The sequence below is a fragment of the Eurosta solidaginis genome, chromosome 3 (assembly GCF_040869045.1).
Source record: "Eurosta solidaginis isolate ZX-2024a chromosome 3, ASM4086904v1, whole genome shotgun sequence".
Lineage (NCBI taxonomy): Eukaryota > Metazoa > Arthropoda > Insecta > Diptera > Tephritidae > Eurosta > Eurosta solidaginis.
In genome coordinates, this window is record NC_090321.1 from 29,390,359 (window position 1) to 29,678,716 (window position 288,358).

At 38.1% G+C, this 288,358-nt stretch overlaps 6 protein-coding genes across 6 annotated transcripts; all 6 read left to right on the forward strand.

Moving 5' to 3' along the window:
* Nucleotides 1-21,795: 21,795 nt before the first annotated feature.
* LOC137246299 (general odorant-binding protein 56h-like) lies at nt 21,796-230,200 on the forward strand. Its single transcript, XM_067777409.1, has 3 exons — nt 21,796-21,801; nt 229,584-229,662; nt 229,719-230,200. The coding sequence occupies exons 2-3, from the start codon at nt 229,609-229,611 to the stop codon at nt 230,043-230,045; spliced, it is 381 nt and encodes a 126-aa protein (XP_067633510.1). The 5' UTR covers nt 21,796-21,801; nt 229,584-229,608; the 3' UTR covers nt 230,046-230,200.
* On the forward strand, nt 159,523-160,135 carry LOC137246295 (general odorant-binding protein 56h-like). The gene is made up of 2 exons (XM_067777404.1): nt 159,523-159,658; nt 159,712-160,135. Exons 1-2 carry the CDS (start codon nt 159,605-159,607, stop codon nt 160,039-160,041), a joined length of 384 nt encoding a protein of 127 aa, XP_067633505.1. The 5' UTR covers nt 159,523-159,604; the 3' UTR covers nt 160,042-160,135.
* Nucleotides 165,615-166,184, forward strand: LOC137246296 (general odorant-binding protein 56h-like). Its single transcript, XM_067777405.1, has 2 exons — nt 165,615-165,739; nt 165,793-166,184. The coding sequence occupies exons 1-2, from the start codon at nt 165,686-165,688 to the stop codon at nt 166,120-166,122; spliced, it is 384 nt and encodes a 127-aa protein (XP_067633506.1). The 5' UTR covers nt 165,615-165,685; the 3' UTR covers nt 166,123-166,184.
* LOC137246297 (general odorant-binding protein 56h-like) lies at nt 180,542-181,157 on the forward strand. The gene is made up of 2 exons (XM_067777406.1): nt 180,542-180,679; nt 180,733-181,157. Exons 1-2 carry the CDS (start codon nt 180,626-180,628, stop codon nt 181,060-181,062), a joined length of 384 nt encoding a protein of 127 aa, XP_067633507.1. The 5' UTR covers nt 180,542-180,625; the 3' UTR covers nt 181,063-181,157.
* LOC137246298 (general odorant-binding protein 56h-like) lies at nt 193,398-194,006 on the forward strand. Its single transcript, XM_067777407.1, has 2 exons — nt 193,398-193,533; nt 193,587-194,006. The coding sequence occupies exons 1-2, from the start codon at nt 193,480-193,482 to the stop codon at nt 193,914-193,916; spliced, it is 384 nt and encodes a 127-aa protein (XP_067633508.1). The 5' UTR covers nt 193,398-193,479; the 3' UTR covers nt 193,917-194,006.
* Nucleotides 230,201-235,697: 5,497 nt separating the features above from the next.
* LOC137246300 (uncharacterized) lies at nt 235,698-236,379 on the forward strand. The gene is made up of 2 exons (XM_067777410.1): nt 235,698-235,811; nt 235,888-236,379. The coding sequence occupies exons 1-2, from the start codon at nt 235,731-235,733 to the stop codon at nt 236,269-236,271; spliced, it is 465 nt and encodes a 154-aa protein (XP_067633511.1). The 5' UTR covers nt 235,698-235,730; the 3' UTR covers nt 236,272-236,379.
* The last annotated feature ends 51,979 nt before the right edge of the window (nt 236,380-288,358 follow it).

A 288,358-nucleotide genomic window follows, 5' to 3' on the forward strand; every position in this document is an offset into this window, starting at 1 on the left:
CCTTAAAGATACGCTCTGTTGCCACATTCATCCTTGCTTGCAACATATGCAAAAAATTGAATTTTTCCCGTTGGCCTTTCGAAGTAAACTTGGCGCTGACAATATTCATTGCAATCACACAACATTTCACACCCTTGAATTTGTTTGCTCACTCTATGAATCGGTGACCAACGTTATGGTGACCAACCTAAGAATAGGGCACAAGAAACGGGAGCACCCATTGCTATTGGGATTTTATCAGGCACCAGCGCCAGTCTTAAGGAACGATTTCAATAGCGCGAAATAGACAAGTATCCAGACCACTGCGTCATCGCCAGCTTTCTAAAAGATAAGGTACTTATATTTTAAACCTCAGTGAACCTGCGGAGTTTCAAAGTCGCGCGAGGTAAAGCTACTATAGGCAGGTAGCAAAAAAGACGACTACGAAACAAAATATTTGAAGGCTCAAAAGAAAGACTTTGGCCAAGAAATGAGTATAGAAATATTGTATTATGGCCAAGGGTACTAAAAAACAAATGTTTGTCCCTGTTTTGCGATAACTTACGCCAATTGGAAGCATCAACGTCAAGTCTTCATCCCCTGCCTCTCCAAAATCAGTGGAGGTCTTTGCCTCCCTCTGCTTCCAAACTGCGGTTTTCATGGAACAATTTTCTCATCGGAGCGTCTTCGTCCACTCGCAAAATATGGCCTAGCTAGTGATGAAATTTTTCGCTGCACAATCTTCTTATCTGCGCAAAACGCATATAGGTTGTCTGGATATCCCCTTCTATACTCGCCACCGGCATCATGGACAAGACCATAAATCCTCCGGATAAATTTTCTCTCGAACACTCCATAAGCCACATCATCTAATCTCGACCCCTTGGATGATTCCGACCCAAAAATGAGGGACAAGTATGATGAGATTCTTGTAAAGCTTGTTTTTTGTTCATCTAGAGAGAACATTTCATTTCAATTGCCTGCTTAGTCCAAAGTATCACTTCATGCAAGAGTTATTCTGCATTTGACGTCTTGGCTGACAATTCTATCTAATTTGGACGACAGCAATTGAACGCTTTTTTAATAGATTGTGCCATCACGCTTTAGTTCTTTAGCTATAATAATCTTATCCACTATTAGGTTAAAGCAGTCGTACGAAAGGAAAGCCTTATTTGGCTTCGAATGACCTGGAGAAGTCCTTTCTAATCCTTGCGGAGCTGGTTTTAGTTCTCAATGCCATTTGAAAATACTTTTTTAACTTTGCAGGGGAGGGTGCTTCCAAGTCGACAAAGAGAAATGATGAATGTCGATTTTCTTATCGGAAATCTTCTATAAAATCTAATGCATCGTGAATATTTTGGTCCATAATATATTTACCAGATGTGCAGCCGCACTGGTAAATTCCATAATGGTTGGGCATCAGTCTTTCACTCTACACACTAGGTAGAGTCCTATATGCGATATTTTTCTTAGAAGTTGGCGCATGTCCTTCAACAACTCTTCGCATCCACGTTATATTAGATCTGCGGGTAGCCTGTCGATTACCGGCACCATTCTCTCTAGATTCTATTTGGGTGCCGTTACGTGTTTTTCGTCATCGGCGATAAGGATACTGGGCTCTACAACTTAAGCACATACTGTGCGTTAGTTACTAGGTCGCCCTTATGATTCATGCAGAAATCTTTCCCCGCCTTGAAAGCTTCCGTCATCCACTGGATTTTTTGGTAGAATTTTCGGACATTATATCTACCATGAAGTACTTGAAGATCCTAGCACTAAAACTGCGCAACACAGCTTTTTAAATGGTGGATTCATGAGGGACAAAAACTCTAGCTGTTAGTTAATCAGATCACTGTGCAAAATCGTAAGCCTTCTAGAAGTTACTTATTTTGTTTTGTTGATTTTCCGACAGTGTGGATAAATGATGTATATTGGAACGATTTTCCGTCATCCCTTGTCAAATTTGGAATCGAGACAAACCGGTTTCGGCGTTGTGCCATCATCAGTTTCGATTTTCGTTCTTCCTTCTGGAAGTATGATCTTAGTAGAAACCACTCTAAAGCTAAGCGAAGAAAGCTCAGATTTGGTTACAAATAATATACGTATGGTCACCGTAACCATCTCACTCACTCTGCCTTAATATGAGCTACTTCTTAATTTATTGTCAATGTTAATGGGTTTTGGCGCGTAAAATGGATGATGTGCACATATTGTTAGCTATTTTTTGTATATTTTTTCACTCTTGGCAACCAGTAATGGGTGTTTCAATATGCTTTCACAATTTATGAGCGGGTTTTGTAAAAACAGCCAAACTTTTTCAGTTGCAAGACCAAAACAAATAACCCATATTAGAAGTATAAGCATTACAGTCCTCAGCTCTATTCGAATCAAACTGTCATGCATTCGTAATTTATAACAATTATAGTTTAGGTTAGGTTAGGTTAGGTTAGGTTAGGTTCACCTAGGCCTTTATATGCCCATTGTGAAACCACACGGATTTGTTCTTACTCTCCTAATCAAACCACTTCGTTGAGTTTATGAAGCTAACTAAGCATCGTGTATTGACCTCAGCTATATGAGTCAGATCTTTGAGAAACATCTTGCCCATAATACGATGCCTTCTGCTATCGAGCGCTGGACATTCGCAGAGTAGATGCCTAACAGTTTCAAGCTCTTCTTCGTAGCAGCAGCTTCTACAATAATCATTGGAAATGGAGCGCCAATCCTTTCCGCATGCGGTCAAATACAAACGTGACCAGTGAGAATACCCACAACTAAGGAAAGATCCCTCTTACGGAGGGTAAGAAGCTCACGCGATCTCCTCTCATAATGTAGTGTCCATTACCAGCCGGCACCCTCTTAAAGGGTTCAGTTGGGGATTTGTGCAATTATACTTCAACATTATTTAAATAGCTTCCCCTTCACATCACCCATTATTCGTAAAACTAGTATTATGCTTACGTCATGGTATGTTATAATTCTTGTTGCTGCAGATTGGTGTTAAGTGGCATTCACAATGTGTGAATTATATTGATGGCATCGACGGTTGGAACTGGAATTAAGTAGTCGTAGGAAGATGGTAATTTTAGCTAACAACAGCTGCTATCACCAGTTGACAACAATTACTGGCGCAGCTCATTGTATGGCGTGCTAAAGGGTTAACAATGTCTACATGCATAGGCGCATGTTCTGCGACCAATACTGAAGCTTGCTAGGCCTCATTTTGCAAAATTAGATTGAGGCGACTTAAAATTCCTAATAGTTTTATAAGTTTGCCAGAAAACTTCCACCGAGTAATCAAATATATCACCCTGATATTTAAGCTTTGTCCTTGTAAGAACTGGGGAGGTAGGGCTTCCTCATGGAACTAACACAGTTAAGGGTTTTAACAGTATTAAGCAGCACTGCATGCATTCACATAGGATAGTTTCTCGTAAATGCTTCAATCATCATTGAGAGATAGACCTTAGTCAACTCTAATAATACCCTCAGCATTTTTTAGGAGCTATCGTTTGGAAGGATCTTGCCAACCGGCAGAGGTGTCGCAAACCCAGCACTTGGTTAGCTTATCCCCGACTCATTTTCTAGGAGCAGACTGAAATCGGAAAGAGGTGTAACATCATTTTTGCTGGCATTTACTTTCAGTTTGAACGTACCAGCTCGATCTAAGAGATCAGTGCGACGGTTGAGGGTCGCTATGCTCATGCACCCAAATACTCATCATTACCGCCACGGAGTTTAGTCATTCTCCGACTACATTCTACCGTACAGTTGTGAAGGTCTGCTCTTCGATAGCCGCCCGACTGTTCGAGTAGGGCAGACGCTGCATTGGCTAGGTAGCCTCAACTCTCACCTAAATCCAAGTTCCTGACTCAATACCCCCCTCCTACCTTCCCCTCAAACTTTGACCCATCCTTAAACAAGTTCACCATACCTTTGCACCAAAAGTTTACGCCACCCTACTTCTCTCTCCAAATAAATTTGACAGACTGGGCACAACCGGGTGCTAAGGAAGGAGTTGAAGCTGGCAAGAATTATGGAAATACTATTGTCACTAGGTCTAGCATATGCTAACGTGGTGATCTGCGCTCCACCCAATACTTCAAATCATGATCATCAATCATTAGCTATCACTGGGTTGCTATATCATTGCGCGTTACCTGCTTAACACCATTGCTGTGCATCGCTGGATCAAAGCATGTAAAGGGAGTGTTCAGTTTTTCTCGAAACATTCTGGTCATGAGACTTAAATCATGCCATTCTGTCGATCTCTAACTTTCGGCAGACAGCTGCCAAAAGGAATTACTCAACTAGTGTCACTGTTAGAGACTGCTCCAGCAAGGCATTCATTCTGCCGGAGGCAGCCAGAGTCACATCGTTACTTCCATTCAGCTTCTCCGTGAAAGCAGAAGTCTTGATGTTACCTCCCTTTAACTCATCACAATTTACAAACATATTTTTTGATGTTGGCATATCACCACTAAATTTAACACTTTCGACCTCGAAGTCCCTTTGTTTTAAGCTTTCAATGCGTATGTCTCTATACTGGAGATGCCCTCGCTCTACTTCTAGGCAGCAAGCCTATCGCATTCAACCGATTGCTCTCCATTTATAATGCCCGAATTTTCCCCTTTCTCCTCCTGGGTGCAGTACCAATCTGCTCTCGGCCTGTATCTACTAGGCAGCAGGGATTCAAACTAGACAATTGACTCTCTCTCTCTCTCTTCTTATCCACTCTTCTTCTATCGGTTTCGCCTGCTGTTCCTTCGCCGAGCTCATTGACTTTTAATAATGTTCGGAATTCACGGCTTACTTATCTTTCGCTCTCTCTCTCTCCATATCGTATCTTCCTTAAAAGAGTGTTATTGGTCCATCTTGCTTCGACAAACATCTGTCCGACAAGCAGCGCTGATTTGCTTATTTATAAATATAGAACAAACTGTTAACCACAGCGACGCCTTTTTCAGTGCCAAAAGCAACGATATTTCTCACGATATCTCTTGTCTGAAAGTCTGCAATCGAAACCCCACGTCTTGTGTCGCAATTCAGATTTTAAAACTTACAGTCATAACGGCTTGGGTAGATGCAGTGTATAGCTTCTATACTTGTTCGTCGATAGAATACAGCCTAAATAAGCTTTCTTTATAGATGGATCAGGTGAACAGCAATTTTATTTCCCTAAGCATGAAATTGTCTCTTTTCTAAGAAACAGCTTCCCCTCAGTCTTTCTAAAAACCTGTAAAGAGAATGTGTGGTATATGACCTCACGCGGCTGGGAAACCGAAGTGTTCACCATGTATGCCTTACAAAATTTCACTACTTTCCCACAGTAGCTTTACCAAGGGTACACCCTTTCGATAATCTTTCACCTTGGAATTCACACTTCTTGCTTTTCGAAATAACAGGAAACCTGCAGAATACCAACCCACGAGCATGGTGCTCTAGCGAAATCCGGTTTTAAATCATTTTAATACTTTAAATATTGTCAATATTAGTAAATATTAATGTTTTAAAAATGGTAAGGGATGAAATGAAAAATTAATGTAAATACGGTCGGACTACCTCCGTTACTCAAAATTGTAGAAGCAAATATGCAACAATTTCTAGCATATACAAATGCTAAAAATACAAAATTAAAAAATATTCCTTGAATCCCTTGTGGGTAGGTAAATGTACAACGCTTAACAAATGAGTGTTGCATATACCCAGTTAGCCATACAACGAGGAAGAGTTAAACTGCGAGTTGATAATCGCGAACTTATGAACCCGAACGACATTTGACTCGTATAGCTATTTTTTTCATACAATTTAGTGTCTTTCTAAATTCGTTTCATTGACTTTGTGGCATCGTTTTGATGAAGTGATTAAAGAGACACATTTTTGTTCATTGCATTTACCTTCGCAGCAATTCTCAATAGGTTCATGAAATAAATTAATGATAAAGGTCTGCAGAGCAAGGTAAAGTCATTGTCGAAGTACTTGCTGCAGAAAGATGATGTCGTGGAATAGGGTGATATGACAGCGGCGTACTAACCGTGCCCTACATGTGGTGAAACGCACCCAACTCATTCTCAATCCTGCTCTGGACGCATTCTAAGAGAATTCTTTCTCCGTCCTCAAAATGATTGTTTCATTGATGTTTACTGTAAATTTGGTTTAAAGACAAAGTTGTTTCGGCGTTTTGTAATCTTCAGTATCATTTTTGGTACGCGTTCGATCAACAAAACGAAATAAATAACTTTCTCAGTTTATGATGATTTAAAAAAATTACATTCCCGGTATTTCTCAAAAAAGCAATTCGAAGAATGTGCTTACCATTAAAATAAAAAGAGTAACTTAATTCCCGCAGGAGCGACGAGGTATTTCAAATGTGTACAGCAGCGAGCACGAACATAGCAGTATCAATTTTAATCAGACTTTGTCAATTGAACTTTTTTTTATTTTCGATAAAATCTTTCAAGAATTTTGTAACTTGAACTATGCAAACCAAAATTCGAAAGTGTTTGACAATTTTTTGAATATTCCGAATTTGTATTAAAAATTTTCAAAACTACTTTGATCATTTCGTTACCTCATCGTTTCTAATATAAGAAGGTACAAGTTATAGGTCGCTCAAAACTTGTATAAATTTTTGGTTATTTTTTCCCGAAAGGTGTTTTTGGTTTGCCTCATACGAATGGCGCATTATATATTATACGGAAGAAAATCTGAAGTACCCTTTGGAAAAAAGTTGTCAACAATCAATGCGAGTTCTGAGGGAATTATAGGTCTACTTTGTTAGGCTAGAAGTTATTTGGCAACAAAACTGTTACTCGAAAAACTCGGATAACCCTAAAACAAATTTCGTAAAATTTTCGAGAGTTTTCAATTTTTTTCGAAAACTTTTTGAGATTGCTTTGCATAGTATCAGTAAAGAAATTAAAGATATTATTATCGAAAATAAAAAAAATGAGAACGCAACTGACGAAATTCGATCAAAATTTCGTCTGCACGTTTCGTGTTCGTTGCTATACATTATTAGCTACACTTCAAAGCAAGTACCCCAACAATGAGCCATTTTCGAACAAGGCACAGTGGTTACCTTAGGTTTTGAGTGCTAGGTTAGATAAAACTGGCTGGTCAATAAAGAGCTCACAAAGACTGCATGTGTCTATGGTGTTACCAGAATTTGCTTGACGACGAAACGAAAGAACCCCAATCAGGTGCCTTATGCTATAGAATAACTGCGTTCTTTTGGCAAACACTGCAAATTATCTAGGACCTAGCTTAACAGCTGCATCTGGCAGTTATGTCGTCACGACTAGCTTTACCGAGCGCAGGACACGAGCACAGTACATGTTCAATAGTCTTCATGCGGCTCGCACTTCCTACATTTGCTGTTACTGACGAGGCCTAAGTTACAAGCATGTAGCGCTAGAAGGTAGAGTGCAGTTAGTATGCTCATCGTGAGCCTTTTCATTCATTATCTTCTATGCCCTCATGACCAAGAATCCAGTATAGATGTGTGGTATGACCTGTGCGAAGTCTCTCCAATGCTTATTTGCATTCCAGGACACTTCTTGATGAAGTACTATGCGAGATTGTTGCCTTGATCGCCCCTAACTATCAATATATAAATATTGACGCGACTGCAGCTTAAGCGCGCTTCCTGCAGAATTTTTGCTACTTTGTTTATGGCTATGATTTCCACCTGAAATACACTGCAGTGATTTGGCACTCTGCAAGATCTACTTATTTCTTGATTGACACAGTAAACAGTCCGTTAATTTGGAACAATCGTTAAACAGGTACATAGTGTCTATATTCTGCCATTATTTTGAGTATATTCACATATTACTTAGCTTGATAGTAATTTCAGAGTTCTACAACAGAGCTGCGCTTGACGGCAGCATACGGCAACGAAACGTGCGATATCACATCATCTGGCAAGTTGGGTATATGTATTTTATATTGATGTGAATGCACGTGTAAGGGACTGCATATTAGTGTGTCTAAATATACCCGCACGTGTTTAATGAAATGCAAAATTGTACAAAACCCTGAACGTTTACCACACACCACTTTTCAAAGTCGTTGTCGGCGTACTTTTGAGTAACCAAAAACTTTAAATAAAATATTGCACCATAGTATAAAAAATTAAGAAGAATAACGAGTTGAAATTCGAATACCAGTCACCCCGCCAAGCAGTCAGCACGTCAAGCAACCACCCCGTTTTTTGAACAGCGTACCAACACATTTTTATGATTGCTTGCCGGCCAAACCAAACGACCGATATGACTCCCGTGTGCCATTTATTATAACGCCTGCACAAAAACAACCAACGGAATTCTTTCTATGCAACACATTAGTGAAAATATTATGGTATATTTGTGATTGCCTTTGGTATTATTAAACAAAAAATGGAATGAAATGACAAATGTAAATATAATACAATGCCACCCCTTAGAATGTATTTTTTGTATAGTTACATTGAACATTGTAGTTGCTAACATTGGACGGCGCGCATCCCTCACCTCATTCCACCCTTGACTACCACATACATATTATCAGTTATATACGCCTATTAGTTTCACTTGCAATATGTGTTGGATGTCATTGTGTCGCTTAAACGGATTTGGGTACACTGAACGCCTCGGGAAAATTAAACGGATATTGCCAAAAACAGAAAAAAATCAGAATACACATCTTGCATACATACAAACTGTATTTATTTAGAATATTATATTGAAAGTCGGAAACACAAAGCCAATGAAAATGTTCGTGTAGCAACATTCGCCGCAACAAAAAAGTTTGTATTGGTAACTTTGCAAGTACGCGCACTCTTTTTTCGGCAACAGTTGCTATGCGCCACATATGTACCTGACCTCCTTCCAACCCATCGAGGGTGACAGTCAAAGTTTATGGAGTCAGTTGCATTGCGTTACAAAACCTGTAAGAAGGCTGACCCCCACGTCTTATATATAACTATGCTACAATACCTTTAGTGGAAGGATATAATGCAAGAAAAGTTTATCGCTGGATTTCATTTTTCAAATTAAACATTTTCCCTGACTTTTTTAAGCCGTTTTCTCGACGTTAACTGAAGCATCGACTGTCAGTTAAGTGTTTCCGAACATTACGGATATGAATATAGTGAGCAGGCAGACTACCAAGCCAAGCTGGGTTCTATAGCAGAATTCTATTACCCAGAACCATTCTGTGGAATTAGAGAGGCACGAAATAGAAAATACACAAGCAACTGCAAAACAAATCACTTCACAAACACTGTTTTGGCGGCCCTGGGCAATTAGAGGCAAAATTGTTTACACTTCCAGCAACGAGAGTATCAACTGAACCAATTAATCCAAGCCGAGAAGGCATACGAACCCTCACTGGATACTATACAGGACACTTTTATCAACTGGTCGCGAAAATGTATACTATTGCTGTGTTGCTGTGAGTAAAATCATCGTAGTGTTAGTAGTTTAGTCGTGATCACAAATGACATGATATGAAACTTCTCGCTCTCTGAGAGCACGTGAAAATGTGCATTTTTTATAATATTGGCCATGGATACCATCATACTCAAAATCAAATTTGGGCATTTCAGAATAACTTTGGGGTATTTTACATGGTAAAGGTTTAATTTATAATTTTCACTGAAAACTTACTCAAGATTGTCAAATGGGATATCAAAAAACTCGAATTTTTGTCAGGATTACAAATCCGAAGAAAAAATAACTATTTTTCACCCGTGGAAAATTTATCAGTGACAACACCTTTCATCGAAGGGCTGCACACGAAACGGGTTTTGATAGCAGCTTTCGATTGGAGAAAAAGTCAGCTTCTTAGTCTTCGCATTGATGTAAATGGATGCATAAAGGCCAGGTTTTTGTGGAGCGTTGCAACATTCCACTTTTGACAGCTGAGATAAATTGTAGGTATACGTATAGGTTAACGCAACATGTATAATTAACAGCCTTTTGCGGACGACAACGCAGATACTTCACCAAGTGATCTAATTTCGTAATTTCTTATACATTTTTTGCGTTTTTTATTGTATGTGGATATACATATGTATGTAAGTAAACATTTTGGTCGCATCAAAGTGAAAAAGGGGCTAGCCGTTCATTGTTATCTTATGGCGGTGCAAGCGCAACAAAGCAAGGCAACGCAATCGAAATATATTATTTCATATTTTTTCACTTATCTACCACAAAATATTTCTACAAAACTTTGCCTTTTTTATAAATTTTAATAAGTTTTTATCACCTTACTTGCTGATTTTTTGAAAATAATGAAACCGAACGGATTTCTTGGAGTTTTTTTTTTTTGGGTAGATTAGGCAACTCTATAGCCATTTGATGTTCAAGACCCATTCTTGGAAACGAACGAACTTTTGTTTACAATCGAATGAAATTCAAGACCCATTCCTGGAAACGAATTGAGAGAGAATAAAAGTTTCGTATCATGTCATCAGTGGTCGTGATTAACTAACAACGAAACAAGACGTATTCACGCATTTTTGTAAAGACAAAATTAAAACAAAATATATTACGCAAGTATAAAACATTCTGGACATGAGAGTTTGTTTGCAAAATATGTTTTTTTAATTGCGTAAATAAAGAGTAATTTCTTTTGATGTTGCTACTCCGCTTCAAAGATGACTTGATACGAATCATTTGTTTACACTCTCATTTTTTCCGCTCTCACGAGGGATTTGTCTGAAATTTGTGTTGGCAACAATCACAAATAAATCCCCCGCGCCAGCTGAAGCGGGTACTAGAACAAAAAATGTGTCAGCTAAAACGAAAACGGGCCAAACATTTCGGTAAACTTTAGTCTGCTCTAAAACTGCAGAGATGCGTTCAAAAATTATGGGCAAAAGATAAAAATACTTGCTTTAGCGTAAATATATTTAGTTCGAAGGCAGAGAGTAAATATTATTTCCCATTCAATAGTTATCACTAAAAACAGGTTTTGTAGATATGAAGTCCCGATGCAAGAAGTTGATTTTGATCACGGAACCTGGAACACCAGACATGTAAGATAAGCCCGATCCACTAAATGATGTTAACTATTATATCCTTGGTCCAATTTACTCAAATTTCAAAAGAAGATTTGGGTTTCACTGTGAGTTAAATGCGTTACAATATTTGACTGATTAATTTAATTAAAATGTAAATTTTACTTAGATTTGCTTATATTTAACTCTAACTAGCTGTATTATTATAAAATAGGTTTAAATAAATGAATATTTTTTGACAATTATTTATTAAATGATTGAAACTATAAAATCGCCAAAATGTATGTCAAAAATCTCCATATTCAAATCTATTCATTTTTGTTTGGAGTGGCATCATTGACAAATGTTATAAAAAATGTGCATTTTTACAGCCTTCTCTCGAAACAAAGAGTCGCAAATCCATTCATCTATGCCCCGCTTGTTCAGCGACTACTTAACGAAAGAGAATACTAATAAGTGTGAAGGGAGCGTGAGTAATTACTTCACTAGCTGACGACCGTTTTTGTAGTATAAGATATCACCTAAGTAAGCTGAATCAATGCAATACACAAATCTGTTGCTTTTTTAGGGTGGAGAAGGAAACAAGAGTATACATTCTCTGACAATACGTCGCTTTTGAATAATTAGCATACTTGTTTCGCACCATGCATAAATACTGCACTAAAATTAACAAGTAAAAGTGTCTAAGTTCGGATGTAACCGAACATTATATACTCAGCGTAAGCTTCAATTGTACATTTCATTTCAGATAAATTGCTTTTCTATATAACACGTGGCACCGCCCGTTTAAAAGAAAAATGTCTCCCATTTCCTCTTACAGTAAAACCTGATAAGGGAAATATCATTGATTCAAAACTATTTTTTGCTAAGTCATAGCTTAGGGAGTGCCACGAAATCCCAAAAAAAAACCCCAAACTCAAAATCCCCAAAGAAAAAAAAAAATACCCAACCACATAATCCCCAAATTCAAAATCCCCAAAATCAAAATCCCCAAACACAAAATCCCAGTGCTATGATAAACATCATGACCGTGTAAAAAATAGCAATATCTCTTTCCTCTTTCATTCATATTTATGTATGTATAACTATATATTCACGTTTTGGCAATACATATTTTTACTTATCCATATATAGGACTGCTAGTCGCTCTAATTCGAACAAGCTAACAGAAGCGTGTACTACGCAGAAGGACATCACCGTAGCTGTAGCCACGTTATACCACACACCCGGACTTGGCATGGCGTAGCCCAGGGTTATTTTTTAAAAGCGTGACCGAAGGCCGCCTATGCAGAAAGTTGGTATGTATTATTAGCCTTTTTTGGTCGCGGCAATTTTAAACCTAATTTGAATTTATTTCACACATAAAATGGGGATTTTGTATTGGGGATTATGAGTTTGGGGATTTTGTTTATCATAGCACTGGGATTTTGTGTTTGGGGATTGTGATTTTAGGGATTTTGAATTTGGGGATTATGTGGCTGGGGTTTTTTTTTTTCTTTGGAGATTTTGTGTTTGGGGATTTTTTTTTTTTGTGGGATTTCGTGGCACTCCCATTGTGCAATAGTGGGAATCTGGCCGTAGGTTACTACTCTCTGGTGAGGAGTCCTCTTTAGGCTTTATGAATTCAACTAAAACTTTATTTCTATATTGCCAATAGGCTAGATAATGTGAGATCCCTTAAGTATTCAAACAAAAAGTCCTCATTGCGCAAAAATACATCTAATTTCTTTGTTTAGTCTTACAGAAGAGCCTTCTTCCAGCTCTCAAAAAAAAACAAAAGCAAATTGTGACTTCAACTTCCAATTTCCTTTGTAACCGCCCAGCACATTTATAAGAATATTGTACAGATGCTCTTTAAGCCGATTAGTTATGCCTCTGGCACTCATATCGCACTCATATCACACTCATATTGCACTCATAAGCCAACCACCCGTTTTGTGACTCTTCTACTCCATACTTTCAAATTACACACATGTGTTGCAAGCACTATATGAATATCTTTTTTTCATTCCTATATTTTTCTTTTTTATTTCATTTCATTCTTGCGGTACGCACTATTATGCCACTAAATTTAATATGATTGAGAGCATTTTTGCGTAATAATAATAAATGTGTACGTACAAGTATTTTTCATTTCATATATCATAAGTAATGTTTCAAATATTCTTTTTTCTTTCCTTCTTTTAGTTACCCTTCAAACAATTTTTTATATACTTCATTATTCGCGGGTTGCACTTCATAATTTTGCACACTTGTCACAATTTTTTTATTGATTTATGTTTCTATAGTACAAAGTATGGCTTTTTCAAATTTTTTTTTTCACTTTTGCTGAGCTATTGTAATTTGCAAATTTTCGTTGAAAATTTATTGGTTTTATTAGGGGGTGTGAGATGTTAAAATTGAGTTTACAGCTAAATGTATAGTATAGGCACATTATTATAATTGAATACGAAATATATTGTTTCATTCGTCTAACGAGTAAGAATGGAATAGTTTAAACCGCCCTTTTCTTAAAGAAATCTTTTGAGCAAAAAGGCACATTAAAGGTACTGAGACAGAATTACGGGGTAGTTCTTTTTCCTACTCCATATTTTATTTTGCAATGATATTATATTTATAAAGCAGGTTGAGCTTCACATACAATTTCTGCTTTTCTATTTTCCTACAAACTGGCGGAACCGCATGTCCGGCGTTTCTAAAGGGAAGGCTCTAGAATATAACGTAGTACAAAGTATTACTACGGCTCAAAGTGCCCAATGAAGTTGAACACATTCTGTTTTTTACTCAGCGGCCATTATATCGACACGCGACCAGCAGTAAAGGTTCTGAGGATTGTGATAGACAGGAAGCTTTTATTCAAAACCCATGAAACATCGTCAACAACTGTAACATCGTTATCAAGAAAAATGTATGCACGAGGATTAAGGGCCGTTTTCACCATCTCTACTAATGTTAGATTTCAGTTGGTGGATAGCAATCTATCATAAAGCTTCACACGAAATTTTCGTTTTCACCAACATTAGGTGATAAACGACCGGTTAAATTTATAATTGGGAAAATTTGTAGAATAAACCACAGACATCTATTCTGAATACAGTAAAACTTGCAAAACAGCTGAGTTTTGTTTACACTTTTTACTCAACTATGACACCAAGCTTTAGTTAACACTGAGAAAACGAAAATTCAATAACTTAAAGATAAATAGTGAAAACGGCTTTTAATGATCATAGACTAATTTTTCAATTAAGTTAAAAATTTAAATATAATAAAATTAATAAGGGCAGTAGCATATTGAGAGGTTACCAATTTCGTTCAAAAATGTTTGAAAACTGGTGAAACTGAGAACGGTTTAAAATTTAGACTCAATCTCAACTTCTTCACCGCGTATCTATCTTTGCAGTGATGTAAAGGTGGCGTGCACGCCGACCAATCCGAAGGTCCTTAGAGCAATGCCCGCGAAAAACAGAATTAATATCTTTTCGATTTGACGAAAAGGTTTTCTGAGTGGGATTTCCACATGGCAATGGTTTTGAAAATACTTTGAGAGTATTTCTGCAAACAACAGTTTCTCTTTGAAAACTCATCATCCTGGCAAACATTTGTGTGAAAAACTTAGCAAATTTCTAGAGTATCTCTTCCTAAATCTCCTCGTAGGTATTTCGCGCCTTGTTCTACTATTAAAATTTGTTTCTACCTTCCTGACTGCGTTTTCCCTTCACTTTCTTCCCAGTTTCTTCGCCACCTTCTTCCTTTTTTAACTCACTCTATCTGCCTCTCCTCTCTTCTTCTCCTCCCCTTCTTCGCCACCACCCTTCCTTCTCCTTCGTTCTGCCGCTAGCTGTGGTAATGTTCTTCTATTCTCTCTTCCCTTCAGCTTTCTCTCTAATTACCTTTTTATGTTTCTCTCCCACCTTGTCTCTTTCTCCCATTCTGTTGCTTATGTTTCCATTTCTTCTTCTGCTCTCAAACTTTCTCCCTATTGCTGCTCCCTCTCGCTCTCTCAGCATAGTATTGATCTTTATGAATAGATTCACTTTTCCGAAAATTGTTGTCGTACAAAAGGCCAAGGCAGAAGATATCTACGTTAACTGGTGTCTAGCACCTCGGATAGTTAGTGTCAGAGTAAAGCTAAGGCCATATTTAGTGGCTACGTGTTACCAGAATTTCCTTTACGACTAAACGGACAAACCTCAAATAGTTACCAGGAATAACTGCGCCCTCTTGGCAAATGCTAGAAGTTTCCTGGGACCTAGCTTAATTTCTGCCTTGAGATGTGGCAACTCTGTCGCCCCTAGTAGCTGGAGCTTTAACCTCGCAAGCGCAGGACACGAACACTGAATGTGCTCAACCGTTTCTTACTGCAGCTTGCACTTCCTACATTTGCTGTTACCAACGAGGCCTAATTTATAAGCATGTGACGACAGAAGGCAGTGCCCAGTTAGTATGCCCATCGTGCGCATTGAGTGGGAAGAGTAAAGCAAGATATTATCTCAGCTACTTGTTGGAAAACACCCCCTTCAGAATTGTATTGCGCCAAAGTATTAAATGATTGTGATTATCATACAGAAATATTAGTAGCCTTCAAAATAAGAAAGAGAAAAACCAACAGTCCAGTCTCCTCTGGCACATACGCAGCTAACTGAACCCTTAACATGCTCAAAAAATCGGAAGCGAATATGGCGTATCATTGCAAACTAAATCGCAATGATATCACGAACTTCTTAAAACATGAAGCGCACTTAAGGCGATCGCATAGTGTCAGCAACCCTTTCCAAATACAATAACAAATACATTTCCCACGAATAGCTATTTGACACTAATGCTGACTTTTATTGCAGATCAGACAGGATTTCCAACTTGCATACATAAATACAAATAACCAATATAAGCAGATATATGAAAACAAGTATGTGATAGTGAACTGAGTAGTTGTAAGCGTATCAATTTCTTACATCTACTAAGATAACAAAAAGATAAGTATTGATATATCAAGACATTTTGCAGCAAAAAATAGAAAAAATTTATTGAAAAAGTGTTGAATTACATTTGGCACGCGGGCAGACAAGCACATTTGCATTATTTGCTACAAATGCGGATGTGGCATGAATATGTGGCATGCACATGTGGCACTAGCGGCAAGCTATTAAAAACTACAATAATAGATATAAATGATTTTACTTCGTTTGTTTTAACAGTTATTTGAGCATTCATTTTATAGTTTTTACATTTTTCCTTCTTTTACATGCTACTTAATAAACGCCCTTGAGGCATTTGATGGGTTTTGCTTTATTGGTGCCGCCACGAATGCCTAAATGGCGCTTTACTCTTACCGAGAAGCAAACGCACAGGAAGTGCCGCCGGCCACATAGTTCTGGAATGCGTTGTATTGCTGCCGGCTGTCACAATAGAGCGTTAATTTAATAATATCTTAGTATATTTTTGTGGATGAATTTGGCAGGCAATCAATGCTTTTGTTTGATGATGTTGGAAATGAGGCGTGCTAGAATAACTTCTGTACGGAGGAACCAATTTATTCAGATAAAATTGTATCAAAGTTGCGGCATATAAAAAGATTTTAAAAACCTTGGTTACAATTAACATTTGGTCTTTATTCTCATATAATTCGATAGAGGGGAAAAAATAGTCGCCCCTTATTCTAGCTTGGTGATAGCTCCACAAGAAAAATTCAAAAGATTTATGAGTCAAAAAATCAGAGTACGGCATCTCATAGAAGCATATGCTAATGCGCAATAAAGCGTGTGCGGAGAGGACGATATCAGGAGGTGAGTCCATTTTTTGTTATATAAAGCCGAGTAGTTTGCAAGTGCACAACAAGGGTAGCATTCTTACATATGTTGGCCAACGGCATGTAGAATGCTTCATATCATGTTGAGCTCTGAGCATGATATATACCAAGATATTAACTGAGCGTCCTTGGCAGGCCATCCTTTTCAGACCATGTGTACATCAGCTTCAGCATCCCCCTAAAGAGGGAATAGAAGGGGACAACGTTTAGAGATCCAGGAACGAGGGACTACCGTATAGGAGTTGGAGGAGTGCGATAACTTCATATCCAAGGCACTGACAACTGCATAAAACAGAGCTTGTCCGCTGGCAACATTTAAGGGAAAGGCAAAGCGGCCATGGTGGAGTAAACAGTTCAGTTTTTTTAGGGGCAGGCAAAAGACTTCTTAAACAGACAAAAATTGCTTAAAGCAAGAAGTATTGGGAAGAATATATAAATCTGTTGAGGACATGTAAGCCTGAGATCAGCAAGTCAAAAAGTTTTGATGTAAACATTTCAACTCACCAGATCCAGATGGGATGTTGCCTGCTATGTGACGGGCTACATAGAAAAACTACAGGCGTATTAGTTTGACATCTTTTCTGCTCAAAACCCTAAAGAGATTATAAGATGTATTTAAAAAATCGAATATTAGTGAAGAATTCTTTCGTTTAGCACAAAGGCAAGTCAGTTGATATTGCATTGCATAAGATCGTCATTAGTAAAGAGAAACCACTGAAATAAGCGGAATATACCCTAGGAGTTTTTCTGTAGCTTTCAAGAATTTCTCGAAACGGGCAACCATCGACAGTCTTGACTCGATTGAAATACTTAAAAAATTGGATAGGCTACGTGTTAAACTGCAGAACCATCATGTCGCAATGGGGTCTATGCCGGTCCACAATGTTTGTAAACAGAGGAACGCCGAAGTGTGGGATATTACCAGCAATACTCCGGATGCTGGTCCTTAACCAATTGATTAGGCGGCTCGACAGAGGACGGCTCGTACTCGCGGCGTAAGCAGATGCTGTTTCAGCCATTACAAGCGGCAGATGTCTACAAGCAACAGCAAATATTTGGCACAACATATGCAACAAGGCTTAAGCTTCGGGAAAACTTGACTGCATGCCGTTAATTAGCGCACAAAGGAATATAAGGTAATCAAAAGGCCGACGAGTTAGCAAAGGAGCGATGAATCGACGGTAGACGTAGCAACCCATTTGGAAGAAAACCAAAAGATGACGAAAGCTGCATATGGTCCAGACAGTAGTGTAAGGCTGCAAAATTTCTAATACCGTGCGCGAATTCTATGACGTTGGACTCACAAAGAGACAAGACTTCAGGCTTACGATAGACATACTAACTGGACATTGCATTTTGCCTTCAAGAATAGCACGTTCTGTGTTTGTGCCGTGCATTGGCCAGGTCAAGACTCCAGCTACTACGGGCGGCAGAGTTGCCAGGCCTGGAGGCAGCAATTCAGCTAGGTCTTAGAAAACTATTTATATTTGTTAAGAGGAGGGAGTTATTATATAACATATGTTATCTTATTGGTGTTTTTCCGTTTGATCGCTAAATAAATTCTGGTATCACTATGGGCACTTTCAGTCTATGTGAGGTCTTCTTCACCGCTAATAATCTGCTAAATCAAGAGGTTGTGGTCAGATTTATGACTGAAAATGTAATCGAAACCAATAACAATTCTTTTTTTTTGCGATTTGGGATTAATGACAGAATTCTATGACCACAGCGCCAGGTATGAAATGAAAATGGTCTTTCTAGATTGTTGTTTCATTTCACATGTTGAATAACAATTCAAACACTTCCCAACCGGAGTTGTGGCTCTGTAGCTTAACAAATATCTATATATCTCCCAGGAATTTTCACTTTCACTCTTGCTTGCCCCACCTCGTTGTTGGCTTGCCATAACTTTATATATATCAGCTGCCTTTCAAAATCCCCACATCACTTATTTGAGGTAAACTCCCTATTATATTGTTATTGTTGTTATCATTGCTTTCCTCTCATTTTCTCGTATGCCTAGGTAATTTAATATTTTTCAGGCGCGTGCCTATTTATTGCATATTCCCAAAAGGTGCCCGCCACAACCAGAATAAATCATGCGTTACAAGCGTGCCACTGCATGCGGTTTGCGGTTTAGAAATGCACCCTTACTACAAAACAATTCCCAAATCTCACATACACGTCGCTTCAACAACTTAGTCCTTGTATTATTTTTTTAGCTTGAAAAATATTCTTAAATAAAACCACAGCGAAATTTAAGTATGGTATTACAATTGATTACTAGTAATTAGTTAGTGATTAATTTTTGTGCAATTAATGTGAAATATGATACACCTTTACGTGAGCACACGTCGGCGTAAAAACTGCATGCAGGAAAAGTTCAGTTGACAACCGCAACAAGTTAAGAACCAATAAATTGATAATGAAGCTCAATAAGGTCAAAGCAGAGGGGTCAGATTTTGTTTATTTTGAGTTACTGAGACCTGAAGCAATATGATTTACGAAGAGAACTATTTGCAATAAACACACAGATTGGCTATGTTGGCAAATATGTGAGCAGACATTTCAAGCAGTCGAATAATTAGCCGCCTCTTCCCTTTAATCACATTTCATGTCATTTCCTTAGCTAAAGGGATGTCCTCGCTGCAGCAATGTATATACAATCTTTACTCACAGATAACTAATGTTGTTGTTCTATTAACGATAAAGGCCATCGAAGATGTTGGGGAGTTTTAGCGATGTTTATGGCCCTTGCCCGTTATATATCCGGTACGTTTCGGTAACAAGCACCATTGAGGCACCAGCCCGACCATCTCGGGAACGATTAAGATCACCACATTAAACCTTCTAGGCCATTCCGCCCCCACCCCTAGTTCCATGAGGAACTTTGGGTCGCCAGAGCCTCTCCTGCTAAATATGTGTATGAGAAATTGATATTGTAACAGGATTCCTATCGCGTAGGTGAGTTGTACAATTAGGTTTCTTGGGCGCTTACCAACCCTTGAATCCCTTTGTATTCTTAAATGACCTTCCAGTCATGCGAGGGCTTGCTACCCTACACAACATAACCTAAACCATATTTGGAATACTGAGAAAAAATTTTTTGTGGTGGGTAGTTGATCTCCTTGAAGCTTTTTTTTTTTTTTTTGTTTTTTTTTTAGACTTCAAAGGAATGAACCGAATAGAATGGGAGAAAGTTTGGGGACTCAATTTAACAGCTTCTTTTTAGGGTTTTTAGTTTAATGGCAGGAGATTTATTCGTATATGCCTGATTATTCCTCTTATAATTCTTTATGTTTCTATTTCACTGCTGCGTGTTGCCATGTGACTTCATTTTTCCATTATTTCATTTTCATTTTTCAAATTCCTTAATTTTTAATTTTCAATTATCTTTACCTTTGTTTTTTGAAGGTACCACGCCAGGTACAAAATGATTTTTATATTAAATTCACACTGATTCCAGCCGGGAATGCAAAAATGTTGTCTTACTTCAGATCAGGGAAGCATTGCATTTCGCAACTTCGCCAGGAACCAACCCTGAGGCCTATTTATATTTCCAGCTCAACCCAATAAGCCCGAATACTTTGTAGCCGAGGGTTACACTGCACGCCCATTCAGATGAAAAGACAAAAACGGAATCTTTTGTAAGCTTCTAGATTGGGCAAAAATAATCTAACAGCTTTTTTTAAGAAATTTTTAAATACTGAATCGATTTTTCGTCATTTCTTGCCAGACGTGACTAAGTGACGATCCGAGTTCGGAATTATGCCATCACCAGTATATTTTTTCCAGTATACAGCAAATATCCTGTTGGAAAAGTAATTAGTTTTAAAAGAAGCTTATACTATTGCTATTTTTTCCATCCTTATCTAATCTAATCTAACTCTCCTAATCTAGATTTCACTTTCATTAACTCTTACAACCACTCCCATTTTTACGCAGTGGGTCACATGCTAATTTCCACTTCAACTCTCGTTCTCGTTCCCGTTCTAGTTTCCACACCAACTCCGACGGCCGTTCCCACTCCGATACTTTCCCACCTCAATTTCTCACATATGGAATCTGTACACCAAATATTGAATAGCTCCTTCAAATAATTACGAAAATGTAGCGAATTTAAATTTTTCGGCAAAAGGGCCTGGGCGCTGGTACTATTAAAAAAGTTTTGTTTTTCTAAACCATTCTTGAAAAACAACGAACGGAAAAAAAATAATTTCGAAATTGGTCAAACCATATTTGAGATTTGACGACACTAACGCACAGCAATTCTTTTCTGATTAATTTCAAATTTTAAACTTATCTTAACAATAAGTATAAATTCTAAAATAATTTCAAATCAAAAGAAAAAAGTTTAAAAAATCTGAAAATAGATATTTAAGACCCTTCTGCAAAAAAAACCAATAAGCTTAAGTAATGAAAAAACACACTTAAGGGTACTTTTGGTCTTAAAACAAACCAAAAATCTAAAAAAAAAAAACAAGTATCGGAAAATTTTAAAATTGTGGGAACTTTTAGTTTCAAAATAAAAAAAAATGTTAAAAAAAATCTTAAAATATAAACTGTCGTATTCACCCCCGGGTTTAAAACATAACTAATAAGTTGACAAGATTCAGAAATCGGAAAGTTCTAAAATTTGTGATTTTAAAACAACCCCAGAAAGTTAAAAAAATCCAAATATATAAACTTATAGACACTTCTGACTTTAAAACAAAACCAAAAAGTTTAAAAACCTAAAAATATAAACTTGTAAACACTTATGGTTTAAAAGCAAAAACAAAAAGTTTAAAAAATTTACAAAATTTATTGACATTTCTGGTTTCAAAGCAAAACCAAAAAGTTTAAAAAATCTAGGATCGCGAAATCGTAAACACGTTGTAAAACAAAGCCAAAAAGTTTAATAAACATCAACATCGAAACTTGTAGAAACTTTTTGTTTTGGAACAAAACCCAAACTTTCAGAATAACTCGAAAAGTCGTAAATAATCCTGCTTTTAAAGCAAAACCAAAATGTTTCAAAAATCCAAAGTTATTAAAATTTTAGGAAGTTCTGGTTATAAAACAGTTGTAACAATTTAACCACAGTAGGAGTGCAGGTTCGGATCCCACTCCCGGGAGAAAAGGCTTTGAAGAGTTTGACAAGGTATAATCGAAACAGCTGTCACCTTGTTCGTATTGAATTCACGTTGTTTAAAATGTTTCCAAACTATTAAATAAATTATAAAAAATTAAAAAATTGTTTCAAATAAATCTTTTCATAGATTTAGAAGTAATGAGGGCAATCTCCGCTTAATTCTTACAAAATACTTAAAACTTACTTTTAAAAATTTTAAAATGTTCTTTGTGAAAAGTGCTGCGATTGTGTTTTCATACAGACTACATAGCTTAGTGGGCAGAGCGCACGGCTCCGATGCAAATTGGAAGGAAAGCTCGGCCATATACTTCCCGCAGGTATGTATATCCCGCCTTATTTTTTTATTTTTTTGGAATTAAATCAATTCTTTGATAGGACTCAAAGTCTTTAAATTACGCACTCATTCAAAGCTGCTTTCAAAATTTAGCTGGCACGAAATTTACTTCGAACCAGAGGTACGCAAACTCCAGCAGCTCTTCGAAATGGAAAATTTTTGTAGCAGTAAGTGTTTTCAGGAAAAATACTTAAGGAAGTTGTAGCACAGAGTTTATCCAAGAAAAAAAGTGAAAACTGATTCACTGCTTAGTTTGCTGATTCTCATTGCTACGATCTACCGAAATTAGGTCAAGTTTAATAAGTTTTTCTAAGCTCTTAAGGCTACCTCTGCTATAGATCAATGTGTCATTCACGAAATTTTTTTCATAGAATTTTCCACAGATTACGGACTATGAAAAAAAAATACCACTCTAATGTGTATATATATTTACCCAAATATCTTAAAATTAGATTGGTTTGTAACTTTTAAATTTAATTTCCTCTTCCTTTCATTCCTACCGCATTAAGCTATTTATTATTACATTAAAAATCTACATACACAAATAAAATGCGTCCCCCTTTTTCAATTATTTAGCGATTGTCATATAACCAAATAGTAAATTGGATTTAAGCGCCGAATGCTCTGGCAACGCTAATAGGATTACAGCAATAATTTTCAATCAAAAATGCAAACTACTAAGTAACACCCCGGGCAAATAGCAGATGCAGCCACCCAACAGAATCACCACTCAATCAATGACATACCTACATACATACAAATTCGAGCAACCAGTAAAATATACAGGCAATTTATTTAAATTTAACACTATTTTCGTATTCTTTCAGTTCTTATTTGCTTAGCCCTAAAAAAGAAAATCTTTGAAGAAGAAAAAAAAAAAACACAGGAGAAAAGAATTTTAAAGAAAATTTGCTGAGCGTAAAAAAAACATCAAACGCATTTTTGTTTAATCACCTCAGAAAATGTATAAGTAGAAAAGTGTGCAGTGCCATTTGTATGTAATTTAGTTGCTTTAGCATGACGCATCATGACGCTTTATGCGGCAGTTACTCACGAACGTACGTACCAAAAACGTGTCAGCTGACACGACCTATTTTATGAGTGTGCAATGTAAACGAAAACTCACCGACGTGCAACGCCCGTACGTACGTAGCCCGGAACGTAGAAATCAAAACAATTTTGATTTTTTCCGTAAGAACGTGTCAGCTGATCGCTCTCTCACTAGACAGAGTTGCCTAATAAACTTTTGTGCGCTAATTTTTGACCGTTTGCAGTTTTATGCAAAAACACCTAACTAAAGTTTGAAAAATTGTGAAAATAATTCGAAATAATTATGTAAAAGTGCTGATTATAAATATGTAATATATTTATATTTATTTAATATTAATTCCAGCCTTGTACAACATCAAAAATTAAATTGGAAAAAGTTGTTGTTTCCATAAGCATGCATGCAAAATGGTCAATGGCAACAGTGCTTATCTGTAAACAATACACACACAAATATGTTATGTACATGTACACAAACGCACACATTGATTCATACGGGCTTGAGGGTTCGGTCAAACGTGTTTCGTACGACAAACGTCCGTACGTACGGCACACGTCGGTGGGTAATTGCCGCTTTAATGCTTATTATACTCGTATGAGAGCACCCTTTTTTCAATGCTTCATTTTCATTTTTCACACGTTGTACCTTTTTTTGCTCGAATCTTTGCAAATTTGTTGAAACGGAGGTATACATAAAAGGTAATTATATTTATTTTACATAAATACAATTTATTCATATGTCTTTCGTTGTATTGTATTGAAGCGCATATTAGCAGTTTCGATATGTCATTATGAAATAAATGAACAACAATAACAGTAAACACGGTTGCCACATCATGTTTTCATTTGGGATCAAAATTCACGGAAAAAAAGGACCAAATCTCAAAAAAAAGGAATAAATTTTTGTTTTATTTTATTGGTATATAAGGAGGTCGTATTCGTTGTAAAGTACAAAACTTTAGGATGTTTCCATGGTTTCCTATATAAAATTTTACTGGACATAATAAATACTTTGCTTAAATTCAAGGAACAAACAAAAATAAAATGTAGTTCATGGAATTATATTTTCACATTTCTAGATTAGGTGTATGTCGTTCACAAACCTAACGTCGTGAACCTAGATTTACTGACAAAGCTTTTAGTTCCAGCATTATGTTGTTGGTTGCAATGAAATAAAATGTATAGCGCAGTTAAATTTTAGTAAGGAAGGGTTCAAAAATTTGCGTTCTGGTCGAACCATGTCGAAAACTCCGTAGAGCATAAATGAAACTAAGCAATTTTGTTAGTTCTATTTCTATAGATGCTTACTTTTTCTCTTAACGTTTAAACTATATATCATAGCCTAGATTCAGTAAATGTGAGTTTTGATACCTGGTATCAGGGGTTAATGCTAGCACCTACGGGGAAAATTTTACGCAAAATATTTCTTGCAAAATCAAATCTCTTTTGCATTTGCTTCAAAAGCTGAATATAAAAATAACATTTTTTAATCGCATTCGTTGTACATTTATAAAGTTATCGCCTTCAAGAAGTATTTCTGCCTTCCAGTTAAAATATTTCTTGTGCTGGGTGAAAAATATTTAAATATCGACGTGCTTTCACAAACTCTCCATATCTCTCGGTAGGCTTGAATGAAGTAAGTGGCAAGTACACTTCATATAAAATAAATTAGTTTCATTCTTTTACTTAGTTTTCAATTCATTAAACTCCTCGCTTCATCAGTTGCAAGCCTTGTCAAATTTCTTAGAGGCGCAATTGCATTTGAAATGCATACTTTTAGCTCTACTAGTGACAAAAATCTTTCACTAAATGTTTAATAACCGATGGAAATATCTAGTCATTATTATTATAAATATTAAACAAGAGTTTTTTTCATAAGTCGGCTGTTTCATCAACAATGAACGACAGTGTGTTTGCCAAAACTTTTCTTTTTAATGCCTCGCCTAAATTATTTCCTAGGTGAAATGTCACAGTTCTCGTACATTTTTATTGACTGAGCAGTTCTTTGTGGTGAGAAATCCATTCAACTAAATTCAAAATTATATGTGGGTTAACGAATGTGCTGCAAATTTTTTGGACAATATTGTGAATTTTTACCTGAGTGAAAAAGAAAGAAAAGTACCAAAATCGTGGCAACTGCCTAAAAAGGACAAAAATTGAAGAAAATGGACCAGTGGACCAAATGGGGTTGGTAGGGACCGTTTTGGGCAAAATGGACCCAAAGTGGCAACCATGACAGTAAAGCAAGAAGTTGAAGTAGAAAACAGCCACACATCAATAAATAGCGCATATAACTCAGGCATATATGAGATGAGGCAGTGAATATAAGATGCAGAGATGTAAACAGAAATAAAGTGCGCATATGTTCTTATATAAACCTCACATGCATCTATATAGAAACGAGTAATAAATAAGCAATTATTCGAGAAGGCTCTTCGTGAAAATTCTAGACTCTGCGAGAAATAGGCGAGCAATGCAACTGAGCGTATGAAAGCAGCGCAAGCTAAGGAAAAGTCAAACAGTTTGATTTTGAAACGTTGTAAGTGAAGTATGCAAGTAATTTAATTGTGAAGTACTACTACCATAGTAGTGTTGGAAATGAACATTTTTCTATAATGAAAATTTGAGTTTTTTTCGACAGTTCAGCGATTCGAACAATCACTGAAGGAGCACATTTTTAAAGATTCTCTTGTGATGCCTTACAGTTTAATGATCGCTTGTAGGAATAACATCTTCGGTTTAATAAATATACTTACTTACATATATGTTTCTAAAAATGTAAATATATAGAGGTGACTGAATGAAAACTTTTCTTTTTAAATTTATTTTATGAATTAAAATCTTTTAGAAGAATTTAATCAATAACGTTACTTAAATGTATTTTCAGAAGCCATTTAACTCTTTCTATGCAAATTGGCTACGGATATTGTAATTGATATAATGTATGCTAAGTTGCATGTGCCGGTACCAATAAAAGTATTTAAGCAGCTTTGTCAACTTATATGTAAAGTTACCTTTGTTCTGGTTAGCAAATGTATGTTGTACTCATTGAAAGATAATAATGAAACCGCAATAAAGATATGCATGTTGAAGTATCAGTTAAAATACAAGTAAATGCATGTCACGATAACCTCCGAACAGATTTTAGGACAAGCTTCTCTTTCAAATTACGCAAGACAGATAACTTTTCACTGGGAAGCTTTTTGTGGCAGAAATACATTCGGAGTGCTTACTAATTCCCTACCGAGGTCAAGCCAGCTTAGAAAAACTTGTTTCTAATTGAAAAAACTAGTTTCTAAATGTTTGATATTGCTTTGCTGGGAGCTTGAACCCAGATTCTAGGCGCAAGGCGCTACCACCACAGCACAGCGGCCGTCAAGTATCAGTTACAACTCTTCTTTTAGCAGCATAACTACACCTTGATGACATAATCTATTATAAGGGCCTTCGTTCTCAAGGCAGCCGGTTCTATGTACCGGAGCGACTCGGGATTTTTCTCGACCAAGAGCTGTCATTTCAGCGTAACCCCATTTAATTTGTTGCGTCCTTGGTCGCACCTTGGATGGGGCAAAGCACTGCTACAACAACAACAACAACAGAGCGTACACTTACTGGCGTAAGCTGATGATATTGCTGCTATTGGCTGTTGTTGTTGTTGTAGCGATTAGAACACTTCCCACAGATAGGTGAAGTTGGAAATTGGGTTTGGAGAAGCTATGTATTGCGCTGGCAACCTGAAAGGGCTGCGCTACACAAACCTCTTGAATCCGGTATTTTAGTCGCCTCTTACGACAGGTATACATACTGCGGGTATATGCTTAGCCCCCTAGCCCGCTAGGGTGCTGCTTTTTTTTTCGGAACGACACTATCAATGGCACAACGCCGAGCCGGTTTGTTTCGAAACCAAATTTGACAAGAGATGACGGAAAATCGTTCCAATATACATCAAAAATCATACTCTACTGGTCGCTCATCATAACTGTCCTGATGTATACCTCGGAATCATGAACGGTGTCGGGAGAAGATAAGATGGCGCTTGGAGTGATCGTAAGAAAAGCTCTCCGGAAAATGTATGGTCCTGTTCGTGACGGGTATCGAAATAGGTATAATGATGAGCTGTATGAATTTTACATAGATATTAATATAGTGCAGCTTCGCTGGGTAGCTCATATAATGCGAGTGGATGAAGCTCTTCGGCCAAGAGATTATACCAGCCGACACTGCAGTTTAAAAGCAGAGGAAGACTTTACCTTCCTTGGTGCTTCCAATAGGCGTCAGTTATCGCGTGACTTGCTATAAAACGGCCAATATCGCTTAGGCGGTTAAGCGCCAATTAATAATGATGAAAACACATTTACAGCCAGCGTATTTGTAAACATACATGCATACTTACATATGTAAATCTACAAAATTTCCAAAATTCAAATGACCTTAACTCTTTATTTCAGCGTTTAATTTGCGGTCAAACGTTATTAATTAGGCAAACAAAATACACATACATGTTACACACGTACATACAAGCTTACTCACTTAATAATATATGTACTTCTTAGCATAATGTTGTGGTTAATCGTTTCACCTGGGCGAACTCTTTCCAATTTGCTAAGTGCTTTGTACATCGTCGGTTCGATATATACTTCTACATACATACATACACCCATACATACTGACACGCATTAAATGTGTGCACTATGCTTATTAAAGATTTCGTAGGTGTTGCCACAGATGGTTTTGTAGTGGTAGTGGTCAGCTGTTTTCAGCTTTCACCTTTTTTTGTTATTTGTGGTCCCTTCTAAATCGATTCCCACTCCCTTTTTATACTCTTCCTACTCTTTTTCATTCATCTGCTTAGCTGAAAGTCATTATCATTTTGTTATATGTATTATATGCACATATGTATGTATGTATGTGTGTTATAAGTAATTGATTAGATGAGTTAAATGTGGCTTTAGCCACATATTAATTGTTTTCAAGTGCCGATGTTGTTTTTGTGGCTGCAATTGCCATTTTGCCTATCGATCGTCAAAGGCTTATCAAATATTAATGTTGCTTGTGTGGCAAATGGTTTCTTGTATTAATGAGCATTAAGCGTCTTTGTAAATGGATATCCATATTAGTCGCTAAGTGCTCCATTTAATGGGATTTTTAATGAGGACGCATTTGTTGTGCCATTTCTATATACACATGTATTTGTTTAAATACTTTGTTAGTACTTCAGAAACCCGTATTTGACTAATTACAGTCTTAGAACAACAATTGAGGGTTTAGCTTTGGCCATTTCTTAAACACAAGTTTTTCGTAAAATTAGTATATTATTAAGTGGGCATCGATGCACTGCGACCTTTTATAGATTTATTGTGCTTGACCTTTCAGCATATTACTCTATGTATGTGGAGGCTTTTAATGTATTTAAATACCACATCAAGTGAGAGAGTCTTTTCCTATATTGGAGAGACCTTTCCTTGCCAGAGCGACGTATTCGCACAGAGTGTGATCTATCGTTTCATCCTTAAACTCACAAAAGCTACAGATTTGTCCTTAGGATAGATTTAATTAACTTAAGTTATATCGCAGACTACACTGTACCGTATGGTCCTGGTAAGATTTCGTCCTCTCTGGTTATATTAATTGGTATGGCTGATACTTATCAACAATTCGGCCTGTATATTGTATTCAATCCATTGTTCTCTTTGTTTCCACGTTACTTGTGGTTTTCATAGGGAATGCCATTGTGAGAACATATAAAGGCTTTGGAGCTTAGAATGCTGATATAACACGCAGCTGGCAAGGTACTTAATCTGCATGTTCACTATCTTAATGTCTCTGATATCCGGGAAACCGCCCTAAAACCCCCTGTTTCTGGCTTTTAGATCATTTAGGACTCCTTTGCATTCATTCCTTGCCTTAGAAGTAATTATGTATCGGACATAATGAAGATACTCCACGAAGATAAGCTTATTCGTAAGCATATCTACCTCAAACTTCTATTCCATGGATTTCCGACTGAAAAATAGTGGGATGAGCGAGAGCCTCTCAGTTATTAGCTTCAACAGATATCTTAGATATTCGCGTTTCACATTATCGAATTCATGTTTCTCTTTTTCTACTTCTTGTAGTGATAAAGACATCCCCTGTACGTTTGGGAAGTATTGCCGATCATGCGCGCCTTTTTTCCGGTTAATGATCTGATATGATATGTTAATTAGGATCACTACGATACTAGCCTGCCCATCTCGAGAACATCTTTGCTCACGTCATGAGTGAATCCAGAATGTAAGCGTTGGTAAGGGTAAGCGTAATGGTAGCCCTTGAGAATAGTATGCTATATGGGGGAATACAGTATGCAAAGGTTAAATGTAGTCGTAATGTGAGAACAATGTACGTGGGAGAGTTAATATGAGCGAAATCAGACAGCAAATCAAGGCAAGTAATGGAAAGAAAACTACAATAAGAAAATGAGAAAGGAAATGAAAGGATAGGACGCAACGTAAAGGAAAGAAAGCAAGAAGAAAACAAAGAACTTTAATAGAAACGGGACCGCGTTTTATAAATTTGTTATCGAAATGTTAACGGGTGTTATCGATTTTTTATCGACGAAGTATTCAGTCTACACTATAGACGATTTGTTATAAATTTGCTATTAAAGACAAAGGTTATCAATAAAGGAGTTAAGGATTTTGTGCATATGGTCTAGCATCATTGCATTACAAATTTGTGGAGCATATTTTTTACGATACACTAACAGCATTTGCTACGTAATGGCAAATATGCAAGATCAAAACCGTAGTTTATTTTTTTCAATAGTAAATCAACAACTGTCAAAGCAAAACAAAATATGCAAAGAAAAAATCATAAATTAAAAAAATTGTTCAGGATATGTAGCTTTCATTTGCTATAGCGATGTTTCCAACATCAAATACACAGAATGCTGAACACCCTTAATGTGTTACCCATTTTTTGTTCAAATTGAATGATTTATTTTCGACTTTTTATTAAAAATGTATCGATATTTTATCAAAAACACATCGGTTTATTTTATGAAAGCTGTCGATTTGTTATCAAAAAGTTATAGATGTATTATTGAAAACATATCGATTATTTATCGAAAACTATCGATTTTTTTATATTTTCCTTACATTTTTTTTTAAATTTTTCTTTTAAAAAAATTCGATAGTTTTCGAAAATATATCTATAAATTTTGACTATCACAAATAAATCGATAGGTTACCAAAAGCCGACTATTTATTATCGAAAATATCTCTATTTATTTATGGGAAATCTTTCAATACGGTATCAAAAAGTTATCGATTTGCCATCGCCAAACTATCGTTTTGTTTGGAATGTTTACAATTTGCTATTGGCATGTTCCCGAAAAATTATTGATTTATTATCGAAAACTTAATCGATTTGCTATCGAAAACTACAGAATTCGTAAAAAACAAATCGACACTTTATTGAAATTAACTACCGTAAATATTTCTTTAAATAAAAAATGTTCGATAATTCTTAAAATGTAAGCGATTTCCTATCGAAAATTATAGATTTGCTTGGAATGTTAACAATTTGGTGTCGGCAGCTTATCGATTTGTTAAGGAAAATGATTGATTTTTTATCGAAAGACTATCGACTTGTTATCAAAAATGTATCATTTTTTCGATAAGTTATTGTGTGATTACCGAAAAATTACTAATTATGAGTGTAGCGAAAATTTGTCGATATCTTATCTAAAGTTATCGATTTGCCATTGAAAATTTGTCGATTTTTTATCGAAGTGCATCCAACTTGTTATGGGTCGAATTACAAATTCTCTGATTCAACGTTAATACATATTTTAAATCATATATTTATTTTTTTCCACATCGGTAACATGTACTTAAATATTCTGACTTATTTAACGTTATATTGAGTTTTTGTAATATGATTCCCTTTAGTCGTTATGAATTTTATATGTTGTACTACAAAAGACAATTTGTCTTACTGTACTAATGTATTTTCTCTTAATAAATGAAATAAACAACCTAAAAATCGATAGCAAACCTCTCCAAATTTGCTGCGGCAAAAAATTAAACAGCACGAATATTGGGCTATATACCAAAGTTAAATATTAAGTATATTTTATACTTAAATATATCGTCAAAGAACTAGTTATTTGAATCCCTAACACCACCTTGTCACGTAACTGGTTTGTGGGAACCACCAATATGCGGAGGTAACTCTAAAGCTGTGGCTGGTAATTTTAAATAGTTTTTTGTAAAAAAAATACATTCAAATAGCAGAAAAAATACATAACAAAACTCCAATATGAAGTTTTTATTCACTTGAAAAAATGGAGCCTCTCTAAATAATCAGACACAATCTGCATTTAATAGCCCATTTAACAACAAAATATAATATTATTTGTACAGCATATATATGTATGCAGGCATTTATGATGAATGACTGTGAAAAAAAATATAGCCACAAATGCTTTTTTAATTTATTTCTAAAAAATCGAAATTACTAGTTAAACTCAACAAACTATATTTAGAAAAAATGTAGTCGTTTTAACAAATGCCCAAAAATAATAAAATGTGCATAAAAGCAATTAAAATGAAATGCAGCGCTTGAATGCAACGATGCAGTTGATTGGCAAAGATTTAACCACAAACGCGTACCTAATGCAATAATATCAGTATGTCACACAAAAATCAAGCCAGCCTACAATAAATAATCAAATTTGGCAAACTAACTGTGCAAAACGTGCCGCTGGAAAGTGCACTTGTACGTAGACCTTCGCGCGAAAGTTTTGGGTACGAATCCACCACAGCTTTATACTATGTGATGCTTCAAATCGAAGTGATTGCCATCCCTAAGTACATTAGAGCTTTACAGTATGAAAGAATATGAGTTACCTTACTTGAATCTTCAACTTCTTCTTAAAAATTAAAATTATTTTTTTCCGGAGAACGCAGTATATTTTATGGCCAAGTTTTGAGGCTTTTCCCGTTATGTTTATATTTGATAATCATTTTGGTATACGCACTTTTTTGCATGGCTTTCGGCCAAACAAGCATGGCCTTCGCTCTCTCTCCCACATAGAGTCTCCACGACAACTTACTATCTAATATAATTCTAGATACTTTGTTTTTCCTGTAGAGCTTTCCTCCCAGCAAAGGCTTCATCCAATAAGGGACCTTATAATTCCTGGTAAATAATACTAAAATAGTTTTTTCGGCATTGGCGGTTAACCCGGACCTAGATGCTCAGGCACATAAATCACGAAGGGGCTGATCCGACAGAGAGCTGATTGTTGGTACATCATCTGCATACGCCGCGAGTTTGACTGGTCCTACGTCGAACTGCAAAAGCAATTTGTCGACAACTAGCATTCACAGCATTGGTGATGGCGGCATCGTGCGGCGTTCCTCTGTTTACAGATTTTGTGGACCCTCATGGACCCCATTGCAACGTGATAATTCTGCAGTTGAGGCTGTATATGATTGCTCTTTTTGAGACATTGTTGAAAGCCCCACCAATGTCTCTATATTCGTCACCACTGGAGAGGAATATGCTTCATTTATGTTTCATTTAATACAACCAAACATATTTTAATCTCGCTAGGGTTTTGAGCTGAAAACACGTCGAACTAAAAGGCCTGTAGACCTTCGGGTGCAGACGACTGGTTCTTGCTGTTTTCGGTTAGAAGACTGCTCGAGCCGTTCTCCAAGCTCAGTTTTATATAATCTTTATTGATTGTTCTTAGTCATTTTACAACCGCTCCACCTCCTTTCTGTTACAAAGCACGTAATACTCCATCGGGAATTGGCGATTTGCACTTGGCAAACGTTTTTGTCGCCCATTAAATTTTGGTATGTGTCACCAACCTTGGTACTGCTCGCTCCGTTTTGGGAGTGTAAACGTTGTTACACAACTCTTGCGCATCATCTCTTTATGGGAAATGTGTTAGGTAGCGCCTCAAGGGAGTTTTCACTACAGTGTGACCATTCTCCGTCGTCCTTCGTCATCAGTGCCAAACACTTAAAATAAGGAACAAATTTCTAAAAAAAAATGTCTTCTCATTGAGGAAGATTTCAATTTAACAATAATGTTGTATAAAACTTTTCATTAATTTGAGGGAAAATTTTTTCATTAATTTTTTCATCAAAAGTACTTAATTGAATATTTCACACAATTCTATACATTATTTCTAATTGCTGTTTTTATGTGCAGGTCCCTTTTCGCTCTTATTTGGAATCCAAATTTATAAATAAAGTTTTGGTTGTAAAGATGGAGATTCGTGCTTGTTGCTGTTGTTGTTGTATTAACGATCAAGACACTGCCCGAAGGCTTTGGGTAGTGTTATCGATGTTGATGGTCCTTTGCCGGATATAGATCCGGTACCTACGTTCCGGTAACAAAGCACCATTAAGGTACTAGCCCTACCATCTCGGGAACGATTTATATGACCACATTAAACCTTCAAGGCCATCACTCCCTCCCCACCCCCTAGTTCCATGAGAAGCTTGGGGTCGTTAGAGCCTCGTCTGTTAATGAAACAGGATTCGCCGCGTGTAGGTGAGCTTGACAATTGAGTTGGAGAAGCTATATATTGTGCTGGCAACCCCTTGAGAGGGTTGCGCTACACAACCCCTTGAATCCCGGAGATTCGTGCTATTAGCGAACTTTGGGCATTATTGATCGTAGTGCTTTTGTTTAGCTAAATTTAAAATAATTTGCTAAAATTAAATGATTGTGAGCACACAAAGAAATCTATTTGTACTATGGCACTATTGTGAATATTTGATTAGAACTAACACTGCATTACCGGCAGTTGCTAACATTCGCCAGATGGCGGCGCAAGCACATGTAAGTTTTTATTGATAGATGATCGATTGATAGAACAGCTGATTTCTGTTGATATTTGCTATGAGACTTTTATATTTGTTACCAAGATGCGCACGGGTCCGGCTAGAATTTATATCATCCAGGTAGCGAAAGCATGACCTCAACTAAAAGTCCAAGCTCACAGTCGTGAAGGTAACACGATTCGATTTTTGCAGTTTTTTTATACAATTTTCTCCATTTAAAAAAAAACAAAACAATTTCAAAGAAAAAAAGTTCTAATTTTTAAGGAAATTACTTGTTCCCATTTAGGAAAGGATATCTACGGTGAAATCTTAACTTATTTTAATAGGTAATTTCCTCTTTTTTAGGAATTTTTTTTATTGAGTGCAGTTAATAAAATTTAAAGGGATTAATTTTGCGAGAAGACATTCCGAGCAGAGCTTCTTAGTACTTCTAATTTCTGTTTCTGGCATTATTGATTATTGGTATCCAAAACCGAGAATAAGCGATATTTGGTATCATAAAAAGAGTCGCCACAATAAATGTTAAAACTGTTAGCACTATGGCCTGACACTGTCAAAGCTCGTTCAAATCCTAACAAATACATATACATACGTACATACAATATGCTATGTAATTTGTATTTGATCATAACTAACCTTGCTAGGAGTTGTGATATGACTTTTGAAAAAATGAAAAAAAAATTTTTATTAAATGTGGCTTTAATTTGCCCACAGGATATGCAGTTTCCCGATGTTATTCGTTTAGCTTTGTGTTTCAAAATAGCCTTTCAAATAAGTGCAATATTTTATGAAAGACAATTTTTTTTTTTTATAAATTTCTAGTAAATTTTTAAACAAGCACATTTTATCGCCATATGGCTATTTCAACTCTCCACATATATGTTTGTATGTATTTACTATATACATACTATAATAGGGTAGTCCTCCTTTTTCAACTTTTAAAAAAATTAACGTGGCTCCGCGAAAAATAATTATATACTCAAAAATACTGATGACATATATATTTTTAATTTATTCTTATAAGATTTTGGATGTCGCTATCGAATTTTAAACTTTTAGAAAAATCATTGTAATAATATCTTTTCTTTCTTGGAAAAATTCTGATACCGTTGTTACCCTTACTCGCGAATTGTGTTGCTTGGCGTTTTGAAAAATGGTTGAATTTGTTGGTACTCTTACTTATTCAAAGAAAAATATTTTGTGAAATAAGCGCACAAACTTCTGAGAGCGCTGCGAAAAGGCAACAGGGTAACATAATTTTTAGAAAAGAAAATGGCATACATTTTTAATGTTGGTTTTCTAAAAGCTCTGCTTATAACGTTGAACATTATCTAAGCTATTTTGGGACAAAAATGTCGTTGAAAGTTACTCGAAATGTATAAAAAAAAAAGAAAGGAAGGTAAAAGGACCATCCTCAGTAGCGATCACTAAGTATTCTTCAAACATATATTGAAATAGTTTCTCCATATAGAGAACCAAATGAGATGATGCCCTGCCAAATAATCAAAAAAAATTAAAAATTGCAACCGTAAAAGTACCACCCTAATACTATAACCATAAATTAAATTTCAAAAAAAATTTTATTTTTTTTTCTGCAGTATCAAAGTGCTCTGATTGCTTTTCCGTCCTAAAAAAAAAAGAGAGAAAAAAAGTGTGCTTAAACTCGTCGATAGCGCAAAGCTGCCAACAGATTGAGTTTGTTGCACATAAGTTTAGCGGTTAGGATTAAATGTGAAAACCTGGTAAACGCATACAAAGCGTAAAATGTCAAAGGTCCCTGGCAAGTATTCCAAAGAATTAAAAAAAAATATATATTTTTTTATATCAATTTACGTATGTATATCGTCACCCGATTGCCAGAAGCATGAATGTGCCAAAATGAAAATGTTGGGAAATCGAGTTTCAAAGTTTATTGCTCCCTCAAAATTAGAATAATTAGTTTCTAGTGCAAAAATGTACTTATATATTATACTCACACTATGCTCTTTTAACTGAGATAATTGTTCTGCTCGCATCCCTTCTATTCTCCGAGATTTAGCATATTCATATTTCTGGCACAACAAAAATTAAAAAAGCTGATTTTTTGTTAACACATCTATACAAAAAAATTAAAAGTAGTCGCTTATACTTTCTATGTATTTTGATGCGCTGAATCCGAATAAGCTACAGGAATTGGCCCAACTGCTAATGGTATGGCCTTAACCTCAAAAGGCGTAAAAAATCACTGCAGACTGATTTTTAAATAACGTTAGGGCCAAGCCAAGACCTGCAAGGCCAATTCCGTTGGCGGAATGGGATTCGGAGCATCACAGTACTTGGGAAAACATCCGCGGCTTTGACTTATCGAAAGTATGTATGTAAATGAAAAACGTTACACATTCAATTAAATTTCATATACACTAATGTGTTTTTATTTAAGATAGTATTGCAAACATAGAACTAGTTCTTATTCTCACCAGAATCAGAATCTTCTGAAATGTTGGGTTCGGGAAAAGCGTTGCCCGCAAAAGTTTTATAAATGAATGATATTATTTTGGTATAACCAGTTTTTACACAATTTTCCCAAGTATTCTAGTTTTGATTCGGGAAGGGTCAACGGCTTCGAATAAACCGGTTTGCCTTCATTTAAACAACTATTATTTTTAGGATATTAAGCTATTAAAAATTCTTCATGCGTGTAATTTTTTTTTAAAGAATACCAGGCACGTATAGCCGAACGATGGAACATACGAATATGTGCTGTTCCAATTTTTTTCAAAAATTGTAAAAATTGTTTAGCCATATCAACGAATGTGTCATAGAATATGCCACATTAATTTTTCTGGCTCAACTTTGTGTGATTGAATTGTACATTCGTGAAAATGGCATTGCAAACTATTGGGGTTTCCATGTACGTAGGAAGCTCTAGATTTATGTAGAACCTAGAGAATCTTAAGGGTAATCCAAAGAGGCCTCTAACACAAAATCGGAAAAAATGCACATTCATGGTTCTGGCTAGGGGGCGACGATATAAAAAGATTATGCGTTGAAATAATTTTCTAGATTTTTACCTACATATTTTTGTATATTCTGGTGTTAACTGCTGGGAGCAAATATTACAAAAATTACGCTTGGTTATGCAGTAATAGGTTAAACCTAAACTAAGGTTTGCTTACACTCAAATTTAAACTCTAGTTAAACTACAGAGCAGCTTTTCAGTCACAGTTTAAGACCGCTTTTGGTTGGCTTTTTTTTATTATCTAGATAATTTGTAGATACGATAACAGTTGGATATTTTTAACTTACATACATAAAAAAAATATTTCTCCACCCTCAGGGATATATATATCTAATTCTGGAGTTGATTACAAACATCATTCCCCAATCATTATCTAACCCTTGAGAAATTTTGTAAATCTACAATCCTCAAGCTGATCTTCAACGCAATTCTCAAACTTTTCTCTAACTTTTGAGAGATTTTGAGAAATGTATAGTTCTCAAATGAATATCCAGCACATTTCTCTAGATGATATCTTACACTGGATATCGAGTTGAGGTAGAGTTGAAACAAAATATATCAAAGTAGCAACAACAAATCCAACAGCTGCTTATTGTGAGAAATAAACATTTGGTTAGTAGCTGTAATGAAGCGTTATAGATTAGAAATAATTTGCACATATTTGCCTTTATATTTTTGAAAATGCTTAATATTGGAATCTTCCATTTGAGTCCAATTGGAGAACCATGAATGAGTATAAGTTATGAGCTACCTTTTAGCTGAGAACGCTATGATTCTCAAGTTGAGCCTTTGTTTGAAAACAACTGTTGGGATTTTAGAAGTATCATACTTATTAACATGAGCTCTAATTTTACTCAAGTCCAAATACTTATTGGATATATTCCACGCAATTGCAAACGAGTTCAAATAATTGTTAGGTGAACTAGAGTTTAACCCGCCAATTCGGCGGCTTAAGCTCGGTTGAAATTTCAGTTTAAGTAGACTGAAGTACTGCAGAATAAGTAAAAGTTTAGTTTAACTGTCAAGCTGAGTTGAATTTGTACTGAAAACCCGAGCTTTAATATTATAATTTTAGACAAAATAAATATTATATAATATAAATAATAATCTTAACATGACAGGGCATAGAAAGTTAGAAGAAAATACATAGAAACTACTGTATACCGAGCACGTGACTCATGACCTACACGATCAGGAACTCATTGAATTTTGTTGTGTCCAGTATGGACAGAATTCTTTTCGAAAAGGGGAATCCACACACTGACCCTGACACAGACGTCTGGTTCATGGATGGACTTAAATTTGATAACGGAAAAATAGGAACTGGCATATGCTGGCCGAGGCTCAAGAAAACGATACCAATTGAATGCTACCCCACTCTTTTTCAGGCAGAAATCCATGCAAAAGAAGTATGCGGTAAAGAATTTCTACGAAGAGGCTTATTGTCGAGGAGTATCCTTATTATTTCAGACAGCTAGGCAGCCGTGAGTGCCTTGCAGTCTTACAATATTACTTCTAAGCTAGTAGATAAATGCATAAGAGTCCTTAAGAATCTGGGAAGCACAAAAAAGGTTTTGTTAGAATGGGTTCCCGGGCATCACGGACATGAAGGTAATGAACGTGCAGACTACCTGGCCAAGCAGGGTACCGTTGCAGCATTGTTAGATGGCTCAGAATCCTTCTGCGGACTCACAAAGGCACACACTAGGAAGACCATAAGTAACTGAGAAACAAAGCAGTTCACTCAACGCTGTTTTGATTGTCCAGTGCCAAAACATACCAAATTGTTAATACTCCCAGCAAAAAGAAACTCAGACACACTAAATAATCTAAACAGAGTATCTATTCTATGATATCACCTCAGTAAGCTGGAGGATGATAAAACTCTGGTTCACAGTCTTTGCGAACGCATCGCTTTGGCAAGCCAGAAACTCCCCCATCTAGACAATGTGAATTTTGATCTCTTCTGATATGGAATAAAGGGCCTTAGGAGGTACTTAAGTACATTTAAAGCCTACGCATACAGTAATAGACTGAAGGATCAAGTACAATAGGTCTTAATAATAGTCACAATGCATGGAGGCATAGTTAAAATAATTATAGTAAATTTTTTTGCTCAATAAATAGTAAAAATATTTTAACTTTTTAAGCTGAAATTATTTATTAGATAGTCATCTCCCTTTTGCGATGAAATCAATGTTGCAGATTTAAATAAAAACGTATCATCCCTTTCGGGACCCTTTTATACATTTTTAATAAAGTTAATGCACTTTTTTTTTTGTATTAAAAATTACTTATTATTGGCTATTAAGTAAATAAACTAATAATTTTTACGAAGACTTTGTATTCTTCTACTATGGATTTTTGTAAAAGGAGGGATACTATAACACACTAAATCAGAATTGACATTTATGACTTGTATGCCGAGTATCTAAAAAAATATTTACCAATAACGGTTTGAGTACCAAAACAGATTTACAAAATATGTACATTTCTTACGAAAGACATATTTCACTTTGTAAAACTAATACTTACTACCACAAAAAAGGACAAAAAAATGACAAGTGAAATTAAGAAAATAAAAACCATCAGCGAGGTTATAAATTTAATCCCTTAACTTTTTTTGCCTCCACAAAGTGAAAGCGATTTTAGCATGGCAAATTTCAAATTACACATTCATTATTTTCCATTGAATAAAAAAGGGAAAATACTCCACGGCTGTCAATACATAAACTGGCAAAGGGGAAATTTTCGAATTCGCCAGCAAATAAACATTGGCTACACTTCTCAAAAGTGCCAAGCAATCGGTAGAAGGAAGACATAAATCAAAATTGGCAACAAATATTTGCTTATTTAAACATACCAAACAATTTATAAGAATAGAACAAAATATAAAGAGTTTCAAAGGGTTAGTTAAAATGAGGCAGCTATGAAGCAGACAGCGTTTCAGGAGATGCCATAGGTTACTGCCAGACGAAAGTGATGGGCATAACGAATTGTTGTTTTACTCATGTTGGTAAATGTACATACATACATATGTGTTTACCAATCCATACTCACTTTTGAGTCAGAGTAAGACTACTAAAGCTGGGCAAAATTTATTGAGATGAACGAAGTTACACTGAAATGACAGCCCGCGATCGGGAAAAATCTCGAGTCGCTCCGTTACGAGCAAACCGGCTGCCGCAAGAAGCGCTCTGTACGATAAACGGAGACGCCTCTCCACGTATGGCAGGAAATTGTCATATCTCGCCAGACATCTCATTCGTTAGCGCAGTGGTTGTCAACTACTTCAACTAGCAGTCGATGTTAACATTAGCATCCGACCTCTTACCCATACTCATCTTGCTTGAGCGATCAGAATTCGTCACATCTGAGCGACGCATTTTCATCAATTTCACAAAAGTGAAAGTGAAAGTAGTATAGCTTTGTTTATTATGGAAGTGAAAGTTTGAACGAGCACCTAAATATTTTGAATAATCTTCAGATGCCCCAGATCTCCTAATAAGCCTCTCTCTCTATAAAGCCTACATTTAATGTTTTTTAATCTCACAAGGTTCCTTGAGAACCAAGGTGGCTTATTAGTCTCCACGCTAGCATAGTGAACACAGTGTGTAAAGAAGCTGTTGAGCGATCTGTAGAATATAGATGTTGCAGACTCGATGTCATTGCATAAAACTCAGACCAGTCATGAGAAGCAATCAATTCATTTAAAAATAAAAAATAAATGTAAGGCGCGATAACCTCCGAAGAGATCTAAGGCCGAGCTTCTCTTCCAATTTGCATCGTGCTCCTCTTGATTTTCCCTACAAATTGGCCGGACCGGACCTACATGTTTTATGCCGACTCCGAACGGCATCTGCAAGGCAGATGAGTTTTCACTGAGAGCTTTTCATGGCAGAAATACACCCGAAGCGCTTGCCAAACACTGCCGAGGGGCGACCCTGCTTAGAAAAATTTTCTTCTAATTTAAAAACCTTATTTCTAAAATTTTGATGTTGCTTTGCCCGGGGTGCGAACCCAGGGCATACGGTGTGGTAGGCGGAGCACGCTACCATCACACCACGGTGGCCGCCAATCAATTCATTTAGCAAAGTGAAATTGATCTTATGAAAGCACCTTAAGCGAATACGAGTTATTCTTCTTGCTTTAGCAGCCATCTTAGGCTGAACAATATCACATGCTATCTCAAGTGTAGGGTGATGAGGATCCTCAAGAAGAGATAAAGGGGAAACCCGACTTATGGAAAAACCCTTTAGGTTCGCCAACTAGAACTAAATCCAAGAACTTCTTGTTACAGTTTACCACATTGTTTATCTGTAGACACATAAAGCAGTGAATGAACAAAATCGTGATGAACAGTTGGGGTAAAGAATATCGACTCGCTAGAATTAATCCATTTTACTAAGGGTAAATTAAAGTCACCAAGAACAACAAGTCGATCATTATCACGCATTTGAGAACGCAAGCTCTTAATAGCTAAATTATGGCTGTTATAAACATGCATATCTGACCGAGGCGTTATATAACAACAACAAATAAATAAAAAGAGGCTACGCAGTGAAAGCCTCACGGCTACATATTCAATATCGGACGAGTTACAGCACGACAACAACTCCGATGATGTAATCGATTCCACGGCAATAAGGACACCACCTACTCTGGAAGTACGATCACACCAATAAACAATATATTTTTTGCAAAAAAGCTCAGAATTGAAATTATCAGGATTTAACCAGGTCTCTGTAAATGCTATCACTTGAGCTGAAAAGTAAAACTCTTAAGAAAAACAGTACTTAATTTCGAGCGTAACCCGCGAACGTTTTGATAATTTACAGTTAAGCTGAGCAAGTCTATATTCACGTTTGGGACACCGTTAAGGTATCGGCAATTAAGTCTTTTGACCTCTTGATGTATAAATGCACAACAGAATGTTCAGGCCAAACAGATTGAGCCAATATTGCATCGACAAAAGCATCAGGAACCGATATTTTAAAAGAGGATATATTTCTCCCGGATTTAAATATAAATTTAAAGACATCAATATGAATAGATATAATATTAAGTTTAGAAAAATTAAATTTTTAATATCATTTTCCGTCAGCGAAGCGTGTAGCCTTGAGACAAAAATAGATCTACGAGGCAGCATGGCAGTCGCAGTACTAGGAGCATCAAGGCTCTCTCCACGAATGTCAGATCAAGCTTGTCAAGACGATACAGGTAAAATTAAGGTGGGTGCCAGTATATCCATTGGCAGTTGCAGTGGATAGTTAAAAGAGTTCGTGTTCTCAGTATTAGGATTAGCATTCGGGTTGACTTTAACAGCGACTATGTGTTTAGTAGCAGCGTGGGCATTACACTTCACAATCCTTCGTACTTTTTAATCCTGCAAGATTGAGTGAGTTAGGAAAAAAATCGAAAAATATTCGACTAAGTACGACGCATCACAGTTACTCTAAAAACAGTCAAACTCATAGATCTAATTCACATTCTTAGAAACCTCTATTCAGTCTGCCGATCCCAGGACCATCCCACTCGATGACAGCATACATGCTTCTGCGTCTTGAAGCAGGGAGAGTTAAAGTAGTTACGCGTGATTGTTTACCGAGAGTGGGGTTTACTTTTGTATTGCTCGTACTTCTTGCTTGGTGACAGCAGGTACTTCCTTTTCTTATCGTTCACCATCAAACCCATCTTCTTCGTAAATTTTTCCAGTTTGGAACTTACAGCGCCATTCTAGGATATGCAAAAGATTTATTACTGTGGCACTTAAACATATACAAATACAATTTACTCGTCGCAAGAACGGATCAATGAAAATTATAGTTTACACAAATGCGCATATATAAAAGGCATAAGCGCGTCGGAATTTGAAGAACGGAAATGAAATGAAAGGATATGTATATTAGTGACATACAGCCACACACAAACTTTACACTTGCTCAAGCAGTCTATGAGAAAGCATATCGCCTATAGCATTAAAAAACACCAAAAAGTAGCAATAATTTATGTAGGTACATATCTACATACTATTTATAATTGTTGTAGTTGGCAATCTGTGTAGTCATACAGGCGTGAAAAGCCAAATATTTTTGTACTTCATACACAAACACACATAGAGTATTGTATTTGTGTGTGTGGTTTGTGCAAGCGCGAGTTATTTGCAAGCATACTTTGCGGCGCTTATGCTGGCATATTTTCCTTTAAACTGTCACACTCTATCACCACACTTTGCGCTTCATTAAAGATGAAATGCCTGCAATTTTTGTGATTGGAGTTTTTTATTTGTATTTGTTTGTGTCGCCTGTTTGTTATTATTATTTTTTTTTTATTGTTGCTCTTTTTCATTTATTTTTTTTTTTTAATCCCAGGCATTAATTTTTGGCTCAGCTCACGCTCACTCGATTTTGCCTGAAAAAATATTTTTATTTAATTTATTTATGAATGGCAATGCATCAGTGAGCACATAGCAGGCTGGCTTACAAACACATATATAGAAAAACCACTTTAAAATTTGTAAGGCAAAAGTATTTATTGTCAGTAAGTAAGGTTTATTCTCAAAGTGTCAATGCATTAATGTGCCACCACAATGTAATCAACACGCGCACACCCGCATCAGTTGCAGTTTTGTAAGCGTGCGCGCATAGGAAACGCGCTGCTGCATTGATTTATGCATTTTTTAAACAAACAACAAGTAAGAACGGGACTGTCTTCGGCTGTGCCGAAGACTTCATACCTTTCATGAATGGGGCTGAACAATAATCTTATCCCGTTCGTAATCTCTGAATAATCGGATGTATAAGATAAGAAATATATAGTGAACAGATCTACATACCTAAACGATTTTTAAGATAAATATAAAATAAAAATTAGGTAGGTTCTATGTGTAAGGATTCAAAGCTTCACGTTTTTTGTGGTCTGCATGTAAAAACTATGACTACGAACCACGTATTTCAAAAATATATGACGAAACGTACTTATTTGATGAAATTTGATAAATTTTGAAGCTTCTAGCCGTAAAAAAGGGGCAAAAATGACAGTTTATATGAAGTATATAATATATATGCCACCGATCTCTATGATTTTTTCAGACAACAAGATATGCTATATACGTAAGCATTCGGTGAAATTTGAAGCTTATAGCTGTTAAAATGGGGTAGAAATTGAGAAAAGTTTCTTATCTGAACAATCGGTTGTATGAGATATATACTATATATACAACCGATCTCTATGATTTTTTCAGACAACAATACATGCTATATACGTAAGCATTCGTTGAAATTTGAAGCCTCTAGCTCTTAAATAGGGCAGTAATTACGAAAAGTTCCTTATCTGAACAATCGGTTGTGGGGGATATATACTATATATACGACCGATCTCATCAATTTTTTCAGGCAACAATATTTGCAATATACGAAAGTATATGGTGAAGTTTGAAGCTTCAATCTGTTAAATTGGGTAAGATATTACAAAAACCCTCTTTTTCTGAAAAATCGGTTGTATGGAGGATATATGCTATAGTGGTCCGATCCGGTCGGTTCCGACAAATGTCTAATCGAACACCCAAATACACCCGCTCACCAAATTTTATCAAGATATCTCAAAAATTGAGGGACTAGTTTGCATACAAACAGACAGACGGACAGACGGACATGGCTAAATCAACTCAGCTCTTCAACCTGATTATTTCGGTATACTTAATGGTGGGTCTATCTATTTTCCTTTAAGGACTTACAATTTTCGGTTTCGTGACGAAATTAATATACCATTTCATTTTCATGAAAGGTATAAAAATATAAATATGTATAAATACATATGTATACAAAACAATTTAAATGCGCATTTATGTAAATTTTTTATGCAATCTGCACGTCTCCTTCATTATCATGATCTTGGCATAGTTCAGCTTCTGTAACAAATGATAACAAAACCACAACCACGATAAGAGCAGCAAAAGCGGATTTTATATTAAATGGGGGAATCCTGAGAGTAAGGGTAATGAGTAAACCGTAAGCGCAGGCCTAGGCGTATTCTTTTTAAATGGTATGCTATAGTTATAGGGAGGCCTTAGCAAAAACGGCATGTGTTCTGCCCTCTCTGGACTGGATAAAGAAGAACAAAAGTGGGTCTTGCAGTGAATGTGGACAAGATGAAGTCCTTGCTGTCATCGTGGCCTTTGCAGCCACATCACTGTTGACAGATATAAATTCGAGGCAGTGAGGGATTTCGTCTATTTGGGAATCAGCAATAAAACAATCAGCAATATCAGCTTAGAAATCAAACCGAGAATAACTCTTGCCAACAAGTGCTACTTTGGACTGAAAAGGCAATTGAAAAGTAAAGCCCTCTCTCGACGCACAAAAAACATGTTCTGCAAGATGTTCATCATACCAGTCCTTTCGTATGGGTCGGAATCATGGACGAGAGAAGATGAGATGGCTCTTGCAGTGTTCGGAAGAAAAGTTCTCCGGAAAATGTAAAGCTCTTTCCGTGATGCCGACGGCGAGTATCGAGGGAGGTAAATATAATTAAAAACTGTATGAGCTTTGCGCCTTCCAATTGGCGTCAGTTATAGCATAACAGGGGAAGCTAGGCGTATGAAGTAATGGAATAAAACAGATTGTAAGCGTTAGGGTAGTCAGTTGACTTTAGCGTATTAGGGGAACAATGTACGTGACATAACGAGCGGAATCAGAGAGCAAGTCAAGGCAAGGTAAGGCAAGTAAATTAAGTTAAACGAGAATTAAGGAAAGAATAGGAACAGAAGGTTTAAGTCTGCCTATCGTCGAGCTAACAATTTTTTGTAGAAGTGTTATAAATTTTCTATCCATAACATAGGTTATAGCAGTGTTATCGACATTTGATTGACAAGCTATTGGTTTGTTGTTGAAAATATTTTCAGTTATTATTGAAAGAAGCATTGGAAAAACTTCGCTCAGGTCGGACCATACATCTTTACTGGGTTCCCGGTCATAAAGGGATAGAAGGTAACGTAGAGGCCTATGGTTGGCAAAGGAAGGTGAAACCCTCGCTGAGTCGACGAAAGACATCCCAATCCATTTGGGATAAATCAATAGGAAACACGAGTTGCATATGATCCATGAAGCAGGAAAGGCGTCTAAGATCATGTGCACAGTCTACGATACTAGATTCACAAAGTGGCTCATATCTCTGAAAAAAAAGAAGAGTTAAGGCTCATTATAGGCATACTGACTGGAAGCTGCCTTCTGACGTCACATGCTTATAAGTTAAGCCTCGTCAGTGACAGCAAGTGCAGGAAGTGTGGGCTGCAGGAAGAAACGGTTGAGCACATTCCTTGTTCATGTCCGCGCTCGCCTAGTCAAGGCTGCAGGTATTAGGGGCGGCAGAGTTGCCAGATCTCGAGGCAGCAATTAAGCTGGGTCCCAGAATACTGCAAGTATTTGCCAAGAGGATGGAGTTATTCTATAACACATGTCCTGGAAATTGATTTGGGTTCCTTTGTGTTGTCAGCAAACAAGTTCTGGTAACACTGTGGTCTTTATTGACCGGTAACATAGGCTAAGTTATCGACTTTTTGTTGTCTATTTATAAGTTTGTTATATATGATTGTTTTATATGGCATGTTATTTCTAGGCTATCGCTATTATTTTCTGGTGAAGTAAGCTATGCTGTAGTAGTTAACTTCAACCCCATTGGTAAGCTCTAGTTACTTTACAAATATTACTTATCTAGACGTATACCTGCCTTTTACACATCGAACTTCCCGAACATTTGGCAGGCCTTTCTTCTATACTCATGTTACCCAAATCGTAAACTGTTTAAATTCAATTTAAGCCGAAAAAAAACTAAATTTTTCTTCAAATTATATCCCTTTCCTATTTTTGTTATTAAAATAAGATCTTGTTGAATCGTTCACACTGGTCGTACGAACACCTGTCCATTATTGTGGTATGTCCGTCAATACCTCCCGAGATGGTCGAGTATCGGGAAGGCACCATTGGAATACAGCCAAATTTATGCCCTGGCCGAAAATAATTCAATAGGCAATGTCCGCGTAACACCGTGGATTAGGGGGTTGGTAGTTCTTAATCACCGACATTCTGCCGTCTCCAAATGAGGCGAAACGGCGTAGATGCAAGCCCCAAACAGCTTAGTCACATAGTCCGTCGGTATGGAGTTTGGCTAAGCCCTCACGCCATCGACAAGGTGCCAGGTGCCTTTCTTAGTGGGGGAATTGTGCAAACATGTAAGTATTATGAGAAATATTCAATCAAATACTCTTGATTAAAAAATTGAAGAATATTGTTCCCTCCTCAAACTAGTGAAAAATTTACTTATTACATTGAAATTTTCCTAATTTAAAGCAATATTGATAAGGAAACGTTTTCGCCATTGTAGATTACACTTTTTTCAGAGTGTACTCACGTTCTTTTTCTATACTCACTTTCCCCAAATCGTAATCTGTTCATATTCAATTTAAACCCAAAAAATCTCAATTTTTCTTCGCAAAAACCGAAAATGCTCAAAAACTTTTTGGTACCACCTCTGTATTGCCTTATACATTGTTCGAGAACAGTTTGCTGCGCCGCTGCATGCACACGTGATCTGACGTTGTTGTGGGGATTACAAAGCACAGATTTGTTTGCCTTAAGGGAAAAATGCAAAATGACGGTAACAATGATAGCAATAACTACTTACAATAAAAATAGCAAATGAAATTGGGCGAGCTGGAAAATGGGTGCTTGAAAACAGCCACAAAAAATGAAATGAGCTGCAGAAAGAATTCAAAATCGGTGTGAGGCAATGAAGGGCTCAGCTGGTAAATAACACCAAATTTGTTCACTACAAAGCAAGAAGGTGTGAGCAATGGCATGACATTTGCCATGTTGCTCCTATTTTGATGGCTGTGTAAAGCCATTTTTTGCAGGCAGTATTTTCTCACCTTGTTTGAAGGGTATGAAGGGGAAGATTTAGTGTACACAATTTTGGTAAATATGTTTGTAGGTATAGCGCCAGCCTTTCAACAGTCGCATACCACCCACTGAGCAATTTTGTGGCCAAAAATAATTTGTTTGAATACGACTTTTCATTTTACTTATTATAAACAAATTTTTGCTTTCATGAAATGGAATTCCAAATAAATCATGCGAATCCACCAACTTCATCGAGCTGTTGATCTGCCTCGATAGAGCTACAGTCACGTTGCATACTTTGAGGCGCATTTAATTGCTATGACGACACCTCTTGCTTAAGCACAATTTGGTATTGCCGCTCTAAAGTTTTGAGAGCACATGCTGATTTTGAAATTTTAAGTATTTCCTCTTGTATTTGGTGTAAATGTGGCTGAAATATTTTTTAAATTTTTTAAATTTTTTGTTTTTTTTTTTTTGTTTTTTTTTTGCAAATAATATCTTACAATAATTAAATCATTCCCTTATACGGTCTTATTTACAAGGAAGGATAAGGTCCCGAATTTGTCTAAGCCTAAACTAGAAGGAGTGGCCCTGCAAATATCTAGGAATCGTTCTAGACAGGAAGTTGTCGTGAAAGCTCATTTTGGAGCAGCTACAAATCACGTTGCATACTTTGAGGCGCATTTAATTGCTATGACAACACCTCTTGCTTAATCACAATTTGGTATTGCCGCTTTCAAGCTTTGAGAGCACATGCTGATTTTGTAACTTTAAGTCTTTCCTCTGGTATTTGGTTTAAATGTGGCTGAAATATTCTTTCAAATTTTTTTTTTTTTTCAAATAAGATCTTACAATAATTAAAACACTCCCGTATATGGTCTTATTTAAAAGGAAGTATAAGGTCCCGAATTGGTCTTAGCCTAAGCTAGGAGGAGTGGCTTTGCGGGGAAACCTTGAACACAATATCTAGGAATCGTTCTAGACAGTAAGTTGTCGTGGAAGCTCAACTTAGAGGAGGAAGTGAAGAGGACGGAAACACTGCAAGGAAAAAGTTTAAAGTGCAGTTGCTGAAACTTTACCTTGACAGTCAAGCGGCAATTTAGGCTATAGTCTCTCATAGCACATTATCTTATAGAGCGCTAAATGTAAGAAATCTCTGAAAAGAATCTGGATAGGGAGAAATATGCATCTGTAATGAGCCCTGGACAAATAAGAATAGATACAAATGAAAAAATTTTATGAGCTAGCTAAACAGAGCGCATCGCTCGAAGCTTGTTACGTAGACATTCCAATCAGTATAGGAGAGATTAAGGAAGGCGAGAGCTGCACATGATTGACAAGGCGAATAATGCGCGGAAAGCGCGCGCTGAAAAGTGTCCAAGATCATGTGCAGGTCTCACGACCTTGGTCTAACTATTTTACCCTCATTACAGAAAAGAGGGGACCGTAGGTTTATGATGGGTGTTCTGACTGGAAAAAAGCTTAAATTGTAGATGCGGAAACTTTACCTTGCCAGTCAAGCGGCAATTAAGGCTATAATCTCTCATAGCACAGTAGCTTATAGTGTGCTAAAATGTAAGCAATCACTGAAAACAATCGGGATTGGGAGAAATATGCATCTGTAATGGGACCTGGGCAAATATGAATAGATAAAAATAGCTAAACAGAGCGCATCGCTCGAAGCGTGTTACGTAGACATTCCAATCGGTCTAGAGATTAAAGGAACGCGAGAGCTGCACATGATTGACAAAGCGGGTAAAAATTGGAACCAAGCGCGCGCTGAAAAGTGTCATTTAACCAAGTGGTTTAACCAAGTTACTCTTATGATTGAAAAGGGGGGTTCATAGGTTTTTGATGGGTAGTCTGCTGGAATATGGCTTCTGTCATTACATGCCTTACAACTAGGCCTTGTCAGTGATAGCAGATGTGGCAAGTGATGGTTAAATGCGGAAACGTTCGAGCTTATCTTGTGGCTGTTAGATTTAGAAGCAGCGTGTAGCAAAGGTCCTAGCTATCCCCTAGTGTTTGCAAAGAGGAGGAATTATTGAATGACGCATATCTTGGTTTTTCATAGGGTATTTCAGTTTTCGTTAAGCAGACTTGTGGCAATACTTTTGACTCAGTCAGTCTATTTGAGTTTCGCACGAACCAGCCATTCAAATTTACCTGCCTATGTTACTCCCTTTTAATTTTGTTCTACTTATTTGCTACGCAGATTTTTTTGTAGGGCCCTTTGCTCTTCTAATATATGAAACATATTTAATTTCACTCGCGCGCCATTCATTTTTCCGCTTGAGGCAAACAACAAAACCAAGGTTCAAAGTAACAATTTAATTAAATATGTATTATTATTAAACTTTCTTAAAACTTTGCTGCTTATTAGATTTTTATGCTGCTCTAATGCTGCTATCCTAGCTCGTCAATTTCTGGCCTTCATTAAATAAGTTATTTAACCCTTTAAGGCACTTTGTTAAAGTTTCCAGCATCTGAAGTTCGCTTGGTACAATTTTCAGCATTGACTTGTCAGTCTCCTCTCCCCCTCCCCCTTTCCATTCAGGTAATATGTAAATGATGAATTTATGCATCACATGATGGGACGCCTTAAAGGCTAATAGGCTTTTCCAACTTTACTGTGTATGCTAAAATATATTTTTCATATATTTGGCTAGACTTATCTTAGTACTTCTAATTCTTATCTCAACTCTCGTAAAGCTTTATACTTGGATGGTTTCTCAGCTATTTTCTTCTTCGCTTGTCACCTATTCTGTGCATTTTCGTTGTGAACTATGAAACCACATAGATTTTAGGCAATTTTGATATTTAAAAACAATTTTACGATTTTAAGGAAACGTTTCCTTAAGTTTTATTTGTACATAACAGCCTGTCTCTGCTATGCTTCCTAGCATTTCAAAGAACTTCTTCAGATTATTGCCTTGATCGTCGTCTAACTACAATATATATACTGAGGGACTACAGACTAAACACACTTCTTCGAGCATCTCTGCTGCTTTCTTTTTGGCTACAATTTCCGCCTGAAAGACACTGCAGTGATCTGTCAGCATGTACGATCTACTTGTTTCTGGTTCGACACAGAAAACAGCACACTCGATCCCTTACGTTAATTTGGCACCATCGGTATACACGTGCACGGTTTGTTATGCTCTATTGTAATTTAAAAATGGTCTTCGAAGCCCAACAACGGGGCCGTGTAGTATTTTCGCACTATATTAAACTCCAATATACTGCTATGGTCATAAAACCTGCACTCGAGGCCTTAAACCTTGTTGCAGTTGCTAACGCTATATTTTCGGCCATAACTGATATTTTGTTTTTTATTTTTTTTTTTTTTTTGCTAGTCTAATTTGTGGCCTTATATGTCATAGTAAATAAAATTAGATCAGATTTTACGGGGTTTTGAAATTGGGTGTGGTCGTTAACAAATTTTGTTCCGTGCCAAATTTTAACACGATATCTTTAACGACTTTTGATGTACAGCTTGAAAAACATTAAGATTATCTTCATCAAAATAAGGGCAGTGTCACGCCTTTTTCCGAAATTTGTCTAAATTTCTGTTTCTTGTTGTAAAGTTAACTCACGTACTATGCCTTGTTACTTTATGGTCTTTGGTAAAGAATTTTCGCATTTTTTTTTTCATTTTTCGAAATTTTTGATATCGAAATAGTGGGCGTATCTATTCTGGGTAAGATAAGCCAGCATAACAAATTTCGTAGAGATATCTCAATTTTTACTCAAATTATCCTGTTAAAGGGCGGACGGACGAACGGCATGGCTCAATCAAAACTTGTTCGATGCTGGTAAATTTGTTATAAGGAAGTCTACATCTATCTCGATTTCTTTAAGCCCCTACGTACTACCGTTATCCAATCAAAGTTATATTACCCTGGTGTACAAGTAACCGCTGGGTATAAAAAGATTGAATGTTATTAATCAGCTTCGATTATTGTGATAAATGTAGTCTTAGCAATTTAAATTACTCTAAAATCTGAAATTTTTTGGTCTTTTAATTAAGCATACCCAACTCCTTTTCAGCAATGCATAATTACAACAATATTTCAACATTTACAGCATAATTCCAGGCACATGCTTTTAAATTACCCCGAAGTGTGCTTTGCGAATAAAATTACAAGAAAAAAGGAGTCATAAACCCATTAATGAATAATGAAGAGCACACAACATTTTTTTTTTTTTTTTTTTTAATAAATTAATGCTGTAGAACAGTGGTGCACGACGCAGTCAGCGCAGCACAATTTTTTATTTTTTTTTTTTTTTGTAGTAGTGTGTGTTTGCAGGAACAATATTTAAGCACAGACATCACTCATGAGATGTATACTTCACTGCGCTCACATGACATGTAGGTGAATGTCGAAAAGTTTTCCGTAGCTCTACGAAGCTCTCGAGTGCACCACTGATGTAGACTGGTTGGGTGGTAAATTTTTTAACACAACGAAAAGACTTTAATGCAAAAGGTTCAAGCTTCATGCCACAGAATTTTCTAATTTAAATTTCATTGCAAATGACACTCTGAATGCGCAGCAACAACAGAGCAAATGAAAATTGGAAAACGCTTGAATGGTTGAGAAGTGGAAATATAAAAATGGGCGCAATGCCCGAAAACAAAATGCCCACCAATCGACCATCAAAAGCCATAAATATCAACAGGATAATATGGCGAAATCACAGAGCGGTGGCGGTGATTAGTTCAGGTTCATATTTTCACTGTTTGCGGCGAAAGCAATTTTACCAAACTGTTGCCAGCGACAATACCAAACAAATAAAAAAGTTAAGTTCACACGCCCATGCCACACACACACACACACACACATTTACTCGCTTTGTGTCAGACTTTCTCAGGACAACCGAAAAACAAAATTTGAAATCGAAACATACCCAAAGCAAAATACGAAAGCCTCGAGCAGCAACAAAAGCAAGCAACATTGTCGCATTGCTATCGTAACTTCTTAATCGAAAATTATGGTTAAGGGTGGGAGTGAAAGCGGAAAGCAGGCGGCTACGCATATCTTAAGCAAAGATATGAAATGCAAAATAAATTGATACTAGGAAGGAAGCAAACAGGCCACATCAAGTCAAGATGCGCAAAAGAGGTTGCTGATAAAATCGGAATACATAAAAGTGCCGACAGCACTCATACAGCTAGAGGGCGTGTATTACCATCATTTCGATGTGACGCACGTCCGCAGGCACACTTTGTGGTAACTACATACGTACATACATACATACATCCATACGTACATGCACACATAGATGCTGTTCAGAATGCATGCGGGCGCTAAGAGAAATGCATTGAAAAATTGGATATTGCAAGCTAAATCGAAAAACAAGTAAGGAAGGCTAAGTTCGGGTGTAACCGAACATAACATACTCAGTTGAGAGCTATGGAGACAAAATAAGGAAAATCAATCCGGGGTAACCCCGGAATGTGGTTGTATAACATGTGTATCAAATGAAAGGTATTAAAGAGTATTTTAAGAGAGAATAGGCCATAGTTCTATGGATGAACGCCATTTAGGGATATCGCCATAAAGGTAGACCAGGGCTGACTCTAGAATTTGTTTGTACGATATGGGTATCAAGTGTTACTGAGCATTTTAAGAGGCAGTGGGCCTTAGGTCTATCGGTGGACGCCTTTTCGAGATGTCCCCATTAAGGTGGACCAGGGGTGATTCTATAATGTGTTTGTACGATATGGGTATCAAATGAAAGCTGTTAATGAGTATTTTGAAAAGGAGTGATCCTTAGTTCCATAGGTGGACGCCGTTTCGAGATATCGCCATAAAGGTGGACCAGGGGTGTCTCTAGAATGTGTTTGTACGATATGGGAATCAAATGAAAGGTGTTACTGAGCATTTTAAGAGGGAGTGGGCATTAGGTCTATAGGTGGACGCCTTTTCGAGATATCGCCATTAGGGTGGGCCAGGGGTGACTCTAGAATGTTTGTACGGTATGGGTATCAAACGAAAGGTGTTACTGAGCATTTTAAGAGGGAGTGGGCATTAGGTCTATAGGTGGGCGCCTTTTCGGGATATCGCCATTAGGGTGGGCCAGGGGTGACTCTAGAATGTGTTTGTACGATATGTGCATCAAACGAAAGGTGTTACTGAGCATTTTAAGAGGGAGTGGGCATTAGGTCTATAGGTGGACGCCCTTTCGAGATATCGCCATTAGGGTGGGCCAGGGGTGACTCTAGAATGTTTGTACGATATGGGTATCAAACGAAAGGTGTTACTGAGCATTTTAAGAGGGAGTGGGCATTAGGTCTATAGGTGGACGCCTTTTCGAGATATCGCCATTAGGGTGGGCCAGGGGTGACTCTAGAATGTGTTTGTACGATATGGGTATCAAATGAAAGGTGGTAAGGAGTATTTTAAAAGGGAGTAATCCTTAGTTCTATAGGTGGACGCCTTTTCGAGATATCGCCATAAAGGTGGACCAAGGGTGACTCTAGAATGTTTGTACGATATGGGTATCAAACGAAAGGTGTTACTGAGCATTTTAAGAGGGAGTGGGCATTAGGTCTATAGGTGGACGCCTTTTCGAGATATCGCCATTAGGGTGGGCCAGGGTGACTCTAGAATGTGTTTGTGCGATATGGGTATCAAATGAAAGGTGGTAATGAGTATTTTAAAAGGGAGTAATCCTTAGTTCTATAGGTGGACGCCTTTTCGAGATATCGCCATAAAGCTGGACCAAGGGTGACTCTAGAATGTTTGTACGGTATGGGTATCAAACGAAAGGTGTTACTGAGCATTTTAAGAGGGAGTGGGCATTAGGTCTATAGGTGGACGCCTTTTCGAGATATCGCCATTAGGGTGGGCCAGGGTGACTCTAGAATGTGTTTGTAAGATATGGGTATCAAATGAAAGGTGGTAATGAGTATTTTAAAAGGGAGTAATCCTTAGTTCTATAGGTGGACGCCTTTTCGAGATATCGCCATTAGGGTGGGCCAGGTGTGACTCTAGAATGTTTGTACGATATGGGTATCAAACGAAAGGTGTTACTGAGCATTTTAAGAGGGAGTGGGCATTAGGTCTATAGGTGGACGCCTTTTCGAGATATCGCCATTAGGGTGGGACAGGGGTGACTCTAGAATGTTTGTATGATATGGGTATCAAACGAAAGGTGTTACTGAGCATTTTAAGAGGGAGTGTACATTAGGTCTATAGGTGGACGCCTTTTCGAGATATCGCCATTAGGGTGGGCCAGGGGTGACTCTAGAATGTTTGTACGATATGGGTATCAAACGAAAGGTGTTACTGAGCATTTTAAGAGGGAGTGGACATTAGGTCTATAGGTGGACGCCTTTTCGAGATATCGCCATTAGGGTGGGCCAGGGTGACTCTAGAATGTGTTTGTACGATATGGGTATCAAATGAAAGGTGGTAATGAGTATTTTAAAAGGGAGTAATCCTTAGTTCTATAGGTGGACGCCTTTTCGAAATATCGCCATTAGGGTGGGCCAGGTGTGACTCTAGAATGTTTGTACGATATGGGTATCAAACGAAAGGTGTTACTGAGCATTTTAAGAGGGAGTGGACACTAGGTCTATAGGTGGACGCCTTTTCGAGATATCGCCATTAGGGTGGGCCAGGGGTTACTCTAGAATGTTTGTACGATATGGGTATCAAACGAAAGGTGTTACTGAGCATTTTAAGAGAGAGGGGGCATTAGTTCTATAGGTGGACGCCTTTTCGAGATATCGCCATTAGGGTGGGACAGGGGTGACTCTGGTATGTTTTTGTACGATATGGATATCAAATTAAAGGTATTAATGAGGGTTTTAAAAGCGAGTGGCCCTTAGATGTATATGTGAAGGCGTTCTCGTGATATCCACCAAAATGTGGACCAGGTGATCCAGAAAATCATCTGTCGGGTACTGCTAATTTATTTATATATGCTATACCACTAACAGTATTCCTGCCAAGATTCCAAGGGCTGTTGATTTCGCCTTGTAGAACTTTTTCATTTTCTTCTACTTAATAAGGTAGGTGTCACACCCATTTTACAAACATTTTTCCAAAGTTATATTTTGCGTCAACAAACCAATCCAATTACCATGTTTCATCCCTTTTTTCGTATTTGGTATAGAATTATGGCATTTTTTTCATTTTTCGTAATTTTCGATATCGATAAAGTGGGCGTGGTTATGGTCAGATTTCGCCCATTTTTTATACCAAGAAAAAGTGAGCTCAGGTAAGTACGTGGGCTAAGTTTAGTAAAGATATATCGGATTTTGCTCAAGTTATTGTGTTAATGGCCGAGCGGAAGGACAGACGGTGGACTGTGTATAAAAACTGGGCGTGGCTTTCACCGATTTCGCCCATTTTCACAGAGAACAGTTACCGTCATAGAATCTATGCTCCTACCAAATTTGAGAAGGATTGGTAAATTTTTGTTCGACTTATGGCAATAAAAGTATTCTAGACAAACTAAATGAAAATGGGCGGAGCCACGCCCATTTTGAAATTTTCTTTTATTTTTGTATTTTGTTGCATCATATCATTACTGGAGTTGAATTTTGGCTTAATTTACTTATATACAGTAAAGATATTAAATTTTTTGTTAAAATTTGAATTAAAAAAAATTTTTTTTTAAAAAGTGGGCGTGTTCTTAATCCAATTTTGCTAATTTTTATTTAGCACATATAGAGTAATAGTAGTAACGTTCCTGCCAAATTTCATCATGATATCTTCAACGACTGCCAAATTACAGCTTGCAAAACTTTTAAATTACCTTCTTGTAAAAGTGGGCGGGGCCACGCCCATTGTCCAAAATCTTACTAATTTTCTATTCTGCGTCATAACATCAACCCATCTACCAAGTTTCGTCGCTTTATCTGTCTTTTGTAATGAGTTATCGCACTTTTTCGGTTTTTCGAAATTTTCGATATCGAAAAAGTGGGCGTGGTTATAGTCCGATATCGTTCATTTTAAATAGCGATCTGAGATGAGTGCTCAGGAACCTACATACCAAATTTCATCAAGATACCTCAAAATTTACTCAAGTTATCGTGTTAACGGACGGACGGACGGACGGACGGACGGACGGACGGACGGACGGACGGACGGACGGACGGACATGGCTCAATCAAATTTTTTTTCGATCCTGATTATTTTGATATATGGAAGTCTATATCTATCTCGATTCCTTTATATATGTACAACCAACCGTTATCCAATCAAACTTAATATACTCTGTGAGCTCTGCTCAACTGAGTATAATAATAGCAATTGATAGCATGGAGTGTGTGGCTCATAAAGATTGTGGGAAGGCGATGGGAGGTTTTAATCTATATAGCTGAAAGCCTAGTTTTCGATTTAGCCAAAGGCAATGTCGTTGCAGTGTAGCGAAACGATTGATACTCATGGTTGATAAAGTTTCGCTTGCGTGTTAGTTTGCAGTTTCTATTCGCAGCAAGGGAGGCGATGTGCGAAATGGAAAAATTGTATTTATCAAGATAGTCAGTGAGCGCCAAGCAGCTCTTATTAGCAGCAGTGGCTGTCTAAATTGAGACTGAATAGTTTATGGTATACAAGTTTTTTCCTGTATTAAGTTTGAGTCACTCTCTCTTACTACCCCTACAAACGTGCCGAGAATATGGGAATTACGGGAGTAAGAAATATAAAAATTGCAATAAGAAAGATAAAAGTATGGACTACAATGAAAATTATTGCAAACTACACTTTAGAAGAGGTTAAGAATTTGCATAACATAGCTAAGATAAGTCAGCGGCTAGAAAAATTAGAAAGGAGCACGACACAAAGTGGGGAAGAGGAATTATCTGGGGCATGGGACCGGTTAACTAGTTCACGGATGGGTCGAAGTTGGACGGAAAGGTTGGCGGGGGGGTTCTTTGTCAAGAGCTAAATGTAAGCCGCAAGTTTAAGTTGACTGATCACTGCAGTGTATTCCAAGCGGAAATTGCTGCGATTAAGGATGCGATGGATGAAATGCTATCCAGCGCTACTACGGTTAGGGAATTTAACAGCTACTCTGATAGCCAAGCGGCTATAAAGGCCTTGAGCACAACTACAGTGCGATCGAGGGTGATCTGGGAGTGCCTGACCTCACTTGCGATTGCATTGAATTATTTTACAATTAAGATTATCTGGGTCCCGGGCCATAGTGATATTCCGGGTAACTGTCAAGCGGATCTCTTAGCCTGAATCGGTACAACTGAACCGGACTAAGATGGCTGTAGGGATTTCGGGATTCCGCTAGCCACCTGTGGATTGCTTTTCCATAGCTGGGCCTCGAGTCAGCTCAGTAAACGTTGGGCGGAGACTACGGCTTGCAGGGTAGCAAGATCTTTCTGGCCGAAAGTGGATGGCAGGGGGTCTGCTGAAATAAGTGGGTTCACTAACGCTCACCTATCAATGGTCATTAGGGTTTTGACAGGGCACTGTCCCATGGGTATCCATGCGGTACTTCTCAATATATTGGAAACTCCATACTGCTGCAGCTGTATGGAGGATGATGAGGTGGAATCACCAAATCATTTTATGCTTGATTGCCCAGCTTTTGCCAGAACTAGGCGAAAGTATTACGGTCGTGACTCACATCTCCCGAGGAGCTATCCAAGGTTGAGATCGGGATCATTCGAAACTTTATCGTTGCTACCCAACGATTCTCTAATTAGTTATATCTACGTCAACCTTAGTTTAGTTTATTATATATGGTATCACAGCGGACCGTCATGTTGTCCAAGTGAGCTTCCCCTATCAGGGAAGCTACCACCCAACCTAACCTAACCTAATGACACAAATTTGCACAAAGAACATGTTAGGTGGCTTAATGCTAGTCGAGGAAAAACCTATATGGTTAGGCTACGCTACATCTTTGCTTCGGAAGACTTTAAGAACACCTTAGCTAAACGGATGACTTTGAAACGAAAAGCGGCGTCAGATAAAGTGACTGACGGCCCATCGTGCAGTTTATTTGACTCGATGTGGAAGAATATTTGTAAACATCTTTGCTCACGGTATGGTATGCTACAGAATGTAAGCGTATGGCAAGTAACCGTAAGTGTTTGGAAGTGGTATATTGTATGGGGAATACAGAATGTAAGCGTTTGTCATCACACGGTTGCCCAATGAGGGAGCAATGTACGTGGTAGAGTTGATATGAGTGAATTCGAGACCCGTCTCGTGTTTTACGATGACGTAGGAAAAATATTTTCACTCAAACGAGATATATGAAACTGTCCAACTATTTATAAAAATTATAATAAATTTTGTATGTAATGTGTACGCATTATCCCTAGCTCAAATATGTCACTTATCCGATTAAGAGCTATTTGGATTTTAAAAACTGATTTCGATCACTGATCGTATAACACGATACGGCCCCAGACAGCATATCAAGGCAAGGCAAGACAAAGCAAGGTAAGAAAAGGTGAGGAAATTAAAAGAATGGAAAGAATTTTAGGTGAGGTTGAATTGGCCGGTGAAGAAAGACCTCAAGTGGACTGAATGTGTCCCAATATTTGCTTGAGGACCAGTATTTGCTTGACGACCAAGCGGGAAAACTTGTAATACTTATGTTATAAAAAAACTACGTCCCCTAAGCAAACAGTAGAAGTTTTATAGCAATAAGCATAATAGATGACCTAGATATGCCAACTCTGCCATTCCTAGTAGCTTGAACCTTAACCTGGTAGTAGTAGTGAACCAGAAGGCAGTATCCAGTTGGTTTCAAGAGTCTTATCTCTTTAGAGATATGAGCAACTTTATTAGTCTGCTAGCAAAAGATTTAGCTAGATAAGCTAAAACTCTACAATGCTTCTTTCCATTCTAGGGTAATTTTTTAATGAGGTGCTTTGTGACATAATTGCGCTTAATGCCGCCTAACTATCGATGTACTCATTGAGGTGACTGCAGCTCAAGTGCGCTTCCTCCAGAATTTTTGCAGGTTTCTTCACGCTACGCTATCCGTCTTAAAGACACTGCTGTTATTTGACAGCCTGTAAAGTATATATTTTTATGGATCGAGATAGTAAACGGCACACCCGAACTCCTTCGTTGACGTGGAACTAATGGTATACACGTGTATAGTACGTTCTGCCATTTCTCCACCCATGCGACAGTCATCCGACTCTATTATGGCGCCCAGAGCGAAAGGAAAGGTCGCAAAAGGGTTTGCTATAGGCGTGTTATCAGCAACGTGAAGACAAGTTAAGGAATTCAGCACAAACACAACAGCAATTGTAAAGATGAGAGAACAAATAACTACTCCCACATGAATACATCAACAAAGAGTGCAGATGGCATTACCCACACATATACATAGAAGACAACAGCGAATGGGATATGCAGCAGCTGAGAGAGATAAATAAGCAACTCCGCGAAAAGGCTGTTCGTAAAAAGCCTAGACCCTGGGAGAAATAGGCGAACAATGCAACTAAACGTATAACAGCAGTGTAAGCTAAGGAATAGTCATTCGGTTTAATTTTAAAACGATGCAAGTGAAGTTTGCGAATAATTTCAATTGTGAAGGAACATTTTAATATATTTTAGGTTTGACTTTATTTATTTGACAGTTTAGTGATTCAAACGGACAGGACAAGATTAGTCGAGATACTCGCAACAATTGCTATCAAAAAATGTATCGATTTGTTTAAAAAAGTTTTCAATTTTTTAAAGAAATTTTATCGATTTATTGTCGAAAAGTTATCAATTTGTTATCAAAATTTTGCCAAATTTGTATGGAAAAGTAATCGTGTTAACTGAATCAGATACCAATAAACCTTCATTACGAATTTGGTGGTGAAATTGTAGCCTGTGAATTACAGGTCGATAGAAAACCAATAAAAATCCGATAACTCGACGATAATAAGTAGACTTGATAATAGCTATGTTTTTTCTTTTACATGCATATGCACTAAAACTTTATATGGACTGCTCAATGCATAACTTTATATACACTTATGAAATTGTTGCGCACAAAATTAGTACTAACAAGTAAGGAAGGTTAAGTTCGGGTGTAACCGAACATTACATACTCAGTTGAGAGCTATGGTGACAACATAAGGGAAAATAGCTATGTAGGAAAATGAACCGAGGGTAACCATGGAACGTGTTTGTATGTATCAAATGAAAGGTATTAAAGAGTATTTTATGAGGGAGTGGGCCATAGTTCTATAGGTGGACGCCATTTAGGGATATCGCGATAAAGGTGGGCCAGAGCTGACTCCAGAATTTGTTTGTTCGATATGGGTATCAAATGAAAGATGTTAATGAGAATTTAAAAGGCGTGGGTTTAGTTCTATAGGTGGACGCCTTTTCGAGATATCGCCATAAAGGTGGACCAGGGGTGACTCTAGAATGCGTTTGTACGATATGGGTATCAAATGAATGGTGTTAATGAGTGTTTTAAAAGGGCGTGGGCCTTAGTTCCATAGGTGTACGCCTTTTCGAGATATCGCCATAAAGGTGGACCTGGGGTAACTCTAGAATTTGTTCTTACGATATGGGTATCAAATGAAAGGTGTTAATGAGTATTTTAAAAGGGAGTGGGCCTTAGTTCTATATGTGGTCGCCTTTTCGAGATATCGCCACAAAGGTGACCAGGGGTGACTCTAGTATATGTTTGTACGATATGGGTATCAAATGAAAGGTGTTAATGAGTATTTTAAAAGGGCATGGGACTTAGTTTTATAGGTGGACGCCTTTTCGAGATATCGCCATAAAGGTGGACCAGGGGTGACTCTAGAATGCGTTTGTACGATATGGGTATCAAATGAAAGGTGTTAATGAGTTTTTTAAAAGGGCGTGGGCCTTAGTTCCATAGGTGTACGCCTTTTCGAGATATCGCCATAAAGGTGGACCAGGGGTGACTCTAGAATTTGTTTTTACGATATGGGTATCAAATGAAAGGTGTTAATGAGAATTTAAAAGGCGTGGGTTTAGTTCTATAGGTGGACGCCTTTTCGAGATATCGCCATAAAGGTGGACCAGGGGTGATTCTAGAATGCGTTTGTACGATATGGGTATCAAATGAAAGGTGTTAATGAGTTTTTTAAAAGGGCGTGGGCCTTAGTTCCATAGGTGTACGCCTTTTCGAGATATCGCCATAAAGGTGGACCAGGGGTGATTCTAGAATGCGTTTGTACGATATGGGTATCAAATGAAAGGTGTTAATGAGTATTTTAAAAGGGAGTGGGCCTTAGTTCTATATGTGGTCGCCTTTTCGAGATATCGCCACAAAGGTGGGCCAGGGGTGACTCTAGGATGTGTTTGTGCGATATGGGTATCAAATTAAAGGTACTAATGAGGGTTTTAAAAGGAAGTGGTGGTAGTTGTATATGTGAAGGCGTTTTCCAGATATCGACAAAAAATTAGTATTTTAATAGGGAGCGGGCCTTAGTTCTATGGGTGGACGCCTTTTCGGGATATTGCCATAAGGGTAGACCAGGGGTGACTCTAGAATGCATTTGTACAATATGGGTATCAAACGAAAGGTGTAAATGAGGATTTTAAAAGGCGTGGGCTTAGTTCTATAGGTGGACGCCCCTTCTAGAAATCGCCATAGAGTGAACCAGGGGTGACTCTAGAATGCGTTTGTACAATATGGGTATCAAATGAAAGGTGTTAGTGAGTGTTTTAAAAGAGAGTGATCCTTATTTCCATTGGTGGACGGCCTTTCGAGATATCGCCATAGAGGTGGACCAGAGGTGACCCTAAAGTTTGCTTGTACGATATGGGTATAAAATGAAAGGGGTTAATGATTATTTTAAAAGGGAGTGGGCCTTAGTTCTATAGGTGGACGCCTTTTCAAGATTTCGCCATAAAGGTGGACCAGGGGTGACTATAGAATGTGTTTGCACAATAAGGGTATCAAAGGAAAGGTGTTAATGAGTATTTTAAAAGAGAGTGGGCCTTAGTTCTATATGTGGTCGCCTTTTCGAGATATCGCCACAAGGGTGACCAGGGGTGACTCTAGTATATGTTTGTACGATATGGGTATCATATGAAAGGTGTTAGTGAGTGTTTTAAAAGAGAGTGATCCTTAGTTCCATTGGTGGACGGCCTTTCGAGATATCGCCATAGAGGTGGACCAGAGGTGACCCTAAAGTTTGCTTGTACGATATGGGTATAAAATGAAAGGTGTTAATGAGTATTTTAAAAGGGCATGGGACTTAGTTCTATCGGTGGACGCCTTTTCGAGATATAGCTACAAAGGTGGACCAGGGGTGACTCTAGGATGTGTTTGTGCGATATGGGTATCAAATTAAAGGTACTAATGAGGGTTTTAAAAGGAAGTGGTGGTAGTTGTATATGTGAAGGCGTTTTCCAGATATCGACCAAAATGTGGGCCAGGAGGACCCAGAACATCATCTGTTGGATACCGATAATTTATTTATATATGTAAAACCACAAACAGTATACCTGCCAAGATTTCAAGGGTTTTTATCTCGCCCTGCAGAACTTTTTCATTTTCTTCTACTTAATATGGTAGGCGTCACACCCATTTTACAAAGTTTTTTTCTAGGATTACATTTTGCGTCAATAAACCAATCCAATTACCATGTTTCATCCCTTTTTTCGTATTTGCTAAAGAACTATGGCATTTTTTTTCATTTTTCGTAATTTTCGATATCGAAAAGTGGGCGTAGTCATAGTCGGATTTCGGCCATTTTTTATACCAATAAAAAGTGAGTTCTGATAAGTACGTGAACTAAGTTTAGTAAAGATATATCCATTTTTGCTCAAGTTATCGTGTTAGCGGCCAAGCGGAAGGACAGACGGTCGACTGTGTATAAAAACAGGGCGTGGCTTCAGCCGATTTCGCCCTTTTTCACAGAAATAAGTTATAGACCTAGAATCTCAGCCTCTACCAAATTTTATAAGGATTGGTAAATTTTTGTTCGACTTATGGCATTAAAAGTATCCTAGAAAAATTAAATGAAAAAGGGCGGAGCCACGCCCATTTTGAAATTTTCTTTTATTTTTGTATTTTGTTGCACCATATCATTACTGGAGTTGAATGTTGACATAATTTACTTATATACTGTAAAGATATTAAATGTTTTGTTAAAATTTGACTTTAAAAACATTTTTTTTTAAGTGGGCGTGGTCGTTCTCCGATTTTGCTAATTTTTATTAAGCATATATATAGTAATAGGAGTAACGTTCCTGCCAAATTTCATCATGATGGCTTCAACGACTGCCAAATTACGGCTTTCAGAAATTTTAAATTACCTTCTTTTAAAAGTGGGCGGTGCCACACCCATTGTACAAAATTTTACTAATTTTATATTCTGCGTCATAAGTTCAACACACCTACCAAGTTTCATCGCTTTATCCATATTTGGTAATGAATTATCGCACTTTTTCGGTTTTTCGAAATTTTCGATATCGAAAAAGTGGGCGTGGTTATATTCCGATATCGTTCTTTTTAAACAGCGATCTGAGATGAGTGCGCAGGGACCTACATGCCAAATTTCATCAAGATACCTCAAAATTTACTCAAGTTATCGTGTTAGCGGACGGACGAACGGACGGAGGGACATGGCTCAATCAAATTTTTTCTCGATCCTGATGATTTTGATAGATGGAGGTCTATATCTATCTCGATTCCTTTATACCTGTACAACCAACCCTTATCCAATCAAAGTTAATATACTCTGTGAGCTCTGCTCAACTAAGTATAAAAAGTGTGTCTCCACTATGCTCCACTTTCCATTTTGATATGTGTTATATCCTGTCAGAAGCTCGGCCTAAAATCTCTTAGGAGGTTATCGCAACCTAATTTTGTTTATACACTTTATGACTGAAAAGGGTTTTGTTTCCACTATTTCTCCATACATTACTACTATGTGTAATTGTCGAGGAGCGTGTGTACATGTATATATATTTAAAAAAACAAGCGATATAACAATGACTCCTTGCTACGATTTTTATTTTTATTTCTCAATGTTTTTTTTCTTAATATTTTACACAGCTCAATGTAAGGAGCCTTCTCAGTGGAGACAATCCACTTCTTATGAATGAGGATGTGCTCAGCTGCTTAGTTAATCCGCAGGCTGTTTTATTTTTAAACAAAAATCTAATATTTTATATTAAGTAGGTACTTGACCATAAATAGATTATAAAAAGGCCTTAAAAAGGTGTACATAAAAAATGTACACCGTCTGCTTTTCAAAAGTATTTTAATACCTTTTCATTGCTTCATTTTTTGTCTAACGAAACATTATAAAAAACTATTTTTTAAAAATACACTTATTTATTTATTATCCCTTGGAGACCACCACTTTAAGTATATTTTGTCTAGGTACGTATTTGTTTCAAAATAAAATTCACATATATTTAAATAACCAAGAGGTACTTAGAAAAGGCGTTACATTTGTGCATCTAATTGTGCAGACAGTTAATAAATTAGGATTTTTCATGTAGTATTGACATGTCCTTTGATCCTGTCTGTCTGCCTGTCATTTTTAGAAAAATGCAAAACGGTGTTTTTTGTCTATACAGATTTTTGAATAATTTTTCTCATGCATACGCATCGCATTTTAGTTGAAAATTGTAAAAACATATGTGACATACTCATTTGCTTTACCATGCATAGTCAATCTATGCCAGTGATGCACAACGCCGTCAGAGCTTCGTATACAAACGCAAGTTTTTCTGTAGTTGTCTGTGATTACAAGGAGATTGTTACGAATGAGATGTTTACTGCTTTAAATACAAGCTAAAACTAGGTGATTGCTTGCTTTGCTGAATCGCTGTCGCTGCGCTATTACGATATCTAGCTGAACGCCGAAGAGTTTTCCGGAGCTCTACGAAACTCTCGCGTGCATCACTAATCAATGCACCAATTCACAGCCTTGTCTACACATGGGCAGGTACGTTTGTCGTGTTTGCTTTTTATTTATGACCTGTTTTCGATATGGACCAATTGTTATAGGATAATAATATGCTCATACACATGCAGAGTCTCTTGGACTTTTTTTTTAAATTTGTGTAAATTGAAAACAATTAGTTGAAAAATGTTATTGCCATAAATTTCGTAACGCGTGCACGCCCTCGTATGTGAGCATGTGTTGAATTACCGTTACACTTCATTTCCTTTTCATACAACTATAAGGAGAGATATTTTAATCTCATTCGAGGTATTTATCTTATGTGCAATAGATCAGAGATCAAATTAGCTGCATATATTTTTGAGTGAATTAGTTGAGAATTGGTTTTTAGCTTATTAAAGATAAAGGGAAAATAATAATTACTTACTAGCGTACCCGGAAGACGTTGTCCTAGCCTTTATTTGAAAAGTGGATTTCCATAAATTCATTCACTCTCTAAGTATATCATCGAAGAGCCTACAACTTTACTACTTTTTCTTCCATTTCTCTTTCTTATTCCTGTCCTGTCATTATTGCCTTTATCTTTACTACCTTTTTATTATAATTCTCCCTCTTACTCATAAGCCAATTCCCACTTCCGCTCCTACTCGTGTTCCCTCTCCCATTCTTATTCCACTTACCCTCTCATTGCAATTCACACTCCTATTCCCGATTCCACTCTCTATTTATTTATTTTTTTATTTATTAAACATTTCGTTAATGCATATTTTAAATAAATTACAATATTGAAAGAGCACATTCTATTACTATATAGCATAAGAAAGTACGTGGCATTTTTTATATTAAATTTTAAAACAGTATTAAATTCCAGTTCAAAAATTCATTTTCAGTGTGGGTGTATAGTTTTTAATAATATTATAGAATAAGTTCAGAATAATTCCGATAATTAACTAGTTACGGATACATTTTTGTTTTCTAATGAAATATGTTAAGATTTCTTATAACGTGCACAGAAGCATGGAGAGAGTTGAGAGAGTCTCTCTCAACTAAATTACTTCATATATGAAATCTTTATACAAAATATTGGATACCCCCATCAAAAAATTACAGAGGCATTGAGAATAAATTTTTTGTTTCATTCACACTCCCATTCCTACCTCTAGCTCTTGCACTAAATTACCTTAAATATGGAATATGTATACCAAATATTGGATACCCACTTCAAACAATAACGGAGATATCGCGAAATTACATTTTTGTTCTACGCTCACTACTGCCACTTCCGCGCCCTCTACATCTCTCACCTAAATTACTCCGTGTATATATATATATATATATATATATATATTGTTTCACTTGCACTCTCATTCCCCCTACCACTTGTGCTTCCACTTGCAAACCTTCCACCTCTTTCACCTAAACAACCTCAGAAACCCTTAAGATAACAACATAGATATAGCGAATACAGTTTTTGTTTCACTTCTACCCGGATTTTCATTCCCATTTTCCCATCCACCCTCACTACCACTTTTACTCCTTCTACCCCTTCCAACTTAATAACGTGGTATACGTTATATATAATAAAGCAAATATAGTGAGTTTTAAATTTTTGTTTCATTTCCACTCGTTTCCATATTCACTTTTAGGGCTCTCTTCCTCCTTCGCTTTATTATAAGGCTCTTCTGTACAGCGCTTTGTTGCACTCATACACTGCATAGTCCATTAGACAAGGTTCTCTTTTTATACGCTCACTGGTTTCCGCAGTTTCGGTACGTTTTCATAGAGAAATATGCTCTAACTACGCAGCTTCTTCATCAGGATGATAATCGTTCTCGCTGGTATTTGTGTATGCCGGATAAAGTAGTTATCGCCTGTGTGCTTCGTCAGCAACTCCTTTCTGAACTGCAATTTTTTCTTGGGAACATTCGTGCACTTTCTTCGTTGAACAGAGGCGTGTGCTTGCCTAGGCTGCCACAAGCTGCGAGTCGATATTTCTGGCTGCCGTCAATCTGCACCTGATCATTTTAGTTCCGTGATCTTCGATCATAAGACATCCAAGTTGCTTGATGCATCCTTTTATGGTGATGGAATCTGGTTCTGTCTTTGACCATATTTCGAATCCCAAGCCATTGTGAGATGCTAAAGCGGGTTGTTGAATTTGTGGAGAATATCACGCAAAATACCTTTCTTACCCATCCTGTCGTTAAAGTAACTAAGCCCAATATCATACAAAGTTTGATTAATAATAAATCGTATGCAATTTTTCACCCGAGCATCGTACCTCGACCTAATAAGCCTTTTGGACAACTTTCCATCTGTGTTACAATGATATTTATTTTTTTTCGATATCAAAGTTTTACAAGAAATCAATTTTTGATTTACTCATTCCAATAACTCCATCCATGCGAATATTTTGCATCTAAGTTGTAAGGAAAAAAGCATGAGAGGGTTGTTAGCGAGTGGATTAATGTATTTACTGTCATTCAAGACTCATTAAACAGACTCAGTCTACATAAATGACACTGCAATTTTTGTTTTTAAAGGCAAATGTGAGTAGGTTAAGGGAAATAACCCTTTTATCATTTTCGTCAATATTTGAGCAAATCTTGTGCATGCATAAATATACTCGTAAGACAATACATATCTACCCTGCAAAAAAGCGTTCGGTTATTTCCCAAAGAAAGAGGTCGGGAATTGGTATTTTTGTCTACGTTGCGGCATAATTGCTTACGACTGTACGCGCAAAGGGTATATCTCCGATATTACCTGAAGGGTTGCAAAGAGGACATGTACAGGAACAGTACCCGTAAGGGTTTTAAGGAGAGTGGAAAAGGGATCTGTCCGACACTGCCCGTAGGGGTATAAAGAGAACACGTCCGAAACCACCCGTTCAGGCATAAACAGGTACAATTGGTCTCTCCATAGGACATGCCAAAACAAAAGGGTTTACTGTAACTCACATAAAGCTGCTGACCTGCGCAGAATAATCGGTAGCTATTTTAGAGAAAAAGTACTTTCTTTGATAATGATAAGGGACCAAGAAGGCACAATATGAACAGCGGATGGTGTGCTACACATCGACCTTCCCGACCCTATTCCAAGCATTATATAATGACGCCGTAGGAAGAATAAAAGAATGACAGACCAACAATGAGGCTGGATATGGTTAGCAGAAGTCGTCTTGGTGAACTCAACGCATACTGGGGATGAGTAAGTCCCAAACATAAGAAATTTTCGAATAAATTCAAAGCCTTACTTGAAATACTTAGGAGTAAACACTGCTCTAAAATAACTTTTTAAAAGCACTTCAGAGGGGTTAGTGGAGTCCTAATGCGAATAATGCCCAACATCGGCGGCTAGGGCGAAGATACCCGTCAGCTAGTGTTCAAATAATCAGCTCGATAATATCATACGCAGCATCAGTGATACTGATCTAAAATTACACACCAAAAAGTTATACCAGCAGCTCACCGAATTATTGGTTAATGAATAGCAAGTAATTGTCGAACGATGACCGACGACGCAATCCTTGTTTTATCTGGGAAAATCCCAGTAGACCTGCAGTCTAGTAAAATGGTCGATCTATATGGCATTGGAATCGGGTGACCATTTGAAGATTTAGGTGGTAAGAACGGTGGTAAGAATGAAGGAAAAGGCGCTGGATCTTCACATTACTTCGGATTATAGAGGAATGATGCGGAATCACGGCGAACTAACAAATAAAAACAAAAAGAGATCAAAACTGGCTGTAGTCGCAAATTCCTTAAGAACTCATCCAGGAATCATCCAATACTAATCGCATCTTTTGCAGTGTACCTATACTCTCAAGTTGAAGCTTCACAATATTTACGCGAAAGTTAAAATATTATATGACGGTAATTTGAGTGACATACTTACGAGAGAGAACAACAATAAAAAGTCAAATAAAATCTAAAAATCGATATAAATTATCAAAAATCGGCAATGTCATCAGCAATGCAATGCTAAGTAGAATGCGTGCGAGTAGGAGTAGGAGTATAACGACAAAAACAATAAGAATATCAGCATAGTCATCAACAAAGCGACGTCATGCAGTCAGTCAACTGGTAGACAACAACAGCAACAGCAACCAAATCGTACAAAAGAAAAGCCATGTGCATGATTGTCCTTACAAAGGATGTGCTTAGGCTTGCCACTATGAATGGGTACATGTTTATGTATGATTAAGGATTTTCTACTTAAATCATTAATATTTACTTATAATTAAAATGCTCAAATTGCAAGCAATCCAGCTTACTAAGGTAAAGAAATAGGGGTGCAACATGAGATGGCAGTGGAGTGAGTGAAATTTGAAGAATACGAATTGAGATTTTTATGCTTACCATGTTCGTTGAAATATGTACAGTGGTGTGTTTTATTGACATTTTTTTTTTTTAATTTCAGATGTTTATTGCTTGCTGATTCTGGATGGGATTCTGTAACGTCGGCTTTCCAGTCCGCAAAGCCACAGATCTGTTAGAGAAAAACCAACCAGTAAAAGTACTTATGTTAGGTTGAACTGGCCGATCATTGAGGGCTTCACATGGATTGAATGTGTCTATAATCTTAAGAGAAACATACTTGAAAAACAAGTAAGGAAGGTTAAGTTCGGGTGTAACCGAACATTACATACTCAGTTGAGAGCTATGGTGACAACATAAGGGAAAATAACCATGTAGGAAAATGAACCGAGGGAAACCCTGGAATGTGTTTGTATGACATGTGTATCAAATGAAAGTCATTAAAGAGTATTTTATGAGGGAGTGCGCCATAGTTCTATAGGTGGACGCCATTTAGGGATATAGCCATAAAGGTGGATCAGGGTTGACTCTAGAATGCGTTTGTACGATATGGGTATCAAATGAAAGGTATTAATGAGTATTTTAAAATGGCGTGGACCTAAGTTCTATAGATGGACGCCTTTTCGAGATATCGCCGTAAAGATGGACCAGGGGTGACTCTAGAATGCGTTTGCACAATATGGGCATCAAACGAAAGGTGTTAATGAGTATTTTAAAAGGGAGTGGGCCGTAGTTCTATAGGTGGACGCCGTTTCGAGATATCGTCATAAAGGTGGACCAGGGGTGACTCTAGAATGCGTTTGTATGATATGGGTATCAAATGAAAGGTGTTAATGAGTATTTTAAAAGGGAGTAATCCTTAGTTCCATAGGTGGACGCCGTTTCGAGATATCGCCATAAAGGTGGACCAGGGGTGACCCTAGAATTTGTTTGTACAATATGGGTATCAAAGGAAAGGTGTTAATGAGTATTTTAAAAGGGAGTGGGCCTTAGTTCTACAGGTGGATGCCGTTTCGAAAAATCGCCATAAAAGTGGACCAGGGGTGACTCTAGAATGTGTTTGTACGATATGGATATCAAAGTAAAGGTATTAATGAGGATTTTAAAAGGGAGTGGTGGTTGTTGTATAGGTGGTCGCCTTTTCGAAATATCGCCATAAAGGTGGACCAGGGGTGACTCTAGAATGCGTTTGTACGATATGGATATCAAATTAAAGGTATTAATGAGTATTTTAAAAGGGAGTAATCCTTAGTTCCATAGGTGGACGCCGTTTCGAGATATCGCCATAAAGGTGGACCAGGGGTGACCCTAGAATTTGTTTGTACAATATGGGTATCAAAAGAAAGGTGTTAATGAGTATTTTAAAAGGGAGTAATCCTTAGTTCCATAGGTGGACGCCGTTTCGAGATATCGCCATAAAGGTGGACCAGGGGTGACCCTAGAATTTGTTTGTACAATATGGGTATCAAAAGAAAGGTGTTAATGAGTATTTTAAAAGGGTGTGGGGCTTAGTTCTATAGGTGGACACCTTTTCGGAATATCGCCACAAAGGTGGACCAGGGGTGACTCTAGAATGTGTTTGTACGATATGGGTATCAAATTAAAGGTATTAATGAGGGTTTTTAAAGGGAGTGGTGGTTGTTGTATAGGTGGTCGCATTTTCGAGATATCGCCATAAAGGTGGACCAGGGGTGACCCTAGAATTTGTTTGTACAATATGGGCATCAAAAGAAAGGTGATAATGAGTATTTTAAAAGGGAGTATTCCTTAGTTCCATAGGTGGACGCCGTTTCGAGATATCGCCATAAAGGTGGAGCAGGGGTGACCCTAGAATTTGTTTGTACAATATGGGTATCAAAAGAAAGGTGTTAATGAGTATTTTAAAAGGGTGTAGGGCATAGTTCTATAGGTGGACGCCTTTTCGAGATATCGCCATAAAGGTGGACCAGGGGTGACTCTAGAATGAGTTTGTACGATATGGGTATCAAATAAAGGTATTAATGAGAGTTTTAAAAGGGAGTGGTGGTAGTTGTATATGTGAAGGCGTTTTCCAGATATCGACCAAAATGTGGACTAGGGTGACCCAGAACATTATCGGTTGGATACCGCTAATTTATTTATATATGTAATACCTGGCAAGATTTTAAGAGTGTTTTATTTCGCCCTGCAGAACTTTTTCATTTTCTTCTACTTAATATGGTAGGTGTCACAACCATTTTATAAAGTTTTTTCTAAAGTTATATTTCGCGTCAATAAAACAATCCAATTACCTTACCATGTTTCATCCCTTTTTTCGTATTTGGTATAGAATTATGGCATTTTTTTCATTTTTCGCAATTTTCGATATCGAAAAAGTGGGCGTGGTCATAGTCCGATATCGTTCATTTTTCATACCAAGGTAAAGTGGGTTCAGATAAGTACGTTAACTGAGTTTAGTAAAGATATATCGATTTTTGCTCAAGTTATCGTGTTAACGGCCATGCGGAAGGACAGACGGACGACTGTGTATAAAAACTGGGCGTGGCATCAACCGATTTCGCCCATTTTCACAGAAAACAGTTAAAGCCATAAAATCTATGTTCCTACCAAATTTCAAAAGGATTGGTTAATTTTTGTTCGATTTATGGCATTAAAAGTATCCTAGACAAATTAAATGAAAAAGGGCGGAGCCACGCCCATTTTTAAATTTTCTTTTATTTTTGTATTTTGTTGCACCATATCATTACTGGAGTTGAATCTTGACATAATTTACTTATATACTGTAAAGATATTAAATTTTTTGTTAAAATTTTACTTTAAAAAAATTTTTTTTTTAAAAGTGGGCGTGGTCCTTCTCCGATTTTGCTAATTTTTATTAAGCGTACATACACTAATAAGGGTAACGTTCCTGCCAAATTACATCATGATATCTTCAACGACTGCCAAATTACAGCTTGCAAAAGTTTTAAATTACCTTCTTTAAAAAGTGGGCGGTGCCACGCCCATTGTCCAAAATTTTACTAATTTTATATTTTGCGTCATAAGTTAAACTCATCTGCCAAGTTTCGTCGCTTTATCTGTCTTTTGTAATGAATTATCGCACTTTTTCGATTTTTCGAAATTTTCGATATCGAAAAAGTGGGCGTGGTTATAGTCCGATATCGTTCATTTTAAATAGCGATCTGAGATGAGTGCTCAGGAACCTACATACCAAATTTCATCAAGATACCTCAAAATTTACTCAAGTTATCGTGTTAACGGACGGACGGACGGACGGACGGACGGACGGACGGACGGACGGACGGACGGACATGGCTCAATCAAATTTTTTTTTGATCCTGATTATTTTGATATATGGAAGTCTATATCTATCTCGATTCCTTTATATATGTACAACCAACCGTTATCCAATCAAACTTAATATACTCTGTGAGCTCTGCTCAACTGAGTATAATAACCTGGTAAACCCTAAAAAAATCAAAACCCATATCATAAAATGAATTTCTCTTCTTGGCAATACAACACGCTTTCTAGAAACTATCATAATTGCTGCTTCTAGATCTGATAGCTTTAGCACTACTAACAGCTAGAGTCTTAGCCTGGTGAGCGCAGAACTTTGGCATGAAAACGTGCATGATCGCTTCCGCCTGCAACCCGTGCTTCCTACATCAGCAATGATGGATAAGAGGTTATTCAAAAGCATGTGATGCGCAAAGGCAGGGTCTAGCCAATATACCTATCATAAGCCCACATTTTACCCTTTTAGTGATAACAGTAACTTTGTTAGTCTTATGTCGCAAGACCTTCTCATGATCTTCGATAGTATGCAGTCCCGCGTTTGGCTCAATGCCTTTTGTGCTCATTCTGATTTTCTACATTTTATCTCGCCTTATCTTATCGGGTCAATTACAGTACAAGCTAAGAAGGGGGGGGGGGGGGGTGTTCTCTCTTTTTTTAGCATATTCGTATTCTCATTTCCTAATTTTTCCATATATGCGGGGATCCAATATAGATTTATGTTTCTCACTATAACGAACCCTTATAGGCACTTTTATATGTTATGCTTTGCCTTAGTTGCCTCTTGGCTGTCAATACAAAAATTTTTGCGGCTGCAGTTTATCCAATTTCCCTTCTGTCTTTCTACTGCTTTTCTCACGGCTACTACTTCCGCCTTAAACACACTACGATGAGCTGACAGCTTGTAGGGCCAAATGAAAATGAAATGAAATTATCTTATAGCCATTGGTGTACACGGATATCGCCTCTGCCGACATTTGAGCACCCTTGCGCTAACCTACTTCCTCTATTGTGGCTCTAAAATCCTCATCGAAGCCAATATTTGGTTCAAAATATATGCATTGAGGCTCGTTTCATTATAAACGGTTTCTTTTTCACATCCATCGTTAGGCGTCTCAAGGATCGAGATAACTTAAGACACATTTGAAGTATTTAATCTTACGACAGGTCATTTTATAACTTGTCAGTGAGTTTCAACCTTGATACTTTGAACACAGTAAAGATCAAGCCGGGAGACAAACCAATATAGGAAAAATTCATTAAAGACTCGAAAGTAGCAGGTCCGTGTTTTATTTACCAAAACACGGTTTAAAAAAAGTTACTTAGACGGATCAAAACCCAATGAAAAATGTGCCCTTAAATACAATAAACAACTTACAATGCTATGAACAACAAAACGCAGCCAAGATATTCTCATATTGTGGCCACTCATTTGCTGGCCTTTTTTTTTTTGAATATCATATTTAAACTCCATTCGTCCTCTCAGCTTACCAATTCTGAGGTGATTTCTTTACATGACTGATATAATTTGCATTAAGAAATTTTATTTTCTATCTTAATCTTAAGGGCCATCATACTCCACTGTGCCAAGTAATTTTTTTTTTCATATTGCAACCCTCGAACCATGTCTGCTTTTTTTCTCTACCCTTTGTATTGATTGTCGCCTTTGCAAATATAAGTTTTAATTTTCCTTGGCTTTGCTTTACTTTGTTGGGCTTTATTTTACTTTACCTTGCATTTATTCTTTGCCTTAACTTAACAATACTTTCAAACGCCACCCCCGCTATGCACTTTAATATTATACTTTACTTTCATTAACCAGCATGCCACAAGAACGTGCGTCGTGTGGCATGTGGACTCAATTCATTAATTTGAAATACTTTTCAGATCGATCATACGCGCACAAAGTTGAGTGTAGTCAAACAAGAAGTAGTAGATGAAAAGGCTTGCCAAACAAACGAACAGACAACAACCCTTTTGAGCGATAACACGCTTACAAACAATGACATACAAATAAGTAGGTAATCGCCTTTTAGGCGCACAAGCATACTAACTCACATATAGTTAAACAAACACTGTGCAGCATCAATCACAAAGCCTCCTCATCATCATCATCATCAAGCGACGCACACAACTTTTGTGCTGAATTTAACTTATTTTAGCATGCAACCTGCATTGGTCTGTAGAAATAAGCAGAATCTCATTCCCCAAGCAGCTTTTAGTTATTAGGAATTGCTTGGTTGTAGTTGATGTTGTAGACGTAAATGCTTGGTATATTCGTTTTGTAGCAGCCGTGCAACGACCACGAAGCAATATGGCTTTATACCAATTATAAAGGCCAAATCCCATAGAAGGCTTTATACCAAGTATAAAGGTCAAGTCCCATAGAAGGCTTTCCCTCGAGTTTCAGTTTGGCAGCAGAGCTGTATGTGTGATCTAGGTGCTGCCTTTTTATGTAGAGTTTGTGAAATGTAAAGCGAAGCGTATCAATCCCATTATTAACAATCCAAATGGTCAGATTATCAGTTGACCTTACGCCTACTTCAACCGATACTCACAAAAACTTATTCGATTATCGATCAATTATTGTCGTGGTGTTATCGGTTTGTCTTCTGCTTCTTGTTAATTTCTTATTGACTTGTTATAGCCAGGTTAAATGTGTCATCGACTTTATAGTGAAGTTATATATGTATTATTATTATTTTTTTTTTTTTTAATATATGTGTTTGTCTCAGAGCAATGGGTCTTCTATACCAAATCCGTAGAAGTCGAAAATTAGTAATCGAAAATTTTCAGATAAACTTTGGATAACACGCCAATTGAAAATTAGTACCACTGCGATAACAAACCAATTTTTTACAACGTACCGATTAACAATCCTTAGCTTCACGATAATAAACCCACAATTTTCGATAATAAATCTATAATTTTTTGATAACAAATCGATAGCGAAATGACTAGTTTTTGATAACATATTTATAGCTTTTCTTGAAATAATAGATAATAAATCGATAACTTCTCGACAACAACCCAATAACTCGTCGACAAAAGATAATAACTCATTGATAACTTTTCCTATTTTATAACAAATCGATAACTCTTCTATACCTCGTCGATAACACACCTTCATATTACAAAACGATAACTCGTCGATAACAAACTGTCACCGCTTCGATGACAAATTGGTAGTACTCCGATGAAAATCTTTTGATACCAAATATATAACTTTATGACGAAAATTTCGATAAACAATTCTTAACATCTCTATAAAAAACAACGATAACTTTTCGACTGTATAAAGGTATCTTTGTGCTAACATATCAATAAATGAACGATTATTTTTTGGTGACAGATCAATAGCTCTTCTGTAACATTCCCACATCAAACAGAAAAGTCATCGAAAAAAAATCAGTTACTCGTAACTTTTGTTATCTGTAGCATATGCACTACACTTCGATAACAAATCGGTAACTCGTCTATACCTCGTCGATAATGCACTTAGAGCAAAACGATAACTCAACGATAACAAACTATCATCACTTCTATAACAAATTGATAACACGCCGTCCTGTCTCGGCTTCGGTTTCGATTTTCACTTCTAATATTTGTTCTCCTCTCTCACTTTTTTCCTTTCTTCTACTTTCTTGCACCTGCCTTGCTTCTTTGTTATTATCCACATTGTTATCGACATTGTTATTATACTGTAATTTTTCTTTCAACTCTTCTGTTTCGTCTTCCTTTGTCGTTCCATTTTCTCCTTTTTATATATACATAATACATATGTATTACATATGTATACCATTTATTTTAATTTTTTCTGTCCTCGTTAAATTCCATTAATTGATTTGCTGTCTGATTATGCTCATATATTCTACCTCGTACAATAATCCCACATAATATACTGACTACAGTTACGCTTACATTCTTCATTCCCCTACAGCATACCCTGCCCGCATACTATGCGTACACTACTCACACCTACACTTCAGACTAAGCTGACACTTCGCTTAGGCTTCTACTCAGCAAAGATGTTAACACATCAAAAGAGTTGACTTTATAACAATGTCGGAAAAGCAGGCCCGTCATAATGTCAATATCCTTGGAAATATAACTATTTGCAATTTTGCGTTGTGACCATTTCATATTGTCAAAGCTTGTGGCCATTTGAGGTGGTCATATGGTCAATTGACGTTATGTGCGTTGACCTTATGTCACCCCTGCAAAGCATTCACTGTAAATGTGCTCTAAGAGCTGCTTAGATATTTGCTTGGCACATGTTTTGTAATAGGCAGCTGTATAGCTCACCTCTGAAAAAAGGGTTGCACTTTCTATTACTTATGTATTTGTATATCAGCATACCATAGCCTCTTCCTTATTACACGTGTCCGCAGCATAAATTAACGCCCAAACCCGCATGCAATTGAACTCTATTTACAGTTTACAAAGCACTTGTGCAAACATGTGAGCCCTGTATAGCATTGCACTCATCAGCAGACTCGCGTAAACCTGGTCGAATCAAACAATAGACGCATTCAGACGGCGCCATCGAATGAAAGACCAATATGTACACATATAAAAGCGTGCATGCAGTCGAAGTACCGAAACACATAAACATACATACACATAAGTAGTGTGGTGTGGGTGATGGTAAATGGGCTTTAGTTCTATCGCCATGCGGTGCATTAAATATGTGAAAATATGCCCAAAAACGAAATCCTTGTGCGTCCGCGACAATTATCTAGCACTCCTGTAGTGCTGACAAATCACTGCTTACTTACTTACTTACTTACTTACTTACATACAAAAATAAAACAAGAAGCAGGGGATTTTTTCTTTCATACTTTTATGTATTTGATATAAAGTCTTTAAGCTCACGCAACCACCCACACATCTTAGCGAACTCACTACCATTATATGTAGAGTTTTGTAACAGCGGGAGGCCGCTTTTGTTGCCGTGCTTTATATGTAGGCTAACGGATGTTTTTTTGTCCCACTTATGATGCAACATTTGCACATGGCTTTAGAGTGCAATCAATGGCATAACTTTAGAAAACTGCATACTTTCAAGATTGCATTTCTTCCCTTGAAATTTCGCTAAAGGTGCAAGAACTTTTGCCTTGAAAGCATTGTTGAAGTGATTTAAGAACTTCAAATAATATGGAATTTTTCACAATGAAAGCACTTACCATTCTTTTAATATAATAAATAATTTGCATGCTCTTTTCTTTTAATTTCCCACTTTCTCTCTCTTACTTCATCACCCTCCTAATTAATCTGTTCGTTTTCATTTCACTCAGCTATCTTTCAATAACGATATATTTTCCTTTTGCCTTTCTCTTAACCTACCTTATTTTTCCTTTTTTTCTGTTTTTCTGTTCCTTTTACTTTTGCTTTTCCTTTCAATTTCGCTTTTCCTTTCCCCATTTGTCTTTTCCACAACGTCGCTTCAGGTTTTAAAACAAATTATTTCTTGCCAAATAAATAACTAATAATTTTATAATGAACAAAATCGGCTCTTAAACATTTTTCTCCCTAACATCTTGAGTTATACGTAACTATAAAAAACAAGTAAGGAAGGCTAAGTTCGGGTGCAACCGAACATTACATACTCAGTTGAGAGCTATGGAGACAAAATAAGGAAAATCACCATGTAGGAAAATGAACCCAGGGTAACCCTGGAATGTGGTTGTATGACATGTGTATGAAATGGAAGGTATTACAGAGTATTTTAAGAGAGAGTAGGTCATAGTTCTATGGATGGACGCCATTTAGGGATATCGCCAGGTGGACCAGGGCTGACTCTAGAATTTGTTTGTACGATATGGGTATCAAATGAAAGGTGTTACTGACCATTTTAAGAGGGAGCGGGCCTTAGGTCTATCGGAGGAAGCCTTTTCGAGATATCGCCATAAAGGTGGGCCAGGAGTGACTCTATAATGTGCTTGTACGATATCGGTATCAAATGAAAGGTGTTAATGAGCATTTTAAAAAGGAATGGGCCTTAGTTCTATAGGTGAACGCCTTTTCGAGATATCGCCATAAAGGTGGAACAGGGGTGACTCTAGAATGTGTTTGTATGATATGGGCATCAATGTTAATGAGTATTTTAAACGGGAGTGATCCTTAGTTCCACAGGTGGACGCCGTTTCGAGGTATCGCCATAAAGGTGGACCAGGGGTGACTCTAGAATATGTTTGTACGATATGGGAATGAAATGAGAGGTGTTACTGAGCATTTTAAGAGGGAGTGGGCATTAGGTCTATAGGTGGACGCCTTTTCGAGATATCGCCATTAGGGTGGGCCAGGGGTGACTCTAGAATGTGTTTGTACGATATAGATATCAAATTAAAGGTATTAATGAGGGTTTTAAAAGCGAGTGGCCCTTAGATGTATATGTGAAGGTGTTTTCGCGATATCAACCAAAATGTGGACCAGGGTGATCCAGAAAATCAACTGTCGGATACTGCTAATTTATTTATATATGCAATACCACAAATAGTATTCCTGCCAATATTCCAAGGGCTGTTGATTTCGCCCTATAGAACTTTTTCATTTTCTTCTACTTAATATGGTAGGTGTCACACCCATTTTACAAAGTTTTTTCTAAAGTTATATTTTGCGTCAATAAACCAATCAAATTACCATGTTTCATCCCTTTTTTAGTATTTGGTATAGAATTATGGCATTTTTTTCATTTTTCGTAATATTCGATATCGAAAAAGTGGGCGTGGTTATAGTCGGATTTCGGCCATTTTTATACCAAGATAAAGTGAGTTCAGATAAGTACGTGGACTAAGTATAGTAAAGATATATCGGTTTTTGCTCAAGTTATCGTGTTAACGGATGAGATGAGTGCCCAGGAATCTACATACCAAAATTTCATCAAGATACCTCAAAACTTACTCAAGTTATCGTGTTAACGGGCAGACGGACGGACGAACGGACGGACGGACATGGCTCAATCAAATTGTTTTTCGATACTGATGATTTTGATATATGGAAGTCTATATCTATCTCGATTCCTTTATACCTGTACAACCAACCGTTATCCAATCAAAGTTAATATACTCTGTGAACTCTGCTCAACTGAGTATAAAAACTTTTAATATTTAGGAAAAAAGTCTAAGCATCACAACATTAGGATGGACAAAGCGAAATTTCGTTCACCCATACTTTGTAAATCTCTTCATAGCCCTTTCACCCGTGAGCGGCATTACAACCAGCACTCCAGCAATGATCGATCTGTTGCGACCAAACAAACTTTCTTTTCGTAAATTTAAAAATTTTCGGCGCCCATCTCAGTTTCTCCAGCCTTCCTTTCTTTTTAGATCAGCATATCCAACCCCTCTCTTCCTCCCCTTCATCGTGATTTCGCCTTCTAATTTTCCTCTTTCCTTCTCTGCGGATAAAATGCAGGCAGTCACTCATTGGGACAACTTATCTCTACAGCTTCCAAAAGCTACCTTTGGTGGTAATCAGGTGCACAACGGGACATTTAGCAGCGACACTTGCACCATCAGCGATTAAGTGCGAGCTGTATGTATTTAAAATAAATATTTTGAGCCACTTATGCTGAACTAGTTGAGAGTATGTTCTAAAGGTCTGCAATGGTAAATAATTCCTATTTCATAGGACATCCCATTTTTAAAAGTGTCATTTGAAAGCAACTCGAGGGGACAGAATTAAAACTAGTCTCTTAACGAGATAGCTATGCGCTAGTCGCTGCAGTTTTATTATAGTACTATAGATCTTATTCTCACTGTTTCTCTTCTTCTTTATCTTCAGTTTTTCTTTTTTTTTCCCACCTTTAACTAGTACTCTGCCGTGAGCCCTTGCACTTTCCTTCTGTTCCTTGTTTTCCTTTCCCTTTCTCGTTCCTCTATTTCTCCATTTCTCTATCTCTTCAACTGCCCCCTTTATGATCTTTTTTTGCTTTCTTTATTGTACTTGTCCTTAATCATTTTCGTATATATAATATTTATTGTCCCCCTTGCTGCTCTCTTGATCCCTTCTTTTTTCTTCAATCTCTTCGCTTCCTCTTCCACTGCTTTCCAGTTTTCCTTTTCAATACTCCTTAAACTTTAACTCTTAAATCGCGAAATTGTTTTAAAACAATATCAAAATTTAAAAAAAAAAAATCCAAAAATAGAAATATAATAGCAGTCATGAGTCTACAGTCCTCTCTTTTTAATGATAGAAGCAACTTTGTTAATCTAAGGTTGTAAGACCTACACATAATCTTCGACACTTTACAGAACCGCGCGTGGACCCACGCCTTTCCCGCTTGATCGATCATGTGCACCTCTCGCCTTCTCTTAAACTCGCCCAATCTAATTGGGACGTCCACGGAGCAACAAGCTTCAAGGGATGCGCTCTTTCTAGCTAGTTCATCCACTTTTTCATCCCCATCTATTCCCGTATGCCCTGGGACCCCATATAGATGTATGCTATTGCCCGTCCCAATTCTTTCCAAGAATGGCTTACACTCTAAAACTCTTTTAAATGATGAGCTATGCGAGATTATTGCCTTAATTGCTGCTTGGCTGTCAATATAAAATTCAACACGGCTGCAGTTTAAGCTATTCTCTTCCAGTGTTTCTATTGCTTTGGTTACGGGTAATACTTCCGCTTGGAAAACGTTAAAGTTGTAAAAACGTTGACGATAATAGCTTTTTGCAAAAAAAATATTTTTTAGGTTTTGGGGAGTATTTTGGTCGAAAAATTGACCCTTTCGCCTTTTTTTTCGCAGGCTCGAAAACTATTTTTTTGGGTATGCGTAGTGAAACTTTTTTTCCTGAGCCCAAATCGATGGCGCGGTATCAGTTAATAAATCGACCCAGTCTAATGTGTATACATTAGAGGGGTCATTATAAATCAGATAAATGATTTTTTAGGCTCTCTCCCTTAGACGTTAATTCCTGGGTTAAAAACATCGCAAATTAATGTTTGTCCCGATTGCAGACGAGTAAGGGGCGTTACGCAAGAGTCAAAAATAATATTGCTCCATAGTGGCTCAAAAACTAAAGACTACATTTTTTTATTTTTATCAAATCAATATCACATATAAGTATTGGTCCTCGTTGGATATGGTTAAGGGGTATCCGTGTCAGATTTTATTATATTGAATCTTCCTTGAGCAATCTGAATTTGTAAGTCTGAACGGTTGTGTTATCTATTTTGAGAATTAAAAATCAAAAAATTCAATTTTAATTTTTTCAGTCTCCATTGAACAAACCGTAACTTGCACCCTGCGTGACACCGCTTAACCTTCTGTTATCGGGGCCAAAATTTATATGTGATATTTCGAACCTAGGTATTAACGTCTGAAGTGGTGAGATTGGAAAAAATTGAATTGATTTATAAGGACCACCCTAATACAAATACGTATATAAAATTTAAGGTTTTCTCAGTGATTGAGAATTTTATGATAGTCTGGGGCTTGTTTTTTTTTACTATTGCTCCGGCTTTAAGCATGTACAGAGCCATGTCATACAAGAGTGATAGCATTTCTTGTGCTTTGCTATGAGCTACATCCTGTTTTGAAGCGTAGCAACTCTGCTCTATGCTCTGTTCATTTTCAGAGCCAGAGCAATAGAGCAGCATATTTTTTCTTGCTGCTGCCACTTTGGAGTAGGCAACTACTACGGCGGCCGCCATGGTGTGGTTGTAGCGTGCTTCACTTATAAAATGTTTTCCTAAGTGGGGTCGCCCATCGGCAGTGGTTTGAAAATATATAAAACACCGAGTGTATTTCTGTCATGAAAAGTTTCTCAGAGAAAACTCATCTGTCTTGCAGATGCCGTTCAGAATTGACATAAAACATCGAATACCACCAATTTATAGGAAATATTAAAAGAAGCTCGATGCAAATTGGAAGAGAAACTCGACTTAAAAATTTCTACAAAGGCTAATCGCGCCAAGTATTTTTTTTTTTTTTTTTTTGTTTTTTTTTGAAATATTATTTTTTCTAGTCGTTGCACTGCAGCACTTACAAGCTCACCAAATATCTCCTCCTAATAAGATCTGATCAAACTAATTGCTTCCATTTTCCTACTAAATAGTTATCCAATCACTTACTCATAACAATGTTCCATTTATGCAACCATGCAAACAAAAAATGGATATAAAATATGAAAGTGTATTTTATTACCAAATCAGCGCAAAACTTTCAATTTAATTTTTATTGTTATTTTGCTACCGAAAGTAATTAAGCATGCAGTATAATTTTATGAGCTAAAAGTTTTTGATAGATACTCATATCATTTATATTAGAACTTGAGGGTAAACAGGCTAATACAACAACAAAGGAAGAAGTTCAAGACAATTGAATGCAAGAAGCAGCTTTTATATAGCTAGAGGACCATTCAATTTCTCAAAAACTTTCCGCCTTTTATGACAGTTTTTCAACTTGATTTAGCAATTTGATTATGCGAATCTTCCCTTTTTTTTTTGAAACTTTCGCTTGACCAATCAAACAGCCAGTAGACGATGAGCAGAAATGAAGCATGAGTCATGCTCTGAGTGGTGGACAGATAATCAAAAGAAGCATGAACTGAATGGGCTACTTTTTCCCTTCTTCTTGAATGTGAGTGTAAGAGTAATGAAGTTCATAAGTACGTATGTTCAAAATATAGCAATAAATACAAACATCTTGTTAAGTTAATATAATACAAGTAAGTAATACAAATTATTAATAGCCGAAAATTGAAAGCAGCGATTTGCAGCTCTCACCGCCTTTGCTATCGAAATCTATTGAACTGTAAAGCAAATTCAATTTCATTCAAAGACGACAGTATAAATACTTGTAAATCAAATGCATCTTCAAAGTACATATATATATATGTATATATCTATATACAAAGGCAATTTATTGAGAAGCAAATATAAATTGGTATGTCTAATAAAAATTTATTGGAATGGGATAGACAGTAAAAATGGCAAGCAATTATTTTGATTAAAAAAAATTTCCTCGTATATAAAAGGGCGCAAAAATCAAATGGAAAATTTTCATGCCACCAAACCTCAAGTCATATAAGCAATGACTAATTTAAGGCTCTTAATACTGATAGTGTGGGTATGAGTATGATTAAAAAAAAATGAGGGCTGAGATTCGCATATGCGTTTTTCTGGTATGCCACAAAAAGCGTGACACAAGCGCAACATTTACATGATGAAAGTTTTGATGGTCCTTTGCCTGATTCAGATCCGGAATAAGGACTAGTTCGACCATCTCGGGAACGATTTTGTATGACCACATGAAACCTTTTGGCCAAACCGCCCTCCCACCACCTACATCCATTAGGAACTTTGGGTAGCCGGAGCCTCGGTTTTTAAAGAAACAGGATTCGCTACGGGTAGGTGAGGTTTACAATTTGGTTGAAGAACTTATTTATTGCGCTGGCAACCCCTTGAATCAATTAGGTATTTTAGTCGCCTCTTACGACACGCATACCTGCCGCGGGTATATTTTAAGCCCTTTAACCCGGTAGGGAATGATTTTAACAAAACTAGATCACCCCTGAGGATGCTAGGAAGCCTAGCGAAACGTAGGGTCGAAAAAGTGGAGTTTATATAACTTGCACTTCAAAACAAATTGGTCAGAAAGCCTAATTTCAATCGGATTGTAAACATCTTTGCACACGGTGTGGCGAGTCCACAATGTAAGCGCAAGGTAATTGTAGGGTAAATGCAAGTTTGAAGTGATATGCTATATGGGGGATTATAGAATGTAAACATAACTGAAATCACCACCCTGTAGCGTAATGTGGGAACAATGTTCGTTGTAGAGTTGATACTGGCAAAAGCATACAGCACATCAAGGAAAGGCAAGAATAGTAAAGGCTATAGTAAGCAAATTAAAGGAACGGAATATAAAGAAAAGGTACTGAAATTCGTGGGTGTTTTAGCGATTAATTATAGGTTTTATATAAGCGAGCTATCTATTTCTTATATATGAGTTATCGGGTTTTATAAATGTTTTATCGACAATGTACATACGAATTACCGATTTTTTATAGAACTGCTATGAATGTTCTACTGATAGCACATGCTATCGATGAGTTATCGATTTTTTATCGACGAGTTATCGGTTGGTTGCCGAAAAAGTATCGATTTACTATCGAAAAAATATCGGATATATTTCGAAAAGTTATCGATATGTTATCAAATATTTACCAATTTGTTATCGAATTGTTGTCGATTAGCTATCGGTGTGTAACCAATTTGCTATCGGCGCATTATCGGGAGGTTTTCGAAAAGTTAATTATTTTTTATCGAAAAATGTTCGATTAGTTATCAAAAAGTTATGGATTTTTAACAAAACGTTTTCCAAAATGTATCGGTTTATTTTCAAAACATGATAAACTTTTTATCGAAAATGTACCGTTATTTAATCTATAATATATCGGTTTGTTAACGATTTGTTGGTGCAATGATACGAATTTGTTACCCCCGTGCTATAGATTCGCAATCGAAGTTATCGTTTTGCTATCGATTTGTTATCAAGAAAAAAAATTTAATATCGAAAATTCATCAGTCTCTAGTCGGAGTGTCAGCAACTTGTTAACGGCGTGCTATCAATTAGTTGATTTGTTATCGACGGTTTATTGATTCTTTTAAAACAGATACCAATAAAGCTTCAATGACTCATCTGTATCTCGCCGGTAACAAGCCTAGAGTACTTAGTACTTACCCTTTTTTTCTAATCTTTGCTGATACAAAGGCGAGTCAAACCCTATACAAAATGTTATATCTAAGCTTTAAACAATGAATAGACAATATAGATCTAAAAAAATGATTCCTGGTTCGAATTCGAGTTCTGGAAAATGTGTACATCATGACGATGGTGGATACCCAAGTACATCGAAAGGCTGGGAAAAAGCATTGGGATCTTCACCGCGGGAGCTAAAGGAATTGTAGGCCACAAAGATGCCAGCCTGAACTACGACATTAAGTCAGTGATCTTAAGGTGGACTTGCTTCTCCGCAACTTTAACCGAAATTACAGTTTTTTGCGGTTATTTATACGGTTGGTGTGAAAACTGACTCCTTAAGCTAGTACCAAAATAGTTGCTCAACGATATTAGATTTTTGTATCGAAGCCATGAATCAGCTAAGTAGTATGGTGGAAGGCCGCATGGCACATCATAGTTCAGAGCAAGTGTTGATCAAGCATCCGAAGAACTCTGTAAGGCGTTTTCTACACGGAAAGGCTATTTTTTGTAGCAAGGTGATGAGTTGTTACCACATCATTCATACGTAGCCGAAGTAAACGACTGTAAAATTTCAGCTGATATTCTTGACTCCTTATTGTTTACGGCTTTCCAAACTTATATAAATTCTTTTAAATTTGAACAGCACCACGCCCATTTTTCCGATACATATACATCAAATTTGCACTTTACAACTTTAAGTCAACCCAGCCGACAAGTTTTATAACTTTATCGGCATTTTGTTTCCATTTTTCACATTTTCGAAATTTTCGATATCGAAAAATTGGACGTGGTTATAATCCCATTGCGCTTCTTTTCAATTCAAGCCTATTCCCAATTTTCGTTCAAGATATAGTGCTAACCGAAAGATGGACGGACAGACGGTCCGACCAGGCTCAATCTCAATATTTTTCTATACTGATAGTTTTGATATATTGAAGAAGGTCAGGCCTGTTTCGGGCTTTGGCACAAATATTCGAATCGATCTTGAATCAGTACCGTACGCTTCGTTCTTTGCTTTTCTAGTGAACCTTTGGACTATTTGCCCCTACTTTCAATTTTCTCGGTCAACGCTGCTCAAAGTTAAATAGAACAAGTAAGGAAAGCTAAGTTCGGGTGTAACCGAACATTACATACTCAGTTGAGAGCTATGGAGACAAAATAAGGAAAATCACCATGTAGGAAAATGAACCTGGGTAACCCTGGAATGTAGTTGTATGACATGTGTATCAAATGGAAGGTATTAAAGAGTATTTTAAGAGAGAGTAGGCCATAGTTCTATGGATGGACGCCATTTAGGGATATCGCCATAAAGGTGGACCAGGGCTGACTCTAGAATGTGTTTGTACGATATGGGTATCAAATGAAAGGTGATAACGAGTATTTTAAAAGGGAATGGGCTTTGGTTCTATAGGTGAACGCCTTTTCGAGAAATCGCCATAAAGGTGGACCAGGGGTGACTCTAGAATATGTTTGTACGATATGTGTATCAAATGAAAGCTGTTAATGAGTATTTTGAAAAGGAGTGATCCTTAGTTCCCTAGGTGGACGCCGTTTCGAGATATCGCCATAAAGGTGGACCAGGGGTGTCTCTAGTTGTACGATATGGGAATCAAATGAAAGGTGTTACTGAGCATTTTAAGAGAGAGTGGGCATTAGGTCTATAGGTGGACGCTTTTCGAAATGTCGCCATTAGGGTGGGCCAGGGGTGACTCTAGAATGTGTTTGTATGATATGGGTATCAAATGAAAGATGGTAATGAGTATTTTAAAAGGGAGTAATCCTTAGTTCTATAGGTGGGCGCCTTTTCGAGATATCGCCATAAAGGTGGACCAAGGGTGACTCTAGAATGTTTGTACGATATGGGTATCAAACGAAAGGTGTTACTGTGCATTTTAAGAGGGAGTGGGCATGAGGTCTATTGGTGGACGCCTTTTCGAGATATCGTCATTAGGGTGGGCCAGGGGTGACTAGAATGTGTTTGTATGATATGGGTATCAAACGAATGGTGTTACTGAGCATTTTAAGAGGGAGTGGGCATTAGGTCTATAGGTGGACGCCTTTTCGAGATATCGCCATTAGGGTGGGCCAGGGGTGACTCTAGAATGTTTGTACGATATGGGTATCAAACGAAAGGTGTTACTGAGCATTTTAAGAGGGAGTGGGCATTAGGTCTATAGGTGGCCGCCTTTTCGAGATATCGCCATTAGAGTGGGCCAGGGGTGACTCTAGAATGTGTTTGTACGATATGGGTATCAAATGAAAGGTGGTAATGAGTATTTTAAAAGGGAGTATTACTTAGTTCTATAGGTGGACGCCTTTTCGAGATATCGCCATAAAGGTGGACCAAGGGTGACTCTAGAATGTTTGTACGATATGGGTATCAAACGAAAGGTGTTACTGAGCATTTTAAGAGGGAGTGGGCATTAGGTCTATAGGTGGACGCCTTTTCGAGATATCGCCATTAGGGTGGGCCAGGGGTGACTCTAGAATGTTTGTACGATATGGATATCAAACGAAAGGTATTACTGAGCATTTTAAGAGGGAGTGGACATTAGGTCTATAGGTGGACGCCTTTTCGAGATATCGCCATTAGGGTGGCCCAGGGGTGACTCTAGAATGTTTTTACGATATGGGTATCAAACGAAAGGTGTTACTGAGCATTTTAAGAGGGAGTAGGCATTAGGTCTATAGGTGGACGCCTTTTCGAGATATCGCCATTAGGGTGGGCCAGGGGTGACTCTAGAATGTGTTTGTACGATATGGATATCAAATGAAAGGTGGTAATGAGTATTTTAAAAGGGAGTAATCCTTAGTTCTATAGGTGGACGCCTTTTCGAGATATCGCCATAAAGGTGGACCAAGGGTGACTCTAGAATGTTTTTTCGATATGGGTATCAAACGAAAGGTGTTACTGAGCATTTTAAGAGGGAGTGGGCATTAGGTCTACAGGTGGACGCCTTTTCGAAATATCGCCATTAGGGTGGGCCAGGGTGTCTCTAGAATGTGTTTGTACGATATAGATATCAAATTAAAGGTATTAATGAGGGTTTTAAAAGCGAGTGACCCTTAGATGTATATGTGAAGGCGTTCTCGCGATATCGACCAAAATGTGGACCAGGTGATCCAGAAAAGCATCTGTCGGGTACTGCTAATTTATTTATATATGCAATACCACTAACAGTATTCCTGCCAAGATTCCAAGGGCTGTTGATTTCGCCTTGTAGAACTTTTTCATTTTCTTCTACTTAATATGGTAGGTGTCACACCCATTTTACAAAGTTTTTTCCAAAGTTATATTTTGCGTCAATAAACCAATCCAGTTACCATGTTTCATCCCTTTTTTCGTATTTGGTATAGAATTATGGCATTTTTTTCATTTTTCGTAATTTTCGATATCGATAAAGTGGGCGTGGTTATGGTCGGATTTCGGCCATTTTTTATACCAAGATAAAGTGAGTTCAGCTAAGTACGTGGGCTAAGTTTAGTAAAGATATATCGGTTTTTGCTCAAGTTATTGTGTTAACGGCCGAGCGGAAGGACAGACGGTGGACTGTGTATAAAAACTGGGCGTGTCTTCCACCCATTTTCACAGAGAACATTTACCGTCATAGAATCTATGCTCCTACCGGATTTGAGAAGGATTGGTAAATTTTTGTTCGACTTATGTCATTAAAAGTATTCTAGACAAACTAAATGAAAATGGGCGAAGCCACGCCCATTTTGAAATTTTCTTTTATTTTTGTACTTTGTTGCATCATATCATTACTGCAGTTGAATTTTGACTTAATTTACTTATATACAGTAAAGATATTAAATTTTTTGTTAAAATTTGAATTTAAAAAAATTTTTTTTTAAAAAGTGGGCGTGTTCTTCATCCAATTTTGTTAATTTTTATTTAGCACATATAGAGTAATAGTAGTAACGTTCCTGCCAAATTTCATCATGATATCTTCAACGACTGCCAAATTACAGCTTGCAAAACTTTTAAATTACCTTCTTGTAAAAGTGGGCGGTGCCACGCCCATTGTCCAAAATCTTACTAATTTTCTATTCTTCGTCATAACGTCAACCCATCTACCAAGTTTCATCGCTTTAACCGCCTTTGGCAATGAATTATCGCATTTTGTCGGTTTTTCGAAATTTTCGATATCGAAAAAGTGGGCGTGGTTATAGTCCGATATCGTTCATTTTAAATAGCGATCTGAGATGAGTGCTCAGGAATCGACATACCAAATTTCATCAAGATACCTCAAAATTTACTCAAGTTATCGTGTTAACGGACGGACGGACGGACATGGCTCAATCAAATTTTTTTTTGGATCCTGATTATTTTGATATATGGAAGTCTATATCTATCTCGATTCCTTTATATATGTACAACCAACCGTTATCCAATCAAACTTAATATACTCTGTGAGCTCTGCTCAACTGAGTATAAAAATTTCGAAAAAAGCCGCAACAGCATTTCGAATCACAATTTAGTATGAGTGTGAATAAGGACTTTGCTAATTCATAGACTCAACAAAATTTTTGCCTCACTGAGCAAGCAAAACCACCAAAGTGATTTACTAACTAACGGCGTCACTGCCTGGTTGATTGCATTTACCACTTGCTTGCTTTGTTTCATAAATCTTTTCCTTTTTTTTAATATTCTTCAGAACAAATTGACAGCTAATAAAGTGTGCAACATTGCAGTGATGTCGGTTAAGGGGTGAAAATTGGGATGGTAGTTTATTTAACCTTTTGGTTTTTTTGTATCATTTTGTATGTACGAAAGACTAGAAAGTATACTTTTTTTAACAAATACATAGTGTTGCTGTTAATGTTTTTGTCGTTGACAGGCCAATTTTTACTCTAAACGCAAATGTTGCAAGCTCGAATCGAACGCAGCAATCAGGCGTAAATTGTCTACGCCACGACGCGTACTTCCGGTGCAGTTCCGGCATGACACGCGCTAACAACGTATGCAAGACATAAAGTGTGCTTATCAAAATGGATGCACTGCGAGAAATAATTGAGTGTAATCGAAAAAGTATGCAGAGAGGCAATTAGATAGATTTACGAACATCTGATAGCAAAATTTGCTAAGAAAGTTGATTGGTTTGTCTGGGCGGTTTTGTCTGTTAAGCTTTTATATTTTTGTTGTTGTAGCGATAAGGAGACTCTCCGAAGGTTTTATGGAGTTTAATCGATGTTCATGGTCTTTTTTCGGATATATGTCCTTTACGTTCCGGTAACAAGTAGCATTAAGGTAACGGCCAGACCATCCCGAGAAAGATTTAATATAACCACATTGAACCTTCTAGGTCATACCGCTCCCATTCCTTGATTTCATGAGGAACTTGGCTCGCTGAAAGCTTAAGACTGAAAATGGAGATAGAAAATCTAAATTTTCTAACATGCGTACAACTTTTAACCTGGAGTAACATCAACTGGATGGAATCTACAGAAACGTTTAAAGATCGTGGCTCAGCATGTGATCATGCAAGGTTTAACGGTGTCCAACTGCTCTAGCGTCTTACGCCGACTATATTACAACTACTGTTAACCTCAAGGTACGGAATATAAGGTACATTTCGACGGAAAAATGGAGGAGGGCATAAATAAAAATAGAGACAAAACAGGCTGGTCCGACGGCTCAAAAATGAAATAGACAACTTGCACTGGGTTTTATTTTAAGCATCTGTGGTTCATTCCGTCTTACCAACTTCCCTGCTCTGGGAGAACCCCTCAAGCAGAAGTGTGCACCACAGAGAGAGCGATAGCAACGGGAATGCTTCAGAGCAGCACAGTCTCAAAATCCAACTTCATAACATCGAATATTGTGCAGAGGTATGGAGCCTCTCTGGTATCACAGGGCATCTCACGGTCTCCAACTGTTGGTCCTTAGGCACGGCAATATCGAAATAACGAGTTTGATTGGCTATAAAAGCTCCCGAATGGATTAGCACTGGGTTATCTTCTTCGAAAAACCTAGAAGCACAATATGCGAGCAGCAAAATTTCTTTGCAAAGTTGTGAGCCCGCAAGGTTCTTATGACCGTGTTTGTATAAGAAAGGAACAAGCTTTCTACTCAAACTAAGCAAATCTGCAGCTGAAGTACTAACGGATGTCCTCAAAGGTCACTGTGCTATGGCACGGATAGTTGACCGATAGCATATACCAGCAAACGCCCTCTGAAGCAGCCATCAGAATGGGGAGGAAGGGCATCCAATTCATCCCTCTCTCTGTCAACGCCAAGGGTGTCGAGGCTCAATTGATAAGTATGGGGCTCACATGAAAGTGGACCACAGCTTTTTCTAATAAAAATGTACCAAAGAATAAAAAATATTCCAAATAGTAGTCGTGATAAATTTTTCGGCATGTAGTTGTCACTACTTAGATGCACCCAAACCACAACCAATAGGCAATTTTCGATCAAAAATTTCACTTCACAATACAATTTCTTATAACCAGAGCAACAATATTGAAGCCTTTATGGTAAAAGTAAAATCCGCGACTTATTAACGTAAAAGGACGAAACAAAGGAAAAAGGATAGTATGCAAGCTAAGAAAAACTTTTGCATTTATGCTTGAGTGCATTTGGCAGCTGTCAATTGTTTTCCAGGCCAATGAAAAAATGGAGTGAGAGAGTGAGAAAGAAAGAAATGGAAAACGGGATGCCGCTAGACATATGAAGTGGGAGCGAGAATGGTGTAAGCAAGCGCGAAAATTAACATTTCACGTCATCATTGACGTGGCAAAAGAGAAAGAGAAAAAAAAAGAAATGTGTTTCAACTAAGCCAGCGAAATTGCAAAGGCCGTAGGGCAGCGAAATTGGCTAAATTTATTGTTAAAAAATGTTTTGTTTTTTTTTTTTTTTTTGCGCAAAATAAGCATTTATGGCTATTCAAGCGTTAAATCAGTGCATCAGGCAATCATGCAAATTGAGTTGAAATCGAAAAAAGTATTGGAGCGAAGGAGTGTAAATTTTGCATAGCGTGGGAATTATGTTCAAATGTACTGAGTTTAGTTTAAACTGAAGATTTTAATTATTTATAATTTATTCATAACTTTTTAGTTCGATAGGTCGAATGGACTACATGATTCCTTGCCTGAGCTTCGAAAGAGATATTGGAACCACATTAGAGCCGGAGGGTTAAGGCAAGGTTGCAGAAATAGAAAAATATACAATACACGTGTTCACGAATGGTTCCAAATTAAGGTAAGGGCTCGGGTATGATGTTTACTGTGTTGATGTTGAAACAAGTATATCCTACGGACTGCCAGATCACTGTAGGGTCTCTCATTGTAGCCATGGATAGCGCAGCAGATATTATGGAGGAAGCATGCTAAGACTATAGTTACGTCAATATATACATATATCGATAGTCAGGCGGTGATCAAGGCAATAATGATTATAGGTCATAAGGCCTATGAGTAGGCAAAATAGGACGAAACATTCAATTAGTCGACGGTAGACGTCCAAATTCATTTGGGGAATATCAAAAGGGACTGGAGTTGCATATGAACCATCAAGAACAGGAGTGCCGTGCTGCAAAATTTCTAACAGCATATGCAAATGATACGGCATTAGACTTACAAAATTGCTCAAATCTCTCGAGAGAGAAGACTTAAGCTCACGTTGGGCATACTAATTGGGCACTGCCGTCTGGCGTCACATGCTTAAAAGTTAGACTTCGTCAGTAACAGCAGAGGTAGGAAACGCTAGCTGCAGTGTCCGGAAGTGCAACCTAACCTTCGATGTGTTTTAAATGTGTTTTTTTTAGTTTTTTAAACAATTATTTTTTTTTAACGGTACTGGGTACTTTTTCGGATCCGAGTACTTTTTAAGAACTTGTAATTTTTTTTAACGAGCAATATTTATAAGCCGACTACATTACCAGAACCTGAAACTTTTTTAAAATTAAGTACTTTTTCGAAGCGGATATTGTTTTAGAACAAGGTTCTTTTTTAGAACCGGGTCATTTTTAGAGCCCGGTACTCTTTTGGAACCGGTTATTTTTTTCTGATCCGGATTATATTTAAGAACCGTATATCAAACAAAACAAAAAGCGAGCATTACCGTGGTTTGTTTGTGTACATTGATTTAATATTTTAAGACATCTACACCAATACAGCCGTGATCAACAAAATAGCAGTGCCAATTTTAATTAAACTTCGTCAATCAAAATCTTCTTTTATCATACCCGATCTTTCAGGAAAAAACTGATTTTTGTAACAGAAACTATGCAAACTATATAATTGCAAAAACCATTTTGAAAAATTTGTTAATTCGAGAAAATTTGTTCGCAAATATTGAAAAATAACCTGTAAAAAGATTTTCAATAATCATGAGACTAACATTGATTGGGCTACAAAACTGCATAGTCAAAAAAAAGCCAAACTCAGACTTCGAAAATTTTTTCGAATTTTTCAAAAACTTTCTTGAGTTTGCTTTTTTATACTTTATAAGTCCTTTCTTCAAAGAATAAGAATTAAATAGAAGAAGAAATAACTTAACTGTTTTAAAAATTAACTCTTATGATTTTTGTAACAGAAACTATACAAACTAATCTCACAAACGATTTCAAAAAATTCGTAAATTTGAGAAAACTTTTCGAAAAGATCGTTAATTTTATTCGGGGTTTTCTGAATTTTTATTTTTTTTTGCCCAATCATACATTTGGTTTTTATAGTTTATAGAAAAAACTTAGTTGTCTTGCGAAAAAACATTTATGATTTTTGTAAGAGTAACTATGCAAACCAAACTCAAAAACGATTTCGAAAATTTCGTGAATTCGAGAAAATTTGTTCGCAATTATCAAAAAATAAGCTATACAAAAAATTTCAAAAATCGTGGGACTAAAATTGATTGGGCTACAAAACTGCATGGTTAAAACACCTCACACTCAGCCTACGAAAAATTTTCGAATTTTTTCGAAAACTTTTTTGAGTTTGGTTTTTAAAGTTTATTATAATTTATAAGACCTTTCTTCAAAGAATAAAAAGTAAGTCGAAGAAGAAATAACTTATCTGTTTTAGAAATAAACTTTTGTGATTTTTATAAAAGAAACTATGCAAACCAATATCACAAATGTTTTCAAAGAATTCTTAAATTCGATTAAAATTTTCGAAAACATCGTTAATTTGATTTGGAGTTGCCTGAATTTTTTTGGGTCCAATAATGAATTTGGTTTTTACAGTTTATAGAAGCTCTTGCTTAAAATATAGAACGTTTTCTTCAATTTTGGAATTTTTTCGAAAATATATTTGACTTTGGTTTACTTAGTTTTTTTTTGAATATAGAAAACGGGGTAAATTTTTCCCAAAATTTGAGAAATATTCCATTTTTTTATAAATTATAACGTGATCCTGGTTATCAGCTAATTTACTTATTTACGCTTAATTTTAGCGCAGTTTGTAAAAACAAGATGCCACTTAGCAAAACAATTGGTAAGCAGATAACTTGTCTACGAGCTGTCGTGAATATCCCATTTAATTATATTAAATTCTTCAAAGATTTTGACGCTTTTTTCTTTATTATACTCAGCTGAGCAGAGCTCACAGAGTATATCAACTTTGTTCGCATAACGGTAATCCGTAACGGCATAAACTAATCGAGATAGATATAGACTTCTATATATCAAAATGGTCTGGGTGAAAAAAGAAATTCATTTAGTCATGTCCGTCCGTCCGTCTGTCCGTCCGTCTGTAAACACGATAACTTGAGTAAATTTTGAGGTATCTTAATGAAATTTGATACGTAGGTTCCTGGGCGCTCATCTCAGATTGCTATTTAAAATGAACGAAATCGGACTACAACCACGCCCACTTTTGCCATATCGAAAATAACGAAAAATGAAAAAATGCCATAACTCTGTACCAAATATGAAAAAAGATATGAAATATCGTAATTAGATTGGTTTATTGGCGCAGAATATAACTTTAGAAAAAACTTTGTAAAATGGGTGTGACACCTATCATATTAAGTAGAAGAAAATGAAAAAGTTCTGCAGGGCGAAATCAAAAGCCCTTGGAATTTTGGCAGGAATACTGTTCGTGGCATGAAATATATAAATAAATTAGCGGTACCCGACAGGAGATGTTCTGGGTCACACTGGTCCATATTTTGGTCGATATCTCGAAACGCCTTCACATATACAACTAGGGGCTACTCCCTTTTAAAACCCTCATTAATACTTTTAATTTGATACCTATATCGTACAAACACATTCTAGAGTCACCTCTGGCCACCCTTATTACGATATCTCGAAAAGGCGTCCACCTATAGAACTAAGGCACACTCCCTTTTGAAATACTCATTAACACCTTTCATTTGATACCCATATCGTACAAACAAATTCTAGAGTCAGCCCTGGTCAAGCTTTATGGCGATATCCCTAAATGGCGTCCATCTATGGAACTATGGGCCATTCCCTGTTAAAATACTCTTTAATACCTTCCATTTGATACACATGTCATACAAACACATTCCAGGGTTACCCTAGATTCATTTTCCTAAATGGTGATTTTTGGTTATGGCTGCATGTTTTTGTTAGAACGTGTTCCTGCTTTTAACAGTGATTATTATGTCCAGCTTTTCATTAGTACTTCCACCCCTTTTGCGTTGTTACTCCATACCACAATATACGACAGGCGATTCGCTTTGCGATCTGTCAGTGTCAAATGCATGTCAAAATCAAAATCATTTGTTTTTTTTTTCTTTGGTCATTTACTAATTCAAAAGAGTTTTCCAATTTTTACGCATTCGACACAAGAATGCTTTGTTCAATGTTATTGCCTACAGAGCTTTTTTTTTAGTTATTGCATTTTTTTACTTTTTTTGTGCATTTGACAGCCGCCAAATGTCATATCCTGTCGCGCGTACATTCAGTCGCTTCAGTTTCGATAGTGTCATCTGCACACTACACTCAAACAAGCATACATACACAAATACAAATGTAGTTTGCATTTAATTTCAAGCAACTCCCTTTAGCCACTTCCTTTGCAACTTTTTTCACTTTCTAAATCAATAGCTCTCCGCATCTCCCTTCTTTACATTTGCATCCTTCAAATTCGCTTGTATCTTTGCGCATTTTAAGCTGCCCGCAAGCGATTTTACTCATTCAACCATGCTTAACGTGCTATTAGTCTTGTTCGCTTTTATATTATTTGCTTCTTATTTTGTTAGATGCTCTAAAATTGCAACAGCACCAAAAACTATGTTTGAAGCATTCCATTTATAAGGATTCTCTGGGCGCTTGTCAACGCAGCGGGACATCACACGCTTGATTTGCAAATACCTTCTAAATGATTGTGATGCCTTTTGTAAACTCAATTGTACTGAGTGATTTTTTCTACTCGAAATGACTAGATATTGAATTTTTTTGTTCAAATGATTCTCAAGTGCCGTATTTGATGGCCTTTAATGTGATGATATCTTATTGGCTAAATTGGGAATAATTCCATTTAGCGCAAAAATGTCAAAAAGTATTTGTTTTGCCTTTGTTGTTGGCTTTGTTGGGAATTGAAGCTGTAATGTTACTATAACATACTAAAGAGCCGGACAGTAGCAACGAATACTAAAAGCGCCAATCTGTCCGCGTACACTAGAGCAAGAGAAATCGCCTCTAGAAGGGGTATCTTCAAGTGAGAAGGTTGGAGGACGCTTTCTCTACCCTAGTATGGGCTTAAAAGATTAACGCTGCATGTAAGGAGCGCAAAAAAGAGCAATGAGAGCAAGGGTAACCCGTCTGTCTTTTCCTCTCCAAACGGAGGACATTCACACAGGGAAATCTCTGGAGTGTATCCACCAGAAGGAGTTACCATTGAGTGCTATGTCGATGACTGCACGATAATGGCAACATGCCCGTTCATGAGCTATGCTATAAAATCAACATCTCCCTAGTCTTTCCTGTTTTTCAACCAAGCTAAATATGACACAGTCTCCGACCAAATCCTAGGTGACTTCATTTACAACATACACAAAGCAAATATTAACTATATTGGACAACCAGGTTGGTGGCATTACGCTACCTATTTGTGCACATCCAAAAATACTGATTGTGACGTTCAATTAGGTCCTATGTTTTGACGTACAAGCAGCCGAAATTGTACATAAAGTCCAGAGCTATAACAAAATTCTCAAGTCTCATACTGGCAGCACTTTGGATGAAACTAGAGACCTGTCAAAACTGCCACGCGATATCTCAGAACATCATCTACACAGCTGCAAATGAGGCGAGAATACTCCTCGTAAAAGATGTGAAAAAAGGAGCATGAAAAGACCTTAAGAGCATCAAAAAAAAGTCGTCGGAGATATATGCCAAAGATTGGTAAGCTCTGAACTTTCATTAGAGGTTAATTTTCGCAGTTATTTTAGATAGTGACCATGTACACCATGATCTCAAACCCTATTTTTTCCATGGCATTACGCTTTGGTGCCCGGCTTTCGAAATAAACTGCATAGTCGGTAGAAATAAGGCCAGCGATCAGCCGCAATACTTGTATCAGGAGCACTTCCCTTCACCTCCACGTAAGATTCGAAGATTATGCTTAACCATCTCAAAACTCAAGGCGAGTTATTATACAGGTAGACCGAATGCAGTTATGCACTAAGTACCATCAGATTTAGCCATACCAACATTCATGGAACCGTCTTCGAAGACTTACGTCAACTGAACTATAATAATTCGGCCCTTTTTCTAGCCAGAGCTACGCTAAAGGAATGATATCTGCATTGTTAAACCGAAAGCCTTCACGGATCGCTTCAAACTTAATAGCAATGCGGACCGTGGTATATATTAAAAAGATCTTTTGCTCTTTCTAAGTACTGAAAACTGTATTCCTGATGAACCAACGAGAAAAACAACTGAACGATAAGTCACATCGCCCCCTCTCTCCCTTCTTGTTCAAAACCTGGCTCATGTCTGTATTCACGGAAAATACCAATGTCAGATGGGTATTGAATTTCGTATGTGATGTGTTCCGATAAGATTTGGCCTCGCACAAATGACAGCCCAACTAAAAAACGTTAGTACAAGTCGCGATATATCTACGAGAATATTTAGGACGAGTTTGTTTTACAATTTGCTGCTCTTTTTTATGTATATCCCACGCTCCTCAAAGAAAAAGCGCTGATAAAACATACCATTAGAGGAGTTTATACAGCTCTTCTTAAAATTCAGTTAAGTTGGAGCACTCATTGCCAATTGTTAGCCGCTAGTGCCCATCGTATTTTCTTCGTTAGACGGTAGATAGCTTTTCATGAGGAAGGCTGGTTTTTGGAAGGTTCATCATGGCTTTGTATCGCTTTGAGTTATATCCTCCTATAAGTTTCTTTGCCTACCATAGTTCTTAAATTCCATGCTAGTGTCTTTCTCTGAGGCATGCTGCCTCCTGTCTGAATTATTCCCTTATTGTGTGTAACCCTATCACAATGATGGGCCGTCTTGGTCATTTGTCTGCTGTCTTCCTGCCCAGCCATTCACTCGTGTACACGCGCCCCTCTGTTGCTCAGTACCCAAGCCAAACTAATGGCGTCATTATCCCTTAAACGATTCAAACTCTTAACATACTCTATAACTGTTGATGATCTTATATCAACTGGCGTTATTGCCATGAGCGCGTCCTGACTGTTTCTGAGTATGTGGATTGCCTAATTTTTGTAGCATCACTTCAGGCTGCAGGTCAAAAATTATTTGCCTTTGTTGGTGGTTTTGTTGTCGACTGAAGCTGTACTGTTACTCCAACACACTAAAGAGCCGGACAGTAGCAAAGAATCCTAAAAGCGCCACCCTATCCGCGGCAACTTGAGCAAGGGAAATCCCCCCTAGAAGGGGTATTCTCAAGTGATAGGGCTGGAGGACGCTTTCTCTTCCCTAGTATGGGCTTAAAAGATTAACGCTGCATGTAAGGAGCGCAAAAAAAAGCAATGAGAGAAAGAGTAACCCGTCTGTCTTTCTTCCTCTCCAAACGGAGGACAATCACACAGGGAAACCTCTGGAGTGTATCCACCAGAAAGAGTTACCATTGAGTCCTATGCCGATGACTGCACGATAGTGGCAACATGTCCGTTGATGAGCTATGCTATAAAATCAACGTCTCCCTATTTTTTCCTGTTCTTCAACCACGCTAAATCTGACACAGTCACCGACCAAATCCTCGGTGACCTCATTTACAAGATACACAGAGCAAATTTCAACTATATTGGACATCCAGGTTGGTGGCATTACGCTACCTATTTGTGCACATTCAAAAATACTGATTGTGACGTTCAATTAGCCCTATATTTAGACGAACAAGCAGCTGAAATTGTACCTAAAGTTCAGAGCCATAACAAAATTCTCAAGTCTCTTCCTGACAGCACTTTGGCAGAAACTTCAGACCTGTCAAAACAATGCATTTCAAACTGCGAACTTATGAATTACGACGAAAATCTCGGCCCGAAAAATACTTAGTTAATGCCCGAGTATTATAAATATCTTAATTCTGGGGCCTTAGATGCCCTCTGGTGTCTTTAAGCAATCGGTGCACCATTTGAGTTTCCGTTTAAGCGCTTTTAGTTTGGAAGTGAACGACGTAACTTAAGTTACTTTATTCTCCAGTTCTATAGAAACGCCCATTTTAAACCTTATCTGCTTCCTGGTTTCATATCTGGGAAGCTGGAAAAGTGGAATTTGTTTTTTTATTATCTCTATGTTCTGGGACTGTACAACTATGTCTCTGTCAAAGCCCTCTTTAGGTTAAGGCTTGCCACGTTAGCCTCCACAGGTATGATGGCGCCAAATTCTCCCTCCTTTGCAAATTTTTATGTGTCATTTAAATATTCATTAAAATAAAAAAAATAAAAATTTACCAAATTTTGCGTCATATTGCAACAATATCATTAAATATGCAAAAATATTTGCAACCAACTTTCCACCACTAAAACAAAGTGGAAAATTAATGTTATATATAACTAAGGAAATTAAGTACTAACCATATCCGCCTCTTTCACACTTGAAATGAAATAATTTCAAAGTCAAAATATAATAATAATTTACACACATTACACATACGCCACCACCCACACAAACACAAAGCTTGGGCAGGATAGTCAAAGTCAAGTAAAGCAATACTTTGAAAGAAATAAAATAAGAAAAAAAAAGCAAAGAAATTACAACAAGCATGCAGCTACATGAGACAGGAAGGGAATTGAAGAAAAATGTTAGGAGGATAATATCCTACGCAAGCATGCAAGCTGTCCCAAGGGCTGGCAAAAAGGCGGGCAAAAAGGCGGACAAGCTAGCTGAATAACGGGCAGGACATTCAAATGAGAGCATAAAACTGACAATCCCACCCATTTGTGCTATACTAACACAATGTGCGACAGCAGCAGCACCCCATCAAGCTACATACACCAATACACATGTCAATAAATAGCATAGCAGCTCATTTAGGGGGGATAATTGCAGCAAGGAAAGGATTTTGTTGTGACGACCTATGCAGTGAGGCAAGGCAAACGAAACCAAAGCAACCCTTTTTGTTTTACTAGCAAAAGTGATTTATAACTACATTTATGTAAGGAAAATGATAAAACAACCATACACCTACACATATGTAGATATTAACATGCAAGCCAAAAGTTGAAATGTCCACATATGAAACATTTAGTTTGTCAATATGAAATGCAAAAAAATTAAAGCACCAATAAGCTAAGAAAAATGGCTGCGCAAGTGTGGGAGAAAGCATAGTAAATGAGAATAAAATGTCTAAATTTGCAGCATAATAATTCAGGCCTTTCCACTATGGCGCTCCCAATTGGAACCATACAAAAAGAAGAAACAAAGAAACTTTAGGTTGACAGCCTAAATGTATGCTATATATTTTTGCATGCTTATTATATACACACACACACACACCCATATGCGCATATTTGCCAAATTTAAACGAGGACAAACGGACGAGTTGCAGGCGTATAATTAAAATAGTACAAGTATATATGAAAAAAAAAAACTCTGAAAAATATTGGGGTTTTGAGTGCGCTAAAGGGTAAATATGTACAGTGTAGTGCAATGTAATAGAAACATGAATTTTTTTTATTCTACAGACTGCAGAATTTTTTATTGATATAAATAGGGAATGAAATGGGGAGTGCGAGTGGTAGTAGGAGTGAAACAGAAAGTGGGAATGATAATGGAAATGCTAGTGAGAGTAGGAATGACAAAAAAAACGGGAGAGTAGGTGTAGGAGTGGAATTGCGAATGAGAGTGGTAGTAGGAGGGAGATAAATGGAATGAGGGATGGATAAGAATAGGAAAAATAGAAATAGGAGATAAATCAGAAAAGAATCGGACAGAGATGGAAGAGGCTTTCCTTCAAATGTAGGCAAACGGGATATTAAAAATAAAAAAATATAAGGCGCGATAACCTCCGAACATATTTTAGGCCGAGCTTCTCTTCCAATTTGCATCGTGCTACCTACAAATTGACGAGGCGGCACATACTTATTTTATGCCGACTCCGAACGGCATTAGCAAGACAGATGAGTTTTCATTGAGAAGCCATTCATGGCAGAAATACATTCGGAGTGCTTGCCAAACGCTGCAGAGTGGCGACGCCGCTTAGAAAAATGTTCTTCTAATTGAAAATACTTGTTTCTAAAATTTTGGTGTTCCTCTGCCTGGGACGTGAAGCCAGGATCGTCGGTTTGGTGGGCAAAGCACACTACCATCATGCCACAGCGACCGCTGGGGTAGTCTTCTTAATGTAAAATATTTAAAATTTTGAACGTCAGAATGTCCGGATGCTCACACGCGGCTTCCCTCTGTGACACAATCACGCCAAAATGATAAAACGGATTTGGATAAAGTGTATCATGCTGTTAGCCAATAGTTTGGAAGGATATACCACTTATTGTTGAAAGGAGGAGTCCTGCAAGCGTAAAAGGAGATAATCATGAATATTTTTTTATCGTAATATGATTCCATCATGCCTAAAAACAGGCTTCCCAAAAGAAAAGGTGGTGCCTACACGCGTATGAAACAGTAACATTTTAAATATTTTTAGCCGTTATAACTTAAAGAATATACTTCGACCAGTAATATTAAGCCTGCGGCCTATATCTATAAAAGTATAACAATTATTGAACCGCTTGCAGATAGTTCCTTTCTACTCTCCCTCTCTGGAGCAATATTTTTAAATTGCTATAATTCTACCTGTATGTGTCCTATATCAATAATATTTAGTTCCTGGGTCTTTCAGATTTACGTGGTTCATATGGACTTTTATCTAATAAATTGTGAAAAGGATTCAGTCTTCGGGAGAGTTACAAGGTAATTTCGTGAACATTCTGGAACCATACTAATGTTATTTAGAGGCCTTCTGCGTCGTCCATTGGCTATTTCTGGATCACTGCGGAAAATTTTGTGAAAATTTCTGGATAATTTTCCGGTAGATTTCGGTAGAAACTCGGCACTAATTGGGACCGTTTGGGAATGGTTTACAGACTATATTTAGACTGATTCATGGGGATCGTTAAAGGGTTATTAACGGGCCTTTTCGGGGCTTTTTTTTAAGATTTTTAGGGCTATTTCGGGACCGTTTAGGGTTGTGGTGGAATTATTCTCGGAATTGTTGCAGTTCAGTTTCTTGGATTTTTTTTCGCAATAATTTCGTCGTGCCTATTTTGTACACTTTCCATATAAACTCGGTATGGATTTCGAAATTATTCCGAGATTTTTGAGAACCGTTTTTCAATCAATTTGGAAGCTGATTACGAATCATATCGGAGTGATTTTTAATTTCATGATATTTTTGAAGTATCGCCGCATCATACCGAAATTGTTTTCGGATCTATTATATGATCAGTTATTTCATAAAAAAGTCGATCATGCGCACCTAAAAATATGCAATTACAAGCATATTGTACTAACGTATTGATCACTGGATTGAATATCACCCTATCTCGTAAGCGCTATATCCGAGAATTAGAATGAAGAGCTCACTTTCCCACCATTAATTTGAAAAAAACGACTGATCTTAGCTCGTAAATAACCCCTTCACACGTTAAAAAAAACTTTGAACTTATGTAGTTAGAGGGCGGTGTTCAAAAGATTGCTGACATAGCGTGTCTTCGAAAAGGCAGCTTAGATAGGGTCGATTTTCAGTCATTACCCAATATATTTTTAATCACTTATTTTAATTTAATATCATGTTGTATAGTTTTAGGCGAAATTTACATTACACCACTGACAAAATTTAAAAACATGCTCACACAAAAGTTCGAACTATACTTTTTAAAGATTTCTATTCTAGTTAAATATTAAAAGAGGTTTTCTAATTTTTATCTGGCTATTGAGATAGTTTTAGCTTAAATTTTGCATTTTTGATGGAAATGAATACGCTTTCAAATGATCTTTTGGTAGCGAATATCACCACAACTGCAATCAATTTAAAATACCTGGTAACCATAGCTGTCCAACCCAATTGTAAACTTCACCTTCCCGTGGCAAATCCTTTTTATTTAGCAGGCGAGGACAAACACAAATGTACATCCCGAGATGGTTGGGATAGTACAATATTGATGATTTTTTCTGGAGCGTCCTGGATCAATATATGGCTAAGGAACATCAATCGAATAAACTCACCAAAACCTACGGGAAATATTCTTTTCCCTACAAGATTAAGCATCTCAGAAAAATTAACTTCAATTTCTAGATTTAAAATTTGTCGACATGAATTTGAAAAACTTTAAGCGACAGCGATTTACAGATTTATCGAATACGAGGCAAGAGTAACTAATTTAAAAAACAATTATGTTCCCAATATTTTCGCCAACACTGTATGGCACAACATATGCAACATCTGTGCGCGTGGGCTGAGAAAATTTGTATGCAAACGAGGACAAATAAAAATGTACTTGAAACTCATAATAAACACATTTTAATATTGTATGTGCTCGTATTTTGTTTGTTTCACGTATTTGACATGAAATTTTAAACGCACATGCAAATTTGGCAAAATGTAATATGGGGCGCGCGCTAATATGTCATAGCGCCTTGTGGGTGAACGCTCATGAAAAAAACCCCTTTTACTTATTTATATACAAAAGCAAACAAAAAACAAGTAAGGAAGGCTTAGTTCTGGTGTAACCGAACATTACATACTCAGTTGAGAGCTGTGGAGACAAAATAAGGGAAAATCACCATGTAGGAAAATGAACCTAGAGTAACCCTGGAATGTGGTTGTATGACATATGTATCAAGAGGAAGGTATTAAAGATTATTTTAAGAGAGGGTAGGACATAGTTCTATGGATGGACGCCATTTAGGGATATCGCCATAAAGGTGGACCAGGGCTGACTCTAGAATTTGTTTGTACGATATCGGTATCAAATGAAAGGTGCTTATGAGAATTTTAAAAGGGAATGGGCCTTAGTTCTATAGGTGAACGCCTTTTCGAGATATCGCCATAAAGGTGGAACAGTGGTGACTCCAGAATGTGTTTGAACGATATGGGCATCAAATGAAAGTTGTTAATGAGTATTTTAAAAGGGAGTGATCCTTAGTTCCATAGGTGGACGCCGTTTCGAGATATCGCCATAAAGGTGGAACAGTGGTGACTCCAGAATGTGTTTGTACGATATGGGCATCAAATGAAAGGTGCTAATGAGAATTTTAAAAGGGAATGGGCCTTAGTTCTATAGGTGAACGCCTTTTCGAGATATCGCCATAAAGGTGGAACAGTGGTGACTCCAGAATGTGTTTGTACGATATGGGCATCAAATGAAAGGTGCTAATGAGAATTTTAAAAGGGAATGGGCCTTAGTTCTATAGGTGAACGCCTTTTCGAGATATCGCCATAAAGGTGGAACAGGGGTGACTCCAGAATGTGTTTGTACGATATGGGCATCAAATGAAAGTTGTTAATAAGTATTTTAAAAGGGAGTGATCCTTAGTTCCATAGGTGGACGCCGTTTCGAGATATCGCCATAAAGGTGGACCAGGGGTGACTCTAGAATATGTTTGTCCGATATGTGTATGAAATGAATGGTGTTAATGAGTATTTTAAAAGGGAGTGACCCTTAGTTCCATAGGTGGACGCCTTTTTGAGATATCGCCATAAAGGTGGACCAGGGGTGACTCTATAATGAGTTTGTGCGATATGGGTATCAAATTAAAGGTATTAATGAGGGTTTTAAAAGCGAGTGGCCCTTAGATGTATATGTGAAGGCGTTTTCGCGATATCGACCAAAATGTAGACCAGGGTGATCCAGAAAATCATCTGTCGGGTACTGCAAATTTATTTATATATGCAATACCACGAACAGAATTCCTGCCAAGATTCCAAGGGCTGTTGATTTCGCCCTGCAGAACTTTTTCATTTTCTTCTACTTAATATGGTATGTGTCACACCCATTTTACAAAGTTTTTTCTAAAGTTATATCTTTCGTCAATAAACCAATCAAATTACCATGTTTCATCCCTTTTTTTGTATTTGGTATAGAATTATTGCATTTTTTCATTTTTCGTAATTTTCGATATCGAAAAAGTGGGCGTAGTTATAGTCGGATTTCGGCCGTTTTTTATACCAAGATAAAGTGTGTTCAGAAAAGTACGTGGGCTAAGTTTAGTAAAGATATATCGGTTTTTGCTCAAGTTGTCATGTTAACGGCCGAGCTGAAGGACAGACGGTGGACTGTGTATAAAAACTGAGCGTGGCTTCAACCGATTTCGCTCATTTTCACAGAAAACAGTTAACATCTTAAAGTCTGTGCCCCTAGCAAATTTCAAAAGGATTGGTAAATTTTTGTTCGACTTATGGCATTAAAATTATTCTAGACAAACTAAATGAAATAATCTACTTTTATACAGTAAAGATATTAAATTTTTTGTTAAAATTTGACTTAAAAAATTTTTTTTTTAAAAAGTGGGCGTGTTCTTTATTCGATTTTGCTAATTTTTATTTAACGCATATATAGTAACAGTAGTAACGCTCCTGCCAAATTTCATCATGATATATTCAACGACTGCCAAATTACAGCTTGCAAAACTTTTAAATGCCACGCCCACTGTCCGAAATCTTACTAAATTTCTATTCTGCGTCATAGGGTCAACCCAGCTACCAAGTTTTATCGCTTTATCTGTCTTTCGTAATGAATTATTGCAATTTTTCGGTTTTTCGAAATTTTCGATATCGAAAAAGTGGGCGTGGTTATAGTCCGATATCGTTCATTTTAAATAGCGATCTGAGATGAGTGATCAGGACCCTACATACAAAATTTCATCAAGATACCTCAAAATTTACAGACGGACAGACGGACGGACGGACGGACGGACATGGCTCAATCAAATTGTTTTTCGATACTGATGATTTTGATATATGGAAGTCTATATCTATATCGATTCCTTTATTCCTGTACAAGCAACCGTTATCCAATCAAAGTTAATATACTCTGTGAGCTCTGCTCAATTGAGTATAATAAAATCGTACCCAAAAAAAGGAGGTATGCTCAAAATGGAACCAGTACAAGTCAAATAAAAGTGTAAAAACAATATAAAGCAATAAGAGGAGAAGAATGCAAAATGATTACAAAAGCATAAAATCAAACAAAGTGACTAAATGCCAGTGTAAGTAGAGCTGAAGTAAAGCTTAAGAAGCTTCTTGAAGGAAGCATGCAAATAAAGGAACAAACAACGGGAATAACTCGCATCACATTTCATTGAAGATAGCATTGCGTGTATGAGCAAATTTTATACGACATAAATATGTACGCACATCAACGCACGCATAAACCTTACAAATATATATATTCACGCAGCTGAAGTTACCTCCCCATGCACGCCCATCACGACACTTGATCGCTCCGTTATATTGTATGCGTTTATGCCCTTAGTAGCGCGTACGTGTTGCAACCACCCGATGGCTGTATGCGTACATACGGATTTTCCCTCTTTTTTGTAGCTGCTCCTTTCACACGGTATTTTATGTCAACTTTTTCCTCAATATTTTACGTTTTCTCTCAATTTCATTTATTTTTTATTATCCTTTTTAGTCTTGTCATGTGGTTTCATGGAACGTATCTCGCGTTTTGCCTGACGCAGCACATATACAGCGTTTCAATACTTCACCCACGTATATCTGATACCATGAGGAACGAAAATATTTCTTATTCAATGTATTAAGTAACAATCAGCTTTTTCGAGATATCAGCGCTTAAAACTTGAATGTAAATTTCGAGAATCCGAATATCACGTATCGTAAACGTCGTAGAACGGGCAGAAGGACTAGGTGAGCATGGCTTCAGGAAATGTATTTTAGGCGCAATCGAAGACGTCCTTAAAAGCGTAGAAATAGCACAGCAAAAGTGAAGTTAGATCCAAAGAGTTGCCCTCCTTGAAACCCTACACGTAAGAAAGCGAGACATGGGCACATATGCTGTCTGAAAATCACATACGGAATATCAAAGAAGTTAATTCTTGGTCCTGACTTATGTGACGCCAGTTAAGGTGAATTTTTCAATCTTGAAATACCTGCTGATTCATTCTTAGTTAGATACGCTGACGACATTTTTGCAGTCATTACAGCCCGAAACATAGAATAAGCACGCATTAAGCTCGATATATAATCATGATACGCGCAAGCGAGTGGCTAGACTCGCGCGGCTTCCAGTTAGCAGCAGAAAAAGCAGAGTTGGCACTTTTAACAAAAATGCATATACCGCTAGAAGTAAGCTTTGAGACCTTACCCGAAAATATAACATGAAAAAAAGTAGTTAGCTACTTAGGAGTATGGTAAGACGCCCGAATAACATATTGGGCGCAAAGATTCTAGCAGTTATCCAGCGAAAAGCAGCTCAGTGAGTAGCCTTCGCTTATTGCCGTTCAAGTGATAAACGAAACAATCCTTTTCAACCTATTAGCGCTGGATAGAAAAAGGTTACAAGAATAAAAAATCATACGGATCAAGAGCGCATGAAAGTCGCAAAGAGAGCAGGGAAGAAAAGTTTGTGTTGCGGTAAGAACGTTAGGAAAATTAAAAATGAGACAGCTGGACAGCGAAACTAATAAAAGATATTACAAAATGGAGCACTAGAAGCTTTGGTGAGGTAAATTATTTACTTATTCAATTGCACTGCGGGCATGGGTAATTCCAAAAATATTTGCACAGTTTAAACAAAGATAAAGATCCTTAATGCAATACCGATGAAGACGATGCTGAACACATATCAAAATAAAACCAAAAGGCTCTTAGGAAACTAGAAGTATGGTTGCTGCAACGGCAGCATCATGGTGCATTAGCCATATTCCAACCCAAACCGTAAAAAAACATCGAGCCACACCATTAAAAAATTTTAATATATTGTAAGCAATCAATCCTATGCAGTTTGTAAAATTTGCGTTTCGAGTGAGAAAGTAGTATATGAGCATACAAACATTGCGTGAAAAATCCATGTTTATGGTAAAAGTGCATAAAATGTCTAAAAGTCTGAATTTCTTTCAATTTTTGGGAATATTTTAGTGGTCATCGCGAATATCTTTAGCCTAAGGAATGAACCAAAATTCTACATTGTTTTCAACAAGCCATATCTCATCTTTCTACGCTGAAAATTACCCTCAAACTCGACTGAAATGTAATGAGTGATAAGAAGCTCCATGAGAGTTTTGAGCACTGATTTCTTGTAAAAGTTACAAGAGGCCCCAAAAAATGTATCATATGTCGCCATTGTCCTTGGAATACGATTGCAAGATTTTTAGATGATATTTTGAATCACCCTGTAAAGTTACGCGTATGGTACGCGCCACGGTGGGTATATTATATTGATGTGCTTATATTGTTGGCAAATACTAAAATATATTTCTTGTTATTGGGAAAAGATTATTTGACACCACCATCCAAGTAGGTAAAAGAGAAGAGCTAGACACAGACAAGGAACAAGTATCCATTGAAGAATGCAAACATACTTAGCATGCTGCACTGTTCTAAGTGTTTTAGAAGTTCTTGAGAAAAATTCCTAAACTGCAAGTTGTGCGCCGGCCAAAACACAAATTTCAGAATCCCCAAGTGATTTCTTCTTATTGTAAGTCACCATTGGACAGCGAATAGTAAATTGCTCAACAGGAAGATTCCCAGGGGTACATCTAACAGAACAACTTAAACCAAAACTTGTTGAAGCACAATCTTATTTAAGACGAATAGCAGCATAACGGTTGGATCCCCAGTTACATAATACAACCGTTTAATACGACGGTGCTCCTTTCCCTAGCGTGTTTGGGGGCTTAGAATTGTCCCGTGGCAAGTATACCTGTCGTAAGTGGCGACTAAAACACCAAATTGTTTCAAGGGGTTGTGTTGCGCAATTTATAGCTTCTTCAACCCAATTGTCAACCTCGCCTACCCGTGGCGAATACTTTTTCTTTAACAACCGAGGCACTGGCGACCCCAAGTGGTCATACTAAATCTCTCCCGATATGGTCGAGCTAATACCTTAATAGTGCTTGTCTCCGGAACCTACCGGATCTGCATCCGGCAAAGGACCATCAAAATCGGGGAGTGTCATCGCTACAAAAACAACAACAATATCATATCTCGACGGGTGAAAACTGCTTATAAATGACAATCACAATTCTGCACGAAAAAAGAAAGTTGTATACTTAAGGAAAAAAAATTTTCCTGCAGCACTTTCGAAAATGAAATGGTGAATAATGTATGAATGTGCGATTGTACCATGCACTGCCGAAATAGAAAGAGAAACCTTTTTCCAAACCATAACAGAGCTCAAAAATATTAAGCTTGGTCAGCTTTTTCAACCGGGTTGGTTCCTTTAGCACAAAAGCAATGACTAACAAAAAGCAAACAAACGAAAATGGAAAAATATTTTATGCATAGAGAAAACTGAAAACACAAAGCCATATATAATAAGGAATAAAGAAGGTACAGAAGGCAAGAAAAATATATGCCAAGGAAAAGTAATGCCAATTGCTGATAAAAATTGACAGGTGTAAGTTGACAATGCGTATGAGCTACGCAACATAGCAAATTCGATTTAACAAAGTGCAGGAAGTGCTGCTGACGGCATTTGCAAAGCATCTTTACATTTATGTAGCACAAAGTCAGCTCATATCATGCCAATGCCAGCTTCAGTGGTATTGCAATTCATACATTTCACGTACGCTCAATTACGCATGAATGCTTTTGCTGCTCGCATCTGCCCTAGCGCCGTAAAGTATGCTTTGAATTATTGTTTGAAGTTGATGCAAAACTTTAGATGCCTTGCCTAAAACAAAGGCATTACGGTTATGGCTTTTAAAATATTTGATATTAAATAATTATAAGTATACTTATATTTTTGATTTCAAAACGAAGTTGATTTTATTTTAAAATTTGAAAGTAAATTCGCAAATTTTTTTTTTTAATTTCGAAAAATAGAAAAAATGCGATAAACCTTTACCGAATACCGATAAATTGATGAAACTTGATCTGACGAAAATCACGAAATCGAAAATTTCAAAGAATAAAAGAAATACAATAAATCATGAAGAAAGAAAGATAAATATATGAAGATTTAAAAAATGAAAACCACGCAAATTTTTTCGATATCGGAAAATTCCAAAATTTGCCATAAATCAATACAAAAGACCAAAAACTGAATGAAAATGTGTCGCCGATAACCACGCCCATTTTTTCGATATCGAAAATTTTCAAGAATTGAAAAATGTATTTATTCAATACCAGAGAAGGATATATTAAAGCTACTTGACAAGCGAAAGTCACGCCCACTTTTTCGATATCGAAAATTAAAAAAAAAAAAATACAGCGAAAATGTATCGGCCGATAGCCACGAACACTTTTTCGTTTTCAAGAATTTCTAAAAATTACAAAAATTTAATTTAGCATTGCCAATGACAGATATATTTATATAACTTCAAAGAGGAAAAATTTTGAAAAACTGAAAAAATTGGATTTACATTACCAACGACCGACAAACTAATAAAAATTTATAGCTGCCTACAGTTTCGATGTAGATGCTATAAATCATTACCAAATTAACGAAAATGTATTGGCCTCAAGCATGCCTACTTTTTCGATATCGAAAAATACAAAGAATAGAAAAAAATGCCATAAATCATTATGAAAGACCTATTTGTTAAAAAAAAAATGGACGCTAACCACGGTTACTTTTTCGATATCGAAAATTAAAAAAAAACAATGGAAGAAATGCGATGGATCACTAACAAGGTCAGATAAATTAATAAAGCAGAAATCGAAAATTTTGGAATAAAACTTTGGAAAACGGGCGAGCGGGGAGTGTTCATATTTAAAAGAAGAATATTTAAGAGACTTACATGTCGCAAATAAAAATTGTTAAATTTTGGCAGGCAGGATTATCATGCTTCTATATATGCCCAAGTGAAAATTTATAAAATCAATTTGATAACCACGCCTATTACATATATATATATATATATATATTTTTCTAAGCCTAATTTTAGGAAAGCCGGTGTTTTTTTCAAAATGCTATAAATTTAAAAAAAATTGACCGTTTGGGATCTGTTTTTTTTTTTTTTTTTTTGAAAAAATTGTTTTTAAATGTAGAAAAAAAAACAAAAAATGTTTAAAATTTTTTTTTTTCAATTAGAAAAAAAAAAAATCGGCCCACTCCGGGATTAGCGGGAATGATTGCAGAATTGATTGAAGTTTTTTATGAGAAAAAAAAAATGGCGAAATTCCAAAAATCTCGAAAAACTGACAAATTACAAAAAAAAAAAAGATCCCAAACGGTCAATTTTTGAAAAAGTTATAGCATTTTGAAAACAAAAACGGTGTTTTTTTAAAAATTCATAACTTTTTTTGAGTTAGATAAAAAAATTTGAAAAAATTCTGAAAAACGTCTTTCGTAAGCTAGAAAAAGAAGAAAAATTTTCAGGCAATTCTAAAGGGGTCGGGTTCAAAACTGGTCGAAATGGGATGGAATACCCCATATATATTAGAGCGGGTTAAATTGTATGGATGGATTTAAAAGTGGTACGATAAAAAACTATTTGAATACATATAAAAATACTAATTGAGTAATTATAATCGGCGAAGTGGATGAACTTTATTACGCAATATAGAAATTTTGTTAAATAGACGTAGCCCCCATTTATAGGAAAAATTAAAAAGTTGCTTTCAAGTTAATCTCGCGACATTTCTCCTCATATACAAATATTCCTAATAATATTGCAGCGAACACGAAAATAGCAGTGTCAATTTTTATTCAATTTCATTAATTATATTCTTTATTTTTATTTCCAATAACTAAAAAAAAAAAAATAATAATAATGAATTTCGTAGCTGTAACATTGTAAACCAATCTCAAAAATATTTTCGAAAAAAAATCGAAAACTCGAGAGCATTTTAATAAAATTTTGAACTTTTTGTTTTAGAGTCTTCTGCACTTTTTTGAGTTCGCAGTTTTGTAGGCCAATCTATTTCAGTATTACAAAGTGAAAGTTTGCAGATCTCGCGAAATTTGGATTGAATTAGGACAGTTCTTTTTTCGAAAGTTGTTTCAGATGTTCTTCTATATAAACAAGTAAGGAAGGTTAAGTTCGGGTGTAACCGAACATTACATACTCAGTTGAGAGCTATGGTGACAACATAAGGGAAAATAACCATGTAGGAAAATGAACCGAGGGAAACCCTGGAATGTGTTTGTATGACATGTGTATCAAATGAAAGGCATTAAAGAGTATTTTATGAGGGAGTGGGCCATAGTTCTATAGGTGGACGCCATTTAGGGATATAGCCATAAAGGTGGATCAGGGTTGACTCTAGAATGCGTTTGTACGATATGGGTATCAAACTAAAGGTGTTAATAAGTATTTTAAAAGGGAGTAATCCTTAGTTCCATAGGTGGACGCCGTTTCGAGACATCGCCACAAAGGTGGAATAGGGGTGACCCTAGAATTTGTTTGTACAATATGGGCATCAAACGAAAGGGGTTAATGAGTATTTTAAAAGGGAGTGGGCCTTAGTTCATAGGTAGACGCCGTTTCGAAATATCGCCATAAAGGTGGACCAGGGGTGACTCTAAAATGTGTTTGTACGATATGGGTATCAAATTAAAGGTATTAATGAGTATTTTAAAAGGGAGTAAGCCTTAGTTCCATAGGTGGACGCCGTTTCGAGATATCGCCATAAAGGTGGGCCAGGGGTGACTCTAGAATTCGTTTGTGCAATATGGGTATCAAACGAAAGGAGTTAATGAGTATTTTAAAAGAGAGTGGGCCTTAGTTCTATAGGTGGACGCCTTCTCGAGATATCGCCATAAATGTGGACCAGGGGTGACTCTAGAATGAGTTTGTACGATATGGGTATGAAATTAAAGGTATTAATGAGAGTTTTAAAAGGGAGTGGTGGTAGTTGTATATGTGAAGGCGTTTTCCAGATATCGACCAAAATGTGGAACAGGGTGACCCAGAACATCATTTGTCGGATACCGTTAATTTATTTATATATGTAATACCTGGCAAGATTTTAAGAGTTTTTTATTTCGCCCTGCAGAACATTTCATTTTCTTCTACTTAATATGGTATGTGTCACAACCATTTTGAAATTTTTGTTTAGTTTTGTATTTTGTTGCACCATATCATTACTGAGTTGAATGTTGACATAATTTACTTATATACTGTAAAGGTTTTCAATTTTTTGTTAAAATTTGACTTTAAAAAAAAATTTTTTTAAAGTGGGCGTGTTCGTAATCCGATTTTGCTAATTTTTCTCTAGAACACATATAGTAATAAGAGTAACGTTCCTGCCAAATTTCATCATGATATCTTCAACGACTGCCAAATTACAGCTTTGCAAAACTTTGAAATTGCCTTCTTTTAAAAGTGGGCGGTGCCATGCCTATTGTCCAAAATTTTACTAATTTTCTATTCTGTGTCATTAGGTCAACCCACCTACCAAGTTTCATCGCTTAGCCATCTTTGGTCATGAATTATCAAACTTTTTCTGTTTTTCGAAATTTTCGATATCGAAAAAGTGAGCGTGGTTATTTTTCGATTTCATTCATTTTAAATAGCAATCTGAGATGGGTGCCAAGGAACCTACATAGCAAATTTTATCAAGATACCTCAAAATTTACTCAAGTTATCGTGTTTACGGAATGACGGACGGACGGACGGACATGGCTAAATGAATTTCTTTTTACGCCCAGATCATTTTGATATATGGAAGTCTATATCTATCTCGATTAGTTTATGCCGTTAGGGGTTGCCGTTGTACGAACAAAGTTAATATACTCTGTGAGCTCTGCTCAGCTGAGTATAAAAATATGCAGTTCTTAGTTCAGTTAGAGTAACGCGCGGTTCGCTGAGGAGGTTGCTATCCTCAGTGCAAGGTATTTGTTTTGAAGAAATTGGGTGACCAAACAATCTCTGGCATAGTATTCGGAGGACTTTTTGTGTATGTCTCTTAGGGCCTTATCTCGCTCCTTTCCCTCATCCGGCTGAATTCTTAAGTGCAGGAAGTCATCTTCATAGGCACTAAGTTCCGGAGCGACGTGGCAATTTTCTCGACCAACGGCTGTCATATTAGTGTAACTCCATTTAATTTCTTGCAATCTCTCCCACATATATTATATTCTAGATGAGTAAAGCGACAAGTCCTTCGAGTTTTTTTGCTCTACCCCAATATGTCGGTATACGCACGTAAATACAACTTCAAGGGGCGTATACTCGTATTGAAGGCGGATATTTTGCAATTGCGGTATTACTTACTTGCTTCCTTTGCTGACACATTTGCAGTTGTTGTTTTGTTTTTTATGTTCTTGTTATTTTAGCCGCGATATCACGTTGTCAATTTGCACGCACGCATACACTGATCTGTTTGCCTTTCATTATTTGAATACTACTTTACTTACATTTCTGTGCAGTCATGTTCGTGTGCCAGTGTATGTGTGTGTGTGTGCGTGTGTGTGTTGCGTGCTCACAGTTGTTGTGTTATACTATAAATTGCTGCTGCTGTTTATTTTTGTGAAGTGAATCCTTATCAGCCCCAATAACGCTGTTACGCGCTGTTACACAGACTCCTCGTAACGTTCATTTGCTTGTCATTGCTGTGCATGTATGACGTATGTATGTGTAGGTATTTGTATTTGTTTCCTGTGTCAGTCTTTGCCGCAGTCACTTGGTTATTTGCATTACAAGTATTTTGAAGAGTATTCCTGTTCCTGTACTTAACTACTTCCCCACTGCCTGTCACCCAATTTTTTTGCTGCCATTCATATCCACTCCTTCTTTTACGTAATTTTTTATAGTGATGTAGGCGCAACTTTGTGTGTACCGCAGTTGCCCCTAGAGCGATCCAGAGTGCGAGCAGTCAAGTTTTTTCTCATTTGTTTCATATTTGGACATGTCTTTATTTAGCATTCGAAACGCGCATTCATCAAAGTGTTTTTCGTGGCTCTCTTTGTTTATCGCTATAATTTTCGCTGCGCAACTTCCATTTGCTGCTTTGAAATTCTTCGTTTGTGCGTTTTAACATGTTCTTTTGTATCAAAAATGTGTTAAAAATTTATTTAAAGTAAATGTAATAAAACACTTTTTCCTTTTTTTTTATTTCGTGTTTGTAAATTTTCCGTTTTTTTTTCTGTATGTTTTTAAAAAACTGATTAATATTCTTGTTGCATTTCCAGTGGGCTCATTATATTAGTGCAGTGGTGCACTCGAGAGCTTTGTAGAGCTTCGGAAAACTATTAGGCATTCGCTTGCATATCGTGTGAGCGCAACGACAAATATTCAGGGAAGCACGTCGTCAATCAGTTTAAGCTTGTACTTCATGCAGTGAGCATCTCATGCGTTGACTCACATATACCACTACAAAAAAAGTTGCGTTCGTATATGAAATGGCGCCGTAGTTGTGCACTACTGTATTAATAATTGCAAGAAAAAATTCTTGAGGTCACGTTTTTCTGCAAATTGCGCTAATGGCTAAAAATTTGTGATGATATTAAATTATAAGCAGGCAAATTTTGATTGAGAAATTGACAAAGGGTTTCATAGAAGAAGAAAAAAACACCATGAGTGAAACAAACACCGAAAAGTCTTTTCTTGAGCGGTAAAGCCCTGCAGCTGGTATTATTATCACCAACATAAAATTAAAAAAATTGCACTTCAGGGGGTCACACAGTCTGAGGCTCTCTTAAGTCTCGGAGAGGTTTTCCCCAACTCTGGTTGAGCTGATGGTGTTGCAGACCGTCGTTTTGCAACACCGTACAAGTTTTACAGGGAAACCAAATAGCAGCATATAGGCGACTCCTTTTCCGGCTATCCAAGGCGGTTTTAAAATCAACGAAGAGGTGATGTGTGTAAATTTTGTTTTGCGAATTTTTTCCAAGATTTGGCGCATATTGAAAATGTATTCGATGGTATGTCTGAATCAGCACTTGTATGGATCAATTAACCGATTCACGGCAGTGGGATTCAATCGTTCTCACAATACACTTGACCTGACCTTATATACGATATTACGAAGGCAGATTCCGCGATATTTAGCACAGTTTTCTAATCCCTCTCTTATCTTTGGACTGGTTAAAGAACACTAAGATTCAAATCATTACGCAAGCACTTGTTCGTTCAGAAGGTGATACAGGTGCCACATTAACCCCTCGCCGTATTATTTGAATAGCTCCGCAGGCAATCCATTATCGGCTTCATAATCTGATTATTGCTCTAACTTTTTCCTAATCGGATGAGGGGACTTTAATTTCACCGTCACCAATTGCAGTATGTGGTTCATCGTCTTCCCTGAGCAGTACATCGGTTTCTTTATTTGAGAGAGCTTTGAAGTGTAATCTCCATAATCTAAATACCCTCTGGACATCGGTTACAAGGTCGCCGTTTTTCGTTCTTACAAGAGTAAACCTTTCGTCTGTCGCCAATTTTCTATAAAATTTTCGTTCGTTATTCATGGTGGCTAGCCATTTTTAGCACTTCGTCCTCACGCCTTTCTGCCTCAGCTTTTCTCTTCCTGAGAAAGGCGTCTCGCTCCCATTTCCAACTCGCGATATGTACGTAAGCCAAATTGATATAGACGTTGTTGTTCTCTACCAACAAAAAAAAAATATCTGTAGCGCACTTTCATGCAGACTTTCTTATAGAGTGATTGATAAATTTGCGTACACTTGTTGACACATTTTTATACTCAGCTGAGCAGATCCCCCAGAGTATATTAATTTTGTTCGCATAAGGGTACCCCGTAACTGCATAAACTAATAGAGATAGATATAAGCTTCTATATATCAAAATGATGTGGGCAAAAAAAGAAATTCATTTAGCCATGTCCGTCCTTCCGTCCGTCTGTCCGTAAACAGGATAACTTGAGTAAATTTTGGGGTATCTTAAATTAAATAAATTGAAATTTGGTATGTAAGTTCCTGAGCACTCATCTCAGATCGCTATTTAAAATGAAAGAAATCGAACTATAACCACGCCCACTTTTTCGATATCGAAAATTTCGAAAAACCGAAAAAGTGCGATAATTCATTACCAAAGATGGATAAAGCGATGAAACTTGGTAGGTGGGTTGACCATATGACGCAGAATAGTAAATTATTAAAATTTTGGACAATGGGCGTGGCACCGCCCACTTTTTAAAGAAGGTAATTTAAAAGTTTTGCAAGCTGTAATTTGACAGCTGAGTATATAATGTTCGGTTACACCCGAACTATCCTTTCTTACTTGTTTATGTAGAAATTGTCGTTATGAGGGCATAGAATATACCCGCGGTAGGTGTGACTATCGTAAAAGGCATACCATCAAATTTCCATTCCTGGTTTGTGCGCTAGGTCTGGAATCTACCACGTTAAAATGCTTTCAAATGAAACAATGTAATAAGATCACGATTTGAGGGCATGTGCTTGAAACGTCCGACCTCTCACAGGAGAAGCTACCGATGCACGACTGTTTCAGTTGGTTGATGTCATTGTCAAGACAATGGCCGACATCAACGCCATACCGGAAGCACGATGGACGGGGCAACGCATGAATAAATGCGTAATTCGGAGCGAGTGTGTTGGGTTTGTGGTGGAAAAGAAACTTTGCCACCAAGTTCCTTCGTTTCGATTTCATTTATATATGCTTACGCACCTATAGACGATGCGAACGAAAAGAACAAGGACAACACCTATGAAAAACTACAAAAGACGATGACTGCCCGCCATGATATTAAAATAATGCTGGGCGACTTGAATGCCAGTTTGGGCCATTAAATTGCCTTTGGTCATACAGTCGGAAGATTTAGCCTCCACGACGTAACATTTCCCAACGGATTGAGATGGTAGATTATCGTGAATGAGGATTCCAAACATTCTTAATTTTATAAACATAAAATATATAGCTCTCAGTAGGTTTAAATTGGTTATATGGCATCAAAATGGGTTTTCATTTCCTACTTGAGCTACCTTGTAAGCAACCATTATACCTGCTTACATACCTTCACACATATATACAAATATTAGTTTGACACTTTTGTGTCAAGGTAGAAATAAGCAACAGCATCAGCAGCTAAATTAAATTCTTGTGACATAATTTATGAGGACAAACAAGTGTTTGCATGGCCCACAAGGTAAAGGGTACAGCTGAACGAAAATATTGAGAAGTAGGAGCACGAATACTAGTACTAAAACAAAGGTGTGAGCAAAAGAACTGGTATGCGAAGGTGTCGTGATGTGGCAGTAAATATTGTTACTTCACTAATGCCGGCGCAGTATGTCATCAAACGCAAAGAAGAAAAAACTGAATAAAAAAAACACCAAATAAAGAGAAGTTATAGCAAAATGAAAATTACAAAATTTGCCACCTACAAGAATTTGTCACCATAAATGGCGGCCGCTGTAGTGCGGTGTTAGCGTGCTCTGCCTACCACACCGAAGGTCCTTGGTACGGGTCGTAGGCAAACATTGAAAATTTGGAAACAAATGTTTGGCACTGATTTGGCAAATACGTCGAGATTATTTCTGTCACGAAAAGCTGTTCAATGAAAACTCATCTGCCCTGCGGATGCCGTTTGCAGTCAGCATAAGATACGTAGGTTCCGTCTAGCCCATTAAAAGGAGCACGACGCAAGTATATATATTTTAACTAAGCAAAGAAATATGTGTGGCGGGAGCAACAGCTGTTACAGTAGCTTTAATTTGCTAGCGTGCGCCAGCCAAGCAACGAGGCTAAAATGAAAACCTCTATGCTGCAACAACATAGCGAAAAGCGCTAAAAAGTCACCAACACTTGCTACAGCCAACGCATTCGCAGCTGTCTATTTGTGTGTGTGAGTATATATTGCATAGCACATATTTCAATATGGTAGTGAATAAAGGTGAAAAGCCAAGTGGCAATATATTGCATAAGTAACTTAAGCGTATGTATGTTACGTATATTTGTTTTTGTTACAAATATACATACCTTTATATCATGCAGCTTTAGCACTTGCAACACATGCCACATTGTTAAGCGCCACACCACTTTGTTAAAGTTGCTACAGCAATTTTCACGTGATACATTATAGCTTGTTTTGGTTGCTCCAACTTACCACCAAGGTAGGTAACAATGATAGCCCCAAATGCCTGTTACCCTAAAGCTTTTATTCCAAACAGTGCATACAGCAGTGAACAGAAAAAAAGCGGTAGAAATTTTAATTAAATTTCATCAGTTAGCTTCTTCCGTTAGAGTTCTATGAATATTTTTGAGTATTCAGTTCTGTAGTCCAATCAGTTTTAGTCCAACAAAGTACATATTAAAGTCTCTCAAAGCTCGTTGGAACCTGCAGCAGCAAGGAACTGAGTCTTCTTAGATCGCGTAAAGCGGAGCGTACAGGAACGGCTATGGCCATATGTTGAAGATTTAGAAGCGGGAAACTGCCAAGGTAAAGAGAGTCTCTAGCAATTGGAAACATGGTTCAAGGAACAATAAAGAAAGAGAATCGGGAATGAAGCAGGGAGCAGACTACGATCATGGAGCAGGCGGGCTTCGTGACTGATACCAAGATTTAAAGAGTGGTTACGACTTTCTCTAAGTTTAAATCACCGGTTCTAAATGATATATTACCTGCAATGCTATAAATTTCAAGTAGTGCGATCGTGAATAGGATTAAAATAAAATTCGATGGGTGCATAAGACTGATTCATGCACCGCAATTCTGGAGAACTGCGCTTGTAACTTCGTACTTCAAAAATTTTGAGTGGATATGTCGGCTATCAATGCTAAGCATAACGGGAGCCCTAGAAACAACCTCGACGGCTGCACTGTACGCCATTCTGCACATTCTACCTGTAGACCTGGTGGAGCATAGTACTAAAAACTCTGACGAGATTCAATGCCTTGGAGCAGCTTGGACCCAGATCAAATAGTAGTACATATATTGTCATCAAAGATCTAAAACGTTCAGAAAAAATAACGACAAAAACAGTACATATTTTGAGAAACCTTATGGCTTGCCAGACTAAAATTGAATGGTCTAAAAACCAGGGCTGCAAACCGGTTCGATCCGAATCGATTCATCAAACGAACCACGAAACGAACCGTTATTTTTCTTAACTCCAAAAACCGAACCGAAAACCACCGAAAAAAATGATTCGGTTCGGTTCAAAATAAAGTTTCAACAAAAATCATTGAACTTATTTAATTCACCACTTTGCTTGAAAATACAACTTTAAAATAAAATTGCATATGTTTTTTCTCGATGGCAACGCCGTGAGTTGTCACTTTTGGTAGTAATAGGGTCTACTCTTTGCGCCTGTGGTCAAAAGCTTGTGAAAATATAAACAAATTTACGTAATGAGTTCAAACCACGTGCATAACAACTTGTATATGAAAGAGCTTTTTCATTTTTTCATTTATAACATAGTCCGAACTATAATACTTTTTACTAACAGTTTTTAGAAAGTGTCTGAGTGTAATAGTGTGCAAGTTTCAAGTAGATGAGAATTACCGTTAATTTTTAAAATTTTTTTCCCCGAGGGTGTTGCCCATGTCTTCAATATAAAAACAAATTTTTCTTCATGCGATGTATGGAAAAAAATGCGAGCACCATCTTGAAACTTGCACATTATTACACTACAGTTAGATGAGCTACAAAACTACACACTCAGAAATTTTTTGAAAGTTTTTAATAAGTCTGGAAAACTGATGAAAATTTGATTAATTGTTGGGAGCTTTGTGTAAGCTTTGAAATGTATATATATATAGTTTGTGTTATAGTTAGAACGATATTTTAAATTGGAATTATTAAAAACTAATAAATAAACATAATTTGGGAACAATACCATTCTAAAGGGCGACTATATTATTTTTCGCATAACCGTATATCAACATTTATAAGCTTAATGCCTAAGAAAAGCTAAGAAGACATTTACATTTTCATGAATATCTTTTAGTTGGTGTAGTAATCTCGCATCTAAAATTTAGTATGTATGTTTAAATGTATAATGACAGCAGCTAATTGAATAGTTTTTCTTCTCTTAAAAATACGACTACTTTCTTATGTGCAGAATGTATGCGTTGTAAATACTCCCCATAGGTACAGTCATGCATTCTACCATTTTAGTTCCTTCCATTCTATAATAATCAGCAAACCGTTTTGATAAGTTTTATAAATAAATAAATGCATAAATTTGATCACAATAACTGTATGTTATTTGTATGCTTAGTTGGTACATATCGATGGTTGGTTCACCAAGATCCCAAGTGATGAATTTCAAATTTTGCAAATTATCAAAACTTAGTATTAAACGTTTGAACCATTTCAACCGAACCGGTTCGGCGGTTCAGAGGTAGTCGATAACCGGTTCACGAATCGGTTCAAATTTTACCTGAGCGGTTCGAACCACTGAATCGAACCGCTTCGATTATCGACCCGATTGCAACCCTGCTAAATACAGCAAAGCTCGAACTTTTCGCAAAGTTTTTTCGAATAGCGTTGCATAGTTTCCGCTAAAAAAGTCATTGAAATTTTTTTTTTCTTTTTAATATTAAACATTAAGCTGAGTCAATTTATTAACCTATATCGCGCCATCAATTTTTCGATAGGTCTTGGGCTCAGGAAAAAAAGTTCCAATAAGCATACCCCAAAAAATAATTTCCGAGCCTGCAAAATTTGAGTTTTTTTACTTTTTTCTTTGATTTTTACGGTTTTTTTTATGACCTACTTAAAAAATTTTCATTTGATTTTAAAATTTTTATGTATACCCTGTCCGACTCAAAATTGTTCGCTAAAAACTTTGGCGATAACAGTCTTTTGAAAAAAAAAAAATATTTCCTGGGTTTTGAGGAGTGTTTTGGTGAAAAAATTTATTTTTTCGCCATTTCTTTTTTAAGGGGTTATCAGAAACGTGCAAAAGTGTTGCCGATGAAAACGAGTTTGTCTCATAGTTCCTATCCCACTTAAAATTATGCGATAAAAACGTTGGCATTAACAGTTTTTTAAAAAAATTTTTTTTTTGGTTTTTGGGACTTGTTTTGGTCGAAATCGATTTTTTTCATTTTCAAGGCTCCAAATAATTTTTTTATATATATGTTTCCTTTAGACTCACCAATAAGTATACCAAAATGATCAGGAGATGAGCTGAGTTGATTTAGCCACGTCCGTCTGTCCGTCTGTCATTTGTTTGAACGCAAACTAGTCCCTCAATTTTTGAGATATCTTGATGAAATTTGGTAAGCCGGCATATTTTGATGGTGGATTCGACACTTGTCAGAATCGACCAGATCGGACCACTATAGCATATACCTCCCATACAACCGATTGTTCGGTAAGAGTGTTTCATCATTTCTGCTCCATTTCTGCCTCATTCTAATAGCTAGAAACATAAAATTTTACCACAAGCTTACGTATTGGGCATAGATGGTTGTCTATTTTTGTCGAAATCGATTTTTAGTCCCCAGTGAATTCATGCGCTAAAAACAGTGGCAAGTGCAGTTTAAAAAAAAAAAAATGTGTCCGATCTTGGCGATTATTTCAGACAACCATCTATAACCAATACGTAAGATTGCTGTAAAATTTGATATTGCTAGCTGTTAAAATGTGGAAGAAATGGGGCATAAATGGCGAAAACCCTCTTATTGAACAATCGGTTGTATGCGAGGTATATGCTGTAGTGGTCCGATTCAGTCGATTCCGACAAACGTTAAATCCCCCATCAAAATATGCCGGCTTATCAAATTTCATCAAGATATCTCAAAAATTGAGGGACTAGTTTACGTTGATACAAACGGACAGACGGACAGACGGACGGACGGACGAACAGACGGACATGGCTAAATCAACTCAGCTCGTCCCCTGAACATTTTGTTATACTTATTGGTGGGTCTCACGGAAACATATACATAAAAAATTATTTGGAGACTTGCAAATGAAAAAAATCGATTTCGACCAAAACAAGTTCCAAAAACCAAAAAAAAATTTTTTTTAACTGTTAATGCCAACGTTTTTATCGCATAATTTTAAGTGGGATAGGAACTATGAGACAAACTCGTTTTCATCGGCAACACTTTTGCACGTTTCTGATAAACCCTTAAAGAAAATGGTGAAAAAATTTATTTATTTATTTATAAAAGCACTCCTCAAAACCCAGGAAATATTTTTGTTTTTTTTTTTTTCAGAAAACTGTTATCGCCAAAGTTTTTAGCGGACAATATTGAGTCGGACAGGATATACATGAAAATTTTAAAATCAAATGAAAATTTTTTAAGTAGTTCATGAAAAAAACCTTAAAAATTAAAGAAAAAAAGTCAAAAAACTTAAATTTTGCAGGCTCGAAAATTATTTTTTTGGGTATGCTTAGTGGAACTTTTTTTCCTGAGCCCAAAACCTATCGAAAAATTGATGGCGCGATACGCCTTAACTTTCGTCCATGCAAATCAACCCAGCTTATTAAACATACAAAAAAGAAGAATGTTGTTGATGAAATTTTATAAAAATTGCCACTGCTGTTTTTCTGTTTGCTGCTGTATGTAGCACATACACATACACACCTACAAATGTAATGCATATATCTACCGTCATTCCGTCATTTACAATAGAGCTGCGACAAAGCGTTCCCTTGTATTATTAGCGCTAGTGCGCTCACATACATACATACATATATGGTTACACGTATACGCACAAGGCTGCTTTTTGTTTCGATATTGCACAGGTGAGCTCACATTGCTACGCTTGTGGCAGCAATTGAATACAAAATCGAAGTTAGAAAGAAAAATTAAAACTGGCATCAGTTTGTCGCATTCGCAATTGTTCTTCATCTTGCCTGCATCGCATATTTATTTGTGCAAGTATTTGTGAAGCTAGCATATTGCTGCATTTTTATTTGCTGCAATAATATTAAAATTGTTGATGTTGTAATTGTTGTGCTGCCTGCAGCGGTTTTTCACCTTTTCATGCTCGAAGCAATCTGAATGCGTGTTTTTGTGCCGGTAGTTACACGTAGTCTTACGTATGCTCAGAACCATATACATACTTTCATAGAAGTGAGCATTATAAAAGTTTAGATTTAATTAAAGTTTTAAAATCTTTCAGTGAAACATTGTGTATTTAAAATTATCAGAGTAAGGACGTATTATTGATTTTAGTTTTCTTGGCGAAATTTCGTTACTTTCCCCTCCTCCCTTTCTCCCTTACGCGTTTCTTGATTCTTCTTCTTCCTAGTTTCCTGCACCCTCCGCTACTTCTTCATCATCTCTTTTTCACTTTTCATAAAATTAATCAGGGCCCGTATTACGTGTTACGATCAGTGACTGAAAACCATTTTCACTGAAGCGATAACTATGCAACTGTCAAACTTTTCTTAAAAATAATAATAAGTTATGGATCTAACGAGTACTATTTGTCACTAGTTCAAATATGCCATTAATCCGATCCACCATTTCAGAGCTATTGGGATCTAAAAAATGAGTTTCGATCACGGATCGTAACACGTAATACGGGCCCAGATATCTCTCCCTCCTATCACGAAAACAAAACGCAACACGCAACAGCTGCATCGGCAATTATTCTAACATACTTTCAGGCTGAAAGGCTTGAAAGAGAGGGCAAGTTTTAGCGCAAGAACTTTCACATGTGTGTCTTCTCTTAAATGCTGTTCACCCTGTCAGTAGTATGTTCGAATAACTGGCCATGCAGCTATTGCGTTTTGTTTCCGTGACAGGAGGGAGAGATGTCAGATAAATTTTATGAGATGTGATGATGCGTAGGGACAAGTAGAAGAAGAAGCAGAGAGTGCAGGAAACTAGGAAGGAGAGGAATCAAGAATTTTTAAAACTTTTCTGTGTGTGCAGTTTTGTAGCTTATTGATTTTAAGTATTATAACATGTTGATCCTAAAGAGAACGGCAGACTTTGGGCAACCGTCTTTCCAGCAACATTGAGAACAAAATTTTTACATCTTATAAAATAAGTTCGCTTAAAACATATTTAGCTACGTTTTCACCAACATCTTTAGCCAAGTAAAAGTTTATCTGGAGGATAGCAATCCTTCAGATAGCTTCATTTAACATTTTAGTTTTCACCAACATAAGGTGACTAACCCTCCACTTAATTGATAAATGTGACTAATTTTTTGAGCAAATCTATTGTAAATAGACGGAGACCAACAAAACAGCTGATTTGCGTTTACACTTTTTCTAGGCACTTAACTCACAACCAGTGCTCCAGTTTCGAAAACTTATAGATAAGGCTCTTCCACCCACACTCAGCTGATTTTGTTAAAACTTCCAAAACAGCTGTAGATAATGTTCCTGTTAGTTTTATTTGGGTATCTAATTGCGTAGATGAAAAGAAAGAAGGATAATAGGGAGAAAGGTGAATATAAAGCTGGCAAAGTTAGAGTGAGCGATGGAGGAATAAGGATAGGAAAGTAGTTAGGCAGATGGAGAAACAGAAGGAAAAGAATGGAGAGATAAATACGGAAAGGGAGACATTAACGCAGAGAGAGTGAATGTCAGAGGGATTAGCGAGGAAAACTAAGAGGAAAAGGAGAGGGAGCTGTAGACCTAAAGAAAGACAGGGGTAGAGGTAAAGATATAATAGTTCTAAAAAGTAATGCAAATAAACAAACTGTATATATATTGACATATAAAACAAGAAAGGAAGGCTAAGTGCGGGTGTAAGCGAACATTACATACTCAGCAGCCAAATTACAGCTTGAAAAATTTTTAGACTACCTTCTTTTTAAAGTGGGCGGTGCCACGCCCATTGTCTAAAATTTTACTAATGTTCTATTCTGTTTCATAAGGTCAACCCATCTACCAAGTTTCGTCGCTTTATCCGTCTTTGGTAATGAATTAATGCACTTTTTCGGATTTCGAAATTTTCAATATCGAAAAAGTGGGCGTGGTTATAGTCCGATTTCGCTCATTTTAAAGAGGGATCTGAGATGAGTACCCAGAAACTTACATACCGAATTTCATTAAGATACCTCGAAACTTACTCAAGTTAACGTGTTTAAGGACAGACCGACGGACGGACATGGCTAAATGAATTTCTTTTTTCGCATTTTGATATATAGAAGTCTATATCTATCTCGAGTAGTTTATGCTGTTACGGGGTACCGTTATGCGAACAAGATAAGTATACTCTGTGAGCTCTGATCAGCTGAGTATACAAAATTTGAACTAGCTACTATAGTCTCCACCTGGGTTTATAAAGCAGGAAGACGTTCTTATTTCTGATGTAAAACCAGATTTTGTTAGGATGAGTTCCCGCCCATCAGTGACATGAAGGTAATCAATAAGCAAACTTCCCAGCCAAGCAGGGTGCTATAGCAACATTCTATGGTCCAGAGCATTTCTGTGAACTCATAAAAGCACACATAAGTTACTGGGAAGCAAAGTATTTAACACAACACTGGATTGAATGTCCAGGGCAAAGATAGGTTTAACCGTTTATACTCCCAGCAATGAGAGTATCCAAGACGTGCACAGAAGAGCGGTGCTGCAAATTTTCTCAAATATTGTTCAAATTTTACGACGTTAGACCAACAAAGTTGCTTATATCTCAAAAGCGAGATGACTTAAGGCTCCCAATGGGCGTACTAACTACACACCGCCTTCTGGCGTCACATGCTTATAAGTTAGGTCCCTTCAGTAACAGCGGATGTAATAAGGGTGACCTGTAGGAAGAATCTGTTGATACCGTTCTGTGTCCTAGTACTTATCCTGAAGACGGACCTATTTTATAACATAAGTTTTGGTGCCTTATGAAAGTATTCCATTTAGTCGTCAAATAAATTCAACCATTTCAACCTATCTTTGGGTAAATCCTGAAAGTAAGCAGTACAGAATATGTGCGTAAGGATAGTTACTACACTGAAGCGTAATGTGGGATCAATATACCGGAACCGAAACCGGACGGCGTGTTATCAATTTGTTATCGGAATGCTTGCGGTTCGTTATCGATGGACTATGGGCGTATTATCCACCTCTTATCGACGACTCATCGCTATAAACGAGTTATAGATTGCTTATATAGAATATCTTATGAATTTGGTATAGATAGCAAAGATTGTCAATAAGTTACATTTTTTTAACGTCGACTGTTATCAAAAGTTTTTGAAGCGTGTTACCAATTTATTATCGGTACTTAATCGAAAATTTTTTATTTACTCTAGAAGAGTTGTCGAATTTGTATCAAAAATTATCGATTTGTTGTCAAGAATTATCGTTATAATTTTTTTTGATAAGTTATCGGCATGTTGTCGAAAAGTAATCAAATATTTATGGAAAAGTGATCGATGTTTCATAGAAAGTTATCGACTTGCTATCGAAAAAATATAAATTTTTTATTGGAATGTTATCGATTTCTTTTCGTTTTGCCAATTTGTTATGGGAGTGCTATGGATTTTCTATCGAAAAAAATGCAGCGGATATAATTACACTACAGCTAAATTTCCAAAAAAAAAAGCCGGTATATAAACTTTTGTGATTGACCATATGCTGGTATTTCTAATTAATCAGCATTCGATTGCACTCAAGTTGAAAGGCCAAACACGTGTTGAAATAAGTGTCAAATTTTATATTCTTTAAAATCGTGTTAGCGATAACAAAGCCGTTTGTCTTTGAACTTTAAACTAAATTTAAAGAAGTTTTAATGGAAATTATTTGCTTAAACACGAGCTTCTATATGAGTATGTGTCGCACGCCCACACGTGTCACTGACGCATGCAACATACCACAAAACGTACTTAAGCCTTGTATTGCCCTAATCTATTTGTTGACGCGGCCGGATATCATTGAAGCAAGCACTTATGCTAAGATTGGCGTAGCGGAAAAAGGTCAGCAATTAGTTGTTTAATATTTGAGTTAGAGGAATTTCAATTTGCGAAAATTTTGCTTAAATTGTTGACAGTTTTTAAAAACCATTTCTTTTAATTGCGTGGAAGTTTTCATTTCTTAGCTAGCGTTACTGCCCACGCTATGAAAATATCGATTCGCTCTTTGAAATATCGTTTTCTGCAAATCAAGTCAAATGGAAAACTGTTGTTCAAAAGAGGCGCATGTCTTTTTTTTTTTTGCACTTGTAGCTTTGTCACTTTTGCTTTTTTCCTCCCTTTTTATTTGTTATTGACAATCTTGCTTTTTTTTGTTTTTCTTACTTCAACCCAATAAAAGCCTCTAAACGCCTATTTGTTTCTACTACCCCACTTTATTTACACGGAGAGAAAAAACTGGTAAAATCAACCGAATCATGGGCGTATTCAACCGATAACGGTTTCAACAGTTAAATTACCAAAAAAAAAAGATCATCAAAGCAAAATTTGTTCGAAAAGATTAGTCCTCGGTCCACTTCCCAGAAAAAAGTTTCGAAGATACTAACCTAGGCAAAGGGCTACCTATTTACCAAATTCCAGGCAAATCAAGCTATGAATAGAATTTTTTCGAATAAATCGGTCCCTGGTCCACTTAACAGAAAAAAAGTATCGTACATACTAATCTGGGCAAAGGGTACATATACACGACACTTCAGGCAAATCGAACCGTGAGTAGAATTTGTTTTGGTACATTTCCCGGAAAAAAGGTATCGTAAACACTAATCTAGTCAAAGGGCTACCTATTTACCAAATTCCAGGCAAATCAAGCCATGAATAGAATTTTTTCGAATAAATCAGTCCCTGGTCCACTTAACAGAAAAAAAGGTATCGTGCATACTAATCTGGGCAAAGGGTACATATACACCACATTTCAGGCAAATCGAACGGTGAGTAGAATTTGTTCGATTAGATCGGTCATTGGTCCATTTGCCGAAAAGACGTACGTAAGATCATCGTATAAGTAAAATAGGATACGATAGCAAATAAATCTTGATTTATTCTGAAAGAATTTTAAGGAAGAAAAGTATGTTGGAAAATATTTTTATGTCATAATAAATACAAAAACGCGTAGTTACTTGTAAAAAGTTTCAAAAAATAATGAATTCAGCGATTACATTCAATTTTTCATTTACGTAAATCATCATGCTGAATACGAATGAAGTAGTACGATCACGTATGCTACAATCCGAAAATCACGCTTTTACGTGACGAGTTATGCGATCAAGTAGGTCACGATTCCATAGCTGATATGAAATGAAAATACATACATACATTCATCGATACATATTGTCACGGATATTAGCATCACTAAGCTATACCATCACTAAGGCGATGCTAAGGCCATGCTAAGCGATATTTACGTCAATAATCAAATCATGTATACACATATATAAGGCAGCCGAGAGATGTCACACACAGATGCATTTACTTATACGCCTATGTGTGCGCGAGAGACTGTAAACTAAAAACATTCACATCAATAATTCAATCATTATGTCCACACATATGTAGGTACACGCAGCTGAGAAGCAGACATCTTATTTGAGATGCTCCTAAATGTAGGCAATTATAATTGTGGAAGTGTCTCTCACACATGCAAGCATGGGGTATGAGAGAAGCTATAAAATCGTGCAATTTTAGTTATAGCTGAGAAGTTTGAGAGCTCATGGACAATGTTATTAGATTCTAGAAGATGCGAACGAGGAAACCAGAGTGTATAAAAGGCCGCAGATGTAAGCTGGAGACATTGGTGCTTTATCGGTAACCGTACCGGTAACCTTATAACAGCTGATTCGACCAACCTTATGAGAATCAATGCAATCGATTATTGGTGCCGCTAAGGTCGTAACCGTATCGTAGCCAACCAATTGGGTATTGGTTTGCCGTCGTAACGATAAACAGCTGATTACGTTAGGGATACGGATACAGCGATACGACATACGGCACCAATGACTCCGGTTGTAGAGGCGCTGGAATTCAGTTTGATTTGAGTTGTCAATCAGTTACGACTAAGACGATATCTAGCGAGCAATAGCAGTATTATTTTGAAAGTTAGTTTCCTTTAAGCTATCAGTTTGGTTATTAAGCTATTCGTTGCACAGTTGAGTGTTATTGTGAAGTATTTTAATAAAGGCCATTTTTCCATTATTCAATATTGGAGTTATTTATTCAACAGTTTAGCGATACGAACCTAGCAAAAGGGCAAATAAGAGGATTGCAAGCAAATTCGTTACAATATCTATAAATGCACTCCTGATGTTAAATAACGCTAGCGAATGCTGGCTTTTTTCACCATTCAATCTAATTCAAGATGTTTATATGTATGTGATGCATAATGTGATGTGGTGCAAGTCCTACTCAAAGAAAGTTTGCTCGTACAGTTCACAGCGAACATACACACGAACTGTATTTTCAATCTACTACTTACATTTTTTAAGATTCCACTCTTATCATTATTTCATAACGCGCCTAAAGAAGTATAACTTCAAAAATGTGAAGAAAAAACCAATAAAAAACTTTTCTCTAAAAGTTTTGATGGTGCTTTCTCCCGGCCTTGATTTCAGGATTTTTGGCTTTGTTAATGTCACTCTAAAAATACTAAAGAAAACTGTTTAATATAACAGAGATTTCTCTGCTACGCTAGTCATTACAACATAGTAGTAGGCGCCGTGAGCGTAAGTTTCTTTTTAAAATTAGCTGATGTGTTTGTATAAAATTGACAGTTGTTTGCTGTTGATATGACCACTGAAAGCAGCTCTTAACCAGAAAATCAAGTTAGATTAACTGAGATTCTGTAATTTTATCAGAATATTATTAACTTGAGGCCAACAGTTTTTATTCTGTTGAAGTCACAAAAGTTTGTCCTCTTGGCAAAATACTCAATAACCGTCATTCCAACAACAACAAACCTGATATGTTGATTTTACTAGCTAAATTTTAATAACTAGCTGTACTTGTACACAGGGTATTATTTTTCTTGGTGTACTTTCATCCCCTTTACGGTTTTCTCTATAAATGTTTGAATTCTTTTATTTCGCATGCTCTGACATTTTTTTTCTACGATTTCCCTTAGCGCTCCAGCGTAGTAGATCGCCCTATTTAAATTTTTTTTTTTCATGAAAGTTACTTGTTTTTTCTTCAATGCATTCGCTTTTAAATGTTTATACTCAGCTGAGTAGAGCTCGCAGAGTATATTAATTTTTTTCGCGTAACGGTACTCCGTAACGGCATAAACTAATCGAGATAGATATAGACTTCTATATATCAAAATGTTCTGGGCGAAAAAAGAAATTCATTTAGCTATGAACGTCCGTCCGTCCGTCCGTGCGTCCGTCTGTCCGTAAACGCGATAACTTGAGTAAATTTTGAGGTACCGTAATGAAATTTGGTTTGTAAGCTCCTGGGCACTCATCTCAGATCGCTATTTATAATGAATGAAATCGGATTATAACCACGCCCACTTTTTCAATATCGAAAATTTCGAAAAACCGATAAAAGTGCGACAATTCATTGCCAAAGACAGATAAAGTGATGAAACTTGGTAGGTGGGTTGACCTTATGACGCAGAATAGAAAACTAGTAAAATTTTGGACAATGGGCGTGGCACCGCCCACTTTTAAAAGAAGGTAATTAAAAAGTTTTGCAGGCTGTAATTTGACAGCTGAATATGTAATGTTCGGTTACAACCGAACTTAGCCTTCCCTGTTTGTTTTGTTTTATAACTACATTCGATTGCAACTTTTTTCTTCCTCTCTTTCTTGACTTTCTTTTCATGCCAAGAATCAAATGAAGCAAACAATTGTATGTTATTTGAGCTGTTGCCGTACACTAATCAAGTGGCAGTTTCAATTTCAATTCTTTTAAGTTTTGAAGGGATAATGTCAAAGGTCGAAGTAAATACATGTTTGTCACATACATGGGTACATAATTTATTTGATACTTTCAGATATACATATGTACATATATTTCCTTATTCTTTACCTAGCCTTGATTCAATTAAGTTCTGTTGACGTTTTATACTTCAAAACAAAGAAAAAATCAACGCTTTCATCGACCTAGGAGGTTGGGGTCGGAATGGCCTAGAAGGTTCAATGTGGTCTATTGTTTTCAGCATCATCTACCTTGCACTCTTTCTTGACATTATTTCTTCAAAAGTTATATGTCCTATTTTCGAGTTTGCTCATATCTTTGAACTTTCTGCGTTGTGGTATGGGCCGCCACGTGTGACATAAAGTTCCAATTACAGTAAGAATTAAACTAGCGGTTTCTCATCGTTTTCAAAATTGGTAAACTTAGTCTCAAGAACAGACCAACTATTAATAGTTTTTTAGCCGGGTGGTGCCTCATTCTACTACGAGGGAATTCGATGTGATTTGAATATAGCAAGTAGGTCATTAACTCGGCAGTATGCCTTAAATTAACTACATAGTATAATATGAACATTGTGCATCACTGCCATCAACTATGGCGAGTTAGGTTTAACATATTCTCTCCAGCTTAGACCATAGCCTTTAACGTAAGAGAATTAAGTTTTATCACCATTGTACTTTCCTCATTCTTTAGCAGAGGGCGCGAGAATGATACATGTTAATCGATGGTTTCAAATTAGCGGAGGGGGTCGCGTCTGCATTTTACTGGAAATTTGGCAGGAAGCGTGCTTAAGTTGCAGTCGCATCAATTTATATATTGATGGAGAGTACAGTGCTTCATCAAAAAGTGTCCTTCAATGCAAAAAGTGACTTTGCCCAGGCCGGAACATACAACCATACTGTTTTCATGGACGTAAAGGACTTGTTGACTCAACGGTAGACGTCACAATTTGTAGGGAGAAATCAAAAAGAGACAGGAGCTGTATATGATTAATCAAGCAAAAAAAGGATGGAAATAAGGTCAGGTCTGCAAAATTTCTAAGATCGTGTGCAAATCCTACGATATGAGACGTACGAAATTGCTCATGTCTCTAAAGAGAGAAAACTTAAGGCTCATGATGGGCATACTAGCCGGACACTCTCTTCCACATGCATATAAGTTGGACCTGGTGAGTAACGTGGTTTTCTCAAGACATCTTTTAAGCTAGGTCGCAAGAAACTTCTAATGTGTGCCAAGAGAATGAACTTATTTTGTAACATGGGCCCTGGAACCTCTTTGAAGGCTTTCCGTTTGGTCATAAAACAAATACTGCTAATACTATGGACATATTCCGCCTAAGTACGGCCGTTTTTGGTCATCCTCTGGAAAATAGAGAATTCATATAAGGACCATGCCTTGGAGATATGCTATACGGACGGAGGAAAAACGGTTTCTGCTAACATGTTGGCTTACATACGTTGGTTAGTCAAGTAGTTTTGAATGAACACATTTTATGCTCGAGGACATGGCAATACTACAACAAAAATAGAAATTTCATGACGAGAATGGATAGCCTAAAATTAATTATATCCGTAATTACTGTTAAATATTGTAGTTTGATTGTACTTTGATTACATGGAAGACGTAATATTAATTAATATTTCCATAATTTTTCGCATAAAAGTCTCTTTGTTTAGCAGCGCTTGGCTATGTGAGCTTAAAAATAGATTTCCAAATATTTTCAGCTAATTAAATGCGTAAATTTTCTGCCAGTCAAGCAAAGCGTCTGAGCTTTGCTAATATCTGTGATGTATTTGCTTGTTCATTTTTATGGAATATGTATTGTTTTGCTCAAGTTTCCTCACTGTTGTTGCCGTCTATCAGTTGTGTCTGCTGCCTTTGCTGCTGTTACGATTGCTGCGTCATAATATTGCCCCTTTGCACTTTTGCATGACATTTATGAACTTATGATTTTGTCCTCATAAATCATATCATTCGTATCGTGCAACAACCGTTGTTGAAGCATTGAATTAAATTGGAGATATCTACATTAATTGCAATCTTTTGTGAACAGGTCGCAATAAAACAACCTGTCATCATTCATCAACAAGACACGCCATCTTTCCCTATTTGGCGATAGCTGACGCAAATTGAGAGCAAAAAGGGAGATCAAATCTTTCTCTGCTTTCAAACTGCGATGCCGACTGAAATACTCTCTTGACCGGAGCATCCATTAACATAACATGTTCTTCATAATAAAGCTCATACAGCTCATTTGTCTGCCTCCTTCCATGCTCGCCGTCGGCATCACGAACAGCACCTTAAATTTTCCAAAGAACTTTTCTCCCGCACACTCCAAAAGCCATCTCATCTTCTCTCAACAGCATCTATGATTCTGGAACATATACAAGAACAAGTATGATGAGCGACTTGTAGAGCGTGATTTTTGTTCGTCGAGCGAGAGCTTTACTTCTGATTATTTCGTGAATGACAGAGAGTACCTCGTCTTGTCCTCATTTATTACAAGACCTATTTCTTTGCCTCCTTATCTTATCTTAAGCTAACGACGCATTTGTTAAAGATAATGATATCAATATCATCAACATATGCCAGTAATTGTATAATAGATTGAGCCATCACGGTTTAGTTCATCTCCATGAATTGTCTCCTCCAGCACTAAGTAAAAAAAATGTACGAGAGAGAATCGCCTCGAGGTGGATTTGCAAGTTGTGAAGCCACACTGATATAGTTCAATCAGTTTGTTGATATGGGCTCCAGTCTTTCTCACAGTACGATAGATAAAACGTTGTACGCTATATTACGCAGGCTGATTTCATGGAAATTGACGGGTTTAGCGGAATCTCCTGTCTTGTAGATTGGGCAGATCGCACCTGACTTCCAATCTGGGGGCATGTGCTCATCCGACCATATTTTACATAGGAGTTGATGAATGCTTTTTTACAACCTTTTCGTCTCCGTTTTCGAATAGCTCTGCGTTTAGTCGGAGAGTCCATCATTACCTGGCGCCTTGTTACAAATTAGCCGGGATTTTGTCATTCTCACATCATTATAGTCGGGTGTTCGAATTTGTTTTCCTCTATTGGTGATTACCTAGCTAGCTAGCAATGAACAGAACAACTTAAGCACACTTTCTATGTCAGTAACCCGGTCGCCATTATCATTCCTGCAGGAATATGCACCGATTTCTAAACCCTCCGTCATCCACCAGATTTTTTGGTAGAATCTTCGATCGTCATTACTATCAACTAGCATCTGTAGCTTTTCGCTTTCACGCCATTCTGCCACACATTCTTTCTTTCTAATAGGCGTCTCTCTTCTTTCTTTCTGTCACGATAACGCGTTTCCGCGCCCCTATGCAGCCCTATGCCCCTATATAACCCTATAATTAGCGTGTTCTCTTCCGAGCCAGCGCGACTTTCCTCATCGTACAATTTATTTTTGTAGGCTCGATGAAAACGTTTGTTTCAGCAGCGGCGGCACGAAATGAGAGAGAAATACGCTTGCACCGCACAGTCACATCTCAGGGCGTAGATTGTTGTTAGTGTGAAAAGCTGCAACTGGTTATCATCTGCTCCCTGTTTCGTTGGCAGCTTTTCGACAGCAAACTTTTCCTGTGTCATTGAGCGTACTTTCTTTGCTGCACAAAGGCGTACACGTTGGCTGTCACAAGGTGATATTCCGAGCCAATATTTGAACCTCGTAGTGTTCGCTTATCCAGGACATTGCAGTTATACCAGCCGTCACGACCAGGTCAATTTGTTTTCATGTGCGTCGATCAGAAGACAGCCAAGTCTCTTGGTGTTTCTGTTTACGCTGAAGCCTTGTACTGCACACGACCATATTTCGACCCGAGCAGCCTCAACCCGATGATAGATGTTACATCGTGGAAGCTAAATTTTCTTAATTTAGCGCCCCAGGGCAACTTGGCGTTATAGTCGCCCTGTATGATTTTTATATCAAACAAACTATAGTAAACCGTTAGAAAGCATATTAAACAATAGTACTGATTCGAGCAATCGTAAGAAGTTAGTATATGGAATATTTTTTTCTTCTTTTTGCACCTTACTTACGGTAGAATACGCCTAGTATAAACACATTTGCACTCGTTCGTATAAATAAACTTGATGAATTCCTGAAGACACTTTAGCCACAGTCAGCGGCAGCCAATATGGCTGCAACGGTGCAGAGCGTAGCGAATTTCATAAAGTCTAGCGTAGCGTCATTTGAAAGATTTTTTTGCATATATTTGCTCCCACTTGCTCCTAGTATGTTGTTGTACTCATGACTACCACAGTCAGCACAAATGTGAAGGCATTCCAATTCATTTTCACCAATTCTCTAGCCGGTGCTGCCATCCATACGACGATGTCACTGCATTAGTTTGTTGGTTTTCATAGATTTAGGATTTTTTTCCTTGCTCTCTTAACATCATCAGTCTGGTGTGTTGCAAATATTATTTTGTTTTACTTCCCAATACTCAGCGCATAATCAAATCATAACTTCAGCAGCCACAAGAAACATCGCCGTCTTCGTTTTCGCGCACCCATTTTTGTTGTTCTTGGCACACATGTGGCATGTGTGCCATATGATATTCATCTAATTCGTTACGCTACTGTGGGGATCTCGCTACCGCTTCTTTTATTTAGCTCTAGTACCAACTGTCGCTGCGCTCCTCTCCTTCCTTTCTTTATTTGCATCATCTTACCCTTTTTTGCTTGAGACAGCAGTGTTCTTCTGGTTTATGGTATATTAATTTTTCATTAAATTCTACACGGTGTACTTCTTTATAACGTTTTTTCTTAATACATATATTTCACGCATTTTTAATATGATTTTACAAGTGTGGAAGATGTCAAAAAGTGCTGTGATTTATCTGTGCAATTTCGCGCCTCTAATGCGTTCTCAATGTTGTCTCTGTTTCTGCTTATGACTTCATATTTATAACTCGTTTTGTTTTTAATTTGATTATAAAATAAAAAATTTTCACATTTGAGTTATGGCAACAGATGCAAACAATTTTTTTTTTTTTTTTTTGAACACTCCAATTTGGAACTTTAAATATAACGCTAGAAAGACACTTTGAGAATGAATTCACATGGCTAGACGACAGTGAGATCAATTTAGGCAATGTTCATTCATACATGAATGTAATCAAGCCTCGAATAAGGTTTATTTTCGATCGTACGAGGGCACAGCAATATTGAAAGGAATGGCTTTGTAAATGTGATGCCCAGGAAAGGTTCCGAAATTGACAAAAATGAGGCGGAGAGCTTCGTACAACCAACGCTGGGTTAGGTGTTTATGGCCATGTTTAGATAAGAAAACAACTAGCTTGCTTCTCAAGCTATCAGGATTAGGGGGATGGGTGGGGGAGGAGTAGGGTCCATTGAGGATAATTTGAAAGTGATCTGCTTAGACGAAGGTGTGACCACCCAACAATCACTGAGGGTACTTACAATCGAAACAAGTAAGAAAGACAAAGTTCGGGTGTAATATACTCAGCTGCCTAATTACAACTTGCAAAACTTTTAATTTACCTTCTTTTAAAAGTGGGCGGTGCCACGCCCATTGTCCAAAATTTTACTAATTTTCTATTCTGCGTCCTACCTACTAAATTTCATCGCTTTATCCGTCTTTTGTAATGAATTATCGCACTTTTTCGATTTTTCGAAATTTTCGATATCGTGGTTATATTCCGATTTCGTTCATTTTAAATAGCGATCTGAGATGAGTACCCAGGAACTTACTTACCAAATTTCATTACGATACCTCAAAATTTACTTAATTTATCGTGTTTACGGACAGACGGACGGACGGACGGACTTAGCTAAATGAATTTCTTTTTTCACCCAGATCATTTATATATATATAGGTCTTTATCTATCTCGATTAGTTTATGCCGTTACGGGGTACCGTTATGCGAACAAAATTAATATACTCTGTGAGCCTTGCTCAGCTGAGTATAAAAAATAATGTGTGGAAAATTTCCACCTACGCTTCTTAACGTAACCTTACCTAACCTAACGCTCCTTACGCAATCCAGAGTTGAAAGTGAAAAGATCGATTAAAAAATCGACTCACTTAAAGGCCTCGCTGAATTCACTATTATTTGTTATATAAATATTTATTCCATTTATACAAGATAAATTGATGGAAATAATTTGCAATTGTCTGAGAAGAGCGCGACATTGTTAATATTCTAAATCTAGGGCTGGGCATTCACATATGTAGGTAGATTTCGACTTTTTCTTTGCTGCCTTCCTAGTCGCAGTTCCTGCAAATGCTGTTGAGAGGGATTCCATTCTCTCACGGAACACCGGTTGCTCAGTCTGTATGCTGAGGGAATGGGGATGAGGCAGTGATCCTAAAGATTTATTTCCTGAACCTATTAAGTAGGTGCTCTTTCTCCTCTTCTCGTAATTCGATCAGGATTGCTTGGTTCCTTGTATGTGTTCGAGAAGTACCTGTTGGAGACCGATAACTCCTTGAATTTGCCACACACTTCTATTTTGATTGCTGTAAATGGATTCCGAATTTGGACCGCCTTTGCTTAATTCAGCACGATCCATTACCTTTGCAAATTTGTCTGCTTTCTCGTTGCTTTCAATGTTTCTGTGACCAGGTACCCATACAAAAATAATATTTGCGAAGTTAGCGGCGGCTTGAGTGGAAATCTTGCAGCTGCTGATGGCCTTAGACAAAGTGATGTGGGAGTTGACCGCCATAAGCGCTGCTTGGCTATGGTTGAGCAAATGCACAACCCGCTCCCATCTCACCGAATCCTTCGACAGGAGCGTCGCGCTCTCTTTATATCCAGAACTTTCGCGGGAAAGTACGGATTGACAGTAGTACCTCAAGATGCCCACAGAAGACACCCGCTCCCATACCGCAGCACATTTTGGAATGTCCGTGTAAAGTGAAATTGAGTCCATCCCTTGCACTCTGTCTCCTTTTCAGGTGAACTTAACCTTATGTCCCTGTCAAAACATGTTGATGGCGTGTGATGATGCAGCCACAGCGGGACTGTTCCAGCAGTCAGACTCACGGAGGTTTACTGTCTAGCAACTTGCGGTTATGTGAAGGTCCAAAAGTAGTTGGTTTAGGCGCAGATTTATTGCATCATTATGACACTACCTTACTATATCCCTTACCCTTCCGAAGGCTGTCCGCTTACTATTCATCTGTCTTGTATATTTGATATATTCTGATGATGGCCGTATATAACCATATCACAAGTTTTTGTTTGATATCCCAATTTATGCTAACGATCCTTTTACACGAGGTGAAGGCTATTTTTCAACCCTACGTTCGACATAGGATTTCCAGTTAAGCTTGCTGTATATCTCGACGCCCAAATAATTTACTCTCGTAGAAAAAAAGAGTGAGGTCAGTACGATTAAGAGTGGGCTGTAGTATTTTTTCTTGTCATTAAACAATATCTGTTCTTCCTTACTAGGGTATACGTAATGGTCGCTTATGCCTGCCCAAACATACCGCCTTCGAAGCGCTCCTTCTAATTTTTTACTTAACGTTGAGTGCTGTTGAAAGATACACCTGAGATCTTTGGATGACTGACACTTGATAGCGTAATGCTATCGACGTTGTTGTCCAATATTTTTGTCATCTTTTTCTTGCACGTCTTAAACAGAGTGGCTTGGTCGGATCGCTTGAGGTGAAAAAAAAACAGAAAGACAGGGTAGATAACTAATTATTTTGAAAATTAATTCGTATATTGAGGTGCCACAACCTTATGGCACTATGGTGCAGCTGTTGGCATAGGAAATGTTTGCAACTCGTCCTGGTGATGAAGGGAGCTTTGATATGTATGTATAAATTAAGCAGAATCGCGATTAGGACAAGACCCTTCGCCACTCACTGTTCAATTCTCCTAGGCTTTGTGGTTTCATTCTTACATAGCACCGACGCTTGCTGGCCACTCAGATAATTTTTGGTGATGAAGTGAACTATCTATGTCTGGGAGTAGTGCGCGGTGGTTGACTGTGTTAAACAGGTGTTTTTGACAGGTCAAGTACCACGAACACCGTACTATGATGAAGTTTTGGGTGGCTCAGTTCGCAATTAATCGGGGTGTTAGTGGCGTTTTGCGCTTTGGTAGTGATATGCATGTTTGGCAGCAATGCTGATAGGTCGCTAGCCGAAGACTTACGTTTAAATCAGGGAAGCAGAACGGTTACCCACGGCTCTATACTGACTAAAGGAATGGAAGCGGAAAATTCCACTCATCAGCGTTAGCTGGGTTTACAGGCTTTTGTAGTGGAATTATCCATCATTGTTCTGGAATAACAAAAGGATAAAACGATAAGTAGAAGTCATTCTTTAGGTAGCTGACGCCCTTACGCCCAAGATAATTTTAGCAACCTTTTCCGTCTGGGCCTATTTATTTAGAAGGCTTGATCTTTTCATTGGCTTCTTTAATCTGCAGAGGTAACAGTTACTGCTATGTGCTCGTATTTGTGATTATGTGCCCGTTGATTTCTATGATAACTATCCTTATTAAAGGAAGTATGCATTGCAAATTGAAGCCGTACGCGTTCGAGCATTCTTTCAAGTCCAACAGACAAAATTTTTCTCAATGAAATATTCAAATACTAACTAGCATGATTAACCCCTACAAAATTCTAGTCAATTAACCAGAATATTTGCTGACTACTTTGGCTTTAGACTGTAGAGAAATTATAGCAAAATTATATATTTTGTTTAATTAATCGAAAATTAAATTTCGTAGGACGAAGTGCAAAATATTGAAAATAGAGGCACAAAAATATCTGAATTTACAAAATAGAGCGGCAAAAATAAATTAAGTAAAAACAAAATTGAGTTAACGTCAAAACATCACGCCCCGGAACTAAATAATTTGTGAGCAGCGATTAAAATGATTGAAAAAAGGTTGATAATTGCAATAGAAACCAAATAAGAGTGCAAAAATAATAATAATAACATGAAATGACTAAACACAAAAATTAATGTAAAACAAGTAAGGAAGGGACTTGATACCTTTCAGGAATGTGGCTGAACAATAATCTTATCCCATTCGTAACCTACAAATAATCGGATGTATAAGATAAGGAATATATAGTGAACAGATGTACATACCTAAACGATTCTTAAGATAAATATAAAATAAAAAATGGCAAAAAACCGCCTTATCTGAAAGATCGGTTGTATGGGATATACTATATATAGCTCCGATCAAAGTGATTTTTTCAGAAAATCTTCTATGATATATTAAAATATATCACCGAGTTTCACGTGTATACTTTCTAAATTGCGGCAGGAATAACCAAAATCGTCTTATCTGAACGATCGCTTGTATGGGAAATATATGCTATAGTGGTCCGATCCTACCGGATCCGACAAATGTCTAATATAATAAAAAAATAAATCCTTGTGCCAAATTTCATTGAGATATCTCAAAATTTGAGGGACTAGTTTGCGTTCAAACAGACAGACGGACGGACGGACCGACGGACATGGCAATATCAACTCAGTTCGTCGCCCCGATCAATTCGGTATACTTAATGGTTAGTCTTTCTTCTATATTTCTCAACGTTACAAACATCGGACCAAAGTTAATATACCATTTCATGTTCATGAAAGGTATACAAATTACGCGTCCAACTCGTTTATTTCATTGTCTGATCAACGCCCTAGATTGAAGAGGAGTGTGATGACTAGTACCTAGGACCTACCTAATTCTTTTCTAGCTTTTAGTAATATTATTACTGAATGTAAGTATTGTTTTCAATAAAACCGTCTAACATCAAAATTGTTTTTAATTATGTTTTTAGTTTTTATTTAATTGCTTATTATTTCTCATTCTATTTAGTTCATTTATTGGCTCAATATTACAAGGCCCTTTCCTGACAACTTGTTACAATCTAAGTCCTCAATACTTAATCCTTCCAAAGACTTTACTCGACTCGGCGCCACGTATGCTTGTTCCTCCTCGAACTCCAAAGTATTTTGGTGTCACCGGACTGTATGTAATATACTTTCCAAATATGAGCCAAATCGGACCTCAAATACCATTTTATTAAATATTTCGTTCCATGTGCCACCTATGGCAGTTTTTTTTTTCTTATCAGCAGGTTCTGAACTATATTCCAAGTTTCAAGCCTGTAGCTTATCGGGAGGTTACTTGAATTTTAATTAGAAAATTGATTCACCACGGATGGCCTGTCAAGTCAAGCTAAATAAAACCGTTTAAAAAATAGGTAGGTACTTTGTATTAGGACGAAAAGTTTCACTTTTTTTTGTGGTCTGCATGTAAAAACTTTGACCACGAATCACTTATTTCAACAATATATGACGTAAGCGTAAGTATTTGATGAAATTTGAAGCTTCTAGCCGTAAAAAGGGAGCAAAAATTACAGTTTATATGGGGTATATAATATATATACCACCGATTTCCGACAACAATATCTGCTATTTCCGACAGTATATGGCGAAATTTGAAGGTTCTAGCTGATAAAATAGAGCAGATATTAGGAAAAGTTCCTTATCCGAACAATCGGTGGTATCAGATATGTACTATATATACCACCGATCTATAAAAAGGTTTCAGACAAAAATGAATGCTCTATACGTGAGCATTCGGTGAAATTTTAAGCCTCCAGCTTTTAAAATGGGGCAGTAATTACGAAAAGGTTCTTATCTGAACAATCGGTTGTGGGGGATATATGCTATATATAAGACTGATCTATTCCATTTTTTCAGGCAACAATATGTGCAATATACGAAAGCATATGGTGAAGTTTGAAGCTTCATTCTGATAAATTGAGGAAAATATAACAACAATCCCCTTTTTCTGAAAAATCGGTTGTATGGAGGATATATGCTATAGTGGTACGACAAATGTGTAATCGAACACCTAAATACACCCGCTCGCCAAATTTTATCAAGATATGTCAAAAATTTAGGGACAAGTTTGCATACAAACAGACAGACGCACAGACGGGTATGGCTAAATTAACTCAGCTTTTCATCCTGATTATTTAGGTATACTTATTGGTGCGTCTATCTATTTTCTTTTAAAGACTAACAATTTTGAGATTTGTCACGAAATTAATGTATTTCATGAAAGGTATAAAAAATGTTCCATACAATGATTAATACGAATTCAAGCACACCCATTTCACTATAAATGCGCGCACATCACAGCTCTTGGGCAAATCGTATTCAAGCTTTCGAAGCGCAATAAATTATTAACATTAATTGGTTAAACCAACAATGTATATATATATTTCAAAAATGAGAGCCTTTATCATCATTGTGCTCGTTTTTTCGTTCGCCGTTGTTGGCATGGTAGGTAAGAACTTGTGTACTTTCGGAAAGAGATGTACAACATTTGATTTCAGTGCTCAGCATCCGAAGCAGAGATGCGCAAACACATTGAAGATTGCGCTAAGGAAAGCCATGTATCGCCTAAGGAATTTCACGATTTTATGGAAGGCGCTTTGCTTTCTGAACCATCGGAAAATCTTAAATGTAGCCAACTTTGCCTTATGGTCAAGGAAGGTTGGATGGATCAATCAGGCACATTTAAGGCAGATGCTGCAAAAGCTAAAATGGCAGATGATGAAAAGTTTACTGCCGCTGTTGATGAATGTAAAAGTCAGGAGGGTTCATCACCCTGCGATACAGCCATGAAAATAACGCGGTGCATGATCAACCACAAATCATTGTGAAACGTGGCTGCAGATAATTTTTTGAAATGGTTGAACTTAAAACTGAAATGAATGTATTGCGTACAATTTTGGCCAAATTTTAATATATATTTATAGTTTGCAATACCGCTGAAAAGCAATCACAGTGGCTGTTTTATTTAAAATCCTTTAAAGTGCTAAACCAACAAGGGAATGTTGTTGTTGTTAATGTAGCGATCTAGACGCTCCCCGAAGATTCTGGGGCATGTTCAATACCAGGTTCCAGCATAAAAAGATACACCAAGCTACTTGGTTGTCTCTTAATCGAAGGACACGAAATCGAGCCGATCACGTCGTGATCGACCGCAGACATAGTTTCAGTATCCTGGATATGCGTACTCTGCGAAGTCCAAATATCAAATCGGCTCACTACTTTGCGCAGCAAGAAAAAGCAATGGCACAAGGAAAGTTGGCTGTCAAAAAGATGCTCATGAAACATACAGCTGATGATAACTCCACTCGACTCTCACAACTTAACACTGAGAACAAGCTTCGACCTGACGATTTGAGCGAGTAGTGGGAGTATGACAATATTGGTTTATATAGAGCCCGTAAAAATATCTGGTGCAATGGGGAACCTTGAGCTGAGTCTGTACAAAGGACGCCGCCTATAGGGCTACGCTGCTTGCGGTATATTGGAGCTTAATCGTGAGGCGAATAGGGAAGAGAGACGCCTATTTAGAAGGAAATAAATAATAGTTTGAAAAAACTAAAAATCTATGCTTTTTAAGCTAACCGAACTAAAAATTAGAAAATAATTTTTAATCACATGGAAAAATTTACCATAAATAATTTACTCAAAATAAAATTACACTTATTCAAATTTAAGTTGTCAACAGAATATTAAATTTTGAGTAAAAAAGCGTGGGGTGGTTCACCTTCTACTAATGTTACTTAAAATCTTTGTGATTAAAAATTATTTTCTAATTTTTAGTCCAGTTAGCTTTAAAAGTGTTAATTATTAGTTTCTTGCAGTTATTTTTTTTTTTTTAATTCGATATATTTTGTTTGTAGATTTCTTGGCTTTTTGACTGATTGATTTTGGCGCCTAGAGAAAATTTGGAATAAAAAATTCCAAGGCGTTTATTTATCTATATTCCTATTTGACTCCAATGGGAAACCGAGTAAAAGGCTATTGCAAATCAACATGAAATTAATCCTGCGGAGCTTGTTTGCTTTTGTGTTCGCCTCAGTTCAGTCAAAATATGGTTATGGTCTTTTTCTCGAAAGGGCCACATGTTCAAACGAAAACGTTCTACATGGTCACTACGCCAAATTTTTAAGGTCCCTTAAGTCAATAAAAGTGGTCAATTGACGTTATGACCAAATCAAATGTCTATAAGGTAAAATGGCCTTATGGCCTCATTGAAGTGGTCATAAGGTTAACTGACCTTATTTCCGTTGGCCTTATGTCACCCCAACATTAAATTATTGCATGGTTATCGGTCTTTGATACGTGTGCAAAGTTTCAATTAAACTTATGGCCATTTAAAGTGGTAATAAGGCCAATTGACTTTATGTCCTTTGAGCTTATGTCGCCTCACCATCAAATTGTCATCGGTTTTTGATACATGTGCAAAGTTTCAATTTAACTTATTGCCATTTGTTGTGGTAATAACGTCAATTGATTTTATGCCTTTAAATTTATGCCGACTCACCATCAATTTATTGTGGTTCAAAATTCCTTAGCGGTAGAAAGTCGATTTTTTTCCGGGCAAGAAATCATAACGCTCATGAGTAATTACCGACTTTCAGTTTCCGTTCCGCACTCTAGGCAACGGTTTGGAAGGGTAGCAGGATAGAAAGATTCATTCGCCAGTGAGGTGAATGACTAAGAATATTGTTGCGGGAAAACTTGCCTGCCATAACTATAAGGTGAAATAGCAATTGGACAATTAAGTTGTTGGCTTAAAGGTACGAAGTGTAGAACGCCCTAAACTTATGGGTATATCTGCTTTAACATACATACATGCGTCAGCGATTGCAATGAAAGTCACTTGCTGTCAGCACTTAGGGGAAATATAAATGGATGCTGCTGGGCACATATAAAACAATTGGCCGGCCGTGCTACACTTCCCAAAACTTCCTCCCGATCAATATTACCCCATCTGGGAAAAATTGCAGGCCTGATAATACTTCGCACTCAGATTTCCTACAGAATCATGATGTCCGATCACAATCTACATAACGAGGCGGAAATACGCTGGAAATGAGATGTTGATCAAATAGCGCCTACTGAATTGTTTCCTAGCGGAGCATCCATCGGTCAGCTGTTTGATACAACATTTCGGTAACCACAAAAGAACGCACACTTCCCAAGGAGATGCGTGTGGGACCATGGCTTTTTTCGATCTAGACACTGTCGGAAGTTAAACACTACTTATCCCGAATTATCCCTTCATTCATGTGTGTTCTCTCTTCGGTGTGGCTCCACATAACACCAACCACTTATTCAAATGGGAACAACCATCAACTTTTTTATGGTCCAAGCCTATTTTAACTGCTAGTTTCTTTGAGCTTCTCTTAAAGCTGTTTGAGGAAAATTTTTTAAGTAATTGGAACTAATTGGGCGGGCGACGAATTGTTATAAGACCAACAACAATACGATGGACGGACTGGAAAGATACTGAGCCGCCAAGCTCTGTTGACTTCTATAGAGCTCTTTGCATTATAAGCTAGAAAATACATAAGAACGCTGGTCTGAACAGGACATCAGAATCGTGCTTTCCGATACCGGGTCTACCCGGGAAAGTAAGCGTCTTTAGTATCTCAGTTGACGAGATGAATCGTTCATTGCAATAATGTTATGGGTTCTGTTGGTGACGGAGAGTGAGTCTTCTGGTTTAGGCAAATTATAGTCCACCGGGTGCCGTCAGCAACAGAAAGGTAAAGGAAGCTTCCAAGAAGATTGAAGCATCCAAAGTCACGAGAAAGCAGGAAACCTGAAATGATACTAATTCACACAATTTTTGATTGTTTTTATACACGCTGTACTTGTATTCAGGGTATTATAACTTTGATTGGATATCGGTTGGTTAGGTATAAAGGAATCGAGATAGATATAGACTTCCATAAATCAAAATCATCAGTATCGAAAAAAATTTAATTGAGCCATGTCCGTCTGTTCGTCCGTCCGTCCGTCCATCCGTCCGTTAACACGATAACTTGAGTAAATATTCAGATATTTTCACCAAATTTGGTACACGAGTTTATCTGTGCCCAGAATAGATTGTTTTTGAAAATGAGCGAAATCGGATGATAACCACGCCAACTTTTTTAATATATATAACATTTTGGAAAACACAAAAAACCTGATTATTTAGTAAATAATACACCTAGAATGTGGAAATTTGACGTGTGGACTGATATTGAGACTCTTGATAAACATTTTTTAAAAAATTTAAAATGGGTGTGGCACCGCCCAATTGTGATAAAATCAATTTTACAAATACTATTAATCATAAATCAAAAATCGTTAAACCTGTCATAACAGAATTCTGCAGAAAGGTTTTCTTTACTATAAGGAAAGCTTTGAAAAAAAATTAACGAAATCGGTTAAGGACCACGCCCACTTGTATATAAAAGATTTCTAAAAGGGTCGTAGCGAAAAGACCTTTGTATCAAAAGAATTTTACTTTCTAAATGTAATTATAACATTAAATTGAAAAACACTAAAATTTTTGAAAATGGGTGTGGCACCGCCCCTTTTTTGTGTAAGCAATTTTCAATGTTTCGGGCGCCATAACTCGACGAAAAATTTACATATCGTAACAAAATTAGGTTCATATATTTTCCTTATAGCAGGAAATATTTCTAGTAAACATGGATAAGATTGGTTAAGGACCACGCCCACTTTTATATAAATGACTCTAAAAAGGGTCGTAGGCAAAAATAATAAGTTAAGTCTTAGCGAAAAATATTTTTGTACCAAACGTATTTTTATTGTTCTGTTATAACTTTATTTCAAAATAAACAGTAGGGAAATCCCCATATCTGGAGGAAATCAAAATGTGGTATTAAAATTTTTTTAAAAATCAAAAAATCATTATGGCTGCCAAGAAGAGAGAACGGTTTTACCTTGTAATATTTTTATCATGATTTTTACTATAAATGCGCTCACATCACAGTTCTCGGGCAAATCGTTTTCAAAATTTCGAAGCGCAAATAAATAATTAATATTAATTGAATAGAAAATATTTTTTAATAATAAAATGACATCCTTTATCACCATTTTGCTCGTTTTTGTGTTCGCCGTTTTTGGCATGGTAAGCGAAAAGTTGTGTGCTTTTGGAAAGAGTTGTACAATATTTAATTTCAGTGCTCAACATCCGGAACAGAGACGCGCAAACACATTGAAGATTGCGCTAAGGAAAACCATGTATCTCCTAAGGAATTGCACGATTTAGAGCAAGGCACATTGCCTTCTGAACCATCGGAAAATCTTAAATGTAGCCAACTTTGCGTTATGGTTAAGGAAGGTTGGATGGATGAATCGGGCACATTTAAAGCAGATGGAGCGAAAGCAAAAATGCCACATGATAAAAATTTTACTGCCGCTGTTGATGGATGTAAAAGCCAGGTGGGTTCGTCACCCTGTGATACAGCCATGAAAATAACGCGGTGCATGATCAACCACAAATCATTGTGAAACGTGGCTGCAGAATATTTTTGAAGATAAAACTGAAATGAATATGTTGCGTACAATTTGTTTTTTGCCAAATTATAATGTATATACATAAATAGTTTTCAATACCATTAAAAACAATCACAGTGGCCTTTTTATTTAAAATCCTTTCAAAGGAATGTTTTTGTTGAAGCGATCTGTGCGCTCGCCCTAGCTTTTGTGTCTTCTTCAATACCAGGTTTCAGAATAAAAACTTGCACCAAGCTACTTGGCTGTCTCTTAATCCAAAAACATGAAATCGAATTGATCACCTGGTGATCGACGGCATATATAGTTCCAGTATCCTGGATGTGTACACTACGAAGTCCAAATATCTAATCGGGCCACAACCTTGTGCCAACGAGGAAAATCACATGCTCCTGTGCAGCAAAAAAATCGCGCGCAATGACACAAGGAAAGTTTGCTGTCAAAAATAATCAAGCTCATCAAACATACAGCTGATAATAGCTTCCCTCGACTCTCACACCTGGGCCCGTATTACGATTATTATTACGATTACAAATACAACAATTCCGGAATGCGGGATTTTGGCTCATTCGATTATGCGTATTACGTGTTATGATTCGTGATCTAAACTCTCTTTTTAAATCTCAATAGCTCTGAAATGGTGGATCGGATTAATGGCATATTTGAACTACCAGCAAATAGTACTCGTTAGGTCCATAACTTATTATAATTTTTAGAAAGTTTTACAGTTGCATAGTTACCGCCTTCGAATGGTTTTCAGTCACTGATAGTAACACGTAATACGGGTCCTGCACACTAAGATCAATCTTCGACCTGACGATTTGACCGAGCAGTGGGAGTATGAAACCATTGGTTTTCAGCGAACCCGCAAAAAATAACTGGTACGACGAGGAATTTCGAGCTGAATCTGGGAAAAAGAACGCTGCCTATAGGGCTACGCTGCACACCGTATATTGGAGCGTTATCTTGAGGCGAATAGGGAAGAGGGACGCCCATTTAGAAGGAAATAAATAGCAGCTTGACAGAGTTAAAAAAATAATTGGAAAGATTTACCATAAATAATTTACTCAAAATAATATTACCCTTATTAAAATTTAAGTTATCAAAAGAACAATCAAATATAGAGTAGAAAGGCGTGGGATTGTTCATCTTCTACTAATGTTACTATTTTCTAATTTTTAGTCCGGTTAGCTGTAAAAGTGAAGGTTTTCAGTTTTTTCAAACTAAACTCATTTTTAATTTTTTAGTTCGAGATAGTTTGTAGATTTCCATGTTTTCGAGTACGTTCAGACTACGAGCCTTTACTTGTTCATGAAGGACCTTCACTCTTTGACTAACTGATTTTTGCGCTGTGAAAAAATTTGGAATAAAAAAGTTCGTGGCGCTTATTTTCCTATATTCATATTTGACTCCAATGAGAAACCTAGTAAAAAAGCAATTGCAAATTAGCAAGAAATTAATTCTACGCAGCTTGTTTGCTTTTCTGTTCGTCCCACTTCAGTCAACATATGGTTATGGTCGTTTTATCGAAAGGGTCACATGGTCAAACGGAAACGTCTTGCATGGTCACTACACCATATTTTGAAGGTCTCTGCAGTCAATTTAAGTTGCCAGTTTACCTTATTACCAAATCGAATGGCTATAAGGTAAATGGGCTGTATGACCTCTTTGAAGTGGTCATAAGACTAACTGACCTTATTTCCGTGGACCTTATGCCACCCCAACTTTAAATTATTGCATTGTTATCGGACTTTAATACGTGTGCAAAGTTCCAATTAAACTTATGGCCATTTAAGTGGTCACAAGGTCAACTGACTATGTCCTCTGAGCTTTTGTTAGGTTAGGTGAACTGGCCGGTACATGAGGACCTCACATAGACTGAATAAGTCCGTAGTGCTACAAGAGGTTTGTTTTAACGACCAAACTGAAAAACCCAATCAAAAACCAGGACCTATGTTATAAAATAACTACGTCCTCTTGGCAAATACTAGAAGCTTCCTAGGATTTAAGCCACTTGCTGCTTCCAGATCTGACAACTGTATCTCTCCCAATAGCTGGAATCTTAGCCTGGCAAGCGCAGGGCAAGAGCACAGAACGTGCTTGATCGTTTCCTCCTCCAGCTGGCACTTCCTACATCTGCTATCACTGACCAAGCCAAATTTAAAGGCATGTGACGCCAGAAGGCAATGGCCGGTCAGAATATCCGTCATGAGTCTACAGTCCTCTCTTTTTAATGATAAAAGCACTTTTGTTAGATTAAGGTTGTAAGACCTGCACATAATCTTCGACACTTTACAGCCCCGCGCTTGAACCCACGCCTTTCCTGCTTGGTAGATCATGTGCGCCTCTCGCCTTCACTTAATTTCGCTCAGTTTAATTGGGACGTCTACGGAGCAAGCTTCAAGGGATGCGCCCTTTCTAGCTAATTCATCCACTTTTTCATTCCCATCTATTCCCATATGCCCTGGGACCCTATATAGATGTATGCTTCTCCCTGTCCCGATTCTCTCCAGGGACTCCTTACACTCTAGCAGGCATTTAGATGCTGTGGTATGCGAGATTATTGCCTTAATTGCTGCTTGACTCTCAATATAAAAGTTAACACGATTGCAGACTGGGCTATTTTTTCCAGGGTTTCTACTGCTTTGGTTACGGCTACTATTTCCGCTTGGAAAACGCTACAGTAATCCGGCAGCCAGTAGGGTCTGTTTATATACGGATCAGCACAGTACACCACATACCCTTTCCTTCCACTACTTTGGAACCATCTGTGTACACATGTATCGCCTCGTCCACCATTTGAGGACCCTTGCGCCAACCGTCCACCTCTATTGGGGCTTAAGATCGCCCTCGAAGCGCAGATAGGGAATCAGGTAGTATGTTCGTCTTATGATTGATGACGCTATACTACTATGGCCGTATGGTCGGCGCTCTTGCTTCCCCGAGGCACCAAGCCTGGTTGCAGTTATTAACGCTATGTTCTTTGCTATCAGGTCTACGGGTGGAATGTGCAGAATGGCATACAGTGCAGCTGCCGGGGTTGTTTTGAGGGCTCCCGTAATGCTAAGCATTTATAGTCTACATACCCCCTCTAATTTTTTAAAGCAGGTCGCTTTTTGTGTGGCTTTCCACCAAACAAGAACTCCATAGTATAGGATAGGGCTTATAATCTCTGTAAAAACCCAATGAGAAAGAGAGGGCGATAAGCCCCATGTACACCCGAGCATTATTTTACAAGCATAACGTGACGTTGAAGCCTTCTTCACCCTCTCCTCCACGTTGAGCTTCCATGACAGCTAACTGTCTAGGATGATTCCTAGATACTTTGTGCTAAATTTCTCCTGTAGAGTCACACCTCCTAACTTAGGCCTGATCCAAATTGGGACCTTGTACCTCTTTGTAAACAAGACCATATCCGTCTTATCCGTGTTGACTTTCAACCCGACATTTGATGCCCAGATATGAATATCCCGAAGAGCTCGATCCATCAAAGAGCTAATCGTTGGAAGGCACTTTCCACTTATGACAATTGCAACGTCATCCGAGTAAGCCGTAAGTTTTACGGGTCCCTCATCAAATAGCCTGAGCAGTTGGTTGTTGACCGGCATCCACAACAGAAGTGATAGTACCCCTCCCTGCGGCGTTCCCCTGTCCTCTGATTTCGTGGCCTCGTACAATCCCCATTGTGATGTAACTTCCTGTAATTTAACATGCAGCCGATCCATCTGGTTAAGGCTGGATGTACTTTAATGTAAGTAAGACCATCCATAATCGCCCATTTTGCAACATTATTGAAAGCCCCGGCAATGTCCGACTCCTAGAGCATACTCCTTATATTCCAGGGATTTCTCTATGCTTATTACCACCCTACGCAATGCGGTGTCTACCGACTTGCCTTTGGTGTACGCATATTGTGTTATGGAGAACAGCTTTTCATCCGCGTTGGACTTTATGGGTCTATAATCTTTGCCATACACGTGACCGATCTTTCCCGCCTTTGGTAGGAATGCTACACGAGCAGTTCTCCCAGAGTGCGGTACATGATTCAGTCTTATGCACCCATCGAATATTATTTTAAGACATTCCTGGACCGCCCTACCTGAGACTTGTAGCATGGCCGGGAATATACCATATGGGCACGGCGATTTAAACTTAGAAAAAGTCTTCACTGCCCACTCGATCTTGGTATCGGTCACCAAGCCCGGCACTACCCGCTCCGTGATCGAAGTGTGAGTGATGTCTGCTGGCTCTTCTAAATCGTCTCCCGATGGGAAATGTGTGTCGAGAAGCACCGCAAGGGATTCCTCACGATTACGTGACCATTCTTCGTTCTATTTCTTTATTAATCCCTGGACTATATTTCCCCTTGCTAGGGCTTTTTTCAAACGTGCTGTTTCGCTGGAGCACTCTATGTCCGTACAGAAACTTTTCCATGAGATTCTCTTCGCTCTGGAAATTTCACACTTGTGGATCCTCAGAAGGACCCTGTACTCGTCCCGACACGCTTCGCTTTCCGCGGTCTTTGCGAGCTTAAATATTTATTTTACTTGTCTTCTTGGAAGACTGAGCTCATTGCTCCACCATGGCGGATTTGCTTTTCCCTTGAATCTTCTTAGAGGGCAAGCTTCGTTATACACAGTCATAAGCGTCCTTGTTAGGAACTCATTCGACTCCTGCAGTTTCTCCACATTGGCAACCTCTTTGGGTTCTCCCAGTTTCGTTTCAACCTGTTTCTGGAATTTATTCCAGTTTGTTGACCTAGGGTTTCTAAATGTTCCTCCCTTCTCTACCCTCTTTAGGGGGATGCTGAAGCTGATATACACATGGTCGGAGAAGGATGGTCTATCAAGAACCATCCAATCATACCTTGATATATCACGTTCCGAGCTCAGTATAATATCCAAAACATTGCTGGATGTTTGATTAATGTATGTAGGGACATTTCCCCTCTTGGCTATCTGCAAATTAGTTTGCAGGATGTAACAAAATAGAGATTCGCCTCTCTCGTTCGTATCTGATCCTCCCCACGCATTGTGGTGCGCCCTTGCATCCGCACCTATGACCTACCGCCCTTTGCGCCCTTCCTCCTGTACTAGCCTTTTGCACTCCATCGGAGGGACCTCAGCAGCATGGGCCATGTAGCAGGACGCCAGGATAAATGCCTGCTTAATCCTTTGCTCAACGGCTACCACTACGAGGTCCTCAGTAGTGTAATTAGGCAGCATATATGAATGCAGCTATTTCATTCCCATTACTAAAGCTCGCACCCGTCCTTCCGTTTGCGCATAGTAAACGCCAAATCCGCGCATGCTAAGTCAAGAAACCTTTCCTCCCAATGAGAGCCATGGCTTCTGGATCAGCCCCATGTCAAACGAACTCTACTCAAGAGTTAGGGGGAGTTCGCTCGACGCCACTTTACTCTGTTGGAATTTTATCCGTAGGACTCACAGCACCATTGGGCTGTTTGTCCCCTCCAGCACCTTCGTCGTGACGTCGTCGTCCTCCCCTTGCTCTTTTGGTTTAGAGTTTTCGAAGCCCCCTTCAGCCTCTTGTAACTGTTGTGCCGGGTGTTCCTCTGTGCGACTCAGCACCACGTGGCTGTTGGTCCTCTTCTAACTTTTGAGGTCCTTTCGATTTCGCCCACTTCCAGCGTGTTAGGATTTTTATCCCCGGGACCTCTTTTCCTGAGTCGCATATAAATTTTGCCTGTACCAAAGGACATTTTTCCAAGCTGCGTGTACAACATATCCTTCGCCTGCTTGTTTATTTGGAAGATGTAGAACTGATCTTCCTCCGTTGGCCGATATGCAGTAAGTACCTTCCAATCCCGTGTCGGTATTTTTGGATTCTGATTCTGCAGAAGTCGCAGTGTATCCTCCGACTTCATCACGCATGGTATCCGTACCTTAACTTTTGGTACCGTGGGGATTTGCTCTTTATCCACCACCTCAAACCGCGCGTTCGCGCCTTCCCTTTGGATGTTTGGAAACACTTCCTATAGCCACCGCAAGCTCGCGATGTTGTCGCACGCTATCATCTTCACACCATTATACCATCCCCCGAATCAAAGGTTGGGAGGGGCTTACTTGGTTGTTCCCGCATCATCTTAAGCACTAAGCTAATAAGTTCCCTTTCTACAGATCTCCATCTTTCAGTAATGATCTGTCCGAAAGGACTGCTACAATCAACTAGCGCCACAGTCAGTGACTGCTTTGCCACATCACTCATCTTCTCGGTAAAAGGCGGAGTCTTAGTGCTAACTCCCTTTGGCACCTCCGAAAAAGCCGGAGTCTTAGCTTTAACTCCCTTTAGCACCTTCGAGAAAGCCGGAGTCTTAGCGTTATCTCCCTTTGGCTTATTTCCTATTTCCGTAGTTGGAACTTCCCTCTGAATCGCAGCTTTCGAGGTAGTTGCTACCTAGCAACTGGGGCCCATCTGTCTTACATCTTTGGCCCTACTTGTCTTGTCTATGTGACTGCCCTACCTCGCGGCTCTAGGACGGGGCCTTTCTGCCTCTTGAAAGCAGGCTTCCCGCCTTCCGCCGAACGTTGCCTCTTCATTCTGCCATACGACGCTTCTTCTTCCTCGTACCGGTTGCAGAACCCAGGGTTTCTAGCAGCAAACCTTTTGAACTGCCTTCGACCTATTTCTACCGCCTCATGGACCCATTCCAAGCGCTCGATCTCCACTTCTGTTGGGTCGACCACTGCTCCCAGGTATTGGACAATTCTTAGTGCTGCACGGTACTGCTAGAGAGCTCTTTTACTTCCTCTGCTCCGTACCCTTCTCCACTCTTCTACTCCGTTCTCATTTGTGTGCTTTTCCAACACGGAGTTCATTGAATCAACACTACTCTCGTCCAGTATTATATACGGGGAAAGAACCGTCAGCCACAGCACCGCCCCTTACTGTGGTAAGGCCATCAATACTTCCCGAGGTGGCCCGGTAACGATAAGGCTCCGTTCGAAAACAGCCGAATTTATCCCCTGGCTGCAAATCGTCCAATAGGCACGGTCCGCCTAAAACCCTGGATTAGGGGGTTGGCAGTTCTTGGTAACCGACATCCCGCCGCCCTTCCATAAGGCGAAACGGCGTAGACGCCAGTCCTAGACAGCTCCGCCTCATAGTCGGGCGCTATGGAGATCGGCTAAGCCCTCACACCCACGACAAGGTGCCTACCCTAGTGAGGGTTGAGCTTATGTCGCCTCACCATCAAATTATTGCATTGTCATTGGTTCTTGATACATGTGCAAAGTTTCAATTTTAATTATTGCCATTTGTTGTGGTCATAAGGTCAATTGATTTTATGTCTTTAAAGTTATGTGAACTCACCATCAATTTACTGTGCTTAAAAATTCCTTAGCGGTAGAAAGTCGATTTTTTGCCGGGCAAGAAATCATAACGCTCATGAGTAATTCCCGACTTTTAGTTTCCGTTTCGCACTCTAGGCAACGGTTTGGAAAGGTAGCATTCACCAGCGAGGTGAATGGCTAAGAATATTGTTGCGGGAAAATTTGCCTGCCATAACTATAAGGTGAAATAGCAATTGGACAATTAAGTTGTTGGCTTAAAGGTACGAAGTGTAGAATGCCCTAAACTTTTGGGTATATCTGCTTTAACATACATCCATGCGTCAGCGATGCAATGAAAGTCACTTGCTGTCAGCACTTAGGGGAAATATAAATGGATGCTGCTGGGCACATATAAAACAATTGGCCGGCCGTGCTACACTTCCCAAAACTTCCTCCCGATCAATATTACCCCATCTGGGAAAAATTGCAGGCCTGATAATACTTCGCACTCAGATTTCCTACAGAATCATGATGTCCGATCACAATCTACATAACGAGGCGGAAATACGCTGGAAATGAGATGTTGATCAAATAGCGCCTACTGAATTGTTTCCTAGCGGAGCATCCATCGGCCAGCTGCTTGATACAACATTTCGGTAACCACAAAATAACGCACACTTCCCAAGGATATGCATGTGGGACCAGGGCTTTTTTCGATCTAGATATTGTCGGAAGTTAAACCATACTTATCCCGAATTACCCCTTCATTCATGTGTGGTCTTTCTTCGGTGTGGCTCCACATAACACCAACCACTTATTCAAATGGGAACAACCATCAACTTTTTTATGGTCCAAGCCTATTTTAACTGCTAGTTTCTTTGAACTTCTCTTAAAGGTGTTTGAGGAAAATTTTTTAAGTAATTGGAACTAATTGGGCCGGCGACGAATTGTTATAAGACCAACAACAATACGATGGACGGACTGGAAAGATACTGAGCCGCCAAGCTCTGTTGACGTCTATAGAGCTCTTTGCATTATAAGCTAGAAAATACATAAGAACGCTGGTCTGAACAGAACATCAGATTCGTGCTTTCCGATACCGGGTCTACCCGGGAAAGTAAGCATCTTTAGTATCTCAGTTGACGAGATGAATAGTTCATTGCAATAATGTTATGGGTTCTGTTGGTGACGGAGAGTGAGTCTTCTGGTTTAGCCAAATTATAGTCCACCGGGTGCCGTCAGCAACAGAAAGGTAAAGGAAGCTTCCAAGAAGATTGAAGCCTCCAAAGTCACGAGAAAGCAGGAAACCTGAAATGATACTAATTCACACAATTTTTGATTGTTTTTATACACGCTGTACTTGTATTCAGGGTATTATAACTTTGATTGGATATCGGTTGGTTAGGTATAAAGGAATCGAGATAGATATAGACTTCCATAAATCAAAATCATCAGTATCGAAAAAAATTTAATTGAGCCATGTCCGTCTGTTCGTCCGTCCGTCCGTCCATCCGTCCGTTAACACGATAACTTGAGTAAATATTCAGATATTTTCACCAAATTTGGTACACGAGTTTATCTGTGCCCAGAATAGATTGTTTTTGAAAATGAGCGAAATCGGATGATAACCACGCCAACTTTTTTAATATATATAACATTTTGGAAAACACAAAAAACCTGATTAATTAGTAAATAATACACCTAGAATGTGGAAATTTGAGGTGTGGACTGATATTGAGACTCTTGATAAACATTTTTAAAAAAATTTAAAATGGGAGTGGCACCGCCCAATTGTGATAAAATCAATTTTACAAATATTATTACCCATAAATCAAAAATCGTTCAACGTGTCGTAACAGAATACGGCATGGAGGTTGGCTTTACTATAAGGAATGCTTTGAAGAAAAATTAACGAAATCGGTTAAGGACCACGCCCACTTGTATATAAACGATTTTTAAAAGGGTCGTAGCGAAAAAGACCTTTGTATCAAAAGAATTTTGCTTTCTAAATTGAATTATAACATTAAATTGAAAAACACTGAAATTTTTGAAAATGGGTGTGGCACCGCCCCTTTTTTGTCTAAGCAATTTTCAATGTTTCGAGAGCCATAACTCGACGAAAAATTAACACATCGTAATGAAATTAGGTTCATATATTTTCCTTATAGCTGGAAATATTTCTAGTAAACATGGATAAGATTGGTTAAGGACCACGCCCACTTTTATATAAATGACTCTAAAAAGGGTCGTAGGCAAAAATAATAAGTTAAGTCTTAGCGAAAAGTAGTTTTTTACCAAACGTATTTTTATTGTTCTGTTATATCTTTATTTCAAAATAAGCAGTAGGGAAATCCCCATATCTGAAGGAAAACAAAAAGTTGTATTACAGTTTTTTTAAAAATCAAAAAATCATTATAGATGCCAAGAAGAGAGAATGGTTTTACCTTGTAATATTTTTATCATGATTTTTACTATAAATGCGCTCACATCACAGTTCTCGGGCAAATCGTTTTCAAACTTTCGAAGCGCAAATAAATAATTAAAATTAATTGAATAGAAAATAATTTTTAATAATAAAATGACATCCTTTATCACCATTGTGCTCGTTTTTGTGTTCGCCGTTTTTGGCATGGTAAGTGAAAAGTTGTGTGCGTTTGGAAAGAGTTGTACAATATTTAATTTCAGTGCTCAACATCCGGAACAGAGACGCGCAAACACATTGAAGATTGCGCTAAGGAAAACCATGTATCGCCTAAGGAATTGCAAGATTTAGAGCAAGGCACCTTGCCTTCTGAACCATCGGAAAATCTTAAATGTAGCCAACTTTGCGTTATGGTTAAGGAAGGTTGGATGGATGAATCGGGCACATTTAAAGCAGATGAAGCGAAAGCAAAAATGCCACATGATAAAAATTTTACTGCCGCTGTTGATGGATGTAAAAGCCAGGTGGGTTCGTCACCCTGTGATACAGCCATGAAAATAACGCGGTGCATGATCAACCACAAATCATTGTGAAACGTGGCTGCAGAATATTTTTGAAGTTAAAACTGAAATGAATATGTTGCGTACAATTTGTTTTTTGCCAAATTATAATTTATATAGTTTTCAATACCATTAAAAACAATCACAGTGGCTTTTTTATTTAAAATCCTCTCAAAGGAATATTGTTGTTGAAGCGATCTGTACGCTCGCCATAGTTTTTGTGTCTTCTTCAATACCAGGTTTCAGCATAAAAACATGCAACAAGCTACTTGGCTGTCTCTTAATCCAAAAACACGAAATCGACGGCAGATATAGTTCCAGTATCCTGGTCCAAGTCGAAATATCTAATCGGGCCACAACTTTGTACCAACGAGGAAAAGCACGTCTTTGTGCAGCAAAGAAATCGCGCGCAATGACACAAGGAAAGTTTGCCGTCAAAAATAATAAGCTCATCAAACAGACAGCTGATAATAGCTTCACTCGACTCTCACACCTGCACACTAAAATCAATCTTCGACCTGACGATTTGACCGAGCAGTGGGAGTATGAAACCATTGGTCTTCAGCGAACCCGCAAAAAATAACTGGTACGACGGGGAATTTCGAGCTGGTTCTGGGAAAATGGACGCTGCTTATAGGGCTACGCTGCACACCGTATATTGGAGCGTTATCTTGAGGCGAATAGGGAAGTGAGACGCCCATTTAGAACGAAATAAATAACAGCTTGACAGAGCTAAAAAAATAGTTGGAAAAATTTACCATAAATAACTTACTCAAAATAATATTACCCTTATTAAAATTTAAGTTATCGCACGAATAATCAAATATAGAGTAGAAAAGCGTGGGGTTGTTCATCTTCTACTAATGTTACTATTTTCTAATTTTTAGTCCGGTTAGCTGTAAAAGTGAAGGTTTTCGGTTTTTTCAAACTATGCACATTTTTAGTTTTTTAGTTCGAGATAGTTTGTAGATTTCCATGTTTTTGGATACGTTAAGACCTCGGGCATTTTCTGTTCATGAAGGACCTTCACTGTTTGACTAACTGATGTTTGCGCTGTGAAAAAATTTGGATTAAAAAACTCCGAGGCGCTTATTTTCCTATATTCTTATTTGACTCCAATTGTAAACCGAGTAAAAAGGCAGACTTCAGTCAACATATGGTTATGGTCGTTTTATCGAAAGGGTGACACGGTCAAACGGAAACGTCTTGCATGGTCACTACACCAAATTTTGAGGCTCCCTGCAGTCAGTTTAATTTGCCAATTGACGTTATTACCAAATCGAATGGCTATAAGTTAAATGGGCCGTATGACCTCTTTGAAGTGGTCATAAGGTGAACTGACCTTATTGCCGTGGACCTTATGCCACCCCAACTTTAAATTATTGCATTGTTATCGGTCTTTAATACGTGTGCAAAGTTCCAATTATACTTATGGCCATTTGAAGTGGTCATAAGGTCAATTGACTTTATGTCCTTTGAGCTGATGTTAGGTTAGGTTGAACTGGTTGGTCCACGAGGACCTCACATAGACTGAATATCTCCGTAGTGTTACCAGAAGTTTGTTTTAACGACCAAACTGAAAAACCCTATAAAAACCAGGACCTATGTTATAAAATAACTCCGTCCTCTTGGCAAATACTAGAAGCTTCCTAGGATTTAAGCCACTTGCTGCTTCTAGATCTGACAGCTGTATCACTCCTAATAGCTGGAGTCTTAGCCTGGCAAGCGCAGGTCAAGAACACAGAACGTGCTCGATCATTTCCTCCTCCAGGCCGCACTTCCTACATCTGCTATCACTGACCAAGCCTAATTTAAAGGCATGTGACGCCAGAAGGCAGTGTCCAGTCAGAATATCCGTCATGAGTCTACAGTCCTCTCTTTTTATTGATAAAAGAACTTTTGTTAGACTAAGGTTGTAAGACCTGCACATAATCTTCGACACTTTACAGCCCCGCGCTTGAACCCACGCCTTTCCTGCTTGGTCGATCATGTGCGCCTCTCGCCTTCGCTTAATTTCGCTCAGTCTAATTGGGACGTCTACGGAGCAAGCTTCAAGGGATGCGACCTTTCTAGCTAATTCATCGACTTTTTCATTCCCATCTATTCCCATATGCCCTGGGACCCTATATAGATGTATGCTTCTCCCTGTCCCGATTCTCTCCAGGGACTCCTTACACTCTAGCAGGCATTTAGATGCTGTGGTATGCGAGATTATTGCCTTAATTGCTGCTTGACTCTCAATATAAAAGTTAACACGATTGCAGACTGGGCTATTTTTTTCTACTGCTTTGGTTACGGCTACTATTTCCGCTTGGAAAACGCTACAGTAATCCGGCAGCCAGTAGGATCTGTTTATATCCGGATCAGCACAGTACACCGCATACCCTATTCCTTCCACTACTTTGGAACCATCTGTGTACACATGTATCGCCTCGTCCACCATTTGAGCACCCCTGCGCCAACCGTCCACCTCTATTGGGACATAAGATCGCCCTCGAAGCGCAGATAGGGAATCAAGTAGTATGTTCGTCTTATGATTGATGACGCTATACTACTATGGCCGTATGGTCGGCGCTCTTGCTTCCCCGAGGCACCGAGCCTGATTGCAGTTGTTAACGCTATGTTCTTTGCTATCAGGTCTACGGGTGGAATGTGCAGAATGACATAAAGTGCCGCTGCCGGGGTTGTTTTGAGGGCTAAGTATTTATAGTCTACATACCCCCTCTAATTTTTTAAAGCAGGTCGCTTTTTGTGTGGCTTTCCACCAAACAAGAACTCCATAGTATAGGATAGGGCTTATAATCGCTGTAAAAACCCAATTAGAAAGAGAGGGCGATAAGCCCCACGTACACCCGAGCATTCTTTTACAAGCATAACGTGCCGTTGAAGCCTTCTTCACCCTCTCCTCCACGTTGAGTTTCCATGACAGCTTACTGTCTAGGATGATTCCTAGATACTTTGTGCAAAATTTTTCCTGTAGAGTCACACCTCCTAACTTAGGCCTGATCCAAATTGGGACCTTGTACCTCTTTGTAAACAAGACCATATCCGTCTTATCCGTGTTGACTTTCAACCCGACATTTGATGCCCAGGTACGAATATCCCGAAGAGCTCGATCCATCAAAGAGCTAATCGTTGGAAGGCACTTTCCACTTATGACAATTGCAACGTCATCCGAGTAAGCCGTAAGTTTTACGGGTCCCTCATCAAATAGCCTGAGCAGTTGGTTGTTGACCGGCATCCACAGCAGAAGTGATAGTACCCCTCCCTGCGGCGTTCCCCTGTCCTCTGATTTCGTGGCCACGTACAATCCCCATTGTGATGTAATCTTCCTGCAATTTAACAAGCAGCCGATCCATCTGGTTAAGGCTGGATGTACTTTAATATAATTAAGATCATCCATAATTGCCCTTTTAGAGACATTATTGAAAGCCTCGGTAATGTCTAAGAAGACTGCTGGAGCATATTCCTTATATTTCAGGGCTTTCTCTACGCTTATTACCACCCTATGCAATGCGGTGTCTACCGAATTGCCTTTGGTGTACGCATATTGTGTTGTGGAGAACAGCTTTTCATCCGCGTTGGACTTTATGTACACATCTATCAGCCTTTCAAATGTTTTGAGCAAAAATGATGTTAAGCTAATGGGTCTATAATCTTTGCCATACACGTGACCGATCTTTCCCGCCTTTGGTAGGATTGCTACACGAGCAGTTCTCCAAGAGTGCGGTACATGATTCAGTGTTATGCACCCATCAAATATTATTTTAAGACATTCCTCGACCGCCCTACTTGAGACTTGTAGCATGGCCGGGAATATACCATCTGGGCCCGGCGATTTAAACTTAGAAAAAGTCTTCACTGCCCACTCGATCTTGGTATCGGTCACCAAGCCCGGCACTACCCGCTCCGTAATCGAAGTGTGAGTGATGTCTGCTGGCTCTTCTAAACCGTCTCCCGATGGGAAATGTGTGCCGAGAAGCACCTCAAGGGATTCCTCACTATTACGTGACCATTCCCCGTTCTCTTTCTTTATTAGTCCCTGGACTATGTTTCTCTTCGCTGAGACTTTTTTTAAACGTGCTGTTTCGCTGGAGCACTCTATGTCCGTACAGAAACTTTTCCATGAGATTCTCTTCGCTCTGGAAATTTCACACTTGTGGATCCTCAGTAGGACCCTGTACTCGTCCCGACACGCTTCGCTTTCCGCGGTCTTTGCGAGCTTAAATATTTATTTTACCTGTCTTCTTGGAAGACTGAGCTCATTGCTCCACCATGGCGGCTTTGCTTTTCCCTTGAATCTTCTTAGAGGGCAAGCTTCGTTATACGCAGTCATAAGCGTCCTTGTTAGGAACTCATTCGACTCCTCCAGTTTCTCCACATTGGCAACCTCTTTGGGTTCTCCCAGTTTCGTTTCAACCTGTTTCTGGAATTTATTCCAGTTTGTTGACCTAGGGTTTCTAAATGTGCCTCCCTGAAGTTCGAGTTTATTGCCGGTTGTATTCAATCCACGGCTCTCCAACTCCTTCCTCAGTTGCTAGGTCTTCAATTCACTCCACTTTGCCATGTCCAAGTTGTATTCGAAGTCTTCGGAATTTATTCGACAATTCCTATTCTGACACCAATTGTAACGGATTTACTGCAATTCCTCTTATTTGCAACCTTCTGCTAACGTTCGAATCACCAAACTGTTGAATAAATAAATCCTCTATTCAATAATGCAAAATGGCCTTTGTTAAAGTACTTCTCAATAACACTACTATTGCTCGCCAGATAGCGTCTTAAATTAAACTGATTATCGTGCCTCTACTGTTGCTGCCTTTTTAACTGTCTGGTTTCCTCGTTGCATAGTCCTAGGCTTTTCTATTCTAGAATTTACTAGTTAGTTACCTGCTATAAAATTACTACGTTTTTAGCTTCTCATATGCGCGTGTATTTGTGAGTGATACTTGCACAAACCATTGCCTACTTTTGGGAGTATCTCAGATATATGCATGTGTTTGTGCGTTCTCTCTCCGCTGCTTGTAGACATAATGATTGAATTATTGATGTGCACACAAGTCACTGCTTAGCATCGGCTCAGAGATAATAGTATCCCTTAGTGCTTCTAATATTCGTTACACTATTAATCATAAATCAAAAATCATTAAACGTGTCGTAACAGAATTCGGCAGATAGGTAGCCTTTACTATAAAGAATGCTTTGAAGAAAAATTAAAATTAATAAAATTAAAATTAAAAATTGGCTTCATATATTTTCCTTATAGCAGGAAATGTTTCTAGTAAAAACGGATAAGACTGGTTAAGGATCACGTCCACTTTTATATAAATTACTTTAAAAAGGGTCGTAGGCAAAAATAATAAGTTAAATCTTAGCGAAAAGTAGGTTTTTACCAATCGTATTTTTATTTTTCTGTTATATCTTTATTTCAAAATAAAGAGTAGGGAAATCCCCATATCTGAAGGAAAACAAAAAGTTGTATTAAAGTTTTTTTTTTAAATCAAAAAATCATTATGGATGCCAAGAAGAGAGAATGGTTTTACCTTGTAATATTTTTATCATGATTTTTACTATAAATGCGCTCACATCACAGTTCTCGGGCAAATCGTTTTCAGACTTTCGAAGCGCAAATAAATAATTAAAATTAATTGAATAGAAAATAATTTTTAATAATAAAATGACATCCTTTATCACCATTGTGCTCGTTTTTGTGTTCGCCGTTTTTGGCATGGTAAGCGAAAAGTTGTGTGCTTTTGGAAAGAGTTGTACAATATTTAATTTCAGTGCTCAACATCCGGAACAGAGACGCGCAAACACATTGAAGATTGCGCTAAGGAAAACCATGTATCGCCTAAGGAATTGCAAGATTTAGAGCAAGGCACCTTGCCTTCTGAACCATCAGAAAATCTTAAATGTAGCCAACTTTGCGTTATGGTTAAGGAAGGTTGGATGGATGAATCGGGCACATTTAAGGCAGATGAAGCGAAAGCAAAAATGCCACATGATAAAAATTTTACTACAGCTGTTGATGGATGTAAAAGCCAGGTGGGTTCATCACCCTGTGATACAGCCATGAAAATAACGCGGTGCATGATCAACCACAAATCAATGTGAAACGTGGCTGCAGAATATTTTTGAAGACAAAACTGAAATGAATAAGTTGCGTACAATTTGTTTTTTGCCAAATTATAATTTATATAAATTCCATTAAAAACAATAACAGTGGCCTTTTTATTTAAAATCCTTTCAGAGGAATGTTTTTGTTGAAGCGATCTGTACACTCGCCCTAGTTTTTGGGTCTGCTTCAATTCCAGGTTTCAGCATAAAAACTTGCACCAAGCTACTTGGCTGTCTCTTAATCCAAAAACATGGAATCGAATCGATCACCTGGTGATCGACGGCATATATTCCAGTATCCTGGATGTGTACACTCTACGAAGTCTAAATATCTAATCGGGCCAAAACCTTGTGCCAAAAGCACACGCCTCTGTGCAGCAAATAAATTGCGCGCAATGACACAAGGAAAGTTTGCTGTCAAAAATAATAAGCTCATCAAACAGAATCACGTTCCGGGCTCAGTGTAATATCCAAAATATTGCTGGATGTTGGATTAATGTATGTAGGGACATTTCCCCTGTTGGCTATATGCAAATTGGTTTGCAGGATGTAATAAAATAGAGATTCGCCTATCTCGTTTGTATCTGATCCTCCCCACGCATTGTGGAGCGCATTTGCATCCAGGCCTATGACCATCCGCCCTTTGCGCCCTTCGCCCTGTACTACCCTCTTGCACTCCATCGGCGGAACCTATGCAGCATGGGCCATGTAGCAAGATGCCAGGATAAGTACCTGCTTATTCCTTTGCTGAACGGCCACCACTATGAGGTCCTCAGTAGTGTAATTAGGCAGCATATATGAATGCAGCTGTTTCCTTACCATTACTACAGCTCGCACCCGTCGTTCCATTTGCGCACAGTAAACGTCAAATCCGCGCGCGCCAAGTCAAGGAACCTTTCCTCCCGATGAGAGCCACGGCTCCTGGATCAGCGACACGTCAAACGAACTCTCCTAAAGGGTTAGGTGGAGTTCGCTCGACGCCACTTTACTCTGTTGGAAGTTTATTTGTAGGATTCACAGCACCTGTTTGTCTCCCTCCAGCACCTTCGTAGTGACGTCGTCGTCCTCCCCTTGCCCTTTTGGTTTAGAGTGTTCGAAGCCCCTTCAGCCTCTTGTAACTGTTGTGCCGGATGTTCCTCTGTGTGACTCAGCACCATCTGGCTGTTGGTCCTCTTCTAACACCTTCGAGGTGACGTCGGCTACCTCCACCTGTCTTTTTTCCCTTAGGCTTTTGAGGTTCTTTCGATTTCTCCCACTTCCAGCGTGTTAGGATTTTTATCCCCGGGACTCCTTTTCCTGAGTCGCATATAAATTTTGCCTGTACCAAAGGACATTTTTCCATGCTGCGTGTACAATATATCCTCCGCCTGCTTGTTTATTTGGAAGATGTAGAGCTGACCTTCCTCCGTGGGCCAAGATGCAGTAAGTACCTTCCAATCCTGTGTCGGTATGTTCGGATTCTGATTCTGCTGAAGTCGCAGTGTATCCTCCGACTTCGTCACGCATGGTATCCATACTATAACTTTTGGTATCTTGGGGATTTGCGCTTTATCCACCACCTCAAACCGCACGTTCGTGCATTGCCTTTGGAGGTTTGGAAACACTTCCTACAGCCACAGCAAGATCGCGATGTTGTCGCACGCTATCATCGTCACACCATTAAGGTTGGAAGGGGCTTACTTGGTTGTTCTCGCATCATCTTAAGCATTAAGCTAATAAGTTCCCTTTCTACAGATCTCCATCTTTCAGTATTCATCTGTCCGAAAGGACTGCTACGATCAACCACCGCCACAGTCAGTGACTGCTTTGCCACATCACTCATCTTCTCGGTAAAAGCCGGAGTCTTAGTGTTAACTCCTTTTGAAAAATAAAAAAAAGCCGGAGTCTTTGCTTTAACTCCCTTTAGCACCTTCGAGAAATCCGGAGTCTTAGCTTTAACTCCCTTTAGCACCTCCGAGAAATCCGGAGTCTTAGCGTTATCTCCCTTTGGCTTATCTCCTACTTCCGTAGTTGTAACTTCCCTCTGACTGGCATCTTTCGAGGTAGTTGCTACCTCGCTATTGGGGCCCATCTGTCTTACAGCTTTGGCCCTACTTGTGTTGTCTATGCAACGGCCCTGCCTCGCGGCTCTTGGACTCTCTTGAAAGCAGGCTTGTCGCCTTCCGCCGAACGTTGCCTCTACATTCTGCCACTCGACGATTCTTCTTCCTAATACCGGTTGCAGAACCCAGTGTTTACAGCAGTAAGCCTTTTGAACTTCCTTCGACCTATTTCTACCGCCTCATGGGCCCATTCCAAACGCTCGATCTCCACTTCTGTTGGGTCGACCACTGTTCCCAGGCATTGGACAGTTCTTGGTGCTGCACGGTACTGCGAGAGAGCTATTTTACTTCCTCTGCTCCGCACCCTTCTCCACTCTTCTACTCAGTTTTCATTTGTGTGCTCTTCCAACACGGAGTTCATTGAATCAGCACTACTCTCGTCCAGTATTATATAAAGGGAAAGAACCGTAAGCCACTGCAGAGCCCCTTACTGTGGTAAGGCCATCAATACTTCCCGACGTGGCCCAGAATCGGGAATGCTCCGTTCGAATACAGCCGAATTTATCCCCTGGCTGCAAATCGTCCAATAGGCACGGTCCGCATAACACCCTGGATTAGAGGGTTGGCAGTTCTTGGTCACTGACATCCTGCCGCCCTCCCTTGAGGCGAAGCGGCGTAGATACCAGTCCTAGACAGCTCCGCTTCATAGTCGGGCGGTATGGAGATCGACTAAGCCCTCACAACAACGACAAGGTGCCTACCCTAGTGAGGGTTGAGCTTATGTCGCCTCACCATCAAATTATTGCATTGTCATCGGTTCTTGATACATGTGCAAAGTTTCAATTTAAATTATTGCCATTTGTTTTGGTCATAAGGTCAATTGATTTTATGCCTTTAAATTTATGCCGACTCACCATCAATTTACTGTACTTAGAAATTCCTTAGCGGTAGAAGGTCGATTTTTTGCCGGGAAAGAAATCATAACGCTCATGAGTAGTTCCCGACTTTCAGTTTCCGTTCCGCACTCTAGGCAACGGTTTGGAAGGGTAGCAGATAGAAAGATTCGTTTCCCAACGGGGTGAATGGCTAAGAATATTGTTGCGGTAAAGCTTGCCTGCCATAACTAAAAGGTGAAATAGAAATTGGACTTTTAAGTTGTTGGCTTAAAGTTACGAACTGTAGAACACCCTAAATTTATGGGTATATCTGCTTTAACATACATACGTGCGTCAGCGATTGCAATGAAAGTCACTTGCTGTAAGTACTTAGGGGAAATATAAATGGATGCTTCTGGGCACATATAAAACAATTGGCCGGCCGTGCTACACTTCCCAAAACTTCCTCCCGATCAATATTACCCAATCTGGGAAAAATTGCAGGCCTGATAATACTTAGCACTCAGATTTCCTACAGAATCATGATGTCCGATCACAATCTACATAACGAGGCGGAAATACGCTGGAAATGAGATGTTGATCAAATAGCACCTACTGAATTGTTTCCAAGCGGAGCATCCATTTTTCAGCTGCTTGATGCACCATTTCAATAACTACAAAAGAACGTACACTTCCCAAGGAGATGCGTGAGGGACCATGGCTTTTTTCGATCTAGATACTGTCGAAAGTTAAACAAAAACTTATCCCGAATTAACCCCCCCCCCCCCTCAATTTATGTGTGTTCTCTCTTCGGTGCGGCTCCACATAGCGCCAACCACTTATTCAGATGGGAACAACCATCAACTTTTTTATGGCCCAAGCCTATTTTAACTGCTAGTTTCTTTGAGCTTCTCTTAAAGGTGTTTGAGGAAAATTATTTAAGTAATTGGAACTAATTGGTCGGGCGACGAATTGTTATAAGGCCAACAACAATATGATGGACGGACTGGAAAGATACTGAGCGGCCAAGCTCTGTTGACGTCTATAGAGCTCTTTGCATTATAAGCTAGAAAATACATAAGAACGCTGGTCTGAACAGGACATCAGAATCGTGCTTTCCGATACCGGGTCTACCCGGGAAAGTAAGCGTCTTTAGTATCTCAGTTGACGAGATGAATCGTTCATTGCAATAATGTTATGGGTTCTGTTGGTGACGGAGAGTGAGTCTTCTGGTTTAGCCAAATTATAGTCCACCGGGTGCCGTCAGCAACAGAAAGGTAAAGGAAGCTTCCAAGAAGATTGAAGCCTCCAAAGTCACAAGAAAGCAGGAAACCTGAAATGATACTAATTCACACAATTTTTGATTGTTTTTATACCCGCTGTACTTGTACTCAGTGTATTATAACTTTGATTGGATATCGGTTGGTTAGGTATAAAGGAATCGAGATAGATATAGACTTCCATATACCAAAATCATCAGTATCGAAAAAAAAATTTGGATGAGCCATGCCCATCCGTCCGTCCGTTAACCCGATAACTTGAATAAATATTGAGATATCGTCACCAAATTTTGTACACGAGCTTATCTGGGCCCAGAATAGATTGTTTTTGAAAATGAGCGAAATCGGATGATAACCACGCCAACTTTTTTAATATATATAACATTTTGGAAAACACAAAAAACCTGATTAATTAGTAAATAATACACCTAGAATGTGGAAATTTGAGGTGTGGACTGATATTGAGACTCTTGATAAACATTTTTAAAAAAATTTAAAATGGGAGTGGCACCGCCCAATTGTGATAAAATCAATTTTACAAATATTATTACCCATAAATCAAAAATCGTTCAACGTGTCGTAACAGAATACGGCATGGAGGTTGGCTTTACTATAAGGAATGCTTTGAAGAAAAATTAACGAAATCGGTTAAGGACCACGCCCACTTGTATATAAACGATTTTTAAAAGGGTCGTAGCGAAAAAGACCTTTGTATCAAAAGAATTTTGCTTTCTAAATTGAATTATAACATTAAATTGAAAAACACTGAAATTTTTGAAAATGGGTGTGGCACCGCCCCTTTTTTGTCTAAGCAATTTTCAATGTTTCGAGAGCCATAACTCGACGAAAAATTAACACATCGTAATGAAATTAGGTTCATATATTTTCCTTATAGCTGGAAATATTTCTAGTAAACATGGATAAGATTGGTTAAGGACCACGCCCACTTTTATATAAATGACTCTAAAAAGGGTCGTAGGCAAAAATAATAAGTTAAGTCTTAGCGAAAAGTAGTTTTTTACCAAACGTATTTTTATTGTTCTGTTATATCTTTATTTCAAAATAAGCAGTAGGGAAATCCCCATATCTGAAGGAAAACAAAAAGTTGTATTACAGTTTTTTTAAAAATCAAAAAATCATTATAGATGCCAAGAAGAGAGAATGGTTTTACCTTGTAATATTTTTATCATGATTTTTACTATAAATGCGCTCACATCACAGTTCTCGGGCAAATCGTTTTCAAACTTTCGAAGCGCAAATAAATAATTAATATTAATTGAATAGAAAATATTCTTTAATAATAAAATGACATCCTTTATCACCATTTTGCTCGTTTTTGTGTTCGCCGTTTTTGGCATGGTAAGCGAAAAGTTGTGTGCTTTTGGAAAGAGTTGTACAATATTTAATTTCAGTGCTCAACATCCGGAACAGAGACGCGCAAACACATTGAAGATTGCGCTAAGGAAAACCATGTATCTCCTAAGGAATTGCACGATTTAGAGCAAGGCACATTGCCTTCTGAACCATCGGAAAATCTTAAATGTAGCCAACTTTGCGTTATGGTTAAGGAAGGTTGGATGGATGAATCGGGCACATTTAAAGCAGATGGAGCGAAAGCAAAAATGCCACATGATAAAAATTTTACTGCCGCTGTTGATGGATGTAAAAGCCAGGTGGGTTCATCACCCTGTGATACAGCCATGAAAATAACGCGGTGCATGATCAACCACAAATCATTGTGAAACGTTCCTGCAGAATATTTTTGAAGTTAAAACTGAAATGAATATGTTGCATGCAATTTGTTTTTTCCAAATTATAATTTATATACATAAATAGTTTTCAATACCATTAAAAAACAATCAGTGGCTTTTTTATTTAAAATCCTTTCACGGGAATGTTGTTGTTGAAGCGATCTGTACGCTCGCCGTAGTTTTGTGTCTTCTTTAATGCCAGGTTTCAGCATAAAAAGATGCACCAACCTATTTGGCTGTCTCTTAATCCAAAAACATGAAATCGAGTCGATCACCCAGTGATCGACGGCATAATAGTTCCAGTATCCTGGATGTGTACACTCTTCGAAATCTAAATATCTAATCGGGCCACAACCTTGTGCCAACGAGGAAAAGCACACGCCTCTGTGCAGCATAGAAATCGCGCGCAATTACACAAGAGACGTTTACTGTCAAAAGGCTGCTCATCAAACAGACAGCTGATAATAACTTCACTCGACTCTCACACCTGGGCCCGTATTACGTGTTACGATCCGTGATCGAAACTCTTTTTTTTTTTAAATCTCAATAGCTCTGTAATGGTGGATCGGATTATTGGCATATTTAAACTAGCAACAAATAGTACTCGTTAGATCCATAACTTATTATAATTTTTAGAAAAATTTTACAGTTGCATAGTTACATTTTTCGAATGGTTTTCAGTCACTGATCGTAACTGGTAATACGGGCACTGCACCTAAGAGCAATCTTCGACCTGACGATTTGACCGAGCAGTGGGAGTATGAAACCATTGCTTTTCAGCGAACCCGCAAAAAATAACTGGTACGACGAGGAATTTCGAGCTGATTCTGGGAAAAAGGACGCTGCCTATAGGGCTACGCTGCCTATAGGGCTACGCTGCATACCGTATATTCGTGGGGTTGTTCATCTTCTACTAATGTTACTTAAAATCTTTGCGATTAAAAATTATTTTCTAATTTTTAGTCCGGTTAGCTGTAAAAGTGAAGGTTTTCAGCTTTTCAAACTATACTCATTTTTAATTTTTTAGTTCGAGATAGTTTGTAGATTTCCAAGCTTTCGAGTACGTTCAGACTTCGTGCATTTGCTTATTCATGAAGGACTTTCACTGTTTGACTAACTTGATTTTTGCGCTGTGAAAAAATTTGGAACAAAAAACTCCGTGGCGCTTATTTTCCTATATTCATATTTGACTCCAATGAGAAACCTAGTAAAAAAGCAATTGCAAATTAGCAAGAAATTAATTCTCCGCAGCTTGTTTGCTTTTCTGTTCGTCCCACTTCAGTCAACATATGGTTATGGTCGTTTTATCGAAAGGGTCACATGGTCAAACGGAAACGTCTTGCATGGTGACTACACCATATTTTGAAGGTCTCTGCAGTCAATTTAAGTTGCCAGTTTACCTTATTACCAAATCGAATGGCTATAAGGTAAATGGGCTGTATGACCTCTTTGAAGTGGTCATAAGACTAACTGACCTTATTTCCGTGGACCTTATGCCACCCCGACTTTAAATTCTTGCATTGTTATCGGACTTATATACGTGTGCAAAGTTCCAATTAAACTCATGGCCATTTGAAGTGGTCACAAGGTCAACTGACTATGTCCTCTGAGCTTTTGTTAGGTTAGGTGAACTGACCGGTCCATGAGGACCTCACATAGACTGAATAAGTCCGTAGTGCTACAAGAAGTTTGTTTTAACGACCAAACTGAAAAACACAATCAAAAACCAGTACCTATGTTATAATATAACTCCGTCCTCTTGGCAAATACTAGAAGCTTCCTAGGATTTAAGCAACTTGCTGCTTCCAGATCTGACAACTGTATCTCTCCCGATAGCTGGAATCTTAGCCTGGCAAGCGCAGGGCAAGAGCACAGAACGTGCTCGATCGTTTACTCCTCCAGCTCGCACTTCCTACATCTGCTATCACTGACCAAGCCTAATTTAAAGGCATGTGACGCCAGAAGGTAATTTCCGGTCAGAATACCCATCATGAGTATACAGTCCTCTCTTTTTAATGATAAAAGCACTTTTGTTAGACTAAGGTTGTAAGACCTGCACATAATCTTCGACACTCTACAGGCCCGCGCTTGAACCCACGCCTTTCCTGCTTGGTCGATCATGTGCGCCTCTCGCCATCGCTTAATTTCGCTCAGTCTAATTGGGACGCCTACGGAGCAAGCTTCAAGGGATGTGACCTTTCCAGCTAATTCATCCGCTTTTTCATTCCCATCTATTCCCATATGCCCTGGGACCCAATATAGATGTATGCTTCTCCTTGTCCCGATACTCTCCAGGGACTACTTACACTCTAGCAGGCATTTAGATGCTGTGGTATGCGAGATTATTGCCTTAATTGCTGCTTGACTGTCAATATAAAAGTTAACACGATTGCAGACTGGGCTATTTTTTCCAGGGTTTCTACTACTTTGGTTACGGCTACTATTTCCGCTTGGAAAACGCTACAGTAATCCGCCAGCCAGTAGGATCTGTTTATATCCGGATCAGCACAGTACAGCACATACCCTATTCCTTCCGCTACTTTGGAACCATCTGTGTACACATGTATCGCCCCGTCCACCATTTGAGGACCCTTGCGCCAACCGTCCACCTCTATTGGGGCTTAAGATCGCCCTTGAAGCGCAGATAGGGGATCAGGTAGTATGTTCGTCTTATCATTGATGACGCTATACTACTATGGCCGTATGGTCGGCGCTCTTGCTTCCCCGAGGCACCGAGCCTGGTTGCAGTTGTTAACGCTATGTTCTTTGCCATCAGGTATACGGGTGGAATGTGCAGAATGGCATACAGTGCATCTGTCGGGGTTGTTTTGAGGGCTCCCGTAATGCTAAGCATTTAAAGTCTACATACCCCCTCTAAATTTTTAAAGCAGGTCACCAAGCCCGGCACTACCCGCTCCGTGATCGAAATGTGAGTGATGTCTCCTGGCTCTTCTAAATCGTCTCCGATGGGAAATGTGTATCGAGAAGCACCTCAAGGGATTCCTCACTATCACGTGACCATTCCTCGTTCTCTTTCTTTATTAATCACTGGACTATATTTCCCCTTGCTAGGACTTTTTTCAAACGTGCTGTTTCGCTGGAGCACTCTATGTCCCTACAGAAACTTTTCCATGAGATTCTCTTCGCTCTGGAAATTTCACACTTGTGGATCCTCAGTAGGACCCTGTATTCGTGCCGACACGCTTCGCTTTCCGCGGTCTTTGCGAGCTTAAATATTTATTTTACCTGTCTTCTTGGAAGACTGAACTCATTGCTCCACCAATTCGGCTTTGCTTTTCCCATGAATCTTCTTAGAGGGCAAGCTTCGTTATACGCAGTCATAAGCGTCCTTGTTAGGAACTCATTCGACTCCTCCAGTTTCTCCACATTGGCAACCTCTTTGTGTTCTCCCAGTTTCGTTTCAACCTGTTTCTGGAATTTATTCCAATTTGTTGACCTAGGGTTTCTAAATGTTCCTCCCTTCTCTACCCTCTTTAGGGGGATGCTGAAGCTGATATACACATGGTCGGAAAGGATGGTCTATCAAGAACCATCCAATCATACCTTGATATATCACGTTCCGAGCTCAGTATAATATCCAAAACATTGCTGGATGTTGGATTAATGTATGTAGGGACATTTCCCCTCTTGGCTATCTGCAAATTAGTTTGCAGGATGTAATAAAATAGATATTCGCCTCTCTCGTTCGTATCTGATCCTCCCCACGCATTGTGGTGCGCCCTTGCATCCGGGCCTATGACCATCCGTCGTTTGCGCCCTTCGTCCTGTACTAGTCTCTTGCACTCCACCAGTACAACCTCCGCAGCATGGGCCATGTAGCAGGATGCCAGGATAAGTGCCTGCTTATTCCATTGCTCAACGGCTACCACTACGAGTTCCCCAGTAGTGTAATTAGGCAGCATATATGAATGCAGCTGTTTCCTTCCCATTACTAAAGCTCGCACCCTTCCTTTCGTTTGCGCATAGTAAACGCCAAATCCGCGCGTGCTAAGTCAAGAAACCTTTCCTCCCAATGAGAGCCATGGCTCCTGGATCAGCGCCATGTCAAACGAACTCTACTCAAGTGTTAGGGGGAGTTCGCTCGATGCCACTTTACTCTGTTGGAATTTTATCCGTAGGACTCACAGCACCATTGGGCTGTTTGTCCCCTCCAGCACCTTCGTCGTGACGTCATCGTCCTCCCCTTGCCCTTTTGGTTTAGAGTGTTCGAAGCCCCCTTCAGTCTCTTGTAACTGTTGTGCCGGGTGTTCCTCTGTGCGACTCAGCACCACGTGACTGTTGGTCCTCTTCTAACACCTTCGTGGTGACGTCGGCTACCTCCGCCTGTCTTTTTTTCCTTAGACTTTTGAGGTCTTTTCGATTTCGCACACTTCCAGCGTGTTAGGATTTTTATCCCCAGGACCTCTTTTCCTGAGTTGCATATAAATTTTGCCTGTACCAAAGGACATTTTTCCAAGCTTCGTGTACAATATATCCTTCGCCTGCTTGTTTATTTGGAAGATGTAGAACTGACCTTCCTCCGTTGGCCGATATGCAGTAAGTACCTTCCAATCCTGTGTCGGTATTTTTGGATTCTGATTCTGCAGAAGTCGCAGTGTATCCTCCAACTTCATCACGCATGGTATCCATACCTTAACTTTTGGTCTTTATCCACCACCTCAAACCGCGCGTTCGTGCCTTCCCTTTGGATGTTTGGAACCACTTCCTATAGCCACCGCAAGCTCGCGATGTTGCCGCACGCTATCATCTTCACATAATTATACCATTCCCCGAATCAACGGTTGGGAGGGGCTTACTTGGTTGTTCCCGCATTATTTTAAGCACTAAGCTAATAAGTTCCCTTTCTACAGATCTCCATCTTTCAGTAATGATCTGTCCGAAAGGACTGCTATAATCCACAAGCGGACACAGTCAGTGACTGCTTTGCCACATCACTCATCTTCTCGGTAAAAGGCGGAGTCTTAGTGCTAACTCCCTTTGGCACCTCCAAAAAAGCCGGAGTCTTAGCTTTAACTCCCTTTAGCACCTCCAAGAAAGCCGGAGTCTTAGCGTTATCTCCCTTTGACTTATTTCCTATCTCCGTAGTTGGAACTTCCCTCTGACTCGCAGCTTTCGAGGTAGTTGCTACCTAGCAACTGGGGCCCATCTGTCTTACATCTTTCGCCCTACTTTTCTTGTCTATATGTCCTCTTCATTCTGCCATACGACGCTTCTTCCTCCTCATACCGGTTGCAAAACCCAGGGTTTCTAGCAGCAAAACTTTTGAACTGCCTTCGACCTACTTCTACCCCCTCATGTGCCCATTCCAAGCGCTCGATCTTCACTTCTGTTGGGTCGACCACTGCTCCCTGGCATTGGACAATTCTTAGTGCTGCACGGTACTGCTAGAGAGCCCTTTTACTTCCTCTGCTCCGTACCCTTCTCCACTCTTCTACTCCGTTCTCATTTGTGTGCTTTTCCAACACGGAGTTCATTGAATCAACACTACTCTCGTCCAGTATTATATACGGGGAAAGAACCGTCAGCCACAGCAGCGCCCCTAACTTTGGTAAGGCCATCAATACTTCCCGAGGTGGCCCGGTATCGAGAAGGCTCCGTTCGAAAACAGCCGAATTTATCCCCTGGCTGCAAATATTCCAATAGGCATGGTCCGCGTAAAACACTGGATTAGGGGTTGGCAGTTCTTGGTAACCGACATCCCGCCGCCCTCTCATAAGGCGAAACGGCTTAGACGCCAGTCCTAGACAGCTCCGCCTCATAGTCGGGTGATATGGAGATCGGCTAAGCCCTCACACCCACGACAAGGTGCCTACCCTAGTGAGGGTTGAGCTTATGTCGCCTCACCATCAAATTATTGCATTGTCATCGGTTCTTGATACATGTGCAAAGTTTCAATTTTAATTATTGCCATTTGTTGTGGTCATAAGGTCAATTGATTTTATGCCTTTAAATTTATATGAACTCACCATCAATTTACTGTGCTTAAAAATTCCTTAGCGGTAGAAAGTCGATTTTTTGCCGGGAAAGAAATCATAACGCTCATGAGTAGTTCCCGACTTTCAGTTTCCGTTCCGCACTCTAGGCAACGGTTTGGAAGGGTAGCAGGATAGAAATATTCATTCGCCAGCGAGGTGAATGGCTAAGAATATTGTTGCGGTAAAGCTTGCCTGCCATAACCGTAAGGTGGAATAGCAATTGGACATTTAGGTAGTTGGCTTAAAGTTACGAAGTGTAGAACACCCTAAACTTATGGGTATATCTGCTTTAACATACATACATGCGTCAGCGATTGCAATGAAAGTCACTTGCTGTCAGCACTTAGGGGAAATATAAATGGATGCTGCTGGGCACATATAAAACAATTGACCGGCCGTGCTACACTTCCCAAAACTTCCTCCCGATCAATATTACCCCATCTGGGAAAAATTGCAGGCCTGATAATACTTGGCACTCAGATTTCCTACAGAATCATGATATCCGATCACAATCTACATAACGAGGCGGAAATACGCTGGAAATGAGATGTTGATCAAATAGCGCCTACTGAATTGTTTCCTAGCGGAGCATCCATCGGTCAACTGCTTGATACACCATTTCGGTAACCACAAAAGAACGTACACTTCCCAAGGATATGTATGTGGGACCATGGCTTTTTTCGATCTAGATATTGTCGGAAGTTAAACACTACTTATCCCGAATTACCCCTTCATTCATGTGTGGTCTTTCTGCAGTGTGGCTCCACATAACACCAACCACTTATTCAAATGGGAACAACCATCAACTTTTTTATGGTCCAAGCCTATTTTAACTGCTAGTTTCTTTGAACTTCTCTTAAAGGTGTTTGAGGAAAATTTTTTAAGTAATTGGAACTAATTGGGCGGGCGACGAATTGTTATAAGACCAACAACAATACGATGGACGGACTGGAAAGATACTGAGCCGCCAAGCTCTGTTGACGTCTATAGAGCTCTTTGCATTATAAGCTAGAAAATACATAAGAACGCTGGTCTGAACAGAACATCAGAATCGTGCTTTCCGATACCGGGTCTACCCGGGAAATTAAGCATCTTTAGTATCTCAGTTGACGAGATGAATCGTTCATTGCAATAATGTTAAGGGTTTTGTTGGTGACGGAGAGTGAGTCTTCTGGTTTAGGCAAATTATAGTCCACCGGGTGCCGTCAGCAACAGAAAGGTAAAGGAAGCTTCCAAGAAGATTGAAGCCTCCAAAGTCACAAGAAAGCAGGAAACCTGAAATGATAATAATTCACACAATTTTTGATTGTTTTTATACACGCTGTATTTGTACACAGGGTATTATAACTTTGATTGGATATCGGTTGGTTAGGTATGAAGGAATCGAGATAGATACAGACTTCCATAAATCAAAATCATCAGTATCGAAAAAAATTTAATTGAGCCATGCCCGTCTGTTCGTCCGTCCGTCCGTCCGTCCGTCCGTCCGTCCGTCCGTTAACACGATTACTTGAGTAAATATTAAGATATCAGCACCAAATTTGGTACACTAGCTTATCTGGGCCCAGAAGAGATTGTTTTTGAAAATGAGTGAAATCGGATGATAACCACGCCAACTTTTTTAATATATATAACATTTTGGAAAACACAAAAAACCTGATTATTTAGTAAATAATACACCTAGAATGTGGAAATTTGACGTGTGGACTGATATTGAGACTCTTGATAAACATTTTTAAAAAAATTTAAAATGGGAGTGGCACCGCCCAATTGTGATAAAATCAATTTTACAAATACTGTTAATCATAAATCAAAAATCGTTAAACCTGTCGTAACAGAATTCTGCAGAAAGATTTTCTTTACTATAAGGAATGCTTTGAAGAAAAATTAACTAAATCGGTTAAGGACCACGCCCACTTGTATATAAAAGATTTTTAAAAGGGTCGTAGCGAAAAAGACCTTTGTATCAAAAGAATTTTACTTTCTAAATGTAATTATAACATTAAATTGAAAAACACTAAAATTTTTGAAAATGGGTGGGCACCGCCCCTTTTTTGTCTAAGCAATTTTCAATGTTTCGGGAGCCATAACTCGACGAAAAATTAACACATCGTAATGAAATTAGGTTCATATATTTTCCTTATAGCAGGAAATATTTCTAGTAAACATGGATAAGATTGGTTAAGGACCACGCCCACTTTTATATATATGACTCTAAAAAGGGTCGTAGGCAACAATAATAAGTTAAGTCTTAGCGAAAAATAGTTTTTTACCAAACGTATTTTTATTGTTCTGTTATATCTTTATTTCAAAATAAGCAGTAGGGAAATCCCCATATCTGAAGGAAAACAAAAAGTTGTATTACAGTTTTTTTAAAAATCAAAAAATCATTATGGCCGCCAAGAAGAGAGAATGGTTTTACCTTGTAATATTTTTATCATGATTTTTACTATAAATGCGCTCACATCACAGTTCTCGGGCAAATCGTTTTCAAAATTTCGAAGCGCAAATAAATAATTAAAATTAATTGAATAGAAAATAATTTTTAATAATAAAATGACATCTTTTATCACCATTGTGCTCGTTTTTGTGTTCGCCGTTTTTGGCATGGTAAGTGAAAAGTTGTGTGCGTTTGGAAAGAGTTGTACAATATTTAATTTCAGTGCTCAACATCCGGAACAGAGACGCGCAAACACATTGAAGATTGCGCTAAGGAAAACCATGTATCGCCTAAGGAATTGCAAGATTTAGAGCAAGGCACCTTGCCTTCTGAACCATCGGAAAATCTTAAATGTAGCCAACTTTGCGTTATGGTTAAGGAAGGTTGGATGGATGAATCGGGCACATTTAAAGCAGATGAAGCGAAAGCAAAAATGCCACATGATAAAAATTTTACTGCCGCTGTTGATGGATGTAAAAGCCAGGTGGGTTCGTCACCCTGTGATACAGCCATGAAAATAACGCGGTGCATGATCAACCACAAATCATTGTGAAACGTGGCTGCAGAATATTTTTGAAGTTAAAACTGAAATGAATATGTTGCGTACAATTTGTTTTTTGCCAAATTATAATTTATATAGTTTTCAATACCATTAAAAACAATCACAGTGGCTTTTTTATTTAAAATCCTCTCAAAGGAATATTGTTGTTGAAGCGATCTGTACGCTCGCCATAGTTTTTGTGTCTTCTTCAATACCAGGTTTCAGCATAAAAACATGCAACAAGCTACTTGGCTGTCTCTTAATCAAAAAACACGAAATCGACGGCAGATATAGTTCCAGTATCCTGGTCCAAGTCGAAATATCTAATCGGGCCACAACTTTGTACCAACGAGGAAAAGCACGTCTTTGTGCAGCAAAGAAATCGCGCGCAATGACACAAGGAAAGTTTGCCGTCAAAAATAATAAGCTCATCAAACAGACAGCTGATAATAGCTTCACTCGACTCTCACACCTGCACACTAAAATCAATCTTCGACCTGACGATTTGACCGAGCAGTGGGAGTATGAAACCATTGGTCTTCAGCGAACCCGCAAAAAATAACTGGTACGACGGGGAATTTCGAGCTGGTTCTGGGAAAAAGGACGCTGCTTATAGGGCTACGCTGCACACCGTATATTGGAGCGTTATCTTGAGGCGAATAGGGAAGTGAGACGCCCATTTAGAAGGAAATAAATAACAGCTTGACAGAGCTAAAAAAATAGTTGGAAAAATTTACCATAAATAACTTACTCAAAATAATATTACCCTTATTAAAATTTAAGTTATCAAAAGAACAATCAAATATAGAGTAGAAAAGCGTGGGGTTGTTCATCTTCTACTAATGTTACTATTTTCTAATTTTTAGTCCGGTTAGCTGTAAAAGTGAAGGTTTTCAGTTTTTTCAAACTATATTCATTTTTAATTTTTTAGTTCGAGATAGTGTGTAGATTTCCATGTTTTCGAGTACGTTCAGACTTCGTGCATTTGCTTATTCATGAGGGACCTTCACTGTTGGACTAAGTGATTTTTGCGATGTGAAAAAATTTGGAATAAAAAACTCCGTGGCGCTTATTTTCCTATATTCATATTTGACTCCAATGAGAAACCGAGTAAAAAAGCAATTGCAAATTAGCAAGAAATTAATTCTGCGCAGCTTGTTTGCTTTTCTGTTCGTCCCACTTCAGTCAACATATGGTTATGGTCGTTTTATCGAAAGGGTCACATGGTCAAACGGAAACGTCTTGCATGATCACTACACCATATTTTGAAGGTCTCTGCAGTCAATTTAAGTTGCCAGTTTACCTTATTACCAAATCGAATGGCTATAAGGTAAATGGGCTGTATGACCTCTTTGAAGTGGTCATACGGCTAATTGACCTTATTTCCGTGGACCTTATGCCACCCCAACTTTAAATTATTCCATTGTTATTGGACTTTAATACGTGTGCAAAGTTCCAATTAAACTTATGGCCATTTGAAGTGGTCACAAGGTCAGCTGACTATGTCCTCTGAGCTTTTGTTAGGTTAAGTGAACTGGCCGGTCCATGAGGACCTAACATAGACTGAATAAGTCCGTAGTGCTACAAGAAATTTGTTTTAACGACCAAAATGAAAAACCCAATCAAAAACCAGGACCTATGTTATAAAATAACTCCGTCCTCTTGGCAAATACTAGAAGCTTCCTAGGATTTAAGCCACTTGCTGCTTCCAGATCTGACGACTGTATCTCTCCCGATAGCTGGAATTTTAGCCTGGCAAGCGCAGAGCAAGAGCACAGAACGTGCTCGATCGTTTCCTCCTCCAGCTCGCACTTCCTACATCTGCTATCACTGACCAAGCCTAATTTAAAGGCATGTGACGCCAGAAGGTAATGTCCGGTTAGAATACCCGTCATGAGTCTACAGTCCTCTCTTTTTAATGATAAAAGCACTTTTGTTAGACTAAGCTTGTAAGACCTGCACATAATCTTCGACACTTTACAGCCCCGCGCTTGAACCCACGCCTTTCCTGCTTGGTCGATCGTGTGCGCCTCTCGCCTTCGCTTAATTTCGCTCAGTCTAATTGGGACGTCTACGGAGCAAGCTTCAAGGGATGCGACCTCTCTAGGTAATTCATCCGCTTTTTCATTCCCATCTATTCCCATATGCCCTGGGACCCAATATAGATGTATGCTTCTCCCTGTCCCGATTCTCTCCAGGGACTACTTACACTCTAGCAGGCATTTAGATGCTGTGGTATGCGAGATTATTGCCTTAATTGCTACTTGACTGTCAATATAAAAGTTAACACGATTGCAGACTGGGCTATTTTTTTCCAGGGTTTCTACTGCTTTGGTTACGACTACTATTTCCGCTTGGAAAACGCTACAGTAATCCGGCAGCCAGTAGGATCTGTTTATATCCAGATCAGCACAGTACACCACATACCCTATTCCTTCCACTACTTTGGAACCATCTGTGTACACATGTATCGCCTCGTCCACCATTTGAGCACCCCTGCGCCAACCTTCCACCTCTATTGGGGCTTAAGATCGCCCTCGAAGCGCAGATAGGGAATCAGGTAGTATGTTCGTCTTATGATTGATGACGCTATACTACTATGGCCGTATGGTCGGCGCTCTTGCTTCCCCGAGTCACCGAGCCTGGTTGCAGTTATTAACGCTATGTTCTTTGCTATCAGGTCTACGGGTGCAATGTGCAGAATGGCATACAGTGCAGCTGCCGGGGTTGTTTTGAGGGCTCCCGTAATGCTAAGCATTTATAGTCTACATACCCCCTCTAATTTTTTAAAGCAGGTCGCTACTAGATACTTTGTGCAAAATTTCTCCTGTAGAGTCACACCTCCTAATTTAGGCCTGATCCAAATTGGGACCTTGTACCTCTTTGTAAACAAGACCATATCCGTCTTATCCGTGTTGACTTTCAACCCGACATTTGATGCCCAGGTATGAATATCCCGAAGAGCTCGATCCATCAAAGAGCTAATCGTTGGAAGGCACTTTCCACTTATGACAATTGCAACGTCATCCGAGTAAGCCGTAAGTTTTACGGGTCCCTCATCAAATAGCCTGAGCAGTTGGTTGTTGAACGGCATCCACAGCAGAAGTGATAGTACCCCTCCCTGCGGCGTTCCCCTGTCCTCTGATTTCGTGGCCTCGTACAATCCCCATTGTGATGTAACTTCCTGTAATTTAACATGCAGCCGATCCATCTGGTTAAGGCTGGATGTACTTTAATTAAATTAAAACCATCTATAATCGCCCATTTTGCAACATTATTGAAAGCCCCGGCAATGTCCGACTCCTAGAGCATACTCCTTATATTCCAGGGATTTCTCTATGCTTATTACCACCCTACGCAATGCGGTGTCTACCGACTTGCCTTTGGTGTACGCATATTGTGTTATGGAGAACAGCTTTTCATCCGCGTTGGACTTTATGGGTCTATAATCTTTGCCATACACGTGACCGATCTTTCCCGCCTTTGGTAGGAATGCTACACGAGCAGTTCTCCAAGAGTGCGGTACATGATTCAGTGTTATGCACCCATCTAATATTATTTTAAGACATTCCTCGACCGCCCTACTTGAGACTTGTAGCATGGCCGGGAATATACCATCTGGGCCCGGCGATTTAAACTTAGAAAAAGTTTTCACTGCCCACTCGATCTTGGTATCGGTCACCAAGCCCGGCACCACCCGTTCCGTGATCGAAGTGTGAGTGATGTCTGCTGGCTCTTCTAAATCGTCTCCCGATGGGAAATGTGTGTCGAGAAGCACCTCAAGGGATTCCCCACTATTACGTGACCATTCCTCTTTCTCTTTATTTATTAATCCCTGGACTATATTTCCCCATGCTCGGACTTTTTTCAAACGTGCTGTTTCGCTAGAGCACTCTATGTCCGTACAGAAACTTTTCCATGCGATTATCTTCGCTCTGGAAATTTCACACTTGTGGATCCTCAGTAGAACCCTGTACTCGTCCCGACATGCTTCGCTTTGCGCGGTCTTTGAGAGCTTAAATATTTCTTTTACCTGTCTTCTTAGAAGACTGAGCTCATTGCTCCACCATGGCGGCTTTGTTTTTCCTCTGAATATTCTTAGAGGGCAAGCTTCGTTATACGCAGTCATAAGCGTCCTTGTTAGGAACTCATTCGGCTCCTGCAGTTTCTCCACATTGGCAACCTCTTTGGGTTCTCCCAGTTTCGTTTCAACCTGTTTCTGGAATTTATTCCAGTTTGTTGACCTAGGGTTTCTAAATGTTCCTCCCTTCTCTACCCTCTTTAGGGGGATGCTGAAGCTGATATACATATGGTCGGAGAAGGATGGTCTATCAAGAACCATCCAATCATACCTTGATATATCACGTTCCGAGTTCAGTATAATATCCAAAACATTGCTGGATATTGGATTAATGTATGTAGGGACATTTCCCTTCTTGGCTATCTGTAAATTAGTTTGCAGGATGTAATAAAATAGAGATTCGCCTCTCTCGTTCGTATCTGATCTTCCCCACGCATTGTGGTGCGCCCTTGCATCCGCGCCTATGACCATCCGTCCTTTGCGCCCTTCGTCCTGTACTAGCCTCTTGCACTCCACCAGTACAACCTCCGCAGCATGGGCCATGTAGCAGGATGCCAGGATAAGTGCCTGCTTATTCCTTTGCTCAACGGCTACCACTACGAGGTCCTCAGAGTGTAATTAGGCAGCATATATGAATGCAGCTGTTTCCTTCCCATTACTAAAGCTCGCACCCGTCCTTCCGTTTGCGCATAGTAAACGCCAAATCCGCGCGTGCTAAGTCAAGAAACCTTTCCTCCCAATGAGAGCCATGGCTCCTGGATCAGCGCCATGTCAAACGAACTCTACTCAAGGGTTAGGGGGGTTCCCTCGACGCCACTTTACTCTGTTGGAATTTTATCCGTAGGACTCACAGCACCATTGGGCTGTTTGTCCCCTCCAGCACCTACGTCGTGACGTCGTCGTCCTCCCCTTGCCCTTTTGGTTTAGAGTTTTCAAAGCCCCCTTCAGCCTCTTGTAACTGTTGTGCCGGGTGTTCCTCTGTGCGACTCAGCACCACGTGGCTGTTGGTCCTCTTCTAACACCTTCGTGGTGACGTCGGCTACCTCCACCTGTCTTTTTTCCCATGGACTTTTGAGGTCCTTTCGATTTCGCCCACTTCCAGCGTGTTAGGATTTTTATCCCCGGGACCTCTTTTCCTGAGTCGCATATAAATTTTGCCTGTACCAAAGAACATTTTTCCAAGCTGCGTGTACAATATATCCTTCGCCTGCTTGTTTATTGGGAAGATGTAGAACTGACCTTCCTCCGTTGGCTGATATGCAGTAAGTACCTTCCAATCCTGTGTCGGTATTTTTGGATTCTGATTCTGCAGAAGTCGCAGTGTATCCTCCGACTTCATCACGCGTGGTATCCATACCTTAACTTTTGGTACCGTGGGGATTTGCTCTTTATCCACCACCTCAAACCGCGCGTTCGTGCCTTCCCTTTGGATGTTTGGAACCACTTCCTATAGCCACCGCAAGCTCGCGATGTTATCGCACCCTATCATCTTCACACCATTATACCATCCCCCGAATCAAAGGTTGGGAGGGCTTACTTGGTTGTTCCCGCATCATCTTAAGCACTAAGCTAATAAGTTCCCTTTCTACAGATCTCCATCTTTCAGCAATTATCTGTCCGGAAGGACTGCTACAATCAACTAGCACCACAGTCAGTGACTGCTTTGCCACATCACTCATCTTCTTGGTAAAAGCGGAGTCTTAGTGCTAACTCCATTTGGCACCTCCGAGAAAGCCGGAGTCTTAGCGTTATCTCCCTTTGGCTTATTTCCTATTTCCGTAGTTGGAACTTCCCTCTGACTCGCAGCATTCGAAGTAGTTGCTACCTAGCAACTGGGGCCCATCTGTCTTACATCTTTGGCCCTACTTGTCTTGTCTATGCGACTACCCTGCCTCGCGGCTCTAGGACGGGGTCCTTTCTGCCTATTGAAAGCAGGCTTCCCGCCTTCCGCCGAACTTTGCCTCTTCATTCTGCCATACGACGCTTCTTCCTCCTCGTACCGGTTGCAGAACCCATGGTTTCTAGCAGCAAACCTTTTGAACTGCCTTCGACCTACTTTTACCGCCTCATGGGCCCATTCCAAGCGCTCCATCTCCACTTCTGTTGGGTCGACCACTGCTCCCAAGCATTGGACAATTCTTAGTGCTGCACGGTACTGCTAGAGAGCTCTTTTACTTCCTCTGCTCCGTACCCTTCTCCACTCTTCTACTCCGTTCTCATTTGTGTGCTTTTCCAACACGGAGTTCATTGAATCAACACTACTCTCGTCCAGTATTATATACGGGGAAAGAACCGTCAGGCACAGCAGCGCCCCTTACTGTGGTAAGGCCATCAATACTTCCCGAGGTGGCCCGGTATCGAGAAGGCTCCGTTCGAAAACAGCTGAATTTATCCCCTGGCTTCAAATCGTCCAATAGGCACGGTCCGCGTAAAACCCTGGATTAGGGGGTTGGCAGTTCTTGGTAACCGACATCCCGCCGCCCTCCCATAAGGCGAAACGGCGTAGACGCCAGTCCTAGACAGCTCCGCCTCATAGTCGGGCGCTATGGAGATCGAACAAGCCCTCACACCCACGACAAGGTGCCTACCTTAGTGAGGGTTGAGCTTATGTCGCCTCACCATCAAATTATTGCATTATCATCGGTTCTTGATACATGTGCAAAGTTTCAATTTTAATTATTGCCATTTGTTGTGGTCATAAGGTCAATTGATTTTATGCCTTTAAATTTATGTGGACTCACCATCAATTTACTGTGCTTAAAAATTCCTTAGCGGTAGAAAGTCGATTTTTTGCCGGGCAAGAAATCATAACGCTCATGAGTAATTCCCAACTTTCAGTTTCCGTTCCGCACTCTAGGCAACGGTTTGGAAGGGTAGCAGGATAGAAATATTAATTCGCCAGCGGTAAAGCTTTCCTGCCAAAACCATAAGGTGGAATAGCAATTGGACATTTAAGTAGTTGGCTTAAAGTTACGAAGTGTAGAACACCCTAAACTTATGGGTATATCTGCTTTAACATACTTACATCCGTCAGCGATTGCAGTGAAAGTCACTTGCTGTCAGCACTTAGGGCAAATATAAATGGATGCTGCAGGGCACATATAAAACAATTGGCCGGCCGTGCTACACTTCCCAAAACTTCCTCCCGATCAATATTACCCCATCTGGGAAAAATTGCAGGCCTGATAATACTTCGCACTCAGATTTCCTACACAATCATGATGTCCGATCACAGTCTACATAACGAGGCGGAAATACGCTGGAAATGAGATGTTGATCAAATAGCGCCAACTGAATTGTTTCCTAGCGGAGCATCCATCGGTCAGCTGCTTGATACAACATTTCGGTAACCACAAAAGAACGTACACTTCCCAAGGAGATGCGTGTGGGACCATGGCTTTTTTCGATCTAGATACTGTCGGAAGATAACACTACTTATCCCGAATTACCCCTTCATTCATGTGTGTTCTCTCTTCGCTGTGGCTCCACATAACACCAACCACTTATTCAAATGGGAACAACCATCGGCTTTTTTTTTGGTCCAAGCCTATTTTAACTGCTAGTTTCTTTGAGCTTCTCTTAAAGGTGTTTGAGGAAAATTTTTTAAGTAATTGGAACTAATTGGGCGGGCGACGAATTGTTATAAGACCAACAACAATACGATGGACGGACTAGAAAGATACTGAGCCGCCAAGCTCTGTTGACGTCTATAGAGCTCTTTGCATTATAAGCTAGAAAATACATAAGAACGCTGGTCTGAACAGTACATCAGAATCGTGCTTTCCGATACCGGGTCTACCAGGGAAAGTAAGCGTCTTTAGTATCTCAGTTGACGAGATGAATCGTTCATTGCAATAATGTTATGGGTTCTGTTGGTGACGGAGAGTGAGTCTTCTGGTTTAGGCAAATTATAGTCCACCGGGTGCCGTCAGCAACAGAAAGGTAAAGGAAGCTTCCAAGAAGATTGAAGCATCCAAAGTCACAAGAAAGCAGGAAACCTGAAATGATAATAATTCACACAATTTTTGATTGTTTTTATACCCGCTGTATTTGATTGGATATCGGTTGGTTAGGTATGAAGGAATCGAGATAGATATAGACTTCCATACATCAAAATCATCAGTATCGAAAAAAATTTAATTGAGCCATGTCCGTCTGTTCGTCCGTCCGTCCGTCCGCCCGTCCGTTAACACGATTACTTGAGTAAATATTGAGATATCTTCACCAAATTAGGTACACGATCTTATCTGGGCCCAGAATAGATTGTTTTTGAAAATGAGTGAAATCGGATGATAACCACGCCAACTTCTTATATATATAACATTTTGGAAAACACAAAAAAACTGATTATTTAGTAAATAATACACCTAGAATGTGGAAATTCGACATGTGGACTGATATTGGGACTCTTGATAAACATTTTAAAAAAAAATTAAATTGGGAGTGGCACCGCCCACTTGTGATAAAATCAATTTTACTACAATAGTAACATTAAATATTGTAACGAATTTACTACAGTTGCTCTTATTTGCAACCTTTTGCTAACGTTCGAATCACTAAACTGTTGAATAAATATCTCCACTATTGAATAATGCAAAATGGCGTTTATTAAAGTACTTCTCAATAACACTACTATTGCTCGCCAGATAGCGTCTTAAATCAAACTGATTATCGTGCCTCTACTGTTGCTGCCTTTTATACTGTGTGGTTTCCTCGTTGCATAGTTCTAGGCTTTTCTATTCTAGAATTTACTAGTTAGTTACCTGCTATAAAATTGCTACGTTTATAGCTTCTCATATTCGTATTTGTGAGTGATGTTTGCACAAACCATTGCCTACTTTTGGAAGCATCTCGAATATATGCATGTGTTTTTGCGTTCTCTCCCCGTTGCTTGTATGGACATATGGGTAGACATAATGATTGAATTATTGATGAACATACAAGTCACTGCTTATCATCGGCTTAGAGATGATAGTATCCCTTAGTGCTGCTAATACTCGTTACACTGCACTCCACCTAAGTCTGATCGTCGCGATCAGACAAATCTCTCGATCTAAACGCTGCTAGCACATCCAAATGAACCACCCTTCTATTTCGTGGTTTCCCAATGGTTTGTATGCGGTCGATGGTTTCACTAGTCTTCTTCGCAACTTTGTACGGGCCTTCCCAACTGCACCAAATTTTGGATGGAACACCTTTCCGCCGGAGAGGGTGGTATAGCAGTACCAAATCTCCCTCCAAGAAACTTTCCGAATTGTATTTCTTGTCATACCTGTGTTTCATCCTACTACTAATTACCCTTGGCCGTTCCCTCACAATCTGCTCTTTGGCCAATGAACTACTTCGCAAAGCTTTCGCTTTACGTATTGGCTTCGCATAATCAGTATCTTTCCCACCGTTCGCAAAAGTAGTGCGCCCTGGCTTGAAACTACCCTCGCATTCATTCTGGGAAATTCTTTCCTTCGTTTTTGTGCGTCCCTTTGTTTTTGTCTATGCCAGTATCTCTCTCGCAAGTATTTCTGATTTCCATTAATTGGGCCAATTCGATCCATCAACCTTTACCTTTGACTTTCGTGCTCTTTGTCGCGTCTTTTCCACCAGTACTCGATTACTGCTGAACCCTTTCTCCAAACTGAAGTTAAATGGCACATCTTGGTTCTCATAGCGCATAATTCTTCTTTGCATATCGATCCTGATGTCATGGTCAACTCAGAAGTTCACTCCCAATATGACTTCATCAACGATCTCTGCCACAACGAATTTGTGTAGAACCGTGACATTACCAATTAAGACTTCACATGTCACTTCTCCCTGGACTTGGTTATACTCGCCACTGACCGTACGGAACCTTGATCCAGGTAATGGCTTTACTCTCCTGTTGACCAAATCAGATCGGATCAAGGAATGAGATGCGCCCTTATCTACAGTCAATGAATGCTCCTTGCCATCCCCTTTCCTTTGACGGCAATAATGCTCAATTTTCTTACAATTTGCGACACAGGGCACAGGTATCACAGGACATTCAATAACTGGAGCAAGTTTTAGATCTTTACATCCGGCTCGCTCTTGCTTATCTCCTCCAGCTTTGCGTTTACGGCCATCCAAGTTAGAACTACCAGGACCGGTGCTGCAATGACGAGCAATGTGACCTGGGTTACCGCACTTGAAACATTTGGTTGCACTATTTTTCTTCTGTTGGTCCCCTTCAGTGCTTCCAAATTGTGTCTACCCAGTCTGGTCTTTCCACTTCCACACGGCATGCTTTGAAAACTGGCTTACAAAGAAACGAAGCTGTTTCCTGAATCAGAGCATGTGATATCGTTTCTGTGAATGTAAGTTTTGGGTTTGCGTATGTCGCTCGCTTCGTTTCCACGTTCCGTATGCCATTTATAAAGCTCTGAATTTTTACTCTTTCGGTATATACCACGAGTGCGTCCGCTTTTGCTAAATGTGCCAGCCTTTCAACATCCGACGCAAACTCTTTCAATATTTCACCAGGCCTCTGGAAGCGTTTCAGTAATTCCATTTGGTATATCTGTCTCCTATGCTCATGTAAAATCTCAGCTGCAGGCCCTTTCAATGCAATGAACCGTACAGCAATTTATCATCCGCATTTCAGTTGTTCACTGCTGCGGTCTTCTCAAACTGTAGCTTGAAGACCTGGAAAGGAACAGAACCGTCAAAAGATGGAGTCTTCGTATTACGCGCTAAATCAGCCGTGCGCTTAAGTTGCAATTCTTGTATACGGCCTCTCAAAGCGTCCAACTCTGCTCGAATTTTTCTTCAAACTGCATTATTTTTTTCGTCCATGCGTGCTGTGATTCTAGTTGAGATGCCAGTTGAGATGTTATATCTGTCTTTTCGATTACAGTTGGGATGACATTTGCGACGACATTTATGAAATACGTGCCTCCTGTGCTTCCAGTTGGGATGATATTTGCGACGACATTGAAGTTACTGCCGAAGTTTGTGCAGATATTACAGCCAATATCAAGTTCAAGTCTGTGCTGGTAACTGTCTGCGATGCTTCGTTTTTCTCTTCAGTTTTTGTTGTCTCCTCGCCATCAAGAGGAAAGACATACTCTACCACGTTAATAACCTCTAATTCCATTGCCTTTCGAAGTCGTGCCTGAAGTTCGAGTTTATTGCCGGTTGTATTCAATCCACGGCTCTCCAACTCCTTCTTCGGTTGCTAGATCTTCAATTCACTCCACTTTGCCATGTCCAAGTTGTATTCGAAGTCTTCGGAATTTATTCGACAATTCCTCTTCTGACACCAACTGTAACGAATTTACTGCAATTCCTCTTATTTGCAACCTTCTGCTAACGTTCGAATCACCAAACTGTTGAATAAATAAATCCTCTATTCAATAACGCAAAATGGCCTTTGTTAAAGTACTTCTCAATAACACTACTATTGCTCGCCAGATAGCGTCTTAAATTAAACTGATTATCGTGCCTCTACTGTTGCTGCCTTTTTAACTGTCTGGTTTCCTCGTTGCATAGTTCTAGGCTTTTCTATTCTAGAATTTAATAGTTAGTTACCTGCTATAAAATTACTACGTTTTTAGCTTCTCATATGCGCGTGTATTTGGGAGTGATACTTGCACAAACCATTGCCTACTTTTGGGAGTATCTCAGATATGTGCATGTGTTTGTGTGTTCTCTCTCCGCTGCTTGTAGACATAATGATTGAATTATTGATGTGCATACAAGTCACTGCTTAGCATCGGCTCAGAGATGATAGTATCCCTTAGTGCTTCTAATATTCGTTACACTATTAATCATAAATCAAAAATCATTAAACGTGTCGTAACAGAATTCGGCAGATAGGTAGCCTTTACTATAAAGAATGCTTTGAAGAAAAATTAAAATTAATAAATTTTTTTATCTTATTTTTTTAAACAAAATTGGCTTCATATATTTTCCTTATAGCAGGAAGTGTTTCTAGTAAAAACGGATAAGACTGGTTAAGGATCACGCCCACTTTTATATAAATGACTTTAAAAAGGGTCGTAGGCAAAAATAATAAGTTAAATCTTAGCGAAAAATAGGTTTTTACCAATCGTATTTTTATTGTTCTGTTATATCTTTATTTCAAAATAAACAGTAGGGAAATCCCCATATCTGAAGGAAAACAAAGGGTGGTATTAAAATTTTTTTAAAATCATAAAATCAATATGGCTGCCAAGAAGAGAGAATGGTTTTACCTTGTAATATTTTTATCATGATTTTTACTATAAATGCGCTCACATCACAGTTCTCGGGCAAATCGTTTTCAAACTTTCGAAGTGCAAATAAATACATAATTAAAATTAATTGAATAGAAAATATTTTTTAATAATAAAATGACATCCTTTATCACCATTGTGCTCGTTTTTGTGGTCGCCGTTTTTGGCATGGTAAGCGAAAAGTTGTGTGCTTTTGGAAAGAGTTGTACAATATTTAATTTCAGTGCTCAACATCCGGAACAGAGACGCGCAAACACATTGAAGATTGCGCTAAGGAAAACCATGTATCGCCTAAGGAATTGCACGATTTAGAGCAAGGCACCTTGCCTTCTGAACCATCGGAAAATCTTAAATGTAGCCAACTTTGCGTTATGGTTAAGGAAGGTTGGATGGATGAATCGGGCACATTTAAGGCAGATGAAGCGAAAGCAAAAATGCCACATGATAAAAATTTTACTGCCGCTGTTGATGGATGTAAAAGCCAGGTGGGTTCGTCACCCTGTGATACAGCCATGAAAATAACGCGGTGCATGATCAACCACAAATCATTGTGAAACGTGGCTGCAGAATATTTTTGAAGTCAAAACTGAAATGAATATGTTGCGTACAATTTGCTTTTTGCCAAATTATAATTTATATAAATAGTTTTCAATACCATTAAAAACAATCACAGTGGCTTTTTTATTTAAAATCCTTTCAAGGGAATGTTGTTGAAGCGATCTGTACGCTCGCCGTAGTTTTTGTGTCTTCTTCAATACCAGGTTTCAGCATAAAAACATGCACCAAGCTACTTGGCTGTCTCTTAATCCAAAAACACGAAATCGACGGCAGATATAGTTCCAGTATCCTGGTCCAAGTCCAAATATCTAATCGGGCCAAAACTTGGTACCAACGAAGAAAAGCACGTCTTTGTGCAGCAAAGAAATCGCGCGCAAAGACAAGGAAAGTTTGCCGTCAAAAATAATAAGCTCATCAAACAGACAGCTGATAATAGCTTCACTCGACTCTCACACCTGCACACTAAGATCAATCTTCGACCTGACGATTTGACCGAGCAGTGGGAGTATAAAACCATTGGTTTTCAGCGAACCCGCAAAAAATAACTGGTACGACGAGGAATTTCGAGCTGATTCTGGGAAAAAGGATGCTGTCTATAGGGCTACGCTGCACACCGTATATTGGAGCGTTATCTTGAGGCGAATAGGGAAGTGAGAAGCCCATTTAGAAGGAAATAAATAGCAGCTTGACAGAGTTAAAAAAATAATTGGAAAAATTTACCATAAATAATTTACTCAAAATAATATTACCCTTATTAAAATTTAAGTTATCAAAAGAATAATCAAATATAGAGTAGAAAAGCGTGGGGTTGTTTATCTTCTACTAATGTTACTATTTTCAAATTTTTAGTCCGGTTAGCTGTAAAAGTGAAGGTTTTCAGTTTTTTCAAACTATATTCATTTTTAATTTTTTAGTTCGAGATAGTTTGTAGATTTCCATGTTTTCGAGTACGTTCAGACTTCGTGCATTTGCTTATTCATGAAGGACTTTCACTGTTTGACTAACTTGATTTTTGCGCTGTGAAAAAATTTGGAAAAAAAAACTCCGTGGCGCTTATTTTCCTATATTCATATTTGACCCCAATGAGAAACCGAGTAAAAAAGCAATTGCAAATTAGCAAGAAATTAATTCTGCGCAGATTGTTTGCTTTTCTGTTCGTCCCACTTCAGTCAACATATGGTTATGGTCGTTTTATCGAAAGGGCCACATGGTCAAACGGAAACGTCTTGCATGATCACTACACCATATTTTGAAGGTCTCTGCAGTCAATTTAAGTTGCCAGTTTACCTTATTACCAAATCGAATGGCTATAAGGTAAATGGGCTGTATGACCTCTTTGAAGTGGTCATACGGCTAATTGACCTTATTTCCGTGAACCTTATGCCACCCCAACTTTAAATTATTGCATTGTTATCGGACTTTAATACGTGTGCAAAGTTCCAATGAAACTTATGGCCATTTGAAGTGGTCACAAGGTCAACTGACTTTATGTCCTCTGAGTTTTTGTTAGGTTAGGTGAACTGGCCGGTCCATGAGGACCTCACATAGACTGAATAAGTCCGTAGTGCTACAGGAAGTTTGTTTTAACGACCAAAATGAAAAACCCAATCAAAAACCAGGACCTATGTTATAAAATAACTCCGTCCTCTTGGCAAATACTAGAAGCTTCCTAGGATTAAAGCCACTTGCTGCTTCTAGATCTGACAACTGTATCTCTCCCAATAGCTGGAATCTTAGCCTGGCAAGCGCAGGGTAAGAGCACAGAACGTGCTCGATCGTTTACTCCTCCAGCTCGCACTTCCTACATCTGCTATCACTGACCAAGCCTAATTTAAAGGCATGTGACGCCAGAAGGTAATGTCCAGTCAGAATACCCGTCATGAGCCTACAGTCCTCTCTTTTTAATGATAGGAGCAACTGTGTTAGTCTAAGGTTGTAAGACCTACACATAATCTTCGACACGTTACAGCCCCGCGCTTGAACCCACGCCTTTCCTGCTTGGTAGATCATATGCGCCTCTCGCCTTCACTTAATTTCGCTCAGTCTACGGAGCAAGCTTCAAGGGATGCGACCTTTCAAGCTAATTCATCCGCTTTTTCATTCCCATCTATTCCCATATGCCCTGGGACCCAATATAGATGTATGCTTCTCCCTGTCCCGATTCTCTCCAGGGACTACTTACACTCTAGCAGGCATTTAGATGCTGTGGTATGCGAGATTTTTGCCTTAATTGCTGCTTGACTGTCAATATAAAAGTTAACCCGATTGCAGACTGGGCTATTTTTTTCTATGGTTTCTACTGCTTTGGTTACAGCTACTATTTCCGCTTGGAAAACGCTACAGTAATCCGGCAGCCAGTAGGATCTGTTTATATCCGGGTCAGCACAGTACACCACATACCCTATTCCTTTCACTACTTTGGAACCATCTGTGTACACATGTATCGCCTCGTCCACCATTTGAGAACCCTTGCGCCAACCGTCCACCTCTATTGGGGCTTAAGATCGCCCTCGAAGCGCAGAAAGGGAATCAGGTAGTATGTAAGTCTTATTATTGATGACGCTATACTACTATGGCCGTATGGTCGGCGCTCTTGCTTCCCCGAGGCACCGAGCCTGGTTGCAGTTGTTAACGCTATGTTCTTTGCTATCAGGTCTACGGGTGGAATGTGCAGAATGGCATACAGTGCAGCTGCCGGGGTTGTTTTGAGGGCTCCCGTAATGCTAAGCATTTATAGTCTACATACCCCCTCTAATTTTTTAAAGCAGGTCGCTTTTTGTGTGGCTTTCCACCAAACAAGAACTCCATAGTATAGGATAGGGCTTATAATCGCTGTAAAAACCCAATGAGAAAGAGAGGGCGATAAGCCCCACGTACACCCGAGCATTCTTTTACAAGCATAACGTGCCGTTGAAGCCTTCTTCACCCTCTCCTCCACGTTGAGCTTCCATGACAGCTTACTGTCTAGGATGATTCCTAGATACCTTGTGCAAAATTACCCCTGCAGAGTCACTCCTCCTAATTTAGGCCTGATCCAAATTGGGACCTTGTACCTCTTTGTAAACAAGACCATATCCGTCTTATCCGTGTTGACTTTCAACCCGACATTTGATGCCCAGGTATGAATATCCCGAAGAGCTCGATCCATCAAAGAGCTAATCGTTGGAAGGCACTTTCCGCTTATGACAACTGCAACGTCATCCGAGTAAGCCGTAAGTTTTACGGGTCCCTCATCAAATAGCCTGAGCAGTTGGTTGTTGACCGGCATCCACAGCAGAAGTGATAGTACCCCTCCCTGCGGCGTTCCCCTGTCCACTGATTTCGTGGCCTCGTTCAATCCCCATTGTGATGTATTCTTCCTGCAATTTAACATGCAGCCGATCCATCTGGTTAAGGCTGGATGTACTTTAATGTAATTAAGACCATCCATAATTGCCCATTTAGAGACATTTTTGAAAGCCCCGTAATGTCTAAGAAGACTCCTGGAGCATATTCCTTATATTCCAGGGCTTTCTCTACGCTTATTACCACCCTATGTAATGCGGTGTCTACCGACTTGCCTTTGGTGTACGTATATTGTGTTGTGGAGAACAGCTTTTCATCCGCGTTGGACTTTATGTACACATCTATCAGCCTTTCAAAGGTTTTGAGCAAAAATGATGTTAAGCTAATGGGTATATAATCTTTGCCATACACGTGACCGATCTTTCCCGCCTTTGGTAGGAATGCTACACGAGCAGTTCTCCCAGAGTGCGGTACATGATTCAGTGTTAAGCACCCATCAAATATTATTTTAAGGCATTCCTCGACCGCCCTACTTGAGACTTGTAGCATGGCCGGGAATATACCATCTGGGCCCGGCGATTTAAACTTAAAAAAAGTCTTCACTGCCCACTCGATCCTGGTATCTGTCACCAAGCCCGGCACTACCCGCTCCGTGATCGAAGTGTGAGTGATGTCTGCTGGCTCTTCTAAATCATCTCCCGATGGGAAATGTGTGTCGAGAAGCACCTCAAGGGGTTCCTCACTATTACGTGACCATTCCTCGTTCTCCTTCTTTATTAATCCCTGGACTATATTTCCCCTTGCTAGGACTTTTGTCAAACGTACTGTTTTCTGGAGCACTCTATGTCCGTACAGAAACTTTTCCATGAGATTCTCTTCGCTCTGGAAATTTCACACTTGTTGATCCTCAGTAGGTCCCTGTACTCGTCATGACACGCTTCGCTTTCCGCGGTCTTTGCGAGCTTAAATATTTCTTTTACCTGTCTTCTTAGAAGACTGAGCTCATTGCTCCACCATGGCGGCTTTGCTTTTCCTCTGAATCTTCTTAGAGGGCAAGCTTCGTTATACGCAGTCTTAAGCGTCCTTGTTAGGAACTCATTCGACTCCTCCAGTTTCTCCACATAGGCAACCTTTTTGGGTTCTCCCAGTTTCGTTTCAACCTGTTTCTGGAATTTATTCCAGTTTGTTGACCTAGGGTTTCTAAATGTTCCTCCCTTCTCTACCCTCTTCAGGGCGATGCTGAAGCTGATATGCGCATGATCGGAGAAGGATGGTCTATAAAGGTCCATCCAATCATACATTGATATATCACGTTCCGAGCTCAGTATAATATCCAAAACATTGCTGGATGTTGGATTAATGTATGTAGGGACATTTCCCCTCTTGGCTATCTGCAAATTAGTTTGCAGGATGTAATAAAATAGATATTCGCCTCTCTCGTTCGTATCTGATCCTCCCCACGCATTGTGGTGCGCCCTTGCATCCGCGCCTATGACCATCCGTCCTCTGCGCCCTTCGTCCTGTACTAGCCTCTTGCTCTCCACCAGTACAACCTCCGCAGCATGGGCCATGCAGCAGTATGCCAGGATAAGTGCCTGCTTATTCCTTTGTTCAACGGCTACCACTACGAGGTCCTCAGTAGTGTAATTAGGCAGCATATATGAATGCAGCTGTTTCCTTACCATTACTAAAGCTCGCACCCGTCCTTCCGTTTGCGCATAGTAAACGCCAAATCCGCGCGTGCTAAGTCAAGAAACCTTTCCTCCCAATGAGAGCCATGGCTCCTGGATCAGCGCCATGTCAAACGAACTCTACTCAAGGGTTAGGGGGAGTTCGCTCGACGCCACTTTACTCTGTTGGAATTTTATCCGTAGGATTCACAGCATCATTGGGCTGTTTGTCCCCTCCAGCACCTTCGTCGTGATGTCGTCGTCCTCCCCTTGCCCTTTTGGTTTAGAGTGTTCGAAGCCCCCTTCAGCCTCTTGTAACTGTTGTAACGGGCGTTCCTCTGTGCGACTCAGCACCACGTGGCTGTTGGTCCTCTTCTAACACCTTCGTAGTGACGTCGGCTACCTTCACTTGTCTTTTTTCCCTTAGACTTTTGAGGTCTTTTCGATTTCGCCCACTTCCAGCGTGTTAGGATTTTTATCCCCGGGACCTCTTTTCCTGAGTCGCATATAAATATTTGCCTGTACCAAAGGACATTTTTCCAAGCTGCGTTTACAATATATCCTTCGCCTGCTTGTTTATTGGGAAGATGTAGAACTGACCTTCCTCCGTTGGCTGATATGCAGTAAGTACCTTCCAATCCTGTATCGGTTTTTTCGGATTCTGATTCTGCATAAGTCGCAGTGTATCGTCCAACTTCATCACGCATGGTATCCATACCTTAACTTTTGGTACCGTGGGGATTTGCTCTTTATCCACCACCTCAAACCGCGCGTTCGTGCCTTCCCTTTGGATGTTTGGAAACACTTCCTATAGCCACCGCAAGCTCGCGATGTTGTCGCACGCTATCATCTTCACACCATTATACCATCCCCCGAATCAAAGGTTGGGAGGGGCTTACTTGGTTGTTCCCGCATCATCTTAAGCACTAAGCTAATAAGTTCCCTTTTACAGATCTCCATCTTTCAGTAATGATCTGTCCGAAAGGACTGCTACAATCAACCAGCGCCACAGTCAGTGACTGCTTTGCCACATCACTCATCTTCTCGGTAAAAGGCGGAGTCTTAGTGCTAACTCCTTTTGGCACCTCCGAAAAAGCCGGAGTCTTAGCTTTAGCTCCCTTTAGCACCTCCGAGAAAGCCGGAGTCTTAGCGTTATCTCCCTTTGGCATATTTCCTATTTCCGTAGTTGGAACTTCCCTCTGACTCGCAGCTTTCGAGGTAGTTGCTACCTAGCAACTGGGGCCCATCTGTCTTACATCTTTGGCCCTACTTGTCTTGTCTATGCGACTGCCCTGCCTCGCAGCTCTAGGACGGGGTCCTCTCTGCCTCTTGAAGGCAGGCTTCCCGCCTTCCGCCGAACGTTACCTTTTCATTCTGTCATACGACGCTTCTTCCTCCTCGTACCGGTTGCAGAACCCAGGGTTTCTAGCAGCAAACCTTTTGAACTGCCTTCGACCTACTTCTACCGCCTTATGGGCCCACTCCAAGCGCTCGATCTCCACTTCTGTTGGGTCGACCACTGCTCCCAGGCATTGAACAATTCTTAGTGCTGCACGGTACTGCCAGAGAGCTCTTTTACTTCCTCTGCTCCGTACCGTTCTCCACTCTTCTACTCCGTTCTCATTTGTGTTCTTTTCCAACACGGAGTTCATTGAATCAACACTACTCTCGTCCAGTATTATATACGGGGAAAGAACCGTCAGCCACAGCAGCACCCCTAACTGTGGTAAGGCCATCAATACTTCCCGAGGTGGCCCGGTATCGAGAAGACTCCGTTCGAAAACAGCCGAATTTATCCCCTGGCTGCAAATCGTCCAATAGGCACGGACCGCGTAAAACACTGGATTAGGGGTTGGCAGTTCTTGGTAACCGACATCCCGCCGCCCTCTCATAAGGCGAAACGGCGTAGACGCCAGTCCTAGACATCTCCGCCTCATAGTCGGGTGCTATGGAGATCGGCTAAGCCCTCACACCCACGACAAGGTGCCTACCCTAGTGAGGGTTGAGTTTATGTCGCCTCACCATCAAATTATTGCATTGTCATCGGTTCTTGATACATGTGCAAAGTTTCAATTTTAATTATTGCCATTTGTTGTGGTCATAAGGTCAATTGATTTTATGCCTTTAAATTTATGTGGACTCACCATCAATTTACTGTGCTTAGCGGTAGAAAGTCGATTTTTTGCCGGGCAAGAAATCATAACGCTCATGAGTAATTCCCGACTTTCAGTTTTCGTTCCGCACTCTAGGCAACGGTTTGGAAGGGTAGCAGGATAGAAATATTCATTCGCCAGCGAGGTGAATGGCTAAGAATATTGTTGCGGTAAAGCTTGCCTGCCATAACCGTAAGGTGGAATAGCAATTGGACATTTAAGTAGTTGGGTTAAAGTTACGAAGTGTAGAACACCCTAAACTTATGGGTATATCTGCTTTAACATACATACCTGCGTCAGCGATTGCAATGAAAGTCACTTGCTGTCAGCACTTAGGGGAAATATAAATGGATGCTGCTGGGCACATATAAAACAATTGACCGGCCGTGCTACACTTCCCAAAACTCCCTCCCGATCAATATTACCCCATCTGGGAAAAATTGCAGGCTTGATAATACTTCGCACTCAGATTTCCTACAGAATCATGATGTCCGATCACAATCTACATAACGAGGCGGAAATACGCTGGAAATGAGATGTTGATCAAATAGCGCGTACTGAATTGTTTCCTAGCGGAGCATCCATCGGTCAGCTGTTTGATACAACATTTCGGTAACCACAAAAGAACGCACACTTCCCAAGGATATGCATGTGGGACCATGGCTTTTTTCGATCTAGATATTGTCGGAAGTTAAACACTACTTATCCCGAATTAACCCTTCATTCATGTGTGGTCTTTCTTCGGTGTGACTCCACATAACACCAACCACTTATTCAAATGGGAACAACCATCAACTTTTTTATGGTTCAAGCCTATTTTAACTGCTAGTTTCTTTGAACTTCTCTTAAAGGTGTTTGAGGAAAATTTTTTAAGTAATTGGAACTAATTGGCGGGCGACGAAATAAGACCAACAACAATATGATGGCCGGACTGGAAATATACTGAGCCGCCAAGCTCTGTTGACGTCTATAGAACTCTTTGCATTATAAGCTAGAAAATACATAAGAACGCTGGTCTGAACAGGACATCAGAATCGTGCTTTCCGATACCGGGTCTACACGGGAAAGCAAGCGTCTTTGGTATCTCAGTTGACGAGATGAATCGTTCATTGCAATAATGTTATGGGTTCTGTTGGTGACGGAGAGTGAGTCTTCTGGTTTAGGCAAATTATAGTCCGCCGGGTGCCGTCAGCAACAGAAAGGTAAAGGAAGCTTCCAAGAAGATTGAAGCCTCCAAAGTCACAAGAAAGCAGGAAACCTGAAATGATAATAATTCACACAATTTTTTATTGTTTTTATACACGCTGTACTTGTACACAGGGTATTATAACTTTGATTGGATATCGGTTGGTTAGGTATGAACGAGATAGATATAGACTTCCATATATCAAAATCATCAGTATCGAAAAAAATTTAATTGAGCCATGTCCGTCTGTTCGTCCGTCCGTCCGTCCATCCGTTCGTTAACACGATAACTTGAGTAAATATTGAGATATTTTCACCAAATTTGGTACACGAGCTTATCTGTGCCCAGAATAGATTGTTTTTGAAAATGAGCGAAATCGGATGATAACCACGCCAACTTTTTAATATATATAACATTTTGAAAACACAAAAAACCTGATTATTTAGTAAATAATACACCTCGAATGTGGAAATTTGACATGTGGACTGATATTGAGACTCTTGATAAACATTTTTAAAAAAATTTAAAATGGGAGTGGCACCGCCCAATTGTGATAAAATCAATTTTACAAATATTATTAATCATAAATCAAAAATCGTTAAACCTGTCGTAACAGAATTCTGCAGAAAGGTTTTCTTTACTATAAGGAATGCTTTGAAGAAAAATTAACGAAATCGGTTAAGGACCACGCCCACTAGTATATAAAAGATTTTTAAAAGGGTCGTAGCGAAAAAGACCTTTGTATCAAAAGATTTTTACTCTCTAAATGTAATTATAACTTTAAATTGAACAAGTAAGGAAGGCTAAGTTCGGGTGTAACCGAACATAACATACTCAGTTGAGAGCTATGGAGACAAAATAAGGAAAATCAATCTGGGGTAACCCTGGAATGTGGTTGTATAACATGTGTATCAAATGAAAGGTATTAAAGAGTATTTTAAGAGAGAATAGGCCATAGTTCTATGGATGAACGCCATTTAGGGATATCGCCATAAAGGTAGACCAGGGCTGACTCTAGAATTTGTTTGTACGATATGGGTATCAAATGAAAGGTGTTACTGAGCATTTTAAGAGGGAGTGGGCCTTAGGTCTATCGGTGGACGCCTTTTCGAGATGTCCCCATTAAGGTGGACCAGGGGTGATTCTATAATGTGTTTGTACGATATGGGTATCAAATGAAAGCTGTTAATGAGTATTTTGAAAAGGAGTGATCCTTAGTTCCATAGGTGGACGCCGTTTCGAGATATCGCCATAAAGGTGGACCAGGGGTGTCTCTAGAATGTGTTTGTACGATATGGGAATCAAATGAAAGGTGTTACTGAGCATTTTAAGAGGGAGTGGGCATTAGGTCTATAGGTGGACGCCTTTTCGAGATATCGCCATTAGGGTGGGCCAGGGGTGACTCTAGAATGTTTGTACGGTATGGGTATCAAACGAAAGGTGTTACTGAGCATTTTAAGAGGGAGTGGGCATGAGGTCTATAGGTGGACGCCTTTTCGAGATATCGTCATTAGGGTGGGCCAGGGGTGACTCTAGAATGTGTTTGTACGATATGTGCATCAAACGAAAGGTGTTACTGAGCATTTTAAGAGGGAGTGGGCATTAGGTCTATAGCAGGCATGCTTAACGAACGAAACGATATCATTTCGTTACGATAGTCAACGTTAATAAACGAAACGAAGTCATTTCGTTTCGTTTATTAACGTTAAGAACGCCAAATTAACGTTAATTTGACGATCTTAACGTTAATAAACGAAACGAAGTGACTTCGTTTCGTTTATTAACGTTGATTATCGTAACGAAATGATATCGTTTCGTTCGTTAAGCATGCCTGGTCTATAGGTGGACGCCCTTTCGAGATATCGCCATTAGGGTGGGCCAGGGGTGACTCTAGAATGTTTGTACGATATGGGTATCAAACGAAAGGTGTTACTGAGCATTTTAAGAGGGAGTGGGCATTAGGTCTATAGGTGGACGCCTTTTCGAGATATCGCCATTAGGGTGGGCCAGGGGTGACTCTAAAATGTGTTTGTACGATATGGGTATCAAATGAAAGGTGGTAAGGAGTATTTTAAAAGGGAGTAATCCTTAGTTCTATAGGTGGACGCCTTTTCGAGATATCGCCATAAAGGTGGACCAAGGGTGACTCTAGAATGTTTGTACGATATGGGTATCAAACGAAAGGTGTTACTGAGCATTTTAAGAGGGAGTGGGCATTAGGTCTATAGGTGGACGCCTTTTCGAGATATCGCCATTAGGGTGGGCCAGGGTGACTCTAGAATGTGTTTGTACGATATGGGTATCAAATGAAAGGTGGTAATGAGTATTTTAAAAGGGAGTAATCCTTAGTTCTATAGGTGGACGCCTTTTCGAGATATCGCCATAAAGCTGGACCAAGGGTGACTCTAGAATGTTTGTACGGTATGGGTATCAAACGAAAGGTGTTACTGAGCATTTTAAGAGGGAGTGGGCATTAGGTCTATAGGTGGACGCCTTTTCGAGATATCGCAATTAGGGTGGGCCAGGGTGACTCTAGAATGTGTTTGTACGATATGGGTATCAAATGAAAGGTGGTAATGAGTATTTTAAAAGGGAGTAATCCTTAGTTCTATAGGTGGACACCTTTTCGAGATATCGCCATTAGGGTGGGCCAGGTGTGACTCTAGAATGTTTGTACGATATGGGTATCAAACGAAAGGTGTTACTGAGCATTTTAAGAGGGAGTGGGCATTAGGTCTATAGGTGGACGCCTTTTCGAGATATCGCCATTAGGGTGGGACAGGGGTGACTCTAGAATGTTTGTATGATATGGGTATCAAACGAAAGTTGTTACTGAGCATTTTAAGAGGGAGTGTACATTAGGTCTATAGGTGGACGCCTTTTCGAGATATCGCCATTAGGGTGGGCCAGGGGTGACTCTAGAATGTTTGTACGATATGGGTATCAAACGAAAGGTGTTACTGAGCATTTTAAGAGGGAGTAATCCTTAGTTCTATAGGTGGACGCCTTTTCGAAATATCGCCATTAGGGTGGGCCAGGTGTGACTCTAGAATGTTTGTACGATATGGGTATCAAACGAAAGCTGTTACTGAGCATTTTAAGAGGGAGTGGGCATTAGGTCTATAGGTGGACGCCTTTTCGAGATATTGCCATTAGGGTGGGCCAGGGGTGACTCTAGAATGTTTGTACGATATGGGTATCAAACGAAAGGTGTTACTGAGTATTTTAAGAGGGAGTGGGCATTAGGTCTATAGGTGGACGCCTTTTCGAGATATTCCATTAGGGTGGGCCAGGGGTGACTCTAGAATGTTTGTACGATATGGGTATCAAACGAAAGCTGTTACTGAGCATTTTAAGAGGGAGTGGACACTAGGTCTATAGGTGGACGCCTTTTCGAGATATCGCCATTAGGGTGGGCCAGGGGTTACTCTAGAATGTTTGTACGATATGGGTATCAAACGAAAGGTGTTACTGAGCATTTTAAGAGAGAGGGGGCATTAGTTCTATAGGTGGACGCCTTTTCGAGATATCGCCATTAGGGTGGGACAGGGGTGACTCTGGTATGTTTTTGTACGATATGGATATCAAATTAAAGGTATTAATGAGGGTTTTAAAAGCGAGTGGCCCTTAGATGTCTATGTGAAGGCGTTCTCGCGATATCGACCAAAATGTGGACCAGGTGATCCAGAAAATCATCTGTCGGGTACTGCTAATTTATTTATATATGCAATACCACTAACAGTATTCCTGCCAAGATTCCAAGGGCTGTTGATTTCGCCTTGTAGAACTTTTTCATTTTCTTCTACTTAATATGGTAGGTGTCACACCCATTTTACAAAATTGTTTCCAAAGTTATATTTTGCGTCAATAAACCAATCCAGTTACCATGTTTCATCCCTTTTTTCGTATTTGGTATAGAATTATGGCATTTTTTTCATTTTTCGTAATTTTCGATATCGATAAAGTGGGCGTGGTTATGGTCGGATTTCGGCTATTTTTTATACCGAGATAAAGTGAGTTCAGATAAGTAGGTGGGCTAAGTTTAGTAAAGATATATCGGTTTTTGCTCAAGTTATTGTGTTAACAGCCGAGCGGAAGGACAGACGGTGGACTGTGTATAAAAACTGGGCGTGGCTGTCACCGATTTCGCCCATTTTCACAGAGAACAGTTATCGTCATATAATCTATGCTCCTACCAAATTTGAGAAGGATTGGTAAATTTTTGTTCGACTTATGGCAATAAAAGTATTCTAGACAAACTAAATGAAAATGGGCGGAGCCACGCCCATTTTGAAATTTTCTTTTATTTTTGTATTTTGTTGCATGATATCATTACTGGAGTTGAATTTTGACTTAATTTACTTATATACAATAAAGATATTAAATTTTTTGTTAAAATTTGAATTTAAAAAAATTTTTTTTTAAAAAGTGGGCGTGTTCTTAATCCAATTTTGCTAATTTTTATTTAGCACATATAGAGTAATAGTAGTAACGTTCCTGCCAAATTTCATCATGATATCTTCAACGACTGCCAAATTACAGCTTGCAAAACTTTTAAATTACCTTCTTGTAAAAGTGGGCGGGGCCACGCCCATTGTCCAAAATCTTACTAATTTTCTATTCTGCGTCATAACGTCAACCCATCTACCAAGTTTCGTCGCTTTATCTGTCTTTTGTAATGAGTTATCGCACTTTTTCGGTTTTTCGAAATTTTCGATATCGAAAAAGTGGGCGTGGTTATAGTCCGATATCGTTCATTTTAAATAGCGATCTGAGATGAGTGCTCAGGAACCTACATACCAAATTTCATCAAGATATCTCAAAATTTACTCAAGTTATCGTGTTAACGGACGGACGGACGGACGGACGGACGGACGGACATGGCTCAATCAAATTTTTTTTCGATCCTGATTATTTTGATATATGGAAGTCTATACCTATCTCGATTCCTTTATATATGTACAACCAACCGTTATCCAATCAAACTTAATATACTCTGTGAGCTCTGCTCAACTGAGTATAAAAACACTAAAATTTCTGAAAATGGGTGTGGCACCGCCCCTTTTTTGTCTAAACAATTTTCAATGTTTCGGGAGCCATAACTCGACGAAAAATTTACATATCGTAACAAAATTAGGTTCATATATTTTCCTTATAGCAGGATATATTTCTAGTAAACATGGATAAGATTGGTTAAGGACCACGCCCACTTTTATATAAATGACTCTAAAAAGGGTCGTAGGCAAAAATAATAAGTTAAGTCTTAGCGAAAAATATTTTTGTACCAAACGTATTTTTATTGTTCTGATTTTTTTTTTTTTTTCAATATAAACAGTAGGGAAATCCCCATATCTTAAGGAAATCAAAAAGTGGTATTAAAATTTTTTTAAAAATCAAAAAATCATTATGGATGCCAAGAAGAGAGAATGGTTTTACCTTGTAATATTTTTATCATGACTTTTACTATAAATGCGCTCACATCACAGTTCTCGGGCAAATCGTTTTCAAATTTTCGAAGCGCGAATAAATAATTAAAATTAATTGAATAGAAAATAATTTTTAATAATAAAATTACATCCTTTATCACCATTGTGCTCGTTTTTGTGGTCGCCGTTTTTGGCATGGTAAGCGAAAAGTTGTTTGCTTTTGGAAAGAGTTGTACAATATTTAATTTCAGTGCTCAACATCCGGAACAGAGACGCGCAAACACATTGAAGATTGCGCTAAGGAAAACCATGTATCGCCTAAGGAATTGCACGATTTAGAGCAAGGCACCTTGCCTTCTGAACCATCGGAAAATCTTAAATGTAGCCAACTTTGCGTTATGGTTAAGGAAGGTTGGATGGATGAGTCGGGCACATTTAAAGCAGGTGAAGCGAAAGCAAAAATGCCACTTGATACAAATTTTACTGCCGCTGTTGATGGATGTAAAAGTCAGGTGGGTTCGTCACCCTGTGATACAGCCATGAAAATAACGCGGTGCATGATCAACCACAAATCATTGTGAAACGTGGCTGCAGAATATTTTTGAAGTTAAAACTGAAATGAATATGTTGCGTACAATTTGTTTTTTTGCCAAATTATAATTTACATAAATAGTTTTGAATACCATTAAAAAAACAATCACAGTGGCTTTGTTATTTAAAATCCTTTCAATTGAATGTTGTTGAAGCGATCTGTACGCTCGCCGTAGTTTTTGTGTCTTCTTCAATATCAGGTTTCAGCATGAAAACATGCACCAAGCTACTTGGCTGTCTCTTAATCCAAAAACACGAAATCGACGGCAGATATAGTTCCAGTATCCTGGATGTGTACACTCTACGAAATCTAAATATCTAATCGGGCCACAACCTTGTGCTAACGAGAAAAACCACACGCCTCTGTGCAGCATAGAAATCGCGCGCAATGACACAAGAAACGTTTACTGTCAAAAGGCTGCTCATCAAACAGACAGCTGATAATAGCTTCACTCGACTCTCACACCTGGGCCCGTATTATGTGTTACGATCCGTGATCGAAACTCTTTTTTTTTTAAATCTCAATAGCTCTGAAATGGTGGATCGGATTATTGGCATATTTGAACTAGCGACAAATAGTACTCGTTAAATCCATAACTTGTTATAATTTTTAGAAAAATTTTACAGCTGCATAGTTACCGCTTTCGACTGGTTTTCAGTCACTGATCGTAACTGGTAATACGGGCCCTGCACCTAAGAGCAATCTTCGACCTGACGATTTGACCGAGCAGTGGGAGTATGAAACCATTGGCTTTCAGCGAACCCGCAAAAAATAACTGGTACGGCGAGGAATTTCGAGCTGATTCTGAGAAAATGCACGCTGCCTATATGGCTACGCTGCATACCATATTGGAGCGTTATCTTGAGGCGAATAGGGAAGAGGGACGCCCATTTAGAAGGAAATAAATAGCAGCTTGACAGAGTTAAAAAAATAATTGGAAAAATTTACCATAAATAATTTACTCAAAATAATATTACCCTTATTAAAATTTAAGTTATCAAAAGAACAATCAAATATAGAGTAGAAAGGCGTGGGATTGTTCATCTTCTACTAATGTTACTATTTTCTAATTTTTAGTCCGGTTAGCTGTAAAAGTGAAGGTTTTCAGTTTTTTCAAACTAAACTCATTTTTAATTTTTTAGTTCGAGATAGTTTGTTGATTTCCATGCTTTCGAGTACGTTCAGACTTCGTGCTTTTGCTTATTCATGAAGGACCTTCACTCTTTGACTAACTGATTTTTGCGCTGTGAAAAAATTTGGAACAAAAAACTCCGTGGCGCTTATTTTCCTATATTCATATTTGACTCCAATGAGAAACCTAGTAAAAAAGCTATTGCAAATTAGCAAGAAATTAATTCTACGCAGCTTGTTTGCTTTTCTGTTCGTCCCACTTCAGTCAACATATGGTTATGGTCGTTTTATCGAAAGGGTCACATGGTCAAACGGAAACGTCTTGCATGGTCACTACACCATATTTTGAAGGTCTCTGCAGTCAATTTAAGTTGCCAGTTTACCTTATTACCAAATCGAATGGCTATAAGGTAAATGGGCTGTATGACCTCTTTGAAGTGGTCATAAGACTAACTGACCTTATTTCCGTGGACCTTATGCCACCCCAACTTTAAATTATTGCATTGTTATCGGACTTTAATACGTGTGCAAAGTTCCAATTAAACTTATGGCCATTTAAGTGGTCACAAGGTCAACTGACTATGTCCTCTGAGCTTTTGTTAGGTTAGGTGAACTGGCCGGTCCATGAGGACCTCACATAGACTGAATAAGTCCGTAGTGCTACAAGAGGTTTGTTTTAACGACCAAACTGAAAAACCCAATCAAAAACCAGGACCTATGTTATAAAATAACTACGTCCTCTTGGCAAATACTAGAAGCTTCCTAAGATGTAAGCCACTTGCTGCTTCTAGATCTGACAACTGTATCTCTCCCAATAGCTGGAATCTTAGCCTGGCAAGCGCAGGGCAAGAGCACAGAACGTGCTCGATCGTTTACTCCTCCAGCTCGCACTTCCTACATCTGCTATCACTGACCAAGCCTAATTTAAAGGCATGTGACGCCAGAAGGTAATGTCCGGTCAGAATACCCGTCATGAGTATACATTCCTCTCTTTTTAATGATAAAAGCACTTTTGTTAGACTAAGGTTGTAAGACCTGCACATAATCTTCGACACTTTACAGCCCCGCGCTTGAACCCACGCCTTTCCTGCTTGGTAGATCATGTGCGCCTCTCGCCTTCACTTAATTTCGCTCAGTCTAATTAGGACGTCTACGGAGCAAGCTCCAAGGGATGCGACCTTTCAAGCTAATTCATCCGCTTTTCAATTCCCATCTATTCCCATATGCCCTGGGACCCAATCCCTGTCCCGATTCTCTCCAGGGACTACTTACGCTCTAGCAGGCATTTAGATGCTGTGGTATGCGAGATTATTGCCTTAGTTGCTGCTTGACTGTCAATATAAAAGTTAACACGATTGCAGACTGGGCTATTTTTTTCCAGGGTAGTATGTTCGTATTATGATTGATGACGCTATACTACTATGGCCGTATGGTCGGCGCTCTTGCTTCCCCGAGGCACCGAGCCTGGTTGCAGTTGTTAACGCTAAGTTCTATGCTATCAGGTCTGCGGGTGGAATGTGCAGAATGGCATACATTGCAGCTGCCGGGGTTATTTTGAGGGCTCCCGTAATGCTAAGCATTTATAGTCTACATACCCCCTCAAATTTTTTAAAGCAGGTCGCTTTTTGTGTGGCTTTCCACCAAACAAGAACTCCGTAGTATAGGATAGGGCTTATAATCACTGTAAAAACCCAATGAGAAAGAGAGGGCGATAAGCCCCACGTACACCAGAGCATTCTTTTACAAGCATAACGTGCCGTTGAAGCCTTCTTCACCCTCTCCTCCACGTTGAGCTTCCATGACAGCTCACTGTCTAGGATGATTCCTAGATACTTTGTGCTAAATTTCTCCTGTAGAGTCACACCTCCTAACTTAGGCCTGACCCAAATTGGGACCTTGTACCTCTTTGTAAAAAAGACCATATCCCTTTTATCCTTGTTGACTTTCAACCCGACATTTGATGCCCAGGTATGAATATCCCGAAGAGCTCGATCCATCAAAGAGCTAATCGTTGGAAGGCACTTTCCACTTATGACAGTTGCAACATCATCCGAGTAAGCCGTAAGTTTTACGGGTCCCTCATAAAATAGCCTGAGCAGTTGGTTGTTGACCGGCATCCACAGCAGAAGTGATAGTACCCCTCCCTGCGGCGTTCCCCTGTCCACTGATTTCGTGGCCTCGTACAATCCCCATTGTGATGTAATCTTCCTGCAATTTAACATGCAGCCGATCCATCTGGTTAAGGCTGGATGTACTTTAATGTAATTAAGACCATCCATAATTGCCCATTTAGAGACTTTTTTGAAAGCTCCGGTAATGTCTAAGAAGACTCCTGGAGCATATTCTTTATATTCCAGGGCTTTCTCTACGCTTATTACCACCCTATGCAATGAGGTGTCTACCGACTTGTCTTTGGTGTACGTATATTGTGTTGTGGAGAACAGCTTTTCATCCGCGTTGGACTTTATGTACACATCTATCAGCCTTTCAAAGGTTTTGAGCAGAAATGATGTTAAGCTAATGGGTCTATAATCTTTGCCATACACGTGACCGATCTTTCCCGCCTTTGGTAGGAATGCTACACGAGCAGTTCTCCCAGAGTGCGGTACATGATTCAGTGTTAAGCACCCATCAAATATTATTTTAAGACATTCCTCGACCGCCCTACCTGAGACTTGTAGCATGGCCGGGAATATACCATCTGGGCCCGGCGATTTAAACTTAGAAAAAGTCTTCACTGCCCACTCGATCCTGGTATCTGTCACCAAGCCCGGCACTACCCGCTCCGTGATCGAAGTGTGAGTGATGTCTGCTGGCTCTTCTAAATCGTCTCCCGATGGGAAATGTGTGTCGAGAAGCACCTCAAGGGATTCCTCACTATTACGTGACCATTCCTCGTTCTCTTTCTTTATTAATCCCTGGACTATATTTCCCCTTGCTAGGACTTTTTTCAAACGTGCTGTTTCGCTGGAGCACTCTATGTCCGTACAGAAACTTTTCCATGAGATTATCTTCGCTCTGGAAATTTCACACTTGTGGATCCTCAGTAGGTCCCTGTACTCGTCCCGACACGCTTCGCTTTCCGCGGTCTTTGCGAGCTTAAATATTTCTTTTACCTGTCTTCTTAGAAGACTGAGCTCATTGCTCCACAATGGCGGCTTTGCTTTTCCTCTGAATCTTCTTAGAGGGCAAGCTTCGTTATACGCAGTCATAAGCGTCATTGTTAGGAACTCATTCGACTCCTCCAGTTTCTCCACATAGGCAACCTCTTTGGGTTCTCCCAGTTTCGTTTCAACCTGTTTCTGGAATTTATTCCAGTTTGTTGACCTAGGGGTTCTAAATGTTCCTCCCTTCTCTACCCTCTTTAGGGCGATGCTGAAGCTGATATACGCATGGTCGGAGAAGGATGGTCTATCAAGAACCATCCAATCATACCTTAATATATCACGTTCCGAGCTCAGTATAATATCCAAAACATTGCTGGATGTTGGATTAATGTATGTAGGGACATTTCCCCTCTTGGCTATCTGCAAATTAGTTTGCAGGATGTAATAAAATAGATATTCGCCTCTCTCGTTCGTATCTGATCCTCCCCATGCATTGTGGTGCGCCCGTGCATCCGCGCCTATGACCATCCGTCCTCTGCGCCCTTCGTCCTGTACTAGCCTCTTGCACTCCACCAGTACAACCTCCGCAGCATGGGCCATGCAGCAGGATGCCAGGATAAGTGCCTACTTATTCCTTTGCTCAACGGCTACCACTACGAGGTCCTCAGTAGTGTAATTAGGCAGCATATATTTTTGCAGCTGTTTCCTTACCATTACTAAAGCTCGCACCCGTCCTTCCGTTTGCGCATAGTAAACGCCAAATCCGCGCGTGCTAAGTCAAGAAACCTTTCTTCCCGATGAGAGCCACGGCTCCTGGATCAGCGCCATGTCAAACGAACTCTCTTCAAGTGTTAGGAGGAGTTCGCTCGACGCAACTTTACTGTGTTGGAGGTTTATCTGTAGGACTCACAGCACCATTGGGCTATTTGTCCCCCTCCAGCACCTTCATCGTGACGTCGTCGTCCTCCCCTTGCCCTTTGGGTTTAGAGTGTTGGATGGATGAATTGGGCACATTTAAGGCAGATGAAGCGAAAGCAAAAATGCCACATGATAAAAATTTTACTGCCGCTGTTGATGGATGTAAAAGCCAGGTGGGTTCGTCACCCTGTGATACAGCCATGAAAATAACGCGGTGCATGATCAACCACAAATCATTGTGAAACGTGGCTGCAGAATATTTTTGAAGTCAAAACTGAAATGAATATGTTGCGTACAATTTGTTTTTTCCAAATTATAATTTATATAAATAGTTTTCAATACCATTAAAAAACAATCACAGTGGCTTTTTTATTTAAAATCCTTTCAAGGGAATGTAGCTGTAGAAGCGATCTGTACGCTCGCCGTAGTTTTTGTGTCTTCTTCAATATCAGGTTTCAGCATAAAAAGATGCACCAAGCTGCTTGGCTGTCTCTTAATCCAAAAACACGAAATCGAGTCGATCACCCAGTGATCGACGGCAGATATAGTTCCAGTATCCTGGATGTGCACACTACGAAATCCAAATATCTAATCGGGCCACAACCTTGTACCAACGAGGAAAAGCATACGCCTCTGCGCAGCAAAGAAATCGCGCGCAATGACGCAAGGGAAGTTTGCTGTCAAAACTAATAAGCTCATCAAACAGACAGTTGATAATAGCTTCATTCGACTCTCACACCTGGGCCCGTATTACGTGTTACGATCCGTGATCGAAACTCTTTTTTTAAATCTCAATAGCTCTGAAATGGTGGATCGGACCATTGGCTTTCAGCGAACCCGCAAAAAATAACTGGTACGACGAGCAATTTCGAGCTGATTCTGGGAAAATGGACGCTGCCTATATGGCTACGCTGCACACCATATTGGAGCGTTATCTTGAGGCGAATAGGGAAGTGAGACGCCCATTTAGAAGGAAATAAATAGCAGCTTGACAGAGTTAAAAAAATAATTGGAAAAATCTACCATAAATAATTTACTCAAAATAATATTACCCTTATTAAAATTTAAGTTATCAAAAGAATAATCAAATATAGAGTATAAAAGCGTGGGGTTGTTCATCTTCTACTAATGTTACTTAAAATCTTTGCGATTAAAAATTATTTTCTAATTTTTAGTCCGGTTAGCTGTAAAGGTGAAGGTTTTCAGTTTTTTCAAACTATACACATTTTTAATTTTTTAGTTCGAGATAGTTTGTAGATTTCCACGTTTTCGAGTACGTTTAGACTACGGGCCTTTACTCGTTCATGAAGGACCTTCACTGTTTGACTAACTGATGTTTGCGCTGTTAAAAAATTTGGAATAAAAAACTCCGTAGCGCTTATTTTCCTATATATTTTTTTGACTCCAATGGTAAACTGAGTAAAAATGCAATTGCAAATTAGCATGAAATTAAATCTGCGGAGCTTGTTTGCTTTTGTGTTCGTCTCACTTCAGTCAACATATGGTTATGGTCGTTTTATCGAAAGGGTCACATGGTCAAACGGAAACGTCTTGCATGGTCACTATACCAAATTTTGAAGGTCCCTGCTGTCAATTTAAGTTGTAAATTGACGTTATTACCAAATCGAATAGTTATAAGGTAAATGGGCCGTATGACCTCTTTGAAGTGGTCATAAGGCTAACTGACCTTATTTCCGTGGACCTTATGCCACCCCAACTTTAAATTATTGCATTTTTATCGGACTTTAATACGTGCGCAAAGTTCCAATTAAACTTATGGCCATTCGAATGGTCATAACGTCAATTAACTTTATGTCCTTTGGGCTTATGTCGCCCCAATATCAAATTATTGCATTGTCATCGGTTCTTGATACGTGTGAAAAGATTCAATTAACGTTACGGTCATTCTCCAATAAGGTCAATTGACTTTATGTCCGTTGAACTTATGGCACCTCATCATGAAATGATTGCATTGTTACGCCGTTTGATACGTGTTCAAAGTTTCAAATTAACTTACGGCCATTTTAAGTGGTCATAAGATCAATTGACTTTACGTTCTTTGGGCTTATGTCACCCCACCATCAAAGTAGTTCATTTTCATCGGACCTTGATACGTTAACAAAGTTTCGAATTAACCAAACTTCTGGAAGTCGGTAGAAATTTATGCTAAAATTCTCCGTTACATACAAATATATACATACATACATACAAACATATATACATATGTAAATCCAAAGTAATAAAAGCTAAGTAAAAAGTAAAAATTTTATTCTTAAAAGTTTCAGAAAGTCAGGAGCAAATTTTTTTTATAGCTATCTTTTTAGACCTAAAGGCTATGCCGTTGGGCATTTAATTGTCAATTTAATACTTCTTTGTAGTCAAAATGGATTTGACAATTTATTGCGAGCCGTTTTCATGATACAACAGAGTCTGTTGTCAAATTTGACTTAGTGAAAAATAAGCACATGACTCTTCTTGAAGGGAAGTTGTAGACCTAAACGTTCAGTAGTGTCCGAATTTAGCTTTATTCCAAGAGTTAAAACTTTCATAATATATAAAGAAATGTAGCAGGGTATGTATGAAACGTAGAGCAATAAAATGGCAAATAAGTTAGAGAAAAAATATAAATGGTGCAGCAACGCATTGAAATGACTTAGTGTATAGACGCATCTGCCTTAAAACCAGTAAAAATGCAGGTGTATTCGAGTTCAAATCTCAGCATCCGAAAACATCAAAAATCGCCGTACGCAAATTTTATAATTTTTCTGTGCTATCAATAACAACAATTTATTTAATTAGTAATTTCAGCAAAACTAACTTATAATCATGCGATTAATCCCTAAATAGATTGGTCTCCGATTGATCACTTTTGTCTCCATTCTGGTATAATTGGCCCCCTTTAGGCCCTTTCGGGTACAGTTGGGATAAGTCAGTTTGAAATCTATGTAGGCCATTTTATGAAACATTGAAAAAACGGCAACGAAATGAGTAAAATAAAAATAATTACAGGTGATTGAATCGAATTATTTAAGAAAAATGCGAAACCATATACCGAACCTAAATTACTAGGACTTAACGTCTACGCTGGAGTTAGGGTTAAATTTTCGGATAATATTTTGAATTCCTTTTTGACAACAACACAACTTTCAACAAATAGATCTGTTGGCTTCACAAACCCTTTGATTGTGTTTCTGCCATGAAAAATGCGACTGCTCCCTATTTGAGTCTTTATTGAACCGAAAAGAGACTGGTCTTCATATGTGTCCATAATGGTACAAATGGGATTGGTCTTATCGACTCCTTGTGGGTATAAATGGGTACAATTAGGCTCTTCATAGGACATGCTCAAACAAAAGGGAACAGTTCAACTCATACAAAGAGGTCAAAACTGACCTTGGTTGCATATTCCTTTGCGACTCATCCCGCATTCATCCTAGATTAATCGCATTTTGTGCAGGGCAGTGACTTATAATCAAAAGCCAGTTTCGATGTGTTAGTGAAAATATTTTATTATTATTCAGACAGACATGATTCTAGCTGACTCGCGAAAATCAAAATGCCTTTGGTGTTAGCGGTATGTCAACACGTACACAACTGATTCGGCAGCCAAACACACATTGTGTTCGGCCAAGGGACGATGTGGTTAACAATATACAACTTTTTTAACGGCTTTATTTAGCTTGAGTTGACAGGTCGCATGGCCGCATGCACGGCTGCACGGCCATTGTGAACGAATCTTGTAATTGAAATTTAAGTAACTTCCCGATAAGCTACAAGCATGAAACTTGGAATATAGTTCAGAACCCGATGACAATGCAATAATAAGAAAAAAAACGCCGCTAGGTGGCGCATGGATCGAGATATTCGCAAAAATCGTATTTGTTGACCGATTAGGCTCACATTTGGAACACTTAATACATACAAGAATAGAAATCGACCTGTGAAAAAAAATCGCCGCTAGGTGGCGCATGGATCGAGATAATCACAAAAATCGTATTTGTGGCCCGATTTGGCTCATATCTGGAAACCATAATACATACAAGAATAGAAAGCGACCTATGAAAAAACCCCGCTAGGTGGCGCATGGATCGATATATTCGCAAAAATTGTATTTGTGGACCGATTTGGCTCACATTTGGAACACTTAATACATACAAGAATAGAAATCGACCTGTGAAAGAAAATCGCCGCTAGGTGGCGCATGGATCGAGATATTCACAAAAATCGTATTTTCGGCCCGCTTTGGCTCATATTTGGAACACTTAACACATACAAGAATTGAAAGCGACCTATCAAAAAAATCGCCGCTAGGTGGCGGAAGGATCGAGATATTCACAAAAATCATATTTGTGGTCCGATTTTGCCCATATTTGGAACACATAATACATAGATACATGAATAGAAAGCGACCTATGATGCCCGAATTGGCTCATATTTGGATCAAATATTACATACAGTCCGGTAGAAGTGACATCAAAATATTTTGGAGTTGGAGGAGGGACAAGCATACGTGGCGCAGAGTCGCGTAAAGTCTTTGGAAGGATTATGTATTGAGGACTTAGGATGTAACAAAGTGTCAGGAAAGAGTCCTTGTAATAATGAGTCACTAAATGAACTAAATAGAATGAGAAATAATAGGCAATTAAATAAAGACTAAAAACTTGAAAATAAAATAATTAAAAAAAATTTTTTAAGTTAAACGGTTTTATTGAAAACAATACTTACATGAAGTAATAATAATACGAAAAGCTAGAAAATAATTCGGTAGGTCCTAGGTACTAGTCATCACACTCCTTATCAATCTATGGCGTTGATCAGACAATTAAATAAAAGCGTTGGACGCGTCATATTTCTACTGATAGTCATAAGTAAAACTAACTGAACCTTAATCAGTCACATTTTTAGAAATTTCACGCGCCTAACCCTTTTATTTAATTGTCTGATCAACGCCATAGATTGATAAGGAGTGTGATGACTAGTACCTATGATCTACCTAATTATTTTCTAGCTTTTCGTATTATTATTACTTCATGTAATTATTGTTTTCAATAAAACCGTTTAACTTAAAAAATTTTTTTTAATTATTTTTTTATGTTTAAAATGAAAATGACTCAGTGGTCGAAAAAAATTATGAACAAACATAACCTAAAAGTCAAGCATAAGTGACAATGCTTGCAGCTCGAAGAGGACTATAAATATGCCTATATTAAGCCATGCAAAGCTAAACACTGTTTAGTTCTTAACGCGAATATGCATTGCGTTGCAAAAAAAAACATACCATAACAACAGGATTGGGAAAAAATTGTCACTCTACCTACAAAGTTGCCAACAAAAGCAACAAGGGACTAACTAAATTTCACTTGAAGTGAAAGTTATGACAAAATTTGGCCATGAGCCAAAAATACAAGCAATAAAAAGACTGAAGGGCAAAGGATATGAGAGTAATACCCTGGCATACGTCGTATTTATATGCTTTTAACGAGATGTCTTCAAACCGTAGCAATGTGACTGCTTTGTCTAAAAATATAGCAGAAAATATCTCAGATATAAATACACACACACACACACACAACCGCGCACCGGATTTTTGTGTTGCATTTCTTATGACTTTCCTGAGGCAGCAAAACGATTTTGCAGCCAAAGTATCCCTCCCATTACGCGTCAACAATACTACGTTTAAGCGTTAAAATGTTGGCGTTAACTTTATGAGTGGTATAAGATTTAAGAGACAACAAAATGTAGCAATGATCCAGTCTCATCCCAAACATACACTGCAGAAGCAATATGTAAGGCGCCGTATACCCCAAAGTGAGACAGGTGGTGTGGGTAGGATAGCATGCCATTTGTTATTTGTTTATTTACCGAAATAAAAACAGTAAACAAAATCATCCCTCCTAGCGCAAGTGCACATGTTAAGTCTTCCCGCCCATGCTTCCACAACGTTTATACATGCATACAATTCCTTAAAGCCGTTTTCATGTCGTTCATAGCAGCTCAAACCTTTGTTGTTGGCACAAAAGGTTCGCCTGCGGCTGAGTGTTATTCTGTCAAACTAACAACAAATTTATGTTAAATTTAACATGCTTTAGTGGCCTTTTCTTATTTTTTTCTATGCAATATTTTTGATGTTTTTGTTATTGTAACGATCATTTGTTTTTTTCCGCTTGACTAACAGTGTGTGTGTGTGTGTTTTTGTAGCTACTCATGTCGTATATAAAGACAAACTTATGCATATTTCGTTACATTTCCTGCAGGTCTCAAGCTGAGTTGCACAGTTTTTTTTTTACTTTCTTACGAGTGCTTTTGAGTGAAAGTCCCCGAAGATTTGAATGCTTTTTTATGGACGACTGCTTCGAATGACATACCAAAATTACAATAAAGGGACGTACATATATGTTGCTATAGGAATGTGGATACGTTTATACATTAGACCGTTTGGTAAATGTTTTTTTTTATATATTTCTAACACTCTTATATAAGCTTTAGTGGTATACTTGTATGTATGCAACTCTTAGGCTAAGTTTATGATCGAGCGTAATCGCATCGCTCGATGCGACGAGAAACGTTCCATCGCTTGTTACATTTTCGCTAGCGTTATCGCTGGCGATTGAGTGTTTATAGTAGAGCGAAATCGCAAGCGATGGAATAATCAGCAATACAACTCAACGTCCTTTTATTCACGTTGTGGCAGTGTAGAGAAAGCAACATGTGTATATTAACTCATAAAATTTTATTATTAGAAAATAGCTATTTTTTAAGAGAAAAATATTTAAAAAATATCAAGTGCATCTATTCGCGATTGTGGTAAACTGCATAACGCAAATTCCACAAGCACTGCTTGTCACGTACCTTTTCAATAAAAACATCCATATTGTTTCGCTATTTCGCTCAACTGAATCAAAATATTTTGGTTGCAAATTTTCGTCGCTTTTGTCGCTTGTAATCGCTCAATTCGCTTTACGCTAAATCGCTTTGTCATAAACATCTCCATATGCACTAATATAATTGATCGCTAACAGCGATTTCCTTCGCATCGCGCGATGCGATTACGCTCGATCATAAACTTAGCCTTATACTCCAAATTATAATAAAAAGTGTTACGTATACGCACAGGTACCCGTCTTTTCAGGTGGTGCGAATAAGTTTGTGCTTAGTTGTTTCGAAAAAACCAAAAGCTTTTTAGAGTGTTGTAAAAATAAAGGTAAATCTGATTATATGTATGTAGAATAAAGCAACGTCTTGGTGGAGCCCACTGTATTTCGTTTAGATCGGGATAAGTACCTCAACATCATAGTACCCAAATGTATTTCGTGACTAGCTGCATATTATAGAAACGTATCACGACTCTCCGGCCCAGCATGTAATCCTATCCACACCTACAACCGTAGGGAAGAATTCTGTAATGGGTCGCAATATCAAAATCGTGTTCAAAAAGGCAAAAGCAAGAAGGCTTCTTAAATTTGGTAAAGTCTTCATGCACGATGTAACATCTAACCATGCGATGAAACAGATCGAAATCGCGGCTGCACGGTGGCAACATAAATAAATCCTCAACTCGATCGGTTTGCTTTCGGTAGCTATAACTACAGTCAAGTAGATATGTATACCTTTAAAGCCATCAATCTAGACTCGTACTAACATAGCTACAAGCAGGCATGCTTAACCAACGAACCGATATCAATTCGTTACGCTAATTAACGTTAATAAACGAACCGAAATGATATCGTTACGTTTGGTAAGCATGCCTGCCTACAAGCTTCTGTATAACGCATAATGTTGTCCCAATCAACTTGTGCAACCCAACAAAACGAAAAATTAATTTAAAAATTTTTAGAGTGTTGTCGGTATGCGTTCGATAAAAAATCGATATGCCGTCGATAACGTTTTTATCGATAAAATATCGAGAGAACACTTCGATAACAAGCCAATGACTTTTCGATAACATACTAATAACATTTCCATAACTACCAGACAACTTGTTGATAATTCATCCCTAATAAAATATTGATAACCCTTCGATAAGAAGTTTATATTATTATAATAAATAAATAAGAAGCCGATAAAAAATCGATAGAAAATCGGTTACAAGTAGAAAGTACATTTACTACAAGAAGAAAAGGTAGATAAGAAATCGATAGCGCGTATACACTGTATCGATGCACTCCTTTAGCAAACCGATAACAAACTGTCAAAAAAACCGCGCTCACCAAGTACTCGTGAGATTCGACGTATAAGCATGCAGATGTAGAAGTCAAGAAAACTTAATATATTTAAGATTTTCCCTAGGTGTTTAAAGTAAACCACAACAGAGACAAGTTTACCAGAAACAAATAATCTCAATCTTCGTCAGCATCTCATCTGTAATAATCGATATCGACAAGTTATTGTTGTATTATTATTAGTGAGTTATCGGTTTCTTATAGCCGGCTTACAGAGTGGCAGCGTTTCCATAGTGAAGTTGCATCGCTATATGTTTCATAACAAGCCGATGAATCGACGACAACCAAACGATAGCATGTCGTTAACATGGTAACACTCTAATGCAAAGCGATAACTTTTGGGTAGATTTAAATATTTTTTTGAAAACAAAACGATAATTTTCGAAAACAAACCGATAGCTCTTCGATAACAAATCGATAACTTATAGATAACTTTTTGGTTACAAAAAAATAAAAATGCGGTAACGTATCGACGAATTTTTGATAACAACCTTGTCGATAACTTTTCGATAATAAATCTTTAACTTGTCGATAAAAAATCAGTAACTCATTGCTAAACTTTATTATCGATAGTGAGTTTATAGCGCTTCGACAACAAATCTATAACTTGTATACCGAGTCGATAACACACCTGTAACATACTGATGGCTAGTCGATAACAAGTCGTTAACACTTCGATAACAAATTCATAACACGCCGTTCGGTTTTGGGTACGGCTTCGGTTTTGACTTTTAATCTTTGCTTTCCTCTCCCGTCCTTTTCCTTTTTCCTCTTCTTTCTCTTCTCTCCTCTCCTTTTCTTTCCTTTACTTTCTTTTCCAAATTGGAGACAAAGTTCTACAACCGTATAAATAACGGCCAGTGAAGACATAATACCTTCACATCTAGCTATTTTATGGGCTCGGATTGGAAACGTAGCCTCTTCAATCGGCGCAAGTAAGGACATGGTAACAAAGTATTGATGAACACAAAAAAAAAAATTAAAATAAAATAAAAAATACAAAAATAAATAAAACTAAAAGAAAATTTCCTCCAGTGCAAGAAATCGCTGCTCTCACTTCACAGTAGGAACATAAAGAAGCGAAGAGACGGCTGGCGCGCTTGGACTCTTCAACCCACTTCAATCTCTTTTCTTTATTTTTCCCTGCCTTTCCTTTTCCCCCAACATTCCCATCTCGTCTACCCTAGACTTAAATTCTGTAATTTTAACTTCCTTTATATTAGTTTCGCTTGATGTGTTTCCGCCAATTTCCTTACAAACTTGGAGAATCTAGCAACCCATTTTAGAGTAACTTCTTGGAGAGCTAGAGTTTTGAAACTTGGAACACACATCGAAACCCGATGACAATTTAACATGAGGGAAATTTGGAAAATCAAAAGAACGTCTGAACTTAGAAATTTTGCCTTCGATTTTGAAGGAATTTTCCGATAACCCAGAGACCTGAAACTTTGAATGGAACTTTGGAGTTTATAATGTTGTAATATTGAAAATAAAAGAGCTTTCTGGATGGGACAGATATTTTAAACGTCCATATAGAACATGTGGAATCTTGGGAACGCTATTTCAGTAACTAAATTCTTAAAACTATGAATATACAGCAGAACCCCATGAAAATGAAACATTACGTAAAAAAAATTTCGCTAGGTGATCCAGAGATCCTGAAAATTTAAAAAATCGTCCGAACTTGGAAACTGTTCCTGAAATGAAAGCTTTGGGGTCTATAGGTTTGTAATGTTAGGAATAAATGATCGGTACGTGCCTGGTATTCTTCAAAAAAAATTATACCGATGAAGAATTTTTAATAGCTGATCCGAAAAAAAGGTAGTTGTTTAATTGAAGACAACCCAGTTTATGCGAAGCCGATGCCTCTTTCCGAATCAAAACTAAAATACTTGAAAAAATTGGGTGAAAAACTGGTTAAGCCAAAAGAATATCATTCTTTTTATAAAAATGTGGAGGGCAACGCTTTAACCGAACTCAACGTTTTCGTTCGTTCTGATTCTAATGAGAAGTTCTAAGTTTGCAATAATATCTTAAACAAAAACACATTAGTATATATGAAATTGAATTGAATGTTAAACTTTTTTCATTTACATACATACTTTCGATAAGCCAAATTCGCGGATGCCTTCCCAAGTACTGTGATGCTCCGAATCCCAATCCGCCCACGGAATTGGCCTAGCAGGTCTGGGCATGGCGCTAACGTTATTTAAAAATCAATCTGTAGTGATTTTTTACATCTTTTGAGGTTAAGGCCATACCATGACCAGTTGGGCCAATTCTTATAGCGTATTCGCATTCAGCGCATCAAAATGCATAGAAAGTATGAAACGATTTACCTGAACCGACTACTTTTAATTTTTTTGTAAAGATGTGTTAACAAAAAATTAGATCAGCTTTTTAAAGTTTTGTTGTGCCAGAAAAATGAATATCTGACCCGGCCTATGAAAAGGTGGCTTATGACTCAAAAAAGAAATTGCGAGAAACAGCTGTTAGAGATAAACAATGCATTTCTTCAGTTTCTTAGTAGTAGTAATTTTTTTTGAGTCATAAGCCACCTTTTCATAGGCCGGGTCACATATGCTAAATCTCGGAGAATAGAAGGGATGCAAGCAGAAAAATTATCTCAGTTGAAAGAGCCATAGTGCGAGTATAAAAAATAAGTACATTTTTACACTAGAAACTAATTCTTCTAATTTTGAGGGAGCAATAAACTTTGAAACTCGATTTCTCAACATTTTCATCTTGGCACATTCATGCTTCTGGCAAACGGGCGACGATACAAGAGTTTTCTAGTTGGGACAGGGCGATCCCTGTCTTTAAGTAGTCTAAAAAGTCCATTAAAAATTCTGAAATCTTGCGATTTGTTAACGCGTATAACGAGAACCAAAGCACCTTTAATGAGTCAGTACTATATACACATGTATTTGTTGTTATTACTGTACATTTTTTCATATTTATGCATAGATATTTGTTTTTAAGTTACCAGTAATATTTTTTCTGATCACTTGAGGATTGCTAAAATTTTATGTTTGTGGGCTAGCAAAAATATCCTTATTTGGATATATACGGAAAAGTAACTAGTCTGTTGCTATTAACTAATAGCGCGGGAGATCTTCCAAATGCAAGTTATGGAGCATAGGAATACAAAGTTAGAGCTGTAAAAACAAGGAAGAAAACCGTACGTGTCTTCGGTGCTTCCACCTTGGAAGCTATTGTGGCCTTTTGTGCCGATATTGCAGCCAATATAACGTTCAAATCTATGTTCGCCATTATCTGCGGAGTCTTCCCCTTCAGGATGAAACACATACTTCTACACATTAACTCCCTTCGATTCCATAACATCTCGTAGTCGTGCCTTAAGTTAGGATTTATTGCCAGTTGTATTCAAACCATGTTTCTGCAACTCCTATCGAAATGCTAATATTCGCCACAATAACTTCTGTATAAAAGTCTTAAGACTGCATACTTATAACGCTTATAGATCTGTAAGCAAGTGTTAAATCGGACTCAATTGCTAACGACCTGCGCTTATAATAATTGTAAATCTCATAATGTTTTGATCAAAACAAATTTTTTATGCCCAGTTGAGCAGAGCTCACAGATTATATTAACTTTGATTGGATAACGGTTGGTTGTACAGGTATAAAGGAATCGAGATAGATATAGACTTCCATATATCAAAATCATCAAGATCGAAAAAAAATTTGATTGAGCCAAGTCCTTCCGTCCGTCCGTTAACACGATAACCTGAGTAAATTTTGAGGTATCTTGATGAAATTTGGTATGTAGATTCCTGAGCATTCATCTCAGATCGCTATTTAAAATGAACGATATCGGACTATAACCACACCCACTTTTTCGACATCGAAAATTTCGAAAAACCGAAAAGTGCGATAATTCATTACCAAAGACGGATAAAGCGATGAAACTTGGTAGGTGAGTTGAACTTATGACGCATAATAGAAAATTAGTAAAATTTTGGACAATGGGCGTTGCACCGCCCACTTTTAAAAGAAGGTAATTTAAAAGTTTTGAAATCTGTAATTTGGCAATCGTAGAAGATATCATGATGAAATTTGGCAGGAACGTTACTAATATTACTATATATATGCTTAATAAAAATTAGCAAAATCGAAGAACGACCACGCCCACTTTAAAAAAAAAAAATTTTTTTTTAAATTTTAACAAAAAAATTAATATCTTTACAGTATATAAGTAAATTATGTCAACATTCAACTCCAGTAATGATATAGTGCAACAAAATACAAAAATAAAAGAAATTTTCAAAATGGGCGTGGCTAAATAAATTAGCGGTATCCAACAGATGATCCTCCGGGTCACTCTGGTCCACATTTTGGTCGATATCTGGAAAATTCCTTGACATATACAACTACCACCACTCCCTTTTAAAAACCTCATTAATACCTTTAATTTGATACCCATATCGTACAAACACATTCTAGAGTCACCCCTGGTCCACCTTTATGGCGATATCTCGAAAAGGCGTCCACCTATAGAACTAAGCCCTACGCCCTTTTAAAATACTCATTAACACCTTTAATTTGATACCCATATCGTACAAACAAATTCTAGAGTCACCCCTGGTCCACCTTTATGGCGATATCTCGAAAAGGCGTCCACCTATAGAACTAAGCCCCACGCCCTTTTAAAATACTCTTTAATACCATCCATTTGATACACATGTCATAAAAACACATTCCAGGGTTACCCTCGGTTCATTTTCCCACATAGTTATTTTCCCTTATGTTGTCATCATAGCTCTCAACTGAGTATGTAATATTCGGTTACACCCTAACTTAACCTTCCTTGCTTGTTTTCCATCGTTTTAAAAAAATAAATGTTAAAAATGAATTCATCAGTTTTTTGTTTTTAATAAGTATTTTATTGCTCTTAATGATTCGCAGCGAAATTTAAAAAAACAAAAGCTCATTAAGCAAATTAATTACGCTAACTGTCACTTATAAATCAGCGATCATAATAATGACAAAAATTGTGATAGATAATTTGATAACAATTTTAGTCGCTTTTGCGATGACAGAAATTCAATACTGAAAAAATTTGATTATACCACAAAACACAACAGAGAAAATTAGCAAATTGGAAGTGAGAGGCCAATGGTTTTTGTATATACTGAACATAATTTATTTTGATGATGATTCGTTTCGTTTTTACACATCAATTTTACATAACATATGTATATCATTACACTTTCGAAAACATTCGTAATGTTATGATAGATTAGGGTGAGCTGGCCGGTCAATACATACCTTACATAAGCTAAATGTATCCACAGTGTTACCAAAATTTGTTTGACGACAAAACGGAATAACCTTAATTAGGTGACAGGACGTACGTTGTAGAATAATCTGTCATCTTGGCAAATACTAGAAGTTTTCTGGGACCTAGTTTAATTGCTGCCTTGGCAACTCTGCCGCGAGCGCCGGACATGAACATAGAACATGCTCAACCGTTTTTTACTGTAGCTCGCACTTCCTTCACCTGCTGTTACTGACGAGTCCTAACTTATAAGCATGTTATGCCAGAAGGCAGTGTCCAATTAGTATGCCCATCGTGAGCCTTAAATATTTTCCCTTCGGAGATATAAGCTATTTTGTGAGTTTAATATCGTGGGCTTCGTACATGATCTTAGAAATTTTGCAGCCCTGCGATTTTGGCTGTCTCCTTCCAAACGGATTGGAACGTCTATCATCAATTTGGTGAGTGTTGTACCCTCCATTGCTGGCTCAGCGGCCCTTTCGTTACTTTCTAACGCTTTATGACCGGGAACACAGTATAGATGTATGAACTTTTTTCAATCCTTCTTTGCATTCCAGAATAAAAATAAATAAATGTAATGCGCGATAACCTACGAAGAGGTCTAAGGCCGAGCTTCTCTTCCAATTTGCGCGTGCTCCTCTTGCTTTTCCCTACAAATTGGCCGGACGGGACCTACATGTTTTATGCCGACTCCGAACGGCATCTGCAAGGCAGATGAGTTTTCACTGAGAACTTTTCATGGCAGAAATACACCCGGAGCGCTTGCCAAACACTGCCGAGGGGAAACCCCGCTTAGAAAAATTGTCTTCTAATTGAAAAACCTTATTTCTAAAATTTTGATGTTGCTTTGCCCGGGGTGTGAACAGGGCATACGGTGTGGTAGGCGGAGCACGCTACCATCACACCACGGTAGCCGCCTTTCGGTATTCCAGAATACTTCTTGATAAAGTACTGTGTCAGATTATTGCCTTAATTGCCGCCTAACTGGCAATATATATTTTGACTACAGCCTAATTACGCTTCCTCTAGAACTTCTGCTGCTTTCTTTCCGCCTGAAAGACGCTGCAGTATATTGTCAGCCTGTAAGATCTACTTATTTCTAAATCGCAACAGTAAAAAGCAGGCCCGACTTCTTCCCATCAATTTGAAACTATCCGTATATGCATGTATAGCATATTCTGCCATTTCTGCACCCTGACACCAATCCCCAGGCTCAATTTTGGCCCCAAGATCTCTCTTGAAGCTCAGGCGCGCGATCATTTATTCCATTTGCCTGATATTAGATGGCACTGTGATGCTATGTCCATAAGGTCTGCACTCAACCTGCCGCGAGGACTTGTAGTTGTTAATGTGATGTTTTTGTCCATTTAGTCTACAGTTGCGATGTGCAGAATGGCATGTAATGTTGCTATAGGGATAGTTTTTAGGGCACCCGTTATGCCAATCATTGATACTCTGCATAACCTTCAAGTTTTGTGGTAAACGTACTTTTTGTGTGGCTGTCCACCAAACAAGAACCCAATAGTAAAGTATGGACTTGACAATTGCAGTGAATAATAAATAAGAGAGTTTGGGTGTTAGGCCCCATGTGCATCCCAGCATCCTCTTGCATTCAGTGTCGCGGAGGCTTCCTTCGCTCACTCTCCCGCAAGGAGCTTCCACAACAACTTGATACCTAGTATAACTTTTAGATACTTTGTGCTATATTTTTATTGTAGAGTTAGGTCTCTAAGCTTAGGCTTAGTCCAATTAGGTATTTTATATTTCCTTACAAATAACACTAGTTCGGTGTTTTCGCTTTGGCGGTTAACCGGACTCCAGGTGCATGAACATCCCGAAGTGCCTGATCCATCAGACAGCTGATTGTTGTTAAGCCGCTTATAATTAATGACACGTCGTCTGCATATACCGTAAGTTTGATTGGTCCTACATCGAACCGCTTAAAAAATAAAAAAAAAAAATCGAACCGCTTAAGCAATTTGTTTATAACCAACGTCCACAGCATTGGTGATAAAAGTCCACCCGGCGGCGTTCCTCTGTTTACAGATTTTGTTGATTCCCATAGACCCCATTTTCCACTTCTAGTTTTTCACTTAACGTCGATGGGAATTGATCTTATATGAAGGTAGTAGCGTAAGCTTTTTGTTCATAATTTCATTTTGTTCACATACTCCCTTCAACTTAATGACAATAACACATATACACATACCTTTATCTATTTCACGCTAAGTTATTGCAAAATTATATGTTTTGTTCAATTAATCGAAACACAGAAAGTGCAAAATATTTACAATAAAAAAAAAAAAAAAAAATATCTAAATTTACAAATTAGAGCAGCAAACGAAGTTAGATTAAATACAGCAAAATTTAGTTAACGTCAAAAAATCACGCCGCGGAACTAAATAATTTGTGAGCAGCGATTAAAATCAATAAAAAAGTGGGTGCTAATTACAATAGAAACAAAATAAGAGTGCAAAAATAATAATAATAGCATAGCATGACTAAAAAACAAAAATTCATGTAAAAAAAAATTTTCGTACAATGATTAATACGAATTCAAGCACACCCATTTCACTATAAATGCGCGCACCACACAGCTCTTTGGCAAATCGTATTCAAGCTTTTGAAGCGCAAATAAATTATTAACATTAATTTGCAAAACCAAAAATATATATATATATATATATATATATTTCAAAAATGAAATCCTTCATCATCATTGTGCTCGTTTTTGCGTTCGCCGTTGTTGGCATGGTAAGTGATAAGCTGTGTACTTTTTGAAAGAAATGTATTACAAAGTTTGATTTCAGCACTCAATGCCCGATGCGGAGATGCGCAAATACATCGATGACTGCGTCAAGGAAAACCATGTACCACCCCAGGAATTTCAGGATTTATTGGAAGGCAAAGTACCTGCACCATCGGAAAATCTGAAATGTAGCACACTTTGCGTCATGGTCAAGGGAGGTCTCATGGATGAATCGGGCACATTTAAGGCAGATGCTGTTAAAGGTAAAATGGCTGATAATGAGAAATTTACTAACGCTGTTGATGAATGTAAAAGCCAGAAGGGTTCATCACCCTGTGATACAGCCATGAAGTTAACTCAGTGCATGATCAGTCACAAATCAATGTGAAAAGTGGTTGTAGAATATATTTTGAAAAATTGAATTTTAAGCTGATATGAATTTGTTGCGTACAATTTTTTTGACGTGATTTTATTTGAAGGTGAAGTATTTTTGTTTATTCGTAATTTAATGAAAATATAGTTTGTAATATCGCTGAAAATAAATCATGGTGGCTATTTTATTTAAAATCCTTTTAAAAATCCTGAGGCTGATATATTTAAGCACCCATCGAAAACCCGTATGCTTGTTAGGTAATATAATATATATATGGGGTATTCCATCCCTTTTCGACCAATTTTGAACCCGACCCCTTTAGAATTGGCTGAAAGTTTTTCTTCTTTTTCTAGCTTACGAAAGACGTTTTTCAGAATTTTTTCAAATTTTTTCATCCAACTCAAAAAAAGTAATGAATTTTTAAAAAAACACCGTTTTTGTTTTCAAAATGCTATAACTTTTTCAAAAATTTACCGTTTGGGATCTTTTTTTCTTTAAATTTGTTTTTAAATGTCCTTTTGGAAAAAATACAAAAAAATGTTTAAAGTTTTTTTTTTAATTTTTCAGTTTTTCGAGATGTTTCGAATTTCGCCATTTTTTTCTTTTTCTCATAAAAAACTTCAATCAATTCTGCAATCATCCCCACTAATCCCGGAGTGGGCCGATTTTTTTTTTTATTTTTTTTATTTAATTGAAAAAAAATTTCAAAAATAAAAATTTTTTTTATCAATTTTATTTATATAAAAAAAAATGTAAGAAAACGATTTTTAAGTATTCTTTTCTTTATATATTATGGTAATATTCGATTAAGATAACCAGGATTAATGATTGACACAGTAAACTCGCGAAAGCGAGTCATTTTAATCGTAAATTACCATGATATATAAAGAAAAGAATACTTAAAAATCATTTTCTTACATTTTTTGTTATATAAATAAAATTGATAAAAAAAATTTTTATTTTTGAAAAAAATTTTTTTTTCAATTAAATAAAAAAAAATATATAAAAAAATCGGCCCACTCCGGGATTAGTGGGGCTGATTGCAGAATTGATTGGAGTTTTTTATGAGAAAAAAAAAATGGCGAAATTCGAAAAATCTCGAAAACTGGAAAATTAAAAAAAAAAAAACTTTAAAAATTTTTTTGTATTTTTCCCGAAAAGTAAATTAGAAACAAATTATAAAAAAAAAAGATCCCAAACGGTGTTTTTTTAAAAATTCATAACTTTTTTTGAGTTGGATGAAAAAATTTGAAAAAATTCTGAAAAGCGTCTTTCGTAAGCTAGAAAAAGAAGACAAACTTTCAGCCAATTCTAAAGGGGTCGGGTTCAAAATTGGTCGAAATGGGATGGAATACCCCATATATAAATTATTTATTTACTTAATCTACAGATTTAATAACCTTTCAAGCTAGGATTCAATAATATGTGTAAGCGCAACAAGTTGAAAGATCAGTTCAGAAATTATAAATTAGGTAAGATTTCAGTCAATATGAATACATAATTATGGTGTCGAAATGGAAGCGACTCCGAGCACCAAAGTAAGGCTAGTTAGAATGTTGGAAATGACTATTTTCAACTTTATCCTAAGTTTATTATCAATTCAATAGCCTGCATTCCGAAAGCAAGAAGAACCATTCATCTGCACCCGTATGCTTGCAAGCCAATTCTGTCGTCCAAAGCAAAAAGCCAGTAAAGTGCACTTACTGCCTCTTAGGAAATTTAATGCCAATATATTTCTGTCACACTAATTTACTCATAAACTTAAAAATTAATCCATAGAATGATTTCAAAGTATAAAAGCAGTTTAAATCAAACTATTATGTGGAAAAAGAGTAATAAAAAGATGATAAAAAAATTTTAAGGACTACCTTTATATAAATGGACCAAAAAACGGAAGGCAATCTTTCCTTTAATACAGAAATAATCTTGTTGAATTTTGACTAAAAAACTTTAACAATAACTCTTGTAAAAGAATTTTGGGATTTAAAACTATAAAGGTGGAGCGCAATCTTTCAATTTAAGACAAACCATGTACTTGGGATTAACTAATTGATTATTTAAAATTTAAGCACGCGCCCAAAATTCTTTTACAAGAGCTATTGTTAAAGTTTTTTAGTCAAAATTGAAGAAGATTATGTATTTTTTAAAGGAAAGATTGCCTTCTATTTTTTGGTCCATTTATATAAAGATAGTCCTTAAAATATAATAAATCATCGTTTTTTCACTTTTTTAGTGCTGCCTACAAAAAGGCATTTGGAATTTTGGGTTCTGACTCACGGCCCAAGTTTCAGGTCTCTAGCTCACCGGAAAGTTACTTAAAAATCGATTGCAAGATTTCCCTCGTTTTTCAAGGACTTGCAATTATCTTGACTAGCGCGCCACCTAGCGGAAATTTGTTTTCTATAAGTTGTATTGTCACTAGGCCTCTAACGATGTGCAAAGTTTCAAGACTCTAGGTAACCGGGGAGTTAGTTAAAAATGGATTGAAAGATGCCAAAATCAAAACTAATTCTCTTAATATCTCGATCCATGCGCCACCTATCGATTTTTTTTTTGCAAATATTGCATTACCGCCGGGTTCTGACTCACGGCCCAAGTTTCAGGTCCCTAGCTCACAGGGAAGTTACTTCCGCAAGTTACTCAAAAATCGAACGCAAGATTCCCTTCGTTTTCAGGGATTTGTAGTTATCTCAATTAGCACACCACCTAGCGGAACTTTGTTTTCTATAATATATATTGTCACCAAGCTTCGAACCGTGTGCCAAGTTTCAAGTCTCTAGGTCACCGAGAAGCTAGTTACAAATGGATTGAAAAATTCCCAAATCAAAATTAATTTTCTTAATATCTCGATCCATGCGCCACCTGGCGAAATTTTTTTGATCAAATATTGCATTGTCACCGGGTTCTGACTCACGGCCCAAGTTTCAGGTCTCGAGCTCACCGGGAAGTTACTTAAAAATTGATCGCAAAATTCCCTGCATTTTTTCAGGGATTTTCGTTTATCCCAATTAGTCTGCCACTTGGCGGCATTTTGTTTTCCACGAATTGTAGTGCCATCGGCTCGCAAACTATGTGCTAAGTTACAAGTCCCTAGATCGGCAAAAAGTCGATCGCAAAATTTCCATTTTAAAATTAATTTTCTGTATATCTCGATGCGTGCGCCACCTAGCGGATTTTTTTTTTTTTTTCACTTGCATTGTAATGTCTCCCAGATCTGAACTATGCTCTAAGTATCAAATGTCTAGCTTAACGGGAAGATACCGAAAAAGACTTTTCAGTGGGTCAAAAATTCGTATGGAAATGTGGGGACAAACATGAAAGCGACTTAATACAAAGGTATAAAAAGTTTATAAAAAGCAGTAAACTTCGTTTACTTCTTTTAAATTTAAAAAACACGAAAACAGCTCGCGTCTTATTTCGGGCACCGAAAAGAATTATGTAAGATCACAACACTGAAAGAATTACTGCAAAGAAAAAAGGAAGTAAAACTAGAAAGTTGCCCCAAATTAGGTAGACCACACCGACTAAGTGGTGCTGAGAGAAGATCAGTTGTGCGAATTTTATGAAAAATCCCTCAGAAATTACTGTAAAATTGTGGTAAAAAAAAATAGTTCGAAAACGTCAGGTATAGCGATAAGTGCCAGATAACGGCTTTTGGGCGATGTTGGCTATTAGGTTTTCATAGAAAGTTTCATAAATAAATTAGACTATCTGAACATTTTAAAGAATGAGTTGAGAGGCAGTGCCAAAAACTTGAGCTTGGACAAACCATAGGTGTTTGAGCAAAACAGTAATTCTAAACACACTGCAAATAACGGTTGCTCTTACATGCCCCAAGCAGTTGCATAACCCGCCTCAGTCACTGAACCTCAACCCATCGCGCATCTATGGGAAAACTTAGACAGTAAAATTGGAAAAAGAACAACTAGTAGAAAAATATGCTCAAAGAAGCCCACCGATTTCACAAGCAGCCGTTCGGTGTCCATAGATCTTAAGCCTGTTACCCCTTCCGTTAACTAGCAATTGGTTGCCTCCAATATAACAGATCGGTTGACTTACGCCCAGTCTTCGGAAACATCAACAGTTGTGACCGACCAAGGTTAATTACCGATCAATATTTGGAACTATGAAATACAAACTGTTTCTACTTAGGTATAAGTTGTTATAAACAGTTCGAGAAGTGTGCGCACGCTCGATTGAAAAGCATGCAAGTGATTACCTGCATTTTGTTTGTGCATTCTCATTCGATGTGGGGTAGTGATGCCAATAAATACTTTTTATGCTACTGAAGGCGGCGTTTAAACGGTTAAGCGTCAACTAAGTAAGTAAGTAAGTAAGAAGGTGGCATTTCATATACACGGCGTCATAAATTTCAAAATTGTATTGCCCTTTTTATTGATGATGGAGTTTTTCTGATACGTCCCTGCATACATACCTACGAACGAAATAAACGGCTAACTCCCTGATCTTTCCAGTTTTTTCATCTCGCGAAACCTGACATTATCAACGACTAAATCATCGGCGACCTTATTTACAAAATGGACGTCCCAAATTTCGACCATTTTGAACATCCACGTCAATAGCACTACGCTACCGACTGTCTTACACCCCAAATTTTGGGTGGGGCGTTCGACTAGAATCTACATTTTGGTGAGCATGCAGCCGCAATTGTACCGAAAATCCAGAGCCGTAATAAAATCCTCAAATCTCTTGCTGGCAGTACTTAGAGACAAGAAAAAGAAACTTTCATTACCACTTACAAAGCAAATGGCCAGCCGATTGCATGCTACGCGTCCTCGATATAGTCGCCAAGCCTAAAGACTACCCCCTGGAAGAAGCTATAGACTTGTCAAAATACTGCCCTCAGAACCGCCACGAGTTGTCTTCTTATGTCCCTAGAACACCATCTACATAATGAGGCGAGAATACTCCCCATCAGGGAGAGAAATGAAATGCTAACCAAACAGTTCCTGTTGAATACCCAGAAACCTGGATATCCCAACAGACATCTGACTGAAGAGCCAACATTGCCCAGGGGCTTAAGGCGTCATCTCCGTAAGCATCATGAGGAAATACGGCACCTAAGAACACAACCGTCTGAAGCCAAAAAACACAAGCAGGTCCTGAGTGAACTCTACAAACAGGCGTCGGACCTCTATGTCAAGAATTGTCCAGTGAATCATGTACTCAAAGAAAAATACCCTAAACTTGCAGAAGAGGAACGCACACTCCCAGGGAAACGCGAGTCACTCTAGCTCAACTTCGATCTGGATATCTGGGACAGGTTAAACTCTTACCTATCCAGAATCAACCCCGACATACAAAATGCATACCCTGCTTGCAATGTGTACCCACATGACACCAACCATCTCTTCCATTGTAATGCAGAACCAACGCCTCTAACACCCCTCTCATTATGGTCCACCCCTGTTGAAACAGCAAGTTTCCTTGGACTCCCCTTAGAGTATATTGATGACAATTTGTGATCGGTCACACCTATTGGATGGGGCGAAGCACTGCTACAACAACAACAACAAAAACAAGCTACAGCTGAAAGCTTTTTCTAAATTTGCTGTTTTTAATTTCAAATAAATTATTTTAAAGCGTTACTGTGTCCAATTAGCCATTACTAAAGCTGGTTTCTACTAATTTTTATTCTAACTGCGAAGCACTAACTAAACAAAAGTTGTCGACAACAAAATGAAGAGGTGCTATTTGCGAAGAGAGACACATTTCCTTATAACTATTTTGCTATTCATAATATTTTGTTATATTGTATTGGTAAATTGCCTTATAAACTGTATTAATTTAGTATTGATAATTTTTTTATTTAATGTCAACATAATCTTATTTACAGAATTTTAAAGCAGCTGATGATGCGCAAATTGACGCAAAACGTAGAGCGGCTATGAATCTGTTGAGTGATATGCATGAATGTAATGAAATACTCAAAGTTGATATAGATTTCGTGAATTACTTGGAAAGTATTTTGTATGATGAAGAAACAACAGTGATCGAGGAGAACGATGATTGCAGCAATAGCTGCTTGCTTCTGTTAGAAGGTATTGTACAAGACAATGACATGAGCATCGATAGAGAAAAGATACGACTTGAAGAGCTCGATAAAGTTTGGGTTCATTATGATAAGTGCTTTTACACAAATCCATGCCAGCGAGCAAAACGAGTGATTCAATGTATTATACATAAAAAGTTTATGAGACGAAAAGAATCGAAAGTATGAATATATGATGGATACAAAGTGGAGTCGATTTGTATAAATCTCTTAAACAAATAATAAATGTAAGGCGCGATAACAACCGAAGAGGTTTTAGGTCTCTTCTAATTGCGTCGTGCTCCTTTTTTAATTTTTCCTACAAATTGGCGGGACGGGACCTACTTGTTTTATGCTGACTCCGAACGGGATCTGCGAGGCAGATGAGTTTTCACTGAGTGAGAGCTTTTCATGGCAGAAATACACTCGGAGTGCTTGCAAAACACTGCCGAAAGGCGACCCCGCTTAGAAAAATTTTCTTCTAATTGAAAAACCGTATTTCTAAAATTTTGATGTTGCTTTGCCCGGGGTGTGAACCCAGGGCATTCGGTGTGGTAGGCGGAGCACGCTATTTTATTATAATTATCCAACTAAATCACCTTAGTTTCATTAGACAAACTTTTTTTAAGAAAACTTACACAAATCAAGGAGAGCTATCGATTTTTTATTGACTATTGATTGATTTTTTTATCGAAAATTTATCGATTAACTACCGAAGAGATATCGATTATTTATCGAGGAAATATCAATATCTTAGCGAAAGTTATGGACTTGTTATCGATAGGTTATCGAGTTGTTCACGTAGTGTTATTATTAGTTATCGGCCTGTTACTTACTAACTTAATTGGCGCTTAACCGTCTAAACGGTTATGGCCGTCCAACAAGGCGCGCCAGTCGCTCCCTCCCTCCGCCAACCGGCGCAAATTGGTCACACCAAGGGAGTTTAGATCGTTTTCCACCTGGTCTTTCCAACCGAGTGGGGGCCGCCCTCTCCCTCTGCTTCCATAGGCGGGCTCCGATAGAAACACTTTCTTGGCCAGAACATCATCTTTCATTTGCATAACATGGCCTAGCCAGCGCAGCCGCTGTATTTTAATTCGCTGGACTATGTCGATGTCTGCGTGCTTTTTTATAAAATCAAAAAAAAATCTTATCGAAAAGTTAACAACTTATAATCGTAAGGTTATACATGCGCTATCCAAAATGCTATCGAAAAGTTATCAATTTTCTATCGGCTTGTTATCGATTTGTTATCGAAGGCAAATCGATTTCCTGTCCTAGTGTTACCGATTTACTGTAGGGTTGTTATCCATTTATAATATGTTTTCGTGTTTGGTAATAGCGCTATTTTTTTTTTTTTTTTTTTTTTTTTTTTTTGAAAACCCCCGATTGGGCACAAGGATTTATAGGAAACTCCATCTTCTTGGAAAATGCGCGAAATTTTCTAGGACCTAGCTTAATAATTAGCCCAAGATCGGAACCTTGAACTTGCCTGCGCAGGCCACGAGCACGGAACGTGCTTAATCGTTTCTTCCTGCATCTGCTGCTACTTACCACGCTTATCTTAGAACTATGTGACGCCGGAAGGGAGTGTCCAGTTAGTATGCCCGTCTTACTTACTTAGTATGCCCATCGTGAGCCTTAATTCTTCTCCCTTTAGAGACATGAGCCACTTTGTGAATCTAACTTCGTCTGACTTGCGCATGATCTGAGAATTTTTGCAGACCGGAGAACTGCGACGCGGGAAAGCGTTCGGTAAAATATCTGGAGAAATAGTATTCAAGAGATAGCATAGTAGGCTAAGCGGAAGACTTCAGAGATGAACTGTCGTTAGCGAGGTAAAAAGGCTAACATGCCTAATAATTCCTGGCGCAGTGAGTAGTGCTGCTCAGAAAAAGCTTAAATTCTTTTTACATTTGATGCGTCTAGACGTTTTTGTGTAAAAGATTTGGTTGCAAAAGGTGGCATTTCCACTTACAAAAACCAAAACAGAGAAACTAGTCTAGTGCGAACTAAATTTAATTGGATCTAAAACGCCATTCTTACGACAGTTATTGGCTTCGTGGAACAGATAAGAGAAAGATTTTGAAGTGAGGTAGGGATTGAATAACGGTAGGAAAATTTATATATACACAGACCACATTCAACTTAAAAAATGACCTGAGGCTAAGCTGTACGTGAAGCAACTGCTTCTCCGCCTTGTGGGTTATAGGACTCCTAAAATCTTTCCGAACAGGGAGCTTAAAACATATCCGGCAGCCGTGTTATAATAAGAAAGTCGAGGCTCAGACATAAATATATTAGCAACTATTTTGGCAGCTTAAACGCATTTTAACCCAATTTGATAAACTGTGTCTCAATATCCCTTAGCTTGGCAATAACTTTTAATACCAAATTACATATCAGATAAGCATAAAGGTTTTCGAAGTGATCATAAATGTGGCAGGTAACTCTGACAGCGATAACTGACGCCAATTTGGAGCACTGAGGGAGGACAAGTCTTGCTCCACCTACCACTCCCAACTCAGTGAAAGCCTCCAATTTCATCTGCTTCCCAACTGCGATGTCGATGGAAAAATTTTCTTGTGCGGAGCGTCTTCGTCCATTTCCATAACATGACCTAGTCAGTGAAGCCTTTGGTTTTTATACGCTGCACCAAAATCATAACTGCGTGAATCTCATAGAGCTTATCATAATACCTCCTGCGATATTCGCCATCGGCATCACGAACGGGACCATATATATTTCGGGAAACTTTTCTCTCGAATACTCCAAGAGCCATCTCATCATCTCATCTTCTCTCGAAACTATCCATAATTCCGAGCCGTACACATCAGGAGAGGTATGATAAGCCAATTTTAGAGCGTGGTTTTTATTCGTTGCGCCAATTCTTTCTTGGATCACAGCAAGTACTTTGGCTTGTCCTCGTTTACCGCTTTACTTTTTCTGTTTCTTTATCTAATATCAAGAAAGCCGAACCCACGGCAATTTTGAATTCGAAGGAGAGCAGGAAACGTATACGCAAACTAAAGTTTAAATAAAACAAGTAAGGAAGGTTAAGTTCGGGTGTAACCGAACATTACATACTCAGTTGAGAGCTATGGTGACAACATAAGGGAAAATAACCATGTAGGAAAATGAACCGAGGGAAACCCTGGAATGTGTTTGTATGATATGCGTATCAAATGAAAGGCATTAAAGAGTATTTTATGAGGGAGTGGGCCATAGTTCTACAGGTGAACGCCATTTAGGGATATAGCCATAAAGGTGGATCAGGGTTGACTCTAGAATGCGTTTGTACGATATGGGTATCAAATTAAAGGTATTAATGAGAGTTTTAAAAGGGAGTGGTGGTAGTTGTATATGTGAAGGCGTTTTCCGGATATCGACCAAAATGTAGACCAGGGTGACCCAGAACATTATCTGTTGGATACCGCTAATTTATTTATATATGTAATACCTGCCAAGATTTTAAGGGTTTTTTTATTTCGCCCTGCAGAACTTTTTCATTTTCTTCTACTTAATATGGTAGGTGTCACAACCATTTTATAAAGTTTTTTCTAAAGTTATATTTCGCGTCAATAAAACAATCCATTTACCTTACCATGTTTCATCCCTTTTTTCGTATTTGGTATAGAATTATGGCATTTTTTTCATTTTTTGTAATTTTCGATATCGAAAAAGTGGGCGTGGTCATAGTCGGATTTCGTTCATTTTTCATACCAAGATAAAGTGAGTTCAAGTAAGCATGTGAACTAAGTTCATTAAAGATATGTCGATTTTTGCTGAAGTTATCGTGTTAACGGCCATGCGGAAGGACAGACGGACGACTGTGTATAAAAACTGGGCGTGGCATCAATCGATTCCGCCCATTTTCACAGAAAACAGTTACCGTCATAAAATCTATGCCACTACCAAATTTCAAAAGGATTGGTTAATTTTTGTTCGACTTATGGCGTTAAAAGTATCCTAGACAAATTAAATGAAAAAGGGTGGAACCACGCCCATTTTGAAATTTTCTTTTATTTTTGTATTTTGTTGCACCATATCATTACTGGAGTTGAATGTTGACATAATTTACTTATATACTGTAAAGATATTAAATTTTTTGTTAAAATTTTACTTAAAAAAAATTTTTTTTTAAAAGTTGGCGTGGTCCTTCTCCGATTTTGCTAATTTTTATTAAGCGTACATATAGTAATAGGAGTAACGTTCCTACCAAATTTCATTATGATATCTTCAACGACCGCCAAATTACAGCTTGCAAAATTTTAAATTACCTTCTTTTAAAAGTGGGCGGTGCCACGCCCGTTGTCCAAAATTTTACTAATTTTCTATTTTGCGTCATAAGTTCAACTCATCTACCAAGTTTCGTCGCTTTATCTGTCTTTTGTAATGAATTATTCAATTTATCTGTTTTTCGAAATTTTCGATATCGAAAAAGTGGGCGTGGTTATAGTCCGATTTCGTTCATTTTAAATAGCGATCTGAGATGAGTGCTCAGGAACCTACATACCAAATTTCATTAAGATACCTCAAAATTTACTGAAGTTATCGTGTTAACGGACGGACGGACGGACGGACGGACATGGCTCAATCAAATTTTTTTTCGATCCTGATTATTTTTATATATGGAAGTCTATATCTATCTCGATTCCTTTATATATGTACAACCAACCGTTATCCAATCAAACTTAATATACTCTGTGAGCTCTGCTCAACTGAGTATAAAAATCTAGAGCCACTTTTAAGTATGAGGTTTTCACTGACATTTTCTCGCAAACTTAGGAAATACAGAATGCAAAAAAATCCAGCTGGTAATGAAAAATGCAAAAACTGCTGCCAACAATATGGGCAGACAGATAAATAAACAAGAAATATTTCAGGGAAAATGCAAAAGGTGAGGCTGAGCAGAAAAGGGCTCTGCAAAGAAGGCTTAACAAATCACAAAAAGAAAACGTCAATGCACGCATTTCAATAAAAGTCAGACAACAAAATAAGGCATCGGACAGGCAAAGAAATGCAGTAGAAATCAACATTGTAGGAAAAATATATTTGCGCTGGATGGAGGCCAATACCAACTTGGCCAAAGCACCATGGCGTACGAGTAATGAAGATTCGCAGGAAGCATGCCTGGGCAAACAAATTGAATGAAATCAACTCGTTAAAAAGTAAATAAGGCTGATGAATGCGAATAAGTAAAAGACAAAATGGCACTGGCCGAGTAGGGGAAAAACGTTAGCTTAATTCAAGCTTATAGAAACCAAACTGGCGCCCAACCAGCCACCACAAGGAATAATGGAATGAGTGAACTGGTACGGCGGTGCATATAAATGCTATACGACTGTTCGACGACGCAGCAGAGGATATCTAAAAAAGCCAAGAGGCACAGCACAAAAGCAAGGCAGAGCAAAAAAAGGTGCACTACCGCAAAGGGCAAGCATGGCGTTTTTAGCCTTGCAAGACTTACCACATACCATAGGCTAACTGCTTACCAACGCAGACAGCTGAATTAAGCTGATGTGAAAATTGAGCTACAACTACTCACAAGGTCACACACAGGCAATGCAAGCAGAATGTATGCAAACAAAATATTGCAAATCTTGCTGCAGCTTACCTGCAAATAGAGCAGTAAGGGGCAAAAAAACTGGTATGACCTTCGGCTGTCTGACTTGCCATTGATAACCCATGCCTACGCAAAGGGCGTATTGTTGCTTGGCTGATGCAGTTATTTCAACTCAGAAATCAGCTTTGGTACTCGCTTCTAGAATGTAAAGAAAACCCGGAAGCGCTTGAAGGAATGAATAATGAACTTTTATTATGTAATAACATCGGCAGGCGGCGAACACGCGCAAGGTTATTGCATACATTTTGTTGCTTTCAAATTCAATGCGATATTTTTTCCTTTAAAAACATGTGCGATACATAGAAGTGCCAAAATGCATTTGCATACAAACGTTTATCTAAATTTTTTTTCTCCAACAAAGGAAAATCAAATACAGATCACAGGTAAGGTTGCGCTGGCCCGTCCATAAGGACCATAACACTGGATGAGTTCGTAGTGTTAACTTTTCAAAAAGCAGGACCTATATTATAGAATAACTTCATTCTAGTAGCTTTCTAAGACCTATGGCACATCTTGCTTCTAGATTTCATAGGTGTACTACTCCTAGTAGCTGGAAATTTAGCCTGGCAAGCGCAGGTAATGAGCACAAAATGTGCTCGATCGTTTCCTCCAACCCGCACATTCTACGTCTGTTATCACTGACCAAACCCAATTTAAAAGGATGTGCCACCAGGTGATAGTGTTCAGTCAGAATAGCAGTCATGAGTCTACAGTCTATTTTTAATGATAGGAGTGACTTTGTTAGTCTAAGGTTGTAACACCTTCACGTGATCTTCGGCACTTTACATCCACGCAAGTAATCTGTATGATCTATTTATTTCCGGATCAGCACAGTATACCGCAGAATCTACTAACTACATCACTTCGAAACCTTCGGATTAAACTTGTATCACTCTTGCGCCAACCATCCACCTCTATTGTCGTTTTAAGAGCCCCTTCGAAGAGCAGCCACTAAATGAGATATTATGTTCGTCCTGTGATTGATGATACTATACTATTACGACCATATATTCTGCGCTCAAGTGGACTGCGCAGAATAGCATACAGTGCAGTCAACGTGATGGTTTTGCTAAGTATTGACAGCCTGTATTCCTTCTCTTATTTTTTAGGTAGGATCTTTTTTGTGTAGATGTCCTCAAAAGACAGACTCTATAGTTTAAGATAGGCTTTACAATAGCTGTAAATACCCAATGAGAGAGAGGGCGAAATTCCATACGTACACACAAGCATTGCGAAATGATAATGAAAACAAACTTTAATGATAAAGAAAACCATCCCGAAATAGTTCAGAAGATATCGCTGAACAAATCCGCAACAGTCGCGAAATGTTCCCGAAACAATCCTCAATGCAGTGCCGAAAATAACCCGAAGTTATCCATAGGTGATATCGAAACAGAAGAGGTACAGAGATACCTCCGCCTTCATTCTCAAAAGCAATCGCAAAATGATTCCGAAGTATTCCCCAGATAGTCCCAAAATCCTTCCAAAACAGCCACGAGGTGGTTAGACGTACGTGTATTGGGTGCTTTAAGATAAAGGGAGAAGTCTGACACTATTATATAGATATCGAATCTTATTGGTCTAAGTCAAATTTCCTTAGAGATATAGCGCTATAAAAAGTTCTTGCGGGGGGGATCGGGTGTCACTGCATACTTTTCCATGTACCCCCCAAAAAAGCAAAATCATTTACTAAGTCAAAACGTATGAAGTTCACGTTTTTCAAATATACATAAGATGACATTAGAGATTGCTGGATTCACATGGGTGAGTATGACTAGGAAAATACTTGAAAACTTAGAACTTTGGATGACCATAGAATCAAACCCATAGCACACCCGTAGAGTAAGAGTTCTTCTCGAAAGCCTCACAATCCTGTGACTAGAACTTCTAATTTGATACCTGCAGTAGACGCTTTATCATAGATCTCACGTTTGCTAGCAGCGAAATGATGAGAAGAACAAAGTTGTCAATCAAACATCGAAAAGCTATGAGCTTAGAGCTAGTGGAAGCTTCACCAAGTATAGCTTCTAAACATCAGCATAGAAGGAGATGGACCTATTTGAACTTTAAACGCTTGATGTTGTATGGTATGGAAATGGCACGAGTAACAAAGCAGGATATACTGAATGCAATATATAAAGTTGCCGACAATAAACCCTCAGGTCCGGATGGAGTGCCAGATATAGCCCTTAAAGCAGCGATAAGGTTTAGAACGTCAGTATTGACGGATTTCTTCTATGGATGCAGATATTATCAGCGCTACGAAATTTTGGCACGCCTGTTTGCCTGCGCAGAATAATTCGTAGGTGTTTAAGCGACAGAGTTCTCCTCTCTGATACGAATGAGAGACCAAGAAAGCACAAAATCAGCGACAGCGTCCATCAGGGATCTTTTTTAGGGCCAACGCTATGGGATACGGTGTACGATAGTGTCATACAAATCGGTCTTCAGCTACCCAGATGATAATGTCATTGTAGCAGTGGTCACGGAACTGGATCTGCTCCACACAATATGTAATGGCGCCATAGTAAGAACGCAGAATTGGCTGAAGAATATAGTGCTAGAGATGGCTAGCTTATTGCAAAACAGAAACAAAGTGGTGACAAAAGTGGTCTTGAGCTAGACCTAACCATAAGAGATTATCAAATAAATTCAAAGCCTTTAAAAGCATTATATCAGAAGTATATATTGACTCAAAACTAACATTCAACCAGCCCTTCAGGGGGCAGTAAGAGAGAAAGTTTTTAAAGTAAATGGAGCCCTAATGCGAATAATTCCCAATATCAGCGGTCCAGACGAAGCTACTTTTCATCCGTTTTGCCATATGTACTTGTGGACACGGTGGTTTCAAACATTATTTTCATAAGTGTATGAGAAGGAAAATCCTTCAAGACCACACTGTACCACCAAGTTGGAAAACGCAGAACACGCAATTTTCCATTCCCCTCGTTTTCTTGTCAAAAGAATGTGGCCGAAGTTTTTGGAGAGATGAGTTTTAAGGAGTTCTAATTTTTCACTGGACGTAGAACCCCTTTCTCCTTTTCCAAAAAAAAATAAGCAGTAGATGCTTGCATGTTCTAAGCTGAGTAAGTTTCAATTGAGCTAGGTAAAGTTATTTCGCTAAGTTGTTAAACCAATTACCACTTAGAGCCATAACTTTCCAGCAGAACTAATATTAAAACTTTGTTTTTAATCAACTAAATTATGCTTCATTAGCATTAACGCCAAAAGCTGAAAGTTTGCATTTCTCATGCTACAGCTTACAAAAATGAGCATTGATTTGTATGCAATTTGCGTTTGAATTCCTAGAATATCCATACAACACAAATAACAAATAAATATTTCCGAGAAGCTGAATAATGCTCAATGCAAATGAAGTGCAATGAATAGCATCTCTAAAACATAGCTTAATCTTTTTTTTCAATCAGATATTAAATATATTTATGTATATGTAAATCCAAGTACTGCACACCAATTGTATGAAATTTATCGCATCAACTTCAATATAGCAGCCTAAAGGTATGCAACATAACGCAACTTCAGCTTTATTCACCTGTTACATAAAACGCAAGAATACAATCAGTCATAAATCAAATGATATGCAGATGCCGCAGTTATGACTGCATCTCTTTCTCTACGCGTATTTGTGTTTTAAACACGTTTATGTATGTGTGCGTGCTGATGCGTGAGTGCCAACGATTCCTATGGGCTAGCTGTTTGTCGGCACTGAAACTCATAATAATCAACTTGTGCAAAAATAAAATACACACGCACACAAAAAAATCCAAACACAAAGGTACTGCACTTGCAATTGTGCACCTGACAAGTGTGGCGGACAAGCCCACGTGACGCAGCGCACGTGTTTTCATACTAGCCCGAAGCAAAATTATTGTGCTATACGTTGCATACTTCTAGGCCGCTTAGAATTGGCTTTCTGGTCTTAACAGTAGCTGCGTGTGCGTTGTTGCACCTTAATGGAGTTGGTGGCAGCTGCTCAGTTGACGTTGGCATGCAAGGTTCGCTTGCTCAGTAGTGAAATATTGTATAGAAGCTACTTTTTTTCATGTGTGTGTGTGTAAGTACGTGATTGTCCGCACATTGGCGCGTTTATTTATTTTACATTTCAATCTTTGGTTAACTACTTTTTTCGCTTTGCGCAACTTTCTTTTGTGAAACTTTGCATACATATTATTTTCTCTGCTTTACATTACTTTGTTAAAAATTTTATTTTTTCAATTTTCTGTGTTGTTTCTTTTCTTTTTTTTTTTTTTTTTTTTTTTTTTTTGTTCCACAATTCAGTCCATTCAACAATTTCTACAATGTCAATGCTTTTAATGCCTGAATACACATTCCGTTGCATACAAATAGGCGCTTGCTGGCATTTTTCATGTTCAGCAAACGCTACTTGAACTTTGTTGTTTTTCTCACTCTCTCTGCCAGGGCCGGATTTAATATAACGAGGCAGCTGGGCAGTGACTTCTTTTTCACAATTCCAACTAACTTTTTTTCAGCGTTTCAATTGCTCGTAATATTTTAATTTAACAGAGATACAAGCTATGCTCATTTCGCAGTTTCATTCGAAAAATATAAGTATCAGAAAGATTACGGCCGAATCAAGAGCTGAGATCAGCTGTGGCCACAGCAAAGCCTTTTAAACGGCTATGGCCCTCCAAAAAGTTCCACCAGTAGCTTTTTCGCTATGCCGGCTGGCGACAATCGGTATATGCAAGGGAATTTAAACCGTTTTCCACATTTTCCTTCCACTCGTGTGGCGGCCCCCCTCTTCTTCTGCTTCCGATGCTCAAAAACATCTCTGGAAAATGGAGATTCAGTTAACGTAGCAAACTCATACTGTCCAATATCTCTCCTATCGCCAGAAGCCAATACACTTGAAATCGTCCTTATTTATCCACAAACCTGCGCCTTTCCAATCATCGACATGGCCTTCGAAAATGGCATTGCAGAGTCATCGTGCATAATGCCACCAATACACAAATAAATTATGGACTGAACCAATGACCCCAACATAGAACAATACTCGTGGCAGTAGACGTATTAAAAGCCGTTGACAGAGTCAATGACAGCACGTTACTGAACAACTTGGAAATGTTTAGCCTGCCCCTAGTCTTCAGGACCATTACATCAAAACCTAAAAGAAAATAAAAAGGGGTGCCGCATGGTGATGCCCCATCACCACTTTCGTTTAATTTTTACATATCCAAGCTCTCTTTTACTCCAGAAGGAGCTGTAACTATGTCTCACGCCGACGACGGCACGGTATTGGCAACAGATCCTGGCTCTTCGGTTGGGGAGCTTTGTTGTAAAATTAACGAATTCTTCCCTGGTGTTTCATGTTTCCTCACCTCGCGAACAAATCTTCAGCTACCTTATTTACTACTCGGACATAGCAAATGTCGGCAATAACGAACATCCTCGTCATTGGCATTGCGCTACCGACTGACCAACATCCAAACAAATTGCGTATGACGTTCGATCAGAACCTAAATTTTGTTGAGCACTCAACCGCAATTTCACTCAAAATTAAACTTGGCAAAACATCGCGCTCAGAAGTGCCACGCGATGTCCTCTTATGTCTCCAGAACACCACTTACATTGCATGGCGAGAATACTTTCCAATAAGGAGAGAAACAAAAACAACCCGTTTCTGCTGAATACCCAGAAACCTGGGAATCCCAACAGACATTTGATTGAAGAGGCTCTGCCTCCAGGAGACTTATGAAGTCATCTCAGTAAGCACTATCAAGAAATCGGGCGCATAAAAACTTAGTCGCTTAAACCTGAGGAGCATAAACATGCCCTAAGTATCATGAATTATGACTCGGCATATTCTTAATTCTCAATCTCCGCATTTTCAAAAGACAAAGATTACAAATACTTTGATCATATTTCGAACTTTGCGTTCATTTGTACAGATTGAGGCGCCTGGCTTCGACAACAGCATGTTTACAGTGGGTCAGGTTCGCAGCTTAATACCTCAAAAATAGCTAGGAAAGGATTGAAATATATTAGTATGTCCTCAGAACCATCACAGTGTGCTTTTGTGGCTAGCAGAATAGGGCCCCTATGCATTTACCCACTTTGTCTTCAATTCTAACCGCTCTCTCTCTCTCCCTTGCTCTCACTCTATCACTTCTCTCCAACTAGCATTGCAATTTTAACATTATACTAACGGAACTGTCTGTCCTCTCCGGAGTACTAGTATATATGTCGGTATACATTTGCCTGCCTATTTACAGACACACATACATACATAGCCACCGACTATCTCAATTGAATGAGTTGAATGAATACTTACGTCTGCCCCCACACTACTGTCAATTGTTGTCTGATGTTTCGTTGGATTTTTTCAAATTGTTGCCGCTACCATTCTCGTCTACGGCTCTGCCACTTCTACTTCAACGCTCGACTTTACACTCCCCTTTACAGACATTTCATCCCACTCCTTTAATTTACTATCTTCCTTGCTTTTGACTTAAATTATTGTTTGTGCATATTTTGTTTACTGTCATGCATCAGCAATAACTCCAATGTACCATCGGCTTTCCCAAAGTATAACTTGACTCTAGCGGCCCCGGAGCCTTCACAGATCCGACCGAGCAATATGAATGCAATACACACATATATACTTATAATTCATACCCGGGAGAGACAAAAATGGCAGCTATGCTTCATTCTCGGCACCTCGGAGTCATTCACTGTGCAAATATGATAAAATATTTTTTTGCTGAATTGCATTGCATTTATTTAAACGAAGCGTAAAAGTAAAGAATTTACGCTTCATAAAAAAAAGACAGACAAGTGTATGAGTCTATAGGCAAGTGCATAGGCGAATTTATTTTTTGAATATATTTCTTTGTGAAATTTGTATATGTTTTTAATGTCAGCGTATATATTTTCACTAGAAGGAAGGCTTGAGCATGAGGCATAAAAATTGTTTGGAAGTCAAGTGCAAAGTAAGAGAAAGATTTATTTTGAATTTAAAATGCAATTTTTAATATTTTGTTTATATTGCCGAATTGAAAAATTATTTAAATATATGTATGCGCAAAATTAAACGAAACGGTCAAGATAATTTAAGATTTAAAAATAGCCATCACCATTATCGAAAGGGAGCTTAAATAAATAAATGCAAGGCGCGATAGCCTCCGAAGAGATTTTAGGTCGAGCTTCTCTTCCAATTTGGGTCGAGAACTTTTTAATTTTTGCTACAAATTGGCGCAACGGGTCCTACATGTTTTAACTGAGAAGTTTTTCATGGCAAATATGCACTCCATGTCTTTGCTAAATCACTGGCAAGGGGCGACCACTCTTAGTAAAGCTTTTTTTTTTCTAAGTAAAAAAAATTTTTTCTCATTTTTTATACTCAGCTGAGCAGAGCTCATAGAGTATATTAACTTTGTTCGCATAACGGTAATCCGTAAGGGCATAAACTAATCGAGATAGATATAGACTTCTATATATCAAAATTATATGGGTGAAAAAAGAGATTAATTTAGCCATGTCCGTCCGTCTGTCCGTCCGCCTATAAATACGATAACTTGAGCAAATTTTGAGGTATCTGGATGAAATTTGGTATGTAAGTTCCTGGGCACTCATCTCAGATCGCTATTCAAAATTATAGAAATTGGACTACAACCACGCCCACGTTTTTGATATCGAAAATTTCGAAAAACCGAAAAAGTGCGATAATTCATTACCAAAGACGGATAAAGCGATGAAGCTTGGTAAGCGCGTTGATCCTATGACGTAAAATAGAAAATTAGAAAAATTTTGAACAATGGGCGTGGCACCGCCCACTTTTAAAAGAAGGTAATTTAAAAGTTTTGCAAGCTGTAATTTGGCAGTCGTTGAAGATATCATGATGAAATGTGGTAGGTACGTTACTCCTATTACTATATGTGTGTCAAATAAAAATTAGCAAAATCGTATGACGAGCACGCCCACTTTTGAAAAAAAATTGTTTAAAGTCAAATTTTAACAAAAAATGTAATATCATTACAGTATAAAAGTAAATTAATGTCAACATTCTACTCCGGTAATGATATGGTGCAACAAAATACACAGATAAAAGAAAATTTCAAAATGGGCGTAACTCCGAACTTTTTCATTTAATTCGTCAAAAATACTTTTAATACCATAAGTCGAACAAAAATTTACCAATCCTTGTGAAATTTGGTTTGGACATAGATTCTATAGATTCTATTCGGCGGCCACCGTGGTGTGATGGTAGCGTGCTCCGCCTACCACACCGTATGCCCTGGGTTCACACCCCGGGTAAAGCAACATCATAATTTTAGAAACAATGTTTTTCAATTAGAAGAAAATTTTTCTAAGCGGGGTCGCCCCTCGGCAGTGTTTGGCAAGCGCTCCGGGTGTATTTCTGCCATGAAAAGCTTCCAGTGAAAACTCATCTGCCTTGCAGATGCCGTTCGGAGTCGGCATAAAACATGTAGGTCCCGTCCGGCCAATATGTAGGGAAAAGCAAGAGGAGCAGCCGCAAATTGGAAGAGAAGCTCGGACTTAGATCTCTTCGGAGGCTATCGAGCCTTACATTTATTTTTTTTTTTTATAGATTCTATGACGATAACTCTTTTCTGTGAAAATGGGCGAAATCGGTTGAAGCCACGCCCAGTTTTTATACACAGTCGACCGTCTGTCCTTCCGCTCGGCCGTTAACACGATAACTTGCGCAAAAAACGACATATCTTAACAAAACTTAGTTCACGTACTTATCCTAAGTCACTTTATCTTGGTATAAAATGTTATCGAAATCCGACTATGACCACGCCCACTTTTCCGATATCGAAAATTACGAAAAATGAAAAAAATGCCATTATTCTGTACCAAATATGAAAAAAGAGATGAAACATGGTAATTGGATTGGTTTATTGACGCAAAATATAACTATAGAAAAAACTTTGTAAAATGGGTGTGACACCTACCATATTAAGTAGAATAAAATGGAAAAGTTCTGCAGGGCGAAATCAAAAGCCCTTGGAATCTTGGCAGGAATACTGTTCGTCCTTCGGTCCCCGAAAGATGATGTTCTGAATCACCCTGATTCACATTTTTGTCGATATCTCGAAAACGCATTCACATATACAACTAAGGGCCACTCCCTTTTAAAACCCACATTAATACCTTTAATTTGATACCCATATCGTACAAACGCATTCTAGAGTCACCCCTGTTCCACCCTTACTGCGATATCTCGAAAATGCGTCCACCTGTAGAACTAAGGCCCACTACGTTTTAAATAATCATTAACACCTTTCATTTGATACACATGTCATACAAATACATCCCAGGGTTACCCTAGGTTCATTTTGCTAAATGTTGTTTTCCCTTATTTTGTCTCCAAAGCTCTCAGCTGAGTATGTAATGTTCGGTTACATCCGAACTTAGCCTTCCTTACTTGTTTTTTTTTTTTTATTTGGCTTTGCCTTCGGGCTTGAACAGAGGATCTTCAGTATGATAGGGGCTAAGCACGCAACCACCACTCCACGGCAGTCGCCAGAAAGGAAGCTTAATTAGGTTAAATGCATACAACTTCGGAATAATGTAGCTGCTATCGCACCTAAGAGTTTCAGCTGCAAAACCAGCAAATATCATGTGGCGGTATATTTGTTTTATTTATTTAGTACTTTAAGTGGCACTCAAACATCTCCAAAAGATCGGAAAATCTGTTAATTGTAAAACAATATGCCTACTATCACAATTCAGCGCATGTTTTTCTAAATCAGCGGAAAAGTAATACGTTTTTAATTTTGCAGGAAATATATTTCGAATACTGTTTCGTATTTCAGAACAATAGTGTGGAGCGGCAAACGCAATTCAGATGGTTACTAAGTCAACTTTATATAAATTTTTAAAATTCAGCATATTAGTATACATTAAAGACTGTCATCCAATTTTGGTATTTTCAACTGTTTCCCTTTCTTCGCGTTGGCAAGAAAATTTATTTTAAAAAAATCAGAAAATTCAGCAACACGTTATTGTAGGTAAAATGAATTTATGTTCGCCTTATTATTGCTCAATACAATTGGCCTTAAAAGGTAAGTTGCTATTAACACACTTCTCTCAATTCAGCTCATTTTTTGTATATTCAGCGCATTGGTTTGGATACAATTTAACGCATTTTGCTCTTAAACATACAACAAATAAGGTGCTAGTTGTATTAAAAAAGTCAAAGTTAAGATCTTTGATTCTATTAAATTTATATCGCTTTGACTTTGAGGTAAATGAATTAAGCCTAGTTTAATTCAGTTTCAACAAAAACAAAGTTTATTTCAACAAATATTTGGTTGGAAAATATCGTTAATTTTCCATTACTTGAATGCCAGTAAAGTAAATGACCAGCATTATTAGCATTTTCTTCACATTGGTTAAATTCACACGATGTCTTAACTACTCAGCTAGTTTTTGAAGCAATTCAGCGCTTTTAGTTTTACTTTGAACGAAAATTCTAATTTTATTTAAGAATTTCGCGTGCTTCAAGCAAAATATATTTGTACATTTCTTCATCTGGCTCCAAAAAATTATAGATATATAGCAATATCTGCCCTATAATTGGCCTACAGGGTTCTTTCCACTATTCAGCCACCTTTGTTATCTATTCAGCGCAGCAAACTGTATTTTTAACAAAAATACTAATTATAATTTACATTTCCCTTTAGTTTATGTAAATATATAGTATCACATTTATCCAACTAGCTATAGGTATTAATAGATATATAGCAGTATTTGCTTAATGACTGGCCTACCATGTTTTTGCAGCTTTTAAGCTAGCGTTTTTTAGCAATAAAGCGCAAAAAATTTTAGTTCTAATGAGAACACTAATTATATTTTACATTTTCGTATACGTTTCGCCTTCACATTTATCCAACTAGCCATAAATATTTATAGATAAAATGCAGGGTCTACCTTACAACTATTTTACCATGTTATTTCTAATATTCAGCAGGCTTTTTAAGCAATTCAGCGCAATAAATTTTATTTTAATTGAAAATTACAATTATATTTTACATTTCAGTATAATTTTTTTAAATATTTAGCTTCACATAAATCCAGCCAGCTACAAATATTTACCTCACAACTTGTTTACAATGTTGTTTCAATAATTCAGCAAACTTCGTTAGCAATTCAGCGCAAAAAAATTTTACTTCAAATAAAAATCTCAATTATACTATAAAACGTGCGTAACCCTTTTGAGATATTCAGCTTAACTTTTCTCAATTCAGCGCTTAAATTTCAATGATTACTAACTTTAAGCTAAATATATTTGCATCAAGTATTTGCATACAAAATTAAACAGTACTCTTTAAATTCTAATTTACTACTTTATTTGAATTGAACATAAAAAAAAATTCAAAAATACTGCGCCTGAAAATATGCAATGAATACAGAAGTTTTTATACAAAGAACATGACTATTCATGCAACCACATTTAGCTTAAAATAACAGTTTATTTGTATGCAATTGTTTTTGCATTAACCTTGCCATCCGCAGCGCTATTCGTATAATTATAATTATTACTTAGAGCAAATAAAAGAGGGGGAGGAGTGAGTATAATAAAAATTCGTAGTACTAGATGAGCTGGTTTTAGTACTTTACTTAATTTGTTTTCAACGCTGCGATTTCATTGCATTTTTCACTTTTTTTAATTCATTGTAATTTCAAATGGGAAGAACACAAATTGCGTTGCGATTGCGACCAAACGATGACACCGGTTTAGCGAAGTAACGGTGTTGTACGTGCGCTGTCTTCCAGAGGTTTAGGTGAAGGGTTAAGCGGCAGTGTCATTAATTTTCATTTCAGACATTCATTTGTATACTATTTGTTTTTTCTGCAATTCAGCAAGAAAAAACCAATACCTAGAAAAATTTATTTAGAATATGTACTGCATAAATTTGTATTTCCTTTCTCATGTCTCTTGTTTTATTTTATTATTCATCATAGCAACAAAACACTGATTTCATTATTTTTTTATTATTTGGCTTGTAAAGTTTTCCATTTTTCAAGCTTAGCATTTTGATTTTTTGTTTTCATTTATTTTTATTTTTTTTTTTTTTTTTTTGCCATTTCTAAGTTTTTACGCATTTGACGCGTGCATTTGAACTTCCGTCCTTGCCGCAAACAATTGATTATTTTGGCCGCGCAACACGAAACGCTTTGCAGAAACCATTTATTATACTCCAGCGTCAATGAAGGAGTGAAAAAAAATTATAAATAGCAACAAAACGGGTTGAAAAAGTGCATTATAAAACTGCTCACAATTTACATTTGTATGTTTTTCATGAATTTTTTTTTTTTTTCAGCTAGTAATTTTTTCCTTACACTTCACTCAGCATACCTTTGACGCCCTGCTGCACAGCGTGAAATATCATCAATGCGCATTACAGGGGAAAACTTTCTCTTAAGGCTTGCAGACGAATGATTTATTGCGCTGATCAAATTGCTCATAAAAGTCACGATGTAGTGAATTTTCCAATTGAAATTGCAAACAAAAAAATAATAACAAGAAGTATTTGAAAACACTCAGTTTGTGGTATTTAGCAAAACGGAAGCATGACTTAAAGCGTTAGTATAAAATTTTTGCGCGCTGAATTGCACTCTGTGTCGCTGAATTGCAATAAAATTGCTGCATAGTTCTTTGAGCTGGTAAATTGAGTGACCTTAAGTTTAGTATAGCTTTCTAAGAAGTCATATAGGCGCTGAATATTAGAAGATTATGTAGCGGTACACAGAGTTAACTGAGTCTGCTGAGGAATGTTAAAAATTTATAAAAACTGAGCTGAAAATAAAACAGAACTTATCTTTGTAAAAACTAAGGTAAAAAATCGACGTCGGAGTAGTTGCTGAATTGCAACAAGTGCACATTTTTTTGCAAAAAAAGGTCAACTGAATATGGAATAAGTTTTCTAAACGCCTGTATTGTACTTTAGTCCGCTGAATTGCATTAAATATGTTACGTAATTCTTAAAAATTTCAAAATGAGTCATCTGAGGTTAAATTCTGCTTACAAGGAACATATATGGGCACTAAATTGAATATAGAAGCGCTGGTTAGCAGTATAAGTGTTATGGTTTAGGGGACAAAAAGTTCATTTAGTCTGCTGTGGAGTTTCAAATTTGTATATAAACAGTGTCTAAAATAAAAATATGTATATGTTACAAACATCGACACATCAGCAGATGCTAAGAACTAAATTTTAGGGCGTTGAATAGCACTTCGGTCCGCTGAATAATAATAGCACTGTTACACATAGCTTTTATATGTGCTGAATTGGACCCAAAAGTGCTGATTAGTGGTATATACATTTGGAATAGTGGTTTAGTGGTATTAAAAAGTTCACAGAGTCTGACGCGGGTCTTAACAAAAAGGAAAACAAGGTATACAACAACAAAAAACATAATTAAAAAACCTAGTTTAGGAACCTCTTAGAGAAGAAAAAGTAGTTGCTGAAATGAAAAAAGTGCAAATTGTTGTATAAAATAAGTGAACCAATTAGTTTGCAAGGAATTTGTTTTGAAGTTTTTAAATTTAAGGCGTTGATTAGTGTTAAAAACATCTGTAGCTATTTTTAAAGTACAAAACCGTCATGACAGCAGATGCTTAGAATTGAGTTCCAAAGCGCTGAATTGCATTTTAATTCGCTGAATAGCAACAAAACTATTATGAAATTATTTTAAAATTCAAAGTGAGTCAACTAAGTATATCTTTCAAGGAACCCTTATAGGTGTTGAATTGGGCAAAACTGCTTGGATAGTCACATTTGAAAAATGGTGTGGCGATACAAAAAGTCCACTTGATCTGCCTAGAAGTGTTGGAAATGTATAAAGACAAAGCTTAAAATAACGAAGAACTTATTTTCTTATAAAACGAACGTCAAAAACCTTGTTAGAAAATAAAAATTTGTTGCTCAATTACAATAAGCACAAAGTTATGTGGAAACAAGTAAGGAAGGCTAAGTTCGGGTGTAACCGAACATAACATACTCAGTTGAGAGCTATGGAGACAAAATAAGGAAAATCAATCTGGGGTAACCCTGGAATGTGGTTGTATAACATGTGTATCAAATGAAAGGTATTAAAGAGTATTTTAAGAGAGAATAGGCCATAGTTCTATGGATGAACGCCATTTAGGGATATCGCCATAAAGGTAGACCAGGGCTGACTCTAGAATTTGTTTGTACGATATGGGTATCAAATGAAAGGTGTTACTGAGCATTTTAAGAGGGAGTGGGCCTTAGGTCTATCGGTGGACGCCTTTTCGAGATGTCCCCATTAAGGTGGACCAGGGGTGATTCTATAATGTGTTTGTACGATATGGGTATCAAATGAAAGCTGTTAATGAGTATTTTGAAAAGGAGTGATCCTTAGTTCCATAGGTGGACGCCGTTTCGAGATATCGCCATAAAGGTGGACCAGGGGTGTCTCTAGAATGTGTTTGTACGATATGGGAATCAAATGAAAGGTGTTACTGAGCATTTTAAGAGGGAGTGGGCATTAGGTCTATAGGTGGACGCCTTTTCGAGATATCGCCATTAGGGTGGGCCAGGGGTGACTCTAGAATGTTTGTACGGTATGGGTATCAAACGAAAGGTGTTACTGAGCATTTTAAGAGGGAGTGGGCATGAGGTCTATAGGTGGACGCCTTTTCGAGATATCGTCATTAGGGTGGGCCAGGGGTGACTCTAGAATGTGTTTGTACGATATGTGCATCAAACGAAAGGTGTTACTGAGCATTTTAAGAGGGAGTGGGCATTAGGTCTATAGGTGGACGCCCTTTCGAGATATCGCCATTAGGGTGGGCCAGGGGTGACTCTAGAATGTTTGTACGATATGGGTATCAAACGAAAGGTGTTACTGAGCATTTTAAGAGGGAGTGGGCATTAGGTCTATAGGTGGACGCCTTTTCGAGATATCGCCATTAGGGTGGGCCAGGGGTGACTCTAGAATGTGTTTGTACGATATGGGTATCAAATGAAAGGTGGTAAGGAGTATTTTAAAAGGGAGTAATCCTTAGTTCTATAGGTGGACGCCTTTTCGAGATATCGCCATAAAGGTGGACCAAGGGTGACTCTAGAATGTTTGTACGATATGGGTATCAAACGAAAGGTGTTACTGAGCATTTTAAGAGGGAGTGGGCATTAGGTCTATAGGTGGACGCCTTTTCGAGATATCGCCATTAGGGTGGGCCAGGGTGACTCTAGAATGTGTTTGTACGATATGGGTATCAAATGAAAGGTGGTAATGAGTATTTTAAAAGGGAGTAATCCTTAGTTCTATAGGTGGACGCCTTTTCGAGATGTCGCCATAAAGCTGGACCAAGGGTGACTCTAGAATGTTTGTACGGTATGGGTATCAAACGAAAGGTGTTACTGAGCATTTTAAGAGGGAGTGGGCATTAGGTCTATAGGTGGACGCCTTTTCGAGATATCGCCATTAGGGTGGGCCAGGTGGACTCTAGAATGTGTTTGTACGATATGGGTATCAAATGAAAGGTGGTAATGAGTATTTTAAAAGGGAGTAATCCTTAGTTCTATAGGTGGACGCCTTTTCGAGATATCGCCATTAGGGTGGGCCAGGTGTGACTCTAGAATGTTTGTACGATATGGGTATCAAACGAAAGGTGTTACTGAGCATTTTAAGAGGGAGTGGGCATTAGGTCTATAGGTGGACGCCTTTTCGAGATATCGCCATTAGGGTGGGACAGGGGTGACTCTAGAATGTTTGTACGATATGGGTATCAAACGAAAGGTGTTACTGAGCATTTTAAGAGGGAGTGTACATTAGGTCTATAGGTGGACGCCTTTTCGAGATATCGCCATTAGGGTGGGCCAGGGGTGACTCTAGAATGTTTGTAGGATATGGGTATCAAACGAAAGGTGTTACTGAGCATTTTAAGAGGGAGTGGACATTAGGTCTATAGGTGGACGCCTTTTCGAGATATCGCCATTAGGGTGGGCCAGGGTGACTCTAGAATGTGTTTGTACGATATGGGTATCAAATGAAAGGTGGTAATGAGTATTTTAAAAGGGAGTAATCCTTAGTTCTATAGGTGGATGCCTTTTCGAAATATCGCCATTAGGGTGGGCCAGGTGTGACTCTAGAATGTTTGTACGATATGGGTATCAAACGAAAGGTGTTACTGAGCATTTTAAGAGGGAGTGGACACTAGGTCTATAGGTGGACGCTTTTTCGAGATATCGCCATTAGGGTGGGCCAGGGGTTACTCTAGAATGTTTGTACGATATGGGTATCAAACGAAAGGTGTTACTAGCATTTTAAGAGAGAGGGGGCATTAGTTCTATAGGTGGACGCCTTTTCGAGATATCGCCATTAGGGTGGGACAGGGGTGACTCTGGTATGTTTTTGTACGATATGGATATCAAATTAAAGGTATTAATGAGGGTTTTAAAAGCGAGTGGCCCTTAGATGTATATGTGAAGGCGTTCTCGTGATATCCACCAAAATGTGGACCAGGTGATCCAGAAAATCATCTGTCGGGTACTGCTAATTTATTTATATATGCAATACCACTAACAGTATTCCTGCCAAGATTCCAAGGGCTGTTGATTTCGCCTTGTAGAACTTTTTCATTTTCTTCTACTTAATATGGTAGGTGTCACACCCATTTTACAAAGATTTTTCCAAAGTTATATTTTGCGTCAACAAACCAATCCAGTTACCATGTTTCATCCCTTTTTTCGTATTTGGTATAGAATTATGGCATTTTTTTCATTTTTCGTAATTTTCGATATCGATAAAGTGGGCGTGGTTATGGCCAGATTTCGCCCATTTTTTATACCAAGAAAAAGTGAGCTCAGGTAAGTACGTGGGCTAAGTTTAGTAAAGATATATCGGATTTTGCTCAAGTTATTGTGTTAATGGCCGAGCGGAAGGACAGACGGTGGACTGTGTATAAAACTGGGCGTGGCTTCCACCGATTTCGCCCATTTTCACAGAGAACAGTTACCGTCATAGAATCTATGCTCCTACCAAATTTGAGAAGGATTGGTAAATTTTTGTTCGACTTATGGCAATAAAAGTATTCTAGACAAACTAAATGAAAATGGGCGGAGCCACGCCCATTTTGAAATTTTCTTTTATTTTTGTATTTTGTTGCATCATATCATTACTGGAGTTGAATTTTGACTTAATTTACTTATATACAGTAAAGATATTAAATTTTTTGTTAAAATTTGAATTTAAAAAAAAATTTTTTTTAAAAAGCGGGCGTGTTCTTAATCCAATTTTTCTAATTTTTATTTAGCACATATAGAGTAATAGTAGTAACGTTCCTGCCAAATTTCATCATGATATCTTCAACGACTGCCAAATTACAGCTTGCAAAACTTTTAAATTACCTTCTTGTAAAAGTGGGCGGGGCCACGCCCACTGTCCAAAATCTTACTAATTTTCTATTCTGCGTCATAACGTCAACCCATCTACCAAGTTTCGTCGCTTTATCTGTCTTTTGTAATGAGTTATCGCACTTTTTCGGTTTTTCGAAATTTTCGATATCGAAAAAGTGGGCGTGGTTATAGTCCGATATCGTTCATTTTAAATAGCGATCTGAGATGAGTGCTCAGGAACCTACATACCAAATTTCATCAAGATACCTCAAAATTTACTCAAGTTATCGTGTTAACGGACGGACGGACGGACGGACGGACGGACGGACGGACATGGCTCAATCAAATTTTTTTTCGATCCTGATTATTTTGATATATGGAAGTCTATATCTATCTCGATTCCTTTATATATGTACAACCAACCGTTATCCAATCAAACTTAATATACTCTGTGAGCTCTGCTCAACTGAGTATAAACAAGTAAGGAAGGCTAAGTTCGGGTGTAACCGAACATTACATACTCAGTTGAGAGCTATGGAGACAAAATAAGGAAAATCACCATGTAGGGAAATGAACCTAGGGTAACCCTGGAATGTGGTTGTATGACATGTGTATCAAATGGAAGGTATTAAAGAGTATTTTAAGAGAGAGTAGGCCATAGTTCTATGGATGGACGCCATTTAGGGATATCGCCATAAAGGTGGACCAGGGCTGACTCTAGAATGTGTTACGATATGGGTATCAAATGAAAGGTGATAATGAGTATTTTAAAAGGGAATGGGCTTTAATTCTATAGGTGCACGCCTTTTCGAGAAATCGCCATAAAGGTGGACCAGGGGTGACTCTAGAATATGTTTGTACGATATGGGTATCAAATGAAAGCTGTTAATGAGTATTTTGAAAAGGAGTGATCCTTAGTTCCATAGGTGGACGCCGTTTCGAGATATCGCCATAAAGGTGGACCAGGGGTGTCTCTAGTTGTACGATATGGGAATCAAATGAAAGGTGTTACTGAGCATTTTAAGAGGGAGTGGGCATTAGGTCTATAGGTGGACGCCTTTTCGAAATGTCGCCATTAGGGTGGGCCAGGGGTGACTCTAGAATGTGTTTGTATGATATGGGTATCAAATGAAAGATGGTAATGAGTATTTTAAAAGGGAGTAATCCTTAGTTCTATAGGTGGACGCCTTTTCGAGATATCGCCATAAAGGTGGACCAAGGGTGACTCTAGAATGTTTGTACGATATGGGTATCAAACGAAAGGTGTTACTGAGCATTTTAAGAGGGAGTGGGCATGAGGTCTATAGGTGGACGCCTTTTCGAGATATCGTCATTAGGGTGGGCCAGGGGTGACTCTAGAATGTGTTTGTACGATATGGGTATCAAACGAAAGGTGTTACTGAGCATTTTAAGAGGGAGTGGGCATTAGGTCTATAGGTGGACGCCTTTTCGAGATATCGCCATTAGGGTGGGCCAGGGGTGACTCTAGAATGTTTTTGTACGATATGGGTATCAAATGAAAGGTGGTAATGAGTATTTTAAAAGGGAGTAATCCTTAGTTCTATAGGTGGATGCCTTTTCGAGATATCGCCATAAAGGTGGACCAAGGGTGACTCTAGAATGTTTGTACGATATGGGTATCAAACGAAAGGTGTTACTGAGCATTTTAAGAGGGAGTGGGCATTAGGTCTATAGGTGGACACCTTTTCGAGATATCGCCATTAGGGTGGGCCAGGGGTGACTCTAGAATGTTTGTACGATATGGGTATCAAACGAAAGGTGTTACTGAGCATTTTAAGAGGGAGTGGGCATTAGGTCTATAGGTGGACGCCTTTTCGAGATATCGCCTTTAGGGTGGACCAGGGGTGACTCTAGAATGATTGTACGATATGGGTATCAAACGAAAGGTGTTACTGAGCATTTTAAGAGGGAGTGGGCATTAGGTCTATAGGTGGACGCCTCTTCGAGATATCGCCATCAGGGTGGGCCAAGGGTGACTCTAGAATGTTTGTACGATATGGGTATCAAACGAAAGGTGTTACTGAGCATTTTAAGAGGGAGTGGACATTAGGTCTATAGGTGGACGCCTTTTGGAGATATCGCCATTAGGGTGGGCCAGGGGTGACTCTAGAATGTTTGTACGATATGGGTATCAAACGAAAGGTGTTACTGAGCATTTTAAGAGGGAATGGGCATTAGGTCTATAGGTGGACGCCTTTTCGAGATATCGCCATTAGGGTGGGCCAGGGTGACTCTAGAATGTGTTTGTACGATATGGGTATCAAATGAAAGGTGGTAGTGAGTATTTTAAAAGGGAGTAATCCTTAGTTCTATAGGTGGACGACTTTTCGAGATATCGCCATAAAGGTGGACCAAGGGTGACTCTAGAATGTTTGTACGATATGGGTATCAAACGAAAGGTGTTACTGAGCATTTTAAGAGGGAGTGGGCATTAGGTCTATAGGTGGACGCCTTTTGGAGATATCGCCATTAGGGTGGGCCAGGGGTGACTCTAGAATGTTTGTACGATATGGGTATCAAACGAAAGGTGTTACTGAGCATTTTAAGAGGGAATGGGCATTAGGTCTATAGGTGGACGCCTTTTCGAGATATCGCCATTAGGGTGGGCCAGGGTGACTCTAGAATGTGTTTGTACGATATGGGTATCAAATGAAAGGTGGTAGTGAGTATTTTAAAAGGGAGTAATCCTTAGTTCTATAGGTGGACGACTTTTCGAGATATCGCCATAAAGGTGGACCAAGGGTGACTCTAGAATGTTTGTACGATATGGGTATCAAATGAAAGGTGGTAATGAGTATTTTAAAAGGGAGTAATCCTTAGTTCTATAGGTGGATGCCTTTTCGAGATATCGCCATAAAGGTGGACCAAGGGTGACTCTAGAATGTTTGTACGATATGGGTATCAAACGAAAGGTGTTACTGAGCATTTTAAGAGGGAGTGGGCATTAGGTCTATAGGTGGACGCCTTTTCGAGATATCGCCATTAGGGTGGGCCAGGGGTGACTCTAGAATGTTTGTACGATATGGGTATCAAACGAAAGGTGCTACTGAGCATTTTAAGAGGGCGTGGGCATTAGGTCTATAGGTGGACGCCTTTTCGAGATATCGCCATTAGGGTGGGCCAGGGGTGACTCTAGAATGTTTGTACGATATGGGTATCAAACGAAAGGTGTTACTGAGCATTTTAAGAGGGAGTGGGCATTAGGTCTATAGGTGGACGCCTTTTCGAGATATCGCCATTAGGGTGGGCCAGGGGTGACTCTAGAATGTTTGTACGATATGGGTATCAAACGAAAGGTGTTACTGAGCATTTTAAAAGGGAGTGGGCATTAGGTCTATAGGTGGACGCCTTTTCAAGATATCGCCATTAGGGTGGGCCAGGGTGACTCTAGAATGTATTTGTACGATATGCATATCAAATTAAAAGTATTAGTGAGGGCCTTAAAAGCGACTGGCCCTTAGATGTATATGTGAAGGCGTTCTCGCGATATCGACCAAAATGTGGACCAGGTGATCCAGAAAATCATCTGTCGGGTACTGCTAATTTATTTATATATGCAATACCACTAACAGTATTCCTGCCAAGATTCCAAGGGCTGTTGATTTCGCCTTGTAGAACTTTTTCATTTTCTTCTATTTAATATGGTAGGTGTCACACCCATTTTACAAAGTTTTTTCCAAAGTTATATTTTGCGTCAATAAACCAATCCAGTTACCATGTTTCATCCCTTTTTTCGTAGTTGGTATAGAATTATGGCATTTTTTTCATTTTTTGTAATTTTCGATATCGATAAAGTGGGCGTGGTTATGGTCGGATTTCGGCAATTTTTTACACCAAGATAAAGTGAGTTCAGATAAGTATGTGGGCTAAGTTTAGTAAAGATATATCGGTTTTTGCTCAAGTTATTGTGTTAACGGCCGAGCGGAAGGACAGACGGTGGACTGTGTATAAAAACTGGGCGTGGCTTCCACCGATTTCGCCCATTTTCACAGAGAACAGTTACCGTCACAGAATCTATGCTTCTACCAAATTTGAGAAGGATTGGTAAATTTTTGTTCGACTTATAGCATTAAAAGTATTCTAGACAAACTAAATGAAAATGGGCGGAGCCACGCCCATTTTGAAATTTTCTTTTATTTTTGTATTTTGTTGCATCATATCATTACTGGAGTTGAATTTTGACTTAATTTACTTATATACAGTAAAGATATTAAATTTTTTGTTAAAATTTGAATTAAAAAAATTTTTTTTTAAAAAAGTGGGCGTGTTCTTCATCCAATTTTGCTAATTTTTATTTAGCACATATATAGTAATAGTAGTAACGCTCCTGCCAAATTTCATTATGATATCTTCAACGACTGCCAAATTACAGCTTGCAAAACTTTTAAATTACCTTCTTGTAAAAGTGGGCGGTGCCACGCCCATTGTCCAAAATCTTACTAATTTTCTATTCTGCGTCATAACGTCAACCCATCTACCAAGCTTCATCGCTTTATCCACCTTTGGCAATGAATTATCGCATTTTTTCGGTTTTTCGAAATTTTCGATATCGAAAAAGTGGGCGTGGTTATAGTCCGATATCGTTCATTTTAAATAGCGATCTGAGATGAGTGCTCAGGAACCTACATACCAAATTTCATCAAGATACCTCAAAATTTACTCAAGTTATCGTGTTAACGGACGGACGGACGGACGGACGGACGGACGGACGGACATGGCTCAATCAAATTTTTTTTCGATCCTGATTATTTTGATATATGGAAGTCTATATCTATCTCGATTCCTTTATATATGTACAACCAACCGTTATCCAATCAAACTTAATATACTCTGTGAGCTCTGCTCAACTGAGTATAAAAATTAACTGAATTTGGAATCAGCTTGCAAAGCCGTTAAATTATATTTTCATCCGCTGAATAGAAATAAAAATTTTTTATAATTCTTTAAATTGCAAAGTAATTTATCTCTAGTTTTATTCAGCTAACAAGGAACTTGCTGCATTTGACACAAAAGCGCTGATTAGTGGTAAAAATATTGAAAAATGTTTAAGTATAAGAAAGCTCCCTTCCAGAGTAAAAAATAACAAGGCATTTACCATCCTCTTTAGAGAATAACAATTAATTTGAAACTGAGATCAAAAGCGCTGAATTGCAGTTATGTCAGCTGAATAACACTGCGCAAGTTACGTCCGACTTGATTTCTAACATTTGATCATCACATTCTTATATCTTATAAAATCAAGTTTCCCAATTAAGTGTAGACATATCCATACCACCTGAAAAAACAGGGTGCATTGCGTGTGAATTCCTTTTTTTTAATATTTTTCTTCTTATTGTTTGGTTTAAAAGAGTCGCATACATGCAAACACACAAGTGAAGCTAATATAAGCATATTCAAAAATATTTTAACTTAACAATAATACAGCTGAATTGCGCTGAATACAGCTCAGGTACAACAAATTATTTCCTTTAAAGCTACAAAAAGTAAAAATACCATGAAAAAAGTAATTTCTTAGTAAATTCAATATTTCACTGAAAAACAAAACAAGAAATTGCAAATATTTTTAGACAAAAATATTTGACTTTTGATTAAATCCCTTAACAATTTTGCAGCCTCCAGCTGAAATGAGTGCACTCATGCATTTTTAACACAGCAGTCTCTCGCTCTTCATTGCACTGCAGTGATGCTGCTCTAGCCAAACATTTAAAAATTGCAATTTGCTGAATTAAAATTCCTCAAGTTGAATAATTTAAATGCATATTTTTAGTATTTTGTAGTTATTAAATGAATGCTAAATGAATGTGATTGGAGTGAGTGAATTATTAAGGGAGTGAGTGAAGTATAAATAAATTCTTTACATCACTATTACATAGTTCGCCTCAGCCTACTATTTATTCTTTTGCATAGTTGTAGTTTTATTATTGCCTCTTTATACATATACAACAAAGCCACATAAAACGTTGAACTTTTGTACCATCAATTCTCAACAAATCTCATCCTAACTCAACTCAACGCAACTGCAATGAGCTCTGAACTTTTTATGCATATAAAATATATGTATGTGTATGTACATAGCAAGGATTAATAGAATGCATAACTGATGCAATTTATATGTAAACTTATTTATGTACATATGTAGACATAATCGGACTTATTTATTTTCATGCAAGCAAAGTTTGAATGCTTGATAGCTTGGTTATAAAGCTAAAGTAAATTAAACTGCAAAGAGTCAACAAGCACTCGAGTCATTAGTTTTCTTCCAACTCAACTCGTTTGCTTAGCTGTCTATCTCGAACCCATCTAAAAACTCTGTGTAAGTAGTCTAGTTTATTTGCCGACTATTTGACAACTTACAAAGCTGCCCACTACATGATAGAACTGACTAACTGTCTGCCGGTTTAGCATGAGTTGGTTTGCTTGGTTAAATGCATGATTTTCTGCTCTCACACTCAATGAGGTTAAATCATTCATTCAAGATTTGAATGTTTGTTTGAAGATGGTTATCGGTATTTACTTGATAGAACATTTTTGTCTTTCGAACTATGAACCAGTTAGACTATTTCTGATTGGTAATTCTAGAAGTTTGGATTTGTATTTTTTTAGTAAAGGTTTGTATATCATAAGTTAAAGTTTATCATACCCAGTAAGCAAAAAAAGATAAAGATCATTGTCTTTGCTCTTTAAAATTTTATCAAGACACAAATGTGTTGTACTTTGAGGCACCTGAGCTGAACTGAGTTGTTTTGAATTGAATTTAATTGTTTTGAATAGAATTTAATTTAACTGAATTGAATTGAATTGACTTGAATTGAATTGAATTAAATAGAATTGAATTGAATTGAATTGAATTGAATTAATTAAATTGAATTGAATGGAATTGAATTGAATTGAATTTAATTTAATTGAATTGAATTGAATTGAATTGAATTGAACTGAATTGAATTGAACTGAATTGAGTTGAAATGAATTGAATTGAATTGAATTGAATTTAATTGAATTGCATTGAATTGAATTGAATTGAATTGAATTGAATTGATTTGAATTGAATTGAATTGAATTGAACTGAATTGAACTGAAATGGAATGAGCTGAACTATATTGAATTAAATTCAAATGAATTAAATTGAGTGAATTGAAATGAATGTAACTGAACTGAATTAATTCTAATTAAATTTAGTTTCGTTTAATTAAATTTAATTAATTTTATTAATTATTATTTTAGTTTTTTTTAAATTTATTTTAATATCGTTTCGTTTTATTTTATTTCATTTATTTTATTTTTTTCATTTAATTTTATTTCATTCTATTTTATTTTTTTGTTCTTTATTTTATTTCATATTACTTCATTTTATTGTATTTTATTTTATTTTGATTTATTTTATTTTATTCTATTTTATTTTATTTTATTTTATTTTACTTTATTTTATTTTATTTTATTTTATTTTTTATTTTGGTTTTAGTTTAATTAATTTAATTTTTTCTTATTTTAATTTATACATTTTTTTATAATTTTTTTTTTTTCATTTTATTTTATATTATATTATTTTATTTTATTTTATATTATTTCAATTTATTTTTTTGACTTTTTTAAGAAAGAAAGAGCTCACAAGTGACACCCCAGGAGCTAAGACCAAACTGTCTCTTCTCGTTCCTGTCAAGAAAATTGGAGCAGCCAGTCGACTATTTGGAGCCGGGCTCCTCGGATTAAATATATCACATCAAGCCAATGCAGGTTTTACGAATCAGCTCTCCATTTGAAAACCAAACTGCAGGAGAGTCACTGGAGCACAAAGAACCCATGCTGCGGGCTTTTCATATCGACAACAGATCTTGCGATTAAATTCTTCTGTAGAATGCTTTTACAGTATTGGGGGTCGAATCGTCACTAGCCTTGTTTATCATTAGATTGCTTGAAAGCAGGAGTGTCACAGTGGAGCGGCCGATTTGCTGCAAGATCCCGAATTGCACGGGCTGCCAAGTTGTGGCCTATGCTTATAAGCAGATAGTTTTCCAGATGGATAATGAGCTGGCACGTAGGAGCAGAAGGAGGTAAGGGAATAACCAGCGTTGAAGAAAACATAACCCATCAGCAAGCCAACGGGCAAAGTTTGGCATCAACAAAATTGTAAGCGCTCAAAAGCAGCATGGCAAGACTAAAATGAAGGGTAGACAAAAAGTCTACTGGTATGATCTAGGGCCAACGCCTATAAATTTTTACTGGTCTGCACGGTTCATTGGAATTTAGGCATGCATGAGGAAGAGATAGATATGCCGTATAGTGATAACTGCAGAAGTTGTAACGATGCAACTGCAAAAGAGATTGTTTAGTATTTTATGCGTAAATGTCGGCTCAAGCATTTCAAGGATACATTTTAGGTGCTTTGGAGGTCCCCCTTTGGCAAATCTGGGTAGGTTGTCTCGGAAGGAAATAGGAATTCCAAATATTCTTAATTTTATAAACAAATCGGTGCTGATTGTGGTACATATCCGATATAGCACTCAGTAGATTCAAGCGAGTTTTATAGTATCAAAACGACTTTTCATTAGCTGCGTAGGCGGCCTGGGTCCCAGCCATTATACCTAGTTAACATGTTCAATAATTGTTACATCTTAATAATGTTCACTGTGTTCATTGGAAAATTATCAGCAGTTATGTGCAAATAGATTCTGACACCGCTAAGTTTTGGTGTTGAATTACATATCTTAGTATAGCTGCCACTGTTGAAAGAAACTCCAGCCAATGACTAAGAAATGCACGTCTACACTTTTGCTTGCCTTAATCATTTATCTTGTCGCATTTACGCCAATGATCAACAGCATCAAATGCGTTACAAATACAACGAATATCTCAACCCACGTGCATATTTTAGAGGAGTCAACTACCAAGTCAGTCAGTTAGAACCTCAAACGAGCTAGAAAGCGTAAAACGAAATTAATTGTACTTTGTTGGCTCCACAAAAGTCCACATTGAAATTTGTGCTTATACCAATCTAGGATGTTTGTATCGTCCGGAGAATAAAAATAGATAAAACAAAAATTGTTGCAACTTTGAATCTGTGACACACCAAAGATTGCGACTAGTTAAATACCTACAATGATTCATTGCCAAGTAGCAAATAATTTCGGTTAGAGTTATAAAGGAGTGAAAGTCTACCTAAAACTATAGAATTTGCTTCATCTAGCGCTTTTTGCTGAATTCCTTGTGCCACTGTGATAGTGTAAATCAAAGCGATATACATTTGGCAATAGAAAAAGTATACTCAGTGGTTGGTGCCGAACATTTTTCTTACGCATTGGAGGTGTTCAATCATTTAAGAAACAAGGAAGTACCAAGAATGTGCGTATTTTTACTTCTTTCTCTTGCAATTGCTTTTATTATTTCTTATTTGGCGACCACCCTAGCGTGCTCCGCCTACCACACCGAATATCTTGGGTTCGATTCCCGGGAAAATCAACACCAAAAATTTAGAAACAACTTTCCCTCGGCAGCGATTTGGCAAACACTCCGAGTGTATTTCTGGCATGAAAAGCTTCTCAGTGAAAATTCATCTCCCTTGCAGAAGCCGTTCGTAGTCCACGCATAACATGTAGGTCCCGTTCCACCAATTTATAGGAAAAATTGAAAGGAGCACGACGAAAACTGGAAGAGAATCTCGGCCTTAATCTCTCTTCGGAGGTAGGTATTGTTTTTTTTAGTACCACATGAGCTATCATTTGGCTTAGTTTTGCTCAAAAACTTTTCACTTTCTTGTACGTTTTCTACAAAATTGTATTTGCAATGACACCTTTTCCATCAATATCACGCTGTCAACATGCTGTGCGACAAAAAGCGACTTGGTGCGTTGGTACAAAAAAATCTCTTAAAGTTGCTTGAGCATATAGTTGACAGCTATAAAACCGAATGCAATTGCTAAACTTTTGCAATTCTTGTCATTGTGTGCTGATGTAATTCGTAGGGAGGGTATATGAAAAATGGGAAATTTATTTGACTAGTTTGCACCTAATCATTGAATAGCTGTAAAAAGTGGTGTGTAGAAATGTTGTGAATAGCTTTAATATTTGACATTCTTAGGAAGAGTTGGAATTGAACTTTAAAAAAAAGCGTGCGTATAACGTACTCGCAATGTTCGATATGTAAACATATAGGTATACGTCTAGAAAATAATATTTCTAAGTTAACTAAAACTCGCAAATTAAACCACAACAGCGGTCTCTTTAACAGAAACAAATAACAGTCTCGCTATTTTCGGGAAGATCTCCGTCGGCTATTTACAGATCAAAGGCTTATTTTTGGTTTCGTTTCGGCTTGCTAAATGACGAGCTACACATGAATCATCGTTTTGGTATTGAAGTTTTATCAAATTCTGTTACATTACATGGTGAAAACATCTTTGAAAACAAATCAATAACACTAAGATGAGAAATCGATAACTTTTCGATTGCAAATAAAAACTTCGTAAAGTAAATCAATAACCTTGTGATAAATAATCGATAACTTTTCGATAAACAATCGATACATTTTTGGTATTAAATAAACTATTTCATAACATACCGATGTGGTAACAAATCGATAGCTTTTCGATAACAAATCGATACCTTTTCGATAGAAAATCGATTCCCAATTGATAACTGTCTGCTAACACACCAATAACCTTTCGAGTAATAAGTGACATCTTTTCAATAGTAAACTGATAACTTTTCGGTCGTTCGGTAATTCAAATATAAACTTTGCTGTGGACAATAAATTTATAACACTTAGATAACAAATCTATAACTTGTCAATATTTCGTCGATAACTCACCTATAAAAATCGATAACTTATTGACAATAAAGCATTAACACTTCGATAAAAAATTTACAGCACTCCTTGCCATGGCTTGAGTTGCTATCTGATTTTGCTCATACCATCTCTACCACAGTGTAGTGGCTACACTAACTCTTACATTGTAGATCGCCCCATATGGTGAGTAAATATGTTTACACATCAAAAACAAGTAAAGTTACATATCCAAGCTCAAAGGTAATCAAACAAACCTCTCCCCTGCCTTATTTCAGTTCTCAAGGCCATCAAGGATCCATACTGGTTTTCAAAGTACAAAAGTATGGCTTAATACTATAATGTTTTAGAAACGGGTATCCAGACAGTGCAGTGCTTTTCAAAGCTCCTTCAATGGTCGTAATCATGTTTGAATAATTAATATATATCCACCGTAAATGTAGTTAAATAAAACTAGAATCAGATACTATTTTTTTAGTCATGATTAACTTGCAAATACAACGATTATCGCAAAGGTCTGATATAGATCATGGCACTTAACAACTTAGCAGATGTCAAAGTTTTGGTCACGATAGAAATAAGTTGAACTTCAATGTGGTTGTCACGACATATTTGGTTTAAGGTCTCAGTAAAGCTTTAATTGTTTGTCTACCAAGAAAAGCGGCCGCATGTGATCATCTGGGTTATATCAAAATGCATGCCATACAAATATGTAAATATTTTTCTTAGTATCAGGGCTGCTCAACCCCTATACATTTGTAGCACTTTTGTTTTTGTTTTGTCCTGAATCATAGGCACAGAAATAAATTTACACTTTAAATATAAAAACAAATATTTGTCGCACTACCATATGCTCTCACGTATAATTTCGAATCATATGAAAATGCTCTTATGAAAGTGCCTAGAAAAGCACTCCCGAATGAAGCTCAGGCACTTGTGTATGATAAAAAATTTACACTAACAATTTGACTACTAAAAATTACTAAAGAATATGATAGTACTAAAAACGAATTGTAATCAGAATTGATTCATAAATAAAATTAAAATAGATCTCTGAGTGCAGAGCTGAAATATGTGGGGCATATGACCAGAGAATATAAGCAAAACTGTACCAAAAAAAGATGAGCCTATTCTAACTTCATATGATTATAGTTAATTATCCTCAAGGGAAGTCAGTAACTAGTAATACATATTTGTGGCTCGGAAATAGACCTAGAGTGCCAGATGAGTACTATTTTGTTAGTAGCTAGATTTGTAATTATAAAATGGACAGGTTGGATTTTTATATTTCATATTTAACATATTTTGACGAATATTAGCAACACTAAGGGATACTATCATCCCTAAGCCGATACTAAGCAATGACTTGTATGCACATCAACAAATCAATCATTATTGCTTCACATATGTCCACACAAGCAGCGGAGAGGAACGCACAAACGCATGCATATATCTGAGATACTCCCAAAAGTAGGCAATCATCGGTGGAAGTATCACTCACATATACATGCGCATATGAGAAGCAATATCTTGTAGCTATAGCTGGTAATTTTGTAGCTGGTAAACAAGTAGCAAATTCTAGAAATAGAAACGGCTAGAAATATGTGAACGAGGAAACCAAAGAGTATAAAAGCAGCAGCTGAGGCACAAGTAATCAGTTTGATTTAAGCACGCTATCTGTTGAGAAGTGTAAGTGTTGTAGTCTAATAGAGACCATTTTGCATTTTTGAATATTGGAGTTATTTATTCAGCAGTTTATTTTATTCAATATATTTAAAAATATGCCACCAACAAAGAAACTGCTACCGAGCTACGGCTACATATGTAAGCAACATGTAGAATTTCGCTCCGGTTCGGGACCAATGAAATAATACCAAAAAGGAACTAGATATCATCTGTAAAATTTTACGCTACTTCGTAACTACCCAAAAAGTGTCAATAAAGAAATAGTTCTAAAGTGGGGATTTGTATATAGTCGCGTGGACAATTTCCAATGCCTTGGACATCGCAATATTAACTTCGCCAGTTGAAAGCATATAAAATATATAGATGGCGAACTACTAGTATTTCAGAATGCAGTAGAAGTGCACTAGTTTTGAACTAGAGATTCTACGTATTACGGGGTAGTTCCTATGATTTTGTATTTAATTTTGGTATATAATTTTTCGTGGTCATGAGACATTTTTGAACTGAAAGTGGGGGGAACCATTAAGCAACCATGCCTATCATTTATTTGGTAAACATTTTATTAAATTTAGGTGGTATTTCAGCACCTCAGTAATCTCTGCTGCTAATATATGTAAATTTTAATACAAATTTAAAACAAACCGCGCGGAGCCCTCTAATTAAGCATTTCGAAAGTTATCAAACTCAATTTACAATGCAACATTCCCGGAAATCTCCACGTTCACTTTTAGTATGATTATTGAAAACCAAATTCCGACGATATATGTATATAAAATATGTTCATACAAAAACTGAGGCTATAGGTCAATGAATTTTTCGCAACATTCAGAATTAAATTTATTGGCTCTTGTATGTTGATAACTATTTACGTAATATTTTAAGCAAACATTTTATAACTTGAAACCAAATCTTCAACTTTTCAGGATCTCAAACAATTAAAATTTTTTAATTTATTTTTTTATAAATACAAAAAAACAGAATTTCAGTGCACATAAAATTTTGTACATGTATTGTGATTTGCAATTCCATATAAAAAAATTGTAGCAGCACTGCTTGTATGTTCCAGGGATCTCAGCATATATTTGCAACCCCCATATAAAAACAACTTAATTCAAAGTCAACATATAGAGATTCCCCAGTCGATTATTAAATTTCAGTAATTATAACCTTTCATTTATTTCTACTTTCAAAGCATTATATCAAATACATTTTAAACCAACTCATCATAAATCCTACATCATATGGCTCCCTTCCCACCGCCTTCCTCTCGCAATTAACTCAATTCCACAATCACTCGGCAATTCAATACAATTATGCTATTTCGTATTATTCTGTATTTTTGCCACTTAAAGAGACAAATTAGAAAATGTTCCAACATAGCCTGAAATTAAGGCATTTAATTGTAGAAAATACCTACTTCTTGCAACTTTTGCGGTTTTCCTGTAATAGCCATGTGACGTTAGAATAGCGAATGTGTATTGGCAAAGGACATCTTAAGGTCATTTGCTGGGAAAATGTGCAGATGTACTATTAGTTAAATGAACCTTCAAACAAAATTATGTGAAGAGGTTAGTATAGGTTCGTAATATAATCTTCAAGGTAATTGTTGTATGCGTGTTTATATATAACTTGTTGTATGTTCCTGTTTTCATTAGGGTGCTCATTTTCAGCCGATATAATTTTCTCTTCTCTCAACAACTAGACGGACCCCTGCGCATCTTGCGCAACAAGTATAAAAGTCTCATACCAAATATCAACAGAAATCAGCTGTTCTAGCAATCAATCATCTATCAGTAAAAATTTACATGCGCCTGCGCTGCCATTTGGCGAATGTTAGCAACTACCGGTAATGCAGTGTTAGTTCTAATCAAATATTCACAATAGTGCCATAGTACAAATAAATTTATTTGTGTGCTCACAATCGTTGTTTTTTAACAAATTATTTTAATAAAATATAACTAAACAAAAGCACTACGACTAATAATGCCCAAAGCTCGCTTATAGCACAAATCTCTATATTTACAACCAAAACTTTATTTACAGATTTGAATTCCAAATAAGAGCGAAAAAGGGACCTGCACATTAAAACAGAAATTAGAAATAATATATAAGATATTACTTTTGAAAAAATTAGAAGTGCTTCATTTGTGATCTTGCATAATTTTTGTATAAGACGCACTTTGACCCAATTAGTGCATAAGCAGACCCAGCAATCATCAAAATTTCGGTGCTGCAAAGTCGCAATTTTAGTGCTCAAATCAAAATGGCAGCTCAACGGTTGTCTTCGAATATTTCTGCAACTTTATTTATTCGCACGACCACGCCATTAACTTAATGGTTGCCTGCGAAATTCACATGAAAATGAAATACCCTAATTTACATACACTTTTTGTCACATTCAAGTATTATGTGAGAATTGTTCCACGAATTTTGTGTTTCCTATCAGCACCTGTGTAAAATATCACGTACCGTAGTGGACGTTTTAAGCTGCAGACATTGGTGCTTTATCGTTAACCGCATTGGTAACCTTATAACAGCTCATTCGACCAACCTTATGATAATCAATGCAATCGATTATTGGTGCCGCTAAGGTCGTAACCGTATCGTAGCCAACCAATTTGTTTTTGGTTTACCGTCGTAACGATAAACAGCTGATTACGTTAGGGATACGACTACAGCGATACGACAAAAGGCACCAATGACTACGGCTTTAGTTACAAGTTGCATTTCATGGCAAAATAATTACCCAGCCATACCAAATTATAGAGGAGACAGAGATTACAGCTTTAGTTGAAAATGTTTTAAATATTCGAGATGTTTGAGTTTATGTTTAAACTAAAATTCTATAAAAAAAAGTAGGCAGCTTTTTTGGCAGCTAATTTTCGGTTATATTCACACTCAAAAACAAAAATTCCTAAAAACGTGGAAAATGAATATTAAAAAAAGAAAATCGTATGACGAACACTTCCACAGTCAAATTTTAAAAAAACATTGAACATCCTTACAGTATATAAGTAAATTATGTCAACATTTAACTCCAGTAATGATACGGTGCAATAAAATACAAAAATAAAAGAAAAGAAATGGGAGTGGCTCCGCCCTTTTTCATTTAATTTGTCTAGTATACTTTTAACGCCATAAGTCGAACCACTCCTTACCAATCTTTGTGAAATTTGGTAAGGGCATAGCTCCTATGCCGGTAACTGTTTTCTTTGAAAATGGGTGAAATCGGTTGAAGCCACGCCCAGTTTTTATACACAGTCAACCGTCTGTCCTTCTGCACGGCCGTTAACACGATCACTTGAGCAAAACTCGATATATCTTTACTAAACTTAGTTCACGTCCTTATCTGAACTTGCATTATCTTGGTATTAAAAACGACTATGACCACGGCCACTTTTTCGATATCGAAAGTTTCGAAAAATCAAAAAAAAAGTGACATAATTCAATACCAAATACGAAAAAAGGGATGAAACATTGTGATTGGATTGGTTGTTGGACGCAAATTATAACTTTAGAAAAAACTTTATAAAATAGGTATGACTGCTTCCATATTAAGTAGAAGAAAATGAAAAAGTTCTTTTTGAGAAGAGCTTCGTCGGCTTCTTGTCGGTAACAACCCATACCGATAAGCTTTTTTTTATCATCCGATTTTTATTGAAAACGAACTATTATCTACGAGATTTCAATATGTCATCAGCTTGCCATTGTCTTCTTATTGGTATTTTTAATGGCTTGCTGTCGATTTTATATTGAAGTTTTGAAGGTATGTGTTTCATAAAAAACGAATTTAACAAATCGATAACACGCCGATAACAAGTTGGTAAGGCTCCGATATGAAATCGGTAACAAATTGGTAAGTTTTAATAAAAAAATCTATGACATTTCGATAACACGCCTATAACAAATACTCTGGTAACAATTCTTCAAGTTTCCGAAAACGATAAAAACAAACTTGTTAAACTTAATTTAATAAAATTAATGTGGTGGTAGCGTGTTCTACCTACCACACCGAAGATCCTGGGTTCACGCGCCGCGCAAAGGAACATCAAAATCTTAGAAACAAGATTTTTCAAGTAGAAGAAAATTTTTCTAAACGGAGTCGCCTCTCGGCAGTGTTGGACAAGATTATATATCTGCCATGAAAACATTCTCAGTGAAAACTCATCATTAATATTTGTTTGGTTTTGTGAATGTGCTTATTTAGCTCCAAAACTTCTGTTTTTTTGTCGAATCGCAGGAAGTAGCAAAAAAAAGTAAAATAGATTTAATATTTATGTACATTAAGCATTTGTATTTACGTACTTATTGCTCATATTTTGTCTTCATATCGTTCTTCCGTTAAAGCGTTCATTGCACGTCAACAGGAAGCATGCAGCATTAACATTTTTTTGCGACGCGCCGCATTAGTCTTTTTCTCAAGAGATATTTATGACAACGGCTTTCATTAAGATACTAAAGCTTGCCATTATAGGTATAAAGAGAGTTTGATTTAAAAGATCAAAAGTTTAAAATATACTTTGGTGGGCGTAAAGGGGTCGCAAAATCCTTGGTATCCAATCGAGAGTAAGATGCGCTACTGAAAAGGCAGCAAGCTGTTACGCATGTACATCTTGCGGTAACCCACAATAGTCTATTAAAACCAAACCCAGTACCACGGGGAGCAGGAGCACTTTCCGAAGGAACAGTGCTTTGAGGGTGGTATTGTGTTGTTGCGGTTAACATATATGCAAGGACAGTTCTCTTTTGATGTGATCTATAAGTTCACAATAAAGTTTCCTCTGCGTTGGGCCCACTCTTCCTCCGAGCAGTTTCGATACATATTGCTAAGCTTTTCTCAATTGTAAAATGAGCTTTCTTTGAAAAACAGTGAAAAAGTAATGCTAAACTTATAACGATAGCGCCTGTATTTTTATGTGGTTAGTGGTATAGAAATTTAATGTATTGAAAGCGAACGCACACTGCTAATGCCAAGGCTAAGATTAGGATAAAGAAAAATATTTAAAAATAGCATTGGAACACGTCTCGGATTTCCAAGGGAAATTGCCGTGCAATCCGCTGCCCTTATCCGTAGAATGATAGAAGTTTTAGATAGATCTCTTAACTCCCCAAGGAAGATTGTATATAAACTTAATCCATGTGTTCTAGAACAACATGTGGTTAGATCATACTTGGCGGGTATGGAAGATCGCTAACAATAAGCAGTAGTGGTTTTGATAAGCTCGAATTGGACTGTGGATAAGTAAACTCAACTATAGAAGAATATCAAATAAATTCAAAACCTTACTTGAAATACTTACGAGCGAACCTCCAAACTAACTTAAAACAGCCTTTCAGAGCAGTGGGAGAGACATTTTCTCAAGTTATTTAATTCTTATACGAATAATGCCCAACATCAGCGGCCCAGGTGAAGCTGCCCGTCGGTAAATTCCAGCATAACTGCTGTCAGGGGAAATAGGCAATATATGTGACAGATGAAGAGATCAAGAAAAGTGCAAGGTCATGAACAATAGCTAAGTGGCAAGATAGGTGGAAGAAATCAGAGAAAGGGCGCGGGATCTTTACACTAGTTCAGAATTTGGCGGAATAATATGAACGGTAGCACGGCAAACTGAACTACCACCTCACGCATATATCGAGTGGGCGCGATAGTTTCAAGGAGTATATATTTATGCGTAGGATAGAAGAAGATCCTCTTTGTCCACACAATCAGACCAAACTAGAAAACGCAGGGCACTGCCCTCATTTTCTCGGCGAAATGCTCAATATCGCCAGGGTTTTTGGAAACCACCTGTAAAGCTGGTGGCAAAGATATAGCGATAACAACTGCTACGAGGTTCAGTGCCTCGGGGCAGCTTAAGCGCAGACAATACGGTCATAGTACTATAGCCTTGTCAATTACAGGACAACGGGGCTCCTTCACCACCCTACTTAAGGTGGATGGTTGGCGCAACGTGTACATCGATGGTTGCAAGCTGTGGATGGCGTAATTTCCGCGGTGTATTATACTCATCCAAATATAAACAAATCCTACATGCTACCAGATCACTGTAGCGCTTTTAAAGTGGAAGAAGTGGCCGTAACAGCCAAGCAGCAGATAAGGCCATAGTCTCGCATAGCATAGCATCTAAAAAGGCAGCCTAACACCTGAATCCCTGGAGAGAACCTATCCCGATTCTTATCATACATCCCGATTTTTAGTTGAGCTAGCTAAATGGGCTGCATTGCTTGAAGATTGCGCAGTAGATGTTCCTGTCAGATTGGGTGATATTAAAAGAAGGCAACAGCTGCACATGATCGACCAAGCGATAAAGACATAGAACCAACAGCAAAACTGCAAAGTGTCGAAAATCATGTACAAGTTTTGCAACCATATACTAAAATTGCTTCTTTTTTCATTGAAAAGAGAGGACTTTAGACTCATGGCAGGTATTCTGACTGGACATTGCCTTCTTGACAGGTTAAGACTCCAGCCATAATGAGTGATACAGCTGTCAGTTGTAGAAACAGTAAGTGACATAGGACCTAGAAAGCCTCTAGTATTTGCAAAGAGGGCGTAGTTATTTTTTAACATACCTCCTGGTTTTTGATACGGTTTTCCGTTTGGTCGTTTAACAAACTTAACAAACAACAGACTCATTCATTCTATGTGAGGCCAGGTTAACCTTCTTAATCTAAGGAACGGAGCCATAGGAAATATATTACACTTGGGAAATTTTATCCCCTAAGTATGCTTTCGTGTACCGACTTTCCCAACTCACGACCTGGGTCACCACAATTATGCCTAACTACCTACAAAAGATTGGATTTATAAATTTGTATCCATTTATTACCTGATATTTTATGCTTAATAATAAATTTAAAATGGGAATGAATGGTTTTTCTTGTTCATAAATAGGCAGCTATACAGCTTTTTGCGCACAACAAATACCGTGACTTATCTCGAAAACACCGGAAATAACAAAAATAAAAATAAACGAAAAAATGCGTACAACAAAAAACGCTGCCGGCGCAAACACAAAAGTTGTAAGCCGAGAACGAATCGCAAGAAAAAAACCGAATGTACGACGACAACAATCAACAAACATAAAAATAACATTGCGTTTGAGCTGAAAAAATATAACATTTACAACAGTCAACAAAACCAACGACATGAGCACCGCTACATAAATAAAAAATGATATCAGAAGAAAAAATATAAAACCAAAAACAACAAACAAACAAATAAAAGGGGCGCTTAACCATGTGCGTCAAAACAATCAGAACATATGCCACAAAAGGCTTTCGATACCACAAACAAAAACAAAAACTTTATAGCCATAAGCAAAAATTAAAAAGCAATGGTGTAGCGTTAGCTACAATTTTACGGGCATGACAAGTAAACAAACTAAAAATAAGATTTTCAATATAAAAGAAAATTTTTGGTGTAGTTATAGTAATAAAATTAGATGAAAAAACGCAATGAAAACATGGCCCAAACATTAGCTGGCATGAGTAGTGATAGATCTTTTAAACAAAGTATAGATACCGCTACTCATATAAAATACTTGGATCAAAGTATCGACGATAGTACTCATACTCAGTAAAAAGTATCGAGTATACTCGATCCAAGTGAGTACTTCGGAAGTTGTATCGAAAGTGAAACAACTTTTTTTAAATGAGATCTTATGTTTTGCATTCAGTAGAAAACCAGTAAGGAAGTTAAAGTTTGGACGAAACCGAACTTTATATAACTAATTTAGTGCTCTTACATATATTTTAAAAAAACGTCACGAACATTAAATGATTTAAAAGATTTTTGATCGACTTATGGCATCTAAAAAAAACTTGTTTAAGTCAGGAAAAAGGTTTTCTAAACGGGGTTGCCCTCGGCAGTGGTTTCGCAGGCACGCCGAGTGTATTTCTCCCATGAAAGCTTCCCAGTGAAAATTCATCTGCCTGGCAGATGCCGTTAGGAACCAGCATTAAATATGCAGGTCTTGTCCCCTCAATTTGTAAAGAAAATAAAAAATAGCGCGACGCAAACTGGAAGGGAAGCTCTGTCTAGATCTCCTCGGAGGTAAATCGCGTCAAGTATTTTTTCCATGGCATTAAACGCTTTTTAGAGAAATTAAATAAATAGAAGGGGATGATACCGCTTTTCCGTTTTTTTCAACTTTTGTAGCTTGTACTACCATATCTCTACTGGAAGTATTGTTATGTAGCAAATATCTTAATATATAAAAAACACGTGTCACATGTTTGAGGCTAATGGACTCCTTAACTACTGAACCGATTTTGAATTTGTTTTGCACCCCGTGATCTAACTTGAAATATAGGATAGGTTATATCTCAGTTTATAGTCGCAATATTATTTTATTGCAATTTTTTTTTATTTGTTTATACGTAATATTAAAATGTTACCTATACGCAGTGGCACTCATATTTTCAGATGGTGCGGATATACTTGTAATTGCTTGGTGTTTAATTAAATTACCTGCTTATCAATAAAAAATATTATAGCGAATGATATCAAGTATAGCACATCAACAGGCCCGCCGAGAGGGGGGCAATTTTTAAGCCGAATTTCAAAAGCAACGAAAATCTGGATTTCGTTTTAATATTTTAGTGAATTGTGAAAAAAAAAAATCTATATAAGTATATAAAAAGAAAGGCTAAAATGTGTGTTAGTTGGTCGCCGGTGTTTGAAGAGATGCGTCGGTCGATTTTGTTCAAACTTTCACACAAGTTGCGTAAACCTCACGCGGTGGTTACTACAGGTACAGGGTCTCGAGATATAGGCCAAAACGTGGGCCAGTAAATGCCTAGACAGTGTTTATACAATATGGATATCAAATGAAAGCTGTTGATGAGTGCTTTGGTACAGAGTAATATATTATCCAGAGACGGACTGGGACTGGGATTACGACTAGGACTGGGACTGAGACTTGGAGTGGGACTGGGACTGGGACTGGAATAAAATACATACTACCCTCTGGGACAGGCAATAAAGAATGCAGAATAATGAGAAGGAATTGAGAGAAGAGAAAAGAGAGAAGGAGATTGAGAAAGAGATAGAATAAGACGAAGATGGAATTAGATGAAGCGAAAAAGACGGAGGGAGGAGTGAATAAAAGGATTAGGAAAAAGTGAAGAGGCAGAGTCAGATGGAAAAAGCTTATTAAAATGTATGCAGATAAGCCAAATATAGGGCAGGACAACGTCTGCCGGGTCTTCTAGAATATACATATATATTGGAAATTTCTTTAAGATTAAAACTGTAAGTGTCTTTGCTCAAAGTAGGCGTGGTCTTTATCCGCTTTTGGTCGGAGCTATATATAATACCAAGGACTAAATTCCGTCAGATTGCAAAAAGATATCAGCAGATTTTGACTTACGGTTTGCAAAACTTTTAAATTTTCTTCTGCTTAATAAGAGAGAGAGAAACTTATATTGTACCTCCGTAACTTTTTTTCCATTCCCCCATTTCAGCAGTATTTGTTAAAGCATTGTTCCTTTTTTTAAGCTTTTATTTACTTTCACTTGGCTGTTGTCTGTAATCAAATATTTCAAGTTAAATTTGAAACACTTCTCGGTGTCCGATTGAGCTGAAATTTTGCACACATATATAACTCCGATGACAATGCATACTTTGCGAGAATTCGATAAATTAATCGATAACAGAGTTATCGGTAAAGATTTGTATTCACAAGGGAATAAAAGCCCAAGTCCTCAAGAACGCAGGTAACTGTTTGTATATGCAACAAACGTAGAAGTTAGGCTGTTATCGCTAAATATTGCATACTTTTTGTTGCATACTTTTATGCGCACTTGATTTTGTTTTACAGATTTTTGGCGATGGAACAGAGCAGAGATCTGCAATCAGTAGTTGTAAACTGAACGCGACATAGATAAAGTCACAATGAAATATGATTTTACGTTAGTTCACACTTAAATAGAAGAACTTTACTGTTCAAAGTTGACTTCGTAAAAACCTTGTAATGTTGATGCATTAAAAGAAATGATTAGGATGAGAAACGTTACAAATAACTAACTAAAGATTACATAACTAACTTAAACAATATTTTACCCTACTAAAGATTAAAAAAAAATCATATTTAAATTAAATTTAAGAAAAAAGCTTTTCTAAGAACAAGCTTCCATTACTTGTTAATAAAACGAACTAAAAAGTAAAAAATAAAATATAAGAAAAATAAAACTTTTTTAAAAACAAGCTTTTATTATTGGTTAATAAAATTAACTAAAAATTAAAAAATAAATTGACTGTAAAAGAATATAACACTTTATAAGTTCATTGTAACCTTTAACGATAATTAGGCTTTTTCATTTGCGACAAAAAAAAATCCATATTGTAAATTATTAAATCCTACAATTTATATCACAGTCCTAATTGTTCTAATGAAAGCGTGTTATATTGTGATAGCAAGAAAAGGAGGTCCTAAATGTTCTTAATTATACCATAAAAATTTAACAAGCTTTTTATTAGAACAATTAGGACTGTGATATAAATTGTAAGATTTAATAATTTAGGTGTAAAGTTTTAATGTTAAAAATATATAATTATGTACAATATGGAATTTTTTTGTCGCAGACGAAAAAGCCTAATTATCGTTAAAAGTTACAATGAACTTATAAAGTGTTATATTTCTTTACAGTCAATTTATTTTTTACTTTTTAATTAATTTTACTAACCAATAATAAACGCTTATTTTTAAAAAAGTTTTTTTTTCTTTAAATTTATTTCCATTTCGCAAAGTTGGCGTGGATATAATCTGATTTCAACCATTTGTAAGATCAATTTATCGTCAACGATGCTGTAAAAGCTGCTAACTCTATCCACTAAAGTTTCATAGAAAAACAAAAAAGCTCTATTGAATGACGAGTTTAAATGTGTTGAAAAGACGCTTTTCATGATTCTGTTGGGACTAGTGATTCCGGATAATAAACAAGTACTTTCCCTTTACCATCACATGCAAATATTATGTACTACTCAACATACCAAAAAGTCCGTTTAAATTGAGAGCGGAGCTTTTAGCGCATCGTCGACGATCTAATTTTATGCCTAAGTTTTGGTGGTGTTGGTATCCATGGTGTTAATAACTGAACTTTGTTGACCTTAAATATGTAGACCATCGGCACTTGGTAAAGTATCGGGGAAAAGTATCGATACTTTACTCAGTACTTGAAAAAAGTATCGAGTACGAAATGCTCGAGTATTTTTTTTGGAAAATTATTGATGCTACTTACTCAGCACTCGTATCGTTCTATCACTAGGCATGAGTATATAAAAATACGATTACATTTTTTGGCTTTTGATAAAATATTTCATGCATTAATGCTTTTTATGACAGCATTTGGTTGATTCAACGCATACTGTCTCTTATTCTAATTTATCTGCTATACTAAATTGTGTTATGGTTGTGCACTTTGGACAGGTGAAGCCGTCTGTCCAAAAAGTTAGACAAATTCCTTTGTTCATACGTATGTACATAGCTCCATTCATCCAAGCTTAGTACACTCTTTTTCACATTGGCGGCAACACAACGTAATTAGAAATGCTTCGCTTTACTTGATTGTGGTGTAAATTTGAAAAGATAAACGCTTTGTCTCGCAGCAGATTGAAGATTTTTGTCATTTTTATGTTTATGTGTGCTTCAACGCATTTTAAAATGCGCGTCTCTTGGCGATATTTAATGCTGGTATGTATAAATATATATTCAAATATGTATGTATATGTTTAATAACATACACTCACATATAAATGTGAGTATAAAAAAAGTCAGGGGTATATGGTTTTTTGTAGTTCGTCCTCATTTCTCCAATAAGATGTTGTTTCAAGAGCAAGAGCTAAGAAATATCTATAGTCTAGCAATTAAAGCGAAAGTGTCACTTAGATAGATAGATAATTAATTGGGGATCGCACTGCGACCATTGGTCTATTGTACCCTCAGCTGCTTCACAACATCTCATCCAAGCCGGCATCTTTGATGAACCCTAGCAGTTCACCTGGCTTGAAGGATTTGATGTGAGAATGCTCTGGCCATGGTGAGCCCATGAATTTAGCTCTGCGTCTTGAGATTGCGTCACACTCCAGGAGTACATGGTCCGCCGTCTCCGCTGATCGATCACAAAATCGGCATAAGTTGCTCGATCTTATACCCATATTTTGCATGTGACTGTTCAGTCTACAATGTCCTGTAAGAATAGCTGTTAGGATTCTTAGGTTATCTTTCGAGAAGCCTATTAATGCCCTATACCGATTTGTGTTGTAATCCCCCTAACAGTAAATTAGATTGTCTCAGGCCTGGCATATTACGCCAGTTTTCTTCTCTCTTTTCCCTCTCTTCTGCTAAGAGATGCCCTCTAATTTCCTGCGGGCCTGCTGGCAGGAACGGCTCAGGACCAATCGGTCATGTCGTTGCTGCCTCTCTGGCCAGGCCATCCGCCTGCACATTACCCTCAACTCCCCTGTGGTCCGGAACCCAGGCCAACAGTAGTTCATTATGTGCTCCTAGTTGGTTTAGCTTTTTAACGCACTCAAGGACCAGCGCTGATTTTATTTCAGACGCCGATATCACCTTGAGGGCGGCCTGACTGTCACTGAGTATGGCAATTGTTTCATTGGAGTATTCGCGCTGAAGCACACTGACTTGTGGCGAACACTTCCGCTTGAAAAATGCTCGGGTATGCTCCCAGGGGGGTTGATATCTTGGCTCTGGGTCCAATGACTCCATATCCAATCCCCTCTGACGTCTTTGAGCCATCGGTGTACCATACTATTCTGTTTAGCTGATGAATGTTCACAATTCTGCTTTCCTCCCACGTACACTTGTCTCCAGTTCTACTTTGTACGTTTTCTCATAAACTATCTGCCTGAGTATATCATCCTTCGAGAGTTGAGAGATTGGGATCCTCTCCCTCAACTCCTCCATGTTCCGGGACGATATAACCCTCCTTGATGATATTTAGGAGGGTTCGCTTGGCTGACTGCTCTATTGATATATGTAGCGTGGTTAGATCGAGGATAGCCTCCAGCGCCGCTCTAGGGCATGTGCGCATAGCTCAAGTGATGCATACACATGCCAGTCGCTGAAGTTTTGACAGTGCTTGCCTCGTCGTCGCTCGAGTTGCTCTCGATGCCCAGGCTATCGAGCCATAAGTTATCATAGGTTTTACTATCATGGTATACAACCATCTTAGCACATGTGGGCTACAGCCCCATGATTTGCCTGCTAAACGTTTGCATACCATGATGCACCTCGTGGCCCTAGCTCTCATGGAGTCTAAGTGTTGTTTCCATAGGAGCTTGGTGTCGAAAATGACCCCCAAGTATTTCACAGCGGTTCCATATTCTAGTGCCACGCCATCTATTGTTATTGCTCTCAGGGCTGGTAGGACCCTTCTTCTGGTGAAGGGATGAAGGTTGTCTTAGATGGGTTAATATTAAGCCCCACTCTGGCGCACCATCCCCTTGTGATATTCAATGCTCTTTGTATTATGTCACAGAGCGTGAAAGTGTCACTTAGATCAACCGTAAAAAAAGTTGAATTAGTGCAAGAAATGTAAAAATTTGCTATAAAGTTAAATCAAATTGTATAACGATATACGTATGCAATGCAAAGCGAATACCATGACGTATACGCAACTTTCGTTTGAAGTATTGAAATGCTCAAGCTTTTTCCCGTTGTTAGTTTCTTCTTCACTGCAAGTGAGCACCCCAGCGGGTTGGGAGGTTTAGAATATACCCGCGGCAGGAATGCCCATCGTAAGAGGCGACTAAAATAACAACTGATTCAAGGGGTGTGTAACGCAAGCTTTTCAAGGGGTTGCCAGTGCAAAATACAGCTTGTCCAACCCAATTGTCAACCTCACCTGTATCTTTGGCAGCCGAGGCTCTGCTGACCCCAAGTTGCTTAAAAATCTAGGGGTGGAATAGCGGGATGGCCTAGAAGGTTTCATGTGGGTATACCAAATCGTTACAGAGATGGTCGGGCCAGTACATTAATGGTGCTTGTTACCGGAACGTTCCGGATTTGCATCTGGGAAAGGACCATCAACATCGGTAAACTCCCCAAGGCCTTCGGGTAGTGCCATTATTGCAACAACAACAACAACGAAGAAGTCAACATCGCTGAGTATATGAACCTCAAAAGGGGTATCAACTTGTGAACCCAGTGGTTGTGGTTGTTGAAATCAAAATAAGTCATTGAATAGCTTAAGTTTTAATCGATGATTGCGTAACAATTGTATGGAGAATTATTAAATGTGCTTATATTACGTCGCGACGGATGTGTTTTGAGAATACAACGGCGATCTTGCTGTTGTTGTTGTAACAATTCTTCGCCACATCCAATAGGCGCAACCACTCACAAATTTTCATCAATATCCTCTAACGGGAGTCCAACGAAACCTGCAGTTTCAACAGTGGTGAAACAGAGTGAGAGGGGTATTAGGGGGCGTTGGTTCCACATTCAAATTAAAGAGATGATTGGTGTCTTGTGGGGACACATTGCAAACAGCTCATACAGTATTTATCTCGGCTTTGATTCTGGATATTTCAGAGTTCAACCTGTTACAGTAGATCTTTCAGAACAGTATTTGCAAGGAAACTCCTGGCATAGAAGTCCGACGCCTTATTTTGGATGTCACTGAGGACTTGTTTGTATTTTTTTCTCCATAAGGCTGTGCTCTCAGATGCCGTATTTCCTCATAATGCTTGCGGAGATTACATCCCAAGCCCCTATTAGATGTCCGTTGGTATGCCCAGATTTCTGGGTATTCAACAGAAATTGTTTATTTGGTCATAGTGTAGGTGGTGATCTGAGGACATAAGAAGACCGCCCGTAGCGATTCTGAGAGCAGTGTTTTGGCAGGCCTGTATTTTCTTCCTGCGAGTAACCTTTAGATTTGGCGACCATATCCGGGACGCGTAGCATGTCAGCGGCGGGTCAGTTGTTTTATAGGTGCCAATGGGTGTCTCTTTGTCTTTACCCCAAATGCTGCTGGCAAGAGATTTCAACCGGAGTGACTCGGGACTTTTCACAACCAAAGAATGTCATTTAAGTCTAACCACATTTGAAGACGATCTTCGTGTTGTTCAATTAAGTATCTTATTAATGTGTTATTAACACTTTTCCTTAAGGTATGGGTGAATCTGGAGTATAAACTTAATGTTAGTGTAGGCGCAAGCGGGTTATAGGCGTGTTATCTCTTCTTTTCTTATCGACGAGCTATCGCTATGTTATAAGTGCATTATCGCCGAGGCATAAAAGAGTTATCGACTTGTTTTCAAAGTGTTATATGTACATTTGGAATCAGTAAAAAAAGTTACTAATAATTTAGAAATTTTTTAATTATCAGTTATCGGTTTGTTTTCGATTTATTATAGAACAGTTATCGATTTGCTATAGTAAAATTTTTAATATCTTTTCAAAAAGTTTTCGACTTCTTTATTCCAAAAGATATGTTATCGATTTGCTATCGAAAATTGATCGATATATTATTCAAAAACAGGGCTTCAGACAAGGCGACTGTTTGGAGCGATTTCTTTAACATTTAATGGTGGAGAAGATAGTTCTAGCAGCTGAGTGAGATAATTAAGCAAAAAAAGTGGGGCTTGCGCTAAATGAGGACAAGACGAAGTAATTGCTGGCATTCAAGGTAGAATCGGAGATACAGGCAAATTTGAGACTGTGAAGGATTTCATCTATTTGGGAACCAGCATTAACAGCAAAAACAATGCCAGCTTTGAAATCAAACGGAGTTGTTTTCCTCTCTCTTGCCAACAAGTGATTCTTTGAACTGCGTAGGTGATTCGAAAAAGTAAACTTCTCTCTCGACAAACAAAAATCGCACTATTCAATACCCTCAGCATACTTGTCCTGATCTATGGGATGTCTCGCAAAGCCTAAGTACATTATGTATTAAAGTATTTCATTTGAAATTTGTAGATTACAGTTGCAGCATAAAATCATTTGAACTTAGAAGCGTATGGCGCTTAGGTTTGTTATGGTATGTTATGCAGTCATACACACATACATACATAGTTAAGTAGACATATTGATTTACGCACACGTATTTATCGATTTTGTTGTTATTTGTATTTTACATGCATTTTTATTACATTCCAAACAATTTTTCTCTTGAGCCTATCAATGTTTTGTTGAAATTTGCATGCTCTTGCTTACGCAATAACGGCAACATATTGCTAACAGCAGTCTTTGCATGTGTATTGGCGTACAATATGTTTTATACTTCTTTAGTCTCCAATGGTAGCTCCAATTGCATTCAAAAAATGCTTAAAATTATTCAAATGCCTTCGAAAATGCTAAAAGGATTTCTAATGTGCGAAGTGTGAAAATTAGAAAAAAAATCCCCAACAAGTATGTAAGTTGCTTTTTTGTATATATCAGCAGTATTTGTGCATAGAAACAACTGTTTGAATTGTGAATTATGCATATTTTTTCTATTTTTGGTATCTAGGTGATTTTCTGTAGAAGCTGTAAATTATTAATCCTTAGCTTAGTTCAGTTAGCCGCTTTAAATTCAACTAGCCGGATCCTACCGCATCTTGCGCAACAAATATTAAAGTCTAATATCAAATATTAACAGAAATCAGCTGTTCTATCAATGACAACTGCCGTTAATGCAGTGTTAAGTCTAATTAAATATTCACAATAGTGCCATAATACAAATATATTTTTTTGTCTGCTCACAGTCGTTATTTTTAAAAAATTATTTTAATAAAATATAGCTAAACAAAAGCTCGCTAATAGCAGGAATCTCCA

Bases quoted from the DNA above. Each gene is read 5' to 3' on its own strand.
- LOC137246295 (XM_067777404.1), top strand. From the start codon at position 159,605: ATGACATCCTTTATCACCATTGTGCTCGTTTTTGTGTTCGCCGTTTTT. The intron at 159,659-159,711 runs GTAAGTGAAAAG...ATTTAATTTCAG, and splicing joins TGTTCGCCGTTTTTGGCATG to TGCTCAACATCCGGAACAGA.
- LOC137246296 (XM_067777405.1), top strand. From the start codon at position 165,686: ATGACATCCTTTATCACCATTGTGCTCGTTTTTGTGTTCGCCGTTTTT. The intron at 165,740-165,792 runs GTAAGCGAAAAG...ATTTAATTTCAG, and splicing joins TGTTCGCCGTTTTTGGCATG to TGCTCAACATCCGGAACAGA.
- LOC137246297 (XM_067777406.1), top strand. From the start codon at position 180,626: ATGACATCTTTTATCACCATTGTGCTCGTTTTTGTGTTCGCCGTTTTT. The intron at 180,680-180,732 runs GTAAGTGAAAAG...ATTTAATTTCAG, and splicing joins TGTTCGCCGTTTTTGGCATG to TGCTCAACATCCGGAACAGA.
- LOC137246298 (XM_067777407.1), top strand. From the start codon at position 193,480: ATGACATCCTTTATCACCATTGTGCTCGTTTTTGTGGTCGCCGTTTTT. The intron at 193,534-193,586 runs GTAAGCGAAAAG...ATTTAATTTCAG, and splicing joins TGGTCGCCGTTTTTGGCATG to TGCTCAACATCCGGAACAGA.
- LOC137246299 (XM_067777409.1), top strand. From the start codon at position 229,609: ATGAAATCCTTCATCATCATTGTGCTCGTTTTTGCGTTCGCCGTTGTT. The intron at 229,663-229,718 runs GTAAGTGATAAG...GTTTGATTTCAG, and splicing joins CGTTCGCCGTTGTTGGCATG to CACTCAATGCCCGATGCGGA.
- LOC137246300 (XM_067777410.1), top strand. From the start codon at position 235,731: ATGAAGAGGTGCTATTTGCGAAGAGAGACACATTTCCTTATAACTATT. The intron at 235,812-235,887 runs GTAAATTGCCTT...TCTTATTTACAG, and splicing joins TATTTTGTTATATTGTATTG to AATTTTAAAGCAGCTGATGA.